This window comes from Canis aureus, chromosome 38, assembly GCF_053574225.1.
Source record: "Canis aureus isolate CA01 chromosome 38, VMU_Caureus_v.1.0, whole genome shotgun sequence".
Classification (NCBI taxonomy): Eukaryota; Metazoa; Chordata; class Mammalia; order Carnivora; family Canidae; genus Canis; species Canis aureus.
In genome coordinates this window covers 2,020,803-2,241,355 of record NC_135648.1, presented here as the reverse complement: position 1 = coordinate 2,241,355, position 220,553 = coordinate 2,020,803, and the positions used below count along the sequence as shown (strand labels likewise).

Genomic DNA, 220,553 nt, shown 5'->3' with positions numbered 1-220,553 from the left:
GGATCCGACTGCTGGCCTCCCGAGTCCAGGGACTGCGTGCTGAGCCACTGTTCTCACTGCTTCCCCAGCCTGCCGCTTCCCAAAGCATAAAATGTTTCTTCTGGACTCCAGACCCCCTACATCTAAGCAGCCATTAGGTCTTGTCAAATCCAACGCAACCACGTCCTCTCAATCTGCCCACCCTCCCTCCAGGTGCCCACTCTCCCCCGTCATTCCTTTATCACACGTTACCTAGGCTGTTGTCCTATAAAGAGCAATCTTTCTAAAATGCTGATATTAACACTTAATTTTTCTACTGAAAAATGTTTCCCGTGAGACCAGACTCCTGAGCAATTTGACCCATCAGACCATCTAGGCCTTTCTCCTGCTTCCTCCCTAGGAAGGTCACGCAGGAGTACCTGGATCCAAGAACCCATCAAATCCTCTCCCGCCCCATGCCTTTGCCCACTCTGGCTCCTCTGCCTGGAATGCCTTGTCTCCCTTCCATCTCTAGCTGTTTTATACTCAAGGACCAGACCAAGGATCCCTCTTTGGGCAGATTTCTGAAATCTCCCGCTCAAAGCTAAGTATATACAAAATTTCGGCCAGCTCCCTGGTAAATTTCCACTAATAAAGTAGTCATGGTCTATAAATTTTACCTGGTAAGTGCCTAAGAAATGAGACTACAGGCTCCATTTCAGCAGGTTAAACACAGATTATTCAATGATGCACCTCTTCTTTGTTGCGTCCTACTTTGTTTTTCAAGAAAAGAAACCAAGCAAGTAGCAAAGACAGCAGGGACTCTCCGATGTGCCAAAGGGCCTGTGCAGTCTGGAGCCTCAGGGAGACCACGGGGTTGAGAGCAGGAAAACAGAACTTGGGGATGAGGAGGTCGGCCAAGAGCGAGGTGACCAGGTCCCTGAGAGAGGACAGAAGGCGAGTGGCCGGGAGGGCCAACAGCAGAGGCAAGAGAGCGGAGTGCAGCACACGTGGCTGCGGGAAGGGCAGGCGGCTCTGCCTCCATCGTCCTAAAGCTGGGGATCTGGGCACTTAGGTCACACCTCCCTCTAGGACGAGAGGTCTGCTTCACTCATCCTTTCATTCCCTGCACCCCTGACAGCAGCTGGTACCTAGGAGAGCTTCGTAAATATATGAATATTTGTCCAACTCAATTCCAATCGGGACTCAGAACGGGGAGAAGCCCTTTCAGAGTCTGGGTCTAGGGAACGGAGGACAGCGGTTGCCTGGGTAGTCAGGGTGCCACCTGGAGAAAACACTGGCTTTTCGGTGAGAAGAATGGCCTGTGATTGCCTCACAGCTGCTTGGTGCAGGACCTCAGGGTGTTTTGTAAAACCCTGAAGGAGAATGGACTTGCCGAGAGATGGCGTGCGAGATATCAAACGGAAGTTTCTAGATTTGAAAACAACTCCCCGCTTATCAGAGAAGCCTCAGATCCTCTGCTCTGAGCAGCTCTTTGCAGATGTGCTTGGGCTCCCAGCGTCCCCGGCTACATCTCTGCATCCTCTTCTTGTTGGGCCGAAATTAAGCTTCTACCCTGACAAATTGCAGAGTTCCTTTGTAGAAACTCTGTAAGCAGATACAGGAACTACTTGAGAAGATTAAAAAAATAAAAGGTGGTGTTTTTCCAGTGTCTTGAGGTTCTGGCACATTTCGTTTAATTTAGTCTACCCATCAGCCCTAGGACTCCTTCTCTCCCTCTACCTCCTTCCCCTCACCAGCTCCTGTCAATGCTCCCTAGTTAGTGCTCACTCACTCATCTTCCCTTTTTCACTCCTCAAACCCTTCCATCACTTTTGTATTCAATTCTTATTTCAGTTTGCTGGGTTTGAATATTTAACATGGTTTCAGTTTTCTTATTGGTCATTGACTGAAACACCTTCTATTTTTATTCTATTTGCTATTCATTTTCCCTAACCAGTTGGGGTTGTTGAACTTTATAAAATATACTTTTTTGTATATGTCAAGATGATTATGGTTTTTCCCTTCCTCTTTAATGTGTTTAAACAATAAATTGTAATAAAGAGTCTCTTAAAGATAAATCATGCTTGCATTCTGGGGATAAACCCCTACTTGATTGCATTTTTTTTTTCCTTTTCATGCATTGCTTGGTTCACTCACTAAAATTTAAAGTAAGATTTTTTCCTTCTTAATTTTTAAATTAATATTTCTTTAAAATTTTATTTATTTATTCATGAGAGACAGGGAGAGATAGAGAGAGGCAGAGACTCAGGCAGAGGGAGAAGCAGGCTCCATGCAGGGAGCCCGACGTGGGACTCAGTCCCGGGTCTCCAGGATCACGCCCTGGGCCGAAGGCAGGTGCTAAACCGCTGAGCCACCCGGGGATCCCTTAAATTAATATTTTAACATTTATATTTATAAGTGAGATTATCAAGGATTGACAATTTTTTTCTGTACAAGTCAAGATAGTGAATATTTTACACTGGGCAATTGTACAGTCCTCATTGCTATTCAACTTGGCTGTTGTAGAATGAAAACAGTGATAGTCAATACATGAACAGATGATTGTTATGTGTGTTCCAATAAATATTTATGAACACTGAATTTTGAACTCCATATAGTTTTCACATGTTACCAATATTATTCTTCTGAGGTTTTCTTCAACCTTTGAAAATTGTAAAGACTATTCTTGGCCCATGAATCATAGAAAAACACTCTGAAGCCTCGATTTGTCCATAAGCTGTTGTTTGCTGATCCCTGCTCTATATTTTTCTTGGAGAATAATCCTCATCTAGCTTGGAATCAGTGTTATATTAATAGTGCTCAATGAACTTTGAAGTTTCCGTGCTTTGGAATAAAATTGCCTAAGATTTATCCTCTTGCTGAAGGTGATAGAACTAGTTCATAAGACCACCTAGCTTTGGCACATTTTTCGGAATTAGATTACTGAATATCATTTCCAAATTTTCTCTGATTAAAGAAGTTCTTCTACTTACAAACTTTGAATTTATAAACCACTATCGATATAAAGCTGTACACCAGCAATCCGTTGGTTTCTCCTGCCACCAGTATCATATTTGTGTTTGGAAAGACCACTCCTGCTGTGGCATAGAGAAGAATTGGACTTGGATGAGTGTGGGTGTGGGAGGGAAAGGGCTGTTGTTCAGGAAGACGTGGTGGGGGCCAAGACTGTGGCAGTTATTGGTGTATGAAAGAACAGAAGTCAGAGAGACTGCAAAAACTTTTAGAAGGTGTGCTAGGGCTTTTCAAGACTACACTTCCGTGTTCAATGATTCACTAGGAGGACTAACAGGATTAGTCCTAGTCATGCCCATGATTTATTACAGGGAATAGATACAAAGCAAGATCAACAAAGGGAATGAACGGTACCTGGAGTAGTGTCCAGAAGAAACCAGGTGTGATCTTCCAAAAGTCATCCCAGTGGAGTCACACAGGACATTCTTAATTTTTCTAGCAACATGTTGTGCCAACACGTGTGAAATGTTGTCTACCTGGAAGCTTGGCTGAGCCCAGAACTCCAGGGTTTCTATCAACTGTCAGAAATAGAGGCACTATCTAGTGTGCCTAGCATATACCAAATTTTCAGAACCCCAGAAGGAAAGCAGCTGTTCAGCACAAACCAAATTGTTTGTGCAAACAGTTTAAGCTCAGGTTACAATTTATTGTTTATGGAGGGGGGAAACCATAATCATCTCGACAGATAAAAAAATATATATTTTATAAAGTTCAACAACTGATTAGGGAAAACAAATAGCAAATAGAATAAAAATAGATGTTTTAGTCAATGCCCAATCAGAAAACTGAAACCATGTTAAATATTCAAACCCAGCAAACTGAACATAAGAATTGAATACAAGAAAAAAAAAAAAAAAGAATTGAATACAAAAGTGATGGAAGGGCTTGAGGAGTGAAAAGGGGACAATGAGATTACTGACCAAGTCCAGGAAGGTGTTACCATTCTTGGGGGAATTTGCCTTTGGAACCAGTGCTGCCCATTGCAGGTGTCAGGAGTCCATACTCCAACCAAAACTATAAGAATCTGGGAACCTAAGGTGCCCCACCATGTGGCTGACAACACTGCAGCCAGAGCCCACAAATACCACACTGCCAATACTTCCAGAATGCTGTTGGAACTGCATTGCTAGACCAGGAATCCTGGAGCTACATTCATCGCCTACTATTGCTGCCACTGCTGGTGACATTATCAGAAACCAAGATGAAGGGAATCCCTGGGTGGCTTAGTGGTTTGGTGCCTGCCTTTGGCCCAGGGCGTAATCCTGGAGTCCCAGGATCAAGTCTCACATCGGGCTCCCTGCATGGAGCCTGCTTCTCTCCTACGTGTGTCTCTGCCTCTCTCTCTCCTCTGTGTCTTTTGTGAATAAATAAATAAATAAAAATCTTAAAAAAAAAAAAAAAAAAAGAAAGAAACCAAGATGAAAAAAACATTTCTCCCTTCCTCCCACCTTCCAGTGTTTCACCAGTACCACCCACTGATAAAAGTACAGAATAATATCCCTTATGAATGTTAATGCAAAGATCCTCAACAAAATACCAGCAAACTGGGGCACCTGGGTGGCTCAGTGGTTGAGCATCTGCTTTCAGCTCAGGTCTTGATCCCAGAGTCCTGAGATTGAGTCCCACATTAGGCTTCCGGTAGGGAGCCTGCTTCTCCCTCTGCCTATGTCTCTGCTTTTCTCTTTCTCTCATGAATAAATAAATGAAATCTTTTTTTAAAAAAAAAATACCAGCAAACCAAATTCAGCAGCCTGTTAAAATGATTATATATAATGACCAAGCTGGATTTTTTCCTGAAAGGCAAGGATGGTTCAACATAAAAAACAAACCATGAATGCAATAGAACAGATTAATAAAATGAAGGGGTGGGAAACACATGATCATCTCAATTGATGCAGAAAAACAGTTGACAAAATTCAACACCCTTTTCATGATTAAAACAGTCAACAAATTAGGAATACAAGGAGATTACTTCCACATAATAAAAGCCATGTATTAGTTTGCCAAGGCTGCCATAACAAAGTACTACAGGCTGGGGGGTTTAAACAACAGAATGTATTTTCTCACAATCCTGGAGGCTAGAAGTCTGCAATTAAGATGTCAGCAAGGTCAGTTTATTGTGAGACCTCTCTCTCTGGCTCGTAGATGGTTTTCTTCTTGTGTCTTCACATGGTCTTCTCTCTGTGCATGCCTGTGTTCTAATTTCCTCTTATAAAGACATCGACCTTATTGAATTAGGGCTCACTCATATGACCTTATTTTAACTTAATTACCTCTGTAAACACCTTATCTCCAAATATGGCCACATTCTGAGGTACTGGGGGGTTAGCACTTCAACATATGGATTTTGGTAGAACACATTTCAACCTATACCATTCTGCCTTCTGCATACCCCCAAATCCATGTCCTTTTAACAAGTAAAATGTTTTTTTTTTTTTAAAAAAGATTTTATTTATTTATTCATAGAGACACAGCTAGAGAGAGAGAGAGGCAGAGACACAGGCAGAGGGAGAAGCAGGCACCATGCAGGGAGCCTGATGTGGGACTCGATCCCAGGTCTCCAGGATCACACCCCGAGCTGCAGGTGGCACTAAACCGCTGCGCCACCGGGGCTGCCCCTTAACAAGTAAAATGTGTTCACTCCATCTCCGCAGCCCTAAAGTCTTAACCTATTCCAATATCAACTCTCAGTCCAAAATCTCATCTAAATACTGTCTAAATCAGATATGAGGGAATCTCAAGGAATGATTTATTCTGAGGGAAGGTTCAACTCCAGTTGTGAATCTGTAAAACCAGAAAAGTTATATACTCCCTCAATATAATGGTGAGACAAAGGATAGACATGTTCACTCCAAAATGAGAAATAAAAAAAAAGAGTCACATTTGTTTGTTCTCTTTTTTTAGATTCCATAAATAAGTGAAATCATATGGAATTTGTCTTTCTCTTACTTATTTAATTTAGCATAATGCCCTCAAGGACCAACCATGCTGTTGCTGTGATTTCCCTTATATGTAGAATATAAAACAAACAACAAAATCAAATTATGACAATAACAACACCCAAAACCGAAGTTCATGGATACAGATAAAAAAGTAAGTGGTTACCAGAGGGGAGTGGGCATGAGAAGAGAGTGAAATGGGTGAAAAGTTTCAAAAGATAAAAACTTGCAGTTATAAAATAAATAAGTCAGGGCAATCCTGGTGGCTCAGTGGTTTAGCTCTGCCTTTAGCCCAGAGCATGATCCTGGAGACCCGGGATCAAGTCCCACATCGGGCTCCTTGCATGGAGCCTGCTTCTCCCTCTGCCTGTGTCTCTGCACCACCCCCTCTGTCTCTCATGCATAAATAAATAAAATCTTTAAAATAAATAAATAAATCATGGGGATGTAATGTATGTTATGGAAATTATAGTTAATAGTACTGTATTGCATATTTGAAAGTTGCTAAGAATAAATCTTAAAAATTCTCAACACAAGAAAAAAATCTGTAACTATGTATGGTGCCCAATGATAACTAGACTTATTATGGTGATTATTTCTCATTGTCTACAAATATGGAATCATTATGTTGTACACTTGAAGCTAATATAATTATATGTCAATTATACTTCAATAAAGAAAAAAAAAAAAGGAAAGGGGTCACAGGTCCCAAGCAACTCTAAAACCTAACAGGGCAGATTATATTCAATTTTAAGACATGGGAGTAATCCTCTTTGGCTTCATGTTCTATCCTTTGAATCCACCTGGGTGGTCCTAACTTCTGGGACCAAAGGTTCATCTCCTCCACCGTTGCAGGGGCCCCACCTCTCTGTAACTGAAAGCAGCCCTTTCCCCTGAGCTGTGTTAGGGACCATAGTGGCAATATCAGCCCTGCTGTTTTTCTATTTTCTGGAAGGATAACACATGTTTGCAGCTGGATAACTTTATTGGTCTGTCCAATAGAATTCCAGAAATCCCACTGCCTTCCTTCCTCTAGTCCTGTCTTTGTCTCCTTCAGTCCAAGTTGACAGTATTTCTGCTGGTATAAAATTCCCCAAAGCCTTATTGGTCTCCGATGCAATTCACAGAGGCCCATACCATCAGACAAGAGGGTCCTCCCCAAATCGTTCCTGGTAACCTCATCTCTATCCCTAGATTCCACTTAAATGACTGTTTGTATCCACACACCTATAATTCAGCCCCATAATAGGCTCTATATGAAAAACTCACAGCTAATATCATACTCGTTGGTGAAAGACTAAAAGTTTTCCACCTAAGATAAGGAAAGACAAGGATGCTGGTTTTTCCCATTTCTATTCAACATAGCATTTGAAGTTCTAGCCAGAGCAATTAGGCAGGAAAAAGAAACAAAAGGCATCCAAACTGGATAAGAAGTAAAATTATCTCTGTTCATAGATGACATGATCTTATATATAGAAAATCTTAAAGATTCCACACACACAAAAACCCTATTAGAGCTAATAAATGAGTTAAGCAAAGTAGCAGTATACCAAATGAACACACAAAACACAGTTGTCTTCATACACTAACAATGAACCATACAAACAGGAAATAGTGAAAATAATTCCATTTACAATAGCATTAAAAAGGGGCACCTGGGTGGCAAGTTAAGTGAATTTTTTGGTTTCCAAGTGCACATAAAAGTTATACTGGGGCACCTAGGTGGCTCAATCGATTAGGTGCTTGATTTTAGCTCAGATTTAGATCTAAGAACTGTGGTATCAAGCCCCACATTGGACTCCATGCTCAGCGAGGAGTTTGCTGGAAATTGTTTCTCCCTCTCTCTCTGCCCCTCTTCCCATTCACTCCCTCTCCCTCTCTCTCCCCCTTCTCTCTCAAATAAATAAATAAATCTTTGTTTAAAAATTATGTTTATACTAAATTGTAGACTGTTAAGTGTGCAATGGCAGTATGTCTAAAAAAAGTACACACCTTCATTTAAAAACACTTTATAGGAAAATAAAGAGCTCAACTTGATACTAAAAAAACAATCAATCTAATTTTAGAATGACCAGAGAACCTGAATAGACATTTTTCTAAAGAAGACATACGGATGGTCATTGGACACATGGAAAGATGTTCAATATCACTAATCAGCAGGGAAAAGCAAATCAAAATCAAAACTGAAATGAGATGTCACCTCACACCAGTCAGAGTGACTAGTATCAAAAAAACAAGAAATAACAGCGTTGGTGAGGATGTGGAGAAAAGGGAATCCTCATGACTGTTGGTGGAAATGTAGACTGGTGCAGCCACTATGGATAATAGTATGGAGGTTCCTCAGAAAAATAAGAATAGGGACACCTGGGTGGCTCAGTAGTTGAGCGTCTGCCTTCAGCCCAGGGTGTAATCCCGGGGTCCCAGGATCGAGTTCCGCATCAGGCTCCCTGCAGGGAGCCTGCTTCTCCCTCTGCCTGTGTCTCTGCCTCTCTCTCTGTGTCTCTCATGAATAAATAAATAAAATCTTTTTTAAAAATTAAGAATAGAAATACCATATGATCCAACTATTCTGCTTCTGAATATTTACCTAAAGAAAATGAAAACATTAATTTGAAAAAATATATGCATTTCTACATTTATTGCAGAATTATTTACAATAGCTAAGATACAAGATACAGAATTGAATGTCTATTTATCCATTATAGATATATAATTTATTTATCCATTATATATATGTCATATCTATTTATGTAAATGAGATGTTACTCGCCATAAAAACAAATGAAATCTTGCCATTTGCAATAACATGGATGGACCAAGAGAGTATTAGGCTCAGTGAAATAAGTCAGACAGAGAGGGATAAATACCATATGATTTCTCTTACACATGGAATCTAAAAAACAAAACAAACAAATAAAAACAGGCTTATAAATACAGAAAACAAACTGGTGGTTGCCAGAAGCAAGGGGATAGGGGCGTGAGTGAAATAGGTGAATGGGATGGAGACATGCAACTTCTAGTTATAAAATAGATAAATGATGGGGATGAAAAGTACAGCATAAGGAATAGAGTCAACAGGGGCACCTGGGTGGCTCAGTCAGTTGAGCATCTGACTCTTGATTTTGGCTCAGGTCATGATCTTGGGGTTGTGGGATCAAGCCCTACATTGGACCCTGCACCCAACAGGAAGTCTGCTTCTCTCCTTCTCCCTCTTCCTCTGCTCCTCCTCCACTTGCACACAATCCCTCTCTCTAGAATAAATAAATCTTTATTTAAAAAAAACACAAGAAACATAGTTAATATATTGTGATAACCTTGTATGATGACAGGCAGTAACTGCACTTATAGTGAGCATTTCATAATGCCTATAAATGTCGAATCACTATGCTGTACACCTGAAATTAATCATACTAGTTTTATTTTTTTGAAGATTTATTTATTTATCTGGGGGGGAGGGGCAGAGGGAAAGAATCTCAAGCAGACTCCGCGCGGAATGTGGAGCTGGATGCAACTTTGACCTCACAACCCTGAGATCATGACCTGAGCCGAAATCAAGAGTCAGGCACTTAACTGACTGAGCCACACGGGCGCCCTTAATGATAGTAGTTTTGTAATCGACTATAGTCAATGTAGTCAGCAATGCTTCAATTTAAAAAAAAATAAAAGAAAGAAAAAAGAAAAAGAGAACATCTTGTAGTCCTTACATAGGAATACATTACATTATATTTACTCATTAACTTAATAAATATTTACTAAGTGTCTGTTACGTTCCTAGGTACTGCATTAGGCTGTGGGTAAGAATGGTAATCAACCCATTTCATGTCCTCAATTAAATCATAAGAAAATAAAGGAGATGGGCCAAGGAAAAATTCTGAACCATTTGAGAAATGCTGTGATTTGAATAATAACAAGAGCAAATCACCTCCCCTGGTTTTCAGGAGGTTTGGGAAAGTTCTTCAAGGGGGTGATATCTTGTATATGAAACTGAGCTACAGACTATGAGAGACTTGCGGATGCAACCAAACAAGCCCTCGTTTTAAGGCGATCATGGCTTTGAACCAAAAATAAAAGGTGGGTAAATGAGGTATTGGATAAAAAGTAAAAATATCAGCTGATATTCAAAGGACAAGGGGAAGCATTTCAGAAAAAAAGAGATTTTTTTTTTCATTCAAAAATTCCAGAGCTGGCAAATGGCCAACAGTGTCACTTACCAAATTCTAGGCAAGTGGGGAACAAGAAGGCATGGCTCACATACACGGGGAGCTCAAGAGGGCATCTTTCGGGTATTTACACCCAGAGACAAATGATATCATTCAAGGATCTCTCTCTCTCTCTCTCTCTCTCTCTCTCCTCCGTGATTCTCATGATCTCCGCTCCTCTGTGAGTGGCAACCTAATTCTTTTCTCCTACAAGCACCCCTAAGCCAGCATCTTTAAACCTTAGCAATGCAGATACAAAATCATATCTCTTAACACTCATATCAGATATAATAAACGACTCTAAAAATGTTTTGCTGTTAAAAAAAATGCTAACTGTCATCTGAGGTTTCAGCGAGCAGTAATCTTTTTGCTGGTGGAAGATCTTGCCTCCGTGTTGGGGGTTGTTGACGGATCAGGATGGTGGTTACTGAAGGGAGTGGAGGTGCAAGTTCTTAAAATAAGACCACAATAAAGTTCGCCACGTTGAGTGATACTTCCTTTCAGGAATGGTTTCTCTTTAATAGCATTTTACTCACGGTAGAACTTCTTTCAAAGTTGGAGTCGATCCTCTTAATCCCTGCCGCTGTTTTATCATTTTTGTTTACACCATATTCTAAACACTTTATTGTCATTTCGACAATCTTCACAGCATCCTCACCAGGAGTAGAATCCATCTCAAAAAAAGAAAAAAAAAAAAGCATTGCCTCTGCTCATGCATAAGAAGCAACCCCTCATTCATTAACATTTCATCAAGAGATTGTAGCAATTCGGTCCCATTTTCAAGCTCCACTTCTGATTCTGGTTCTCTCGCTATTTCCACCAAATCTGCAGTCACTTCTTGAAGCCCCCAGAGACATCCATGAGGGCTGGCATCAGCTTCTTTCAATTCCTGCTAATGTTGATATTTTGACCTCTTTTCATGAACCGTGGATGTTCTGAACAGCATCAAGTGTGATGAACCCTTTCCAGAAGATTTTCAATTGACTTTGCCCAGATCCGTCAGCCGAGTCATAATCAATGGCAGCCACGGCCTCACAAAAACGGATTTGTCAAATAATAAGACTAGAAAGTCAAAGTGATACCTTGCTCCATGAACCGCAGAGAGGGTGTTGTGTCAACAGGCATGACAGCAACACTGATCTCATTGTCCGTCTCCATCAGAGCCCTTGGGTGGCCAGGCGCATGGTCAAGGAGCATCAATATTTTGAAAACAATCTTTTTTCTGAGGAGCAGATCTCGACAGCAGACTTAAGACCTTCTGTAAACCATGTTGCAGACAGACATGCTGTCATCCAGGCTTTGTTGTGTCATTTCTAGAGCCAAGGCTCTAGTAGATTTGGCATCATTCTCAAAGGCTCTGGGATTTTCAGAATGGTCAACGAGCACTGGCCTCAGCTCATAGTCACCAGCCGCGTTAGGCCCTAGCAAGAGAGGCAGCCTGTCCTCTGAAGCTTGGAAGCCAGGCACTGACCTCTCCTCTCTCGCCAGGAAAGCCCTAGATACCTCCTCTTCCACTATAAGACTGCTGTGTTCACACTGCAAACCGTTGGTTAGCTTGGCCACCTTGGGTGATTCCCTCAGCTAGATCTTCGGAGGACGTGCTGCTTCATCTTGCACTTCCATGTTACGGCCACGGCTTCTTTCTCCTCGCCTCGCAAACCAACCCCTGCTAGCTCCAGACTGTGCTCCCGCAGCTCCCCTCTCTCAGCCTTCACTGAATCCAGAGAGCTCAGGCCTCGCTCTGGACTAGAAACTTCGGCTTAAGGGGATGTTGTGGCTGCTTCGGTGTTCTGACCAGACCTCTCAGACTTGCTCCACATCTGTAATCAGGCCATTTAGCTTTCTTCTCCTCCTGTGTTCACTGGAGAAGCACTTCTAATTTCTTTTAGGAATGTTTCCTTTGCCTTCACAACTTGGCTAACTATTTGGTGCCAGAGGCCTAGGCCTTCCCCCGTCTCCACGTTGGACGTGTGTCCTCACTGAGCTTCATCACCGCTAGGTTTTGACTTAAAGCAATGGATGTGTGATTCTTCCCTTCACCTGAACCCTTACAGGCCATTGCCGGGTTATTCACTGGCCTAATGTCAATACTGAGGGAGAGAGCGGCCGTCGGAGGAGCAATCAGCACACACGCGGTACCTACGATTAAGTTCACCACCTTATATGGGTGCGGCTCATGGAGCCCCCAAACAATTGTAATAGTAGCATCAAAGATCATGGATCAAAGATCACCATATAAATATGATAGTGAAAAAGTTTGGAATATTGCAAGAATTGCCAAAATGGCACGCAGCAAGGAAATGCTGGAAAAACAGCACCGATAGACTTGCGTGACCCAGGGTTGCCTCAACTCTTTAATTTGGAAAAAAAACACCATGTCTGCAACGCGGCACAAAGAGGAGTGCAGCAAAACGAGGTGCGCCTGTAATGTTGGGGCGGCCCCACACTGTGAATGCAAGTAATGCCACTGAATCGAGCAGTTAAAACAGTAACTTTTAGGGCCACCTGGGTGGCTCGGTGGTTGAGCATCCGTCTTTGGCCCAGGGTGTGATCCCGGGGTCCTGGGATGGGGTCCCATGTCGGGCTCCCTGCATGGAGCCTGCTTCTCCCTCTGCCTGTGTCTCTGCCTCTCTCTCTCTCTGTGTCTCTCACGAATGAATAAATAAAACTCTTTTTACAAAATCAAGCCCGCAGTGTGCAGGAAGAGGCGTGCGCCACTTCTGATAGGATGAGGAAGTTTTCGTAAGAGCACTTCCAGTCTGTGACAGGCGGTGCAGGCAGCCCGGGCCAGCCGAGCCCCCGCAGCAGCCTGGGCGGCTGACAGCATGCTCTGGGTGCTCCTGCCGCTCCCACTGCTCCTCCTCCTCCGGCCAGGTAAACGCCGCCGCTGCCTCGCAGCCACCGAGGGCCTCCGGGCTTTGCGCAGCTTGCTCCATCTAAGTCACTTGGGCATACCGTCTGTCTGTCTGTCTGTCTGTCTGTGGTCTGTCTCTGCCGAGGGATGGAGGGACCGGGTGGGCCTGAGAAAGTGCCACCTCCTGTCGGTTAGCACAAGACGCGCCCAAGCTCCCTCAGGGATCACGGCTCCACTCGTGTCCGCGTCCACGGGCGGCTCTGCGGGCACAGGGAGGCGAGCTTTTCCTGAGAGCAGACTACCTGGGCCTGGGGTCTGGGGCCAGCGTGCTGTGATGCAGGAGAGTGGCCCCTCCTGCCACTTGGCTCCCGTCTTGCTCTGTAACCTCAGGCAGGTGGCTTATTCTTCTTGAACCTCACGAACCTCAGCGAAAATACTGAACATCCAGGGTTTGGTGGAACCGAAACTTCTGGGCACAGTTCAAACACCAGAAATAGATCTATTAGTTTTTGTTTACTTTGAAAAAAGATCTCTCCCTTCCTCCGATGTAAATCAGGGTCTAGCCAGTCCAGCAGGACTCTCTGTGACCCAGAGAGAGGGGTCCTGGTTCCCCGCAGTCCGTCACATGGAAAGCACGAAGGATGTCGTGCTTGGGGAACCACAGGTGGCTACTGGAGCCAGAGTATAGGATTCAGGGACAGATGGCCCAGGAGACAAGACAGGAAAGCTAGGCCAGAACTAGCTCAGGGTAGCGGATAAAAATAACTGTCTTCTTTGAGGGTGTGTTCTGTTCCGGGCCCTGGGCCAGGTGCTGCGCACTCTTTACATACATGAGCCTCAGCACAGACCTCTGCGTTTGCACTGTATTGACCCCATTTTAAATGAGGCGCCAAGAGGATTTCAATAACTTGCCCAAATTGCATTAGCCAGCAGGTGGCAAGCTCTTGCAACAGTTCTGAGAAACAGTGACCGCTGACCAAGCACAGCAGTAGCAGAAGACAAAACACAGAAGTGAGAGAGTCACCATAGATGTAGAATGAACTAGATTGACTGGCAACAGCAGTGAGGGGAAAGCATTAATTTTCTAGTTTCTGGGGACACTAGATCAGAGCAGGTGAAAAGTCCTGACCTTGCGGAGTTCACATTGAGGCAGGGAAACAAGATGAATAAGTGAAATGGTCTGTTGCACAAGGATAGGTGACAGATGAGCAGAGCAGGGAAAGAGGGGGTGGAAAGGGCAGGGAACTTTCGGACAGAGTGGCCCAAGGTGACAAAGTTGGGTGACAAAGGGGAGCGGAGGAGGGAGCAGCCATGGAGATGGTGAGCTCAGTTTGGGACCTACTAATTTTAAGACATCAGTGTGCTACCCAGGAGATTTCCGGAGAGCTCCTGGAGATTGAGGACTGCAGGCCGCAGGCTTGGAAGTCCTGGCGCCAACTAATGAACAAAGCCTAGGAGAAAGTGCAAGGAGATCAGAGCCAGGGGCTATAGCGTAACCGCAGAAGGAGGGGGGATTTGTTCTATACTCAAGAGCCGCTCCCTGGCCTGGGGGCGAAGCCCCACATCTTTGCTTCCCTTTTACCTCCGGGCAAAATTCATTTTACCACCATGAAATGAAATATTCAGAATGTCCTCAGGTTACAAATCCCCTGCTCCTCCCCATTTCCATTGCTAGCTGTCACAGAGATCCTGTGAAATAGACACTGTCATTCCCACTTCGGGGAAAGAGGAAAGAAGCCATGTGACACTTCAGTAACTTACTTCATGTCACACAACTATGGGTTGGGGTGGCACCCCAGGCCGCGGTGCAGAAAAGGAGACGTTTGTGAATGCACTTGCAGTGTTCTGAGCGCAGGATGGGGGCAATGAGTGCCGAGGTTGGAAATCAGGGAGCCTGGCTCCGGGGGTCTGTGCTCATAATCACCCGCTATGCTACTTATTATTACACAAATGGATATATATAACCACACACACATACATATATATATGTATAAATGTGTGTATATTTATATATATATATAAAACTACAAAATGTGTATATATAACTACAAAATGTGTGGCGAGGAAGAAAATCGGCAGGGTACCCTGAAACAAAAAAAAAAAGCAAGGGGATCTGCTTTGAGTGGGGTCAGGTGAGTGCAAAGGTCCTCTGCTGGGAAGAGTTTGAGGAAGGGAAAGAGATCTGCCGTGGCAAGGATATGGCACAAATTAAATCAATTTTGAAAAACAGTATGAAGGAAGATGATTCGTGCCATCCTACCATCTTCCCAGTTGGTCAGACACCATAACTTGCTATTTTTTTTTAAATTAACTGAGAAGATGAACCATGTTGAGAAATAATCCCAAGAGGTATAACTGAAATCAGGTATCATCATGCCCTGGAGAAAATGAATCGCATTTGTTTCTCCATTGTATCCTCTCTAGATGGGAACTTATCAAACACTAATATGCATTCAAATTACTAGGGAATCTTATGATACTGATTCTAAATGCGGACAAACATTCTGCATTTATTTTTTCAAGATTTTATTTATTCATGAGGGACATGGAGAGAGAGGCAGAGACACAGGCAGAGGGGGGAAGCAGGCTCCCTGCGGGGAACCCTACGTGGGACTCCATCCCGGGACCTGGGGATCATGCCCTGAGCTCAACCACTGAGCCACCCAAGTGCCCCGCATTCTGCGTTTATAATAAGCTCCCTGGTAACGCCAGTGTTGCTCCGTGAACCACACCTTGAGTAGCAAGGTTCTAGATTTCATGGGATTTTAGTCATTTTGGGGTTGAAGGAAGGGAGAAATAAGAACTAATTCTTTGAGTACGTTGGCCAGAAGCAGATGGGGGTATCCTGATGTTGAGGAGAGAAGTGGTTGCAAGTGTAGGCAGAGCCCATACGGGGGAGCTAGCCATGTGATTCCGAGGTCCTGAGTTAAAAATTGGTTTCTGCGGAGACATTGAGACATCGTATCCAATGGCTCCCTTCCCCCGAGCAGTGTCGGCTGCCTCTCTTACCAACCATCCACACCTTCCAAGGTTTACAGTTGCTCCTTATTGTTCACTGCGGCAGGGAGTTGTTTTGCATTTTGACATTATCCTCAAGGACAACTGTGCCTTTCCACCTCTCAGAGTCTGAGGTCTGTCCCCATGTGTCCTCCAGCCTCCCACCCCCAAGGTGGGAATGGAGACCCCTCAGCTGGGTCTCTCCATCTACAGGCAGACTTTCTTTCTTTCATCAAGGTGAAATTCACAAAACTTAAAATAATAACTTTTAAGTATATAATTCAGCGGCACTTAGTACATTCACAATGTTGTGCAACCACCGCTTTTATCGTCGCAAAACAGTTTATCACCCCGAAAGGAGACTCTATGTCTGTGAAGCAGGAATTTCCAATTTTGCCCTTCCCCTGACAACCCGCTGCCCCCTGGCAAGTACTAACTGGATTTTGTTCTGTGGGTTGACCTATTCTGGACATTTCATGTCAGTGAAATGGTACAACATGTGACCTTTGTGTCTGACTTCCTTCACTTAGTATAATGTTTTCAAGGTTCATTCATATTGTGTCACGTATCAGCACTTCACTTCTTACTGTTCCATAATATTCCATTGTATATATGTACCACGTTTGATTTATCCACTCATCTATATAGATGAACACTTGGGTTATTTGTACCTTCTGGTCTTGTAAATGGTGCTGCGATGAAGATTTGTGTGCAAGTATTTGAGTACCTGTTTTCAATTCCAATCCATTCTGGACCACATGATAATTCTATCATGAATCTTTTGGGGAGTCACTAAATAGTTTTCTTCAGAGGCTGGTCCAGCTTCCATTCTGACCAGCAAGGTAGGAGGGTTCTAATTTTTCCAGCACTTACCTTATTAATAATTATTTATTTTATTAATTCTTACCGGTATTTCCTTTCCGATGATGATGATGGTTATCATTATCCTGGAGTTGGTATTTAAAATGTTTCTTTTCCTGTGCCAGCAGTTCACTATTTCACTTCTGAAAGATAGAATTCATAATTCGGCAGAAGCTTCTAGGAGTTTCCTGGGTCTAGGAGGTCTCAATGGTGACAAAATCCCTTCTCTAGTTTTGTTCTGCTTCTCATTCTTAAGGGGCGCGGGGCAATGGATCATCTGTAGCTACTTCCTGCTGGATGTGGGCATCATCGTGGGAATCATCGAAGATGCAAACCCTGTTTCTAGCTAGTCCTCTATATGTGGGCCACCGGGCTTAGCCCTGAGCTGTTCATACCCTGTGTGACTACTACCTGTAATTGTATGGCCTCTTGGTCACAAACTGTACCAAACAGTGAAGTACGCAGCTCCAAAAAGTAATGAGTAGCAGGATTATTAGTGACCCCAGGAAAGAAAGAAGATTTGTAGTACTGGGTAGTGCTGTTTGATAGTCGCCCAGACTTAATCAGGAGATCCTCCTCTTTGGTTGAAGGTATGTAGTCAAGCCACCAGATCAAAGATTTTTTTTTTTTAATATCGACTTCTACTTCAACTGAGGCATTATTACTCCAGGTACAACAGGAAGTATTAGTTACTCCACAGATCCCCTTCCTCCTGCTAACAGGTAGTCCAAACTGGTCTATTATCTCATACTACATTAACTAAGGAGCCAAGGACAATTTAAAAATTCTTGAGGGCATTGCCTGTATTTCCAGCCAACGTTTCTATTGTGGCAGATTCCTTAGGGTGGCTTCATGATATACAAAACCTCCCCAAGGGGCAGTTAATCTGATGGCCAACCCAGTGTTGGCCAGAATCAGTCCCAGGACCCTTTTCCCAATGGGAAGATAGAGAATGATTATGTAAGGTAATCCCCATGGGACTCATGAAGCTTACAGTATAGTGCCCAGGGAGCTGGGCATCACCAACACACGCATAAGCAACAGCGAGAAGTGGGGAGATAAAAATTCTAGCTGGAGATGAGTCTCTTGGGAGCCTATGATGGGATGATCCACAAATAGAAGCATATCCTGGGGACACACAGGCCCAGTGAGCATGCACTGAGTTAAACCAGTTAAGCAATTCAGGGCCCCAGTTTGGAGATGCCATTGACTGCAGGAGACAAAGGTCCACTCCACAAGACTGTGTAATTGATTGGACCTGTGGTTGCGTTTCCAGGGGCCTGATGACATAAATAGGTACGTCTCCAGCACCCCTTAGATTTGGTCAGTCTTGTCCGTGTCTTACATTGACTTTCCCACGTCCCTGTAGTGTTGTCACATCCCTTCACTGGGCACCAGTGAGCTTCACTTGGAAAGCAATCCTCAGTGAGAGTAACAGTAAGAGGGGCTGTAGAGGATGGGTCTCAGCTCTCTGTGCCTGTTTCAGGGGAACATCCACAGCAGGGCTCTGGCGCTGATGTGCAATTGAGATATTGCACCCCCTCTCCTCCTGGAATCAACAAGAGGGCAAGGGGGCATCTGGATGGCTCAGTTGATTAAACATCTACCTTTGGCTCAGGTCATGATCCTGGAGTCCTGGGATTAAGCCCCACATCCAGCACCTGCTCAGTGGGGAGTCTGCTTCTCCCTCTCCATCTCCCTCTCCTCCTGCTCATGCTCTCCCTTGCTCTCACTCTCTCTCTCTCTCAAAGAAACAAATAAAATCTTAAAAAACAACAACAACAACAACAACAACAAACAAGAGGGGTAAAATTTACATATAGAATTTCTCTATGGGAATGACCCAGCCATACAGCTATGGAAGGAGAATTTTTATTTCATTTTATTAATTAATTTACTTATTTGAGAGAGAGAGACAGGAAGAAAAAGAGAGAGAGCGTGAATGGGAAGGGCAGTGGGAGAGGAAGAGAGAATCTCACGCTGAGCACGGAACCTGACTCAGGGCTCCAACTCACAATCCTGAGATCACAACCTGAGCCAAAACCAAGAGTCGATCACTGAACCGACTGAGCCACCCAGGTGTCCCTGGAAAGAGAATTTTTAAAGGCATTCGGGGAGCCCATAAAAAAACTTACATCAGGGTCACTCTGGATTGGATGGTGTATGAGACATCCAGTTTCAGTGTGTGAGCGTTGGAGACACACCCAACGGCCTTTTAGTTCAGTTCCCTCTGCGATGATTTTACTTAGAATCCCTAGGGAGGGATCCCTGGGTGGCGCAGCGGTTTAGCAACTGCCTTTGGCCCAGGGCGCGATCCTGGAGACCCGGGATCGAATCCCACATCGGGCTCCCGGTGCATAGAGCCTGCTTCTCCCTCTGCCTATGTCTCTGCCTCTCTCTCTCTCTGTGTGACTATCATGAATAAATAAATAAAATCTTAAAAAAAAAAAAAAAAGAATCCCTAGGGAGTTCAGCTCCCAAGGGTGCTCTGCTGTGTGTGTAGCTCAAGATATTCCTAGAACTACTATGACAATAACGATATCGGGCACGTGCTCAGATTAAGGTCTCAAGGGCTGAAACACTCCTTAGCCTCTGGAACCTGGTGAACAGGGCAAAGAGGCCTCAAAAACTCTACATTTCATCATGCATTAGCAATGAGCTGTGGCATTTATTACTGGACAGTCACAGAGAAAATGGTTTAACCTCTTCAAGGCAGCAAACAGCAAGACAGGAAACCAGAACAGCGGGGCTAGCCCTGAGTGGACAGAAATCACTTTTCTACTCCGGAGTCAGGCATCCAAGACACTACCCCTTCTAGTTTTAAAGAAGAATACATGACAAACAGTAGGAGGTGGGGCCCTATCCATATTGGGTGTGGTTGATCCTGGGGAGACTCGCTTTTCCAAGCTTGGAGGTACACCCAATGCCCAGGCTTATTGGGTGAAGCCTGATTTCAGTAGGTAGGGGGATGCCAAAGAGCCAAGCGTACTTGCTGAATGCCTGCACCACTTGTTGGAGATGAAGCGTATGCTTAACCGGCAGAGAAACCTCCAGGTCTGGGTGAGGAGGAGCAAGAGCCTTTAGGAATGAGCCTTTTGGTTTAGCCATTGGGGCAGCTCTTACCCTGATGGGAGCTATCAGTAATAATTTTAGACAGTTTTGCTATGTTTCTGGGCACAACGTCACCAGGGTCTTTTCGGGAGGGTTCTTTTAGCTTGTCTTGTCTTTCTAGAGGGCTGAGGTCTCCAGGCACAGAGTGTAGCCTCCAGTTGATGTCCAAATCTCTGGCTACCCCAGAAATGCCTTTTGGTATGAAAGCTGACCCATTATCACTTTGTAGTGACCTCAGTAATCCAAATCAGGGAAATCTCTCTTTATTTTTTAAAAATTTTTTTTCTTTGAGAGAGAGAGAGAGATGGGGGGGGCGTGGAAACAGATGGGGGAGAGAGAGAATCCCAAGTAGGCTCCACACTCAGTGCAGACCCTGAATCATGACCTGAGCCAAAACCAAGAGTCGGACAGCCAACCGACCGAGCCACCCAGGCACCCAGGAGACATCTCTTCTGATAAGGCCTTTGATGACTTCATTTGCCTTTTCTGTCCTATAGGGAGAGGCCTCCAGCCATCCAGTGAATGTATCTATGATTACCAAGAGGCATTTGAAATCCTCAGGTGCCACTGGCATGACAGTAAAATCCATTTGCCAATCTTCCGCAGGTGGTGTCCCCTCCAATCTGAGTGGCCGCGGCTGAAGGCGGTACCAGGGGCCTGGTTTGTACCTTCTTTGTCTGATAGTAGACACACTGGTTTGCTATTCTTCTAATAATCTCTTTCATCCCTGGAATGTCTATGATCTCTGTTAACCATGGGCATAAAGCTTCTTTGCCATAACGAGTTGAATTATGTGCGCTCCTAGGAACCCCCCAAACAGTTGGCTCGGGTGCCCCGACTTTCCCACTGCTCTTTGTCATCCAGCCTCTAATTAGCAGGGACCCCCGCGAGCCCATTTTTGCTGCCTCTTCTGTTTGATCATGGGAGCAGGTAGGGGTGGACTGATAGAAAGGCAAGGGGGGATTAGTGGCCGCTGCAACATCTCCGCCGATCTAGAAGGCCTTTCCGTGCCGGAGGGAGCCGAACTACTTCCCTGCATTACCTCTGAATTTCCTTTCTGGTGGCCCCCGGGTGAACGCACCACTGCCACGTCCCGGGGCTCGCACCCTGCTCCCAGCAGCCTGGGGACTTCTCTGCCTATATTTGATTTCCTTAGTTCCAGCATTCAGCAGCGTCTTTCTTTGCAGAGAGCTCCGTGAGCATGGGTTACAGAGGACGTGTCTTCAGGATCAGTGTGAGCAGGCAGCACTTTACCTTGACCCGATTTAAAGCTCAGTTACGTCTGCCTTTGGGGGAAGGGCCAGCCCCTTAGCCCCCGCGAGAGGGATTAGGGACACCGTCCCGCAGCCCGCCCTTCTTGCCCATTCTCCATGAAAGCGCTGCCAGCCACCAACCAGCCTTCCTCTGCGTTGGACAGGGGTCGGCTTCGGGATGTCCGGGGCTGGAGCGCCCTGCACCAATTACTTCTGGGCACCTGTGGGCAGCAGGTGGGTCAAGATCAGGAAGTAGGGTGGCTGGGTTTAAAGTGTGACATGGCTTCAGCTGTCACGGGCCGGGTGGGGGGTGCGGGGGGTGCTCTAGCAGCATGGCCTGGTGTTGCAGTGTTCTGGGTTGGGACAGCCACAGAGGTCCTCGGTTTCTGATAAAGCAGAGACCAGGTGTGGGGTTCAGACTGTTGCAGGCTGACCCATAGTTTTTCTCTGCCTCTTTTATCGAAAGGCATGAGGCTGCCACAGTTCTCAGGCGGGGAGTCCAACCGCTGGCCACCGTGTCAGCTGTTCAGAGAAATAAACTGCCGCTCTCTTGAAGGGCCCAGCATTTGGGTTAACGCCCTCGCCACCACTCCTTGTGTCTCATGTACACATAAACCAAGTGGCCTTTCAAGGCTTGGTAATGCTACAGCCGGGGCTTCTATAAATAGGGTTTTAAGTCTACTGAAAGCTTGCTCGAGTGCTTTATCCCACCCAGACAGGGAGGTCTCAGGTCCCCGAAGCTTATCATAAAGGGGTTTCATGGGACGCCTGGGTGGCTCAGTGGTTGAGCGTCTGCCTTTGGCTCAGGGCGTGATCCCAGGATCTGGGATCAAGTCCCACGTCAGGCTCCCTGCATGGAGCCTGCATCTCCCTCTGCCTGTGTCTCTGCTCTCTCTCTGTCTCTCATGAAGGAATAAATAAAATCATTTTAAAAAAATAAAAATAAAGAGGTTTCACAATTAGCCCAAAGTTAGGAACACAGATGCAGCAAACCCCAGCCATTCCCAAAAACCCACGCGATTGCTTACGGATCCTTGGTGGGGCTATGGGGCTGGCTGACAGACTGCTTTTTCTTTCTTGGGGAAGGCCTTGTTGCCCCCCTTAGAAATAATGAACCCCAAGCATTTTACAGTTCCCTGAGAAATTTGAGTCTTTTCTTTTGATACCTTATATATCCCTTGCTGACTAGGAAAATTTAACATGAATCTAGTATTTTTGTCAGAGTATCCTGAGTGAGGCTGGCTATTGGAACACCATCATACCTGGCACAACAGTACTCTTTTCCTGAGTTAATTCTTTTAAAGCTTGTTCTAGGATTTCTCCAGAGATAGTGGGGATTTTTTTTTTTAATACTTGAGGTAAACCAGTCCAGCAGTATTGCTGTCTTGGGCGGGGCGGGGAGGGGGGGAGGCAAGGTCTTCCCACGCAAAGGGAAATGACTCTTGGGATTCAGAACCTAGTGTGCAGCAGAAAAAGGCCTTCTTTAAATATAACGCAGTGTAATACTTACTATTACTTGGCAAATTGGTTAATAGGATGTATGGATCGGGTGCTACAGGATGTATGTGTCGAGTAGCCTCATTAACAGCTTGGAGGCCTTGAACAAATCTCTTCCTTGCCCCCTGGCTTTTTAAGGGGTACACAACTGGTGTATTGCATGGGGATCTGCACAGCCCGATCAACCCTTGCTCTAAGAATCTATGTGTTACCCAAAAGATCCCTTTTATACTTTCTGGTTTTAAGGGCTGTTGCTTTACCCCAAATCTCTCTGCTTTAATTCCTCCATCACACATGTGGCATTATGGGCATATCCCACTCATCCTTGTGCCAAGACCTCTGGGTTAACCTGGCTGAAAATACTTTGTGGAATCTCTCTTCCTTCAGATACTGGCAGACTGTGTAGTCAAGTCATGAGTCTAGGTCCCCAGTACCTGGACACGTGGATCTCTATCCTGTCCTGCTCCCAACTGATAAAGCCTCCCAATCTGGATAAAATGTCTCATCCTAAAAGATGAACAAGACATTCTGGTGCAAAAAAAAAAGATACTTTAGTCCTTTCGATCCTATGGTCAGCATCTCCAGAAATATTTTAGTTTCTCCTCCTCCTGACACTCCTTTTATGTTACATTTTATGTTAAAAAGGCTACCCTTTTGGGTGTTCGACAGGGAGAAAGTGGCTCCAGTATTGAGCAAAAATTCAACCCACTCCCCTCCACTGCTAAGGTCACCCAGGGCTCCTCATGGGAAATGAGGATCTGATTACCCGAAGCTGGCCGGGGAACCCTATCACCCGATCACATCCCATCTTCGCTCAGGGGCAGCTGGGATGATTCGGTTTTGCCCATCCTCCTTTTGGGGGCGGTGTGAGCAATCCTGTTTCCATTGCCCTTCCTGTTTACAGTATGCACACTGACTGTAACCCAACTTGTCAGCGGCCTCTTGGTCCCACGGGTGGGGGGGCGGGGAGGGCGGGGACACACCCACAACATCTTCCTTCCTGACCCTGGGTTACCTTGAGTGGCCTGGAGAACCACTCCCAGAAGGCAGTCTCCTTTCCGCTTTCTTGTCCCGCCAACTCCCCCCACCCCCACCCCCCATTGAACACCCCAAAGATCTTCTGCTAGCTGAGTGGAGTCAGTGTCAGGACCTATGGCCAATTTTTGACGTTTTCTATGGATTTCTGGAGCACTTTGAGATATGAACTCAGTATTAACTGAGACAACTTTGGCTGCCTTGGGCCATGAGGTCCCTATCTGTATGCCTTCTCAGACCATTCTGCAGCTCGAGAAGGTTGGTGGCTTTTCATTTGACCCTGTGAATCTCCCTCAAGTTGGACGAGTTTATAGGAGATCTACTTACTTCTTGCATAGCTCTTGAAAGTAGGCTCCAGAAAAGTCCTATAAACCCTCTCCTCGGTCTACAGAGTTAGGATCCCACTGAGGGTCAGTTCCTGGCACTTCCTCTTCACTCTGTCTTCACTCATGACCCAGGCTGATAGTCCCTTTCAGACCCTTCTCTGACTTTTGCCATCACCAGAGACTTTTCTTCTGCCTTCAGAAGGGTGGTTAGGAAAGCTTGGGTGTCCACCCAGACTGGACTGTGATAGACAACATGCAGGAAATTTATGAATTCAACCAGACCAGCCCATAGTCCCCTGGGGTGCCTTCCAGGGGTCTGATGTTGAAAAGAGGACATGCACGTAGATGAGATGTCTGTCGCCATTAGGTACCTGTCTTAAAGGGAGTATTCCAGCCTCAGGCTTGAAGTGGGTCCCTAATCTAGTAGTACCTTAATCCTGGTAATGGAGAAGACATCAGGGACTGCTTGGGGGGTGTTAATGAGAAACTGGGGGTTAGCCCCGATGGGGTTGGAGGAATTGTGGTCTGGGTGTCACTAAGGATCTGGGTACCTGGGAAATAAGGCAGAGGTTTATTACGCCTTAATGGCTGACTTGGAAATGTAAAAGTGATTTGAGGTGAGTACTTCCTAGCTTTATGTCCTCTGACTTAAAAGAATAGTTCCTCATCAGATGGAGTTTTTTTTTTTAAGATTTTGTTTATTTATTTGAGAGAGAAAGACAGAGATAACGACCCTTTACTGTACAAATGCCTTTTCTTTTGGTATAGCCCCAGTAGTTTAAATGTACTTTTGTTTGCCTTGTCAAAGGGTTAGGAAAATATTTCTATGGCTGATGTCAAAGAGATTACCGCTTCTATTTTCTTCTAGGAATTTTATGGTTTCAGGTCTCACATTTAGGTCTTTAATCCATTTTGAGTTCATTTTTGTGTGTGGTGTAAGAAAGTGGCCCAGTTTCATTGTTTGGCATATAGTCTAGTTTTCCCAAAATCATTTGTTGAAGAGACTGTCTTTTCCCTCATCGTATATTCTTGCCTCCTTTGTGGAAAATTAATTGACTATATAACTGTGGTTTTCTTTCTGGGCTCTCTAGTCTGTTCCATTGATCTATGTGTCTATTTTGTGCCAGTGCCATGCTGTTTCGATTACTACAGCTTTGTGGTATATCTTTAAGTCTGAAATTGTGATTCCTCCAGCTTTGTTCCTCTTTTTCAAGCTTGCTTTGGCTATTTGGGGTTTTTTTGTGGTTCCGTACAAATTCTAGGGTTTCTTGTTCTAATCTTTGAAAACACTGTTGATAGCATCTCTCTTTTGATAGAGACTGCATTAAATGTGTAGATAAGCAGGCTCCTTTTACTGGGGTCTGGGATGAATATTCAGAGAGGGAGGTCCTCATCATCGCATGGAACGGGCAGACATATGGTTGCACATGCACATTCAGAAAACATGCCTATATGTACATTGTATGTTATGCTAATGAGCCTTATGCTCCCCCAGGGCAGGGATCTTAACATTATGATGATTCTGAGGCAACTGTTAGGCACTTTATGAGTCATTTGCCCAGGCATGTCCTGGGGGGATGGTGGGAGGGTCCTACTCAAAATATTTCTTTTCTGGTTCCAGTGATTCTTTAGTTAGTTTCTAAAAGATAAAACTGATAGCTAGCAGTAGCTTTGAGGAATCTCTTGAGTTGAGGGGTTCTCACTGGTGACCAAATCACATCCCCTAGGCCCTGAAGCAGCTCTCCTGATGTTCTTTGTCCTAAGCAAAGTGCCTCAAGCCTTTTTCTTTTTTCTTTCTTTAAACCTTCAGGAGCCTCCACCTTCTCCTTCCCCCCTTTGTCTCTTCTTCTGTCGCAGACTCCCTTCTCCTCCCTCTGTACCAAAGCAGACTCCCCACAGATGTAAGCAAAGAGATATTTGAGCCCATCCTGGAAGGATATATAGGAGCTCACCAGGTAGAAAAGGCAAGAAAGGGCATTTCAGGCAAAGGAAACAACAGAGCAGTGAAAGAGCAGGGCATTCTTGGAAGAATCGCAAATAAAGGTGCTAAGGGTACTTCTTGTTTTTATTCAAAACCTTGCTACCATGTTGTCTCCTTTGTGAAGTGTTCCCTGACAAGCCCCAACAATTCCGGCCCCTGATGCTCACTCCTTTGTGTCTCATAGAGCACACAACTACACTGATTCAACATTTATCGAGCTAGAAATTGTGCTAAGTGTTAGGGATACAGAAATAATAAGCATAATCCCTATCGTCAATATTCTGGAATTGAGAGGAAGCAATCTCATAATTAAAACAAAAAGAAAGAAGGAGTTGGTGTTGAGTGCACCAGGAACAAGACAAGGCAGAGGTCAGCCCCATCTGAGCTCAAGGGCTAGCTCACTGCACCGAAACTACAACCTTACCTGTCAGGCTCTTCTTCCACATGGTGAGCCCAGAGGACCCATTTCCTATTCATATTCCCCATCCTTAGCCTTGAAGTTGGTTCATAAAAGGGACCTAATACATATGATCTGAATGCCGTGGTATCTAAGACTTCACTCACTGAACTAGCCTAGAACTAAGCAAATGGTAGAAAGGATGACTTGTTAAATGAATAATTGCAATCTATAAAAAAACAAAGGAGACTTCAAAGAATGTGCTAGGCAGGGAGGCAATAGTTCCTGGGGAGTCCTTGGGCCCCAGGGTATGTGCAGAACCCTTACAAAAGAGAAATTCCTTAATATCCTGGACAGAGAACCTCCAAGAGAAAGGATGGAGTTTCCTCATCAAATACTCATTGGATAAAAAGTATGTGCCTATACAAACACTGTTCAAGAGTGATCATACAATAGAAAAGACAAAAAATCTTTGCTCTCATGGAGCTTGCATTCTAGTGGAAGGGAGAGAGAATATTAAAAAAAAAAAAAAAGAAAATACAAATATAAAGTATGCTAGATGATTAGCATTACAGAGAAAAATAAACTCAAAGGCAGCTGAATGTACAAGGATGGGAATGCAGGCTGGGGCAGCCACTCTGGAAACCAGTATGGAGGCTCCTCAAAAAGTTAACAATAGAGCTACTCTATGACCCGGCAATTGCACTACTAGGTATTTATCCAAAAGATACAAACATAGTGATTCAAAGGGGCACCTGCACGCCAATGTTTATAGCAGCAGTGTCCACAGTAGCCAAACTGTGGAAAGAGCCCCGATATCCACCAACAGATGAATCGATAACAAAGATGTGGTACATATATACAATGGAATACTACTCAGCCATCAAAAAGAATGAAATCTTGCCATTTGCAACAATGTGGATGGAGCAAGAGGGTATTCTGCTAAGGGAAATAAGTCAGTCAGGAAAAGGCAAATACCATAGATTTCATTCACATGTGGAATTTAAGAAACAAAACATGAACATAGGGGAAGGAAGGAAAAATAAAATAAGATAAAAATAGAGAGGGAGACAAATCATAAAAGACTTTTACCTCTCAGTAACAAACTGAGGGTCTCTGGAGGGCAGGTGGGTGGAGGATGGGGTAATTGAGTGATGGGCATTAAGGAGGACACTTGATAGAATGGGCACTGGGCATTATATGGAACTGATGAATCACTAAGTTCTACCCCTGAAACAATAATATGGTAACTAAATTGAATTTAAATTTTTTAAAAAGGCAGTTGAATGTAGAAGAGTGAGGGCTGGGGCCCTCTTTGAGAGGGAATGTGTGCATTAAATACCTTTTGGAGTTTGTTTTTTAAGTGAGCTACCGCACACCTGGGAGAAGTGCTTCCAGACAGAGGGCACTGCTAGTGTACAAGCCCTAGGCTATTCAAAAAATAACCAGGCCGGCATAGTTTGAGCAAAATGAACCAGTCTGGGGACAGTGATAGGAAATTAGGTCAAAGAGATCAAAATAAGCAAATCATTTTGATCCTTATAGGCCATTGTAACTCTTTTGGTTTGATTTGAGTTTTGTTTTTGTTCCAACATTTTTATCTGAAATATAACACACAGCAACTTTCTCCATAGTTTGGCTACTGTGGACACTGCTGCTATAAACATTGGCGTGCAGGTGCCCCTTTGAATCACTATGTTTGTATCCTTTGGATAAATACCCAGTAGTGTAATTGCTGGGTCATAGGGTCACTCTATTTTTGACTTTTTGAGGAGCCTTCCCACTGTTTTCCAGAGTGGCTGCGCCAGCTTGCATTCCCACCAGCGGTATTGGATTCCCCTTTCTCCACATCCTCGCCAACATCTGTTGTTTCCTGACTTGTTAATTTTAGCCACTCTGACAGATGTGAAGTGGTATCTCTTTGTGGTTTTGACTTGTACTTCCCTGACACCACGTGATTTTGAGCATTTCTTCATGTCTGTTGGCCATGTGTAGGTCTTCTTTTGAGAAATGTCTGTTCATGTCTTCTGCCCATTTCTTGACTGGGTTATTTGGTTTTTGGGTGTTGAGTTTCATAAGTTCTTTATAGATTTTGGTTACTAGCCCTTTATCTGATAAGACACTTGCAGATATCTTCTCCCATTCTGTAGGTTGCCTTTTAGTTTTGTTGACTGTTTCCTTTGCTGTGCAAAAGCTTTTTATCTTGATGAAGTCCCAATAGTTCATTTTTGCTTTTATTTCCCTTGCCTTTGAAGATGTGTCTACCAAGAAGTTGCTGTGGCCATGGTTGAAGAGGTTGCTATCTATGTTCTCTTCTAGGATTTTGATGGATTCCTGTCTTACATTTAGGTCTTTCATCCATTTTGAGTTTCTTTTTGTGTATGGTGTAAGAAAATGGTTCAGTTTCATTCTTCTGCAAGATGTCCACCAACAGATGAGTGGATGAAGAAGATGTGGTGTATATACAGTGTAATATTACCCAGCCAACAAAAAACAATGAAATCTTGCCATTTACAACAACATGGATGAAACTAGACGGTATTATGCTAAGTGAAATAAGTCAATCAGAGAAAGACAATTATCATATGATTTCATTCTTGTGGGAAATTTGAGAAACAAAACAGATGATCATAGGGGAGGGGAAGGAAAAATAAAATAGGACAAAATCAGAGAGGGAGACAAACCATGAGACTCTTAACTCTAGGGAACAAACTGAGGGTTGCTGGAGGGGAGGGGAGTCGGGGGGTGGGATAACTGGGTGATGAGCATTAAGGAGGACACTTGATGTAATGAGCCCTGGGTGTTATACTGATGAATCACTAAACTCTACCTCTGAAACTAGTAATACACTATATGTTAATTAATTGAATTTAAATTTTTAAAAAGAAAAGAAATATAACACACAATAAGAAAACTGTACAAATCCTAAGTGTGAACTCAATCAATTATCATAAAATGAGTAAATCTGTGTATCCAGGCACAGGTCAAGGAATAGAACATTAGCAGCACCCCAGAATTCCCTGTTTATGCTTCTTCCTACCTACCCTCTCCCTCCTCCTCAAAGGTAACCACTGTCCTGACTTCTAGCAGCAGATTTGTTTTGCCTGTTTTAAAACTTTCAATAAATGGAACCAGTAATAAAAATTAAAAGCAAATTAAATCTTTGCTCAAGATTTTGCTTGTGATATTCATCCATGTGGTTCCTGGAGGGTACAAGGGTTAAAACGACAAATAAGGTCACATTAAACTCCTGATGGGAAAGACGGGGTACAGAGGATAACTGCTGCCAGTGTCCCTGTGCCTAGCATCCACATGACAATCCAGGAAGGAGAAAGGAAACATGAGCTCACCCAGGAGCTGAGCATCAGGCTCTCAAAAGATATTTCCTCCCAGCTCAGATCCTCTCCTAAGAAGTAAGAGATACGAAGAGGGTTGGGGCCATGATTGCATTTATTTCTTCACTGATTCACTCAAACCTTTCCAGGTCCTACTTCATGTTAGGCACAATACTGAGATACAAAGAAAATTAAGGCATGGTCAGTTAGACAAACGAGTAAACAGGACTATAAAATAGTGTGGTAAATGCTAAGTTTCTGCCAAAGATGCTAAGGAAGCATCGTCTTTAAGAATCGTTATGACTATTTCACCTCTTTTTGCTCAAACATTAATAGCTCCGATATAGACTCATGAGATTATGGCCATTATCTGTTTCTTTGAAATTATGTTTATTACTTTTTTTAAGTTGATTTATTTATTTTAGATATATAGAGAGAGACCGTGTGTGAGCAGGGGGAGGGGCAAAGGGAGAGAATCCTCAAGCAGACTGCCTGCTGAGCACAGAGCTGAGATAATGATCTGAGCCAAAATCAACAGTCAGACACTCATCCAAATGAACCTCCCAAGTGCCCCTTATAGTTACTGTTTTTATATCGATCAGTTTTATCCCCTCAGTTGGGCTAAAGTCATTTTGAGAATAGGAAAGATGTCTTCTGGTATCGCAAAAAGAGCACAAGGGAGCTGAAGTCAAAATAGTTGGGTTTGAATCCTGACTCTTGTTCTTTATTTGTACAAGGCTGGGAGAATGAATTAAACTCTCTATGTCTCAGTTCCTTTATCTATAAATGGAGATAGTAGCATCCACCCTAACTGCCTCCCAGAATTATATCAGCATCAAAAGAAATAATGAATAAGAAGAGCTGTAAATTCTTATTATCAGTCCAGTCCTCTAAACCCCACAATCCTACTTCTTTGGACATAGTAGGTAATCAGTAAGTATTAAGCTTTCATTAAACTTCATAAGCAAAAACTTGTGGTTTTGGAGCCAGTGCCAGGGAGTGGATGCAGTTTCCTGTCCCTGTCATACCCAGAGAACTCAGATGCTGGAATCAGATATTGTGGCCATGACCTAGGAGTGACTGGCCACTGTGAGAGGGTGGACTGAGCCAGAACCATCTGAACCACCTGCCTATTATCCAAGAATGCCATACATTTTTGGGGGGGTGATTGTCCGCTTCAAAACTTCTCCTAACCCCTGTCTCTCTTCCTCATATCTCTGGGCTTTGGTATCAGCAGGCTCTAACAGGCAGGCAGTTAGGGGAAAGGGTGCGGGTGGAAGGGAATGGGGAGAAGGGGTGGTGATAGCAGCTTCCCCTCTGTGCTTACAGGGAACACAGCTTCACAAGACAGCTCAAACCCACAGACGATGAATGGGATTCTGGGAGAGTCGGTAACTCTTTCCCCGAAGCTTCCTGTAGGGGAAGATATTCAGTCCATCACCTGGATTCACAGAGGAAGATCTCTCATCATCATAATGCCAAAAGTTGAACAGTTCTTAGTGACTGATCCAAAATGGAAACATCGACTGCAATCCTTGGGGAACTACTCCTTACGACTCAGCAACCTGACAATGGAAGACGCAGGACTTTACTGTGCCCAGATAACCATACCAACATCTTCAGAGCTTTCCTGTTATACTCTGAAGATCTTCAGTGAGTCAAAGTGTGGGGTTTAATTGTGTATGGACTGAAAGGTATCATGTATGTCAGATCCTATGTGAGAGCAAGTATACACTGTAGCCTAGTGGTGAAGAGGATGGGATTTGCACTCAGACTGAGGTCTGGCAGTAAGACACATCAATGGCGTTGCTCAGCCAGGTAGTGACAGAGTGGAGATGAAGACCTACATCTTGTGACTCCTGGCCCCAAATCACATCACTCTCATACACCAAAATAGTCCCTCTCGGGGTACCTGGGTGGCTCGCTTAGTTGAGTGTCTACCTTAGGCCTGGGTCGTGATCCTGGGGTCGTAGGATGGAGCCCCACGTGGGGGGGTCCCTGCTCAGTGGGGAGCCTGCTTCTCCCCCTCCCTCTGCCTGCTGCTCCCCCTACTTGTGTTCTCTCTCTTTCTCTCTCTCTCTGTGTGTCAAATAAATAAATAAAATATTTAAAAAATAAAAACAGATAATAAAATAGTCCCTCTCGACTAGACGTGTAATGGAAGTAACAGACGTGACTAACTATGACTCTATTACCTTGAGCATTACGTGTATCTGTAGTATAATCTTCACAGCAGCTCCATGAGGCAGGCAATACCCTTATCCCTGAGGCTTCCAGTCAGTTCCAGCAACCTGCCTACAGTCATGGAGACAGTAAGCGGGAGAGCACCTGGCATGATATCTCCCTTTACACAAAAGCCAGTCTGACCCCATGGAGTGATCGGTGTACAGAACAGTGGTCTACCTAGAAAGTGCTCTATAAGGACGAGCTGATAATAAGAAAGATCCTTTCTATCAAGGTTATTTAATTTGTGACAATATGGCTCATGACGTCCACATAAGATTGTAGAAACTATGAGACAGCTTGTGATTCAGTATTAGGAAAAAAAATCCTTCTAGCAATCAGTGATGTTCAGAGATACCATGAATGGCTTTAAAATAATCTATACTTAGTAGAAATGTTGTCCAGAAGATTCAAGCACTCAACTGCCAACTTTAAACGCCACCAAGATTCTGTAATTCTTATCTGCTCCAGAACCCATGGCACCTAAAATTCACCCAGAGTCCTTTGGGTTAAGACATGGAATCCAAAAAAGCACTTTAGTTAAAATAAAATATCACCACAAATAGGTTACATGTGAACCTTTAGAATCCCCTGGATATTTAGCAGATGTACCATGTTAGATTGGTCATAGTTATGTTCCTGAATGAATAAGACACAGAACAGGTAAATGTAACGGGAAAGAGAGATTGTCTAGAAAGGTCTGCCATGGGGGTTCCAACCAAAGGGGCAAAAATCACGCTGGGGCAGTGCATCAGTTTCCTGAGGTTGCCAAAAGAAAACACCACAAATTTGGTGGCTTAACAAAACAGAAATTTTATTCTCTCACAATTCCAGAGGCCAAAAGTCCAAAATCAAGGTGTGGGCGGTGCCACAGTCCCTCGGAAGGCTCTATAAGGCAATCTGTTGTGTCTTCCCGCTTCTGGGTGCTGTAGTCATTCCTTGGTGTTTGCTGGCCTGTGGCTGCATCACACCAGTCTCGCCTCCTCCTTTCCCTGTGTTGTCCTCTTTTCTCTGCTTTCCTCTTACAAAGGCCCTTTCCACTGGATTTAGGGCCCACCAGATAATCCAGAATCATCTCCTCATCTCACTTAAGTACATCTACAAAGACCTTTTTCCAAATAAAATTCTGGGAATTGGGACACGGAGATATCTTTTGGCAGAGGGGTAGGGGGTGTCATGATTCAACCCACTACAGGCAGAGTCACTCTGGGTGACCAGGATCATCAAGGCAGAGCTAGGACCCCAGAGAGAAGAGAAACACCCAGTAGAAAGTCTGAGAATAGACCCCATGTCAGGCTCCATCATACTTGTTGAGATAATGTTCCTCTGCCACTATTCAGAAGACCAAGCACGACTTCTTCTGCAATCACCATACTCCCCAGGTTCAATGCCAACCTCTTCTCAGGCCTTATAGCATCAGGAGTGCCAGGATACAGGGGTGAGTTAGACATGGAGTCGTCACTGAGTAGATAGCATCTGAGCCAAGACCTGTTGGAGGTGAGGGAGTGAGCCATGCATATTTGAATGACAAGCCATCCAGCATAGGCTCCAAGAACACCAAGGAAGTCAAACACCAAGGAGCAGAGTGAGGGAGAGAGTAACAGGAAACAAGGTCAGTAAAGAAATAGAGGCACATCAGGTAAGACTCTGAGAGCCGTCCCAGGGACTTTGGCTTCTACTCTGTGAGGCTGAGAATCATCAGAGGGTTTTGTAGAGTGGGAGTATGATTTGACTTACTTGCTTAAAGGATCACTCTGGCTGCTCCGTTCAGGGGACAGCGGTGGAAGCCAATGTACTAACCAGGCCACTGTGGCAATCCAAGCACGCCGTGCTGCTGCTTTGCACCAGGGTGGTAGCAGCAGACGTAAGGAGAAGGGGTTGGACCTGGATGTATTTTAGAAGGAAAGCCACCAAGATATCCTGAAGTGGTACAAGATGAAGAGGTGACTAAGGGATGGCTCCGGGGCTCTTGGCCTGAGTGACTGGAAAGGTGATTATCAACTAGGATGCAGAAAGCTACAGACTGAGTAGGTTTTGGAGAGAAAAACAGGAATCCTTTTGAACATGTTGAGTTTGAGACACACGTTATGTCCAAGTGGAAAAGTCACATAAGCAGTTTTATATTTATTATGTGGAAAAAGGTAACAAGATAGATTTTTGAGGTCACCCATGGATACAGGTTGCAGGAAATGTGGTCTTCATGCCAAATGGTTGCCATTTGCTGTTCTAGGCACTGTCTCATTTAATCCTCACAATTCCCTAAGAAATTGAGATTATTGCTCGGTTTTCCAGATCAGGAAACCCAAGCTTGGAGAGATTAAAAACCTATCCGTGGTCATGTAACCCGTAAGTGACAAAGCCATGACTCTCACCGAGATCTTCCTAACTCCAAATTCAACACTTGCCATTACACGAAATCTGTCAAAATATGTCCCACTTCCTACTCCATTAACTAAGCTTAGAACATTCCTCAGTATTTTCCCACCAGATGGTTGGAGTCATTCAGTTCTTTATCGGGCCACCGTTACCCTCAGGCCAAGTCCAGATCAGTGACCTTTCCGTACCGCCTGCCACCACCCCATCGATTCACGGCCGCTAACATCCTAATAGCCAATGCTTTCTGGTCTCTGCTCTCAGAAATTCCTACAGCAGATGCTTCCTCACATGCCTGAATATATTGTACTTCTTTGCTCCCTAGAGTTACTTGCTTGCTCATTCACTTTCACTTCTTGCCCTAGTTTTTAGGTTCTCAACGTTGCCCTTTCTGTCGTGCCGACATTCCACATCAGTCTCTTTTCATCATCGGAGCCAGCATCAGATACAGTGAGGACCAGGATTCCCGCAGATTTGTGAGAAATACAGTTCCTAAAGGACATGGAGCTTTTATCTTCCACCCCAGCTAGGGAGTTCTGATGGTGGAGAAAACAGGGCTCTCCAGTCTGGTCTACTGGTTTCTGCCCTGGCTAGGGTCGAGTTGGCCCTCGACTGAATCCCCAAATGTCTTCACACAAGGCCAGTGTCCAGGGCTAGAAAGGACCCCAGGAATAAACTGGGGCCCAGAAAGGAAACTGAGCAGCCCAGAATCATCTAACTAGTTGGTGGTTACCCTGGTGTGTCCCTTCCCACTTCTCCCTCTGGCTACTTCGTCTCACGCTGATGCCCCTCCTCATTTGGTCACCCCAGACCCTGGTGCCATCGATGAGTCGATTTACAGACCATAACATACGGTGGAGCGCTGGGTGGAACACGGAAACATTCTGTGTCGGGAAGGGTATTTTTCACAGAGGCCTGAACCAAGCCATCTGGACTTAGTTTGGGTCTTTTCTCTGCACACAGGACGACTGAGTGCCTTAAATATTACTGTGCACCCTGGGCTGTCCAAGACCGGGACCTGCGAGGTCCACCTGGCCTGCTCTGTGGAGAACTCACATGACGCTCTATTAAAGTGGCACGGAGCAGGGAACACGTCTATATATGAAGCCAACCTCACCATCTCCTGGGACCCCAGGAATCCCAGTGAACAAAAGTACACTTGTGTGGCTGAAAATATTGTCAGCAGCACATCCTCCTCTGTCTCCATCCAGAGTCTCTGCAAAGGTAACAGTCTGTCTCAGGTCCCTCTGGGAGCCTTGAGCAGCTGTGGGGTGTGGCGTGTCCTTCCTGCCCAAGGTGATTCCCCACAACAGTGGCCCAGTGGGAAGTGGCCCGAACGCTGCAGGGAGAGGACAGAGACTCCTGCAGCTCTGTACCTCTCACTACCTCCAGAGGCCTCTCCTCCCTCCCTCCCCCTCCCCCTCCCTCCAACCCACTCAGAGCCCAGGAGCAAAGTCCTTGGGAAGTCAGAACTGCCCCGCTCCAACCCCCCCCCCCACCGTGGCTCTACCAGGCTCCAGCCTGCCTGCCACATGGACTCCCACTCCCAGAAGGGCTGCCCAGACCCAGAGCTCAGCCAACCCCCATAGGGGGCCTAGAAGAGGCTCAGTGGAGGTTCTGAAGGAAATACTCTCTGTGTCTCAAGTGCAACTTCTTTTTTCTTTTTTCAGGTTTTTTGAATCAGAAAAATCAACATCTTGATACCATATGGATTATAGTTGTGGCTATTTTGATGTTTACAGTCATCCTTGTGGGATTATTTGTTTGGAGGAAAAAAGGTTGTTTGTGTAGGACAGGTAAAGGGAGGGAGGATTGTCTGTGGAGACAACCCCTGGGATGTGGCCACACATCTACTAATTTCCCAAGGGAGGTGGGTCCTACCGGAAAATGCGCAACCAAGCCTCAAGGCCTGGCTGCCCTTCTCCTTCAGGCGCCCCCTCCACCACATCCCCTAGAGAGACACCTGTGGGCGTGGGATAGGGTGTGGGAGCCTGTCTCACTACACTCACAAATGTCAATTTCCCGGATTTTATTTTTCAGGCATCTTTCATTTCTCTACTCAGCAAACCCAGAGTGCTGGTGAGCTTGCAGACTCTTACTTCCCAACCATAAAACAGATGGGGAGAACCTAACTTGGGAGGAAAGGGGCTGGTCAGAGGGCTGGATAATGATAGTGGAGGGAGTCAGAATGTCATTACTCAGATGGGCCAGATGGTGCCAGAGGAGATGACCTGTAACTATGCGTGTCTGTCCCCTCTGGGACCTAAAGAGTCCCTTACAAGCATGCAAACCAGTCACTCACCCAGTTTCTTGGAGTCGGATTAGGGTCATTCCCCACCCTGCTGATGAGAAACCAGGTGCCAGTGGAAGGTTCCTGGCCTGTCCTTTATCAACCAACAAGTCCAGGGCAGGGATAGAGTTAGAGCATCAAAGCTCCAAAGACAAACTGCCCGACTCCGTCACTCTTTCAGCCAGGCTGTGAACGTTGAGTAGACCCAGTCCAAAAAGAAAGAAACAGGAACACAGGCTGTGGACTCAGATTGGCCATGAGTCTCATTTCATGGGTGAGAGATATATGACATCACATGGAGAGGACGAACATGAGGTTCAGAGTCAGAAGGAGGCATCTGAGCTCCTGTTGCGTCACTTCGTGTTTGATTTTGCACCAAATTAATTGAACTTTCTGAACCTCCAGGTTTTCATCTGTAACATAAATAGAATAGACTAGAATAATCTAGAGTATAATCATCCATGGTATAATTGTCTATAGTATAATCATTTATAATATAATCTGAGAGGTTTAATAACATTATACGCGTGACATGAGCTGGCTCCATTCAGTTTGCCAACGAGGTTCCCTAGTCCTTGTGTAAGCAGTGTTATTTGGTCCCTCTGGGAGGGACCTGGCCCACATGTGAATCCAGGGGGAGACTGAAGCTTTAGGATACCTCAAGGCCATATTCCCCCAAGCAATGAGATCAGAAATAGAGCACATGGCTGAGAAGGTTCTGGTTCAACCCAGAACTTCAAAGACTGTCAAAAATGAATGAACTCTAAGAAAGGGCATTGTCTTGAATAACTTTGCCTCTTTGCAGCCAAAAAGTGCCCTCGTGTAGGCAAAGGTCCCAGGAGAGCAGGACACTGACTGTGCCTTCCTATGTTAACAGCAGCGACCATAAGGAACTTAGATTATGTCTCCTTCTCTCCAGGGAACACCATGTATGCTTGTGTCACTCATCCAAACAGGGTGAGTCCTTTGAGCTGTATACTCCATCATTGGTATGATTTTTATGGTCTTTGCTTGCTTGCACACTTGTCACCACAATGACGATGTACGTGGGACCTAGCTAGCCTCCAGGCCTCTCGTCCCATGGTGCGTTTGCTCATATGGTGCTTTACATGGTCCTCTAACTGCGTGTTGCATCAGTGAGTCTTGTCCCTTTTCAGCTTAATTACAAGCTGCCTGGAGCGAAAAGTATATGGTCCTCTCTCTTTCCTGAAGCACACTGCTCGGTAAATACTTGCTGAATGGATCAGAATTCAATTACGTCTGAGAGTTTCCAGAGCAGACAATTCTGAAGCAGGGGTTTTCTCGCCCTGGATGTAGTGGAAATAGGGGAACTCAGAGGTCTCTCAAGAGGGGAAGTGGGGCAAGGATTTGCAACAGTAGAAGACAGTAAAGGCGTGAAGAGCCTCCAACCCTTTCCTCCCGTCTGCAACACAACAGATGGCCTTGGTCAGCCACCAGGAACTCCTCTGCCACACCTCAGCAAGTTTCCACCACTCCCAAAGTAAAGCACCTGCAGGTGGACATTTCTAAATAACACGATACATCTTCTGAGAAGCAAGCCAAGATAACTCAGCATTCGCCAACTGATCGGTGCAGTGATCCAGCTAGAAATCTGAGATTCCCCAAGGACATGTCCCCCCACACAGCCCCTCAGTTATTTACAGGATAGGCTCCCTGAAGGGGGGGACGAGAAGGGCATTCTCACTGGTTCAGATGTTTCTATTGCCTTTCCAACTCCCTCTTGAAGACAAGATGAATCAGCAAACCAATGAATTCCAGTGAATTTGCTAACTTCTTTAGCAAAAATTGTACTTTGGAGAGTTCCGGGTGTTCTGATAATACCCTAAATATTCCTTAATTGGTTTTAAATGTCAAAACTTAGGGGCACAGGGGACTTTTCCTGTTATCGCTGTGCTTTGTTTTCCAAGCAGAGCCGTTCTTAGGTCCGGGTGTTCCTCCTACTTATCAGTTGTCCGGGCTTGAGGAGAACCCAGTGACATGATGACCCGGCAGTTTGAGTCATAGGGACAAACTGGAGCAAGCAATACTCCAGTCAGAGCTAGTAAGATCTAAGACAAAAGACGCAATGCTTCTGTACCACTTCTGGTATGGAAGTCAGCTCTTAGGACGGGGGAAGGTAGAGCTGGATGCAGGAAAGCATGCTTCCTTTTCTTCACACCAGCTGCCAACAAGGCCGCCCTTCTGTCCCTTTCTGGCTCTTGAGCCACTGGTTTGCTGGGGTGTCGTGCTTCTGTGTGGGCCTCAGGAAGTGTCACTAAACCTTCTCAGGTTTGAGAGCTAGGGGTGTTTGGTCTCCAGCTCCTCTTGCTGCACAGTCTCTAGCCTTTTCTTCCTGAAGAACTTTCACATCATCCCCCTGTGCCTTGTCTTCCCTGGGAACATATCTATGTGTGGATACCTGTTCGTCGGTGTGAACTAAATGCGTATGATTATTTTTTACAGCAAACGAATACCCCAACACCTGGACAAAGTGGTGGTCTCTCCACCATTTACTCCACAGTTCATCAGTCCAAAGAGGTAAGCCCACTACTTAAGTCCCCTGTCCTCACATCTTAGCTCCCTCCCCAGACTTGTAACTTTACAAATAAAGTCAAAGTAAAGGGGCCATTCTGTAGATACACAAATACCAGCAGGATATAGGAAGTCTCGGGACATCACCAAAATATACCCAAGAAGTTATCTTGTATTTTAGGATCACCTCCCATAACTGAGTTTTCAACATACTTGAACTTAGATTTTTTTTAATTCAATTTTTAATTTAACTTTGCCTTAGCTCTCAAGCCAGTTAGTGCTCCCCAGACCTGCTCTATAGCCATGAGAGGTACCCTGAGGCTCCGGTCCCTACTAACCTGCTTCATTTTCCTCTTCTTTCCATTAGAGTAAAACTATTCATTCAGGGAAAGCTCCCCTTGACAACATCATCTAAATTGCTGAGAGGTCTCGAAAGGAACTCAGGAATGACGCAGCTTCTCCTGATCCCAGGGGAGAGAACACAGCTTGGTTTCTGGCTGTCAACAAAATTCGAATATTTAGGATTATCTCTTCCAATTCCTCTGACCAGAACCTGCTCAAGTACATCAAACATCTAAGGAATAACATCATTTCCAGAGTGTGATCCAAATTACATCTCCTAATCTGCTCCAGGGCAAAACATGCTTCCATAAACAAGTCTGGACATTGACTTTCTCCTTGGCAACTGATGGAAATGTGCTTGACAGAGAGTTATAATTTAGAGGACAACCACTCCTCTCCTTTTACGAAGCAGCAGGATTGTGATTCACTAGGAGAGAGCACAGCGTGTTGGTTACCTAGGTTGTCTCTGGAATTGGATGGGCCTGTTCCCAAATCTTCACGTGTCATTTACTAGACATACCTCCTGGGACATGTTCTGGAACCTCCTGAGCTCTGGTCTCCTAACCTGGAAAATGGGAATCCGCCTGGTACTCAAACCAGGAACCGCAGTTAGCCCTTACATCAGCTGTTCTATCAGCACACCCTTTGGACTCTACCTCCAAATATATATCTTAGACCAAACCATTTCTCTCCAAACCTTTAACCTCCACCCCATATCAACCCACCATCATCTCCAACCCAAATACTACAGTAAGCTCAAAACAGATTTCCCCAGTTTTTGCTCTTACTTCCCTTTGATCCTCTCTCTAGGAGACAGCCAGAGTTATGTTTTTAATATAAATCAGATCCTTCACTTGTCTACTTAAAACTGACCCTGCAAGACTTGCCAGGCACTTAGAAAGAAACTGAGTCTCCATGGCTCTGGGTGGCCCATCTGCAGCCTCAGCCATCAGCTCTCCCCACATCCCCCTTTCTGATCTGGCTTCTCTGATTCTCTTTCAGCCCCTCCAGCAGAGGAGACAGTTTACTCACATCTGCCTCAAGACCCTTCTTTACCTGCCTGGCTCCTTCTTACTCTACAGGTCTCAGTGCATATATGTCAACCTCCAAGAAAGACCTCAGACCACTGTCACTGAAGTGGATGCCCGTTTCTCTGCTACATCTTCCATGTCGTCTATCTTATGCCATTAAATATTTATTTTTATTTAATGTCTGTTTCTCCTACTCTACTGTATGTGCTCCGGGAGCAAGGACCGTGACGATTTTATCCTTGTAGCCTGAGCACCTAGCACAGTATCCAGCACATAGAAAATGTTCAACGAATACTTTTTTAATAAATAAAGCAATATGTGCTGCAGTTTTGTGGGAATTAAAGACAATGTGCTTACAGCCCTCTGTGTGGTGCTTAGCGCATGAAAGAGCTCGATAAACGTGAGCATCACTGTTGTGCTGTTGAGGTTTCTTTTCTTTTTAAGATTGTTTATGTATTTATTTGACAGAGAGAGAGAGAGAGAGAGCACAAGCAGAGGGAGCGGCAGAGGGAGAGGGAGAGGCAGGGTCCCCACCGAGCAGGGAGCCCGACACGACACGAGGCTCCATCAACAACTCGATCAGCAACTGAACCGCCCAGGAGCTCCTTGGTGCTTCTGTTGTGCAACTGCATTCCTCCTGAACTAACAGAATCTTCTCACATGCCACCCAAGAAAGGAGGAAGGAAAATGGTGCCTCGGTGGCCCAGTCGGTTAAGCGTCCGCCTTCTGCCGAGGTCATGATCCCGGGGGTCCTGGGATCCAGCCCCACGTTGTCCTCGGGGAGTCTGACATCCTATGTGACCTGTTTCCACATCATTTGCTACCTTTTCTTCTCTGCTCAAATTTTGAAATTTCATTCTTTGATCCCCAGGGAAGAATTTTCTGATTTTTTTTTTTTTTTTGCTAAGTCTGAAATCTTAAAACAAAAATTTTTTTTCCAAACATTTATTGAGGTATGAACGACATGCAAAAAGCTGTATGTACTTAATGCCTCAACATCATGGGCTTGAAGGTAAGGAAACAGTCGTGAAACCATGACCACAATCGGTACCATAAACATAGCTGGCACCACCAGAAGGTTCCTCTCACCTCTTTTATTTTTAAATTTTTTTAGTTTTCTGTGTGAGAAGAACACTTACCTTAAGACCCATCCTTTTAGCAAACTTTTAGGTATGTAAGTCGACATGGTTAGTTAGAGGCGCTAGGATGCTTAGTGGCCTCTGGGACTTACTCCTCGGGCATAGCTGAATCTGCACACCTTGCTCCTCACTCAGCAGAGGTGGCGGGGTGCTGAGTCCAGCCCATCCTCCCCAGAGCGGGATGCAGCCTCCGGGATAACAGTGCAGCTCCCGCATCCTCCTTCCCTGCTCAAGGAGGCAGCCCTCACGTGCGTTCCCCCATCCTGCAGGGCCAAGCCGCTGGGAGCGAGCTGTGCGCTGCTGTAGGGCCACACATGGGGTCCCGTCCATGGGGGTCCCTTGGGACGCCGTCTGCAGGGCTCCACCCGGTCCGCGGGCTGGTTTTGCAGATCCGCGTGTCACCTGCCCTGAGCCCCAGCCTCTTTCCTTTGTTCTCAGCTGCCCCTCAATGAGGCAGAAATGCACGTTCTGTAAGCATTCTGGGCAACAGAAGCGACCCTCTCGGGAAGGCTGGGGAGGCAAGACACTCATCTCACTTTCTGTGTCTCCTGTGCGGGGAACCCCAGGCCCAAGAGTCTCTCCGGCCACTGAGCTGTGCCAGCTGGGGGAGTGGGTGACATAAGTAAAGGAAACTTTGCACCCTTTGCAATGGAGCTGTTCTCAGATTCTGTGCTCCACTGGGGTGCTAGGACCTCTCCACGAGACCCTGGAGCGCTCATAAAAGTATATCTGTCCATAATTGGCTGCTAATTGGCGTTCCTTTGGGAGGACAAGTGCTGGGCCCTCTTATTCCATCATCTAGCCCATGTGACTCTAATACATACATCTTTTCTCAATGTGTCTTTTTCTGATCACAAAAATCCATGTTCATTATAAATAATTCAAACATTCCACAAACAAAAATCCCCTACAATCCCCAAGATAACTGCCACAAATGCTTCCCTATTAAAAGAACAACTTCTTTACCAGAATGAATTTTTTTTTCTTACGAATATCTCTTAAGGTGTGCTTAGCTGACTCAGTTTGGTGGAGCCTATGACTCTTGATCTAGGGTTGTGGGTTAGAGCCCCACGTTGGGTGTGGAGGTCACTTAAAAAACTTTTTAATCTTAAATAAGTTTCCAATATCAGAACATACAGTTGTGCTACATTTTTTTTGCTTTTGATTAATTTTTATGTTTTATCTACAAATAGTTGAAAGTCAAATAGTGTTTTAAAATGCATACAACAAACTACAGTCTCTTATTTTATATTCATCTCTTCCATACTTCCCCTTCTACACACACACAATCTATTGACTTCTTATCTGTTTAGATTCATTCTTTCCTTGCTCTATCCTCCTAACATGAAGACAGCTCATTTTTGGCTGAATACCTATGCAAATGCTTTCATCATTATGACCATGGAAAATACTGTTGATTGCTGAGCCAAGAACTGACTATGATTACATTTCCCCCCTTGTGCACTTTTAGTTTTTCATGGAGTTAATTGCCTCGTTTTCCTTTTTGCTTTGTTTTCTCTGAACATCTATATTCCCATGCTCTCCGTTAGCTCTGTAAAAGCAATTCTCAATATAATTTTCCACCTAGTTAATTGTGTTAAATAATTTATCAGCTTTATGTCTTCTAGAGGCATCCCTACTGGGGCATCTGACTTCCTATTCCACCCTGAGCTGGTTATTTTTTTAAAAGATTTTATTTATTTGTTTGTTTGTTTATCAGAGAGAGAGATTGAGAGCACACAAGCTGGGGGAGTGGCAGGCAGAGGGAGGGGGAGAAGAAGGCTCCCCGCTGAGCAGGGAGCCCAATGTGGGACTTGTTCCCAAGATCCTGGGAACATGATCTGAACCAAAGGCAGACGCTTAACCAACTGAGCCACCCAGGTGCCCCTGAGCTGGTTATTTTCTATGCCTGATGCAAAGTCATTATCTTGGGGCTCCTTTTGCTATCGCCTTTGACAATCCCTTTACCTGTCTCCTCTGTGAGATACCCCAACTTTTATATCCCATGATTTCCTTTATATGTTTCTGAATTATTTTTTAAAGATTTATTTATTCAAAAAATAAATAAAATTTTTAAAAAAGATTTATTTATTCATGAGAGACACAGAGACATGGGCAGAGGGAGAAGCAGGCTTCCTGTAGGGAGCCTGACACAGAACTTGATCCCAGGACCCCGGGATCATGACCTGAGCCAAAGGCAGACCCTCAACCACCAAGCCACCCAGGCATTCCTTTCTGAATTATTTAAATAGCCGCAGTAATAGTGTGTTGTTTTTTATTTTAAACCAACAAAATTCTTCTTAAATTTCAAATCCAGGGCAGCCCCAGTGGCGCAGCGGTTTAGCACCGCCTGCAGCCTGGGGTGTGATCCTGGAGACCCAGGATTGAGTCCCACATCGTGCTTCCTGCATGGAGCCTGCTTCTCCCTCTGCCTGTGTCTCTGCCTCTCTCTTCGCTCTCTCTGAATGAATAAATAAATAAATCTTTAAAATAAAATAAAATAAAATAAATTTCAAATCCATTTTTAAAGTTAAACAAAAAATTTTAAGCAGGCCAGGACTGTTGAGGAGAGAGAGCCTATGTGCTGGAAACTATGTGTTGGAGACCAGCTCTTAAGACCTCAAGATTCAGGGGGAGGGGATGGGGGAGCTTGAATAGGAAATAGCCAAAATAGTGGCTACAAGCAAAGATGAGTCATCCAAGTTAAATTACTCTTACACACTGGCTATCAACTACATTATCAGTCAGTGGAATAGGACAAGACCGAGAAAATTTGATCAAGAAGAAGGAAGGACTTCTAGGAACAGAGCTGTAGAGGCATTAGAGGAAAGAGAAGAGAGTTATTGCCATGCCATGCAAGCTTAGAGGAAATCTCTTTGGGTAGGTAAAAGAGTGCCTTCCACACCAAGGGAACTAACCAAAAAAAGGAAGACTTCCTTCAGAGGGAAAGAACAATAATCTGTGAAATCGGGGCAGGTAGAGAAACGTTTTCAATATCGAGGATGCCAAAAACCAGCCAGAAAATTAAAGATCATGTCATGGAAGGGATGCTAATCCATCTAGAGCAGGAAGTCTACAAGCATCCACCCTGAGGCTGGACAGCACTGGGGAGGGTCAGTACTAAAATGAGAACTAGACATGCTCATGAATATCTAAGAAGTGGGGAAAAAGCTTGTAAGAAAAACTAAGCTGACATGTCACTATAGACCAGGTAATAAAATACAGACTTCTTGATCTTTATCTTTTCTTAAACTTTTAAACATCCCCCATATTTATTATCAGTGTCACACTCTCTTCTCTTGGCTTCTGTGATACCACATTCCCCCCACATTTTCCTCCTTCTTTACCAGCTGCTTCTGTTTCCTTCCGAATCTCTTTCTCCTCTGCAGGATCAGTAAAGAATGGAGCTGATGTTCAAATCTGGGCCCCTTTCACTTCTTTACCACATGTTCTTGCATGACGTCAACCATCCCCGTGGTCTTAATACTGTTTATATGCTAATGATTCCCAAATCTATATCTTTAGCCTTGGCCTCCTGGCTTATAGCACTAACTGCCTATTTGGCATCTCCACTTAAATGTCTAACCCATATTTAGGATGTCAAAAAAGAAAAAGAAGAAAAAATTTTGGATTTCCTTCTTCAAGGCTCTTCTACTACTCTTTCTTGTATCAGTAAATGGTACCATTGTTATGGGACACTCTCTATCATCTCCCCTCTACAGGCGTGAAGACCACCCAACGCTCACCATATAATTAATCATTTTTTCCTTTCTGGTGGGGAACAAAAGGAATTAGCCAACTGTAAGTAATCTATTGTTATGAAGGTAAACACATTAAGACCTGGATGCCCCATTCCCAAGAGACAGAAAATGCATTTTGCAGCCAGGGAAGAAAACATGCAGTGCCTACAAAATTCCTACAAAACGAAAACAAAAACCTTTCTTTGTCCAGAAAGTAAGCTTGTTCTTCAACGTTTTCATTGCAGAATGGAGGAAACTGCATCACCATTAAGCTGCTTTGGTTGAGGGAAGAGTTGTCCTAGAAAGATCATGAAAGAGAAGTCCTCTCCCCTTTTAAGCAACCCCCAGTGACACCCACTGGCAGTCCCAAATCTTTGGCATGAACTACAAGACCCCTTGTTATATCTCTGTTCCTTCCATAGCATCTCAGCCTGGCTTTCATTTTGCTCCTAGAATAATGCAAACTGCTTCTGTGCCTCTGCATATTCAATTCCCTCTGCGATATATTCTACACACACGCACACACGCACACACGCAGGCTAGCCTCTTCTTAGTCATCGTTTGGGACTCAGCTTCTACATAATTTCTCCAGAGAAGACTTCTCTGACACCCTCGCTTTCCCTATTCCTGCGACACAGTCTCATAGCTCCCTCTGTTTCTCCAACCATTTATACAAATTGTAATTTAATAAGCATTTACGTAATTTTGTGTTTGATATATCTAACCCATGTCATTGCATTCTAGGTTCCAAGAGATTAGAGGCTGTGTCCCCAGAACCTCACATGGTACCTCGTCTATCAAAGGAGACGTTCAATAAATACTTGTTGAATAAGCGAGCAAACAATAGATCGGAAGTAATTTGGTAGATGAAAGTGGAGGAGGGAATTTATAGACTAGAGGAAGGACCAGGATACAGAACAAATGACATTAGGATTGTTAGCAGATGATCAATGTAGGGAATGCTGGGAACACCAGAGGGGGCTCCTGGTGTACAGAGGGATGGCTCTTCAGTGGAGTCACACCAGGATGGCACACCCCAAACTATCTCATCACAATGGCCTCTGAAATCTGAAATTTGAAATGATCTCTCTTCCTCTTCCTTACATTCCCCCTATACTCACTGGCGTTTCCTCCCTCCTTCATTCATTTTAAGTCACCCAAACCCTTAGTCTCTATCTGAATAGCTTCCATTCTCTGTCCCAGATCGATAAAGTCATTGTTAACACTCTTGTGCTCTCCTCCTTAGCTTTCCCTATTGCTGAGCCAGCCTCCAATCCAAAGGATTACCTGTGCCCCCTCCTGATTTCCCAGCGCAACCTGCGACATCCATAGGAGAAAGCCAATGAACCATGCAGCGCACCACAGATCCACACAGTTTCTCTTTGGACCTTTGCTCCAACCACTGATGCTTTTACCCACCCCCCACCCCCAGCTAATCCAAACACTCTCACCCTTTACATAGTTTCTGTAATCACCTATCCAGTGGTTCTCAACCCTCGACTGCTCATTTGAACCACAGGAGGAGCTTTTAAAACCACCAGCGTAGGGCCCATTGTCCAGAGGTACTCATCTACTTACTCCAGGCTGGGACTCAGGCAGCAGTATTTCTAAATTCCCTGGGGGACCCCAGTCCCAGTCTACTTACTGGCAGAAACATTCTTTTGCACATGTAGACTACATGGGGTCATCTTTGAGAGGAGATTGAATCTTCTTGGTGAGGTAATGTGTTGATCTTCAGATACTTTAAGAGAACGCGATGGCATGCTTGTGGACTAGAGAATGAACTGCAGGTGAGTCTCCCCAGCTCTTCCCCTTTCCTAGCCATAGGCCCCTTTCCTAGCCCACCTGCCGCCTCCCTTTGACCCAGCACATAAGAGTGGAGGGGGAAACAATCATAGTGAATGGCTGATAAGAGGGATTTGGGAACCATGATGGGGTTGTTGTAGGGGTCAGGAGTCAGTAACGATGCGAGGAATGAGGAAAGTATTCCCTCGGCATACTTTCTTAAGTCCTAAACCAGAAATCACAAACAAGTAGCTGGAGACCAGGACCCTACCTACAGATATTTGGCCCCCCAGTACTTTAACTTCGTTGTTACTATTACACTATGCTCACCACAAGTAGCTACCAACTACCACATACAGTGGTATTACAACACCATGGATTACATTCCCTGTGCTGTGCCTTTCGACCCCTGACTTATTCACTCCATAACTGGAGGCCTGTATCCCCCACTCCCCTTCACCTTAATTTTTAGCTCATAACATGAAAAACGGAGACAACTTACCTAGAGATCTTCATTTCTCACTTTTCTTTAAAAATGCTTTCCAGAGCTCTGCCTACATCGGGAGTACATTTCTACAGGGTGCTGAGGGACATTTATCCTATTCTCAGTGGGGTTCACACGCTACACTCCATCCCTGGCCTGGCCTGCCCACCTCACCTGTTTATTTGATCTGCCTGATATCCATAAATATTGAAGCTTCCAACCTTTAGCCTGAACCATGAAGCTTTGCCCCACTCCATACTGGTTAAAGAAGCAAATTAGCAAGTGGGGCAAAGTAACAATGCCTGATTTCCCTTACCCCCTGCCCCCCAGCTATCCCCAAACCAAAAGTTGGACCCCGTGTGGCTTTAGAACATTTTTCTAAAACTTTGAGTAAAAAAACACTGAACCTCCATCAGGGCCCAGTGTATATGTTGATAGGAGGGAGATCGCCGCTGATGGCTGCAGAACGGAGAGGGGGTAACCCTGCTCCAGGGTCTCAAGGCAGTCATTTCATGCTAAATTTCACAATGATGAGAATGGGTTGAGAAGTGACTTCTCAACCTGAGACAGGACATCTGAATCCCTGGTTTTCCTCTTCCTAGAGGTTATCTAAAGACACTTCCTGTAGAAAAGAAGGAAAGGGACATTGTCATTGACCTCTGACTCCCTCTAGAATGAGTGGCTTATGTCCAAAGCTTTCACTTCCTCATACTTGATCCCAACAGGCTTCTGAAGCTGCCCCCTTAGAAGCACCAACATACACGTGCAAGGGTCTTTCCTCTGCACGCTGGTGCCCTCTGCAGCACTTGACATTTACGGAGTCCTCTCCACCCCTGAAGTTCCCCTCTTTTTAGCTCTCAGTATGACATGCCATCTCAGCCCTCGCCCCTGCTTTTCTGGATCCTTTTACCTCCCCTTGGCTTGGCTTCTCTTAGGATTCTTATCTCATAAATAGATTTATTTCCCTAGGTTCTACTCACTGGACACTTCCTGGATGTTCCATAATCACCTTAAATTCTGCTTTTCTCTCTCCTTTTATTCACTTCCATAGACTATATATCCTTAACATTCCTAGTGACTCAAAGAAAGGAGAAAATCCCTACCAAAGCCCCTCTTGGGATCTGATAACAATCCAAAGCATAGGTTGAGTTCATGGCAATTTAAGACAAAGGGGAAAGTAACTTAAATTTTTAACTTCTTGGGCAGCCCAGGTGGCTCAGTGGTTTAGCACCGCCTTCAGCCCAAGGCCTGATCCTGGAGACCCGGGATCGAGTCCCACATCAGGCTTCCTGCCTGGAGCCTGCTTCTCCCTCTACCTGTGTCTCTGCCTCTCTCTCTGTGTGTCTCTCATGAATAAATAAATAAAACCTTAACAAAAAAAAATTTTTTTTTTACTTCTTACAATAGAGATTTTCAGGAGAGGAAGCATGCAAGACAGGAGCCTGCTTGTAACAGAATGTGAAGTTTGAAAAGACATAGTCAGTGCTACAGGTTTATATTTAGAAAGCAAAATGCACCTCTCCAACAGCTGATCCTACAAGTAACTGCATTTATTAAGCAGTTGTTATTTAGTTATTCATTAATTTATTAAACATTTAACTGCTCCCTGGTGCCAGGGACTAGGTGTTAACTTTTAACAAGATAGACAGGGCCTCAGTCCTCAGGGATCATGGAAATAACAAACCCTAAACAAATATATAATAGATATAGGTGGGTAAAAACAAATAAATACACGATTACCTCTGTGGTAAGTTCTATAAATGAGTCCTTCAGAGGTACTGGCAATGTCACTGAACCTGCTAGGCTCTACGACCTCAGGGCTTCTATACTTCCTACTCTCTCGGTGCACATCTCTAACCCCAGGTCCTTGTGTAGCCAGCTTCTTCTCACTATTCATATCAAAGAGTTTTTCTGGGACTCTTGGGTGGCTCAGTGGTTGAGCATCTGCCTTCAGCTTAGGGTCCTACCAGGACCCTGGGATCGTGTCCCGCACCAGGCTCCCCATAGGGACCCTGCTTCTTCCTCTGTCTATGTTGCTGCTTCTCTCTGTGTCGCTCATGAATAAATAAATAAAATCTTTTTTAAAAAAAGACATTTTCTTTGATTATCCTATAATTTAAAATTGCTCCTAGCCTCCCCACTCCCACTCATTCTGTCCTATTACCCTTTGTTTTCTCAAAGCATAGATCACTGTTGAATAATATATTATTTATTTCTATACAGGTCTTGCCTGGTTCCCCCACTACACTCTAAGTTCAGTGGTGGTATAGATTTTGTCCCTTTTCTTTTTTTTTTTTTTTTAAGATTTTGTTTATTTATTCATGAGAGACACAGAGAGAAAGAGAGAGGCAGAGACACAGGCGGAGGGAGAAGCAGGCTCCATGCAGGGAGCCCGATGCAGGACTAAATCCCGGGACCCCAGGGATCATGCCCCGAGCAGAAGGCAAACGCCCAACTGCTGAGCCACCCGGGCATCCCTGTCCCTTTTCTTCACTGTATTCTTAGCACTCAGAATAGTGTGTGAAACCAAATACATACTACAAATTTTTGGCAAACTGATGAAGGAACAATTAGAGAATAACAGGGAGAAGCCTACCCAGATAGGGTGATCAAGAAAGGCTTCTCTGAGGTAGCAACTTTTGGAGGGGAATATTTTTTAAAATTTACAAATAGTAACCTGCAATCAAAACTTCTTATCTGGTGTGGAGAAACACACACACACGCACACGCACACACACAGGACCAATTCTCAACCTAGAACATGCCCTGTCCTGGATCTCAAGATGACTTGTCAAGGTGGGGGGTTGCCATTCAACATCTATCCTATCTTCCTTCCATGCACCTTCCTGTGCTACAGAAACAGAACATCTAATGAACTATATGTCCTAGACTTCCATGAAGTTGGGCAGTGCCTTTCTGTTTTTCTTATCAACTTTTTATTGTACAGATGTAAGTTTGAAGAAGGCAAAGTGTCAGACTTAATCAGTGCTGACAATTCAGATAAAGAACTCAGACTTTAGAAATAGAATTCACAGGAATCGGTGACTTGACTATATATGGGAGAGGAGGAAGAGACATATGACTACGATGAGTCAAATATATCAGCGATTGACTGAAATTCAAAAACGAAGAGAAGGAAGTTTGGAGAAAATAATTAATTCGGTCTTGAATGAACTTAAGCTGCCTGAAGGACATCCAAATTCTATTAGTGAACAGTCAGAAATAGAACACTAGAGCAAGAGAGCCCACTTGAGGCTGGAGCTACAGGTCTGGAAGCCACATGCATTTGGGTGGCAGCTGAAGCCATGGGGTTGGTGGGATCATCCAGGGAGTACACATACAGTGAGAAGAGAAAGGGGCATGGCGGGAGCCTGGGTTACTGAGAAGTTACCCCTGAGAAGGAAAACCCACCAGATGACAACAAAAGGAATTGACAGAGAGGTAGGAGAGCCAACAGATCTCAGTCACAACACTTCAAGATAAGTGAGTTTCAAGAAAGTGGAAGTGATGACAAATTCTGCAGAAAACTTAAGAAAAAAACTTTGCTAAGCAGGAGATCATGCATGACCATGCAATGAACAATTTTAGCTCTGAATCTCATGTTATAAGACTGTGCAACCACCATCCTTCCTATTAGAGTCACATGCTATCCTCAGATCACCACCCCTCCCCAACTCCTTGAGTTTAGCTCCTCGTTGACTTGTACACTTTTCAACACTATTCCTTTCACACTTCTGTCCATGCACGTGTTCCTTCCATTAGCCTCGCCTTTCAGATCCCTGGCCTCCTCTCCTCCAATAACCTTGTCCTCCACTCCTTTCACTGGATTAGCTTTTCAGCTTTTCAGACCATCCTGGTCTTCTCCTCTATCTTTCTGGTTCCTCCTTATTGTTTCTTGGCTTGGCTCCTCTTGTGATTCTTGTCCCCTAACCTGATTTGTTTCTGTATTTCTGCTGATTAGACATCTCCTATAGTCAATACCCTAGTATCAAGAGCTACAGCCTTTCTGTAATCTTAGTTTCAAGCATCCTACTCTCTCTAAATCCCACCTTCTGTCTTTCCATTTCACTCCTTCTTTTGCTGCATCTCCAATAATCCCTTTACCTCCATGCCCCAACCAATAGTCCATCGATCGAATTACCTTTCACTATTGCTCCTGCCCGTCAGGGCATCACTTTCCTCCTTACCCAGTTGAATGTCAATAATAAGTCATTGTCATCACTCCCTCCCACACACCCTTCATTTCACTCCCTTGTTCCATTTTGAGTTGTATTTCCTGGCCAAAAAAAATTAATACTGCCTAATTCCAACTTGGGCTCATTCATGCCTGAATTGGCAAAACTAGCTGAAAAAAGGTACACAATCCTGCTATGATTAGTCTCATTTAAATTTATGATCCCTAACTTCATTGTTACCAAGTGATTATTCTGTATTTCTCTTGTTCGTTCTCTCACTCTCCTAAACAATTAGGAGGTGAGGGCAGAGAAATCGTAGGAGGCACCACATTCTAGTATTTCTTCAACTATCTTTACTCACTGAAAAAAGCTTTCCTTACTGAAAAAAGCAAGCTGTCTGAAGAGTATTTTGACAGCTTCCGTTATAACACGCTTCGTTTGTATCCTACTCTGTCTTCTCTTCCTCTGTATCTTTCTTCATCTTCTTGTTACTATGGATGAATTTAATGAACTGTGTCAAGTGAGGGACAGTTCCTCTACTCATGCACCTATCTCCTCTCACCCGCTCTAGGACATTGCTCCAGCAATTCTCCTCTTTTAAATCTGCTTTAACAAATTCCCCCTCTATTAGATCTTTCCCGTCAGATTACAATCAGATTACAGACATGTTATTCTCCCATCTAATAAACAAAACAAAACTCTTTTGATCCTACTTCTCTTCCTAGTTACTGCTCTATTTCTCTTGTTCACAGAAAAATTCCTACTTTTCTCCTCCCACCCTCTTGATCCATTGAAATACTCAGGCCTCAAATTACGTGAGCTATCAGCGTTATTTGATTTGGTCAATCCCTTCCTTCTTCTTGAAACATTTCTTCAGTCATCTATCAGGACAGCACCTCTCCTGATTTTCTTCCCATCTCCTGGCCACTCCTCTGTCTCCCTCACTGGCTCATGCTCATCTTCTCTGCCTGTTAACATTAGATTACTCCAAGGCTCAGTTCTTAGAATACTTCTCTTTTCTATTTTTTCTCATTCTGATGATGATCTCATCTATCCTCATAAGTATGAATTCTACCCATAGGATAATGACTGCCAAATGCATATCTCAGTTCCCTTGACAACTAAACTCCATGCTTTATCCAGCTGCCTCAAGACTTCTACACTTGCATGTCTTCTAATCACCATCTCATGTTTAGTTGGTACAAACCCAATCTCCTAATATTTCTCCCGACCTGCTTTTCCCACAGCGTTCCTCAGCTCAGTAAACTACAACTCCATCCTTCCGGTTTCTCAGTACAAAATGTCTGAGTCCTTATTTCTCAGACCCCACATCCCATCTGTCATCATAGGTTATTGGTTCTCCCTTTAAAATAGATCCACTAGGGATGCCCAGGTGGCTCAGCAGTTAAGCATCTGCCTTCAGCCCTGGGCGTGACCCCGGAGTCCCGGGATCGAGTTCCGCATCGGGCTCCCTGCATGGAGCCTGCTTCTCCCTCTGCCTGTGTTTCTGCCTCTCTCTGTGTGTCTCTCATGAATAAATAAATAAAATCTTTTTAAAAAAATAAATAAAATAAAATAGATCCATTATAGCCATTTCACTGTGACTCCTGTGATCCAGATCACCATCATCTATCATCTAAATTACTGCAATAGCCTCCGAACCAGGCAGTCCTGCTTCCATCCTGCTCTTTTCAATCTACTCTCAACACAGAGTGATCCTTTTAAAACTTCAATCAGAAAGTATCACTCCTCTGCTCAAACCCCTCCAATAGCTTTTCATTTCACTCACAGTAGAACTTAGGGCCATTAAAATGGTCCAAAACTCCTGATGTGACTTGATCTTCCTCTCCACCTTACTTTTCTGACCTCAATTCCTACTAATTTTTCCCCACACTCTCAGCATAAGCCACATTGGCTTTCTGGATATTCTTGAAACATGCCAAACATTCTTACTTTGAACTTTGACACTTGGCTATTTTCACTCTCTGGAATGACGTTCTTCCAGATATTTACATGGCTCATTTGCACATCTCCTGGGTTTTGCTCAAATATCACTTTCTGGAGAAAACAATTTGGGAACCATTTGCATCTGGGTGACAGCTGAAGCCATGGTATTGATAAGATCACCCAAGGAATGTGTCTATAGTGAAAAGAGAAGGTCACCTACAGACCCCTGAGTAATATCACAGTGGAGAAGAATCCCAACAGAAGGACAAAAAAGGAATTAACAGAGAGTTAGAAAAAATAGAAAATCCTAGTATCACAAAATTCAAGGAAAGGGAAAAAAATAGGAAGCACATAAATAAATTCTGCAGAAAACCTAATATAGAAATGTGGTGAGTAGGAAGTCATCAGGGACTTTGGCAAAGACGGTTTCCTTGATAGGGTGGGTTGAAGCTACAGAGCAAGGAGTTGAGGAATACGTGGAAAATATGGAAGTAGAGACTGAGATTGGAGATTACTGTTTTGAGGAGCTTGGTTCAGTAGAGAAAGAGGGAAATTAGTTAGTGGCTAGGGGGTAAATGCAGGTACATGAGAAGGAAGGTTTTGTTCTAGGATTTCTGTGTTATAGGCGGGGAAAAGCTTGAGTTTGTTTATAGAGTAAAAGGAGGTAAAAGAGGAAGAAGTGAAAGATCCAGTAGAGGATCATTGATACAGCAGTCTTGCAAAGAGGATTCAATAGCATCCAACAAAGGTTTATGGTGGACCCACTACCAAATGATACCACATTGAGATATAATGAGATATAATGAGTGAGATATAATGAATGAAATAAACATTTTGTAGCATAATGGATATGGGCAAGGTTAAAACCACAATTGTAAATTCTGATTTTTAAAGCCCAAATAAGGGCGCCTGGATGGCTCAGTCGGTTGAGCATGTGCCTTTGGCTCAGGTCGTGATCCCAGGGTCCTAGGATTGAGCACCGCATCAGGCTCCCTACTTCTACCTCTCCCTCGTGCTTGTGCTCTCTCTCTCTCTCTCTCTCTCTCAAATAATAAATAAAGTTTAAAAAAAAACTGAAAGGAGCAAAGGAAGAAGGAAAGGATTGGTTATAGGAAATTGAGGGACTTTATATTTTTATGGCCTCTACTTTCTCAGAAGGCAAGAGACTGCAATCTGTTGACAGTGAAGGGAATATGAGAAGAGGGCATAAGGAAGGTTAAAAGATTTGCAAAATAATTAAAGGGATTAGGAGAGGAAGCTAACAAAACTAAAATGAAAAAGAACTATCAAACCGCTCTCAATACCTACATGATACTAAATACCATTCATTTGTAGGGGCTCCATTCTCTGCAATTCTGTGATTTTTATCCACTAACCTTCAGCACTCAACTACAGAGTGGCTTGTAGAACTTGGAGATGGTTGGTGGCTTACAGCGCAGGGAAAGAGGTCGTGTGTAGTGGGAGGATCCTGAAAACTATCAACTTGAGTTTGTCTACTTCCAGCCCATCTTCCTTTTGCCTGCCTCTAACAGAGAGACGGTAAAAGCTAAACACTTAATCCCCCAGCTCCCCTGCAGCTAGTGGAAACCACGCATCAACGAGACATAAGCATAAGTCTCCTGTTCCTCCCTTCTAGTGTCTACCGCACAGTCATGAGGCCTGGCGAAGCAGCAGCCACTTGGTGACCTTGAGGCAACAAGTAGGAGGATAAAGTCAACATAGTAAGAAAGTCAGAACAGAAGGGAAGAAAGAACATACATCCTGATTGTGTTCAGGGCTGTGTTGTTGGCTCTGGACTGCCTTGCCTCAGGCTTCTTACCATGTGGAACAAAGAAACCCGTATTTACATAGGACACGTCTTTGTGTTTTCTGGTGGTTTTCAACCAAATGTGTTCATAACTGAAACAGAGGTCTGGGCTCTGCAGGTATATTAGTCATGATGCTTTTGGTTGTAAAAAACAAAAACATTAGGTAAATGTAGAAGCTTCTTTTATGTCCCAAAATGCAGTTTTGATTTGACAGAGCCTTTACTTCAATGACGTCTGTCTCAAAATGGCTCCAAATAATTTCTGTACTACAAAAATAAAGCCAAACTTGGGGGGTGGGGATATTATAAAATACTATAAGGGAAAAAAGCGGGGAGAGGATTTATTGACTCATATATCTGGAACATCCAAGAGATAAAATTGGCATCAGGTCTAGAAAGATCCATAATCCAAACAATATCTTAAGAAAAACTATATCTCTAAGCGTTGCTTGCCTCTGCTTGGCTTTATTCATTCTCAAATCTCTCCAAGTATGAAAGACAACTTCCAGCAGCTCCATTTTTAGGTATTCCTTAGAGCACATGACCCCATAGGCTGGCACTGACCCTTTCTTTCTCTTACAGTGTCCGCATTAATCCCCAACATGAATTGCTTGCATGGCCAGGTGGGGACCCACATTCATGGTGGAGGTGGTTAGGCCACAAGACCAACAGCCTCACCAATACCATATGGGATGCAAGAAGAGTTAATAATGATACAGATGTTCAGCATACAGAGAAGCAATAGGCCGACTACTGGGAAGGGAATTGTGGGAGAACAAAGTGAGGCTAGGAAGGAGACAAACTGGGGGGAAATGAGAGGGTTATTGATGAGGCTTATAATCTGTACTGCGAAATGGTACAAGACATGGAAGGATACGAACCTGTGGTCAAACAGCAGGATACAGCAGCTCAGTATTTCAGACAGGCGGAACATTTCTAGTTGATAATTGACAAGGTCTAGTTTGTGCGTAGAGAAGGTGATCAAAATAATGATCTGAGTCGAGAAAGTTAAGGTACTAGATCAAGATTAACAAGGATAGATTTATATTTTATTTTTTTTTTATTTATTTTTTTTTTAAAGATTTTTTTTTTAATTTATTTATTCATGATAGTCACAGAGGAGAGAGAGAGAGAGGCAGAGACACAGGCAGAGGGAGAAGCAGGCTCCATGCACCGGGAGCCCGATGTGGGATTCGATCCCGGGTCTCCAGGATCGCGCCCTGGGCCAAAGGCAGGCGCCAAACCGCTGCGCCACCCAGGGATCCCTGGGATAGATTTATATTTTAAAAGCCTTAAACTAGTAAAATATTTATGGTACCTGTGTTAATTATCTATTGCTATATAACAAATCACCCCTGGAAACCACCATTCTACTTTCTGTTTCCTTAATTTCAATGATTCCAGATACTTCTTATAAGTATCTTACAATATTTATTATTTTGTGACTGGCTTCCTTTACTCAGCATAATATCGTCAAAGCTCATCCACGTTGTCACATGTGACAAAATTTCTTTCCATTTTAAGGCTGGAGATCTATTGAGTTTTTAATTTCAGCAATTTACGTATCATTTCTGGAAATTAAATTTTATAAAATCTTGTTTTTTGGTTTTACTTTACGTTTTTAATAATTTTAAGCATAAATTTTCCTTTTTTAAATATGCTGACATTTTAAATCATAATGGGTTGTTCCCTTGCATGCTTTGAATATCCCATCAAGGAAAAATGGGAAGTTGTTCGATGGGTACAGTTTCAATTTTGCAAGATGAAAAAGTTCTAGAGATCTGTTACACAACAATGTGAACGTGTACACTTAAGAATGGTGAAGAGAGGGACGCCCGGGTGGCTTAGCGCTTAAGCATCTGCCTGCAGCTCAGGGCATGATCTTGGGGTCCTGGGATTGAGTCCCAAGTCAGGCTGCCTGCGTGGAGCCTGCTTCTCCCTCTACTTATGTCTCACCTCTCTCTCTCTCTCTCTCTCTCTCTCTATGTCTCTCATGCATAAATAAACAAAATCTTAAAAAAAAAAAAAGAATGGTGAAGAGAGTACATTTTGTATTATGTGTTTTTACACAATTTAAAAAGTTTTAATTTAAAAAAACTCAGTAGACATGTCCACCAAGATAAAGTTGATATACTTTTCTATTCTTCCCACTGAGTACAATGTAAAACCCTAGACATTATATATAAAACAAAGATGATGAAGGTGGAGAGAAGGCAGACAGGCTAAGGAACTCAGGGTCCAAGGGAAAACTCCGTGGTGAGTTTTTGTTTTTGTTTCATATACCCCAAGTTTGGAGCTGAAGAAGTCAGCTGTCTAGAAATGCCAGGAGGGATAGACAACTTATACCTGAAAACCATCAACATGTAGGTAATACTTAAAGGCCTGAGACCAAATGTGGTCCCACGGTGAGTCGATATAGATTGAACAGAGGAGAGGCAAAGCAGACTATCGCCTCTGGAAGAGGAAGACCTAACAATAAAGAAGTGTGAGAAGGTAGAAGTGTCAGAGAGGTGGAAGAGAAACCACTTAGGTGCCAGGCGTCGGGCTCATACTATACAGATTATCTCATTTAATCCTCACAACAGCCCTATGGTTTAGGCACTATTATTATTTCCACTTTACAGGTGAAGAAATTGAGGCTTAGAAGCTAAATTTCTTGCCCAAGTTCCCACGAAATAGAGAGATACTAGCACTAAAATCCAAGACAAGAGCAAATGTCATGCTTTCCGTCAGTACGTTGAACAAAGAGGGTTTCAAAAGTCTTAGGTGGTGACAGTCAGTTACAGGATAGTCTGGAGAGAGTCGGGACACCGGGAACTAGTAGTTAGAGAGCTAAGAAAGAGGGTGGGTGTAAGAGGATAAAGGTCAGCCAGGAGGATCAACACGGAGAGACGGTCTTAACCAAGGAGACACTGAGAATTTTAAAACTGATGACGCGTAGGAAATAAAGGAGGATTATTCAGAGAGCAATCCAAGGCCTCGTGCTTGGTGATTGTGACACAAAAACAACTTGCTGGGTTGCAGAATTCAGCTTGAGAGATTTACTAGAAGACACTCCTGTATTTTTCCTTTACTCTCCCCACTACTGCACGCACCAATTGTGACACCAATTGTGTGGGGGTGTTTTCCACACACCAAGCAATTCTGGGACACCAGGGGCGAGTCCCACAGTTCATTCCGGTTCGGGTACCACCTGGAGTCAGACTCAGATGGCACCGGCTAGGCCTCAGTCCCACAAATTTACCCCACCCCAACTTTAAGTGCCAGTTGCAAGCCCAGGTTGTCACCTATAATCTGACCCATCGGCTATATATTGAGGTGCCCACGACCCCTTCACTGAGTTCAATAATTTGCTAGAACGGCTCATAGAACTCAGAGAAGCGTACTTACACTTACCGGGTGATTATAAAAAGCTATGATGGGGCACCTGGGTGGCTCAGTCAGTTAGCATCTGTCCAGCTCAGGTCATGGTCTCAGGGTCCTGGGGTGGAGCCCCACGTCGGTTCCCTGCTCAGTGGGGAGCCTGCTCTTACTTCCTCTCCTTTTCCCTCTGCCACTACCACTGCTCTCCCTCTCTCTCTCTCTCTCTCTCTGAAATAAATAAATAAATAAAAAGTTATCATAAAGAATACAGATGAACTTATAAGGGGAGGAGATGCCTGAGGGCAAGGAGGCACGGCACAAGGGGCCTCACCGGGTGCGGCATCTTCCCAGGACTTCCGTAGGTGCAGCAACCTGAAAGTTCTCCAAAGCCCCCACTCTGGGGGGTTTTATGGAGACCTCATTACATAGGACCGATAGGTCATTAACTCACTCTCTAGACCTTGTCCCGCTCCCGGAGGATGGGCCTGGGGCTGCACACACCAAGCTTCTAGTCAAGGTGTGGTCTTTCTGATGACCAGCCCCTTTCCAGAAGCCACCCAGAGTTATTAGGACAAAAGACACTCCCGCCACCCACGACATTCCAGGACTTAGGAGCCCTGGGTCAGGAACTGGGATTGAAAACCGAATATTACAAGATGCCGCTCGTGCTCTTAACTCTTACGAAATCACAAGGGATTTAGGAATCCTGTGTCTGGAACTGAGGGCAGAGACCAAGATATGTATTTTTTTTTTCTGTAATTTCACAGGAGAATTTATGAATTCGGTTGTAAATAAGTTGAAAATTAGGTGAAAATAGAACATTCAGTGAAAAAGCATAGAGGCATGATTTAGACTTCTTGTTAATATTCAAACATACGACTCTGACAAATTAGGAAAGTGGTTATGGATGGCTTTTTAAAAAATTAAAAATTAGGGACGCCCGGGTGGCTCAGTAGTTGAGAGCATCTGCCTTCGGCCCAGGGTGTGACCCCAGGGCCCCAGGATCGGGTCCCACATCAGCCTCCCTGCATGGGGACTGCTTCTCCCTCCTGTCTGTGTCTCTGCCTCTCTCTCTGTGTGTGTGTCTCTTGTGAATAAATAAAATCTTTAAAAAGAAATAAAAAATCAGTAACAAAGTGATTTGCATCAATCCATTTTTTCCAGATAATTGAAGTTTACATCTTCAAGGAGTGTCTATTCATTATAATTTTTTTTACAGAAATATGTCTAGAATATTTAATTAGCACCCTGCTTCTTAAATAGATGATGGCCCTTGATTAATCACATCTGCCACGTCTGTCACCGTGTTAGTACAGTGGCCTCTCAGGTTCTCCTGCAATCTCCTAAGCTCTCAGGGACTGGTAATTACTCCTCTAGTCACAGAGCCTCCCTCTGGTAACCCAGCGCCTTCTCCTCTGTTGTTTCCCTCTTGCTGTGCTCCGAGAAACACGGTTACTGCTGGGTTTATATGAATTAGGGGTTGGCGGGGGCCTCTCCTCGGGCCTTTGGGCCAAAGGCAGGGTGGCCGCCACTTTGGCAGCTTGGCTCTTGTCTACCACCAGCTTCTCTGGCCTGGTCACTGAACGGCAGAAGTTTCTGCGAGGGCAGCAAAACTTCCACCATACTTTTTGCTGGCATAACTTTTGGAAGTTGCTTTTGGTACCATTAAATGACAAAATGAAAATGAAAAATGGATCTGAAGTCGTTTATTCAAGGGCAGGCAGCCTGCGGCTGGAGAAGCACAGGGTCTTCCAAGCAGTGGAGACCCTTCCCCAGGGGGTTTGGCAAGAGTGAGTTTTCTAGAGCATTAGAAGAGGCAATGTGGAATCAGGGCACACTTGGCTCGGAGGTCAGGGGTTTCTCACAGGGCCCCTGGGTGGCTCAGTGGGTTAACCATCCCTCTTCAGCTCAGGTCATGGTCCCAAGGGTCCTGGGATCCAGCCCCGCGTCGGCTCCTGCTTCTTCCTCTCCTCACCTCCCACCCTCACTCGTGCTTGCTCTTGCAATCTTCATCTCTCTCAAATAAATAAATAAAATCTTAAAAAAAAAAAAAAAAAAAAAAGACTAGCGGCCTTTTTTATCTAGAGTAAGGTAAGCTCGCTGATGCCGAACTGGAGGATCACGATTGGTGCGTGTGAAGTTTCTCTGACAGGTGTCCCCTGAAGGTGCAGGCCGCCTTAGGTTTAGACTTGCGACATGGGCCAGGCCACTGGGCAGGCAGGGGGCTTCATTCTGTGGGTCCCGCTGCACAAACTAACTTCACTAGTACGTATTGCCGTGCACCGCTGCTGTCAAGAGGAACAGTGGCTCCGGGGTGAGGATGAAAGAGTGGCCCGTGCGAATTAGAGCAGCCCTTCATTCATCCGGCATCCAAAGAAAACCATCAGGCCTTATTTATCAGTGCCTTTCTTACTCATTTGAACTATTTTTTAAATAAAGGGTTTTCTTTAACATCTTAACCAGGTGTTTCTAAGTCTTGTAGCCTTCTGGGGTCACTGTTTTCTTTACTGTCCTCAGAAGACCAGCCCAGCAACCCTCCGAGGGAGAGCCCCGTCTGTGAGGACTGCAGGACGGGCAGGGAGTGGGGCCCAACTCACCGGGGAACCCCTCACTCCAAACTGCTTCTGCTTGGGAGTTCCCACCCGCTGCGTCCCCCTCCCACGACGTCCTTCTCCACACCTCATCACCCCCGGTGTGACCTCTGGCCCTCAAAGCACCGTCAAACACAAGTCTGTGTGTCTGTTGCTCCTTCGCTTGTTGAAATAACTTCCTAGGCCCAAGGCGGTCACGCTGCCCACGGTGCCACGGCAGCAGCTGAAACACAGGGGTCACGTCCCCGGGAATGCTCGGCTTGTCCGGCGGGCCAGGCCTCACCCCGCCAACCCCGGGCTCTGCACCTGCTCTCTTGTTCCTCCCTCTTCATCCTCTAGAAGCGTCCCGCCTCCCGCCCCTTTTGCAGTGCTCCCAGCGGAGAATGAAGTGCTCAAGTTTGTTTGTGTCACTTGCATGGTCTTCTTTAACCACTTTTTAAAAGACTTAAAGATTTGAGGGAAAGGGCCAGAGTCCGAAGCACGGCACAGAATAAGAAATTAAAAGCCAGTCCCTCGAATCACTGTCTTCGGGGTCCCCGGGCCAGCCACGGGCAGAGACGTGCTCCCGGTGACGTGCTCCTCAGGTGCCAGCCTGTGCCCTTCCCTCCTGGAAGCTCACTTGTCCTCTCACCCCCACCCCCTCAGCCTCCAGGGCCCACCGGCACGGAAGTCAACCAAGTCAACCCTTAGAATTTCAGGAATTTTGCAAACCTGATGCTAAACACAGCCATTGTTAAAAAGTAAATTACGTGAGGTAGGTTTAAATATGGTAATTTTTAGAAAGGTAACAGGTACTCAAAACACCTCACTTCCCAATCCTAGTACAGCCAGCAGCCTGCGCCCCTGAGATGATTTCCTTTGTTGCTCCCATATAATGGAAATACTTTATAATGGTGCACAGCTCTGCAAACTCAGGCGAGTGCTGCCAACCGGGTTTGGGGGTGTTTGTTGTTGTTGTTGCAGAGGAGCTTGTGGAACCTCCCGGCGCCCCCCCCCCCCTTGGGACAACCGAAACCACCTGTTCCGTCCGCAGACCAGTTTAAACTCCGCAGCACCCAAGTCCCCTGTTCTGAGCGGGCCTGGGGCCAAGGGCTGAGCCCAAAAGACAGGGCGTCCGGGGAGCTCCTGGAGGCCCTGGAAGCCCTGGAAGCCAGGAGCCCGAGCGCCCTCACCTCTCCGTTCAATCGCACCGTGCATACAGTCTGCACCTGCTGTTTCCTAGTCCTGCTCGTGGACATGGACTGAGCCTTGAGTCGGCCCGAAGGGGGCGGCGGAGCAAATGGGAGCAGGAGGGCAGGGAGGCGGCTTTGGGAACACTGAGCCCTCCTGGGAGGGAGTAGGGACAGCGCGTCATCATTGAGGGGAAAATCCTATAAGCAAAGCGAATGGAAACCCGTCCATCCGTCTGAGGGGGATCAGAGGAGGGAGGGCAGCAGCGCCTGCTGGGGTTTGTGAGTCATTTCCTGCTTTAATCCTTCCTGTTTGTCCTTGGTTTTTCCACAGGTAACGGTGAGGCTCACCTTCCACCGCAGTCCTGGGGTTGGGCCAACGGCTGGGGACTTGGGGCCCTTTGATGTCTGGAGCTGTTGAGGGCCACAGATGATGCCTAAATTTGCAAACTTTCCGGGGCTTCGAGCCTTCTGATCTGATTGACTCTGCAGATGCGAGCTGGAGGGAGCCCGCTGAAGGCCTCCTCCCTCCCTGCCCCATCTCGCTCCTCTCTCTTCCTTTTTCTTCCTTCCTTTCTTCCTTCCTTTCTTTCTTTCTTTCTTTCTTTCTTTCTTTCTTTCTTTCTTTTTTTTTTTTCTTTCTTTTCTTCTATGAGAGACAGAGAGAGAGAGAGGCAGAGCACAGGCAGAGGGAGAAGCAGGCTCCCCACAGGGACCCCGACATGGGACTGGATCCTGAGACCCCAGGATCACGCCCTGGGCTGAAGGCAGGCACTAAACCACTGAGCCACCCAGGGATCTCTCTCTCTTTCTCTTTCTTTCTTTTCTTTTCTTTCTTTCTTTCTTTCTTTCTTTCTTTCTTTCTTTCTTTCTTTCTTTTTTTCTTTCTTTCTTTTTTCTTTCTTTCTTCTTTCTTCTCTCTCTCTCTCTCCCCCCCTTCCTTCCTGCCTTCTCTCTGTCTCCCTTTCTTGCCTTCTCCCCCCCCTCCTTCTGGCCTGTCCCCCTTCCCCCCTTCTTTGGTCTTGGGTGCTACTCTCAGTACTCTTGTGTCCTGGTTACGGGGTGCTACCACAGGGAGAGGAAATGGGAGCCTGAGCGTATGATCTTGAGGCTCATAACTGAACTCCTGCGGGTCCCCCAGAGGCATGAGAAAGACAGAGGAGCGAAACGGGGCTCCTTTGAAAGAGGAACCGTAAAAACGAAACTTATGAGCCTTGTTTACCTTTTTCCAAACAACCTCAGCGTACCTACATCTGAGAAGAACTTTCCTTCTGAAGCGGTCGCTGCACGAGCTGGAAAGAGCTCGGACTGTGCCGTGGGGCCTCCCGGGCGGGCCCTCGGTGGCTGTGGGACCGCGTGCGCTGCTAAGCCCGCGTCCTCAAGGCCCAGCCGCCTGCGTCCTGCAGGTGGGCAGCCGGCCGTGCTTACCCGTTGCCCCTGGGTGTTGGTCAATCCTGATTAAACCCGGGCCGTAAAAACCTATCACAGAGTGACGGGCACGCAGTAGTGCAGGTTCCATCCGTTCTAGTTCATTCTTTCCCTACACCCAGCCCCAAACATTGGCACCAGCACAGTTCTGTAAGGAAACAATAAAAAGAGACGTATTTCCATACTACTGTCATGTTCCACAGCTTACACAAAGGAAAGCACGGACACAGAAGTGAGTGGGCTAAGGACACAATGACCAGTCAGAGGCGCCAGCCCTTGACCAAGGCTCCTCATGCCCAAACCCGAACATTAATGGCAAGACTCGAGGTCTCGCTGGTAATCAGTTTTTAAAGCAGAAAAGAGCATAAAGTTTGGAGTCAGAAAAATCTGGTCATGGTCTCAGGGTCCTGGGGTGGAGGACTCTATCCTGTCACTTACTCTCTGTATGATTTTGGAAAAGTCACGTAACCTCACTAAACCCATCTCCTCATCTGTAATATGGGACCAATATACCTAGTGTTGATCCATAAACTCAGCTAATTTAGCAGAAGCAGAAATTTGGAGCCAAAGGTGACTATGAGAACAAGGTAATAGAAGAAGGCATTGCACTGACAAAGGATGTAGGATGGAGGTTTGAGCCCAATATCCGTGGGGTTTCCGTGGGGTAACATATGTGGAAAAGGAGCCTAAAGTGAGATTCCCTCCTTTTAAATTGGGGCTAATTCTCCAAAAACCATAAACAAATCAATAGATGCTAAGCTCTCCCCACATTACAGAGCTGACCCCCATTTTCAGGAATCTACAAAGATGAGAAAAAGCTGGCTTTGCAGCCCTGAACCCTTCACCTCTACCAGGAGTTGAAGTTGAAGCGAAAGGAAGGAGAGAATTTCTCTGCAGAGGGTTATGGGAATATTGTGTTCTACCCAGCATGGGGCAGGGCACATCCCCTCACTTCAGGCAGTTGGACAGGCTCCAACAGAACCGTAAGCAGCAGATCATTAGGAGTGACATGATGTGTCCTCTGGAGTTTGGGGTTTGTAAGGCCCATGAAGAGAGGCTGTGGATAGATGGACCTACGGCCACAGAGCAGAGGACTGACCATCCAGAGATGGTGGGACAAATGCAGGAGTGTTTCCCCAGACCAGACGTAGGCTTTCGGTGGAGCCGATCTGGAGCCAATTTGAAAGCTCCTCACTCCGTAGAGGTCCCCTCATGACCAACTTTAGGAAGCTCAGTCCTGAAAGTAGAAGTTAAAACCAGCCAATCAGATAAGAAGCATCACCTACATTGGGGGAATTACAGTTAAAGATTGTCAGTAGGGGAATCTTTGAAGAACCTAAAAATAGTCAATAATGTTAATCTGCCCCAATCTAGGTCACAGGGATATGAAAATGGGCTCAAACCCCCATCCTACATCCTTTGTCAGTGCAATGCCCTCTTCTATTGCCTTATTCTCATAGTCACCTTTGACTCCAAATTTCTGTTCCTGCTAAATTAGCTGAGTTTATGTATCATTTGACTGCCAGTGTGTATTTCCCTATTCCTTACTACCTCAAACCCAGGGAAGATTCAGATCATCCCCCAAATTTCTGCCTACAAAGCCCCATTTACACAAAAGTGTTGCATGGATACAACATTCTGATTGTAAGAAAGCTTTTTGGGGACACCTGGCTGGCAGTCATCAAGCATGTGACTCTTGGTTCGAGCCCCACGGTGGGTGTAGAGATTACTTTAAAAAACTGAAATCTTTAAAAAAGAAAGGTTTTTGGAAGAAAGATTGGTTTACACTAAAGCAACACAGAGTCAGCTATTATTTTTATCTTCCCAGAAAGCATTTCTATTTTTCTGATAATAGACCCTTCCCCCATCACAGGCAAAAATGTAGTCACATGACCTGTGTCAGTTGATTGTAGCGCCCTATTTCACTGGCGCTGATGATTGGTGCAAGGGATGAACATGGAATCCAAGCAAGTCTAATTAGAACATGTCCCTGGAATTGTTACACGCACACTGGAACCCCTACAGGCCCCCTAAAAGCTCTTTCTTTATGGTTGCTCAGCAACCATGTTTCTTGCCACATAGCCAAGTCCTGCCTGCTGCAGAAAAGAATGAAGTCAAACAGAGATGAGCAAAGCTGAAAAAGAAGGGAATGAGGGAAGAAGAGAGCGAGAGATCTGGCACTGTTAACCCAGGTTTCTATTTTCAGCCCCTGCAACACTGGTTTCTGTAAATCTTTCTTAGTTGCTACAAACTCACCTAGTATCTTTCCAAATTTTGTGACCCACTAAGATCCCTTTTTTATTTAAGCTTCTTGGAACTGGATTTGTGCCACTTTCAAACATAAGACTGATTAATCCAGCAATATCTTCCAATTAAATGTTGGGTATCTCTGGCCTTAAAAGCCCTTTCCCTCCGCTGTCCCTAGAAATGTGCACCCATGCCTGTCACTAGTTTTATACTCTTTTGATGTCTCCACTCTCTTTCCTTGCTCTTCCCCTTCTGCCTTCTCTTTTCTGTTGCCTCCTAGAATAAGAAGTAAATTCCCTTCTGTATGCCAAACAGTTCAGCTACTTTTTTCATTATATCGGTCCCCAAAATCCATGTTCTCAGATCATATCCTTCACCGTAATTTATCAAGGTATTTTCCTTGTGCAGGTCAATACACACACACACACACACACACACACACACACACACACACAGTCTTGGACCACTTGTTGTCTATTAGGAAAAAAATCTAACCTAGATATTTCCTAATTTTTTGGATAACTGGTCAGGTAAATTATGTAAGTTTTCTCATTCATAAAATTATATTTCAGAGTTAAAGAGGCTATATAGATTAGCTACCCTAACCCCTTTAATAAGCTTAGAGAAGTTAAGTAGCTTGTCTGGTATCAAAAAAGGAGTTACTGGTATTATTGGGGCTCCTCATTCTTTGTCCAAGGCAAAAGAACAAGCCTTTATGGCCTTGCTTAATGCCATTATATAAGTTGGTTAAGTTTCCAAACTCAATGTTCAGAAGAACCTCTGAGTTTCAGTCCCTCAACTATAAATGATGTAAAACAGATCATAGTTCTTTAACACTTTTAAATCTGGAACCTTTTTTTTAAATAAAATCCTATACTAACTTCAAATAAAAACAAAATATATAATGATAATAATATATATATACTAATTCAGATGCTTCAAGAAACAAGATGCCAAAGATTTACTGGAGGAAACAACAATGAAGGAAAAAGGAGAATAAACTGGAGAGTTGGACTCTTCAGACCATGACGTAGATCTGACCCTTAGGAGAAAGAGAGGAAAGGAAGAAAGATCGGATGAATCGAATCTCAGACTACTGTGCAGTTCTAAGAAAGTTCCATCTGGGCTGAGGAGTCCTCAAGCCAAAGTCACCCATCAGAGGAATCTGTACCTTGCAGAAAAGACCTACATTTGTATTCATATCACATTCAATCAATGATTAGGGGCAACTCATGAAAAGGGGAGCTTTTATGGAGATACAATGGTGGATTCAGAGCGTGATGTCAGACTCATCAATCAATTAGGCTTCCTGCAACAAAAGATGTGAGTGGTGTACTTCCATGGCTACCTCAATAAGTTAAAAAAAAAATTTACAGAAATTGCATTTGGGTTCTTTTCTATACCTTCCACTTTTCTCCTTATTGTGTTTGTGAGGAAATAAATGCAATATACAGAAAAGAAACAGATGGAAGCTATATTGTTGAAAAATATACCTGATATAACAATTCACTAGTTGGGATTAACAGATGCAAAGAAATGATCAGCAAGCTTGATGGCATAATAATGGAAACCATCCCAACAGTAGTAGAGGGAGAAAAAAACTCTTAAAAAAAAGAAAGAGAGAGGGATGCTTGGGTGGCTTAGTGGTTGAGCATCTGCCTTCAGCCTGGCGTGATCCTGGAGTCCCAGAGTCGAGTCCCACATCAGGCTCCCTGCATGGAGCCTGCTTCTCCCTCTGCCTGTGTCTCTGCCTCTCCCTCTGTGTCTCTCATGAATGAATAAATAAATAAAATCTTTAGAAAAAAAAGAATTAGAAGAATCCCAATAACCTAAAATTCACAATAACTGGAATCCAAGAAAAAAAAAACAACTACCAAGCAATGCAAAAAAAAGGAAGGAAAATATGACCTATAATGAGGAAAAAAGGAAATTAAATATAAACAGAAACAGAAACAGAAAGTGATACAAATGGCAGAAGTCCTAGAAAAAGACATTTAAACCCTGATTATACACATTCTATATGTCCAAGAAACTAGAAGAAAACATCAGTCTATTAAGGAGAAGCATAGAAGATATAAGCCAACCCAAACTGAACTTCTAGAGATAAAAGAAATACAATGTCTGGTATCAAAAAAATAAATTAGGTTGAATTAAGAACTGATTAAATACTGCATAAAACAATATGTGAACTAGAAGACACAGCAATAGAAACTATTCAAAATGACACATAAAGAAAAACGGAAGGGGCCCCTGGGTGGCTCAGTGGTTGAGCATCTGCCTGTGGCTCAGGTTGTGATCCCGGAGGTCCGAGATCGAGTCCCACATCAGGATCCCCATGGGGAGCCTGCTTCTCCCTCTGCCTGTGTCTCTGCCTCTCTGTCTCTCATGAATAAATAATTCAAATCTTTTTTTAAAAACTGAAAATAAAGGGGATCCCTGGGTGGCTCAGTGGTTTGGCGCCTGCCTTTGGCCCAGGGCGTGGTCCTGGAGTCCCGGGATCAAGTCCCACATCGGGTTCCTGGCATGGAGCCTGCTTCTCTCTCTGCCTCTCTCTCTCTCTCTCTCTCTCTCTCTCTCTCTTTCCCTATGTCTATCATGAATAAATAAATAAAATCTTTTAAAAAAAACTGAAAATAAAAAAACCTGGAAGCACTGATTTTGAGGTCTACTTTACATGGACCAATCAATGTGCATGGAACTGGAGTCCAGGAAAAGGTGGGGGAGAGGCAAAAAGTTTGAAAAAATAGGGGTCAAAAAAAAAAAAGAAAAAATAGGGGTCAAATTTCCCAAGTTTGATGAAGTTATTGAGGCTAGATCCAAGAAGCTCAAAAACTCCCAGCCACAAGTAACTTAAGAAAACTATGCCAGGGTCCACCATAATCAAGTTGCTTCAAACCAGTGATAAAGAGGAGAGCTTAAAAGCAGCCAGAGATAAAAGATACATTCAATACAAAGAGATAAAGATAAAGTAAACTCAGGGGAAACAGTGCTAGCCAGAAGGCAGGGCAGCAACATCTTAAGAGTAAAGGACAAAACTGTCAGCCGAGAATTCTATACCTAGTGAGAATAGCTTTTGAACACAAAGCTGAAATACTTTTTCAGAAATACAAAAGCTGAAAGATATCATTACTACTAGCAGATGGGTGCTATAAGGAAGGTTTAAGGGGCGCCTGGGTGGCTCCATTGGTTGAGCGTCTGCCTTTGGCTGAGGTCATGATCCTGGGGGCCTGGGATTGAGCCCCACATCAGGCTCCCTGCACAGCAGGAAGCCTGCTTCTCCCTCTCCCTCAACCCTTGTTCATGTGCACTCTCTCTTGCTCACTGTCTCTCAAATAAATAAATAAATTTTTTTAAGGAGTGTTTACAAAGCCCTCTGAGAAGAATGGTAATGATAGCAGGTTGTTTAATAGAGGAGGTAGCACAGCTACCACTGAGCTCCCCACCTTACCCCTCCCTTGAGAGGCTCCAGAGATGCCTAAGGATGCTCAGAACGACCTCAGATGACTTCTAAGAGCCCTTCCAGTTCTCACTCTTTAAAAAAGCCTGATTCCAGATGATATGTTTTCTCTTGGGCCCTTTGCCTAACAGCAGAATGAATAGTCGTCAAATAAATATTAGTGAGCATGTTACAGTTTCATGATGCAGAGCCAGGAATTAATGAAATAGTTATCCAAAACCATCTTCTCTTCTGCTATTAGTGATCTATTATACTACTACTATTTTGATCACCAGCAATCAGGGATGTGGCAAAGAGGCAGAATTTGTACTGGAGGGGGCACCTGGGTGACTCAGTGGTTGAGCATCTGCCTTTGGCTCAGGTCATGACCTCAGGATCCTGGGATCGAGTCCCACATCAGGCTCCTCACAGGGAGCTTGCTTCTCCCTCTGCCTGTGTCTCTGCCTCTCTCTCTCTCTCTGTGTCTCTCATGAATAAATAAAATATTTGAAAAAAATAGAATTTGTACTGGAACTGACCGGCAGACAAAGCCAACAATAGCAAACTTGGAAATCTAGTAGCTGGAAGCATACTGAAGCTGACTCCTAATACACTGAGTGCTAGGCCAATTGTGCAAGTAGTGACACAAGCTTGAGACTCAGTTTCTTCATATTTATAATAAATATTTTGTTTAAATGACCCTGAGGTCCCTTCTGGTTCTAACGGCCTGTGAGCCTATGAGTGTGACTGAACTCAGATTAGTCTCATCCTGTCTATATTGTCTCACCCTTCTCAGTCTGACTGGGTATCAGCAGGGAAATTCCTACCACCTTAAAATAACCATTATTTTTATCATCCAAAAACTAAAATCCCACAACATGAATGGACCTCGAGCTTAATTATGCTAAGCAAAATAAGTCAGTCAGAGAGAGAAAAATATTGCCCAATTTCACTTATATATGAAATCTAAACAACCCCCTCCAAAACAAAACAAAACAAAACAAACAAGTTTATGGATACAGAGAACAGATTGGTGGTAGCCAGAGACAAGGGTGGGCAAAATGGGTGAAGGGGGTCCAAGGGTACAAACTCTGTCACAAATAAATAAGTCATTGGGATGTAATGTACAGCATGGTGTCAATGGTTAATTGCATATTTGAAAGTTGCTAAGAGAATAGATCTTAAAAGTTCTCATTACAAGAAAAACATTTACAACTGTGTGTGGTGACGGATGTCAACTAGACTTCTTGCAATGATCATTTCACAGTATATACAAATATTGAATCATGTTGTATGCCTCAAAGGAATGTAAAGTTATCAATTATATCTCAATTATAAAAAGTAAAATGGACAATGGTTAAGTCTAAATTTGTATGTCATATAAATGTATATATTTATATATCACATAACGTCCTTGCAGAGGCAATTCTGGACAGAGGACAAATCAGTGGTGGCCAGGGTTTCTAGGTGGGGAGAAGGGTTGACTGTAATTGGGTAGCACAGGGGAAATTTGGGAGTGATAGAACTGTTTCATATCTTGATTCCGGTGGTGCTTGTATGACTACTCATTTGTGAGAACCCATAGAATGGTACACTCCAAAATGAATTTTACTGTATGTAAATTTAAAACTAAGTAATTTCTAAATGAATAAGCTAATAGCTTGAGGGTTGACTCATGGTGTTTAAAGTTTATGTCATTTTTAATATATCCTAGATATATTTTAATATATCCTAGATAATTTTCCAGGCACTGATTTAGTTTCTTATTTGAATCCTAAAATCTCTTTAAGCTCTTAAAAATATCCCAAATCTTAGCATATACTTTAAGTCATGTAATGTATACTGTCAAATAAATCCGTTGTCTTAAAAATGTGATGATGTAAAAAAAATGTGACAGTGTATGGTTTTATGAGACTTAAGAAACAGATTTTTTTTTTTAGCTGTAACACACATACCATAAATTCATCTGTTTTAAGTGTACAGTTCAATGATTTTCAGTAAATTAACACAGTTGTGGGGCAGCTGGGTGGCTCGGTTAGTTAAGACACTGACTCATGATTTCGGCTCAGGTCACGATCTCAGGGTGGCAAGATGGAGCCTGGAGTGGGGCTCTGTGCTCACCAAAGAGTCTGCTGGAGATTCTCTCCCTCCCTCCACCCCTCCCATTTGTGCTCACTCTCATGCTCTCTCACTCTCTCCCCCTCTAAAATAAATGAACAAAAATTTAAAAATACTTTATTACTTGTAAAAAATACTTTATTATTTGTATTTGTGATATTTCATTTGATCTTCCCAACATGTTTATAAAGTAAATGAGGTAGATATTGGCATCCTCGCTTGCAAGTGAAGGAAACTGTTTTGAAGGGGCACAGGTATTTTTTTTTTAAGATTTTATTTATTCATGAGACACAGAGAGAAGCAGAGACATGGGCAGAGGGAGAAGCAGGCTCCCAGCAGGCAGGGAACCCAATGTGGGACTCAATCCCAGGACCCCAGTGTCACGCCCTGAGCCAAAGGCAGACGCTCGACCAGTCCCAGGGAACTTACAAGTCTGCCTGGAAGTGACCCAAGGAATACTCAATACTGATGATACTTTAGTATTTTCATAGTACCACACCTGTAAAATAACCACTTGTAAACAATCAATGGGAAGAGGAAAGAACAGGTATACAACGTTGCTAGTTCCACTCTTCTCAAATCTGAACAGGGGACACTGATTACCATTAGGAGGAACAGCAATGGACAACAGATATATAAAAGAAGTGGTGGGGGACGCCTGGGTGGCTCAGTCGGTTAAGCGTCTGCCCTCGGTTCAGGTCATGATCTCTGTGTGCTGGGATCTAGCATGCTCAGTGGGGAGTCTGCTTCTCTCTCTCTCTCTGCCCCTTTCCACTGATCATTGTCTCTCTCAAATAAATAAATAAAACCTTTAAAAGGGGGGGGGGAATCCCTGGGTGGCTCAGAGGTTGAGCCCCTGCCTTCGGCTCGGGGCGTGACCCCAGGGTCCTGGAATCAAGTCCCGCATCGGACTCCCTGCATGGAGCCTGCTTCTCCCTCTGCCTGTGTCTCTGTTTCTCTCTCTCTCTCTCTCTCTCATAAATAAATCTTTTTAAAAATTTTTACCAAAAAAATTTTAATTTAATTTAATTTAATTTAATTTAATTTAATTTAATTTAAAAGGGGGGGAAGAAGTGGTGGTGTGCATCAGCAGGAAAAGGATGGGTTTTTATTTTATTTTACTTTTTTTTTAATTTTTTTTAAGGATGGGTTTTTAAATCGAATCACACTGGACCCTGCACCCTGCTAGCTGCCACCATACACAAAACTCAATTCCAGGATTATTAAAGATTTGGACACGAGAGGCAAAAATATAAAGATCTTAAAGGAGATAGTAAAATATCTTCATGATCTTGGTGTAGGAGAGCATTTCTTTTTTAAGATTTTATTTATTTATTCATGAGAGACACAGAGAGAGAGGCAGAGACACAGGCAGAGGGAGAAGCAGGCTCCATGCAGGGAGCCTGACATGGGACTTAATCCCAGGACCCTGGGGTCACGCCCTAGGCCGAAGGCAGATGCTCAGCCACTTAGCTACCCAGGCGTCCCTAGGAAAGGATTTCTTATACCAGATACAAAAAGCATTAGCAATAATCACATGTTAAAATGTTTTAAATCTGTTCACCTAAAAGACATTATAAAGAAAGTAAAAACCCAAGGAACAAACTGGGAGAAGATATTTGTAATATGTGTAACTGACAAAAAATTGATATCCAGATACATTTAATGAATTCCTGTAAACACATATGCACATAAAGAGAAAAATAAAATAAATAAAATAAAATAAAATAAAATAAAATAAAATAAAATAAATAAAATAAAATAAAATAAAATAAAATAAAATAATGGCAAAGACATGAATAGGTATTTCCCAAAGGGCAAAGGGGAAATCCAAATTGCTCGGCCTCTTTAATTACCAGAAAAATGCAAATTAAAACCACCAGAAAGTACCATTACACACCCTCCGATAATAAAACTTAAATATTAAAGTCTGATAATACTACATGTAAGAGAGAACCCAGAGCAGTGGAAACTCAGTATAAGTTATATCTGCTGAGTGGAGAATGATTGGTATAAACCATTTAGTCTCTTCTTGCACTTGGTAATTCCACCCATCGGTGTACATCCTACACTTGAGCTGATCCCTGCCAAGTGCACCATATGCAAGAATGTTCACAGAAACTCTACGCTTATGAGCTCAAACCCAAGACAGCCCAAGTGCTCTTCAACAGCAACAGCAGGACGGATAAACAGTGATTTATTCATATAATGTAATATTATACAACGACCCCAAAAAACTATAATTGCATGAGCAATTCAGCTCAATTGCACCAACAGAGTAATGAATGAGAAAAGCAAGTCTCAAAAGAACACGTGGGGTACGATCCATTTATATCAGGACATAGCAAGCAAAAATAAGCTACATTCTTTAGGGATGCCAACATGAGGAAAATGAAGATTACCACAGAAACTCAGAGTGGTGTCACCCAGAGAGACACGGGGGGGCATCTCAGGGGGAGATGCATGTGCAGGCAACGCTCTTTCTTTCAACTGGGTGGTGTTTATATTAGCCTTTGCCTTAACTTTACCAGTTCAGTAAATAGCAGATAGCACATTAAGTCGTGAGATTGCCATTTATACATGTCAAATCTGAGCAAATATTGATAACTTCAAATGGTTCAGTATGAAATATATATTTGTTTATACATTAGGATCTGTGTATGTTTCACCATAAAAAATGAAAAGAAGGGGGGCGCCTGCGTGGCTCAGCCAGTTGAGCGTCCGATTCTTGATTTCAGCTCTGGTCGTGATCTCAGGGTCGTGAGATCGAGCCCCACGTTGAGCTCCACGCTCGGCAGGGAGTCTGCTAGAGATCCTCTCCCTCTCCCCCTCCGGCTATGTCTGCACTCTCTCTCTCTCTCTCAAATAAATCTTTAAAAAATGACAAGAATAAAGGTATGTTGGACAGGAGTGAGGAAACCTAGCTTCTAAGATGACTAATTAGGTTCCAAACTGTCTTCTGGGACCACACAGAGCTCTTTACCCCTGATCCTCTCGAGCAGCAGTGTGGGCTGGTTGTTAGGTGTCAGGGTCTGAAGAGAGGCGGGCTGCGGGTTTAAATCCCAGCCTGGCCAGGGCCCTGCGCCGCAGTGACCTGATAGCGTAATCTGTGATTGACACACCTGTCTCCTCATCTGTAGGCAGCTGCGGTAGTAGCACCTGCATCAGAGTTGCTGTAAGGTGCAGATGTAAATCCAGGGGAAGCACTCCTAACTATAGAAGTAGCTTGGAACGATGCCCGGCACCTTGCAAATAAGTGATCCGTGTTAGTCACGTTATCTGGTCTCATTCTCTTCGCTCGCATTTCTTCACGGGGTTTCAGAAAGGTGCAAAAGAAAGGTGATCTGAGTGTGTTCTGAAGGTGCACACGATCCTATGCGAAGCCCTAGGGCTGTCTTTATCCTCTTCTGTGTCCACGTTAGTGTGTCATCATTCATCACAAAGGCAGTGCCGTCGCCACGACAACACGGGAGGCGACGCAGCCACCAGGAATCAGGAGAGAAGCAGCACCGCCTTGCACACATGTCAGATGTGAGCGGAACACCTGAGTTCCTCCACAAAGAATTTAAGCCATGCTTTTCCTGGCCCCAGGGTCCTGGCGCAAAACTGAGATTCTTGAACTCACAATTATGACTTAGGAACACAAAAATGAAGTCAGAAGCGAGACTTTCTTCCAACAAACGGGCAGGCCGAGTGCTGTCCTGCTGGAGATTTCTCACGCCGGCCGTTGCGGCCTGGTACTTAGTTGGAGGGAGTCTGGAAAAGCGTTTGGGTTTTAGAGCTGAGATTAGAGCAGGTCTCCCAGCTTCCTTGGGTCTCAGGAGACCATTCCAGCTTCCTGCAAGGCTCCCACGGGTCTGAACCTCAGGGAAAAGGTGGGTTGGTTGTTAGCCTCTGCCTTTAAGGAAAAATAGAAATTAGTAACAAGCAGTTGCTTAGATGGGTAGGGACGATGTTGCCTCATGATGACAGGCATGGACCTAAAACAGAGGCCTTCATAACCTTGGACTTGATTAGACCCCCTCTCTCTCGGCAAAGCTCAAGGGACTCTTCTGGAATGCAGCTTCATTTGAATGCACTGAATTAGGGCTTCCTGAACCTTGAATGAATTGCCCTTAAGGGTTTATAATAAATTCCCACATTATCCAGCCATGGACATTTCACAGTGTCTGGCCATTAGTGACCGGACGGATCATGGACCTACCCAACCCTATTTCATGTGGAAAGAGTCTGAGCCTTCTATTTGCTATAACACTCAAGTTCATTAAAATGGTGGCCGGAACATGTGGCCTCTGTAGTTTGGATAAACAAACTGGCACAATCCTTGGCCAGTTCGGCTTTCTCAAATTCTGCCTTGATGTTATATTGCCTTCCTTTAAGAAATGGACCGGGAGGGGGGGTGCCTGGGTGGCTCAGTCGGTTAAGCATCTGCCTTGGGTTCAGGTCATGATCCCAGGGTCCTGGGATCGAGCCCCAAGTCAGGTTCCTTGCTCAGTGGGGAATCAGCTTCTCCCTCTACCCCTCCTTCTGCTCATGCTCTCGCTCTTGCACTCTCTCTCTCAAATAAATAAATAAATTCTTTTTTAAAAAAAGCTTTCCTTTAAAAAAAAGAAAAAGGAAATGGGCAGGGACAGCATTGAATCTCAGGGCAGTGAATACATAGTGAGGTTTCCAATTTTATAATCTCTCCCATAAAATATGTGCCCTAATAACTATGAGTAGAGAAAGATATTACAAACTAAGAGATAACGTCTTTTAGAAATCATTTGCTGACCGTCATTGGTCACAAGCACTTATTTATGAACCTACTCTAAAGATGCAAAGGTATACACAATCAGTAAAGCATAAGCAGGTGAATCAACCCAAGTATTTAGCAAAGGCCCCATGAGGGAGGATGGGCCTTCTTACCCCCTCCTTTTTTTTTTCTTACCCTCTCCTGATGGCAGAATAATGTGTACATTGTCATTGAACAACTCTGGACACACAGAGCAAACCAGCCATTCCTAATAACTCACGGAACCTCTTCTTCGTTCATGTGTCCCATGCGATAAGCCCCACAAGCTTGGTGTCAGCCAGCAGCCACCAGAGGTGCCCCAAACGCTGCCCCCAAAGATGATCTAGGTGGAAAATAAACAAAACAAAGCACCATAGTAACCTCCAGGAATTCTGAATGCGGGACCTGATTTTTGGAGAAGAGCAATAGTTGATAGAATTGCTGGGGGAACAGAGTGAGCTCTTAAGGTAAGTATGAAAATAGCTGTGCAGAGAAATGGCCACAGCCCCAGAGGTGTGATTAACCAAACTAACCATTTTATAGCAAGCAAAACAGAAAGTCAGAAAGAAGCCTGAGAAATGTTCATTTGTCCAGAAGTGAGAAACTCCCGTTCTTACGATTTATGAGGTAGCCAAAACCATAGTCTATTTTAAGAAAGCCGGCTCTGGGGAGGCAGTGTGTTACCACCAGGGACACAGACAAACAGAAAGACCCTTCTCGACGGGAGAAGGGGAGCACGGACCACACAGCAGAGGCGAATTTTCATTTCTTGAGCTGCAAGTCCTCCTATCTCAAGTTTACACATTAAAAAAAAAAAAAATTTCGATGTACTTTATAAAGGAAAAACCCCTCCTCTGGCTACTCACATGATCATCACATTCACAGGCCTTCACTTCTGACACCAGTCGTGTGGGTTTTCCACCCATGGAGCAATCCTCCCAGGCATCAGCTGCTCAAACTAACCCACCAGTTGAGGTCTGATGCTCTCTACCTATGCGCAGCATCGATCCCACAAGTTGGGAGCTGAGTTCACAGGACTGCCCGCACTTCAGGTGCTAACCCAGGTCCCAGGATTTCACCTCTGCTTCTGCACAATCGACCATAGGTCAGGGTTCCCATGACTCCTTCTTTGGATTCAGTAACTTCCTAGAATGACACACAGGACTCAGGGAAAGACTATTTACGTTTGCCAGTTTATTAGGGCCTACAGATGATCATACAGGATACAGATGAGCAGCCAGATGAGGGATACATGGGCGCGAGGTGTGGGAGGGTTGCTGTGTGCGTGGAGCTTGGGTGCACCATCCTCCTGACCCATGAATGTGTTCACCAACCCAGAAGCTCTGTGACCCCCGTCCCTTTGGGATATTTATTTATTTATTTATTTATTTATTTATTTATTTATTTTTAAGGATTTTATTTCACTTATTCATGACAGACACAGAGAGAGGCAGAGACACAGGCAGAGTGAGAAGCAGACTCCGTGCAGGGAGCTCGATGCGGGACTCAATCCCAGGACACCAGGATCACACCCTGAGCTGAAGGCAGATGCTCAACCACTGAGCCACCCAGGTGCCCCCTTTGGGATTTTTACAGAAGCTTCACCACATAGTCGTGAGGAACCATTAACTCCATATCCAGCTCCTCTCCCCTCTCCAGAGAATGGGGGTGGGGCTGAAAATTCCTGGTATCTAATCAGGGCTCTGTCTTTCTGGTGACCGGCACCCATTCAGGGGCCCACCCAGAGTCACCTCATTAGAACAAAAGACACTCCTGTCACCCAGGAAATTCTAAGGGATTTCGGAGCTCTGGGTCGGGAACCAGGGGCAGAGACCCGTGTAAATATACACATTTTTCTCTGTTATTTCACACCCTTAGTATGACATTCACCTTACTTAGTACTCAAAACAATATATTTTAAAAATATTTTATTTATTTATTTATTTCAGAGCAAGAGAGAGAGTGAGACACAGAGCCTGAGGGTTGGGGGGGCAGAAGGAGAAGCAGGCTCCCTCATTGAGCAGAGAGCCCCCATGTTGGGCTCGGTCCCAAGACCCTGAGATCATGACTTGAGCCAAAGGCAGATGCTTAATTGACTGAGCCACCCAGACGCCCCCAAAACAATATTTTTAATGACTATTTATGTAAACCTTTCAAACTCTCACTTATAAACCATAATCTTATCAAGTATTTTATAAGAAAATACATTGACTGATATCATCATCTTGATGTGAATGTTTTGCAGAAGAAAATGCTTCCGGTAGATAAGAACGTAGAGGGTAAAAACACACATGAGCCCTGGGTAGTGGGTAGGCACTATTTTGTTACCTCTCTCAATTTTAATTTATTTAAAAGTTGCCAAAGAAAAAAAATAATAATAATAAATAAAAGTTGCCAAAGATTTATTTAACTAATAAGTTCAATATTACAGCACAAAGTCAACTAAGAATCTTAGAAAATATAATTAACATATTCAGAGGCCATACTATAACAATATTAAGAAATTGTCAGAAATACAATAACTTCTTAAAACTTTACATAGATCATAAAATTGCATTAACTCTGTAGGTCCACATAATGTGCAACATGTCCTAAGGTTGATATAAAAGAACCAATATATATAGATACCACTTATTTAGGGGCACTTGGGTGGCACAGTCAGTTGAGCATCTGACTCTTGGTTTCAGCTTGGGTCATGGTCTCAGGGTCCTGGGATCGAGCCCTGCATCAGGCTCCACACTCAGCAGGAAGTCTGCTTGGGATTCTCTCCCCCTCTGCCTCTGCCCCTCCCCCTTGCTCATGCTCTCTCTCTCTCTCTCTCTCTTTCTCTCTCAAAATAAGTAAATAAAATCTTTTTTAAAAAATAGCTTTATAGAGTTTGGGACAAAAGGATTTCTTCCAACCTTTTAAACGACAAATCCTTTTGTCGTTTTTACCTTTTTTACAAAATAAAAAGTTGGGCCTGAAGTCTCTTTATTTATTTGTAATCAAATTTAGATCGATTTTTTCTCCCGTTAGCAGTCTGAATTTCCTAGAGATTTACTGTACGCTAGTGGCCACTTGTGTTGACATCCTTTCTCCTTTTGAAAAGCAGTCCCAGGCTAGCTCCTGGGGGCTGGTGGGGACTGAAAGTCTGCCCTGGGACACCAAAGTGTCACACAACACAAACTGCCCATCATGAACACGGTATTATCTGAACCACCAAGTATACACCTGAGCGTGCCTCACATCAATCCGTTAGGAAACAAGTGGAGGATGCCAGACTGGGCCTGAGCAGGTGCAGAGGATCAAGCAAGCTGCATAGGTAAGTGGCTTAGTAACTGCTCCATATGCTTCTCCATCTCTTCCCTTCACCCCACACCTATGGGCTCCTGGTGAGCTCCCTCTAAGCCATTCATGGAGGAGGAAAATATATGGGATTGGATCTGTACTCGAGCTCTAACGGGAAAAGAATGGCCTCTCTGCTACAACCCACTCAGTGGCAGCTTTGAAGTCCGGATGACAGAAAATCTCTCTGCTGGGAAGCACCCCAAGCAGCACACCAAGTCGTCCACTTTGGAAGACGGCCTGAGGAACACATCTGCACTACTTAGGAGCGACATCTAACACGTCGGCTGCCTGGTTGGAGCCTTAAAAACAAAATTTGAAGATTGGTAAAAGAAAGTCTAGGAAACTAAATGAAATGGCAGAGTATGAAGATATTTGTGTTTCGTGTAAATGTATTTTAAAACCCAGGGGTCCCTCAGCTGTGACATGCACCTACTACGTGCGGAGCATTCACGGGGCTCCTCAGCACCAGCCGGTGGGACCTGGAGGCAAGGGGGCCAACGCGAACATGAATTCTTGCCACCTGCTGGCCCATGAGAGATGAAGTCCTTCGTCTCTGACCCAGGGCTCTGTGTCTTCTGTCCGCATCCATGAAACACGGCAGACAGAGCTGTTAGCTTGCAAATGGGGAAAAAAATCTCAGATCCTTGACAGTTGTTAACAGTTTTGACCATGAAGACGAGAAGCTGCCAGAAACACGGCTTTCCAGAAGAGAAAGTACAAGAGGCCGTTGTGGGCTGCGTTAGGGCGTAGGAGAGGCTCCCCGGGATCTGAGAGCAAGTGCTCTCATCCAAGCGATGGGCAAGAGCATGGGTCCCCGCTCTTCCTTCTGTCAGTGGGGCTAAGATTGAAGCAAGCTGCCCAGGGGTGTTTGGCTGCTGTTCGTCTTCCTTTGAGTGGGAGGCGGAAGGGCTGTGACGGTGCCAGTGCTCCAGCCAGCCCCCACAGCAGCAGCCACTTAGTCAAGACACTGCAGAGCTGAAAGTCATGTTAGCAGGAGGAGAGAAATAGAGCTTTGGGCAGACAAACCAGGAGTCTGTCTGCTTGGTCTTGGGCTACCAGCAGTCATTTAAAACTAAAAATAAGTGCAAAGCTTTGCTTCCTGACACACAAGCCTGGTTGACTCATTGCCTTCTACCCCAGAGAGAAACACTATCTTTATCTTTTTTGGTTATGACAGTTGTTTATAGGAAGCCTCTCTATGAGGTGACATTAAGCTGACATCTGAATGACGAGAGCCTGTAAGTGATGATCAAGCGGTAAGCATTCCAGGCAGAGAATGCCGAATGCAAAGGGCCTTCACTGAAAATGAGCATGGCATGTTCTGGGAACAGGGAGGACTGGACGCGGGGAAGGAAGACAGGACAGGAATCAAGGACAATTCCTCTGGTTTTAGTCTGAGCTAGGAAGTGGACAGAGATGTTCTTAACGCAACATGATCACCAGTGAAGAAGCAGTTGTAAGCAAGGAACCAGTTCTCTTTGGCCATATTGAGTTTGACATGGCTCTTAGATGTCTTCGTGAAGAAGTCATATAGGTACTTAGATTTATGGATCCAGGTTCTGGGAAGAAATCAGGACAAGAAATAGAGATTTGGGAGGACTTGGCATCCAATTAACATTTATCGGGTGTTTACAATGTGCCAGACACTATCTAAGCAATTTATGAATATTTCCTTAGTTACACTCTCAAAATCCCTATGAAGTTGGCGCTGCACGATTATCTTCATTTTAATGATGAGGAAACAGAAAATTTCCCCATAGTTTTCAACCAGTGGCAGTAAAACCAGAAGAAAACCCCAGGCAGCCTGACCCCAGAGCCCAAGCTCATTACCACCTGGCTACACTACCTGGTATAGGATGGCATTTAAAGCCACGGGATCAGATGAGGTTCCCCAGGGACAGTATGTAGATAAGGGGAAAAGTACATGAAGTAGAGCAGCATCCGGTTATGTCTCTTCAGAACACCCAGCTCCCTCAGTTTGCTTCTGTACTTAACAGACAAGGTGCTAATTTATTTGTTTGATCTGTCTCATCAAGAATGTGCCTGTCAACAAGACTAAAAGGCAACCTACAGAATGGGAGAAGATCTTTGCAAATGTCTTATCAGATAAGGAGCTAGTATCCAAAAATCTATAAAGAACTTATGACACTCAACATCCAAAAAATCCCAAATAATCCAATCAAGAAATGGGCAGAAGACATGAACAGACATTTCTCTGAAGAAGACATACAAATGGCCAACAGACACACAAAAAGTGCTCAACATCATTCAGCACCAGGGAAATACAGATCAAAACCACAATGAGCTATCACCTCACACCAGTCAGAATGGTTAAAAATAACAAGTGATGAAATGACAGATGTTTCAAGGATGTGGAGAAAGGGGAGCCCTCTTACACTGTTGGTAGGGATGCAAGCTGGTGCAGCCACTCTGGAAAACAGTGTGGAGGTTCTTCAAAAAGTTAAAAATAGAGCTTCCCTATGGCCCAGGAATTACACTCCTGGGTATTTTATCCAAAGATACAAACATAGTGATTCAAACTGACACCTGCACCCCCAATGTTTATAGCAGCAAACTATGGAAAGAGCCCAGATGTCCATCAATAGATGAATGGATAAAAAATATGTGAGATATACTCAGCCATCCAAAAGAATGTAATCTTGGGGCAACTGGCTGGCTCAGTAGTTAAGTGACCAACTCTTGATTTTGGCTGAGGTCATGATCTCAAGGTCAGGGGATCGAGGCCTGCATTGGGCTCTGAGCTGAGTGTGAAGTCTGCTTGGGATTCTCTCTCTCCTCCTCCCTCTGCCCCTCCCCCTGCTTGCACTCTCTCTCAAGAAATAAATAAAATCTTTTAAAACATGAAATCTTGCCATTTACAACAATGTGGATGAAACTAGAGGGTATTATGCTAAGCGAACTCAGCCAAAGAAAGACAAAAACCATATGATTTCACTCATACATGGAATTTAAGAAACAGATGATATAGGGAAAGGGAAGGAAAAATAAAAAAAGATGAAAATTGAGAGGGAGGAAAATCATTAGAGACACTGAACTCCAAGAAACAAACTAAAGGTTGTTGGAGGGGAGGTGGGTAGCTGGAAAGGGGTAATTGTGTGTTAGGCATTAAGGAGGGCACTTGATGTAATGAGCACTAGGTGTTATATGCATCTGATGAATCACTAAATTCTACCCCTAATAACTAAGAATACAATATATGTTAAGTACATGTTAACTAAATTGAATTTATTTTTTTAAGATTTTATTTATTTATTCATAGAGATACACAGAGAGAGAGAGAGACCCAGGCAGAGGGAGAAGCAGGGTCCATGCAGGGAGCCCGACGTAGGACTCGATCCTGGGCACTAAACCGCCGAGCCACCCGGGCTGCCCACTAAATTGAATTTAAATAAAGAATTAAAAAAAAAAAAAAGACGTGCCTGTACAGGTGACCAACCCCAGTTCTCAATGCAGGTCTACCGGCTGTTGTAAATGAATGGAATACCATTCTCATCTGTAATTGCTCTCTTGTGGCTGGTTTGATTCTATCCCCAAAATATTGTTTCCCTTTGATTGATAAATGTATAATGGATGGACCAGCAGTGACCTTCCAAGATGCTAATACTCTGTGGGGGTCCGACCAGAAGCAGCCAGCAGGCTTTCCTGGGCATCTCCTTAGCCACGATATGTGCCGTGCCAGGAATTCTGGAAAGTGTGGTTTCCATGTGGTTTGCTAAAAAAAAAAAAAAAAAAAAAATTCAAGGGGGAAATAAAATTCTGAACTGAAAATGTGTAACTCAGAATTTTCCTCAAATGACTCATACTGTTTCAGCAACTATGCATAAGCTTTGGCAAGGCCAAGACTGTGTCCTTGGGAAGAACCAGAGCCACTGAGCAATGGCAAGTCCAGGGATGGACTCCATGATCCAACCACGAGGGATTTCCACAAAGTGGCTTCTTTCTTTAGTATCGAATAGTTGGTACATCAACAGGGCACATTAGATGCTCCAAGTCTTCCTCTCTCCTTTTTTAGTTTTAGTCTTAGAACAAAGGATTCATTTATAACTTTTGTTTCAGTTATCGTATATGTTTGTGAACAGAGACCACATCTGCACTTTTCATTGCCATGCCACTAATACCTAGCACAGTTCCGAGCACACAGAAGCCCTCAACAAGTATTTGCCAAAGGAAAGTGAGTGGAAAACACTGGACGCAGATGAAGCCGCTTCCAGCAACTCCAACTATATGATCATTATGATCTTGACGTTTGCATAGCATTCACAACAACTTTGACAGAGAAACTTGAGAAGATATTTCAAAATTATTGATCTGTGATGATAGTTTACTTTCATCCCATGCCCACCGCAATTAATATAAATACTGAAGCACATTAAAGCATCTTATCTGAAACTCTCCACACTTGGTAAAACTGAATTGCCTCTGTTCTATTGATCATGTTGGCAAGAAATTTGTGATCAAAGATAATTTATATTGGAAGCTGCTCCTTTAATATCAATGGCGTTTAATGATAAAATCTCATTGGAAAGGCCCTTTATTATGTCATTATGAACATCTCATCGAATCAGTAAGAGGCCATGTAACTGCGTTTGCATAAATCCTATATTTAAGGCCATCTCACAACATCTAAGAATCTCACAAATGACAATTTGAGACAGGTGGTGCAACCCTACTACAAGAGCAACAATGACTTTACCAAACTACTTATTATATTCATGAAATTTAGATCGCTTAACAATTTCGATTTCTTGGATGGAGTATCTTAGTGTTAAGTTTGGGCCCTTCAAAATGTCACAAGAATACAAAGTTTCTTTTAGGACCTTGCCACTCAGAGTAGTTCTGCAGAACGGTGGCAGCAGCATCTGGCACTATGGACTGAATTTTGTCCCCCCACCCCCGCCCAAGTCCTATGTTGAAGCATCTGTGATGGTTTGGGAGTTGGGACTTTTGGGAGGTAATCAGGTTGAGGTGAGGTCATGAGGGTAGAGCCAGCATGAGATTAGTGTCCTTCTAAGAAGAGGAGGAGACCAGAGCTTTCTGTCACTGCCAAGTAGGAACATAGTGAGAGGGTAGCCATCTACAAGCCAGGAAGAGAGTCCTCACCAGCTCGTGACTGTGCTGGCACCCTCATCTCATCTTAAGAACTCTGAGAAAATATATTTCTGTTAAAATAAACCGGAAATATATTTCCAGTCTATGGTCTTTTTTTGTTTTTTTTTGTTTTTTTTTTATGGTAACCTGAGTGTCTAAGACACCAGGGAGCTTGTTAGAAATGTTGAATCTCAGGCCTTATCCCAAACCTGTTGAATCAGAATCTGCATCAAAACCTACTTCCAAAAAAAAAAAAAAAAAAAAAAAAAACCTACTTCCAGACAGAATAAAAATCACCTGAACATTTCAATCCCAGCAAACAGGTTCACTGGTGTCAAACACTTCAAGATGCTCCCAACCAGAAATGCCAAACTCTGACCAGTCCTTGAAAAGGAGATCTTCAGGGACAGCTTCCTTTTTAACTGGGTCTCATCTTTGAGGTCTGAGGTTCCATGTTAAGATGCAAGTCAATAGTCCTTTGATCTTAACTCTAGGGAACAAACTGAGGGTCGCTGGTGGGTGGAGGTGGGAGGGGGGAAGGGGTAATTGGGTGATGAGCACTAAGGAGGCACTTGATGGAATGAGCAGTGGGTGTTATATGCAACTGATGAATTGCTAAATTCTACTTCTGAAAATAATAATACACTATAGTTAATTTAATTGATTTTAAATTTAAGAAAAAGAATAAGAAAAGATTATAGAAAATAGTCCTTTGACAGCAGATTTGTTTTCCACTTTATCAAAGTATAATCGACAAACAAAATGTATGTGTTTTAGCGTACAACGTGATCTGACACATGTATGGTTTGTGAAACGATTGCCACAGTCAGGTTAATACACCCATCCCCACAGTTACCTCGTGTGTGTGCGCGCGTGTGTGTGTGTGTGTGTGTGTGTGCGATGAGAATGTCAGGTCTGCTCTCTTAGCAAAGTTCAGGTAGGCCACACAGTGTCATTAACTGTAGTCCCCACGCTGTACGGCTGACCCCCAGGGCTTATTCATCTCATAACAGAAAGCGTGTACCTTTAGCAGCGGCTCGTTATTGCAGTAACAATTTTCCCCATCAACGTCACCCTAAAATCACACATTCTATGTCAAATAGAAGCAACACTAACAGGACCTTAAAAGGAGCGAAAAATGCCACTAAGTGAAACCATCTGTCTCTTGACACATTCAGGCCCATTCATGCAAATTTCCAGCTGTCAAGGCGTGGACGCACCACCAGACCCCCCTTTCCCAGGCTTTCTCCGAGTTCCCAGCTCCACGGCACTCTTTAAGGGATCCAGGGGGATCAGCGGGGACTCACCTTTTTTTTTTTTCCTGAATCACAAATGCCAATACTATTATTTTTATTACTAGATCTGTACCTAGAACTAAGTAAGCTTATGCATGTTTCAGGTTTGTTTTTTAATAGATTTCATTTCTTTTTCTTTCAGTTTTACTGAGATACAACTGACATACGATACTGTGAGTTTAACCCATACGGCATAACTGCTTGACCTACGATACGTTGTGAAATGATGATCACAGTGAGTTTAGTCAACATCCATCATCATCTTGTATAGATACAAGAAGAAAAGGGGAAACAGGAAAAATGTTTTTTTCCTTATGATGGAAACTTTTATATATCTAAAAAATATATCCTACAGCAGCGTTAACTGTAGTCATCACGCTATGGTTACAGCCCAAGTACTTATTCATCTTACCACGGGACGTTTTACCTTTTGACCAGACTTTATCTTTTAGAGCAGTTTAAGGTTCACAGTGTGAAAATTAATAAAGAGAAACCTCAGTGAAGGGGACTCTGGGTGCTAGAAGGAGGGTGTGGAAGGGAGAGCCCGCCGCTCAATGTGGATTCCAGGAAGAACCGTCAGTCACAGACCCTAATGGAAGAACCTCACTGGAGGGGCACGTGGGTGGCTCAGTCAGTTAAGCGTCTGATTCTTGATTTCCGCTCAGGTCACGATCTCAGGGTCCTGGGATCAAGCCCCACGTTGGGCTCTTCTCTCAGAGGGGAGTCTGCTGGAGATTCTCTCCCTCTCCCTCTGCCCCTTCACCCTCTCCAAAATAAATAAATAAATATTAAAAAATTAAAAAAAAGTATCTCACTGCAAAAAATCATTGGTTACAGGCCTCGATAAAAAAAATGCCTGTATCTTCTACAAGAAATCAACCAACCCCTCAACTCAGCCACTGAGAAGCTGTCATTATCCTAAACTTTTGCTTCCCTCTGATGGACATTTGTTCAAACAACCCCTCCCTAGGGGCACCTGGGGGGGCTCAATGGTTGAGCACCTGCCTTCTGTTCAGGTCATGATCCCAAGATCCCAGGATCAAGTCCCACATCGGGCCCCCTGCAAAGAGCCTGCTTCTCCCTCTGCCTGTGTCTCTGCCTCTCTCTGTGTCTCTCATGAATAAATAAAATCTTTTTTTTTAATTAAAAATATAAATAAACTGATCCAAACAGGGGCACCTGAATGGCTTAGTTGGTTAAGCATCTGCCTTCCTCGGGTCGTGATTTCAGGGTCCTGGTGATGGACTCCCTGCTCAGTGGGGAGCCTCCTTCTCTCTCCCTGCACCTGCTCATGCTCTTTTGCTATTTCTCCCTCAAATAAATAAATAAAATATTTTAAAAAAATTTTTAAAGATTTATTTATTTATGATAGACATAGAGAGAGAGAAAAATTTTTTTAAATAAAAAAATAAACTGACCCAAACAAACAAACAAAAAATGTATAAGGATTTGCTAACAACTGAGTTTATGTCTCCCTTCCCAGAGCCCCGGCCCTGGGTTTTCCCTTTGGCCTCATTTCAGAGGCAAAGGCTGGAAAATCACACGTGGGCAGGAATGTTTAGGAGAAGTCCGGCATTATCCTGACAGCGCAGGAGCTGAGTCCGTCTTCCGTAATTCGGGCAGGACTTCCACGGAAAAAGTGCGTCCTCCAGTTACAAACGCCCTTCGTGCCATGAGAAATGGTCAGGCTATCACTTCTGCTTTCAGCAAACCCCAAGAGAAAATATGATCCCACAGATCAAGTTATGGAGACCTGACCTTAAATCTTTGAATTCCTGGGGCCGGAGTTAGTAGAGGAGGAGATCTAGGAGGTTAAAGACCGGGTCCTCAAAGGCCCACAGAGCTTGGGTCAGTGGAGGCAGGAACACCTCCACGAACTTTACCAACCAACGCGCTTTAGCCCCAGGCTGGGGGCCTCGCAGGCCCTGAATAAAGACTCACTAGACCAAGAGGTATTTGTTAGGTTTGACCGCTGAGAGCAAGAATAATCTTAGAAGCCTGCTAGGGTAGAAATTTGGTCACCGTAAGTCAAAAGTTGTCTTCGAGGTGAACTGGAAAGAGTAAGTGAAACTGTAAGTCTAGTTACCAGAAGGACAGTCACGAGGACGGGGAATGACACTTCAAGGCATGTGTGTTTATTCATTTTCACAAGAAACACTAGAACGCAATATTGAAGGGAGGAGGATATGACCCCTTGTACGCGTCCTCATCGGATGGCTAGCTTGGTCGATTCCTTACTCATTCAATCATTCTTTTACCGAGCATCAACTGTACGTGAGGAACGGTACAGATGCCAAGAATACTTGGTGAACAAAACTGATGAAGCCTTTCCCCTCAAGGGGACTGCACTACCTGCTCGATTTTTTTTTTTAAGATGTTATTTATTTAGTCATGAGAGACACAGAGAGGGAGGCAGAGAGACAGGCAGAGGGAGAATGGGGGCCCGACCTGGGACTCGATCCCGGTCCCCAGGATCAAGCCCTGGGCCGAAGGCGGTGCTAAACCACTGAACCCCCCCCAGGCTGCCCTCAACGTCTTCATTTTAAACAAAGGACTGTTGCCAAATTCTTTCTGTGCCGCGTCTGAAAGACTGGCTAATGGCAGGAATAAGAAGATACTTAGAGACACTTCAGGAATTTTTTTCAATGAGATATGATGAGCGATCAACCTGAAAATCCTACGGGCCCACCCGGAAAGCAATTTTTCCTCCCTCCTTACCCTGACAACCACCCCAGGGAAGAGCCAGGGCTTCCCTTCTTGGATTCTGGGTTCAGCATCTTGGAATCTGGGCTCAGCAGCGGTGGTTCGAGCCTGAGGGCACGCGGAGCCACGACGGGCTCACATTGCCCCCTGCTGGCCGCTCTCCCCCAAACAAGGAGCAAATACTTCCCCCTTCTTTTGCTCCCACTCCAGAAAAAAAAAAAAAAAAAGAAAAACACAGAATGCCCCCACAAAAGTCAAATGTCTTTATTTTATATAAAAAAAATTTGTACAGTTTTAGTTCCTATGTTTAAGAAAAAAAATCCCTAAAATTGCCATAATGTTTAGATCCACTGCAAACTGTAAAAACAAGCTTTTTATATATTAAAAAAAAATTTACATTTTACAATTTTCTACATGCATGCACAAGGTCTCTGAACCCCAAAAAAAAACAGAAAAAAAGAAAAAGAAAAGAGAGAAAAGAAAAAAACAAATGAAAAAGGAAAGAAAAAAGGGGAAAAAGAAATCTAGATTCAACAGTGGCAAATTCTACATTTACAATCTCACTTGGAAGGGACCCAAAACTAGCCGCCTTCCTTTCGCGCACAGGAGAACAAATCACAACAATCACACACCAGGACCGAATCCATCAGCAGATGCTGCCCTGGGGGAAGGGCAGGGGAAGGACAGGGGAAGGACAGACAGAGGACGGACAGCGGACAGACAGCACGGAGGGGCGAGGGCGCTCCTCGGGCCCCGTGGAGGAGAGAAGCACGGACTCTGGGAAGGGGTGCTGCTGATGAGAAGGTTCCGGGGGTCCCAATGCCTCTTCACAGGTACCGCAGGTGGGGGGCTTGCAACAGGGATGTGGGCCGAGAACTGAAAAGGCTCAGGTGGGACAGGATGGGAAGGAACAACGAAGGATCAAAGAAACCGAGCACGAAGGGGGGGGTCGGGGTCCTTTAAGAGAAAGGGGACGCGGCAGTGTGGCGAGGTAGGTGAGGCCTGAGGCCTGCGGCGCCCCAAGGTGATGACAAGGCAGGCCCGGTGGGGACGGAGCGGCGGCGCTGGGGTGCCGGGGTGTAGGGGAGACCCGGCCACAGATCCGGGGTGGGGGGGGGGAGCACAGGCAGGCGCCCCGCCCAGGAGAGCAGTAACAAACCCAGCAGGTGGTGGGACCCACCAAGTGGGGGGCCAGCGCCCGCAGGGATGGGTCCCCGCCACGCCCCCAGCAGCTCACAGCACCAAGGCGACTCCCCGAGCAGGAGAAGCAAAAGACGCACGCAGCCCAACACGTGACAACTCATCCTGACGTCTTAAAAAACACAAATAATTATAATAATCGTCAAAGAAGACAAAGATACCACAGTTCTGACGCAAAGGACCCAAACACTACCGTTCTCAGTCACAGCCCTTAGTGCTTAGAGTCGCGGGGAAAGGTTTTTGTTGTTGTTGTTGTTTTAGGAAAAAAGGAATGAAAAAATCACAGTGATTAAAAACATGGCAGGTGCTGAAAATAAACACTCCCCTGCCCCCAACGAGGGCAGCTCGGAAGCTCCCCAATGCTCGCCCCTGCCCCCCCACCCCTCCCTTGCGCACCGCACCCCGCTGCTGCCCCCCAGCTGCTGCCCCCCATCCGGGCCTTTTGCAGGACAGTGAGGTATTTAGGAACGTGCCCCAGGAGGGACTCCTCTGAAGCCAGGCCCTCGAAGGGCAGAGGGATACCTCCCACCCCCCAGCCGGGACGAGCCCCACACCCCCAGCCCTTCTCCAGCCAAGTGCAGGGAGCACAGGACGGCGGGGGCATCGGAGGCATCGGAGGCGGCTTGGGGACGGGGACCCTCCACGCGGGTGGGGGCGGTGGGGGGGGACCTTATCCCAGGGGCCAAGCAGCACTGAGCGCCCGAGGAGGGGTCTGGCCGCCACCCTGCAGCCCGGGGGGTCCCGCACCCTCGGCTAAAACCCGGACCCACGGGCGTCCGAGGGAGAGGCTCAGATTCCAAGAAGGCGGGGGAAGTGTGCTCAGAGCGAGTCCCAAACTCTCGGGAACCAGGATTGGGTGTAGACGACAGGAGCTCCACGGGATGGACAGAGAGCCCGGGGGCCCCTCACCCCGACACCGAAGGACACGAGCGCCCAGGGGACCAGGCGGGGAGAAAGGAGGGGACCCTGGCCAGCCAAGGAGAGGAGACCCCTGAGGCAAAGTGGGCTTAAGGCAGGGGTGAGGAGGAGCGGGTGGCTTCCTCCACAAACGAGATGAGGCAACAGGGCCCTGGCGCTGAGAAAAGACACACGGGGGTCGGGGCGCGTGGGGGGGGGGTGTCGAGGGACAGAGAGGAGGAAAGAAGTTGGTCGGTGTGGTCCCAAGCCGCTCGATCTGCGGGAGTCGCCCTGCCGTCCATCCTTCCCCGAGGGCAAGCTGCCCCAGGGAGGGCACGAAGGTTCGGGAAGGTCATGGGCAGGGTCGGGCAGGGGTCGGCGCTGCTCCCCCAGGCCTCCCAGGCCGCCTAGGTGGGACCCAGGGAGGGAAGGAACCCCCCACAGCCCAGGAGGGGCGCTCAGAGGGTCTCTGGTCACCAGAGACCCCACGACTCAGAAACAAGCTGGAGGCTCAGGGACACGGGTCGGATCTCCCCTCACTCTGCAGTGTGGATGCGCGGGGCAGGCTCTGACAGCCACAGGGACCACCTGGCAGGGCACCCCTGACACGGACCCTGCAGTGGGGGACGCGGGGCACCCTGCAGGTGAGCAGGCAGGAGGGGCTGGGACCCACCATCTGGAGGAGTCTGGCACCAAGGCTCTCTGCGGTCCCATCTGTGCCCCAAAGACGCTCTGTCGGGGCCACAGAAGGAAGCTGCGACAAGAACCTGCCTTGTTAGGAAGTGGGGGCTCGGAAAGGACTGCCATCCCGGAGGGAGGGGGAGAGGCACAGGCTTCCTGCATGATGTCACCAAGTGAGGGCTTGGGCGGGGGGTGCTTCCCAGGCTCTGCTGGCGCAGTGGCCTGTTCAGGCTCACGCGGGGCAGTTACGAGGAGGGGAGCACATGGGTGGGGGAGTCAATTCAAGTAAAAGTAAACGGGGGCAGGAGGACAGAGGCGGCAGGAGGCGAGAGCCAAGCCCTCCCCCACCCGCAGGACCCCGCGTCCCCCGCCGCTGCTGCTCAGTCACACCGAGGTCTCAGACTGCAGCCTCATGACAAACTTGTGTGACTTGGGATCCACAAACTCCTCCGAGAGTTTGAAGAACGGGACCTTCTTGGTGCTCACCACCAGGCTGAAGTCCTGGCGTTTTAAGAGGAAGACGATGCCGTCCTTGAGCCCGTTGGTCACGGGCTCCTCGCTCACCAGTGTCCACTGCTTGGCCAGCCAGCGTTCCTTGTGGTACTGGATGGTGGGTCCGGCCGCCAGGTACCGCTCCAGGAAGGCCTGAGGACAGGTCAGGGACTGCGTGGGCATCTCTCCCGGCCACCCGCCACCCTCCGCCCCCCGGAGGCACAGCTTCCACACCATCTAGAACATCAGAGCAGGAAGGGGCTGAGCTCATCTGCTTCAGACCCTTGTTTTGAACGTGGGGAAACAGAGCCCATGGAGAATGGGGGTGCCACGGGGTCAGGACATGCGTGCCGGCACGTGCCCCGCACCAGGCCAGGACCCCAGGCCCCCCGATTCCATTCTGCTCTCATGGAGGCCGTCACCCTGCTCACCAAGCGGTTGGGGATGCAGTTCTGGGAGGCTGACAATCAAGAGCAGGTGAAGGGGCAGAGGGGGAATTTTGGGGGCGGCAACCGCAGACCCTTGCAGAGATGGGGACCACGTCTCAGCCATTCCCAGGAGAACCTGGAAGCTGCCCCTGCTCATCACCCAGGAACCTGACTCAGAGCAGAGATCAGGGGGGCAGGGATGAGGAAGAGACCACAAGGGGAAGGGAGAGAGAGGGGTGGGGGGGGGAGAAGGCAGGGCCGCAGGGTGGGGGCAGTGAGACCACGGGGGACCGGGGGCGAGGCGGGATGCTGGCAGCACAGCAGGCCTACCTTGGGCGTCATGTCGTGAGTGATGCAGAACTCGAGATGCTGCAGGATGCTCTCCATGGTGTGGTAAGGCTGCTGCTTGGTGGTGCGAAGGTACTTCTGCATGGCGCGGGCCATGGAGGCAAAGATGGCCTGGGCTGCCTCCCGGGGATCCATCACCTCCCTGGGGTTCTTCTGCTCCTCTTCCTGCAGCCGCTTGATGTGAGTGAAGGCCTCCTCCACTGCCACCACAAGCCTGGGGGACAGGAGGGGCCTGGACCAGACGCCCACCCCCATCGTTCCCTCGGCTCCCACCCCCCAGCAGCCCCCCTACTCCCGAAATAACACAAACCCACCTGGAGCCAAGGGCTGGGCTATGGGGGCTGGTGCGGGGACGCAGGTGCATGTGCATGGGGGAGGGGCAGTAAACAGCTGTAGACTCGGGGAGCCCGGGTGCAGGGGCCCAGTGTCACACCGAGGCGGCAGGGACCATGCTCTGCGACAGAGCAGCACAGCCTCACCTGCAGACCCCTTCCCACAGGAGACCCCAAACCGCGCACACCCCGGCAGCGGAGGCAACGTTAACATCCGGCGGGGGGAGGTGGTTATGCTACTAACTGACGACACACTGGGAAGCAGAAGGCGAGGACGCTGCAGCAAGCGGCCAGGCCGGGCCACCGGTCGTCGAGGCCTGGGAGGGATGCTGCGGCGCACGAGGCCGGCGCGGTGGCCGGTCAGCAGCCGGAGAAGACAAGTGTCCCGTGGCCACCGAGACACGAGGGCGGGGAGCGGCCCTGGAATCCAAGCCCCGCGGGGGGCGCCGAGTGGTCATCGGGAACACCAGGCGGCGACAAGACACGACCGGCCGCATCCCAGGCAACGGGGCAAGCTCACCAACGGCGTTCAGGGAGCAGGGAAAAGTAGCCAGTTCACGTAGAAAGTAGACGGGGACACGGCTGCGTCGGGAACCCCAGGAACCGGGGGACTTCGGGCAGCTGAGGGCAGGGTTCTGGGCGCAGGGCAAGGGGGCCGGGGTGCGGCCAGTGTCTCTGTTATTCTTGAGCTTCCCCTGAGCGTCTCAGTCAACGTCCTTTGGAAAAAACCCTTTCATCTCAGGTGACACACGGGCAAGCTCTCTCCGGGTTACAACCCGGGTAAGAGGGGAAGGAAGCAGACCCCAGAGAGCACTGGCAACGCAGGGGACCCAAAACCCCTGCCTGGGGTCAGGGTGAGGGGGGCGTGCGCGTCTCTGGGCTCCTTCCCACCAGGCCCCCTTCTGAGGCAACCGGAGGCAGAGAAGTGACAGCTCCTCACGGGGGGACAGGGACGGGATACCGTCCTCCCTTGCAGCCTGGAGGCGTGGGCAGAGGGGCAGCAGCGGCGACGGTCAAGGCCTGGGGCCCTCTCCTGCCGAGGCCCGTGGAAATCGCCACAGGCCACGAGGGACCGGGCAGCAGCATCACCAGGAGACTCTTCAGGCGACTGACGTGCGCAGGATAACGTGAACAGAAGCAACGTGACGGTGTTTAAGAGGCACCGGGACGGAGCGCCGCACCCTCATTTTCCACAGGCCGGGAGCAGCGTCCCGCGTGGGGTGGGGGGTCTGGCCGCAGCTAGGAGAGGCTCCTGCAGTTCACCGGCTCCCGGCGGCACCCAGAATTCTAGAACGTTCCCTTCATTCACCGCAAGCACATTCCCAGCACCCGGCTACTCCGCTAACTCGGTACATTTTGCAGATACAACTCAAGCGCCCAACCAGTGGACTCGGACTTGTCGCCGAGGAGATGACCGTGGCCTGCGTGGCCTTCTCACAGGAGACCTTGAAACGCAGTTTTCTCCAGGTGTTACGAAGCCAGACAGCCCTGCTCTGGCTGGGAAAAGCGAACTGCCCATGGGGCCAGCGACCCGGAATGACAGCGCCAACGGCCGGGGAGCTTGGGAGGGCACCGGCTCCGAGAGTCGTCTGCATTTCGGCCTGCGACGCTGAGCGGAGGGCCCAGCTGAGCCGGGCCTGCCCCGTGGGACCTGAGCTGAAGAGCCTGCTGTGCAAGAGCGCCCAGCTCCTGGGACTTAGGGCGGCCACAGGACGCGGATGCACGCATCGCACCCCATCATGCTTGCTCACCTGCCCCCCGCAGTCACGGGGCCCCGCAGCAGTGCCCCCGCCCCCGCCCGGCCCAGGGACCCACCTGGCCCTCCGCTTGCGCACCCTCCGCTCGTGCTCGGCCTCCTCGTAGTAGTACTCGTTATGGCTGTTGTCCCGCCTCCGAGCCGCGGCCGCGATCACGGCCCGGGACTGGCCCGTGGAGTTGTTGGTGCTGTTCTCTGTGCGGGAGCAGGAGACACGGACAGGGTCACTGCACCGCAGGCTCACTTCCCATCCCGGGGAGTCCAGGGACAGCAAACTGACACACCCAGAGGACGCTGTGCCCGCCTCCTGCCATACGTCCCATTCCCAGCCCTCCTGGTCAGCACAGGCCCACAGGCCAGCAACAGGGAAGGCGAGAGGGCAGGAGGCCCTGGAGCTCAGAGAGCTGAGGGCTTAGGATGGGGGCTGGCGAGCAGACGCAGAGAAGCCAGATTGGGGGAGGGGGCAGGTGGCACAGCATCAAGGGACAGGGAGCAGAACCAGTAGCTGACCTCAGTCACCTGGAGTCAAGGGGAAGGACAGAACAAAAGGAGGGGGGGAAGGCCAGAGGAGGTGGAGAGAACAGGGAGCAGGGACAGAGCCCAGCTCACGGGGATGGACGGACAGCCGGAAGCCGGAGAGCCGGGCAGGGCAGGGGAGCCGGGCCGCTCACCCTCTCCGAGGGAATACACCTTGAAGCCAGACACTTTCTTGGCCAGTACGGACTTGGGCAGGTTGAGGAGGGCGGGGTTGTAGACAGGGAAGTCATGGTAATACTTCTCCAGGATCCACACGGCCACGCGCTGGATGCTGTGGGGGAGACGGCAGGGGGTGGGGGACAGACAAGGGGGGCCGGGGGAGGGAGACATCAGGACAGGTAGGCAGGGCAGGAAAGGACACGGGGACGGGGACAAGCCGCTCCCGAGACGCCTGGCTCAGGGCCCGAGGTCTACTCACCGGGCTCCCAAGCCTTCCCCAGGGCTGGGCCTGCTAGTCCTTCCCTGCCGTGCTGAAGCCCAGGGGAGAAAGGCCATTGGGCCTGGGTCCCCACAAAGGGTCGCCTCCTCCCCTGCAAGAGTCCCTCAGCATTCCCTACGGGGACCAGGAGGTGCTCCCGAGACCGTGTGGCCTGGTGGGGGCAGTGGGACTCCCCTTATCTTGTCCCTCCTCTGGCCAGCTCATCTCGGTGACCCTGACTCGAGGGCTCCCAAAGGCTGTGCCTCCAGGAAGGCTAGGAAAGGGGTTCCCCAAACCCCCATCCGCACCCCACACCGTCCTCCTCTGTGGGCCAGCCCTCTCTGAGGCCCCCAGCGGGTCCCTGTTTGCCGCCCAACCTGCCCCAGGGCGCGGCACTGCTGGGGACCACCTAGGGTGTGCAGAGGACGGCGACGTGCCCCTCGGCCTCGGACTCCTCCCCACCAGCCCCTCCAGCGCCGCTCGCTCTCTCCCGCTCTCTCCAGCTCTCTCTCCCCCGCGCCCCAGGCCCCGGGCGGCCTCCCTGCCCCGCGCACCTGAGATGGCCCACGTTGTAGAAGCGGCTGGCGCCGTCGGTGGAGCGCACCACCTTGAGCGTGAACTGAGGCTGCAGCTGCCGCAGCTCCAGCAGCACGACCGCCAGGTAGTGCACGAAGAGCAGCGCGTCCACCAGCGACACGGCGAACTGCACGACGCCCTGGTAGCTGCGCTCGCGGGCGTCCAGGATGCGGACCCCGTAGAAGAGCCAGTAGGAGACGACGAGCAGGAAGACGAGCACCATGAGCAGGGCGCGCAGCACGAACACGCGGGGCAGCGAGGCCTTGGGCCGCCGGAAGAACAGCGCCCAGCTGCCCAGCAGCAGGATGAGCAGCTTGAAGGCCACGGAGATGAAGAGGCCCTCGCAGGCTGTGCCGCACGGCTCCAGCTCGTCCCGCCACAGCAGCGGGGGCAGCAGCAGGAAGGCCAGCGGCGTCAGGAACGACAGCAGCGCCAGCGTGGCCCCCGCCGCCACCCCCAGGTGCCGGGAGCAGTCCAGGGGGACGCTGTCCTCCATGTCCTTGGCGATGCGCGTGAGGTCATCGTGGGAGATGCTGTGCTCTGAGGTGCCCGTGACGACTGTGGTGGTCTCCCCCCAGTTGTCATCCTACAGCAGGGGCGGGGCGGGCCGAAGCAGCGAGGAGGGGGAGGAGGGGGGGAGGAGAGGGAGGAGGGGGGGAGGAGAGGGAGGAGGGGGAGGAGGGGGGGAGGAGAGGGAGGATGGAGGAGGGGGAGGAGAGGGAGGAGGGGGAGGAGGGGGGGAGGAGAGGGAGGATGGAGGAGGAGGAGGAGAGGGAGGGGGAGGAGGGGGAGGAGAGGGAGGAGGGAGGAGGGGGGAGAGGGAGGGGGAGGGGAAGAGGAGGGGGAGGGGCAGGGGAGAGGGGAGGGGCAGGGGCGAGGGGAAGGGCGGGACATGAGAGAGGGGGCGGGGCGTGGAGGGCGGGGCAAGGGGGGCGGGGCATGGTGGAGGGGCGGGGCCGGGGCGAGGGCAGGGAGGGCGGGGCCACAGGGGCGGGGTCACGGGAGGTGGCGCCGGGGAGGGCGGGGCCACGGGGGCGGGGCAGACAGCAGAGCAGGAGAGAGGAGAGAGGGTCATCAGCCAATATGCAACCACCAAAATATTTGCGGAGCTCCACTGGGTGCCCAGGCTTGGCCCCTGCAGGGCTGGAGCCCCTGAGACCTAGACCCTCACCACGCACATGAGCAAGCTCAGGAAAGAGCACCAATGCCCAGATCTCACCCAAGAGGACAACAACCTTTTTAAAAAAAAAAAAAAAAAACATGATTTGGGGGCGTCTGAGTGGCTCACAGTCAGTTAAGCCTCTGACTTCAGCTCAGGTCATGATCCCAGGGTCCTGGCATCGCACAGGGCCCCCTGCTCAGGGAGAGTCGCCTTCCCCCTCTCCCTCTGCCACTCCCCTGGCTCATGAGTGCGCGCTCGCTCTCTTTCTGTCTCTCAAACAGAATCTTTAAAAATAAATAAATAATAAAAACCAGAAGATTTTAATGCTCATCCAAAATTGAGAATCACTGAACCCACTTAACAATCCCTAAGGCCTGTTTATTCACAATGGGATCCACGGACCAGCAGTGTGGACACCTCCTGGGAGCTCGTTAGAAACGCAGAGTCTCAGACCCCATCCCACGCGGACTGAACCAGATTCTGCACTTTGCCAAGACCCCCACGCATCACTCAAACATGAAGACGCCAGCCACGTGAGCGGAGGCACCGGGGGCAGAGCCAGGCACAGGCAGGCACAGTCCCGGCAGGCCACCTGCAAACCAGACTAGGCCAGAAGCACCTACTCTCCAGAAATCCAGAGCCACTCATGGTGTCTGATTAAGGGAGTGACCTGACAAAAAGCAGCGTGGCAGAGGAAAGAGAACCCCAGCCAGGAGGGGGAAGGCAACGGTCAGTATAGGGCCCGGGAGATGGACACACTGAGCATCACTCTGGGTCTCGGTGCCTCCCTGCCAGCTCTGTGGGGCTGCCTGTTCCTGGCAGTGAGGGTGTAGACAGGCTGAGGTCCCCGGGTGTCCTCCTGCGTCTGCTCCACTCCAGCAATCTCTGCAGGAGCCAGACGCCATCCCGCAGAGGAGGCCCACGACCACCAGTGCCCATGCCCTCCGCTCCCAGACAGCCCGGCGACACAGAGCCACCGGACTAAGACCAGAATGGGGAGTGCCGGCAGGGTCAGTGATGAGGGCCCTGAGGAATCTCCTTCCCGAGGACAGGAGAAGAGTCTGATATGATGATAGGAAGAGGGTGCGCTATCAGGGTGCGCAGAGTCTGATAGGAAGAGGGTCCAGGACCTGGGTCCACTTGTCACCCTGGGCTGACCCCCAGACACGCTGCCCACCCTCTCCAAGGATCAAGGTTTGTGGCCTCCTCTGCCACAGCTGGGGAGCTGACCGGTCCCAGGAGCCCTTGAAGAACCCAGGAGGCCCGGTCTCAGGACTGGGAGAGAGGGAGGAGTATACCCCCGAGGTACCCGTCTGCTCTCAACACCCAGGGAGTCCCAGCGTCAGTGACAGATTTCCTGGGAGGGAAGAGGAGCTGGGAGTCTCCAGCCCACGATGCTCCCAAGACCGGAAGGAGAGGCCCGAGTCACCTCCAATCCTGCCTCTGCCCTAGTCTGTGTTCGGCCTACGGGCCTCCCTCTCAGGTGAGCACCGGGGCCACAGCGGTGGGCCACAGGGGTTAGGGCCTGGGCAGCCGGCTTGGGCGCCTCTCCCCTCCCCCTCCTCCACTGACTCCGCCCACACCAGCTTCCCTCCAGACCCAGGCGATGTGACACCAGAGGCCACGGCAGCGCCCATGCCTCAGGGTTTGGGGCTCAAGGGAAACCCCGGGCTGCCCTCACCCCCAGACCCCCCCCATGCACCCTCCTGCTCCTGGTTCCAGCCCACCCGACCCGCTGGCCTCAGCCCAGGTCACCTTACCTCTCTGAGAAAGAGATCTCTACCCGAACTCCCTGAAGTCTACCCAAAGAGGTCCTACCTCGGGACACCACGCAGGAGGAAGTGTGACATGGGATGCCCTCCCTGGTAGGGCCTCTATCCGGAGACCAGGGTTCCAGGCCCTCCCCCACCTGGTGGGCCCGGATCCAGCCTCACGGAGCAGCCCGAGAACACCTGGCCAAGATCCCATCCCCCTGATGCTCACCCGCTCATCCCCCCGCGTGGACTCATTGTCCAGCAGGGGCTCCCCTGGAGCCTGGATCGTCACCGACTTGTCGCCGCGGCTCCCGTCTCGGCTCTTGGAGCGGTGCCGGTCACGGCGGTCCCTGCAGCAGGCGGCCAGGGGACAAGGCACGGACGGTCAGAGGGGGACCCGGGTCTTCTCAGCAGCCCGTGCGCATGCCCACCCCTCCAGCACCCAGCTCAGCCCCACGCCTGCCCACCTGTGCTTGCGGGAGCTGCGGGAGTGGCCCGACTTGTAGGAGTAGCCCGAGTACTGGGACTCGGTGTCCATGGCGTCCGAACGCCGCGCCTTGTAGCGCTCCAGGGCCACGGGCTGGGGCCTTCTGGGGGGCCCCACAGCCACCTCCTTCACCACCGGCTTCTTCAGGCCAAGGGGCACCTTCAGGAAATCAACCGTCACCCTGAGGGACTCTATCTTGCTGGACGGGTGGGCTCGTCTCAGAGAAAATCAAGCGGCACTCCTGAGAAGAGGACGCAGCTGGTTAGGAGGGGCTGGCGCCCCTGCGGGGTCAGGGCAGAGGCCAGGGCCGCCCGGGCTGGGCCAGGGGGTGCGGGGAGGGCGGCCGGGCCGGCGACGGCCACGAGGGATGACCCAGCCCTGGGCCCCTAGCGGGGAGAACCTGGCTGCTTCCCTGATTCTCAGCCGGGGGGACTGTGGCTCAGATGGCGGGCTCCGGCCAGGCTGATGGGCCAGGGCTACCAGGACCCCGGGGGACAGAGCATGGTGGCCTCCGGGCCGCCTCTCCTTCCCCTGGACCCCATCCGCGCTCCCAGCTCGGAAAAAGCCCACTGGACACGGGCTCCTACAACAGCGACAAGCCAGGGCAGGAGGGCTGCTCGCCTTGAGGCCCAGAGGGGTGCGTGTGCATGCGTGTGCATATCCGTGTGCATGTGTGCATGCATGCATGTGTGCGTGTGTGTGTGCACAGGCAGACGAGGGGACAGGTTGAGGGATGGAAGCGGTGGCTGGGGGGGGTGGTGAGAAGGACAAGGCAGCAGAAGCCACCCTCCCCAAGCCTGAAGCCCCGGAATGGCGAGGCCGGGAGTCTTCTTGGCTAGAGCTGTGCTCAGGGGCAGCGTCTTTATCCTCTGTAGATACAAATGGGCCCGCGGTACCCGCCTGCCCGGCCCTCACCCCTGGATGCCCCCAGCCCCCCAGCCCCTACTGCCGCGGCACCGTCCCCTCGCCCCACCTTGCCCTGCACACCTTGGCCACGCACATGCCCATTTCCCAGCCTCACCCGCCGGCCGTGAGCTCCCCGTCAGGGGAGGTTGCTGGGGAGCCCGGCCCTGCATCGCCAGGCTGGTAGGGTGGATGCATACCCCACCCAAACCGGGGTATGAATAACTCAGGGCAGGGGGGGTGGCAGGCCTAGGGCGGGGGTGGGAGAGGCGGCTCTGGGGGTTCTGCAAAGTCCCTCCAAGAAATGATGCCCGGACCTCCAGAGGGAGCAGCAAGGAGCCAGGCAGGCTGGGGGGGTGGGGGGGCCAGGAAGCCCAAGGGCAGCAGGGCTCCGTGGACGTGGACGAGGCAGGAAGGACCAGTGGGGCTGGAGCAGAGGAGCAGGACAGGGAGAGGGAGCCGGGATGGGGCGCCATGAGGGATCCAGCTGCGTGGGCAGGGGCTGGGGCAGGGGCTGGGGGAGACGTGGGAGGGGGGCGAGCCGGCCCGGCGGACAGACCAACAGCCCAGTGTGGGATGCGGCACTAGGATGGACGGGGCCCCCAAGGCCGGGCTGACAGGAGGGCGGCGGTCCCAGCATGAGAGTAGTGGCAGTGCCACCACCGGGGCAGGGGGAGCAGGGAGGGGGCACAGGCGGGAGGAGGGCAGTGGGCTCCGTGTCCAGCGGGCCAAGGCCACGGCCATGGACAGGCGGTCAGGGAGGCTGCGGGGGTTCAGGGGATCCACACTTGGAGCAGTGGGAGCTGGAAGCGCTGGCAGCAGGTCACGGGAAGGGGTGCGATCGCCCAGCAAGAGGGACGGGTACCGGGTTCTGGGGCATCCCGGCCTGTCAGAGCAGGCAAAGGGCCGGCAGGGTGAGACCAGGCCAGGAGGAAGGCCCCGAGGGGGGCTCGGCGGCGGCAGCCCACTACAGCACGACTCGAACACAAGAGCGTTTGAGGCCTGAACAAAACCGGCCGGTCACTTGCTGCCAAAATGTCAATCAGGTTAAGAACTGAAATGGGTTTGCTTCCATGTGGTTGTTAGCTGTTCCCCAACTAAAGCAAGTCCTCAGCAAGTGGAGGGCAGGAAGCGTGAGGGTGTTTGTGTCCCCACCGCCCTCCCGGGGGCGAGGACCCCACGACCGACTGACGACCTGGCGACTGCACTCGCCCCTCTGACTCTCGGGGAAGCCGCCCCCACTGCAGGGGGACGAGATCCGTCTCCTCTTGCCCGCAGCAGCCACCCGGAGGCCCCTGCCCCACGGGGCCGGGCCAGGTCTCTCGGCCCCACATCCCGTCGAGGCACGTGTGTGACACACGCACATTTATGGACACACACCTGAAACCTCAAGCCACCCCAACCCTAAGAACCGTTGCCACGCACAGGGCCTTACTCAGCACCCCGTCCACAGAGACACGCGGGCTCCTCCGCCCTGGCTCCTGAGAAACCTTCCCGCTGGCCTAGACGTCAGTACGGTTCCCACGCCTCATGGGCACCACCTCGTGGGCACCGGCCTGGCCTTGCCACAGCCTATCCTCATCCCCAAACCTGAATCCCACTGGGAGGGTCAAGAGAGTAAGTGGGTTATTCTCACAGAGGGAGGGGCGAGGAGAGGGGAACGGACCTGCCCTCGCCGGCGTCTGGACAGCTCCCCATCCCCTCAGCCTCACCCCTTCCCACTCCCGCCCCCCTGAGCCAACAGCCCAAGGGGCCCAGGCCCTGCGTTCGAGACCTGACTCTCCCCCAACCAGCTAGGTGACCACAGGCAAGTTACTTGACTTCTCTGTGCTTTGTAGCCTGGTAGGCTCGTCGGTACAACAGGAAAATAATGACACGCACTTGACGGGGGTGACGTGGGGGTCCTGGAGGTGAAAGAAGTACTTTTATAAACTGCTCAGCTAGTAATCAGTTAAGGAATTAATATGCTCTGGCTGCAGGGTCGCCCACACTCCGATCCCCAGACACTTCCTCTGAGACTTAGGAAAGAGGTGGGGTGAATAAATGCTGCTGTTTGTACTACTAAATACAAAGTCACACGCGCACCCACGTGCTCGCACACACGCGGCCCGACCAGACCCACTGCAGATGCGCCCAGGAGGGAAGCCGGTGCCGCTGCGTCTCCCCTACGGATAAATGTCAAACCAGACCCGGGTGCCAGCCCTCCTAACCCTTTGTTCCGAGCTGCTCAGCCCGGAGCCCCTGCCTTCCTCCCGGCCGCGTACGAGGACCCAGCACCCACCCTGCTCCCCTGCCTCGCCCACCCCTCCACCCGCCTCAGGGAGCCCAGAAGCACCAGGGCCTCCTTCCCCGACCAGAGGGGCCCAGATGAAGCAATTCCCGAGCCCCTTGCCCGCGGTCCCCTCAAGCACCCAGGGAACTGACCCGAGTCTGGAGAGGCGGGGGCGGGGGAGGGGGGCAGGGGTGAGTGAGGACGGGGCAGGAGCTCCCCTCATTCCCCTCGTTCCATGCATGGGCTCGGCAATCAGGGGTCTGGAGGCACCGGGTCTCCCCGGTGGGCGGGTTCCCAGGGAAGAGGCTGGGGGCGGGGAGAGGAGACCAACAAGTGGAAATGTCGGAGGTCCAAGGTGGACCTCGAGGGAGGCATGACCCGGGGTGGACCACGGCAGGGGCGGGGGGCGGCTGGGGAAGGGACCACGCCCCGCAGCGTTCACCTTGCCCCCAACCCCAAGACACACAGACACACTCGCTCGGGGCCCTGCTCAAACCAACCATGGATTATCTGGGGTTAAAAGGAGGCCAGAGAGGAGAGACGGAGCCAAGAGAGCCTGTCACAAAAACAAGACCCTTCTCCCCCCAAAGGCCTTTCAGAAATAAAATTAATGGAATGTGTCTCAGTACCATCCCAAGGGGGCTGGGGGAGGGGTGGGGGACGTGGGGGCTTTTGTCCCGGCTGCCCAGCTTCTCCCACATTGATCGCCATGGCAACCAAAGCCCCCTGTTGCCTAGGTGATGGCAGCCGGGTCCTGGAACCCATACCCAGCATCCAAAGCGAGGGAGGTTGTGAAGGTGGGGGGGTTAGGGACAGAGGGGGAGAGAATGGGGTTTCTCCTCTGGCAGCCCCAGCTTTTGTCTGAGCCCTGGGATCAGGTTTCTTCAGGAAACAATCGGAGGCCTCTGGAAAAAATACACTCAGAACCTGGCAACAGGCAGAGGGAACAAGGCCTTGGGGGTGGGGGGTTACAGAGGGGGAGGCTGGCGTTGGCCAAAGTGCCGGCTGAGGCCGGGCCTTCCCCTCCGCCCTACCCGGAGGAGCAGCTCAGGGGGATGGACGCGGGGACCCCGAGAGGCAGGTGCTGAGAACCGGCGGCCAGGCGGCAGGTGCCTCTGATCACCACCCCCTTCCCCGCTCCCTGGACCGGGGCCACCCGCCACCCAGGCCCAGCGCCCGAGCCCTGAGTGGGGAACGGAGGCGGGGCTGCAGGGAGGCACCCCAGGAGCTGAGGGCCTCAGCCAGGAAAGCAAAGGAGCGGAGGGCACAGGGCACAAACATGCACCTAGAAGGGGCACCTGTCATGCCCGCGCTGGCCAAGGCACCGGGGCGGGATCCTCCACGCGGGAGAAGAGGCTGGGACGGGACGGGGGGCCGTCTGGCCTGCCAGGGCTCCCGAGCCGCCCACTCCTTAAACGACCGGCCCTTTCTCTTCTCGGCCGCGGACGGGGAAGGCCGGTCCTGCCCGGACACAGGAAGGGCACGGTCTCCTCTTTGGGCCCCTCCTGCAGACGACGCGGGACACGGGCCCCACAGGCCTGTGGTTCCTTCGCAAGGGCCTGGGTCAGACTGAGCCTGCTTTCCCCTTCCCCGCTTCCACCCACAGGCAGGCGAGCGCCCCCCGCCCCGCGGTGCCCAAGGGTCACCCAGCACCCTCGCGGGTGCACGACTCCCACCTCCCGGCCCAGATCCAAAGAACCCCAAGTCCATCCAGAAAGGCAGAGCCTGGGCAGACGTCGGGCAGATGCCAAGTCACAACCATCCTGCAGGCCGGCGGTTCTCCCCCACCTGCCGGCTCCACCTGGGTGCTCAGCTCAGGCCCCGACAGCCTCGGGTGGCGGCCAGGGGTGCCCAGGGTGGGAGCAGAGGCAGACATGGGGACGGGGCGGCGCCCACGGGTGCCCCGAGCTGCCCCTTCTCTCCGGCGCCCCAGGGAGACAGCACGCTCACCCACCCAGTGCTCGGCAGGTCCCAGCACTAAAGCTGGACCGCGGCCCAGCGGAGGACGCGCAGCCCCAGGTGAGGCCCCCCGTAGGCCGCCACTGCAAGACTCGCTGACGCTTCGGCCGTGAGGTGTGCCCTCTCAAGAGCCAGATCGGGTGCCTCGAGGACACGTCAAGGCCGGGTCGGGGAGGCCACGGGGACCGAGCCCCTCTTCTCGGCAGCGGGGGGGCGAGGGGGGTTTCAGCCCCACTCCTCCCAAGCACGGCGCTCCCTCACCCCTCCCTCATCCCTCCCCCCATGGCCCCACCCAGCCTCAGGCCATGGACCAGCCACGGTTCCCTCATCACAAGAGGACGGCACAGGGCAGGCCGCACCCTAGACCAACGATGCCACGGACACTGGCTCCCCACCCTCATTCCCATCCCCTGCCCAAGGTCCCAGTGCCCCTGGGGGAGACCAGAGCTAGCAGCTGCATTGCTGGGGGCCCGACGGGGAGCCCAGGAGCCCCCACCCCGCTGCCCAGGCACTCTCCCAGGACCGCCCAGACATGAGCTCACCATCCTTCGAGCCCCGGGGCAGGGGCAGGTTCCTTATCCTCGCTGGGCCGGGAAGCAGGGGACGGCTGTGCTGGGTCACCCCGGGGACCACGCTTCCAGAGCAGCTGCTCCCTCCCAGACCCCAGTGCAAGAAGCGGTGTGGGGAGAGCGAGCCCGCACTCCGGGCTCCCGGCCAGGCCAGGATACCTGAGCTCACGCTGGCCCTGGGGAGGGGCTGGGGGAGCCAGAGCCAAGCCCTCCTCCTCCTCTGCTTCCTCACCTCTCGTCCGTCTAAAGCAGGGGTGATGTGGGTGCCCCCCGATGCCCAGACACACGTACACCCACACTCCTACCCCCTCTGAAACCTGGAATGGCTCCCGCCTGCCCCACCCAGCTCCACCCACCCCGGCCAGGCAGGTTCTGTGGAGACCTGCTCTGTTTCTCTGGCACCCCCGCCCCCACGCCAGCTCCCAGGAGGTCTCCGTCCCCCGACACCCCCCCAGCAGCGCGCACAGGTGCCCACACCGCAGGCCTCGTGCCCTCGCCTCCCCCAGACCCGTCGCAGCCAGTCCAGAAGGGAGCACTGGGCAGGGGAGGGGATAGAGCAGCGAGGCTGAGTAATCTCTCTGGCATGTGTCCCAGGTGGGGGCCCGAGGGGAGACCCGACTAGGCCGACTAGGCCGCTAAGAAGGTAACATGGAGGCCTCGATGCCCCGCAGTCCCACCCACCAGGCTGGGAACTTCTTCCTCCTTAGGCTGGGGCGAAGGGCTGGCCCCTACCTGCCCACCAGGTGAGCCGTGGAGGAGCCAAGAGGAAAGCAGGCCCTGGAGTTGTCCTCAGGGACACAAGGTGGACAACGGGAGGGGAGCAGGCTGCATCCGCCCCCAGGTCAATCCTGCGCGCCACGCTCCCACCCTCGAGGAACACGAGCGCCTCTCCGTGTGCACCCACCGTCCCCGGTCGGGCCCCTGACCCCAGGCGACCCACCCAGCCTGCTCACCTGGCCTGGGCCTCGGCACAGGAGCCCCGGGCACCCACGCGGGGAAGGGACTCGGCCAACCTTGGGCTCACACGTGTCGGGGGAGCGGGCGGGTGGGCTGCTGGCTGGGAAGACTGGCTCCTGGGGGAAAGGTGGCCGGGAGGTGCGGGGTGGGGGGCCCCAGGGTGTGACATGGTGACCGTGGGTGCAGGTGGCAGGTCGGGGTCTCCCCACGCTGAAAACCTCCCCCTCACGCATCAGCCCAGGCCCCCGCCCCCCCGTCAGGCAAGTGACCTCGCTCTGGTACAGGAAAACGAGGTCACCTGAAAGGCCCACGTACGATCGGCCTCCAGCGTCCTGCGTCCCCACCCGAGGCATCCCCCACGCCCCCCAGCCCTTCTACCTGCCACCCCCACTCCCGCGGTAAAGCTGGTGACAAAACAAGTGTCTCTGTTCACACTTGGTTGTTTTTTAAGTTACTGCGTTCACACCTTGGACTCAGCACCTGTTCCCGTCCAACCCCCACGTACCCTAAAAAGCCAGGGGCCCCTCCCCAGACTCAGACACAGACACCCACTCTCTCCTCTGGCGGGGTCAGGGGAGCGGGAGCTCTCTGGTGAAAGTGGGGGTCCCAGGGATGTTTTGGGGGTTGCCGGGAAACAGTCCAGACCATGAGGGCCAGGCCCCTCGGCATCGCAAACAAGACCCCATGGGCTGGAGTGACCAGAGCCCCCCCACCCCGTGTGAAGTGGCCCACAGACAGGAGGGGCCCCTGGAGAGGCTCCTGCCCCAGGCTCCAGATCGGCTCCTGTCGGGGGACCCCATCCTCTGGGAGCCCCCACCCGGCCGCGCCCTCGCAGGCGGACGTGAAGCCCGGGCCCGCCTTCAGGAGACAGGCCGAATGGTTCAGGTCCAAGAGTGGAGGCAAAAAACGAGCAGTCAGATCCCGCGGAAGGAGGAGCATCACGATGGAAGCGCGGTGCTGTCGGGGGGGCCCGGCACAGCCTCCCGGGAGCCGCGCCATCTCAGGGGAGCTGCTTACCGCCTCTGACCTCAGTTTCCCTGCCTGGACAGTGGGGTGACAGTGCCGACTCCAGGAGGTCAGGCGTTGTCGGCAAAATAGCGTACACAGAGCATCATGGAATCGGGCACGTCGCAGACGCGCCACAAAGCGTTGGTTCCCACCCGTCTGTCCTTCGGACGGCGCGCTCCGAGCCTCCCACCTCCGTCCCATCACCTCAGGTAAGACGCACCGAGACTAGGACGGGATCGCTGGCCGCAGGCCCCCAGACGACGAGCCCGCCCTGACTTCCACCCCCAGAACCCCCTTCCCATCTTCTGCCTCCTTGGGGGGCTGGGGGCGGGGGCCGGCCCCAGATCCCATCCCCCCTCGTTCCACGCTGAAGGAGGCAGGGCCCGGGCTCCAGGCCCCCCCGCTCTCCTGCAGGTGATAAACCCAGCCGCGCGCGCAGTGGCAGGGAGAGGGGACCCCAAGTGCGCCGTCCAGCCCAGCCCCCAGCTCTCCCCCGCTCGCCCCTCACTGCCCCACCCCGATCACCAGGCCGATTCCGAGGCTGCTCTCCCAAACCCGTTCTCAGCTGTCATGTCTGTAATTACCAGCCCCGCCAGGGGCATCAGACAAGCACGGCAACACCTCATTTCCGAAGGGCCCCACCAGGCAAGGCCTCAGCCTCCTGCTCTGCGCGGAGGGAGGGACCGGAAGAGCCTCGCTGACCCACCTCATTTCCCCCAGGTCCCCGGAGGGCTGCCCCGGTCCCATCACCAGGAGGCAGGATACAGCAGGGAAGGCTGCCGGGGTAGGGCTGGAGGAGGCCTCGCACCCAGGCTTTTCCCTCGCCTCTGCTGAACAAGGTTACCCACCCGCAGAGGGCGAGCGAAGAAATTTCCAACAAGAGGGAACCCGATGCCCTGTAAAACCCTAAGACCGGTACCCAGAGGGTAGATGCAGCCAGGAGGGCCCCACCCAGGAAAGCCGTGGAAGGAGCAAGTCCAATAAGGCCCCATCCTCCCCCAAGACCCCGAGAAGAGGCAATAGTGTCACAGCCCCTCCTTCTCTTTTACCTCCATCCCCACCAACCCCACGATGGGACTTCCTTTCACACGTAGGGAAACTGAGGCCAAATGCCCCCCCCACGTGCCGATCCTGCAAGACCCAACAGTACCGCGCTGCGTGCAGCCCGCCGACACCCCCGATGCTCCCGGTGCGCTCAGCCTGTACCCGTAGGGCCCTCCTCAGCACCCCACCCCCCCATCCCGTCTGCCTAGCTCCTCCTTCAGATCCCACTAGGGGCCATGCACACATGGAATACGATTCAGCCAGGAAAACGAGGGAGGCTGTGACACCAGCTCCCGCGTGGGGGAGCCTTGCCGGGGTGGCGCCTGCTCAGTGAAGGCAGGACACACGGCAAAGACCACACATCATCAGTCCGTTTATGTGAAACGTCCACAACAGGTAAATCCACGGTGGCGGAATGAAGACGGGTGCCGGCCAGGTGCATGGGGCGCTTGGGGACAAGAGCTCGTAGGCTGGGCTCTGCTCTGGTGGGTGGGGGGGGACGTCAGACGGGCCCTGGCGGCACAGCACGGCAGCGGCCAACACTCACTTTCCAGTGGTTCCTTCTACCTTCTGAGACTTTCACGTCCCTCCGTTTGCACACACAGCCGGCTAGGGACCGTCCGCCCCCCACCCCCCGCCCCCCACCTCGCCTGTCCGCCCCGTCCTGGCCTCCTGCACACACCTCCGGACGGCACTCACGGGCTCCAAGGGCGTGTTGGCGCACGTCACCCCTGGGAGGGCCCGGCCCTCCCGCCCCCGCGCCAGGCAGGGTCCCCCGGAGGAGCACAAGAGCACCCGGCCGTCCCCCCGCCCCAGGAAGGCCTCCCAGCCAGGGAGTACCCCCACCCCCCGGGGCTTGTGCTCTCAGCCGGGGAGCACCCCCACCCCCCGGGGCTCATGGCTCCCAGGCTCCAGGGCGCCAGCTCCCCACGCCCCCACTCAGCCCGTAAACCAGCGACGTGGGCCGCGTTATTAGCTCCAGTTCACAGGTCAGGCTTCAAAAAGTCCCCTCTCCTGGCCCAGGTCTCAGGAGCAGGAAGTGGCGAAACGAGAGGCAGGAGCAGAGGCAGGAGCAGAGGCAGGAGCAGAGGCAGGAGCGAGCCGAAACGGGGGTGGCGGCCTCGGGCCCGGGGTTCCTCGAGGATCACCCCACCTGCGGCGGGAGGACCTCCAGACACCGACGGGCCAGAGCCTGGGGAGGAAGAACCTGCCCCGGGTCACGGCCACCACGAAGCACTAGTTCCAAGCAGTGCGGTCAGGAGCAGCCTGGGGTCCCTAAGACTCAGAGGGGACGAGGAGCGGCCCGAGCTCGGCCCTCGGCCCCCCCAAAGCTTCTGTTAGCCAAGTACACGCCCCCCTGGAACCGGAAGCGCCTCTTGGAAGGCCGATGAAGAGATAAAAGTCTATCCTGCTCTAGGGCCAGGAAAGGGGGCCCTTCGTCAGACTCGGAAGGAGCAGAAGGCGCAGAGGGGCACAGCGGAGAGGCCTGCCTTGGGAGGATCACAGGGATGACCAGGCCGAAGCAAGACAATGGGGTGGGGGTGGGGGCCGATGTGGCCCCGGGCTCCAGACCAGAAGTCCTTCCAGAGACAGCACCTCCCACCTCCGACCACGACAGCTCCTCCTTGGATAACGCCCCGCCAGGCAGTAGAGCAGCGTGCCTGGGAGCCAGAGCCCCCCACCCTACACTCAGGTGCCTCGCTCACCCTAGGAGCCCTACCCATCAGACAGGTGTCCAGCTTGGGGGGGATCCTCCATCTGGTTCTTCCTGCTCAGCCCCCGGCCCTGGTCCCAACAGGTTCTAACGCCCACTACCCTTACCCACCCCACCCCGAGTCTTAGGAAAGCGAGGGAGCCCTTGGGACTAAAGAGGAAGCTTTCCAATTACACATGCCCTTTAGGGACTCAGACATTCCAATTCCAAGTACTCAGAGACCCTGACAAACTGGTCACCACCTCAGCCCCTAAAACTAGGCGGCTCGCCCCCGCTCCTGGCAGCAACAGCCAAGTGTCTGGGAGGGAGACAGGAGAACAAAGCGTGCGTCCTAAACAAGAGGGTCAGCCCCTTCCCTTCATCCCAAAAGAGAAAGGACAAGAGAGAGGAGAGGCAAAGGGGCCAGGGACACATCCACTTCCCTCCAAGCTCTCAGGACGGTGAGGATGGCCCGCGAGGGGTGCCCACCCTGTCCCCAACGCACGGACGTTCACTCGCCCCCTCACTGGCTCAGCTCCTGTGCCTCACCCTCAGACCTGGCCCCAGACCGCAGCCCCACCCCAGCCACGCTGTTCACCAGGGAAAAGGGGAACTACGGGGTCCGCACGTTGCACACACACACCTGCAGACGCTCCTGGTCCCCCGCCTCCCCAGGCGTCCCACGCCTCCTTCTCAACCCCTGGACACACCTCCACACCCAGTCTCATCCCCCCAGCCGGCTGCCTCCCCTTGCCTCCACCCCGTCCCCAAGCTCCTGACATCAGGAACTGTAGAGACCTGGAGGCAGGGCAGTTAGTGGGCTCCGAAGTCCAAGACTCCAAGGCGCTTTCCAAGAGAACCGGGGCCTGGGCCTGGGCCGCCAAGCCTAGGATGCGGCCTCTCCACGCACTGGAACCCAATCTCTGATGGTGCGGGAGGACCGTCTCCTTTCTCTCCCTGACTCTTCTAGTGGCCTGATTCCTCTAGGACTACAGCCAGAACCCCCGTTCCCAACAACACCCGTCCTTTTCTAGAAAAACCCACCCCACGCACCCAAACAGGCACCTCTTGAGATGACTCACTCCCTCCCCCTGGTCGGTCTCAGATACCTAAAGCACTACCCTTGAGCCCAGACGGAGCCACCCAAGAAGCTTCGGAATCACCCAGACGGCTGTCCCTTTGGGCTTTCTACCAGGAAAATCTGTCTGCAGAGGCAAGAGATAACACCCCCAGCACACAGGCGGAGATGCACACGCCACCTAAAGGAAGGTACACACGCTGTACTTCGTCACCAACGCAGATCACACATAAGAGAACAGATTTGCTCTCCCCCTTTCCACACAGGTGCACACACACCTATCCAGGTATGCCCTGTTCTGCCCCTATACACCCACCTTCCTGCTACCTAGAACCCTTCTTTCCCAGAAGCCCTTCTGCAGTTCACACACGCACGCACACACCCCTTCCCCCGAGTACACACATAAATGCACATCCAAACACACGGGAGATACACGGCCAGCTCCCTGGGTGCACACACAGCCACAGAAAAACCCCTACACCTCCGAAGCCAGGGGCCCACCTGCAGGAACACGTAGCACATCACGGAGCCTGCACACACACACACACACACACACACACAAAAACAAAAGAATCACGCACACTGATCCTCCACCAATGCTTTAAAGCTCCCTAATGCAGCCCCCCAGGCCCCCCCCAATGGGCAAGCGTGAGTGGGGAGCGGGCGCGGGGCCTGTCCGCGGGGCCCAGGCACCCTGCCCGCCTGCCCGCCTGCCCGGCCCGGCCGCACACACACCCCCGGGCCGGTCCCCAGCGCCACCCTGCACCTGGGATGCTCACCTGCCCCGTCCCCACACCCCCGAAGGTGTGTCCGCGCCGGCCCCCAGGCCAGTACCTGCAGCCTCCCGTCCTCGCACCGCCTCTCCCCCGCCTCCGCCGCACTCCCGGTCTCCGGCTTCCACCCGCTCCCCCGGGATCACCAGGCCCCCGCCGGGGCCCCGGGCCCAGGAAAGTCCCCGGCTCTCCAGGCCCCGGCTCCGCCCCCCGCCTCGAGCCCCCGGCCCTCCGCGAAGCTGGGGGGCTCGGCCGGCCGGAAGGGGGTGGGGTGCCCGCCCGCGCCCCGCCCGCGCCCCCGCCCGCGCCCCGCCCGCGCCCCCGGCCGCCCTCCTTTCCCGTTTCCCGTCCTCCTTTCTTTCTCCGGCAAACTTTGCCGGCGCCCCGCGGCCCGCACTCACCGCGGCCGCCCAGTGCGGGGCTCGGCCGGCGCCTTTGTATGGGCAGCGCCCGGGGCGCGGCGGGCAGCGCGGGCGGGGGCTCGGGGCTCGGGGCTCGCGGCTCGGGGCTCGCGGCTCGCGGCTCGCGGCTCCGGCCGGCGCCCCCTCCGCGTCCCACGCCGCTGCCTGTCCCCGCGGGGCCCCGGGGGCAGGGGCCGGGGTCGGCGCTCAGGCTCCCATGGCCGGGCCCAGCAGCTCGGACGCGGGGGCCGGGAGCGCACCGGAGCCGGCGGCCGGCGGGGAGGGCGGGCGCGGGGGCGGGCGGCGCGGGGGCGGGGGCGGGGGGCGCGCGCTCCCGGGCGCCGCCTCCCGGCTGTTCCCGCCGCCGCGCCCCTCCCGCCGCCGCGCCCATTGTCTGCGGCCCGGCTCTTCCCGGAGCCGCCGCTCCCCGGCCGCCGGCCGCCCCGCGCGCCCCTCCGGCCCCGGCCCCGCGCACCCCTCCGTCTTCGACCCCGCGCACCCCAACATCGCCGGCCCCGCGCACCCCAACACCCCCGGCCCCGGGCACCCCAACATCGCCGGCCCCGGGCACCCCTCCCTCCCCGGCCCGCGCACCCCAACATCCCCGGCCCCGCGCACCCCTCCCTCCCCGGCCCCGCGCACCCCAACATCGCCGGCCCCGCGCACCCCTCCATCCCCGGCCCCGCGCACCCCAACATCGCCGGCCCCGGGCACCCCTCCCTCCCCGGCCCGCGCACCCCAACATCGCCGGCCCCGGGCACCCCTCCCTCCCCGGCCCGCGCACCCCAACATCGCCGGCCCCGCGCACCCCTCCATCCCCGGCCCGCGCACCCCAACATCCCCGGCCCGGGGCACTCCTCCCTCCCCGGCCCGCGCACCCCAACATCGCCGGCCCCGCGCACCCCTCCATCCCCGGCCCCGCGCACCCCTCCATCCCCGGCCCCGCGCACCCCAACATCCCCTGCCCGGGGCACCCCTCCCTCCCCGGCCCGCGCACCCCAACATCCCCGGCCCCGCGCACCCCTCCATCCCGGGGCTCCTTTCCCCGACCCGCCGACGACTCGCAGGCCCCCCGGGCCCCCGGGGATGGAGGGGAGCGTTCGCGCGGGCCGCAGCCCCGGCCGCCCAGAGTGCGGTCCGGGCCGTGGGAAGATCGGGCCCCCCACCCCACCCCACCCCCACCCCCACCCCCACCCCCAGGGCTGCGAGAAGGGAGAGTCGTTTCTGATTTTAATTAGCGGCCGGGATGCTCCCCGCGGCCGAGCATCCGGGGATTGCCCCGACACCCGCACCGCCGCGGCCCCCCCACCCCCGCTTCCAAAAATAATTTAATTACTCGGCGCTCTGGCTGCGAGCGGCGGCCCGGGACGCTGCTCATTAACACTTCTGGCCTCCCCTCGGGTTTGCGCGCTGCGATTAATTACAGAGGGATCCCGGCCCTGGGGGCGAGGGCCCTGGGGGGCGAGGGCGGCGGAGGGGAGCCGGAGGGGAGCGGGCCCTGCTCCAGGAAACCTCCAAAGGCCCTGGCGGCCCTGACCCCAGTGGCACAGGCTCAGGGCCCAGGGGCCTCAGACGGCCTGCAGTGGGGGCACGACACAGGGGCTGCGGGGGTCACGGGGTGTCCCACATAACCGGGCCGCTCTGCCTTGGAGCAATCCAAGGAGCCAGGTGGGCCTCCCGGAGCGGGGCAATAGCTCTGAACCCAGCAAGTCTCCCCCATTACAAAAGCCTGGGTTGTGGGAAGTCCCCGTTCCCCTAGGAGTGAGCGGAAGCTTCCAGTGTGATTATATTATCATGTTATTGCGCGGCAACCCTGCACTTACCTGGAACAGTAATACTTCAAAAGCACCTTTGCATACCTGTCCCAGGCAGGTGCTCTCACCATCTCCCCATCTTCCAGCTTTGAGTCCTGGTACCTTCTCACCCAACCCTGTGATTAAGAAGTCCCAAGGGAAGGAGATTCCCAGCCTCAGTTCCTCACTTGTTTGGGATTTTTGCTCCTCCCTGGCGAAATGTTTTTCACTGAGACTGAAGCTTAGGCTGCACAGCGGCCCATCCTCACCTACCCGACGGCGAGGACAGGGCCATCTTCATCTGCGTTGTTACCCTTCAAAGATGGAAAACGTTTAGAAACGCTTCTCTTCTCCTTGGCCCAAATCCTGGCCTCTCGTCACCCCACCCCCCATCCCACACCAGGCGTGAGCAAGTGACTCAGCCCCAAGACTGCCTGCAATATGCAGAATCATTATTTCTGGTACCCGAGTCCCGCCTGAGTCTAGGTGCTTGCTCGATTGGCCGATTGGCGCCGGGCTGCCCCCCAGGACCTGCCCCCCAGGTCTGGGCAGTCTGTGAGGGACGGGGGTTGCAACGAGGTGGGGGGCAGCGGGTGTAGAGCAGGCTCAGGCCTTCCCAGCGCTGCCCAGAGCGCGCTGCCCTGCGAGGCAGCGAGGGTATAACTGACACGGTGTTGGGGCCTCACTAGCTGCCGCGCCCCCCAGAACATCCAGCAGGCCTACTGGGAGATACGTTGTCACGGTGCTAACCTGCTTCACAAACCTCCAAAAGGCCCAAAGAACCAGAAACAGGGCTTCTGGGGCTCCTGTGCAGCTCAGCGGTGGAGCGCCTGCCCTTGGCCCAGGGCGTGACCCGGAGGCCGGGGGATCAAGTCCCGCATCCGGCTCCCTGCAGGGAGCCTGCTTCTCCCTCTGCCTGGGTCTCTGCCTGTCCCCCTGTGTCTCTCCTGAATAAATAAATAAAATATTAAAAGAAAAAAAGAAACAGGGCTTCTCACACAGGAATTACAGATAATTCTGTACACTGGCCCCACCTAAAGCCAAAGCCTAAATCAGGACGTCAACACGTAAGTCTTCAGGATTAGCAAATCTCAGGCATGGAGCGGAAATGAACTGCAGGTCTCCTTCCTCTTCTCCACGGGGAGGCTTTCAGCGCCACCCCGGCAACAGCAGCCCTGGATCACAGAGGAGAGGGCCACCGCTAAGTATAACGGGGCGGTACGTCCCACGCGGCAGTTCTCTGGGCGCCTGCCACGCTCACCCCTGGAGTGGAAACCCACGTGGATCTCACACATCCTTCATTCACAGAGGGAAGGAATAGCGATCCAAAGAGGAGGGCCATGTATCCTAAGGCCCAAGGGACCCAGCCTAATTCTTTAGGAGGGAAGAGGACACTGAGGTGACATCCAACTGGGATTTTCCCGCCCACAGCGACAGAGGGAGGTCAGGAGCCTGAAGGACAGCAGGGTGGAACAGATTGAACTTTGGAAGCACAGCTCTTAGCTTTGAGGACATGGGCAGGTTTCTTTATTTCTTCCGGCCCAATTCCTGTTTATGTAAAATGGGACTAATAAGGTAACAGAAGGCACCCCCTCCCCATACCCATCATGCCCCAGTCAATTCCCAAACTTCCCCTCTCTGTTGTGTACCTCAGAAGATTCCTAGTGTTTTCTAGAATCTTGCTGAAGGAAGGGGATCCTAGCCAAAAGCCAGAGCCCTCAGTAAAAGATCTTTCAGCTCCTCTCACCTCATGGGCCCGAGGTGTAGGAATGAAACAGGCTGACCAGAGGCCTCTCCGGGGCCCTGGAGGTTACGCCTCCAGAGAGGGTGCAAAAGGTTCACAAAGTGGAGATGGACATTCACTAAAGAAAATCCCAGCCAGGGGGATCCCTGGGTGGACTCAGCGGTTAAGGGCCTGCCTTTGGTCCAGGGCGTGATCCTGGGGTCCCGGGATCGAGTCCCGCATCGGGCTCCCTGCATGGAGCCTGCTTCTCTCTATGTGTGTCTCTCATGAATAAATAAAATCTTAAAAAAAAAAGAAAAGAAAATCCCAGCCAGGAGAAAGGCCTGCTTCCGGTGCAGATGACACCGTTTCTGAAGTCAGGCCTAGACCACACCGGCAAACGTTCGGTCTTCCACTCTGGTGAAAAGTAGGGCCCTTTCCCAGCCCCGCTGTTGAGGAAGGGGTAGCCTTTGTGCCTTGCTTAAACACAGAGGCTCCACAGCCTGGCAGGATGGCCATGGCAGTCTTTCAATGTGAGTGATGTGCCATTTCAGCCAACTCCCAGGTCCGGGTGACCGCAGTCATGCCCACATGCGGCCAGAACCACCGTCTTCTTATAGCCCTGCTGATAAAACTGGGCTCATGGGGATCCCTGGGTGGCTCAGTGGTTTAGTGCCTGTCTTCGGCCCAAGGAGTGATCCTGGAGTCCCGGGATTGAGTTCCGCGTCAGGTTCCCTGCATGGAGCCTGCTTCTCCCTCTGCCTGTATCTCTGCTTCTCTCCCTCTCTCTCCATGTCTCTCATGAATAAATAAAATCTTTAAAAAAAAAAAAAACTGGGCTCAGTTCTATCTCCCAGGATAATGAGAGCTCTTTCACCAGCACCCGCTTTCCTAGAAAGGCAACTCCCAATGCTTACAAAAGTATTTCCGGTTCCAGTCTATACTGTGAAACAGCTGGATTTTTTTTTTTTTTCACTTTTAGTGAGAAAGAGAACAAAATAGAAAAACCTCTTAACTGGTTAAGAGCTCTGTGATACTGTAGGGTTGTTGGGAGTGTTTCCCTCTTCACTACGCTCCTGGCCTCTTTGAGAACAAGGACTGAGTCTCATTCATTTCTACGTGGACGGCACATAACCCACTAAGTTGGCTTTAGTTTCTCTAGTTCTCACCTGTCCCGAATCTTTACCATCCCCTATCATCCGACCTTTATCAAGTGCGAGCTTCCTCAAATCCCATCCTATTATCACCAATCTAAAAAGTTACCTACAATTAAACCGGTGGTTCTCAACCTTAACTGCAGATTTTAATCACCTGGGAAGCTCTGGCAACATACCAATGCCCAGGATCCACCCCAGAGTAATTAAACCAGAAATTTCTGAGGTGCACCCAACTATCGACATTTTTTTTTTAAGTTACCTCAGTGATTCTAACATGAGAACCATGAAATCAAACTCCTCCTGATTCCCTTCCTTCTTCCTCGGCAGAATAAATGCCCCACGTCCCTTGCCAAGGACCACTTCCTGCAGGTTTGCCTTAGGTGCCGTCCTCTCCCGCGTCCATCTGTTTTCCCCAGTCTCTCCTGTGTCTGACTTGGGCCTCCTGGCTCATCCCTGCCTCGCTGGCAGAACAACGTAAAATAGGTCCCTCCACTCTGCAGGCTCTCTCTGCTGCAGCCCTGCTCTCCCCTCCTTCTCGAACCCTCTTAAAAGAACAGTTTCCTCATCCCCATCATTCCTCCTCCCTTCACTTCTTGGCGTTCTGCATCTCACTCATCCTCCCCATCTCTCGTCCTCCTGACTTCAAACACTGATATTTCCCCGGACCCAGCCTTTGGCCCCTTGACACCTCTCCCTCCAGGCTCTCCCAAGGTACTGTCATCCTCTCTCTTGGCTTCCATCAGTGCTTGCTTATTAATGCTCCTAAATCCAGATCTCTCCTCGAGCACCAGGCTCGTATTTCCAGCACCCTGCTGGACATTTTAACTAGGCTCTTCTTTGGGTATAACAGGTTTAAAGGGAACAGATTATCTTCCCTCTACCCTCCACCCCCTTGGCTTATTCAGGCCTTTCTCACTTCCAAACTTGTATCGTGGCCTTCGAATCCACCTTCCTTTCCACCGCCAACGTGAGTTTTCCAAAAGAGAAATCAGACAGTCACTTCCCTACCGAAACCAATCCAAGGGTCCCCCACTGTCTACAGGATGAGGTCAAAACTCCTTGGCGCTCCGTGCGAGGGCCCTGAGCACCTGATCACGATCCTCCAGCCTTCTCTCCTGTTACTTCCTGTGCATCCAGAACCCAAGCATTCAACCAACACATATTCAAACGATCCTTGTTCTGCCACTTGAGACTCTATTACTGCCTCCCTCTACCTTCAGATGGTGTTTCCTTTGCCTAAAATGTCATCCCCCCTCCTTCTCTGCTTAGAAAGTTCTGTTCATCCCTCAAGACTTAGCTGGGGTCTCCTCTTTGAGGCCTCCCCTACTTTCCCAAGCAAACTTAGATGCCCCTCCCCCAGAGGGCCTCCTTTGAGCTCCCCAGCTCTGCATTTTATGACATTGTATGGTAATTTCTCATTTACATAGCTGTCCTCCCAGCTGGTCTGTGAGTCTCTGAAGTGGAAGAAACAGGGCTTTATTTATTCTTTAAAGCAGAACTTAGCTCAGTGAGGCACAGGACAGTAAATGTTTGTCTGGTGGAATCAGAACAGAGAAGAGCCCAAGAGGAAATAAACTGTGGAATATTTGATGTTAAAGGAACCACTTGTAAGTAATAAAATAATCTTATTTTGAGACTGGAAGAGATTGTTCTGTTCTCTATCTTACAGATGAGGAAAAGGTGCACAGCAGGTAACACTTTGCCCCCAAATCATATAGCGGGCTCGTGGCAGCACCAGAGTTAGAACCTAGGTCTCTTGCCTTTTTCTTTCTTTTTTTTAAGAGAGGAAGAGAGAGGCATGGGCAGGGGCAGGGGCAGAGGGAGAGGGAGAGAGAGAATCCTAAGCAGGCTCTACACCCAGTGCGGAGCCCGATGCAGGGCTTAAGCTCATAACCCTGAGATCCTGAACTCGTGACCTGAGTCGGAGTCAAGAGTCGGACACTTAACTGACTAAGCCTCCCAGGCGCCCTAGGGCTCCTGACTTCTTGTTCAGTAGTCTGTCAACTGCACTATATGAACTGAGCATTAATTGTTTCATTTGAAATAAAGATACGGGCAGTCACGCTTAGCTTTCTGTGGACGGCGCTGTCTTTGAGACTTTAAGGAAAGCTACAAGTGTCCCCCAGAAAAAAACACATGTAGAATTTCACATCCATTTTCAGGGTGACAGGGAGTTAGTGGTTGTGTGAAAGATGGTGTGAAGGAAGAAGTATCTGGAAATGGAGAGACCAGTGAGAAGGCTAACGCAGTAATTGAGGGGAGAGAGAGAGAGAGAGAGAGAGAGCACAAGAATGACAGCAAGGAAGTGCTGTCTCCAAGACCAGGGGGAGAGAAAGGAAAGTTCAAATTTGAGAGGTGACCTGCAGGTGGGATGGACAGAGTTGAGGAACAACAAGGCATTTAGGATGACTCAGAGGCTTCTGGTATAGATGTAAAGGAAAATGGTGATGCCACACATCAAATTATGGGCTACTGACAGAGAGCAGGTTTGAAGGCAGATAGTATGTTTCATTTGACGGCAGTCTTAGATATCTGCAGGCCATCAGGGTGGGGATGTCCATAGGAAGCTGGCAACAGCACAAGCACCTTCCACATCTTCTCCTGCCATCTTCCTCTGACCATCTGGATAATCTATTTTTTTCCTGAACCAAGCACATACTTTCCTGCCTCCATCCCCTTTGCTTGTCCTATTGCCTCAACATGGTATGCCTTCCATCCACCAACACCCTTATCCAAAATATTTCAAGGTCCAGTTCAAACGATATTTTCTCTCTTAAGCCATTCCTGACACTATCAGTTCCATCTGTAAAATCCCAAGCCTTTTTCTGAACCTCTCTTACCATATATTATATTTTGAATTTCACTGATTTACATTATTGAGAAAAAGGCAGAAAAGCAAAAAAAAGAATGCAAATAGATAACAAGTAGCAAGATGGAAAATTAAACTCAACTGTCAATAATCACATTAAATGTAAATGATCTAAACACACCAATTAAAAGACAGAGTTTGGGGATCCCTGGGTGGCTTAGCGGTTTAGTGCCTGCCTTCAGCCCAGGGTGTGTTCCTGGGGACCCAGGATCGAGTCCCACGTCGGGCTTCGTGCATGGAGCCTGCTTCTCCCTCTGCCTGTGTCTCTGCCTCTCTCTCTCTCTCTCTCTCTCTCATGAATAAATAAATAAAATCTTTAAAAAAAAAGTTTATCAGGTTGAACCATAAAAGCAATATCTAACTATATACTGCCTACAAGAAACCCCTTTCACTATATAAGGACATGCATAAGTTAGAGGTAAAAGGCTGGAAAAATGTTTACCATGCTAACACTAATCAAAGTAAAGTTGGAATGGCTATATTAAAACTAGATAGAGTAGATTTCAGAGCAAAGAGTATTACCAGGAATAAAGAGGGTCATTTCATAATGATAAACAGGTCAATTCATCAGAAGGCATAACAATTTGAGGGGCACCTGCCTGGCTGAGTTGGTAGAGCACTGGACTCTTGATCTTGGGATTGTGACTTCAAGTCCCACATTGGATGTAGAGATGGCTTTAAAATAAAATCTTTAGGGCAGCCCAGGTGGCTCAGCGGTTTAGCGCCACCTTCAGCCCAGGGCCTGATCCTGGGGACCAGGGATCAAGTCCCATATTGGGCTCCCTGTGTAGAGCCTGCTTCTCCCTCTGCCTGTGTCTCTGCCTCTCTCTGTGTGTCTCTCATGAATAAATAACTAAAATCTTAATAAAAATAAAATAAAATCTTTAGGGCAACCCGGATAGCACAGCGGTTTAGCACCGCCTTCGGTCCTACAGTGTGATCCTGGAGACCTGGGATCAAGTCCCTCATCAGGCTCCCTGTGTGGGGCCTGCTTCTCCCTCTGCCTGTGTCTCTGCCTCTCTCTCTCTCTCTCTCATGAATAAATATATAAAAACTTAAAAAATAAATAAATAAAATAAAACCTTTAAAAATAAATAAATAGGGGATCCCTGGGTGGCTCAGCAGTTTAGCGCCTGCCTTTGGCCCGGGGTGTGATCCTGGAGTCCCGGGATCGAGTTCCGCGTCAGGCTCCCCGCAGGGAGCCTGCTTCTCCCTCTGCCTGTGTCTCTGCCTTTCTCTGTATCTCTCATGAATAAATAAATAAAATCTTTAAAAAAAAGAAAATAATAAAATATCAAATTTACTGAAGAAAAATAGATCACCTGAATTACCTTATAGCTATTAAGCAGATTAAATTGTAGTTAAAGCCTTCCCACAAAAGGGCACCTGGGTGGTTCAGTTGGTCAAGCATCTGCCATCTGCTCAGGTCATGATCCCAGGACCTTGGGATCAAGGTCCATGTCATTGGGCTCCCTGCTCAATGAGTCCCTGCTCAATGGGGAGTCTGCTTCTGCCTCTGCCTATGTCCTTGCCTCTCTCTCTGTGTCTCTTGAATAAATAAATAAGACCTTAAAAAAAAAAAACATTTGATGAAAATCCAATACAAATTTATGATTAAAGAGAAAACCTCTCAACAAATGTGGAATATAAGAAAACTTCTCCAACCAGATAGAAGCATCTATAAACACACACAAATATGGATAACATCATATAAAAACATCATAGTAGGGCAGCCCTGGTGGCGCAGCGGTTTAGCGCCACCTGCAGCCCACAGCATGATCCTGGAGACCCGGAATCCAGTCCCACGAGTCCCACGTCGGGCTCCCTGCGTGGAGCCTGCTTCTCCCTCTGCCTTCGTCTCTGCCTCTCTCTCTCTCTCTCTCTCTCTCGCTCTGTATCTCTCATGAGTAAATAAAATTTTAAAAGATAAAAATAAAAACATCATAGTAAAAGATTGAATACCTTCCTCCTAAGATGAGGAACAAGGCAAGGATATCTGCTCTCACCACTTTTCTTCAGCATTATACTGGAGGTTTTATTTTTTTTTAATTTTTATTTATTTATGATAGTCACACAGAGAGAGAGAGGCAGAGACACAGGCAGAGGGAGAAGCAGGCTCCGTGCACCGGGAGCCCGACGTGGGATTTGATGCCAGGTCTCCAGGATCGCGCCCTGGGCCAAAGGCAGGCGCTAAACTGCTGCGCCACCCAGGGATCCCTATACTGGAGGTTTTAGCCAGTGTGATAAGGCAAGAAAGATAAATAATGGCATCCAGATTGGAAAGGGAGAATAAAATTGTTTTTATTCAGAGATGACATAATCATCTATACAGAAAAATCAATGGAATCTACAAAAAAGTTATTGGATCTAACAGCTAAGTTTAGCAAGTTTTCAAGATATAAGATCAATATGCAGAAATCAATTGTGTTCCTACCTACTAGTGGCATTAGTTTCCCTTAGCTGCCATAACAAAATCTCACAAACTAGAATGGCTTAAAATAGCAGAAATAGATTCTCTCACAGTTCTAGATGCTAGAAGTCTGGTATCAAGGTATTGGTAGGGCCATACTCTCACTAAAGGATAGAGGGAAGAATCCCACCTTGCCTCTTATAGCTTCTAGTGTCTTTTCCATTTTTTAAAAATTTTTTTTAATTTATTTATGATAGTAATACACAGAGAGAGAGAGAGAGAGAGAGGCAGAGACACAGGCAGAGGCAGGCAGAGGGAGAAGCAGGCTCCATGCACCGGGAGCCTGACGTGTGATTCGATCCCGGGTCTCCAGGATCGTGCCCTGGGGCAAAGGCAGGCGCCAAACCGCTGCGCCACCCAGGGATCCCTCTTTTCCATTTTTTAAAGAGATTTGTTGTTTGAGAGAGAGAGAGAGAGAATGGGTGGGGGAGGAGCAGAGGGCTAAGCAGACTGCAGACTCCTGTGGGGCAGGGAGGCCAACATCGGGCTCAATCCCAGGGCCCCCGGAATCATGACCTGAACCTATTGAGCCACCCAGGTGCCCTAGCTTCCAGTATCTTCCGGTAATCCATGTGTTCCTTGGCTTCTAAATGCATCACTCCGATTTCTACCTCCATTGTCACATGACTGTCTTTTCCCAGTGGTTTATTTTTTTTAAAGATTTTATTTATTTATTCATGAGATACACAGAGAGAGGGAGAGAGCCGGACGTGGGACTCGATCCTGGGACTCCAGGACCATACCCTGGCCCGAAGGCAGGCGCTCAACCTCTGAGCCACCCAGGGATCCCCTACCAGTGGGTTTTTATATCATTTTCCCCTCTCTTCATGTCTGTGTCCAAGTTTCATTTTTTTTAACATTTTAATCATTTATTCATGAGAGACACAGAGAGAGAGACAGAGACACAGGCAGAGGGAGAAGCAGGCTCCATGCAGGGAGCCCAATGTGGGTCTCGATCCCGGGTCTCCAGGATCACGCACGCCCTGGGCGGAAGGCGGCACTAAACCGCTGGGCCACCGGGGTTGCCCCTCTAGTTTCAGACTTATAAGGACACCAATCATAACGGATTGAGGGCCCACCCTACCTAGTATGACCTCATCTTAACTCTGTATCTGCAAAGACCCTACTTACAAATAAGATTACACTCACAGGGCAGCCCGGGTGGCCCAGTGGTTTAGCACCACCTTAAGCCCAGGGCCTGATCCTGGAGTCCCGGGAAAAGTCCCGGGCTCAGCCCAGATCGAGACCCACGTTGGGCTCCCGGCATGGAGCCTGCTTCTCCCTCTGCCTGTGTCTCTGCCTCTCTCTCTGTGTGTGTGTCTTTCATGAATAAATTAACAAAATCTTTAAAAAAACAAATGAAAGACTTGTATAAGTCCAAGATTTATTATAAAGCTACAGTAATTAAGATAGTATAATATAGGCATAAAAAAAGACAGATCAATGGAACAGAAGAGAGAGTTCATATACATCCACATACATATGGCCAATTGATTTTTGACAAATGTGCAAGGCTAAGCAGTAGAGAAGGGATAGCCTTTTCAATATAGATTAGTTGGATAACTACATGTCAATAAAATAAAATAAAATAAAATAAAATAAAATAAAATAAAATAAAATAAAGGAAAAGAATAAGAGGAAGAAGGAAAATAAGAACATCAATCTATACCTGGCATCATACACAAAAAGTAACTCAAAATTGATCATAAAATTAAATGTAAAACATAAAACTTCCAGAAGTGGGTGGGTGGCTTGGTAGTTAATCATCTGCTTTTGGCTCAGGTCGTGACCCCGGGGTCCTGGGATTGAGTCCTGCGTTGGTTCCCCACAGGGAGCCTGCTTCTTCTTCTGTCTGGGTCTCTGTTTCTCTCTCTGTGTCTCTCATGAATAAATAAATGAGACCTTTAAAAAAAAAAAAAAAAACTTCCAGAAGAAAACATAGGAGAAAATGTTTGCAACTTTCAGTTAGGCAAAGATTTCTTACATACAACACTAAAAGCATGATGCATAAAAGATAATTAATCTTAAAAATAAAAGTCAGTTATATTACCAGAAAAAAATGGGCTTACTCAATAACAGGGAATTGAAATTGGGGACATTCAAACTATTTCCAAATCATAGGCAAGCCCAACAAGGAAGAGGAATGTTATTTTATAGAGAAGGAAGTTGGCAGGTGTTGTTTTGATTCAAAGTCTATGAAAGGAAAGTAAGAGTTGCGGGCAATGAAGGTCACAGATTGGCTGAGCTGTAGTAGTGGGTGATTTCTTGTAGAAGATTCGATGTACAACTTTTCCTGTTGGGGCCTGTCATTGATCATTCTTTCCTATTGATGACCCTTTTGCTGGGATCTTTAATGGACAATTCTTCCTGTATTTGGCATTAGTGGTATGGCTCCCCCTTCTAGGCTCTGGATTCCATGTTAATAAAGTTTCCCTTTATTAATTTTCACAAAATACTGAACACCAATAAAAACTTAATTTATTAAAAAAATTTTTTCACAAAATACAAAATGATAAATTTAACTTTACCAAAATTGAGGACTTCTGTTTTCAAAAGATTCGTTTAAGAAGTGAAAAGATGAGTCACAAACTGGGAGAAAATATTTGCACGTTGTATATTTGATAAAGAACTTGTGGGGCATCCGGGTGGCTCAGTGGTTGATTGTCTGCTTTTGGCTGAGGTCGTGACCCTGGGGTCCTGGGATAGAGCTGGGCATTGGGCTCCCTGCAGGGAGCCTGCTTCTCCCTCTGCCTGAGTCTCTGCCTCTCTCTGTGTCTCTTATGAAAAAATAAATAAAATCTTAAAAAAAAGGACTTGTTTTAGATTATATAAAGAACTCTCAGAACTAAAAAAAGAAAAGGAAATAGGAAATAATATATAGCTGTATTGCAAATCAAAGAAAATTGTTCTTTCAATAAAGAAAAGAGATTGTTCAACAAATGGTATTAGGATAACTGCGTAACTATTTGGAAAAAAGTAAACTTGGGTTCCTACCTCATTTCTTATGTCTAATGAAATCCAGATAGAACAAAGGGCCGAAGGTAAACAACAACAACCCCAAAGCAATAATAATAGAAATATTAGAAGAGACTGTGAAAGAAAGTTCCTAAGTGAAGTAAAGTCATTCAGAACAGGCTAAGGAAGATACTGGGGAAGCAGGGCCTGTGGCTTCTCCTGTTTCAATTCTTGGAACATCATGAACTCTTATTTTTTGTCCATTGCAACTTGTCATTTGCACCTGGGTCCTCCTGGAACACATCCTTCTACTTCAGACTGAAATAGAGAGAATGTAACACCTGTTAGCGAACAGCCATGTATTTCTAAATTCATCTCTGCAGCACCAATTGTAACTCTTTCAAAACAAGTTTTGTGGCTTTTGTCTTTATAAGCCTGCAGGCCACTCTCAAAATTGGGAATACACAATTTCGATCAATTCCAAGCCTTGTGCCTTGGGAATTACGATCCCTAAGACCCCAAATACATGCTTTTGGTTGCTTTACAGCCTCTCCTTTTGGTTGACAAAAGCAATGGAATTTCTTCCTTTCTTTTTTTTTCTTTCCCTTTCTCTCTTTTCTCTCTTTTCTCTCTTTCTCTCTTTCTCTCTTTCTTTCTTTCTTTTCTTTTCTCTTGAAGTAGGGAAGTCCAAGGCCTAAAATACAGAAGCCATAGAAGAAAAGATGATAAATTTGATTAAAAATGTCTGCATGGGCAGCCCAGGTGGCTCAGCGGGGGCAGCCCAGGTGGCTCAGCGGTTTAGCGCCTGCCTTCAGCCCAGAACGTGATCCTGGAGACCCTGGATCGAGTCCCATGTCAGGCTCCCTGCATGGAGCCTGCTTCTCCCTCTGCCTGTGTCTCTGCATCTCTCTCTGTGTCTCTCATGAGTAAATAAATAAAATCTTTATTTTTTTTATTTTGTTTTTAATTTTTATTTATTTATGATAGTCACAGAGAGAGAGAGAGAGGCAGAGACATAGGCAGAGGGAGAAGCAGGCTCCATGCACCGGGAGCCCGATGTGGGATTCAATCCCGGGTCTCCAGGATCGCGCCCTGGGCCAAAGGCAGGCGCTAAACCGCTGCGCCACCCAGAGATCCCCAAATAAAATCTTTAAAAAAAAAAAAAAAAAAGTCTGCATGGCAAAACACCTACATAATCCTACAGATCCTACCGTCCTATATTTCTAGAGATCATACAATCAATTAGAAAACTACCCCCCCAAAAAATAATAAATAAATAAATAATAATAATAATAAAAAAGAAAATTCCCCAAAATCAAACCAAAGAGGAAAAAAAAATGCCTATACAACTACAGCAGTAGCAAAATTTAGAAGTTGGTAAGCATCACGTGCTCATGGGGAAGTGGGGAACAGGATAATCCTGAGTTGCTGGTGTGAATCTAAACTGATAGGTCCCGTAGAGCAACTTAAAAGTGTCTTTAAACTGGGGCGCCTGGGTGGCTCAGCAGTTTAGCGACGCCTTCAGCCCAGTGTGTGATCCTGGAGTTCCAGATCAAGTCCTGCATCAGGCTCCTCTTGGGGAGCCTGCTTCTCCCTCTGCCCTTGTCTCTCTGCCTCTCTGTGTTTCTCATGAATAAATTTTAAAAAATCTTTTTAAAAAAGTGTCTGAAAAAAATAAATAAAAAGAATTTAAAAAGTGTCTGTAATCTGGTTCTACTTCTCGGAATATGTCACAAAAATAACCCTACAAAGGATACATAAAATGATATATTCAAGGAAACTCATTGCTGCAAAAAACTGGGAAACAACCTTGGATAATACACACACGGTAGGTAGAACATGCACAAGGTATATGTAGATTAAAAAAAGTACTCGTTCACCATATATTGTTTTTTTAAAAAATATATATTTTATTTATTTATTCATGAAAGAAACAGAGAGAGAGGCAGAGACACAGGCAGAGGGAGAAGCAGGCTCCATTCCATGCAGGGAGCCTGATGACCATATATTGTTTTTAAATTCCATCTCAAAAAAAATTTAAAAAAATAAATTCCATCTCATACATAAAAGTGGAGTAGAAGTTTGTGTGTGTGTGTGTGTGTATGTGTGTGTGTGTATGTTTTTCAAAGAGTTTTTAAAATTTTAAGACAGTTCAAATTGAGGAAGGGACAGGTGAGGCTAGGTGGGGAGAGACAGGTAGGGGGCCACTGCCTAGGGTCACACAGGGGACTCTGTAACCAGGCTCAAGGAATCCCAGAGGTAGAGAAATAGACACGATATTTACAGGAACACCTCTGTTTGTTCTCATGATAGTTACAAATCCACCTAAATATAGACATGATACTCACAACCCCCCCCCCCCCCATGATAGCAACAAGAAATTTATCAAGTTCCCTGGTCAGTTTCTTATAAAAGCCAGAACATAAAAGCCCTCAGTGACAAACCCTCCTGCGCCCCTCTGGTTTTAGAGAGCTCTTTTCTTTCCTTTCTGTTCTCACCTTCATTTAATAAACTTTCACTCTGCTTCACCCTTTTAGCCCCAAGCTCATTCTTGAGCTCCGTCAGACCAGAACCCTGAAACCCTGCAGCAAGATCCGCGTGCTAGGTTCCTTTGAGCTCCTTCACTGCCGGAGCAAGGGGACCAGGGACTGCTCTGGTTTCCCTGCCTTCTCTCTGTCCATGATGACCGAGGTATAAAGGGATCTGCTTCCCTGAACTTTAAGCTTCACATTATCCTGATTTTTCTTGATCTTGACAGATTTGGCATCCTAAGGCTGGCGCTGAACAGAGAGTCCTTGATTTCTTCCAATTTTGCAAGGCATGGCTACGAGGGGCACAGGGGAGGACACAGCAAGCAGCAAGAAATGAGGACAAAAAGCCTTAGTAGAGGTTTTTTCGATATTTCAGTCTTTTTATTGAAGTATGATTGCTGCACAATGTTACATTAGTTTCAGGTGTGCAATATAGTGATCCAAGTCTGGACCTACTGTGCGCACTGCAAGTATAGCCACCCTGTCCCCTTACAGCCCTGTTACAATATCAGTGACTATGATCCGTATGCTGTGCCTTTCATCCCATGACTTAGTCATACCATAGCAATAGCAGAATAGTGTTTTATTTCTCAAAGATTTTTATTTATTTAACAGAGAGAGCACGCACACAAACAGGGTGACCAGCAGGCAGAGGGAGAGGGAGAAGCAGGCTCCCCACAGAGCAGAGAGCCCTAGGCAGGGCTCCATCCCAGGATCCCGGGATCATGACCTGAGCCAAAGGCAGACGCTTCATCGACTGAGCCACCCAGGCTTCCCCAGGATAGTATTTTAAAGCACAATATTTAGTCAGAAGAAAAAAGAAAAGTAAAAGGAACAGAATAAGATAGTATTCCACAGGATTGTCCTGAAATCCAAAACACACAAAATAATATAATGTACTGATCAGAGATACACATATGGGGTGTGTGTGGGTTGATATAGGGTGAAAAAAGATGACAATAAATGAATATATGCCTATGGCAGGGGTGGCAAGGAACATGGGAACAGGGAGGGGAAAAGAGAAGATAGTAAAAAGGGAGGTGTGGATGGATTATTTAGTGTGCCTAAAGAACTGAGGGGTTGGGATCCCTGGGTGGCGCAGCGGTTTAGCGCCTGCCTTTGGCCCAGGGTGTGATCCTGGAGACCCAGGATCGAATCCCACATCGGGCTCCCGGTACATGGAGCCTGCTTCTCCCTCTGCCTATGTCTCTGCCTCTCTCTCTCTCTCTCTCTGTATGACTATCATAAATAAATAAAAAAAAAGAACTGAGGGGTTTAATTCATTATACCAGCTAAACAAAAGAACAAAAGCATTGTTTTACTTAAAACACATTGTATTTTTTAAAGAAAAAATGTAGAATAAAAGGAAGAAGATGAATTAAACCTTTTTTTTTTCAAGAGACCAAGGATATGAACAAGGTGATTCACAGAAGAAATACAAGCATCTTAGAAGCATTTAAAACTATTATCAATCTCAAAGAAAACCTTAGTTAAATATTCAATATTCCCTTTTGCCCATCAAATTGGAACAAATTTAGGACATCTGGGTGGCTCAGTGGTTGAGCATCTGCCTTAGGCTCAGGGCGTGATCCTGGGATCAAGTCCCACATCAGGCCCCCCTGCAGGGAGCCTGCTTCTCCCTCTGCCTGTGTCTCTGTCTCTCTCTGTGTCTCTTATGAATAAATAAAATCTTTAAAAAAATTGGAACAAATTTAAAAGAATGATAATATTCATTGCTATGAAGGATGTGAAAAAATGTAGATTCTCATGTGTGGTTGGAAGTACTGTACATTTTGGAGGGAAGTTTGGAAGTATCTACCAAAATTTTAAAGGTCTATTCTCTTTAATCCAGCAGTTCCACTTCTAAGAATCTACCTTCCTAAAATTCTCCCATAAGTATACAACTATATATGCATAGAACAGTGCGGTACACTGCAGCATTATTTAGAACAAAAGACTGGAATTAACCTAAATGTCCAGCAGCAGGAGGATGGTTATATGAATTATAATACATATGTCCCATGGAGAAGTTTAAAAAGTGAAGTTAGTCTATATGTACAGATACAAAAAAGATGTTTATAACGAATTGTTTTTAAAAAAGTAAGTTAGCAGTACATATTAAGTTTAATTCTAATGGTAGGGCAGCCCTGGTGGCACAGCGGTTTAGCGCCGCCAGCAGCCTAGGGTGTGATCCTGGGGACCCTGGATCGAGTCTCACATAAGGCTCTCTGCATGGAGCCTGCTTCTCCCTGTGCCTGTGTCTCTGCCTCTCTCTCTCTCTCTCTGTGTTTCTATGAATAAATAAATAATCTTAAAAAAATTCTAATGGTAAATGTACAATATAATTTTAAATGCATGCATCTGTACATTTATATGTATCTGCAAAATGTAAAGTCTTAAAGGATACAGACCAAACGGTTAATAATGAATTTACTTTTGCAGAGGGATGTTCAATTCATACCTACACAATTGGTATGGAGGGGTCAAATATATATATATATATATATATATATATATATACCAAATATACTGGTAAAAAATATATTTTTAAAAAAATTTATATATTTTATATAAAAATTATATATTTTATATAAAAATTATATATTTAAATATATATATATATATATATACATATATATATATATATATATTTAAGTAAGCTCCATGCCCAGCATGAAGCCCAAAGCAGGGCTCGAACTCCTGACACTGAGATTAAGACCTGAGCTGAGATCAACAGTTGGATGACTGGGGTTCCCTGGGTGGCTCAGCGGTTTAGAGTCTGCCTTCGGCCTAGAGCGTGATCCTGGAGTCCCAGGATCGAGTCCCGTGTCGGGCTCCCTGCGTGGAGCCTGCTTCTCCCTCTGCCTGTGTCTCTGCCTCTCTCTCTCTCTGTGTCTCTCATGAATAAATTTAAAAAAAAAAAGAGTTGGATGACTGAGCCACCCAGGCACCCTTTAACTCTACATAATTTAGTATTATTTGAAATTGTTAGGATAGGCCATATCTTACTTTGGTACTTTTTGAAACATTTTTTTAGAAAGAGAAATCCAGATCACACTGTCTCTGTCCCTCTCAAAATAAATAAATAACAAATAAATAAAATAAATTCTATGGTTTCTAGTAAAGTTGAAAAGATAAGGCAAAAGGATCCCTGGGTGGCTCAGCAGTTTAACACCTGCCTTTGGCCCAGGGTGTGATCCTGGAGTCCTGGGATCAAGTCCCACATCGGGCTCCCTGCATGGAGCCTGCTTCTCCCTCTGGCTGTGTCTCTGCCTCTTTCTCTGTCTCTCATGAATAAATAAATAAAGTCTTTAAAAAAAAAAAAGATAAGGCAAAGCTTCTGGAGAAATAGCTTATAAGAACCCCATCTGAAATGTCAAAAGGACTGGAATATATGAACAAATACATATTCTCAAGGTAAAATGGTAACAGGTGGTGGCTCAGCTGGTAGACTGTGTGACTCCTGATCTTAGGGTTGTGAGTTCCAGCCCCATGTCAGACGTAGAGAAGATTACTGAAAAATAAAATCTTTTCTAAAAATTAAAAAAAAAATTAAAAATGGCAACAGGGGGACATTGGGACAACTCAGCAAATTGAGGAGCAAAGTAATGAAAGTGATGATTATCCCAATATAACTACCATTTATTGAACATTGTTATGCACTAGCATTGGGTAAGGGCTCTACATGCTATGTCTGATGAGGAAACCGTTGCTCAGAGATTTCAAGGAGTTCAACCCCAGGTCACACTAAAACCCACATGGGAGTTGATAGATGATTTCAGTGCAATTCAAGGTGGGGAGGGCAGTCTTAAGAGACGCTGAGAGGCTCAGGAGGTGCTGAGCATGGGGCAGTTGGAAGGCACACCAAGTCATGGTATCCCTCTGCATCCCCGTGGAGTACCTCAGCAGGTAAGGTAGGAGGAGGAGTCACGTGAGCAGAGGCCGGGAAGTGGGGAACCATACAGAGTGTGCCAGAGAGCTTCGGACTCCTAGAGCCTTAGAGCACAAAGTGGGAAGCTGGATGGTGGTGTTGGGGGGGGCAGACAGACCAGCAGGAGACGCTCCCCAAAGGGACTCCGTGCCACGTTGAAGAATTCGGATTTTACTTGAGAAATAATGGGGAGCCATTAAAAGAATGCGGGTATAGAACTGTTGTGATGAGATCTGCAGTTTGGGCGGGTCAGTGCAACGGAGGGTCTGGAGGGCAGATGTCAGGGAGGAAGCCAAGGGGCGAGGAGACCAGCGCAGGAGAGCAAGGGTAGACGGGTGGACACAGAGAAAGAGCTGGGAGTCGGGTTTAGAAGATGGGTCGATGTTGGTGATGGGTCGGAGATGGCAGTAGAGGGACACAAGTGTGCAGCCTGGGCACCTGAATGTGGAGGGTGTCACTGATCTGTGTGAGGAACACCCCGGGAGAAGTGGGGTTGAGGGACGAGAGGAAAGGAAGGCCCCTTTGGGGTATAGGCGTTGCAGATTTCTGGGAGGCGTCCTAGGAAACAGGTCCAGCGGTTTGGCAAAAACCCAGAGAGCCAGCTTCCTCCCAGACCCGCCCCATGACGGCATCCCAGGCCTTTGTCCCACGCGCCTTGGACCGTCCCCGCCATGGCCACCGCAGCCCCACAATTCCCCACCAGCCTCTCCTCCTCTGTGGTCCGTTTTGGAGGGGAGCACTTCGTCCACAGACACGCAGGGATCCCTGTACCCCACTCTGCTCAACGCGCCCCCCACTCTGCTCCACAAGCCTCGTCCACAGCCTCGGTCCTCTCTTCTCTGCTCCCTCTGCCACCGCTTCAGTCCACGCTCCCGTGCTCGCCTGCTGACCTTGCCGTGACCTTGCCGTGACCTCCTAACACTGCTCCCGCGGGTCTCGGCTCAGCCCATCCCTCTGGGCAGCTAGTCTCACGGTGATGGTGGTGACCGTGACGCGGGGTAGCTTCTCTGGGCAACAGTCTCAGGCTGGGGCAGGAGAGGCCTGTCAGGTGCGCTCTCGGGAACACCTGGAGCACCTGTCCGCTGTAAGAGAGGCTGCAGCGAGCAGAGGGGGAGGCTGCTATGCGATGCCCTGGCCGGCACGCTGGGGGCCTGCAGCCGAGCCAGCCCTTGGCTGTCCAGGGACTCTGACCCCCCCCAACAGTCCTTGCACGCGACTGCTCCAGGGAGGGAGCACGGCCTCACACGGCAGCTGCCTTCCTCCCAGCCTCTCCTGAGGAGGCACAAGCAGGGAGTCGCGCTCCCGCAGCTGGGGAAGCGGGTGCCCCTGTCCAGAGAAGGAGGAGACTGGGGGGGCGGGGACTCGGCAGCACAGCCCTGGGGCATAGAATCTCTGCAAACACCTTCGGGACCGCCAACCCCTCCCGTCTCCAGAGCCCAACCCGGATGGGACCTGACCCCTCCCTCACCAGCACCTCCTCCGGTGGGTGGCTCCTTCCTCTCCGCTGGATGGTAGCACGGGATGGTGGCGGGTGTCCTCGTGCGCCCCCCACGGCGCCGTCTGGTGGTTCAGAACCTAGAGTGGGTCGCGCTGGCCGGTCACTAAGCGGATGGTGCACTGAATGACATGGGACTGGCTGACGGAGGAGACAGACACGGGTCACAGGAGGCAAAGGTAGGCGCGCCACATGAGTAGGGATGGAGGGGAGGGAGGTGGCTCTGGGTTCAGGGCCCTCCCCGCCGCCCCCTGCACTTGGGCATGAAGCCGAGGCCCAGCTTAGGGGGCCCTGAGAACCCCACGGAGAGCCAGAGCAAGGCTCTGAGCTGTGGGCAGGTGGGCAGGTGCCGGCCAATCACTGTCACCCGTGGAGAGCCGCGTGGGGCGAGGGGAGGAAAGGAAAGCGCGGCCAGCTTGTCCCGCACCTGGAAGGCACCCTCACTCCTCCGTGACCCGACACAGGAGCAAGTGCACCTGTGCCCCAGGGCAGTGCGCAGAAGCAGCGAGCGCCCCACAGCCAGGACATGCACACGGACACGCACACGGACACGCACCAAGTGACACGGACACAGCCAGGAAGAAATCCCCGGGGAACCGGTACAGCATTAACACATTTAAACGAGACCCCCATGACCCCCAGGCCCTCTCCTCCCTCCAGTCCCCATGCACCTTCCAGAAACTCTTGACAAGAACATCCCTCCAACTGCGGCTCCCGCCACAGCCCCCCCCACCCCCCTACCCCCACCCTTTGTCCTCACCTGGGGGGCCGCGGTTTGGGACACTGGGCCCACAGGCAGGCGGGACGGCTCCGCTGGCCTCCAGCAGGGGGCGGTGTCCAACAGGCGATCGTTAGAGAGCCGGGAACCGGGCGTCGGGCTGGCCACAGGGCAGACAAGCCGGGTCCCCACCCCGCGAACGGTGACCCCATCCCCCCGCGGGCACCTAGCCCACTTCCTGGCTCAGCTCTCCAGGCTCACCTTCCAGGAGACCCAGCTTCGGGACCCCCTCCGCCACCCCCAGCCTCTTGTCCCCTCCCGCTCTGTCTTGGTGTCCAAGGTTGTCGGGACGCTGAGCTTTTGGTTGGACTCCTGAACGTGGGGAACCCACACCCGGGCTTGATTCCAGGGCGCCCCCTCTTGGGGGGGATGCTGTACCCTCACGGGCGCCAGGGCGGACCCGTGGCTCTGGCTGGATGTCAGGCCCCTTCACCGCCTTGGCCTGGCACCCTGTGCAGTGCACAACTGTCCAACAGTACAGGTCGCCCCTGCTACTTGCTGCCCCCTGCTGTGCCGCTTAGAGGATCTCATTTCATCCTCTAACACCCCTGGGAGGCAGGGCTTTCTATGCCCCCCACTTTACAGGTGAGGAACCTGGACCCGGGGAGGGCGTGCGGTCGGCCTGTTACGGCACAAAGAGTGAGGTGAACCTGGAGTCTGGATGCAGGTCCCGTGGTGCGGGCTGTGGCCTTGCTGTCCCCTCCATCACAACGCGCTGTTGCTGCCTCCTCCCGGCTCCCTCCCAGACCAGCCTCCGACGTGGCCGCCCCTTACCTCCCTCCTCCCGGGCACAGGCTGCGCCCAGACCCACGAGCTCCGGAAAGGACGCGAGGAGGGAGCGAGCGGCAGAAAGAGGAAGGGGGGAGGCCCAGCCAGGACGACAGGGGACCCGGGCGGGAGGGAGGTGGGCGAGAGGGAGGAGCCCCCGTGCCCAGCCTGGGAAGGGGCACAGGCAGGGCGTCCATTGTGTGGCACAAAGGGCCCATATGCCCGGTAGCCTACGCAGCGTGCGGGGGTGTGCGCGCGAGTGTGAGTGCGTGTGGACGGGGAGGAGTGGCCGAGAGCCCCCTCACGCTCAGGCCCCTGGGCCTGCTGGGGGCTCCGCAACTGGGGGGCCTTGCTGAGCGAGGGCAGAGGCCGGGGTCCGTGGCTAGGAGGCAGCCCGACGGCTGGCGGGGGCTGGCAGGGCCCGACGAGGGCAGCCTGGGGGGACGGTCCGGGTCCCCCCTCCACCGGCCCACCTGCTGGGACGCCTGGCCCTCCCACAGTCCCTCCTCCCCCCCTCCCTGCGTGGTAGCCCCGGGCTCCCCCGTCGGTCGGTCCTTCCGTCTCCCAGGCAGCCCCTGCCCCCAGCTTCTCGGTCGGTCCCGCGGAGCAGAGCGCAGCCGAGGCCAATTGATTATCTGAAGAAATTTGGAGCTGCCGGAACAGCTGCAGCCGCCCCTCCCCGCCCCGCCCCGCCCCTCCCCGCCCCAGGCCCCGAGGGAGCCCCCAGCACAGGGCCCGGGAGCCCGGCTGCCTTCCAGCGGGCCGAGCCACAAGGGGGGCAGGGGGCCGCGGGCCAGCAGAGGAGGCCCGGCCGCCCGCAGCGGGGGTCCGCTTACCTGCCTCCACAACAGAGGGGCCGGATTCAGTGACCCCCCAGGGCCCGCGTGCCCTGCCACCCGCCGCCCTGTGTCCTCATCCCCGGGCTCAGCACCTCCTCCAGCCCAACGGGCAAGGGCAGGGGTGCGCGGGGTGGTCCTGCCCCCCTGCTCCCGTCACACCCCCGCCGCCCGCGAGCCCCACCACCAGGCCACCAGGAACGTCCGCCTGCCTCGGTCCGTCGCTGCTCCAGCGGTCCTGGTTCCTGGCCCCACGGCACTTCCGCCGCCCGATGGCCGCACCGGTTGAGAGGTTGTTCCTAGAGTTAAAATCCACTTCCCGCAACGTCCTCCCGCCCGTGTGGTTGGCTCCCCAGGGCGGCCCGGGCTGTTCCCCACCCGCGGCTGCAGGTGAGGGCCTCCTGCCCCTACCGGGAGGACGCTGAATCCTCCGGGGAGCTGTCCTCCTGCACGGTTGTCTCCAGACCTTTTGCCATCTTGGCCACCAAACGGAATACTCGCTCGTTTATCCACGTTCTTGTTAGACTGTGAGGCCCACGGACTCTCACCCGGCGGCCTGGGTCACTCCAGGGAAGCAGGGCGTTGCAGGGCCCCACAGGAGGAACCGAGGTTTGAACTTGACCTCTGTCTCTGCCTGACTGTGTGACCTTGGACGAGGCCCACCTCCTCTCTGGGCACCCACCCAGCTCACAGACAACGTGGAGGAGAGGCTTCGTGTCATGGCTTTTCCCAGCAGCATGGACTTACAGACACATGTTTTACTTGGGTTCCACTGGGAACTCGAGCTCTTTCTCAGGCCCATAGAGAGCAGAGCAGAAGCGCAATATCAGAAGGGCCAGAAAGTGGCACCCGGTGCATACCAAGATGGAGGGACGTGGGGTGGGACTGGGACCAGTGTGTTACACCCTTCCCTGCAACCTCTTTACTCTGTGGCCCCTCCTACTCTCTCCCCGTTTACCCACCACGCTGAGCTCTCAGGGCCCCATCAAACAGCCTTCAAAGCCGAGGACCCTCCATGCCTAGGCTAGCTTCCCAACCCAATCGAATGATCCACAGCCATACCTGGTGCTAGAACGAGGTCACTTTAATTTTTTTTTTTTGTATGAAATTGGAAATGCAACGGGAGGGGGTCACACACAGGACACAGGACACAGAGCCTGGAGGCCCACTGTTGGGGGTATGAGGAAGAAGTGAGAGGTCATGGGAGAGGGCCAGAGAGAGAAAAAGGCAGGCAGGACGGGGTGGAACTGTCTGGGGGGAGGGAGCTACAGAAGAGCCCAGGAGCCCTGGAGCTGGGGCAGGGGCACCATCCCAGAGGACTGGGTGTCCGGACACGTGGATCTGAGGAAGAGGTGTGGGTGTGGTGAGCAGAGAGGATCTCCCCACACACACTCCTGGAGTTGCAGAAGGAGTAAGAAAGAGGAAGGAGAACCAGGGAGGAAGCAAGAGAGGCCCAGCTAGGGCTGCCAGGAGCTCCCTCACTCTACCCCAAAGTGCACAACTCGGCAATAAATAGTAATATTTATAAATAAATAAGTAAATAAATAGACAAATAAATAAATAAATACGTAAATAAATAATATCCTTGTAGAGCACAGAGTCTGGTGTGAGGGAGGAGGGAGCGTGGGAAGGGCAGTGGGCTCACTTCTTCTATGCCGGGCCTCGGCCCTTCATTCCACTGCTGACCCTGGGCTGCCGTGAGCAGACGGGCAAAGCCACATTGGGGGGATACAGAGAGCCTGGGGGTGGGGAGCGGGATGGGGGGTGTCTTCCTTTGCTGAAGGTGAGCTGAAGGAAGGGAAAAAGTATATATCAAATGAACTGGCCCTAGGTCCCAGGGAGCCGAGCATCCCCCCTGCAGCTGAGGGAGGAAGCCCTGTGGGTTTTGCGCTTGTTCCCAGGGGGCTGGGAGGAGGAAGCAGCTGTGAGGTCTGGCTCCCCCACTGCCCGGGCCCTCTGCTGAGCTCGGGGCCAGCATCCATCCTCCAGGACCTAGGGTTTCCTTTCTGTGGCTGCACACAGGGAGGGAGAAAATTGGGAGGCTGGGCGGGAGGGGGCAGGGAGCTCAGAGAGGACAAGGCACTCAGTACCAAGTAAGATCCGAGGTCTGCATGTGCTGAGCCTCCGAGAGAGAAAACTCCCCGTCACTCGCGGCCACTAAGCCTCCCCTGGCAGTTGTTGCTCCGGAGAGCCCTGCGTGGCCTTGCCTGTCCCCCTGGCCAGCAGCGTGGGGCCCAGAGGTCTGAGAAGCAGCCCCCTTCCTGGGCCCAGGCCCCCTCCCTCCCTCCCAGGGGCAGGAGAGGCAGGGAAGGGATGGGACACAGAGACAGGGTCCTGGGTGGGAGAGGGGGCAGCCCTGGAGAGAGCCGGGGAGGGGGGGTGCTTAGGAGGCCCTGCAAGGACTGGACCCTGGCAAACACTTGTGACCAGCGCGGGGGGGGGGGGGGGGGGGGTGGGGGGGGGGGGGTGGCGGGGTGGGGGGGCCCACTGCAGATGGTGGGAGGTACCGAGCATCGCCTTGGGGGTGGGGACAGGACCGAGGTGAGCCCAGGTCGTGCTCCACCAGCCCCAGCCCCAGCCCAGGGCGCCCTGCCTGCACCCCGGGGGCCTGGGGGACTGGGTGCGCGCGCCGGGTGCAGGGGCCCGTGGAGGCGGGAGGCAGGCCCGGTCAGACGTCCAGCACGTGGTTCAGGTAGGAGATGTAGCAGATGGCCAGGCGCAGGATCTCGATCTTGGACAGCTTCTTGTCGGGGGGCAGCGTGGGCAGCAGCTTGCGCAGCTCTGCGAAGGCCAGGTTGAAGGCTTCCACACGGATGCGCTCCCGCGTGGCGTGTGCTGTGCGGTACTTGGCTGTGGCCCGGCGCCGGCGCCGCCGCTCCTCGCGGCTCAGGTGCTGCAGGTCTTTGCGGGCCGCCTCCCCCGGCTCCAGCCCCCGGGCCTGGCCAGCCGGACCCCCAGGCCCAGCCCCGTCGGGGCCCGCCCCGCCCCCGCAGTCGCTGAAGCCCGACTCGGTCTCGGAGTGGGTGGGAGGCAGGTCCAGCTCCACCGCGTCTGAGTTGAGCATCATGATGGAAGGCCCCTGCCCAGGAAGATCGGGGTCCCCTCCCCACCCCTCCCGCTGGGAGCCTGCGAGCCGCTTGTGGGAGGGGCAGGAAGGGCCTGAGGGACTGGGGTCGGCCACTGAGCTGAGGAGGTCAGAGCCACTTCAAGGTCCCATGGTCAGGTGTCCAGTCCGGAGCCTGGAGGAGAGAAGGGGGGATTGATTGGGGCGGAGGGAGGAAGAAGGGGCAGCTCGGCAGATGGGGGAGCAGAGGAGGGTGCTGTAAGAGTGGGGGAACAGCAGAAAGGCGCCGAGGGGACAGGCCGGTGGACAGGCGCAAAGGGGTAGGAAGGAGGAAAGATGGTAAGAAGGGGAGAGAATCCTAGAAGGGAGCAACAGGAAAGGAGGAGGGGTGAGGAGGGGCGGGGCAGGGTAAAACCCAGCAGGAGGATTAAAGTCCCCAGGCTGGGCAGCTCCTAGAAGAAAACACCGGGAAGCGTCCTGACATCGGACTTGGCAGTCAGTGATTTCTTGGCTAGGACGCCCAAAGGAAGGCAACAAAGCAAAAGTGGACAAATGGGATTCCGTCGAACTTGAAAAGTTTTCCAAGTCAAGGGACACAAGCAGGGGAGTGAAAAGGCAAGAGCTGCGGGAGAAAACACGTGCAAATCATGCATCTGATAAGGGGTGAGTATCTGGAATATTATAAAGAACTCTGGGGCAGCCGGGTGGCTCAGTGGTTTAGCGCTGACTTCGGCCCAGGGCGTGATCCTGGAGACGCAGGATCGAGTCCCACGTCGGGCTCCCTGCATGGAGCCTGCTTCTCCCTCTGCCTCTCTCTGTCTCTCATCTCTCATGAAAAAATAAATAAAATCTTAAAAAAAAGAACTCCGACAGCAACAAAACATCAGACCACTCGATTAAAAAATGGGCAGAGGACTTGAATGGACATTTCTCCAAAGATGATACACAGATGGCCAGCAGGCATGAGAAGATGCCCAACATCCTCATCACCAGAGAAAAGCAAATCAAAACCACAAAGAGGGGGTCCTGGGTGGCTCAGTCGATGAAGCTTCTGCCTCTGGCTCAGGTCATGATCCCGGGGTCCTGGGATCAAGCCCCGCATCAGGCTCCCCGCTCCAGGCCGCTGGGCTCCGTAGGGAGCCTGCTTGTCCCTCTCCCTCTGCTGCTCCCCCTGCTTATTCTCCCTCTCTCTCTCTCTCTCTCTCTCTCCAATAAATAAATCTTTTTAAAACAAAACAAAACAAAAACCCACCATGAGCTAAAATGTCACCCCCATGAGGACAGCTGCCATCAAAACAAAAACAAGACAAGATAATAGGTGTTGGTGAGGACGTGGAGAAACCGAGTCCCTTGTGCTGTGTTGGTGGGACTGTGAAACGGTGCAGCCACTATGGAAAACCTAATGGAGGCTTCCCCCAAAAGTTAAAAATAGAACTACCAGATGATCTAGCAATCCCACTTCTGGATAGTAGCCAAAAAAAAAAAAAAAAAAAAAAAGGAGGAAATCTGCACTTCCATGTCACTGTAGTGCTACTCAGAATAACGAAGGTACGGAAACAACCCAGCTGGGTTATCTTCGTCCATCCACAGCTGGCCACATAGAGATGTGGAGACATTCAGTGGAATATTATTCAGCCTTAAAAAGGAAGGAGATCTGATCACATGCTGCAGCATAGACGCAACTTGAGGACATTGTACTAAAAGAGAGGAGCCTGTCACGAAGAGACCAACACCGTATGATGCCACGGATCTGAGGTGTCTAAGCAGTCAGCCTTACAGAAACAGAAAGCAGAATGGTGGTTCCCAGGGCCTGAGGGGAGTGGGGGGAAAGGGGAAGTGTTCAAAGGGTGTAGAGTTTCAGATTTGGAAAATGAAAAAGTTCTGGGGAATCTCTTTCATCACCGTGCGAGGATACTTAACACTACTGAACTCTGCACTTCAAATGGTACATTTTATGTTCCATGTTTTGTTTTGCTTTTTTTAACCATCATACAAATATTTTATGATAATAAAAAGAAAGAAAAAATAACTGAGCAAAACTGGGGTCACAGCTCAGGAGAGGTTGGCCGTGCCCCTACACCTGCCCCAGTTGTGATGGGAGAGCTGTGGCCTTGCCTCCCCTCCCTCCCAGGGCCCCTCTCCAGCCTCGCGGCCTCTGGGGGGGGGAGGGGATACGCACGCAGATTGCCCATTGTAGGGTGGACTGGGACATATGGAGCTCGGCACAGCTGCCCCGGCGCCATCTCTGCCGGCCCCCACCCCCAGCATGACCGCCGCGACACCTGATCCGACCGCCCTGTCCACTAGAGTCAAGGGATGGTATCTCTTCTGACCACGATGCCCTGCTCAGGGTCAGCCGGCCTCTCCCTCGGTCCTCAACACCCTCAGCCCTGGGCTGCCACTCCCTGGTGCTCTTGGGGACTCCACAAAGGCGATGAGGGGAAGGAATCCTGGAGTCCTCCCACAGCCCAGCATCAGTTCAGATGTGGCCTGCAGCGGGGGGTGGGGGGTGGGGGGGGGATGTGCCAGCTTCTAGGAGACTTGGCTAAGGTCTGCTTGTCCCTGGGGCCAGCGGAGGTTAGGGTGAGGCAGCAGGCAAGGGGCTGGGAAAGGCTTTGCTTGGGAGAAGTGTTGAGCGGGGAGAGTGGGCCACTCGCGTGAGCCCAGGAAGCAGGAGCGCTGAGCTGCCGTCCCTTCCCCTGCAGCCTGGTTCTCCTGCCTGCTGGACTCCTCCCCGGGGTCCCCACCCCCTCAGGGGAGACAGGCTCAGTTGTAGCTGACAGGTTACTAAGTGCGGGAGGGTGGTGGGTGCGGGGGCATCCTCGTCTGACACGCACACGCACACGCACAACCATCACACAAAACAGAAGGTGGTCAGTGCTGAAATTCAGGACACGCTGCGCATTCCCAGCTCCAAGGGAACAAGAGGGATGACAGCAGCGTGACAAGCCCCGGGGCAGTACCTTCCAGTACGTGGTCACTGTCCCGACTGCCCATCCTGCGGGCCTCAAGCGCGGCTATCACAGCGCGGTCCTGCCCCTGCCCTGGGCCGGCGGTCCTTCCCCTCTGATGGCCCTGCCCTGCCCTCCCCGCCACACCCTAGTGTGACCCCCGTCCCACCTCCACCTGGCCCCGCTGTTCCCCCCCAGCTCCAGTCCCGGCAGCAGCTTCTGTTTACCCGTTCAGTCCTCACCCCACAGCCACTTCTGGTCCCAAAGTTCCAGGCTCCAAGGATGGGGAAAGCGGCAATCCCAAGCAGCCGGGGAGGACCTCCAGCCCCACGTCTGCCTGCCGTGCTCCCCGCCCCCGGACTGGGGACAGACGCAGAGAGTCCAAGGGGAGGAATGGGGAAGAGGGCGTGCAGGGACGCAGGGGCGAGGCACTGGGGAGGGCTGGGAGGGGGCTCACCCACCCCTCCCCAGCCCACAGTTCTCCCTTTACCTAGGAAGACCCTGGGAGGGGATCCACGCTGGCAGGACAGGGGGCAGCGCTGACGGCCCCAGGCTCCTCTGGCTGCTCAGAGCTCATCCGTCTGCAAAGTTAGTGACCAGCTTTCTAGAGCTCTCGGGGGCGGCCTCGCGGCGCGGCTGTACAGGCTCCGGGGCAGATGAGAGGGGTACACATGGTGGGGACTGAGGGCCCAGGGGGAGGGGGAGGGCTTGGCCAGGTACGGGGCCAGCGCACTCGAACACACGCACATACACCCGCACGCACTCACAGACACGCATACACACCTGAGCTGGCCCAGCCCTATGTATATATATGGAGATACACACACACACCCCCGGCTCTCCATTGGCTGGCCCGGCCCCCCCGCCATCAATATTAAACAGCCAGGCCGGGCAGCCATTGGCAGGGGGACCTGGGAACACCCCCCACCGCACCTCCGGGGAGCTGGGGGTGGGGGCTGGCCCTGGGGGGGGCAGGGAGTAGGGGAGCGGGGACATCTGTTCTCCATGCATATTTCATAAGCAAGAAATGGAGAGCCGGGGGAAGGGGTGGGGCTGGGGCGAGAGCCAGGGCAGGATCACAGATGAACCCCGTCCTCCCCACCCGAGGCGGCAGGGACACAGCCCCCAGCAGGCCAGAGCTAAGAGCCCAGGGCCCATTCTGAGGCCCAGCGTGACTCTGGCGGCCCCTTCCCCCTCGTCCTTACCCCGGGGGAGGCTTCCCCGAGCCCGGCACAGGGAAAGCTAGAAAAGTGCGCGCGGGCAGCACCCAAACGCCGGAGGGGACCCGAGGGGCCTCGCTGTCGCCCAGCTCTCCGCCTTCGCCGAGCCGGTGCCCGCGGACCCGTGGGCAGGCTGCCCTGGCTCCTGCCGGGGCCCTGCCCCCGTGCCCGTCCCCCGGGGACCCGGTCCCCCACGCCCTCCATCCCAGCCCTGGTCTCCCTCCCACCCCGGTGCCCAGAGGAGCGGGGTCGTCTTCCTGACACAGCCCGCCAGGAGTTTCTCTGGGCCGCCCCCCCCCCCCCCCCCCGGGACGAGGGGCTCCTGGGAGGAAAGCAAGGGCCCAGGGAGGAGGAAGGACGGGGACAAGGCGTGGCGGGCGGCAGCGGGGAGGTGCCGGGGCAGCAGACAGCGGCAGGAAAAGCAGCGACAGAACTGTCTGCAAACAGGCATCGATGACGTCCACGCGGGCAGCCCGGCTGCCTGCAGCCCGTGTGTGCGTGTGCACGCGCGTTCGAGCGCGAGGGTGCGTGTGTGCTGCAGGGCGGCAGGAGCTGGGAGCGAGGGAAGCGCAGGGCGGTGCGGGTGGGCTCGGGTGTCTAGCTCTGTCCCCCTCACCCCGGCCCGGCCAGGGGGTGTCTTCCCCAGGCGCCAGTGAGTTTCCAGGGTGGAGGGGCTGGGAGCACTCGCGGGGCAGCGGGCTGCTGCGGGGGCCAGAGCCCCTTGAGCCTCAGCCGTCCTTGTCTGTAAAATGGGGTCAACTGTAGCTGCTTCTTAGGTTGCCGTGGAGATTGAGTCACCGCATAAAGGGCGCCCCCCCTTAGGAGGGGCACAGCCCACCTGCAGGTTGTTGGCGGCATCGCGTCTCCCTGTTGCTGATCCACCCCCTCTGGGCTTTCTGCGGGCGAGGCTTCCCCAAGGGGAGTCCTGCGAATCCTCCCCGGGCTCCCCACCCTCCTCAGCCCCAGGTCTGGGAGGAGCCAGCTCCCACCTGGGCAGGCCCAGACAGGTGCCCAGGCGCCAGCAGATGGGCCGAGCCGGAGGGGAGAGGAGCTTGCCGAGGGGGCCGGGGGCAGGGGATCAGGTGGCGGCTCAGATCTTGCATCATCATTGCCATGGTGCTGATTAAAAACCAATCTCCACCTAATGAGCCCCCAGCAACAGCGACTCTACCTCCCCCGCCCCCTGCCCTCAGCCCCGTCCAAGAAACTGGGAGACGGAGAGACCCAGGAGAGAGGGAGAGAGCGCGGGGTGGGGGGGAGAGGAGGGGAGCGGGCAGGGGTGGGGCGGTGCGAGCACTGTCGGTGGGTGACACGCGCGGGAGGCGGGTGTGCAGGGGGACATGAGAGACACCGGGGAACCGCCGGGATGGGGGGGGGAGACCCGGGGAGTCAGGGATGACCCTGCAGGGTGCTGGGGAGATGCAGACGGGAGGAGGCAGCCACCGAGGTGGTGAGGGAACAAAAAATGCCGAGGACGGGAGACAAGGCCTGGGACCCAGGGGTGGGGGAAGGGAAGCAGGGGGCTGCTGGGGTGGGGGGCGGAAGGCAGGGAGGACCGGCCGGGCCGGCGGCTTCCCTCCTTGTGGCTGCTTGGCTCTGATGAGTGAGGCCCGGGAGACCGTCGCCCCAGCCAGCCCCCAGCTGTCCCCTCTCCAGGGCCGCTGCTGCTGAGGGGCTGGGGCCTGCCCTGGGGCCCGCGCGCGTCACCCAGACCCTGGGCTCCCCCGGCCCCTGTCTTCTCTCAGGGATTCAACTTCTGTTCCTTCCGGGGAGTCGCCAAGAGGGAGGCAGGCCCGAGGTCAACGGGAGCCACGAGCGCGGAGCCCTTGCTGCAAAGAATAATTCTAGGCAACTGGGAGCCGGTGGACCTGGGTCCCCAGCCTGGTGACCTTGGCCAGCTCATTGATCTTGACTGAGGCCATCTAGTCCCCGGCGACATGGGGAGGTGCTGTCGCCCTCACAGGGGACGTGCCGGGCAGCGTGCTCACCCCACCCCGACACCCGGGCGCGACTTGAGGGTGGCCAGACCTGGAGCGGGGGCCTGGGCTGGGGGTGCGCTGCCGCCCTGCGTGTGCGGGCCCTGGGAGTCGCTTCCTCGGGTGGCCCCGCCTGGCCCGGGGCACAGCCTTGGAGGCGAGGCCGGCTGGAGGCTGGAGTGCGGGGAGGGCGCCCCCGGAGGGGGGAGGGCCTGGAGGAGCTGGGAGGCAGTGGCGTTGGCAGGAGAGGGGGTGACATATGTGGGGAGCCCTGGGGACCCGCCCAGGCAGCGGCTGGCGGGGCGAGCAGACGGCGTTAACCCTCGCCGCGCCGCACCGCCTGACCTGCCCCGGCAGTGGCCCCGCTGCGCTGCGCCGCGAGAGCCGGTTCGCGTCCCGGTGGGTCCGGAGCGGCGGGGCCGAGGCTCCCGGCGGGGCTCCCGGGGGCGCCCGGCCCTTCTCACCTCCCCGGGCCCCCGCCCGGCCCGTCCCGCCGGCCTCCCCCGGCTCCCCTCTCTGTGCCTCGGGAAGGTGACAGCGGGTCTCCACTCGGGTGCACCGCGCAATCTGTCACTCTCTCGGCGGCCAGCCCGGCTGGAGGCCCCCCTCTCCCGCGGCCGCCGGCCCGCTCCGCCCGCCGCCGGCCCCCGGCCTCGCTGCCTTTGTCTCCCGAGGCGGCCCCGTCTTTCTTCTCGCCTCCGCGCTCACCTCTCCTCAGCCCCAGCCCAGCTCCAATCTCATTAGGGCCTCCTACCACTGCCCCTCCAGCCTCCCCTCCCCCTCCCCCTCCATCTGTCTTCCCCGCAGCTCTGCTCTTTGTGTCCACCCATCTGTCACCAGCAGCCCCGGGCCCAGTCCCCTCGCAGCCACGCCCGCCGGCCGTCCCCCCCTCGGCTCCCGTCCCCGTCCCCGTGCCGGCTCGGGCCGCCCCACTTCCTGTTTCCCTGAACACTTTATTCTTCGCAGGTGGCCCTGCAGCCCCGTTTCTCCTTCCCTCCCGCCGGCTCTCTAGGTCCCCTCTGGAGGGGTGGGCAGGAGGGGACCCCAGGGTCCCCGGCCCCGCCCCCGCGCGGCCTGCCCGCAGGAGCCCGAGACTTACTCGCCGTTGCATCATCTCTGGGCCTCCTGAGTGGCCCCTGCGCTCCTGCCCACGCGGGGGCCGGGGCTCCGGGCTGCCTGTCTCCACCCGTCTGCACGCGGACTGTGGGCCCCCTGCCCCTTCTGCATGTGCCTTCAGGTGGGGAGAGGGGTCAGACCTGAGGCGCCTCTGAACCGCAGCCTGCATGGGGCTCGGTCCCAGGATGGGATGCCCAGTCTCAGAGTCACTTTAGCTTCAATCCCACCCCGCCCCCAGACTCCTCTCTGGGTCCCGGGGTTCCAGGACATAGGTGCCCCCCAGGCCTCCCTCTCCCCCGGAAGGAAAACTTCCTAACTACCTTAGAAAGTTCAAGAATTGATCAACCCCCTTTTTTCTTTTTTAAGAGTTTCTTTATTTGAGAGAAAGAGCTTGAGGAGGCAGAGGGAGAAGCAGATTCATGCCGAGCATGGAGCCGACCGACGGACCCACCCACGGAGCGACCAGGGGCTGGATCTCACCAGCCTGAGATCATGACCCTAGATCGTGACCTGAGCTGCAACCCAACGTGTTTGCTGCTTAGCAGGCTTAGCCGGCTGAGCCACCCTGGTGCCCCAACAATTGATGAGCCTTTTAATCCTGCCATCCGAGCAAGCGGCAGGGCCCAGGACAGCAGCCGCGCAGTCCACCTCCCCATAGTGCAGGCGGCATGGAGGGGACGGGAGGCCCAGAGCCAGGATGCCCTGTCTGTGGCCCCACAGAGTGGCCCTGAGCTCCCCGGTGACAGTGGGCCCGGCCCAAGCCGACCTTCTGCACCCTGAGCTCACCTAGAACCTGGTCCTAGTGCGGGTTGTGCATGGGGCACGTGCTGCCCTGATGTTTGTCTGGTGTGGCCTCCCACCTGCCGTCTAGGCCCTGCATCCCAGGGAAGGCGCCGGATCTCAGGATCTCATCATAGCCGTTTGCGACCCGGGGGCAGCGCCCTTGCCCACAGCCGAGCTCGATCCACATTCGTCACTGCCGTGCCTGCCAGTGCACGTGAAGTGTTCTAGTCTCGGCTCAGCTCTAATTTGCTGTGACCTTGGGCGAGCCACTCACTCCTCTGGCAAACGGTTCCCTCTGTTTATTAAACGAGTTAGACCGTGCATTTTCAATTTCTGTGGTTCTGTGAAGAAACAGAGTCCTGCTGAATACGGTGGGATGTCGGGCGAGCAGCAGACTCTGGATGAAACGCCTCCTCGCGGGCTGTGCCCTCGGGAGTGGTGACCCAGATGTGGGGACCGCGGGAGTAGGCCCTTCGCTCAGAGAAGCCGGGGGAGAAACAGCAGCTGTCAGGGCAGCCTTGGGCGTGGAGACAGGGGCTGCGGGAGGCAGAGACAGCAGCCCTGGGGCGGCGGTCAGCAAGTCAGCCCCCGTGGGGGGGCGGTGGGCGTAGGGAGGGGACACATGTTGCCCGGGTTGTGCCAGGCCCCAAGCGAGGCGGGGCAGCCAGGTGAGGACTCAGCCTGTGGCCCTGACCTGCTGCCAGCCAGTCCCATGGGGTGTCGCCCCGGGCAGGAGCTGGACCCAGGTCTCAGAAAAGGGGCCCTCAGGGCGTCAGCCCGGGCTCTGTGCCCCTCTGCAGAGCTCGCCTCCCCAGAAGCCACGGGAAGAGCCCGGCGTATCGCTGGTCTCTGTGGGGGCTGTGGGGGGGTGGCAGGGAAGGCAGCAGTGAGCTGGTGGGCACGGCGCCCACCCTGCTCAGCCCCCACGCTGGGACCCCGCCTGCGCTTCCCGAGCTGCCAGCAGGACCAGGACGCGGCGCTCAGTGCCCGGCCCGCCGGGACGCCTGTTGGCCGCGGGAGGCGCGGAGGCGGCCGGCACCGGTGGCAGCTGCGCCCTGCCCACTGCCAGCACGGGCCTGGGCCTGGGGGGGGGGCAGGCTTCGTGGCCACATCCCGGAGCCCAGATCTGCCCCCCCCCCCCCGGGGAGCTGGGGGACCGGAGGGGCCCGAGGGAAAATCCGCCGCTCAGCCTGGGTCAGGAGCAGGCCTCCCCGTCGTTGAGCGGCGACGCGCCCACCCTAGCTGTGCTCCCAGGAGGACCCAGAACAGGCGCCAGGGTCTCTGTCGAGGGGAGTCGCAGCCTCGCTGGCTTGGGCCTGCAGGACGCCCGCCCGCAGCAGCAGGCCCAATGCCTCCGCTCGCCCCTGGCCCCCCTGGCCCGGCCTCACTCCTGCCGCGCCCTGAAAAGCTTGTCCTTCCCACCAAATGTGGCTGCGCCCTCAAGGCTTTGTGCTTCCACGGCTGAACTCCAAGCCGCCACTCGAATGCCCCCCATGTGCCCCGAATCCTTCCGCGCTCGGGTAAATCGCACGCCATCACACGGGATCGCACCTGTTTCCCCCCCTCACCCCAACCGCGAGTCACTCAAGGTCGGGCTGGTTCCCTCCATTTCCGTCCCCCAGCCCCGCGTCTCACACTGAACAGGGGCGCCTGTCAAACACCTGGTGGCTCTCACAGGAGGGACACCAGGGGCTCCAAGGCTCCCCGGGAGCCCTGCTTCCAGGACATGCACCGCTCCTGACAGAGCCTCACCCTCTGGGCCCCTGGGGACCCAGAGAGGGCCTGCAGTCCAGGGCACCCAGCAGCCCATGAAACAGTAATGCGTCCGGGTTACGTGGGACAGTCTGTTTTAATGAAAGTTGCTATTTATATATTTACACACATACACATGCGCGCGCACACACACAAAACAAAAATAGATATTACAGCTTAATAAAATTACAACTGGGCACTGTGGGCAGGCGGTGGGACACCCACCCAGCAGCGCCCCCCCGGCTGTGCCATCTAGGGGTCGGCAGACAGGACAGCAGGAGGGAGGCAGCGGGCATGGCCCAGATGGCCAGGCCTGCTCCTCAGGGCTTCCTTGGAGTCTGTTCCAGGCATTCGGCCTTCCTGTCCTTCCCGGTCAGGAAACAGGAAATGCTTGGGCACAGGGTAGGGTGGGGAGCAGGGGGCGGTCCTGGGCAGGATGGAAAGGGCAGAAGAGGGGCCGTAAGGAGGTCGTCAGGGTGTGCAGCTAGCAGTCCAACAGGAGCAAGAAGCTTCTCTGCCATCCCAGATCCTGGCGGGGGTGGGACCCAGGGGAACCGGGAAGGGGGAGCCGGAGAGGACAGGTGACTTGTTTCTCCCTCCCCATCTCTTTTGGGCAATTCCACTTCTTTACATTGACTGCAGGCTGAGCAGGCCCACGGAGGCTCTGGTGACAAACTACTGGCTATGTCCCCATGGGACAAGTGATCCAGGACCTCAATGGGGGAGCTGGCAGGAAAAGCTGGGTTCCTCTTCAGTAAGACACAGCTCCTGGCTCCCGGGGGGCAATGAAAAGGACGTCAGCCTTGGCGTTGATGCAGTAGGTGACGACGAGAGAGAAGACGAGGATGCCGAAGCCCACCATCAGGGTGATGAACTGCGGGGGGCAGGGAAGGACAAAGGTGCTCTCAGAACTCGACCCACTTTCATCAAATTCTGGAGCTGGCTCCAAGCACCGAGTCCTGAGCAATCATAAGTAACATCTTCCCAACAGGGAGCCTGAGTCTCTCCATTTGGAGAGAGAAGGGATCCCTGTTCTTCCTTCCACCTTGTCTTAGATTTTAAGCATCTTGAAGTCAGGACCCACGGCTTTGACTCTCTGGAGGCTGTTACATCACTGACTTCCCCTGACACGGACTCCGTAGCTGTGGGATCCCACATATCCCAGCGCCGGCAGGTGGGAATGCTGGCTGGGAGTGGAGCCGTGGGGGGCCCGGGGTGAGGCGCACCTCCTGGGAGCCTGTCTCCGGCATGCATGCACACCAGAACTCTGTGAAACGGGCTTCCTAATGGGGCATGCGGGCTGACGGGGGACAGAGCTGCGGGAGGTTTCTGTGGCAATGTGGGGCAGATGGGACAAAAGAGGGGGTGTGAGGCAAGAGGCAGCAGAGGACAGGGTAAGGCGACCTCCGATCTCCAGGGCCCTTGCGGCTCACCTCCAGCTCTCTGCTGGCGATCAGAAATATGCGGGCCTGGATGTCTTTCCAGCGGCTCTCGGTCCACGTGGAGTACTCGGTGGAGCCCCACTGCCTCAGTTCAAAGGCAGGGGACAGGGCCCTGGCCAGGCGCGCTGTGGAACGCACGCAGTGGGGCAGCCGGTCCGTCTCGTTGGAATTCAGGGGGCCCTGGACCCACGCGTACTCATACAGCTGCATGGAAACGCGGGCCATGGTGGGGGCCGAGGCGATCCTCCCTCACCCCAGGCACGGGGGGCCTCCACCCAGGCTGCAGCCTCCCCAGCAAGCCAGTCCAAAGGGCTGCATCCCTCCACCTCTCCATCCCAGCCCCCTGGGGCCCTCTGGGCCTAGGATGTTCTCGGACCTCCCTGGGGGAAAGGGGCCCTGGGGGGACCTCCCACACCCACTACCACTCACGTCCTTGTTTTCATTGGGAACTTTACTTGGATCCTGGCACTGCTCTCGGGTGAGGTCGACCACCTGGCCAGTCAGATTTGCCAAGGCGTACTGGACCACGTAAGTGGTGTTGGTGGGGCTGGAGACGGCGATGTAGTGCTGCAGAGGCCCGTCCCCTGAGCGGAGACCGCAGGGAAGGGAGGGTTGGGGGGTGGAAGGTGGATGCGGGCGGAAGACAGAAGAAGAGCCCACGGTGGGCAGGAGCCACAGAGAAGATCAGGAAAACGGATCCCACACGGATCAGGAGAAAGAAAAAACAGGGGAGAAGAAAAGGAGACAAGGGAAAACAAAATCCCCTCCTTGGCTGAGGGGTCATTCCTGCAGCAGGTGCTTACCCAAGTAGGACCGCAGGTCCTGCCTGAGGATGGACTGGAACCAGGAGTTGTTGGCTCTGACCAGGAAGCCGTAGAGCAGGCGGGTGACCTAGGATCGGGAGTGAGAAGAGACAGCCTTGTGCCCCGGGGCCCAGGGAGAGTTCTCCATGGAGACCCTGCTGGGGGCTGGGAGCTGGGGAAGCAAGGCCGGCTCACCAGGGCACAGACGAGGCCCAGCCAGGGGCCCTAGGGCATTGGGGATCTGCACTGGGCTCTCACGTTTGGGAGAAGAGGCAAGTGACAGAAAGAATGGGGCAGCGGACGAGGGAGGAGCCGGAGGGGAGGCAGGGTCCATGCTCTTACCGTGCGGGGGTCGGCCTGAATGGTGTCGCTGAAGTTGGTTCCTCCCGCAAGCTGGTACAGGGCACGTCCCACCACCGTGGCCACATCTGCCAGGGCCTGCGGCAGGTGAGCGGGCGCTGAATGGCCACCTCTTCTCACCTCGGTACGGCCGTGCTCTCCGCACCCGCCCCCAGCCCAGGGGCTACCTTGGCAGTGTCTGTCACAAAGTTCAGGTCCTCCTCAGGGCTCTGCGACTCCGGGTAGCTCACGTTAATGCTCTCTGCGGTGTCGTAAATGCTCTGGTAATAGCTGCCGGGAGAGCCACCGTGAACGTCGGCGTGAGCGTCGGCCACACTTGGGCGGCCCGCCCGGCCTCCCCCACAGGCCCTTCCTGCCGGAGCCTGCTTGTCTCTTCAACTGCCAGGGGGAAGGAAGAGACGATGAGGCTTCCGTACTAAAGACGGCGTGGGGACCGGAGATGGGAGGAGAGAGGGAAACACAAGGACCTTCCTGACAGACAAGGTGGGAAGGCGCATAGATCCCTGCGGGTGTCTCCCTGCCTGGGAGATCTCCAACCAGAAGACACGCTTCCGCACTGTTTGGGCTGGAGACCGCAGGATGGCGGAGAGGACTTTTGGGGGCACGCCCCCATCACCTGAGCTCCTGACGGTTTCAATGAACATTAACGTTGAGGGGGGCGCAGAGGGAGATGAGGGGTCTGCTCCCAGACGCACAACACTGCGCTGGGTCAGCCACCCTATGCTCCTCGGGGAGCCCTGCGGAGGCGGGTCTCAGAAAGGAAGCCAGGAGGAGCGCTCCCAGCCTTCAGCACCAGTCCTTGCCGGCCTGCACAGAACCAGGCTTGATGTCTGCAAATGAGGACTATCCCGCCCCCCAAAGTGCTGCAGAGGTCAGGCAGGGAGGAAAGGGCTGGCCTCGGGTACCGCAGCATCCCTGCCCTAAGCGGATGGGAAGGTGCTGCTAGGCTGGGGTCAGAGGACCAGAGCTTTCGCATTTTTACTCAGAAACCCATCTGACTCCTGGCAGAGGGAAGGGAAGCTGGGGGCCTAGCAGTCTAGCCCTAGTGAGAAGTCCCCTCTTAGCTCCAAGCTTAGGTTAGCAGCAGCTTGGGGCGCCCAAAACCAGGAGAGGGACCCACAAGGCCTCCCCCCTTATCTCTGGAGTGCCTTCATCTGTAGGGGACACTTGTACCCCAACAACAAGAACATGCTATGGAGCAGAGTACAAAAACTGTCTGCCGGCAGTGCAGCGCTCCAGGTGGCCCCAGACCAGCGGCAGCCCGTCCTCCAGCCACGGGCACTCCTGTTGGGGATGCTGCCCTCTGCTGGCGGCCCCAGGGACCCAGGCCTCGGGAGAGCTGGGGAGGCCGGCCAAGCAAGGATGGCTGGGCAGGGAGCCTGTTCTCTCAGATGACAGCAACCTGCCTACATGTGAGCGGGCCACTGACCAAGAACACAACTGACCCGGCATCTGGACAGGGGAGCGTGGTGATCTTTCTCGACACAGAACTCTTCCCCTCTACGGACCCCAGACCTCAGAATAGAGTCGAGTCTATTCTCTCCTAGAACGACAAGAACGCAGCCTGGGTAACTTACCGGTTATGGAAGACCGTGGAATGGTCCGCAAGAACGACGCCGGAGATGTTCCGGGCCCGAAGGAAGCGCTGCAGGGAGGACGGTGGGAGGGGCTGGGACTGGTTCAGCCTCCGGAGCTCCACGGCAGGGACGCCAGCACCACTTCTCTCCAGGGTGCTCAGGAGGGCCTCCACCTGGTGGGGGGGATTAGCACAGGGAGGCTGGAGGGGGTCTCTTCGAGGCCCACCCTGCCCCCTACCTCAAGTCCCCAGCTTGGGGAGCTGCCCACAGCCCTCCTGCACCCCCATTCCTCAAGCCTTTGGGGTCGAGGCTGAGTGTCCTGCAGCTCACAGTCTCATCCTCACAGATGCTCAACTTCCTACTTGTGCAGAATCGGAGGAGGACGTTGATACCACAAAACTACACTGAATGCCACAGGGGAGCCCAGAGCAGAGTGGATGTGGACACTGGAATGGCAGGAAGACCACTTCGGGAGAAAAACAGGCCTAAAGCAAGACCCTGAGAGGAATGTAGCGAGGATGTGGAGGACGATCCGGGTGCAGAGTCTAACACAGCCAGGACACGGGCTGGGCAGCCTGGACAACTGGACCCGTGGGGCCGCAGGGAGAAAGGAGCTAGTCACCCCCCATCCACTGCTAGGGTACCGAGGCAGAACTGCCTGTCTCAGGGACGCAGACACACGGGCTGAGCTCCAGTTCCTCCCCAGGAGCTGTGACAGCCACGCTGTTCATCCTTCAGTGGCTGCCTAACCCGAGGTCCTGCCTCACAGGCCCTGGGGGCTGAGGAGTGTGGGGGGACAGGGCCTGGGCAAGGGGTGCCCGTATTCTGAGTTGTTGAAACATGAAGTGAGGAAGCATGCTCAGATTACCTGATTCTGTACAGACTCGTTTTTCTGAGACATGGGGTCTGTGTGCATCCAAAGCTCTAGTGAATTTCTCAAAGCCACCTGGGGGAAGATGAGGAAGCAAGAGTCATCACCTGCGTCCACCGTGGCCCACACCCGGAAGAGAGGAGTGAGGGCAGAAAAAGGTCAAGCAGAGAGGTGTGGCCCCAGCAGTGGGACGTGAAGGAGGAGGGAAGGGGGAGATGGACACGTGCTGCACACCTGTCCCAGCTCCACGAATGAGTCAATGTTCTCTAACTGCACAGGGAACTTGCCCTTCTCCATGTCGTAGACCATTCTTGAGCTGCCAATGTAGTCAAACGTTTCCTGAGAGTAAAGATGGGTGGGAAAGGGAGCAGAGATGCCCAAGGGTCAGGGCAGGCTCCGTCCCGGAGGCCAGATCACCCAGGCTCCAGGCGCAAAGGCGTCAGCCTCATGTCGGCTCAGGCAGTCACGTGACTTCACCCTCCTCCCTACCCTGCCTCCCAGCTGTGACTCTCCCTCACACGTGTGTATCACAGGACTTCTCGAGCCCAGAAAGGAGGAGGGCAGCCTTGTCACAGGCCCGAGGCGAACATCAGCTGTCATGTGTCTGCTCCTAGCCTCACCCTCCCCTCCGCCGACTCAGCCACGGCTGCTGTTCCCTGATTCCAGGGCCAGGCTGTGGTGGCAGTGGGGAGAGGCAGGAGCCTCAGGGCCCTTGGGTGGGAACAGCAGTAAAAGGGGCCAGAGAATAAAAGTAAATGGCTGCCTCCAAAAGATCACCAGGAGGGGAGTGAGGGGACTGGCTGCGGCACGATTGCAGGTCAGGGTGCAAAGGCTTCCTAAAATATGGACTCAGCTTGGGAAACAGATGGAGACACACCCAGGAGCTCTCTGCCAAGGTCAAATGCCCAGATCTTCCTCAAACAATAGCCACGCCTACAATGACCCTGCCCGCGGTCCCGCCTTCCCCCACCCCCCAGCCAAAGAGCCCATACCCCTTGGAAGAAGACGAACATGACATTGCGCGGAAGGGTGGCCACATCAGGGGCCTTCTGCAAAGCTTCAGCGGCAGCCAGCTGGGTGACGAAGGAGGCAACGGCGCTCTCTGCCCCTGGGGCCACATTCCAGAAAAAGGAACGGCTGTCCAGCTGGGCACAGCAGAAAAGACAGGGGAGAAAGGCTGTGATAATGACAATTAGGACAAGGCCCTCCAGGCCCCCAGCCCCGTCCAGCCAGAAGAACGAGCGTACCCTGGGATGAGCCCAGGCCCCTCTCCACGGGAGGCGCCCCCCCAGCCCCTGAGCCCCGTCCAGCCAGGAGAACGCGCGTACCCTGGGATGAGCCCAGACCCCTCTCCACGGGAGGTCCCCTGGCTCCTCTCCATGGGAGCCCCCCCCACTGCAGAACTCTGGGAGCTGGCGTGCCTACAAGAGGCCTGCCGCCCGCTGTCCGCCAGCTCTGTCCTGTCCACCCTGACCTGCGGCCAATGCTCACCCGGGTGGCAGCAACCACAACCCTGTCGTCAGGCTCCAATGCCCCAGATATATTTATAGGCTTAAGCAGGCTCCATACGTTGTAGTCGGACAGGGGGTCACAGACGATTTCTGAGCAGGACACAGGGAGACAACAGAAGTAAGGGAGACCGCAGCACACACGGGGCCTGGAAGACACTGCTGCCCAAGGCCCCGTGGACCATCTCCCCTACTATTTAGATTCGTCTCTGCTTCTCCCACCGCACGCTCGCTGCCCATGCTCTCTCCTTCCCTGAGGTTGTCCCTCCGACATTCCCTGCTCCCCCAGGACACCTGCCCTGCCTCGGATCCGTCCCACCTGGGTTGATGCTAAAGGTGCTCTGGATGGAGCTGCGCCGCATGCAGGTGACAGTGCTGATGACGGCATGCATGTGGGAGAAGAGTTGCATGGCGCACAGCGGGAAGGTGGGCACGGAGCCATTTGGACTCAGGTTGTGATCGTGGTAGCACTAGAAGGGAGATGGAGCCCACTGAGGCAGCTTGCGTGGAATCCCGCCCACACTTCCCAGAAGGAGGGCCTGGCTCCATCTTCCCGATGCCACCCTCACATTTGTCCCTGAGCTTCCATTGTCTTGGTACAAAACCAGGGTATATGAGGCCCCAGAGCAAACCTCACCAAGAGGCATGAAGGGGCCCAGACTCCATGACTTCATTGGGGACAGATGACACAACCCTATCCCGAACGGCCCAGCCCAGGTTCCTACTGTGATCTGATGTAAAGAGCAGTGTAACTTTGGAACAAACCTCTTAACTGATATGCATGTAAATACCAAGAAGCTAAACCAGGATCAGAGATTACTGCAACTAAAAAGCATGTCAGAAGTGTCTGAACTGAATCTTCAATTCCTAGTCTTTTTATCATGTTCACAGCTCCTAACTAGGGCTCTACACCTATTTCACATCAAACACCGTTTACATTTTCTTCCAGCCGTCAACACCATAAGAGTAGGCAGAACAGAAATGGGAAAGAAAACGTGAGAAAAATAAATGTGGTGGCTCTTCTTGCAGCAGCTTCCAGAGGGCATGCTGGTAGATGTGGTCCCTCCCAACAAGCGAAGAGCCTACAAAACTTCTCTGTGCAACTGGAATTGCTATGAGCTGGCAGTCAATACCTGCTTGATGACCTTGGTTTCATTCTCATCTTCAAGAAGGAAAATGGGGAAACTGAAGTCTTCATAAGCCAAGCCATCGCCCAAGGGGTTCCACTGGATTTCTCTGCAGTGAGCAAATTCTGGTCCGTAGGAGTTGGAGTAAACGCCTGAAGGAGTGGACGGGGAGGACAGGCTGTTGGGACACTAAGCACTTAGGGACTGAGTGAGGGAGAAAGGCTAGGTAGGATACCAGGGTTGACCAAGAGTCTCGGAGGAAAAGGTGACTCATGGAAGCATCAACCTGTCACCACCTACAGTAAATCAGACAAAGCTATCAGGGAGCCCGAGGCTGGGTGATTAGGGATCTTGGTATGTGACAGAAAAGGAGGATAGAAGGGAAGTGAAAGAAGGGGAAGTGCCAGAGTGAGGGGATGAATGGCACAGAGAAACACTATCCTCTATATGGGAATCAGTGGCCCCCACCGCACACGGACAGACGCATGCCCTCAACTCCTCCAAAGACGTGAGGCCGAAGCAACAGCGAGCTCTGGGTGACAGGAGGTCCCCTGATCCTTTGGGGCTCTTACCAAACCCATCATTAGGACACTGCACACTGGGAGAGAAGCCTGCTGTGGGACTGGGTTTGGCCACGGACACTGCCAGGCCAGCAATTCGGCTGGTTCTCCCTTTCAGCTTCTCCATCAGATTCCTGGAATAGGGAGGCAACACCATGAAGAAAGATGGACAGGTTATCAGAGGCCCAATATCTTGCCCCCAAGGATGGAAACAAATGGGGAACTAATGGAATCCAACCTGTTGACTCCTTGTCTGCCTAAAACTAACGTAACACTGTGTGTCAACTATACACATAAAAAAAAAAAAACTAACCCCCCCACAACCTTTGACTCATTTCTTGCGTTCTCCGCCTCTAACTCCTAAGTGAGGACTATGATGCAACCTGAGCTCAGGGTTTAATCTCTGAGGGACCCTATGGACCCCTCCTTCCTCCCTGGAGCTCTATTTATAAGGTCACCAAGATGATTCCTTTGCAAGTGCATATTTTCTCCTGCGACTCACTCCCACCCCTGCCCCGACCAGAGCTGGGCAGCCAAAGGATGTTTCCATTCACAGGGGTGAGGACAATCCCTCAAATCTTCCCCTCTTTGGCCATGGTTTCCCAGCAGCCACACACAGCCCCTACCTGGTGAAGAGCGCGCCCTCCAGCAGAACCACGTACGGAGGGTTGGGGCCGTCGGTCAGCACCCACTGCAGGTCCTCTTCCTTCTCCACGACGTGGATGACCCCCGTGTCCCCGCTGACGGAAGCTGCCAGGATGGAACGGGTCACATTAAAGCTCTCACAGCTGACGATTTTGACTTTGCTTCACTGATTCTGCAGATCGTTTATCCCCCAAACGTGGCACAGGACGTTGGATGAATGCCGCCATCGCCAGCCTTAGACTTGAACTGAAGGCTGAGTCACCCGGCTCTGTCTGAGGGCCACCAGAGAGCCCAAGAAGTCTACTCATTAGAGGTTTCATTCGCTAAATCTCAGAAAGGTTGTACGATCGTTTTCTTGCCCTCTTCCTTCAACCTCATTTGGCCATACATTGAAATTTCTAGAAAGCAGACACCAAAGTTTTCAAACCTGTATTTTCTCTAGGAAATGGCAGGTTCTAGATTCCTAAATCTAGTTCAAAGTTCTAGCACGAATCTTCTTTGTGAGAACACATGTGTAGACTCCTTTGGCTTCTTTTATTTTCCAAAGATTTAATTTATTTATTTGACAGAGACAGAGAGTGAACACAAGCAGGGGAGGGGCAAAGGGAGAAGCAGGCTCCCCACTGAGCAGGGAGCATGACGTGGGGCTCAATTCCAGGCCTCTGGCATCATGACCTGAGCTGAAGGTAGATGTTGAACCGACTGAGCCAGATGCCCCCTGGGTCTCCATTCCTTTGCCCTATTTGGGAATGACTTTACTTGCTTTTAGCCAGTTTTAGGTAAGGTTAATCAAGAACTTTGAGGTCTCTAGAAGACGGCTTCCCAACTGATGGGCTTTGCTAGGTTAGCAATGAGATGATACTGACCTCCCCCTCATTTCTGGGGACCTAGGTTTTCCAAAGGCCCTAGACTGGTCACCCCCAGCAGACTCATCCATTACCCCAGGATGCCCTACAAATATCATCCATTTCCATATATGCCAGGATGCCACACAAATAACATTTTCTATGTGTCTCAAGAATGACAAAGATTGGGAAGCACTGCAGTAGAGGATGGGCGGTTCACAGTCCTGAATGCCTGTCAAGTCCCTAGTGATTCACGTAGAGACATTCTACGGTCTCCCCATGAGCCTTCAACCCAGGGAAAATTGGATGTGTTATTTGCATATTGTCTTAGAGCAGTAATTCTTGACTCTGGTTGTGGAACATTTTGTGGAGTTTTAAAAAAACAGGTACTTGGGCTTCATCTCAGATCTACTAAATTAAAGTCTCTAAAGCTGAAGCCAAGGTATGTGCACTTTCCAAAGTTGCTACATATAGGTTTTTTTTTTTTTTTAAAGATTTATTTTAGAGAGACAGAGAGCCAGCAAGCACACATGACTGGGAGGGGCAGAGAGAGAATCTCCAACATATTCCACGCTGGGCGTGGAGCCTGACACAGGACTCAATCTCACAGCCCTGAGATTACAATGTGAGCCAAAACCAAGAGTCTGACACTTAACCAACTACACCAGTTAGGCGCCCCCATATGGTTATTATACGAAGCCAGTCATGAGAATTATGGTTCTAGGTCAAGGCCGTGAAATATTTCTAACTGGCACGACACAAAAACTTTACCCACATTCTGACCTCCAGCCAAGTAGGTTTCTTTTGTGGAAACTGGTAAACTGTAGACATGGAAGCAAGTCCCCAACCTTCAACTATGTCTTACACAGAATAAGTACCTAATAAGTTCATGAGAGATGATAATAATAAACTTAAGAGGAATATCAGAATGTGGATTGGCTACAATAAAGATCTAGCTATGAAATGGCAGTTCTCATTTCAATAAAAGGCAACAGTCCTTGCCACATGAATCACCGAAAAAGGAAAAGCTGTTCAGGCAAAACAATGTGTATCACTGCAGGCCCAAGGAGCACACAGAGAAGACGAGCCAGGACGCTGGAATGAAACACCTGGATTCTAATCTGGATTGCAGTTGGTGACTGTGTAGTCTGGAGTAGCTTGCTCACTTTCTCTGGGCCTTTGATGAGGAGAAACGTTCTCAGGCCTTATTCATCTTATATAGTGGAGGCAGATTAAAAAAGGAAAGGAAGGAAGGAAAGGAAAGAAACCTACATAAAGCCTCCTCTGAGCACTTTTAAAGAGGCCAAAAGGGGCACCTGACTGGCTCAGCCGGTAGAGCATGTGACTCTTGATCTCTGTGTTGGAGGCTGGAGCCCCATGTTGGGTGTAAAGATTACTTCAAAATAAAATCTTTAAAATAAATAAAAGGAGCCAAGAGAAGCAGAGCATTATAATTAGAAAATCAGACCTACATCTTTTTTCCTTAAGTTTATTGTGTTAGCAATCCTAATTAAAGAGGGTGTGGCTTGCTTGGGATGGACAAATGTGAAGTAAGACTTAGAAGTTGAAAAGGAGACAAGCTCTCCATGAGGAAGTGGCCAGAGTCCAACCCCACCCCTCTCGTTTCTCGTACTGGCACTTGGCTTACTTCTACAGGCTACTGCTTTGCTTCCTACAGAGCTGCTCTAAGAACATGAAGCAGAATGACTCATTCCAAAGAGGTTATCTTAGCACACACCTCTGGGAGGATGGGGGCCCTAGCCTTTTGGCAGGAGAGTGGAGCTCCAGCAAGCCCAGCAGTCTGATCTCAGCCCACACTGGACCTGGCTCTCCTCCACCCACAAATCCAGTTTAAGAATGATGTCCAGGGATCCCTGGGTGGTGCAGCGGTTTAGCGCCTGCCTTTGGCCCAGGGCGCGATCCTGGAGTCCCGGGATCGAATCCCACGTCGGGCTCCTGGTGTATGGAGCCTGCTTCTCCTTCTGCCTATGTCTCTGTCTCTGTCTCTCTCTCTGTGACTATCATAAATAAATTTAAAAAAATCAAGTCTTAAAAAAAAAAAAAAAAAGAATGATGTCCGGATATTTTATTCGGAACTGTCTGGAGCCAGTTAATCTACCTCCAGAGCGTTCTGTGACAAGGACACAGCACAATTAACACAGAGTACAGCTCTGGGAAGGATGGGTCCTCCCCAGTGTGTATCCTCCTACCAATCTGGAAGGTTTCAGGCAATCATAGAACTCCTGGGACCACGCTGCTTATGCAGCATCATCAATTAGAGTCTATACAAGGTAGTTTGACTTTCAGCTTTGTGCACATGTATTTTAGCTTTTTTTACAGGTATTGAAATTCATACGTAACCAATTTAATGATGAAGCAGCCAAGATCTGGGGTGCCTGGGTAACTCTGTTAAGGGTCTTCCTTTGGCTCAGGTCATGATCTTAAGGCCCTGGGATTGAACCCCATGTTGGGCTCCCTGCTCAGTTGGGAATCGGTTTCTCCTTCTCCCTCAGCTGCTCCCCACCCCACTTATGGACTCTCTCTCTCTCTCTCTCAAAAAAAAAGGCAGCCAAGACCTGACTCTAAGTTTCCTGCTTACTGCCCAATTACATTCTGACAGAGCAACTATTCACAGAAGAACAATATCTGAAGACTGAAGACAGCAGGTGAAGCAGCAGAGGAATCAGGCTTTCTCCCCTTGCATAGTTTTATAACCATATTGTCACGGTGCCCTGTTTTGGGTATAAAGGCATAAAGACAAATCTAAATGCTTTACTAATTCCTCTTGCAACTGTTTGGCTTTCTCAACGTCTTCTCTTCAAAGAGTCCACTGCCTTAACGAAGCCCATTTTGGTTCCAAAAAGATTATTCAGAGTGCTGGTGACAGTGGGCTCCATAATATACGAGGCTTCCTTTTCCTTAGAAGACAGTAGTTTTCTACCTTAACTAGTGGATGGTTAAGAGTCCCGGCTTAGAACTTGGACCATGAGGCTCAATTCCAAGTTTCATCACTTAATAGCATGATGATCTTGGAAAAGTTACTCAACTTCTCTCAGTTTCAGTTTTGTGATTTGTAAAACAGGGCTAATAAGTGAATCTACTCCATGGGGCTGAGGTGGTTAAACGAGATGCTCTACAAGAAGCTTAAGTATGCAGCATTTACTCATTATCTTGCCTGTCTTGACAAACGGTTCTCTGTCATCTCCTACACACGTGGACTAATTTGTGTGCTGAGACTCTGAAGCAATAACGCGGATCTTGGGCAGCCCAGGGGGCCCAGCAGTTTAGCGCCGCCTTCAGCTCAGGGCGTGATCCTGGAGTCCTGGGATTGAGTCCCACGTCGGGCTCCCTCATGGAGCCTGCTTCTCCCTCTGCCTGTGTCTCTGCCTCTCTATGTGTGTCTCTCATGAATAAATAAATAAATAAAATATTAAAAAAAAAAAAACCTAGATCTTTATACCGAGGGCACAGAAATACCAATGGCCACAAACACAAATCCAACCTCAACTCACACTGGCAGCCAATCTGGTGAGTGGCATTGAGCAGACGGACACAAGGAGCTGTTTTATTTAAGGAGATGTAGATCTTCCTCTCCACTGAATTGCCCCTGCAGAAACCTGATAGGAAGATAAAAAGAGAGTTAGGAAAAACCGAGAGATATTGCCAGTATCAAGTCATTTGCTCGCTGTACGGCTTGGGTATATCACACTTTCTGAAATGGGGCTAACTAATGTCCACTCTTCTCATGTCCTGGACGCGGTATGGGGGGGACGGATGAATGCACCCAGCTGGGTGCCAGAGAGTCATTACAAATTTCACTTAGGGCAACTGATATCAAAGCTAAAAGCAAGCAAGCTTCACTTCCTAAAGGAGAAGCACGAAACCTCAGGATGTACCAGCTTCTGGTCCCGGACGGGCCAGCACGCTTCTGCTTCCTATCCTGTATGTCTGTATCTACCTACTTAACAAAAGGATGCCAGGGCCAAGAATGGAGATTACAATAAAAAGCTTTTTGAGGGGCAGCCCGGGTGGCTCAGCCGCCTTCAGCCCAGGGCGTGATCCTGGAGTCCTGGGATCGAGTCCCACGTTGGGCTCCCTGCATGGGGCCTGCTTCTCTGCCTCTCTCTCTCTCTGTGTCTCTGATGAATAAATAAAATCGTAAAAAAAAAAAAAAAAAAAGCTTTTTGAGGCATGTTTGCAGGATTGGGAGCAACCTCCTGCCACAGATCCACCAGTCGCTGTGCCAGCCCTCGGTCCCCGGTATGTGGCTGCGGGGTGGGGCGACCGACTATCCTTTCTCCTCCGGGAATCTTCAGAGACAGCGCGAGCTTGGGGGCAGGTAGTGACGGTCGGTCGCATCCAGGAGTGTTTGCATCTTAGGGCTTGGCCCACCCACCCAGCAAGGTCTACACCGCGGCATCCGAGCGCCTAAACCAAGCCTCCAGCGCCTCCAGTTCCTTGAGTCGTTCGTTCGTTATTCCGCGGTCTCAGCGCTTAGGAGCAGCCACGGCCACCTTCGTCCCACTTTACTGATGAGACAAACGAAGGCAAAACGCAGGGACGCGGGTTTCGGCGGCACCGCACGCAGAAAGCCAGGCCGCGTCCACCTCGAGCGGCCCCCGAGCTCTCGCGGCAGCTGGAGCGACACCTGTCCTGGCTGACAGGTGGGTGCGGAGGAGGGAGGAGGAGGGAGGAGGAGGGAGGTGCAGGGAGGTGCAGGTGGAGGGAGCGCTCAGGTGAGACGCTCCCAGGACGTCCAGGGAGAGGCCCGGGGAGGACCTGGGGAGACACGGCGCGCCGCGGGGGGCGGGGGGGGAGGCAAATCGGGGGGAACGTCTGTCGCGGGGACGAAAGAGGATTCACAGGGCGCGGGGACCAGAGGGGGGCCCGGCCGGCGGCGCTCGCGGCCTGGCCCATCCCGGCGCTTCTGCGCACGCACCGCAGCTCGCGCGCGGAGGACTCACCCGCCAGCAGGACGCAGAAGGACACCAGGCGGAGAGGACTCCGACTGCCCGGGCCGGCCGCGGAGCCGCCCCCAGCCGCGGCCATCTTGCCTCTGGGCCGAGCGGAAGCCGCCCCGCCACGCCCCGCCCCTTCCGGGCGGCCGGCTTCTCTAGGCCGCCGCCGTCTCTGTGGTCCGGAGGTGGGGTGGGTGGGGGCGCCTGGGACCGGAAGTTCGTGTCGGCGGAGCTTCCGGGAGCCGCGGCGGAGCGGCGCTGACGTGGAGGGAGCCGGGGGCGGCGGGCCGCGGCGGGCCTGAAGGATGCTAACCAAATTCGAGACCAAGAGCGCGCGGGTCAAAGGTAGTGGCGCGGGCCCGGGGGCGCTGCGGGCGCGGGGGGTGGGCCGCGGCGCTGTGGCGGGGGGCGAGAGAGGCCGAGCGGGGCCCGGGGCCCGGGGGGCGGGGCGGGCCGGCCTGGCGGGGCTTCTGCTGCGGCTTTCTCCGGAGCGGCCCGGGGGTGCGCGCGGCTGACCTCCGAGGCCGCCTCGGCCTGCCCCCGGTGCCCCCCGGTGCCCCCCGGTGCTCCCCCCGGGTCCCCCCTCCTGGGGCCGCCGCTCGCGGCTTTGCTCCCGCCGCCCGGGCCGGCGATGACCCTGCGGTGACCCTGCGGTGACCCGGCGATGTAGGGAGCGGGCCTGGGGCCCTGGGGCCCTGGGGACGGGGCCTGCAGGCGTCCCGCTCGCATCCAGGTTCAGCGTTTGCTCGAGCTCGGCGGCGCCACGTCCACGTCCACGTCCACGTCCAAGTCCGGTGCCTCCCACGGACCGTGGTTTCCTGCGAGGCCCGCGACCCCGGTGAAGTCTGTACGGTTGCCGCGTGGACACCTGCAGTTAGAACTTCAGATGAACCGCGAAGGGATCCCCGAGTACTGTCCGCTGTTAATCCGACCTTTAAGTTTAACGCGGCGTCTTCATTCTTGTTCCCTAAATAATGGCAACGCCCAGGCTTTGAGTTATTAGCAGAGGGAGGCTGCGGGCAAAGTGGCCGGAGTGGCCGGAGTCGCCGAAGTCGCAGTAGTCGGTCCCTTAGGATGTCAGAGGGGGAAGGACACAGAAGTAAGGTCTTGAGATGTTGAAACGTATGTACGTACGTCTGGAATATTTAGTAAGATGCAGTAGAACAAGGTGTATGGGAGCGTGGGTGTTTGGAGTCCCACGGGCTGGCTTGCTTGCTCTGGAATCCTGAACATCCCGCAGCAAGAAGTATGATCTTGGGGGACCTACTTAAGGTTCCCGAGCCTCTACTTTCTCATCCCTAAAATGCAAATAGTTTTCTCTTACAGAGAGAATTAGAATAAGATAATCAGGGGATCCCTGGGGGGCTCAGCGGTTCAGCACCTGCCTTCGGCCCAGGGTGTGACCCCGGGGTCCTGGGATCGAGTCCCGCGTGAGGATCCCCGCATGGAGCCTGCTTCTCCCTCTGCCTGTGTCTCTGCCTCTCTCTCTGTCTCTCATGAATAAATAAGTAAAATATTTTTTAAAATTTTAGGTTAATAAAACAAAACAACAAATAACCAATTAACACCTGGGTTCAGTGACGTATGCAGATTCATATCTTTGAAAACCTGGTGAGACTGTAAACCCCTAGTCTTTTTGCAATCAGGTAGTATCTACAAAAATGTTAAATGCACGTTCGCTATTCCTGAGCAATCCTACTTTCAATCCTACGTTAGGGATCCATTGTCACTAGAATAATTTTAAAATGTGCTACAAAAAAAAAAAGAAAAGAAAGAATAATAAAAATAAAACGTGCTACACATTTGTGTTTTGCTGTTAGAAAGAATGAGGTTATGTTTATACATACTTAATGAGATCCAGGGTATATAGCTAAGCAAGAAAAGACATTGGCACAACATATTTCCATTTTCACAAAATGATAAGGTTTGCATTAGAAATCTGAAAGGAGGGGATCCTGGGTGGCTCAATGGTTTAGCCCCTGCCTTCAGCCCAGGGTGTGATCCTGGAGACCCAGGATCAAGTCCCACATCGGGCTCCCTGCATGGAGCCTGCTTCTCCCTCTGCCTGTGTCTCTGCCTCTCTCTCTCTCTCTGTCTCTGTCTCTCATGAATAAATAAAAAAAAAAAAAAAAAAGAAATCTGAAAGGATACACTCCAGACTCTTAACAGTTGTTACTTCTGTAGACTTCCATTTCCAGTTGTGATGGAGTAAGAGACCAGAGTTACCTTTTCACCTTTAAACAGCTGCACAACTAAACAAAATTGTGAAACAAAGGTTTTCAGGTATGACAGGCAGTGTAGGAGAGTGATTCTTGAGAGAAGAGAAATAAGGTGACTCCTATGATTGTTTCTACCTGGAGAGTTTCCAGGCCGTGACATATGGGAGGGGGAAGAGCGCTGTGACCTCATGGAGGAGACAGTTTAGAGTTCAGGGAGGTCAGGACGGCTATAATTTGCTGGACAGAATAGCAAATACCACGTGGAACCCTCTGCAGGCCTTTGAGTCCTAATCTGCATATGCATGTGAGGAAATGACCCAAAGCCTGGGAAGGAACCTTTGGAGAGAAGGCAGAGTAATCCCCTGAACTCTCTTAGAGCTGGGAATAGTTTTGTGTTCCTGCTAGCCGGAATGGAAAGGCCTCCTGATACTTACTGCAAGGCGTCATCTCGAGACCTCGGGTGCTATCACCTTAATAGTGGTTCCAAATTAGACCTAGACTAAAGGCTCTTACGGACGACACTAACAAAACTAAAAGCACACTTTAAAACAAGTAACCTCACAATATCTTAAAACAAAGTTTATCTGTCTTTAAGGGAATATAACAAAAATCCAGTGCCTAACAGCATAAAATTCATAACGTCTGGCATCCAGTGAATTCCTAGGATTAACCGAGCTCTTTGTTTTCTTCTCTAAATTGTGGCCCATACTTAGCTAATTGGATCATTCCCTGTTTGTTTTTTCCTCCCTAGGGCTCAGTTTTCACCCCAAAAGACCCTGGATCCTGACCAGTTTACACAATGGGGTCATCCAGTTATGGGACTACCGGATGTGTACCCTTATTGACAAGTTTGATGAACATGATGGTAAGATAACAGTTTCTTGGAGAAAATTAAAGAACTATAAGTATTTATTGTCTTCTGGAGTGGTTTAAGCTTTAAGATTAAAGAATATGGAAGGACTGGATCTGAAAACTCCTGAATAAGAATTACCTTAGAGATTATACAGCTCTCTTAAACATATATTGCCTGCTTTCTTCCCCAGGTCCAGTACGAGGGATTGACTTCCATAAGCAGCAGCCATTGTTTGTCTCTGGAGGAGATGACTATAAGATTAAGGTACAGGGGCACCTGGGTGGCTCAGTGGTTGAGCGTCTGCCTTTGACTCAGGGGGTGATCCTGGGGTTCCGGGATTGAGTCCCACATCAGGTTCCCCACAGGGAGCCTGTTTGTCCCTCTGCCTATGTCTCTGTCTCTCTGTGTGTCTCTCATGAGTAAATAAATAAAATCTTAAAAAAAAAAAAAGATTAAGTTACAAGGGATCTGTTATGACTGGGAGTAAGGATAGGATTTGGGATTTGGCAATTATGGAAGGGACTAAAACCAGGATGTCATTCATACAAAGCTCAGGCTTCTGATGTTATCAGGGACCCTTACCCAGCAAACATTTACTGAATACTTACTGTGTGCCAGACACTGTATTATTTTTTGGGAATTCAAAAATAAATAAATGATCTCTGTTCTCAAGAACTTTTATCCTAATGGAGGAGATACACATATACCCAAAATAATAGACATATAGTTTGGTGGGTGATACAATAGATAATGAAAGTGAAATTGGGAAAGACAGTCCACATCCAAAGACAAAAAGGCATAGGTGACATACATAGGTGAATACATATGAGAAACAGTAATTTTGTGTGAATAAACTCTGAAGAAAAGGTGAGATAAGGGCCAGAAGATGAGAGGGGCTGGATCATGGGTACCTATTTGCAGTGCTCAGAAGTTTGGGTGTCATCATATAGATAACAAAGAGCCGTTATAGGGCTTTAAGTAGAGAAGCGACATCAGATTCGTTTTTTTTAAAGATTGCTTGAGTGGTAGTATAGAGAAAGGATTGGATGAAGTGGACAAGCCTCAAGGCAAAGATGCCAATTAGGAGACCATTGTATAACCCAGTTGGTAGTTGGGCAGGACCTGACCTCAGGAGGTAGCGTTGCAGAATGGAGAGGTGGAGATGAGAGCTTAGGGAACGGCATCAGTGAGTCTGCTGGAGGGATGGTGGGGGAAACAAATGAGATGAAATTTATTGCAGATATCTAGCCTAGGTCACTGGGTGCCATTCATCAGGAAAGGAAAAACAAGGAGATATAGTTTCTGGAGTGTTGGGAGAGAGGATGGTGTCTTGGTCTGTTGGGGCTACTGTAACAAAATACCACAATGTGGGCGCCTTATAAACAACAGAAACGTCTCACGATTTTGGAGGCTGCAAGTCCAAGATTAGGGTGCTAGCATAGTCAGCTTCTGGTAAGGTCCCTCTTCTAGGTTGCAGATGGCTGACTTCTCTCTGTGTCTTCACATGGAGGAAGAGTGAGGGATCTCTGCAGAGTCTCTCTGATAAGGACACTAACCCCCTTTAGGAGGGCTCCACCCTCAGGACCTAAGCACTCCTCAAAGGCCCCACCTCCTCATTCCTAAACATTGGGTGGAAGGATTTTAACGTAAGAATTCTGGGCAGGACATAGACATTCAGTCCATAGCAGATGGGTAATGAATACTGTCTTGAAACATGAGTTTAAGGTATGTAAGGGGAAAAATGCACCTGTGCTGGAGTCCTCTCTGGGACCTGGCATTGTGAAGGAGGGAGCCAAAGCAGAGGTGGTATAAGGTATCCCTCTGGGATTATGTTGAATGGGAAGATAAGCTGTCATTTAAGAGCTAGAGGAAGTAGAGTTGTATAGGAAAGAATGATTTTAGAGGTTGGAGATGGAACAGGCAGAAGCCTGTGAGATGCCAAGGAAAGAGAGAATTTTGGGAAGGAGAAAGTGGTCGGAATAAGATACGGACCCAATAACCTTTGGATTGCTTAATTAGGAAGATCTTAGTGATCCGGCACCTTAACATAAAGTGAGGGAACAGAATATAGGAGATTCTTTGAAGAAGCTTGACTGATAAAGGCAAAACTAGAGCAAGAGGCTTGGAATATGTAAAAAAAAATCAAAAATTTCTTTTTACTTTACAAGATGTTTTCATTAAAGCATGTGTATCCAATCAAACTAGTGAAATTTACTTCACGAAAAAAGTTGACAGTTTTTTCAGAAGCCAGTTCAGAAGGTTATGCTTTAGATTACACAGCAGAACCGAGGTGACAGGCATGACAAGTGAGGGCTGCCCACAGAGAAAGGAGGTGTTAGGATTATAGGAAGGACAGTCCTGTTTCTTAGATTTTGGCCCTGCATCCTGGGCACAGCTAGTGGAGGCTCAAACCACCTGATAGAGACCTCAAAAGCTCTTAGGGATTTCACTTTATTGTAATATTTTTAATAAAGTATTTGTTATTTATATTGATGACCATTGACTATCCAGAATGGTTAACTTGGGTTCCTTTAATCTGTTTAAGAAAGGAAAGACTGGGTGACATTTAAGGAAAAAGATTTCCCCAAAAATCATATTTTTAAAAGAGGATTATTTTTCATTAATATGAAATGTCCACATAGATAGGCAAGTCAGTAGAGACGGAGGTAGATTAGTGGTTGTCTGAAGTTGGAGGGGTTGGAAGGAAATGGGGAGTCACAGCTATAGGGTATTGTTTTGAAGGGGATGATGATAATGTGTTCTAAAATTGGTGGTGATGATGGTGGCACAGCTCTGAGTGTACTAGAAACATTGAATTTTATATTTTAAATGGGCAAATTTGGGGGGATTTGAATTATTTCAGTAAAGCCATTAAATAAAGAAATTAGCTAGCTGGCAGGTGTGCGGTGTTACTACAGGAAGCCACAGATAGCCAGAGTTTAAAAACCCTTTAGGTCTTTATAAGAATTCATGTTCTGGAGTTTGGTAGAGGACTATAAAGGAGTCAAGATAGTTTGAAGCTGGAAATGTGGAAGTTTAGGACACTGAACTCTGTAAGGAGGAAAAAAGTTAAGAGAATGGTATTTATGATATGATCTAATTTCTGTGTGGCACTCAAACTCCATTGGGTACATGTATTTTATTTATACATAATTCAGCAGATGACAGTGAAAGTATTGGGATACTTTCATGTTTCGTGTTCTCTTTTCTCATTTCTACAAATACCTGTTGAGCACCTCCTCTAAGTGTTAGCTGCTGTATTAGGTACTAGGGAAATAGTGTTGAGCATGGTGGACAAGGACTCTGCCTTTAGGGATTTCACATTCTCGTTTGGACAATCATACTTTCAGGTTGTTTGAATTTGTTACAGGAAATGGTATTACCTTTTGTAATTTGCCCAAAAAATTGAAAAAAAATTTTTTTAAAAAGATTTTACGTATTTATTCATGAGAGACAGAGAGAGAGAGGCACAGACACAGGCAGAGGGAGAAGCATGCTCCATGCAGGGAGCCTGACGTGGGACTTGATCCTGGGTCTTCAGGATCAAGCCCTGGGCTGAAGGCAGCGCTAAACTGCTGGGCCACCTGGGCTGCCCTGAAAGTTTAAGTAAAAATAGTAACTAGTTAGTTTAGGGATGGTAGATTATAAGAAAATTTTAAATGTTAAAAATATAGAAAGCCAAAAAGCCAACTGGTCTCGTAATTGTGCGCTTTTTGGGTGGTTTTCTGGATGGGAGTGCATACTTTTAGGTTTCTGGTCCTGGTTTAGCATCTTCCTCAGTTATGTGCATTGATATCTGCTACTTTGGTAGTTGGCTCAACTTTATATCTGAATATGATGTCTTTTTGGTTAGCTTATCCTAGCTGAGCGATGTAGTATTTTCCATAGTGACGAATTAAAGTCTGTCTGCCAAGTACAGACCATGAATATATGGTCATCATTTGCCACCAAGTTAGCAGTCTAAGTGAAGATGATGCCATATGTTATATTATTGTTTCCTTTAGAGTCATGGTGTTTGTCCTACTTTTTTCATCCTGAGCTAAGGTAGTAGGTAATGTACTAGGGGGTCAGTGTTCAAGCTAAGAACACAATTATGCAGTAGAAAGAAAAGTTAAGCCCTGGATAAACCTCTTGTTTCATGTTATTAAATAGAGATGGCTTCTCCCCAAGCAATATACTATTGCTTACTTGGATTTCTCTTTGCAGGTGTGGAATTACAAGCTGCGGCGCTGTCTCTTCACATTGCTTGGGCATTTAGACTACATTCGCACCACATTTTTTCATCATGTAAGTAGCCATGGTGGCTCTAGTTGTAGAGCATTCTTCAGTTTCCTTGTGGGAATCTTCTACTTCTCAAGAAGCCATGCTTTGATAACAGAATTACTGGAGTTCTTTAAGTGGCTCTTCTAGACTCTGTGTGGTGTTGACCTTTCTGCTTTGTTTTCCTTCTGCAAAAGGAGGTACTCAGGGTTATATTGAATTTAACTTAATTGGATTCATTGGACTGTGTAAGGAAGACATTGGTTCTCTATAGGGAAAAGTAGAGATTTGATTTCAGGTTTCCTGAGCTAGTGAACGAAAGTTTACAGACTAATCCCATGTGGAGTGTTATTAAGTAGGTGGGTCTGGAGGGATGTAGAGGTTAGATGCCATTGTGATGAGCTAATGTTTTGAGGCACTAACAATCAATTCTATCCTAGGATTTTAGGCTATAGTAGAGGCTGTTCCTCTAGCCAGGCTTTCTACCCTCCTTGATCTGTCAGATATCCTAGAAGACAGATACTGATTTATATGTAGATTAGAGATTCCAGCCTCTTAATCCAGTCTATAATTCTATGCTATTAGATTTAATTTATACTGTTGTTTTTATTCTCAGTAAACCTTAAGTCTCTTGAGTTAAGTTAGAATGTAATGAAATAAGAGTTTCTAAGTATACTTTATTTTTTTGTAATATTAAAAAGAAATTAGGGTAAAATGATTGTAAAATTATAGCTAAAACATTTGAGAATGATTAGCCAAAGAGGCAAAATAATTATATTCTGAAAACTATAAAGCACTGATGAAAGAAATTGGAAATGACACAAAGAAATGGAAAGACATTCCGTGCACATAGTTTGGAAGAACAAATACTGTTAAAATATCTATATTCAAAAAAAATAAAATAAAATATCTATATTCTCCAAAGTAATCTAAAGATTTAATGCAATCCCTATCAAAATACCAGCATCATTTTTCACAGTACAAGAACAAACAATCTTAAAATTTGTATGGAACTACATAAGACCCCTGAGTAGCCAAAGTAATTTTGAAAAAGAAAGCTAGAGGTAAAAAGAAAAGAAAAGAAAACTAGAGGTATCACAATTTCAGACTTCAAATTTATTACAGAGTAGTAGTAATTAAAACAGTATGGTGCTGGCATAAAAATAGACACATTGATCATTGGAATAGAATAGAGAGCCCAGAAGTAAAACACACAATTATAAGGTCAATTAATCTTGGACAAAATAAAAATGAATATACAGTGGGACAGTCTCTTCAACAAATGGTCTTGGGAAAACTGGACAGCTACATGCAAAAGAATGAAACATGACCATTTCCTTTCACCATAGACAAAAGTAAACTCCAAATGGATTAGAGACCTAAACATGAGACCTGAAACCATAAAAATCCTTGAAGATGGTGCCTGGGTGGCTCAGTCGGTTAAGTGGCTGACTCTTCATCTCAGCTCAGGTCTTGACCTCAGGGTTGTGAGTTTAAGCCCCACATTGGGCTCCACACTGGTGTGGCACCTACTTCAAAACCAAACCAAACCAAACCAAACCAATTGTTTTTACATGTTATTTTCTGCTTCGGTTCCTGAGATGGGAATATTTTGAGACTGGATGGTCTGACAAGAAATCTGATCATAGAAGTTTCTTATAGAGGATCATATGGGAAGGGAGGGAAAAATAAAACAAGATGAAATCAGAGAGGGAGACAAACCATAAGAGACTCTTAATCATAGGAAACAAATGAGGGTTGTTGGGGGGGGTATGCGGTAATTGGGTGATACATTATATGTTAGTTAATTGAATTTAAATAAAGCAATAAAAATAACAATGTTCTAATCCTAGAGTTAGAGAAGACCCTCTCAAAGGATCTTAATTTACAGGACTAGTAGTGTATAAATAGAAATACATTTATGCACACACATATAAATAAAAGTAGGTATGGTATGTATTATTTGTCTCTCAGAATCCTTTATGCTTTTGCCTGACTTCTCTTCTGAAATCTCCAGGTGAAAGTGCCATTGTGGGAGAAGCTGGTAGAATGGTGGGGAGGACACAGCGAGGCTGTGAATCCGAAGATGGGATCCCTTTGCTGGTTCAGCTGAGACACCCAGTAGTGGAGTGTTTCAGAGCCTGAAAGTACATGTTTGTTTAGTGTTAAAACCCTTTGTCTGAAAACAAAGCAAAACAACCCTTTGTCTGGATTATCTTTTAGGAATATCCCTGGATTCTGAGCGCCTCGGATGATCAGACCATCAGGGTGTGGAACTGGCAGTCTAGAACCTGTGTCTGGTAAAGCAGAAGATGCAGCTGAGAGAGAGGCTTCATTCTGCCTCCTATATTCATAATGAGCTTTTCTCTTCAGAGCAATCATTTCCCTTTCCCAGTAGGCCCTGCCTGCCGATTAATTCCTGATTGTCCCTGTAGGATGCTTTTACGTACAAAATGATAAATACAGAGGCAATCTTGTTAATAATGTATGAATCTGGATTTTCTGATCGTTTCTTGCCAAAGAAGGGAGGTCATAGCACTAGGTTTTTGCTGGTTTTCAGTTCTGTTCCTATGAAATCTGAGTTAAGGTCTAGACCTCCATTCTGCTTTGTGTTCAGGCCTTGAGCTTTCCATGAAGATATAAGGACCATTGAAAATGATGCCGTTTAAGAGGGATATCCTACCAAAATGTAACTGGTAGTTTTTTGTGTAAATTACTAGATTCCATTTATTTTGATCTTTGAACGTCTTTAACATGAGAGGAGAGTTGTGCAATTTCACTTCTCTTGAAATTGGTAATATTTAAATACTGAAGCATCGGGGATAAAAGAGGACTTTTGGTAAAACAGCTGACCTTGTTTATTGTTACTGATTCAGAATTGTTAGGATGACTTGCCTTTGCCTCCAAGAATACTTGGGTATGTTATCTGTGTGTGTAGGCTTCTGTTGAGTCCTGCCTCTAACTTGGTATTGTCTTTTTTCTTCTTGCAGTGTGTTAACGGGACACAACCATTATGTAATGTGTGCTCAGTTTCACCCCTCGGAAGACCTGGTTGTGTCAGCCAGCCTGGACCAGACTGTGCGCGTTTGGGATATTTCTGGTGAGCTGCCCAAGTTCAGGGGACAGTCTCATCACATCTGACGCAAAACTGCAATTGCTGAAAATAGTGAGGGTAGTTGGCTTAGAACAGGAAAAGTTAGACTATTCTGTTCTTGTATAATAGTATCTCTGCTTATGAGGGTATTAAATCTGCTTTTGGTTGTTCTTTATGTTATTCTGGAGAAAAGTGGCTGCTCTAGAAAGTGCATTTAACTTGAAGAAAATTTCACTTTGTAGTTTGTTACAGTTTGTAGTTTAAGTTTGTGGATACCATATCTAGTATAGTTTATAGAATCTGTATAGTTGGGGGTATTTTTTTTTTAAGATTTTATTTATTCATGAGAGACAGAGAGAGAGAGAGGCAGAGAGACAGGCAGAGGGAGAATCAGGCTCCATGTAGGGAGCCTGATGAGGGACTCAATCCTGGGACTCTAGGATCACGCCCTGGGCCGAAGGCAGACACCAAACTGCTGAGCCACCCAGGGATCCCCAAGTTGGGGGTATTTGATTAAGATTCGTGCTTTCCAGTAAAATAAAGCAAGAAATGCATCTTCCACAAAAATGAATTTTAGGAATAGCTCAGTGCTGGAAACAGGACTCTGGGGTCATGTGGGCTCATTTAGAAATAGGAAAACCCCTCTCTTTCTTCTAGTGTAGAGAGTACAGGGGAGGGTGGGATTTTTATGTCCAGAACACCTTTCAGTGGGCAGACTTCTAGAAATTAAAATAGATTTGTACATTTTTTTATAAAATTTATTTATTCATGAGAGATGCAGAGAGAGGGGCAGAGACATAGGTAGAGGGAGAAGTAGGACTTGATGTGGGACTCGATACTGGGACTGCGGGATCATGCCCTAAGCCAAAGGCAGACAGACGCTCAGCCACTGAGCCCCCCAGGCATCCAGATTTGTACATTTTGGATAGTAGGGATAATCCCTCTTTTCACAGTTTATGTATCTTGATTTTGGGATAAGGATTTGTATGTTTAGTGCTATGGAGAGGAAATGTGAGAAGTTGCTAAGTTGAGATTGTAAATTTGAGGGAAGGACGGCCCTTGTGAAGCTGTCAGGCCGGCTGGCTCCCTGGAAGTGCTTTGTGGACGGTTGGAATATGGAAAAGGAACTCCTAAGTGCTGTGGTTTCCTGCCCAGTCAAATCTGCCTTATCACTTGTTGAATTGTCTCCTTTATTTGTTTATTGCCTTTGGAATTCTCAGAGTTTGGGGTTCTGGGGAAGGTCAGTTGCTACACTGCAAAACACTTGCTTCGTTCTATAAAAGGAAGGCCCTTCAGAGGCCCTTGCCTGGTTCTGTGTTTTTTTTTTTTTTTTTTTTTTTAATTTTTATTTATTTATGATAGTCACACAGAGAGAGAGAGAGAGGGGCAGAGACACAGGCAGAGGGAGAAGCAGGCTCCATGCACCGGGAGCCCGATGTGGGATTCGATCCTGGGTCTCCAGGATCTCGCCCTGGGCCAAAGGCAGGCGCCAAACCGCTGCGCCACCCAGGGATCCCACCTTGCCTGGTTCTTTATGGTGGTAAAGGTATCACGCATCTGAATTGTGTGGCCAAGATGAGAGGGTGGGCTAGAGCAGTATGGTACTTGCTGTCCTTATAAGCCACAAATGAATAGCAAGTCAGAAATCTGGATTTCCGGGTGCAGCACTTGGAATGTTGTAATAGTTGGTTAAGATTCATGCAGCAAGAGAGCAACCAAGGGAGGAGGACGGTGGGAGAGCAGAACCTTTGGGTTCTTTCTTTTTTCACTTTTTGACTTTCTGATGGTTATGTATTTTGGTGCAGCAGAGATCTGAAGAGCTGAAAACTAATTTAGGTGGCCCAAGTGCTCTTACATATCTCTCCAGCCCCCTTTCCTTCTCAACCATGAGAAGAGTTTTTGACAAAAATTCAGTGTATGTTAGGTGTGGTCTTGAATTCAGGGATGACAGTCTTGAGTCCTGTGTCCCCATGAACCATTGTGATGACTCTCATCTTAGGATTTCTAGAATCTCGTGCAGTTTTCAGAGGGTCGGAATTAGAAGGGAATGGTATCAACAAGACTGTGTTGGAGATAGGAAAGTTGAACTCTTTCCACTAGAGTTTTTGCCATTGCAGTTTTTCGTCAGACTGATGAGGCTTTTTGAAGTACACCCAGATGTGACCAGCCTTGCCGACAGGAGTTAAGCACAGGCCCTACGAGCCTGTGCTCTCTCCTCACCGCTAGTGCCAGGGAGCTCCTTGTTTACTCTCTCAGTAACCTAGCTGTGGCTTTCCATGTTTTTTTGCTGTGCACACATTCAAAGCCCCCTCTCTGTCTCAGGATATAGGAGCCTGGTGGGGTTGGATCTGGCTCATGCTATTCTTGCTGATTAGCAGCCAGTTTTTGGAATAGCGTTTCCCAGCCAGAGCTCCGTGACAGAAGAAAGCACCACTCAAATACTTTGAGTGGCTGTTTTCTCAGTTCTTATGAGAACAGTGTATAGCTAATGGCAATGCAGATCATAAAGAAGTTTACTCATCACACACATAAAAGGGATGGTTTGGCCGTTAGGACTTAATTCTTTCCTCAGAGCACTGGGCTGAGAAGGGCCTCTTACTGCCCTCCTCTGAGAGTACTGTTCATGCTACCTGATGCTAGCACAGCAGGTACCTGTGGCCCACGCTACAGCGATTGGGGCAGTTGGGTGGATGGATTCTCACCGATAACCTGAAATGCCCAAGGCAAGAAATCCTTTCTTTGCTTTTGTAGGTTGAAGATCATTTTTATATCAGAATTAAGGACCTTAGAGAAGAGAGGGAGTGTGGCCCCAGTTGCTTGTGGGTCACACTTGCTCTTGAATGTGTGCAGTGCCTGGGTCACTATATAATAATATTGCAGTAGCTGTACTTGTTTGGCATGTGTGATGCTGAGAATTTTGCACTAACTTGCTGTACTAAGGTTAATGTTCTCTTTACCATTTCTACGTGTTTTTCTCTACTCACAACTCTCTTGACTTCCAGTAACGCCTTAATCAGAGTAAAAGATGTTTTAGTCTTTAGCCAAATGGAGCTTTAAGTTAGACTTTTGCATTTATTCTTTCCTTTTCTGGAAATCAGCATACTCTTTTTAGCAGAGTTATGTTTGCCTGGGTTCAAATAAGTCTGAACACAGGAAGAGGAATTAACTTTTAAGTCTGTTAGGGACCAGAGTAGTAATTCTGAGAGAGGAAAAGTTAGTTCTGAGTCAGAGAATGAATACCCACATTTAAAGGACTGCTGGAAATCCTAATTGTTTGGAATGTCTAGCTGTTGGAGCTCAGTATACAATGAGAAAACAGATCTTTAAAAGAAAACCTGTCTTCTTGTTATCTGTCCCATGAGAATTGAGCCCTGTAGGGCTTACTTAACCTGAATCTTTTCTGTTAGCCTGGCAAAAAACATGTATTTAAAAGAGAATATATTTATAATCTAGTTCTAGAAGATAGATTATTTTTTTTAGCTTGATTTTCCAAGTAAACTGACAGTAAAATGATCTTAATGTGCTTACACCTTTGCATGTCAAGCCCATGTAATTTAGGCTTAATCTTTGAAATGACAACTAAAAAAGTATTAATTTGCTGCCAATTCCTATCCTTATTCCTCTCTTTTTACTCCTGCCCCTGGCCCCCGTTGGGAAGCGTGCGTCAAACTGGTCCAGTCTGAGAGTGAACTCCCTTCCCTCTGGATTTGAGTAGCTGCTGTAGAAATTTTCCATCTGTCGTTCAGTCATAGCGAGATGCTTGTCACAGGCTCAAATACTTCTCTAAGTATCTTTTCACTGCCTGTCACTATTCATCTGTCTGTTTTTGCTCTCCCTCCCCCTCCGTCGTGACAGCGAGTGCAGCAGAGGCTTGCATTCTGTCATACGGCTTTCCTTTTAATGTGTGTGTGTTGAAGGTTATTAGAGGTGAAGTTCCTCACAGGTGTCTGTCTTTGCACCTTCCTCTGAATCTGTTTCAGATTGACAGATCCTATTAAAGAGACAAGCGAAGTAAGTGAGAAGAGACATCCCTGTGATAACGTATTTATGAAGCCTGGGAGGGTGCATTTTTGTTCAAGTGTGGCTTTATTCCTCTTACCTGTTAACTGCTCACCTTGGACAGAGGACGAGATGATCAACATTGTCAGGCCATTGTGAAGGCCTCCCTCTCCGATGCTGCTGTCTGCATGCCCTTGGAAGAGAGTTTACATGAATATTGTGATTTTAAAACAACACAGATAAATATAATCATTACTCTTAAATGTTCATATTTCCCTAGAGATTCCAAAATTTAGGCTTAAAGTGACTTAGGTTTTATTTTCAGTGATGGCTTTTATTTTCCCCTCAATTTTGATGAATACTTGCTTTTTATTTTACAAGTGCCAGTTGCTTGAATTTCCTCTTTTCCCCACAAATACTTCAAAAGATAGAATTTTAGTCCCAATTTTATTTTCCTATTTATATATAATCATACCTGCTAGTCTGTCTCAAGGGTTGTTATCAGGATCAAATTACAGAACATATATTAGCACTTTGAAAATCACGGAATGCTTTTCCAGTGTAAAGCAGTTGTATTGTTTGCATAGCTTTGCTTGTGACTGTACCACAGATAGTTTTAAAAGGTGTGGATGAGTTGTAAGTTTGGGTCCTATACGATTCTTCTTACCTTGGTGTCTTTTTTCTATTTTCAAATTAAGGGCAGTTCCTCCCAGTGACACTAGCCTCCAAAAGTTTTACTGGCAAAATACACATATTCAGATCTGTAAATAGCCTTTTTAAGTAAGAGCTTAAAAGGACACGATGGTTATTTATACATACATACATACATACATACATACATATGTACCTGAACTAGATTTTATTAGTCATGATCTAAAAGAAAGAAGTTACGTTCATCTGGCAATCTTTTTGTTGAATACATTTATAAAGTACTGTTGTGCATAAGGACATGATAGTTTAAATCATTTTGTTCTGTGCCCAAGAGTCACATAGAAGAGTACACTTGCTGCGAAAGTTGTAGTTTTATACTCTCTTCCACAAGGTAGCTGTTTGGTTTCCTCTCCTGCCCTGGAACTTCCCCATGAATTGCCGAACAGCTTCTGGTTTGAGAAACAAAGAGCCATGGCTTCCCCAAATGACTTTTCTTTTAAAAGTTTTTGAAGTGATGGAAGAGAAGTTGCTGTAGTTGTCATAAAGTTGAGAGTGGAAATGGGACGCTTACCATTTGAGTCTGCATTTCCAGAACAATAAAGACTAGAAATTTTCTCAAGTAGGCTGCTCCTGAGGCAAGGCTTGCGGAGGAAGTTAGCTGTGTTAGAAGTTTAGATTGTCGTCCTCTGGGAGGAAACACCGTAGCAGGTCTGTTAAGTGTCAAGGGAAGAAAAGAGAGGATAGTGAAAGTGCTTCAACATCTGGAACATTTTTAGAAAGAGAGAGATAGGAGCTCTTGACTTCTTTCTTGAGTCTCTCTAGATTTCTTTTCCCCTCCTTTTTCATTCTCGTTAGTCTATCCCTGTCCCTTCCTGTGCCTCTCTTACTGTGTTCTTTTTGGTAACACTATTTTGTGTCTTCCATCCCACTCCTTATCCCTTCAAAGGTCTAAGGAAAAAAAACTTGTCCCCTGGTGCAGTGGAGTCCGACGTGAGAGGAATAACTGGGGTTGATCTATTTGGAACGACAGATGCAGTGGTGAAGCACGTGCTGGAGGTACTTGTCTTCACAGCCTGCAACTCACATGGGCTCTTCTCCGGGAAATGGTGACAGCATGCCACTCGTTTGTTCATTCCTGCAACAGAATTGTGTGGTGCTTATGAAATGGCACTGTTTTGAGGCGCTGGAAGCAGAATATCCCGTGAGCCAGGAGAAAGGAGGCTCCTGTGCCACCTAAGGGAGAGTCACATTACCTCCTAAACCCAGCGGGGAGAGCAGGAGAACGCTGGCGTAGGCTCCGTCACCATTCCAAAGCAGAGTCCGTTCACACGCCTCTTGTGAGAGTTGGGGTGGGGGGTGGGAGGATTTAATCGGAGTTATTGAGGACCAGCCATGTGTAAGTAATTTGTGTGCGTGGTGAGAAAATAGAAAAGCGCTAGAGAAAGAAACTAGATTTTAAAAAAACATCTAATTTAATCCTCACAGCTATCCTCTGAAGTAGATATTAGTAACCTCATTTTACAGATGAAAAAAATTGAGACTTAGAGAAATTGAGCAGTATACCAAAATCCACATGTATCTAGTAAATGGAAGAACTAGGATTTGAACTTGGATTGGATTCCGAACCCAGGAGACTTTGCCCACAGCATGAAGTCTCTCAGAAACACTGGTGATTTGAAACTACCTTATCTATGATTCTGCTGTAGTGCTGAGTACAACTAGATAAATGAAGTATAAGATATATTAAAATTAGCGGTTCTTTTTTTTTTTTTTTTTAAGATTTTATTTATCCATGAGAGACACACAGAGTCAGAGACATAGGCAGAGGGAGAAGCAGGCTCTATGCAGGGGACCTCATGTGGGACTTAATCCTGGGACCCCAGGATCAGGCCCTGGGCCGAAGGCAGGCGCTAAACCGCTAAACAAGGGATCCCCTATAATAAGCAGTTCTTAAACTTTGTGGTCTGAGAACCTCTTTATCCTCTTAAGACTTACTGAGGACCTCAAAGAGTTCTTGTTTATGTGGTTTATATCTTTCAGTTTTTACCATATCTGAAATTAAAGCTAAGAACACTTAAAAACACAAAATATATTAAGCACATATTCTGTTAACCATCAAAGCAATGACATCATGTCATGTAGCCTCTGGAAAACTTTATCCTTGGGAGAGAATAAGAGTGAAAAAGGCAAATAACATCTTAATGTTACTATGAAAATAGTTTTGACCTTGCATATTTCCTCACTCATCTGAGAGTTTCCCAACCATATTTCCTTGTTATGTTATGAGATTGTTTTTTATTCTTGAACTAATCATTAATTTTTCTTTATTTTTTTTTATTTTTATTTATTTATGATAGTCACACACAGAGAGAGGCAGAGACACAGGCAGAAGGAGAAGCAGGCTCCATGCACCGAGAGCCTGATGTGGGATTCGATCCCAGGTCTCCAGGATCGCACCCTGGGCCAAAGGCAGGCGCTAAACCGCTGCACCACCCAGGGATCCCTTGAACTAATCATTAATAATTAGTTGAGGAAATAACATATAAGTAGACAACAAAGCAAGGCAGTATATCCCAAATGCAGATGACACTAAATTTGGGAGTAGAAAGATTTGGGAATTGGCATGAAAATTTGGGTGTAATACTGAATGGGTTGACGTACCTGTCATGTTTATATCTTAGAATAGCATAATCCCTTGAGTCTTTTCACAGGAAGAACAAAAATCAGACATTTTTTATAATCACCTGCATGGCCCATAAATTTTCTTTCAGTAATAGTACAAAGCCATTTCAGAAGAACCACTTCTTTTTTGCCACAGGGTCATGATCGTGGAGTAAACTGGGCTGCCTTTCACCCGACTATGCCCCTTATTGTCTCTGGAGCAGATGACCGTCAGGTGAAGATCTGGCGCATGAATGGTGAGTAGACCAGTGACCAAATCACCGTGTCTAAAAAATTGACTGCTGAGCAGCAAGGTGAAGTAGCTGGGTCTTCTGCACTTAGTGACCCATTTTCCTACCTTAGGTTCTTTTTTCCTGTTTTTGAGGCATCCTAGTTTTGAGGAGTCTAAGCATAGTTAAGAGTAACCATTCATTCATTCAAAAAATATTTATTGGGTACCTGCTTTGGAGTTACAATGGTGACTAAAACACATGGAGCTTATATTTGTTCTATCATGACAGCTGGTGACAAATAAGACAGGGTAAGCAAGAGGATAAAGGATGATGGAGAAGAGGTGCTGTCACTGGTAGGAAGGTCCAAATGAAAGAACAAAGAAACATGTATAGATTCTGAGGCTTAAATGAAGAAAATTACTCTGTTCGAGAGAAGTTGCTGATGCAGCTTTTGGAGTAGCACCTAGCATTTGATGACAGATGCTGTGATTTTAAGTCCTGGATTTGTAATAGTAGAGAGTTGTGGTAATCTAATTCTTCTCCATCCTTCAGAGTCAAAGGCGTGGGAGGTTGACACCTGCCGTGGTCATTACAACAATGTATCTTGTGCTGTCTTCCACCCTCGCCAAGAGCTGATCCTCAGCAATTCTGAGGACAAGAGTATCCGAGTCTGGGATATGTCCAAGCGGTAAGGGGGTTTTGATGGGTGTGTGACCAAAGCCAGGGGAAGGCCCCTCCTTTCTCTCATTCTGTCCTAAAAGTTAGATTAGAGAGCTTCTGTGCATCTCTTCATCTTCAGCATATAGAGACACCAGGTCCGATGTAATGGAAGCTTTAAGGAGCCTAGCAACAGCCAGCATTTACAGATCTCCCCTCTAGTACAGTCTCCACGTGCATTCTTTTTCTCCAAATTTAAGGGTGTTCTTCTGTAGTTAGAGAAATAAGAAATATGGAATGAAGGTAGTATTACAAGAAATCATGATGAATAAGGGGAAATTGAAATCCCAAAATAGTAGGGTCTTTGTCTTCTTGGTAGAATTTATCAAGACTACCCTTTACTTAGTATATGCAATTTGCTGTCCCTGATTTAATCTTTAATCAGTGTGCTGGCTTACAGTCAGTGCTCTCATATATGATGGGCTGAGGATTTCTCAGAAATGAACTCTTTCATTTGTGTACCTTTTGCTTTCCTAGGACTGGGGTTCAGACCTTCCGCAGGGACCACGATCGTTTCTGGGTCCTGGCTGCCCACCCTAATCTGAACCTTTTTGCGGCAGGTAAGGGCCATTTCTTCTCTTTTTCCTTGAGTTCAAAGTTTGTAAGATATGAGAGTGATTCTGCATTAGTTTTCTCTGATGCATAGCAGGATGGCGGGGAGGAGAAGGAGGGTTCTCAGAGCTGTGCAGTTGAAGCTTTTCTCCTTTGCTCTCCTTTACCTTCCTGGAGAACCATTCTTTCAGTGTTCATTGTCCACCTGGATCCATTTGCCAATAAAGCCCATTACCTTTGATCATTTAGAAGGCCAGTGGTGGACACTCAGGATTCTCTGACAGAGGAAGTGAGAAGCTAGAGGCAGAGCTTCTGTCATTCGTTTAGCTGATACAAACGGAGCCTCAGGCCCTAGTCTGGGTGTTGGTGTGAGAGCAGCCTCAAGCAGTATCCCTGACATTATGGAACTTTGATTTGTAGTGAAGGGAGAGAGACCATAAACTGTAAATATATAAAACAAATGTGGAAAATACTTTGAGAAAAGTAAGGCAAAAGGAAGGGGCATGAAGAGGGATGCATGTAGGGCACTGCTGCTTCCTACTGGGTGTTGAACGAAGTGAGGGGTGACCCACTCACTGACAGTGCTGTGAGCAGTGCTGGACCCGTGTGAGTGGCATCGGAGGCCAGGAGGGTACAGCCAGTGGAGGCTGAGTCATGGGACGGAAGAGCAGGCTCGGTTGTGGCTCCACCTTACGGGCCAGGCTCAGATTCAAGATTTTATTAATGGGTGGAGAGCCATTGGAAGGTACTGGATAGGGAAGTAAATGAGCTGGTTTGTGTGTGGAGAGCTGACTAGGATGACAAAGGTCAGAGGTGGATGATGCTAGTAGGAAAAAAGCAAAATATTTTTAAAAAACAACTGGACAGGCTTTTTTTTTTTTTTTTTTTTTTTTATTCATGAGAGACAGAGAGAAAGGGAGAGGCAGAGACATAGGCAGAGGGAGAATTGGGCCCCATGCAGGGAGCCCGATGCGAGACTCAATTCCAGACCCCAGGATCACACCCTGAGCCAAAGGCAGATGCCCAACCGCCAAGCCACCCAGGCATCCCTGGACAGGCTTTTTAAACTAGCATCCCTGTTCAGCAAAAACTTTTATGTTCTTGCTATATGCTAGGGACGGGGGAAGGATGGAAATTACCATAATTTCCATTACGGTAGAATGGAGCTCTACCGGTAGAGCTGGTGGACTTAAACAATCACAGTGCAGGGTGTTCAGTGCTATACTAGAGGGTTTTTTTTTGTTTGTTTGTTTTTTGTATTTTTAATTGAAGCATAATGGACAAGTATACTCTATCTTATTAGTTTTAGGTGAACATCATAGTGATTTGATATAGTCGACAAATTGATATATGGAATAGGGGACAAAATAGTCTCCTTGATTAAATCTAGTTACCATCGGTCGCCACACAGTTCTTAGAGTATCATTGACTGTATTCTTTATGCTATTCATTACATCCCCATGACTAACTTATTTTGTAACTGAATATTTATACCTCATAATCTCCTTTATCTATTTGGATCACTCTCCACCTCCTCCAGCCTCTGGTAGCTTGTTTGTTCTCTATATCTGTGCTGTTTCAGTTTTGGGTTTTTTTGTTTTTGTTCATTTGGGTTTTTTTTAGATTCCATATATTAGTGATCTTTTACAGTATCTGTCATTCTGTGTCTGAGTATTTCACTTAGCATAATTCCTCTAAGTCCATATTGTTGTAAATGCAAGATCTCATTCTTTTTTATGGCTGAGTAATGTGCCATTTTGTGTGTGTATGTGTGTAAAACATTTTCTTTATCCATTTATCAGTGGAAACTTACCATTGCTTCTGTATCTCTTGGCTACTATAAATAATGTGAATGTGGGAGTACATATATCTCTTCAAACTGGTGTTTAATTTTCTTCAGATGGATACCCACTAGTGGAATTGCTGGATCATATGGTGGTTCTATTTTTAATTTTTTGAGGAATCTCCATACTGTTTTCCTTGGGGGCTGCAACAATTTACATCCCCACCAGCCGGGCACAAGGAGAGTTTTCTTTTCTCCACATCCTCACCAATACTTGTTATTTCTTGTCATTTTGTTAACTAGCCGTTCTTAACTGGTGTGAGCTGATACTCATTGTGGTTTTTGATTTGCATTTCCCTGATGATAAATGATGTGGAGCATCTCTCCATGTGTCTGTTGGCCGTTTCTGTGTCTTTGGAGAAATGTCTGTTCGAGTCCTCTGTCTGGTTTTTATTTTTTTTTTTTTTATTTTTTATTATTTTATGATAGTCACAGAGAGAGAGAAAGAGGCAGAGACACAGGCAGAGGGAGAAGCAGGCTCCATGCACTGGGAGCCCGATGTGGGATTCGATCCCGGGTCTCCAGGATTGCGCCCTGGGCCAAAGGCAGGCGCCAAACAGCTGCGCCACCCAGGGATCCCTCTGTCTGGTTTTTAATTGTTTGTTTGTGTGTGGTTTTCTTTTTTTATATTGAGTTGCATTCTTTATGTATTTTGGATATTAACCTCTTATCAGATACGTGATTTGCAGATATTTTCTTCCATTCAGCAGGTTGTCCTTTCATCTTGATGATTTGCTTCAGTGTGCTGAAGCCTTTTAGTTTGATGCAACTCCATGTGTTTATCTTAGGTACAATGGAACTTTGTACAGAGTGTTAGGAGAACACAGAGGAGGATGTGTCTAACTGTGACAGTATGATAAAGCATTAGGAAAGGATTCACAGATTTTTTGAATAAGAAATCTAATAACTGTGAGAATTTAGGCAAAAATGCATTTAGGCATCTTTGTTTTTAGTACACATACAGCCCTCGTCCTTGTGTATCTCCTGTTTCCAGCTTTCTTGCCTACAGCTAATTCTTTCCTCTTCTCACTGTGCTCCAGGCCATGATGGTGGCATGATCGTGTTTAAACTAGAACGGGAACGGCCAGCCTATGCTGTTCATGGCAATATGCTACATTATGTCAAAGACCGATTCTTACGTCAGTTGGATTTCAACAGCTCCAAAGATGTAGCTGTGATGCAGTTGCGGAGGTAAATCAGACCTGTTCCCTCCCTCCACACCCTCATCTGTCACCACCATGTGATAGCTACGAACTGGACTCTGTCTTTCAACAACATTTTGCATTTTGGATCTCCTCTCCTCTCACAGATTGAATCCCTATTGGGGAGACTGCTCAGTTTAAACCCCAAGAGCACGGTAGGCACAGAGGCCATGAGGAGAATGAGAGTTTCCCTAATGAGAATGCTAGTGACCCTGTGCAGAGGAGATCATACTTCCACTGTCTGCCAGGTCTCTTGCAAACCAGAGAAAGTTTCCTGGTAGAGAGCAGCCAAACTTGGTGACAGGCATTTTTGCCTCTATTTGGCATTTCTGTAACTCTTCTTTGCTTTCCAGCAAAATGCACACATCTCTAAACTAGAATATATGTCTCTGGAAGCTCTTAACTCTGAAGATACGATAACCTCTGGGATGTCTGGCAAAAAGAACTGTCCTCTTGGAAAGCCAGCTGCATCAGCATGCTGAAACATTCATGGTGGCAAACTCTGGCATGAGGGTTTGATAACCAGCCTCCAGCATTACTACAATAAAAAGATGGGTTTATGTGAACACTCCAAGGGACAGGAGAAATTAGCCAGAGAAAGAGCACATCATGTTACTCTGTGGTGTCCTCTGCAATTATGTGTAGGAATTTGTACCCAAGAGGAACCAGTCCCACTCAGTACAATGAGTGCTAACCCTACCTTCTGTTGAATAATTGGGCTTGTAGTAGGGTTTGCCTTTTTTAAACTGTTTGTCAAAGCTGAGTTAGGGATGTCCTCAAGCGTTAAAGGAAGGAAGAGAGTAGATGCAATATTTATTTTTATTCCTGATTATAAAAGTGATGAGTATATGTATAAAGACTGGATAAGTAGGAATTTTGGGAGTAATTCCATTCTTCCGTCCTTATTCCTCTTCCTTATTTTCTCTTTTTTTCCATGTATAACTCCAGTGGTTCCAAGTTTCCAGTGTTCAATATGTCATACAATCCAGCAGAAAATGCAGTCCTATTGTGTACGGTATGTAACCCATGGTGTCCTCTTATGATTGTCCTATTTCCCGTAACTTTCTTTCTCATGCTTTTAGGGAACCTCTAGTGGCTGTTTAGAAACTATGTAGTGGTCATTTTAAAAGAGCTAACATAGTGAACAGGCTCAAACCAGGTCCACTCCAGTGATACCAGCATGTTAGGGTTTATGAACTTTCATAAGTCTGACAATTTCTAAACTTAACAGAGCATCAAGATGAGTGACCCAGGGATCCCTGGGTGGCGCCTGCCTTTGGCCCAGGGCGCGATCCTGGAGACCCGGGATCGAATCCCACATCGGGCTCCCGGTGCATGGAGCCTGCTTCTCCCTCTGCCTATATCTCTGCCTCTCTCTCTCTCTCTCTCTCTCTCTATCATAAATAAATAAAAATTTAAAAAAATTTTTTTAAAAAGTGAAAATCCTCTTTGGATTTCTTAAAAAAAAAAAAAAAAAAGATGAGTGACCCAAATCACTACAAGTATATATATTCTATGCAAAGATGATGCTTAACTTGATTCCTTCATGTGGGTAAAAATTGTAGGGCTGACTTGGAAGAGGGTTGCTTTCCTTGGAGTTGCCTTTAGGGCCAGCAGGTAGCCCCCACATTTCTTCATATAATTTGGGAGAAAAAGGAAATGACATTTTACTTTTAGTGCCCCTGTTTGCCAAGTTAAAAAGAATGAAAACTTGTCTTTCCCCATATGACTTCTAGTCTAACCCTGTTCTTGTTCAGTATCTAAGAACATTTTTTTCCTCACAGTTGTCTTTATTATCTTTTCTTTGATTTTTTTTTTCCTTTGAACAGATTTTTAAGTTGATGAGTATACACAGGTAGAGCAACCAGAATACTGGGGATTTGGTTCATTAAGTTTTGGAGGCAAGAGCAATCCTTGCTTCCTTTCAAATAACATCTGCGTTTTTGGAGGATACAAAAAATAAGGTGCTGTGAATTCTGAGCCTGAGAATTTTTAGCAGTAGAAACATTTGCTTGCCCTCTGGGTGAAGGAAAAGGAAGGGATAGCTTCAGACTGTTGTACAATGGCACAGTTTTCTCTGTCGGAATAAACTGCCATCTTTGTTCCCCTCGCTAATGATTTGACTTCTTTCTCCTTTACAGAGAGCCAGCAATTTAGAGAACAGTACCTATGACCTGTACACCATCCCCAAGGATGCAGACTCACAGAATCCTGATGGTAGGTGCTTCCTGTGTCTGCAGGCTTTGCGCACAGCTCCCGTCTCCCGCGCCGTCACGCCTCTTCAGGTTTTTCACTTTCCATCCCCAGCCTGCGGCCACATCACTCATGTCTGTTGGCAGGTGCCGCTGACAGTTGCATCAGAGGCGACCATGGTGTGAAATATTCATGTTCCTCCTCCATTTTATTACTCCAGCTAGATATATATTTTTTATAATTTGGTTATTAGAAACTCTCCATTTTCTCTTTCAGCACAGCATGTTATCTTAGTTTATTGTCAGCTGATATGACTTTCACCCTGGTAGTTTCATTTATTTAAGAATGTGGTTCCAATCTTGCAGTGTCTCATCCTGGGACTAGGGATTTATGCTCTCCCATCCACATCCAGATCCGATTGGCATCCTTTTGCATGTCAGAGAGATGAGGCTATTCGCAGCCCCATGCCCCACCAGGGATCCCAGGATCCAGCTGAGACCCCTGTCTACCTCTTCCATCACCACCACCCCTGGTTGAGTCCTTCCTGTTAGAATTCGCTGACAGCCTTCTCAGAATGGACATGTCTTGCCTAAGCTCCTTTCAGTCCACTTCCTCCCGTTGCTTTACAGAGGGTTTGTTCCTTGGGTCCCCACCTTACTAGCACACTTCCATGATATTTTAGACTCCTGTCAGCAGAACGTGAGAAGTCATTGTGCTAGTTCTGTCCCTGTTGTTAGTGCTACTGTGTCCTTAGTGTTGCTAATATGATGTACTCTTTAAAAAAAAAAAAAAAAAGTGTGGTTCTGGTGAGAAGAGGGGAAATCTGTCAGTCTTTGGTATCCATAAATTAGTTTCTCTATAAACAGTTAAGTCATTTCTGACCAAATTTTATGATTAAGTCCCTCCCTATCCACCCCCTTGCTCTTTTTCCCCATCTGTTACAATTAATAGAGTTTAAAATATCTTAGTTCTGTTTTCCTACCACTTCTATTTTCTTCCTCTTTCAAGGGAGAGAATAGTAAAGGAGTAAAGGTGCAGCCCGGTGACAGGGAGCAGAGAGGAAGAGAAAGAGCAAAAGCTTGACTCAGCGTGGGTCCCTAGGCCCTGCAGAATGGGGGTGTTGGTTGTGATAAGAATTGCCTGTCACCCACAGGTGCTAGAGAGGTGTACAGAGCAAGGCTGGCCAGCATGTTTTGTTTACTTTTCTGCTGATGCTATAGATCAAAGAGTATTTCGTGCAGCCTTCTGTGTGTGACTGTTGAAGTTTCCCCAAGAGTAGAGAGCCCATTCAGAATTCTCATCAGCCAGTGAAATGTTGGGGAACTGAGGAGCATTTTATAACTTTCTTCAGGGTAATAAGAGTGATTGACATTTATAGAGCAACAGCTTGGTGCTAAATACTGCCCACACAGAGCTCATCTGCCTGTCAAGATTTAGTTGGGGGAGTGCTGTGCCCCACCCTGCTCTACCCGGAGGTCTGCATTTGCATGTTAAAAGCAGTAGAGCAGCTGCGTCCTGGGGAGGGGGCTCTGTCTCTACTCCAGCATGTTGAGATAGGAGGTCCTAGACACTGACAGGCTGCTTGCAGCGCTCCGCGGCTTGGCCAGCAAGGCCCTGCTCGTTAGCTTGATGGAGTGTGCTGTCTCCCAAGATGGGCGGTCCTTCTGCCAGTACATGGTGTTGGCTGAAATGCAGCCACTTGGCCTAGAGAAAAGAGGCTTGGCAGGGGTGGAGGTTGGAGTTTGGAGGGGACTGGTGGGGAAAGTCACTGACAATAGCCTCAGGTTACAGCTGAATTAGTTAGGAAGCAGCTGAACTGGCGAAGCCAACATGGCAGCCAGCAAGACTGGCAGCTCCGTGGCACCTGACTCTGTCACCTGCCAGTGGTTCACCACATGCTCCCACCCTTTGGTTTTGTTTTCAGCTCCTGAAGGGAAACGATCTTCAGGCCTGACAGCCGTTTGGGTTGCTAGAAATCGGTTTGCTGTCCTAGATCGGATGCATTCGGTGAGTTAAGCCTAAAAGGGGAAACTGATACAGGCAGTGTGGTAGCAGTGGTCTATGTATTGCATGAAGAAAGAGCATGTTTTTTCTCTGCTCACCACCTGGGGAGCTGTGATCATCGTGCAGATACCCTAGTCCCCTTAGGAAATAAACCTTAAAATTGATTTGACTGGGTTGATGATCACTGTGGGTCTGAGCTTGAGAACTAAGCTAATATCACTCTTGATAATACAGAAGACAAAAGCCATCAAATGTGAAATAGGTGGATTGGACAAGGAGTAAATCCTCTTCCTTATCCTAGTTATTCCCACTGGTATTAAAATGTAAGCCGTCCTCAACAAGACAGCCAAAACTCTATCAAGAAAATATGTAACAAAAATTTAAGCCCCAGAAGTGCTGTTCTCTGTTTGAAGGAGGAATTCAGACTTTAGTTGGTTTTCTCAGGATGTTTCAGTTGGGGGAAGAAACAGAAGCTCTCAAGGCCCCTGAAGAGGGTCTTGGTTGGGGTGGTCTGCCCGGCGTGGTGACTTACCTGGATAGGAAACGACCCAGACTTGGTTTCTTGAAGCTAAGGAACAGTTGCTGAGGCACATTGTCAACTGCAGCTTACGAATATGCATTTCTGATAACACCACCTGTGATCATTATTTCAGCTTCTGATCAAGAATCTGAAGAATGAGATCACCAAAAAGGTACAGGTGCCCAACTGTGATGAGATCTTTTACGCTGGCACAGGCAATCTCCTACTTCGAGACGCAGAATCCATCACGCTGTTTGATGTACAACAGAAGCGGTAACGTGTTAGGTGCCCCTAAAGCAGATAGGCATATGTGGGGTGAGAGTGGACATCTGTAGTGGGAGGTTTTCCTCCCAGTGACTCTACCTTAGGCTTGGCCACTTGTGTGCTCTAACTCCAAGACTCTTTTTCACCACTTTCTCCTCTGGGTCACTTTCCGTCCTGTCTGTACACACTAGCATTACAATGAGGGGCTTATTTATCTGTTTTTGGAGCACTTACCTGAACAAAGAATGTTTTGGAGACATAGAACTATAGGCACATAGGGATGAATAGCACAATTCTTATCCTTAAAGGAGCTTACAGTCCACTGGTGAGCCCAGACATACACAAATCCCTAGTAGTATGTGGGAATGAGGGGCAGGGAGTTGAGGGATGGCAAAGTGTACAGTGTGAGCCAAAATGTTTCAGTCACTCAGCTACAATACAGAGAGCGTTCATTTGGCATTATTTTAAGAAACTGGGGCTTATGTTAATTTGGAGATAAAAGGATGTAGGTCTCAACCTGGGATGAGAGAATTGAGTCCACTCACATTCATTCACCTTTCTCTGCCCCAGAACTCTGGCCTCTGTGAAGATTTCCAAGGTGAAATATGTTATCTGGTCTGCAGACATGTCCCATGTAGCACTACTGGCCAAACATGGTAAGTCTTCATTGTATCCACCCTGATTTAGAGATCAGCCCTTCCCTCCCCATCCCTGCCAGTCTGCTTCACTCACCCTGTCCAGCAGAGCACTCATGCCCTTTGCCTCTTACAGCCATTGTGATCTGTAACCGCAAACTGGAGGCTCTGTGTAACATTCATGAGAACATTCGCGTCAAGAGTGGGGCCTGGGATGAGAGTGGGGTATTTATCTATACCACAAGCAACCACATCAAATATGCCGTCACCACCGGGTAAGTGAATTATCTGATACACAGAGAGGGAGAAGGTAGCTCTTGAAATCACTGTCCTGTCTCGAGGGACGTAACTGAATCCTCCTTGAACTTGCTTCGTGGGAAATCGTTCTCAGTCACATATGTACTGGGCACTGCTGACCAGTCTTTTTCAACTCTTAAAAAAATTGTGACATATGACTCAAAGAGAAATGCATGGAGTACATATGTAGAAAATAGCAGATTGTCAGAGGGGCTATAGCACACAAAATAGTCCACAATAGCAGATTGTGGACGTCCATGTACCTGCCAATCAAGTCAGGAGCTAGGGCAGTGCCAGCGGCCAGAAGCCCTTGGCCACATGGTTGTTACTGATCACAACCATGTCCACTTCCCACCTAAAGATCACATTATTCTGATTTTTAAGGAAATTTTGACCTAGCTATTCTTTGTAATTTTACCACCCAATATGTGTCTTAAAATAGTATCTTAATTTTGCCTTGTTTTGAATGTCATGTAAATCATACTGAGTGTATTGTTCCATATTTTGCTTATTTTGTTTACTATTTTGTTTGTAAGATGCATCCATGTTATAGCTCTAATTTATTTATTTTCATTGTTGTGTCATATTCTCTTATATGAACATACCACAGTTTATCAGTTCTACTCTACAGGGTTATTTGAGTGATTTCTAGAATTTGGCTGCTATGATGAACAGTGTTCTTTTAAGCATTTCTTTATATGTTCTGGTGCGTATGCACATAACGTTTCTCTAGAGTGTCCACCCAGAGTTGAATTGCCGGATCATAGAGTATGTGTATCTTTATGTTTACTAGGTAACGTGAAACTGCACTCCAAAGTGGCTATACCAGTTTGCATGTCTACTAGCATACTATAAAAAGGTCCTTGCTTGTCTTCCTGGCCAACTTATTTGTGTCTTTGCCACCTATTTGTGTCTGTCTGATGGGTGTGTAATGGCATCTCATTGTCATTTTACTTTGCTATTCTCTGATTCCTGAGATTGAGCAACTTTTCAGCTGACCATCCATCAGGATTTTCTCTTTGTGAATTCTGTTCAGGCCTTTTATCTTTTTTTTTTTTTTTTTTTTTTAATGAATTATCCTGGGCAGCCCCGGTGGCTCAGCGGTTTAGCGCCGCCTATGGCGGGGGACGTGATCCTGGAGACCCGGGATCGAGTCCCATATCGGGCTCCCTGCATGGAGCCTGCTTCTCCCTCTGCCTGTGTCTCTGCCTCTCTCTCTGTGTTTCTATGAATAAATAAATAAAATCTTAAGAAAAAAAAGAAATGGGTGATCAAGCAATATCAGAAACATCATGACCAAGTTAGATGTGTATCAGGAGGGGCAGCCCCGGTGGCGCAGCGGTTTAGCGCCGCCTGAAGCCGGGGGTGTGATCCTGGAGATCCGGGATCGAGTCCGACATCAGGCTTCCTGCATGGAGCCTGCTTCTCCCTCTGCCTCTCTCTCGCTCTCTCTGAATAAATAAATAAATAAGTCTTTTTTAAAAAAAGAAAAAAGATATGTATCAGGAATACAATGTTGGTCTAACATTTTTTAAAAAATCAATTTAATTCACTAATCAATAAAAGAAAAATCCTATGATTACGTCAGCATATGCAGAAAAAGTATCTAATAAAACTCAATATTCACCTGAAATATAGCAAGAAAATTCCTTAATAAATAAAAGCTATCTCTAAAGATATCTACAACAAGCTTACATAATGCCAATACACTCAAAGCTCGCTCTTGTTCTTAAAGATTTTGTTTACAGGCAGAGGGTGGGGTGGGCACATAAGCAGGAGGAGTAGATTGAGGAATCTCAAGCAGATTCCAAGCCAAGTACGGTGCCCAACGTTGTGCTCAATCTCACAACCCCGAAATCACAACCCAAGCTAAAATCATTAGTCAGACACTTAACCAACTGAACCACCCAGGCATCTCAAAGCTCACTCTTTAAAATTGGGAACAAGAAAATTTGCCATCACCACATTTATTCAAAACTATGCTGGAGATTCTGGTCAGTACAAGAAAAACACATGAAAGTATAAGTACTAGAAAAGAAGAAACAAATTGTTATCACCCACAGATGCTATGATTATCTGTGAAAAAAAGACAAAAGTCTAGCAAGGTCTCTGAAATAAAATCAACCTAAAAATTTACTTGTGTTTCTAAATATCATAAAAAATTAGAAAATTAAATTCTTAAATGGTTACTATCCACTTACAAATCTCATTGAAATTACCAAGGGCCTAAGAATAATCTAAAGAAATGCAAGATCTCTATGGAGAAAATTGTAAAAACTTTATTGAAAAAGCTTTTGGAAGACCTAAATAAATGAAGAGTTACTACACCACATTCACAGATCAGGAAATTTAATACTGCAAAGATTCAGCTAGGCCCAAAATGATAAACAGATCCAATACAATCCCAACTGAAATCACAATAGTGTGTTTTGTTTGTTTTATTCTGCATGGAATTTCACAGGCTGATTCTAACATACTTTTTTTTTTTAAAGATTTTATTTATTTATTCGAGAGAGAGAGAGAGAGAGAGAGAAAGAGAGAGGCAGAGACACAGGCAGAGGGAGAAGCAGGCTCCATGCAGGGAGCCCGATGCGGGACTCGATCCCTGGTCTCCAGGATCACGTCCTGGGCTGAAGGTGGCGCTAAACCGCTGAGCCACCCGGGCTGCCCCAACATACTTTTTTAAGGAAAAAAAAATGTGACAATTTGCCTTTTCAAGGCAAAATTAGAAAATAGCCTAATAACTTCAAAAACTGAAAGTGGGAAAGATGTGAAGAGTTGCTTTAGTAGATGCGAAGACTCCTAATGCTTTAAATACTTAAGACAGAAGACATACAGCACAAGAAACCGGTCCTTGCATTTTTGTAAAGATGATTCATATGTGACAAAGATGGCGTTGCAGGGCTAGAGAATAAAGGCTCTCTTTTCAGTAAATGACATTGGACAGCTGAATGTCCATAAGTAAAATGTGAAACTGAGCTCCCTGTACCTCACATGCCACACAAAAATCAACTTCAAGCAGATCACAGTTCTAGATATAAAAACAGAACTATAAAGTTTCTACAAGAGAACATAAAATAATGCCTTTATAACCTTGGAGTCGATAATGATTTCTTACATGAAATACAAAACCTAATATCCATAAAAGATAAGATTCATAAATTCAACAATATTAAAATAAGAACACCTGTTCATTAAAGGGTATCATAAACAGAATCAAGAGACAAGCTACAGAATGGAAAGAGACATTAAGATTTGCAATGTGTAGCCCTAACAGAGGACACATACTCAAATATATGAAAAGCTCCTAAAATTACCGAGGATAATTCATTTATTTTTTTTAAGATTTTTTATTTATTTATTCATGAGAATACACAGAGAGTACAACTCTCAGTGAGTTTGTAATAAATTTCAATTTAATTCTTCCTGAGATGGGGCGGCCCGGGTGGCTCAGCGGTTTAGCGCTGCCTTCGGCCCAGGGTGTGATCCTGGGGACCTGGGATTGAGTCCCACGTCAGGCTCCCTGCATGGAGCCTGTTTCTCCCTCTGCCTGTTTCTCTGCCTCTCTCTCTCTCTCTCTCCCTCTCTCTCTCTCATGAATAAATTAAATCTTTAAAAAAAATTTTTTTCCTGAAATGTTAGGTAGAATTTGCCTGTGAAGTCATCCAGGCCTGGGGCTTTCTTTTATAGGAAGATTTTTTTTATGATTCAGTTTATCTTGTGTAATAGTTACAGGACTGTATGGGGTTTTCTAATTCTTTTTAGTCAGTTTTGGTAAATTTTACTTTTCTTGGAATTTGATCATTTAAAAAAGTGTATGCCTATCCTCATCCTACAAGAGCCAGAGGAATACCCCGTTTTCCATTCCTATTTTTGCTGTTCTTTTTTCTTAATTAGCCTAATGAGAGGTTTATCAGTTTTATTTAGCTTTTGCCTTTATTGAACTTCTGTGTTGTATTTTTGTTTTCCATTTCTTAAAATTATGATTGGCTTCATTTTTTTTAAGTATATTCTTTGATTTAACTTTTAAAAGAACAAAGTTTTTGAGCCAAGTGCTTATTAATTTTCACTACATTTTAATTTTTGTCTTATATTGATTCTCTAATGTATGTACGTAGAGCTCATTAGTCTTCAGTGTTTCTTTTAGTACAGTGTGTGCACTTAGCATCCTAGATTATCAGTCGTGTATTGTGTTAGCTGTGCCCATAAGTTTGATAAACTTTTTTTTTTTTTAAGATTTTATTTATTTATTCATGAGAGACAGAAAGGCAGAGACACAAGGCAGAGGGAGAAGCAGGCTCCCTGCGGGGAGCCTGATGTGGGACTCAATCCCGGACCCCCTGGGACCGTGCCCCGAGCCGAAGGCAGATGCTCTATCACTGAGCCACCCAGGCGTCCCAGTTTGATAAACTCTTAATTTTTGTTCAATTTAAAATATTTTTGCTTTTTGTTTATTTCTTCATGTGTCAGAAGTTTGCATCTCCTGCTCTTCTACTTTCACTTGTAGCTGCAAGGAAGGATTTAACTGGCCCGGTGACTATATATCAGAAGTTAAGATTTAACTTTAGGGAGAGAAAAAAAAAAAAAAGATTTAGCTTTAGGCCTGATTCCTGTAGCCGTGTCTGTTGGCTTCCAGAATAATAGCTTATGAAGGGAGATCATATAATGTGCCCCATCTCTTCCTACTTCATACAAAAGAATAAGTAAATGTGGCATTTAGTTCTGTTCTTTTTTGACTTGCTTCCCATCTATACCATTGTGCAAATAGCACTTGGCAAAAGAGCAGTGACAAGCTGAAAAGTTGTGTCCTTGGCTTGTTCCAGGTCCTTACAGGTTGTGTTTTCCCCATCACTTGCTGAAACTTGTGCCCTCTAATTCCTGTTTGCAGGGACTATGGAATCATCCGAACCCTGGATTTACCAATCTATGTTACACGGGTGAAGGGCAACAATGTGTATTGCCTGGACCGGGAATGTCGTCCTCGAGTGCTCACCATTGATCCCACTGAGTTCAAGTTCAAGCTGGCCCTGATCAACAGAAAATATGATGAGGTATAAACGAGAGTGCACACTGAGGGGTGTGAGAGAGGGCTGGCACTCCCTTTTTTCCTCTGCATGATCTCTTTTTCTGCCCGACCCCACCCCAAATGTCTAGGTACTGCACATGGTGAGGAATGCCAAACTAGTAGGCCAGTCTATCATTGCTTACCTGCAGAAGAAGGGCTACCCGGAAGTGGCACTGCATTTCGTCAAGGATGAGAAAACTCGCTTTAGTCTGGCACTCGAATGTGGAAATATTGAGGTGAGGGAGACGTGGTCATGAGCCCCATGTCATTGCAGAGAAGGTTGAGAGGGTTATGGTCACATTGTGAGGACATTATTCTAGGCCGCTTCTTCAGCAAGTATGATGCAATTTGAGATTTTTTTAGTTGTTAGGTAGAGCTGTCTTCCTGTTGCTGTTTGCCCATCTCTGCTACTTCCTGTCTCTGCTTCTGCCATAGCATTGCTACTGTCATCATTATCAGTCATTCTGAATTCATTAACTTCTAGAATTGGAGCAACAGAGCATGGAATCTGAAAAATCTCATTATTTCCTTCACCTTTTACTTCCTGATTGGCTGCTTAGATGTAGTAGTACTTATGATATATTGGGACCTGGAGGGGTACTTGGATGGCTCAGTCAGCATCTGACTCGATCTCAGCTTAGTGAGTTCAAGTCCTGTGTTGGGCTCCAGGCTGGATGCGGAGCCTGCCTAACGATAAAATAAAATCTTAAAAAATTGTTGAGGGGCGCCTAGGTGGCTCAGTTGGTTAGGTGTCTGCCTTCGGCTCAGGTCATAAGTTCCAAGGTCCTGGATCAAGCCCCACCTTGAGTTCTTGCTCTGTGGGGAGCCTGCTACTCCCTCACCCTCTGCCTGTTGCACGCAGCTTGCACTCTCTTTCTGCCAAAGAAATAAATAAAATCTTTAAAAAAAGAAAAAAAGTGGGGACCTAGAGTGTACAGGCATTATTTTTAAATGGGAGGAGGGCTTAGGTGAGTTAATTTTCTAGTTCTATTTTCTGTAAAAGTAAACCATCCTTTTTTTTTTTTTTTTTTTTTTAAGGCTCCCATGAAGGGAGCCTGATGCGGGACTCGATCCCAGGACTCCAGGATCATGGCCTGGGCCTAAGGCAGGCGCTAAACCACTGAGCCACCCAGGGATCCCCTAAAAGTAAATTGCTGAGGAGAAGGATAGTGTGATGTGATTCTTTCCATGGAGCCAGAGGGACTCTGTGTGGTGGTAGGAATTTTCAGTAGAATTAAACTGAAAACTGGGAGTGATTACAGCTATAGAGAGCCTGTGGGAAATTTATGTAGAGGCAGATACTTTGTAGTCCCTGGTTTTGAGTCACAGTATCTGCCAACCTGTTAACTCTGACCCTCGGGATTCTTTAGATTGCTCTGGAAGCAGCCAAAGCACTGGATGACAAGAACTGCTGGGAAAAGCTAGGAGAAGTGGCCTTGCTACAGGGGAACCACCAGATTGTAGAAATGTGTTATCAGCGCACCAAGAACTTTGACAAACTTTCTTTCTTGTACCTCATCACTGGCAACCTAGAGAAACTTCGCAAGATGATGAAGATTGGTGAGTCCGCAGCAACTAAGGATGGGAAGAGTGGTCCTTGGGGGAGGGAGGAAGGCAAATAGAGGAACATGAAAACTTAAAAGAGCTAACATGGTATCTCTTCCTGTCTTGATGCAGCTGAGATCCGAAAGGACATGAGTGGCCATTATCAGAACGCCCTCTACCTGGGGGACGTGTCTGAGCGGGTGCGGATCCTGAAGAACTGTGGGCAGAGTAAGTCAGCACGCGGGACTCATCAGCTCTTTTGGGGCTTAGTATTTTCTCTTCGTGGTGAGTTACCAGGTGTAGGGATGAGGTATTTCCCTTTGTTGTGCATTTTTCCAGGAGAGGAAGCATGCTCCCATCCTGCTCGGAGAACATTCTTCAGAGCCAGGTGGGGCTACAGCCAGAGTATTCAGTCTGACCAAGCACTCTTAGGAAAACAGTTAATAGTCATGTAGAGCTAGGAGGTTTTAAAAGGTCCTGAAGCAGAGACATTAGTAAATAGTTGGATGCCATTAAAATTTTATCGTTTTGCTTCAGGTCTGGAGGTTTTACTCATTTACTTATTTATTTGTTTGTATATTGAAGGGATATTTTCAGAGAACCCAGAGTGTACCAAGCACAATACTAGCGTTTAAGATATTCTAGGAAAAAAGAAAGGTGAAAGATGTGATTTGCACGAAGGTGCTAAGCTGTGAAGGGGTCAGACTTGGCGTATGTTGTAAACGTGGAAACAACATGATTTATTGAAGGGTTAGGTGTGTGACGAGAGAAGTCAGGAATGATTCCAAGATTCTTGTCAGCGCTGATGAGTGAGCTTAAGGACAAGCGACTGTATTAGTTCCTTACTGCTGTGTAGCAAATTACCCCAAAGCTGAGTAGTTTAAAACAACAAATGCTGATTATCTCTGTGGCATGGCTTAGCTGGTTGCCTCTGGCTCAGTGTTTCTCAGGAGTCTGTGGTCAGGGTGTTGGCCAGGCTGCAGATATCTCAAGGCTGGAGTGGGGGAGGATCCCCCTCCCACACTCTCCACATGGCTGCAGGCTGGCCTCAGGTCCTTGTGGGCCGTTGGCTGGGAAGTGTCAATTCTCTGCCACGTAGGCGTCTCCTTAGGGCAGTTTACAGCATGGCAGTTGGTTTCTCTCCGAGCCGGCGATGGCATCCGGGTGGAGGCCACGGGCTTTGTATCCTAGCCTTGGAAGTGACAGCCCATCACTTCTGCTGTGTCTTGTTCAGTAGAAGTGCATCACCAAGTCTGTTCCACCCTTAAGGTGTGTGTGTGGTGGGGGGTGGATGGATTTTGCACAGGCTTAAATACCGGGAGGCAGGGATTGCTGGGGGACATCTTGGAGGCTGTCTGCCACAAGTCTCTCTTTGCAGAGTCACTGGCCTATCTCACAGCTGCCACTCACGGCTTAGATGAAGAAGCTGAGAGCCTGAAGGAGACATTTGACCCAGAGAAAGAGACGGTGAGTCTTTATTTACATGAGTGTCTGGTTATAGGAGTAACTCTGAGATCTCAGGACAGTTTAAATCTAGAGACGTTAGTCTCCCACCTGGTTACCAGGAGAGGCAGAGAAATGAGATCAAGGGAGGCTCTGTAACGTTCCCTACATGATTCCTGAGAGCTGTTTGCTTTTAATCTTCTGCCTTTTAGATCCCAGACATTGATCCTAATGCCAAGCTGCTCCAGCCACCTGCACCTATCATGCCATTGGATACCAATTGGCCCTTACTGACTGTATCTAAAGGCTTCTTTGAAGGCTCCATTGCCAGCAAGGGTAAGTGCCCCCTTCCGTAGTGTTTTTGTAGTCATTTGTTTTGTGAAGAGCTGCCTACAGAGTGCCGTCAGCTCCTCTGTCCTTTCTTCTGTGTGAGCATTGTGGAGCACTGAGCCTCCAATCTGAGCTCTGATACCTGCTTTTAAAAATGAAGTAGGAGCATTATGAGATCCTTAAAATTTGGAAAATAGAGAAAAGAATGTTGTGTCTTAGTCCAGGCCTCCAACACCACTCTGAACATTTAGGTGCATCTTCAGGCTTTTCCATGTACATGTGGTCACTCAGTCCCAATCAGTATTTTGTCATTCATGATGTGCAGTCTTAAGGCATCAGGGCAATGACCTCAGGCTCTGGCATGCGGGTGTATGCAGACATGTGCTACCACCTGCCACCACTCCCATCCTTACCTGCTCCTGTTTTCTTGGATATGTCTACTGGCTTGTTTTTCTTGGCTGACAGCCTCGATAGACTCCTGGGCGTCTTGTGCCCAGTCCTGCTTGTTCCTCCATCTCTCACCAACCCTGTGTCCCCATGCCCCGTATGCACTTGTGGTGGTGGTAGCTTAGCAGAGATCTCAGCAGGAAACTTAGTCTAAGAGTTGCTAAGGAAAAAGTGGGTTAAGAGGGGCGCCTCAGTTAAGCGCCTGCCTTTGGCTCAGGTCATGATCCTGGGGTCCTGGGATTGAGCCGTGCATTGGTCTCCCTGCTCAGTTGGGGAGCCTACTTCTCCCTCTCTCTCTGCCCCACCCCCTCGCTCGTATACATGCTCACTTTCTCTTTCAAGTAAATAAATAAAATCTTAAAAAAAAATGGTTTTAGAGGCAGGGTTTGGGAGCAGGAAGGCCAGTTGTTTCCATCTTTTTTCTATTCCCTCTCACTTTGAAACCTACTGCAAGTTAGCATAGCATATATACTACAAAAATAAAAAATAAGAACGTTAAGTGGACAGAGCCTTGGCACCTGCGTTGGTAAGGATGCAGCTTGCCTGTAGAAGCAGCCAGATTTCAGACTTGCTTGGCTATAACCAGCTCCTTTTTGTTCCTTCCCTCCATAGGCAAGGGAGGAGCACTGGCGGCTGACATTGACATTGACACTGTTGGCACCGAGGGTTGGGGAGAGGATGCGGAGCTGCAGCTGGATGAAGGTAAGAGTGTGCTTCTTGGACTCTCCTAGCAGGATGGTGGCCTGGACAGGGGCTGGGTCATGGGGTGAACCCTGGTCCCAGGGTTCCAGACCATGGGACCCACAAAGATCCCAGCATTGTGATTTCTTTGGGCTAAGATTGTATCACTTTGCAAATCCACTTTGAGCCTGGATTTTCTTACAGACGGGTTTGTGGAAGCTACAGAAGGTCTGGGGGACGATGCTCTTGGCAAGGGACAGGAAGAAGGAGGCGGCTGGGATGTCGAAGAGGACCTGGAGCTCCCTCCTGAGCTGGTGCGTGGGGTTCTCACCCTTAGAAGGGTCCCTCTGCTTCTCCCTGTGCAAGCCGGTATCCTTACTGCCCCTCTCCCCCTTCCTGAGGCTCCTGAAAGGGAGGGGGGTCTAGACCCTCCTGATCTGATGCTTGTCTCTCAATTTGAAAGAAAGCAGGAGGTAATTAGGTTGTGCCAACAGCAGCTATGAAAAGGCAGCAGGCTTTGTTGTCTGAATTGGAACTTTTTGGGGTATCATTTTGCTGGTGAAGCTGCTCCTATTTTGAGGGTCTTCTCCCACAACCACCCCCTTCCTCCGCAGTTGAGGCTGGGAACAAGGCAGAGGGCTATGTTTAGATTTATCAGGACAAAGTGCTTGAATGGCTTATAAGATGACTGACCTGTTTTTTGCCTAGGATATACCCCCTGGGGCAGCTGGGGGTGCTGAGGATGGGTTCTTTGTACCCCCCACCAAGGGAACCAGCCCAGCTCAGGTAAGCAGGGAGGCACGGCCTCGTGGGCATGACTGTTTATGAGCTGGCCCTGCCGGGTTAGTGTGTCAAGAGCATCTGTACTCCTCTGCTCTAGAGACAGAGTTGGATAGTTTAGGAGGAGAAAGGGCAAAGTTTCACTTGGCTTGGGTTTTCCGTTTCTTGTTAGATCTGGTGCAATAATTCTCAGCTTCCAGTTGATCACATCCTGGCAGGCTCCTTTGAAACAGCCATGCGGGTAAGTCTTGCAATAACGTTGGCTTTTGTTGAGTGTTCCTCATTCAGATCCCCAGGAAGACGGTTGACTCATCTTCACCAAGTGGAAATTAATATATATCCACAAGGGCAGAGATGTGTCTTTATCGTGGGAACCCTGGTCTTGCCTAAGGAAACTTGCCTCATAAGGCCTTCCCCTTTCATGCTTTCCATTTGGCTTAGTAATCTCTTCAGGTGGGTCTTCGCAACCACCTCCCCCTCATGTGTAGTCTGCTTTCTGGCTCACATCAGCGAAATCAGCACCCTTGAAGGAACAGGTGTGGGTTTTGAACACTAAGCTGTATGTTATGATGGCAGTTAACAGTAGCTACAAATGCAGTAGCCTCGAATGCTTCCTCAGTGTTGGCTGTGTGTCAGGCACTACCCTAACTACTTTATAGGTATTATTAAATAAGGCAGGTCCTATAATTAAGTGTAATTTACTGGTGAGGAAACGAGTACAGAGAAGTTAGGTACCTTGCCTAAAGTCAGCTAGTTTTTCAGTGGTGGGATTGCAATTTTTGTGTTTCTTTCCTCTTGTATTCCAGCTTCTTCACGACCAGGTGGGGGTGACCCAGTTCGGCCCCTACAAGCAACTGTTCCTGCAGACATATGCCCGCGGCCGTACCACCTATCAGGCCCTGCCCTGCCTGCCCTCCATGTATGGCTATCCTCATCGCAATTGGTAAGGCCCTTGCTGCTAGCTGCTGTCTCCAGCTCGGGGAGGTATTTCAGACAGCAGCCTGGGGAACAGTTAAGCCCCAGAACTGAGGTCCCCTAGTAGGAAGAGAACTAGGGCTGGAAGCCCCGTGAGGTTTGGTTTACACATCTGCATCCTGCTCCCCTTTGAGCCGAGTGGGTTTCCCATTGTCCTTTCTTCTTCCTACTTCTCCAAACTCCCAGGAAGGATGCAGGCCTGAAGAATGGTGTGCCGGCTGTGGGCCTGAAGCTTAACGACCTCATTCAGCGGCTGCAGCTCTGCTACCAGCTCACCACAGTCGGCAAGTTTGAGGAGGCTGTGGAAAAGTTCCGTTCCATTCTTCTCAGCGTGCCTCTTCTTGTTGTGGACAACAAACAGGAAATTGCAGAGGTAGGAGGGGCACCGCTTGTCCCAGTCTGGGCACCCTCATATCCTGGCCTCTGCACCGTGACCTTGCTTCGCCCCTCTCTGTAGGCCCAGCAGCTCATCACCATCTGCCGTGAGTACATCGTGGGTTTGTGCATGGAGATAGAAAGGAAGAAGCTGCCCAAGGAGACTCTGGAACAGCAGAAGCGCATCTGTGAGGTACGATCTCTGGGCCTCTGCACCGTACAGAGGCGTCTTCCCCTTCCCCTTCAGTAGATTTGAATTCTTGAATTCTAAACCCAGATTTCAGTGTGGGGAGAACGAGAGATTTGGGCTCACTTCTGTGAGGAGAGGATGTATCTTCTGCGCTTCTTCATTCCCTCAGTCCTCCATACCCAAGGGGCAGAAGCTCCTCTGCTGTATAGTCCTAGTTTTGTTTGCTGTGTATCCTGTTTAATGCACCGGTAGCAGCCTGTAAATGACCTACTTCTGCTGTAGCGTCAGCCTGGCATGTGTCCCTCCTTCTGTCCACCAGATGGCGGCCTATTTCACCCACTCAAACCTGCAGCCTGTGCACATGATCCTGGTGCTGCGTACGGCCCTCAACCTCTTCTTCAAGCTCAAGAACTTTAAGACAGCTGCCACCTTTGCTCGGCGCCTATTGGAACTGGGGCCCAAGCCAGAGGTGGCTCAACAGGTATATGGGAAATCATTCCATAAGCATAAAGGAACCAGATTTGCTCTTATGTGGAGGGGCCAAGGCCATTGCCTCTGAAACAAAGCACTGAATAGCAACATTCCACAAAAGGAACCAACACAATGCCATCTTCTCTTTCCTTAGTGGCACGGGTGCCTCCTTCTGTTCCTGGAAAGTGAACTTCTAACTCATTCAGACACGGTGCAGGTGTAAGAGGGACCTACTACCAGTAGAGTCCACTCTTCCTGTCCCTAAGCTCTGCCACCCAGTACCACCACTGCTACCCACCCCCCGACACGTGCCAGCACTTGTGTTCACTAAAAGCATTCCTCTTGGGTAATGGAAGCCAATCTTAACCCTTAGAGTCCTGACCCTGATATTTCTCAGACTTGGGTGGAGGAATATGGGTCTAGATCTGTGGAACCGCTTTGTTATCGAGAAGGGGAAATCCTGACGTGGCAGGAATGGTGATTGTGACCCCTCACATATGTCCTGTACGAAAGACATATTCTGTATTCACTTGGTGCAGTTGGATCTTGAATCAAAGAAACTACTAAAGCATGGCGCTGAGATCATTTGAGTTGCAGTGTGCAACTTGCAGTCGTCTTAAATAAAATCTTTTTTCCCTTCCTTCAGACCCGCAAAATTCTGTCTGCCTGTGAGAAGAACCCCACGGATGCCTACCAGCTCAATTATGACATGCACAACCCTTTTGACATCTGTGCTGCATCCTACCGGCCCATCTACCGTGGAAAGCCAGTAGAGAAATGTCCGCTCAGCGGGGCCTGCTATTCCCCTGAGTTCAAGGGTCAAATCTGCAAGGTCACTACAGTAAGTACCATCCTCCAAAAGTGCATCCGCGCCATTGAGAGAAGAGGAAAGAGAAAGAGGCATGTTGGTCCTTTTTTTCTCCTGGATTTGCCTCGAGCTCCTTGGGGCAGCAGTATTGAAGAAAGCTTGAGCTACTCCCACTGCTGTTTACTGATGAGTCACAGACATTAACAGCGTACTTTCCTGTGCTCCCTGAGGACCGGAGGGAGTAAGCTTTCTGGGTTTCTCGCCCTCACAGATCCCTAACTTTTCCCTCCGTCTCCTTTTCCGCAGGTGACAGAGATTGGCAGAGACGTCATTGGTTTAAGGATCAGCCCTTTGCAGTTCCGTTGAGGCCCCCTTTGGTGTGTGCAGGTCAATCACCATATTTTCCTCCGGAGAAGCAGCATCTCTGTCCTTCTAGCGCCTTCTTCCTCAATTACCCTTCAAATTATTGACATTTAGATCACCTGCTCTAAGTCCTAGTATCCCTTTCTCGTCTTCTATGACTAATCAAAATGTCTACACTATTTGTCATTGTCTCAAGGTGACTACAGTTATGATCACAGTTGGTCTTGCCTTCCCGGCTTAGATCTTTCAAGGAATAAATGAAGACTCAGTGATGCGCATTTGCTTACTAAATTCCTTCAGCATTTATTCTTTCCCTCCCCATCACCTTTGTATCTTCTTTTGAAAAGAAGCAGGGTGTCATAAATAAATAATATCCCATCTTTTGCTCAGCCACAGCAAACTCTTGCCATCCCCCGTTTATCTTGGACCTTCCAGGCAGGTACCCTCTGTGTGCCCAGAAACTTTAAAATGTGAGAAGAAACTTGTTTTCCAAAAATGCATATCACCTTTTATTGATTTGTTCTCTATACCCATTGTTCTTGTGTTTTGTTTCTCATCCTTAATAAATTTCTTATGAGAATTTTGTGACCCCATTTGTTTCTCAGACACCCTCATGTTCCTATTCCATGTAGCTGCCTCCCCAAAGCAGATAGCTTTTTTTAATTAAAAAAGTAATAAATGCCCATTTTTAAAGCATATATTATTCACATATTAAACTGAGAGTGTAGAAAACAAGTAGCTCCCCTGTTCCATTACTGAGGGCAGCCTTCCCCCTTTTGCTAGTTACAGCCAGTACCTACTGAGCTGTTCTAGATGTTTTACAGGTTATTCATATGTGTATATTAATTAGTAATACAATACGTTGTATTATCTTACAGTGGTTACATTGGCAATACAGTAGTTTGCTTGTGGCTTTAAGACTACAGTTGGGGGATCCCTGGGTGGCTCAGCGGTTTGGCACCTGCCTTTGGCCCAGGGCACGATCCTGGAGACCCGGGATCGAATCCCATGTCGGGCTCCCGGTGCACGGAGCCTGCTTCTCCCTCCTCCTGGGTCTCTGCCTCTTTCTCTCTCTCTCTGTGTCTATCATAAATATAAATAAATAAATAAATAAAATAAGACTACAGTTGGATAGAGTGATATATTGTGCCTGTGATTACAGTTTGTACCTTTTTTCATTTTAAACTCATGTTTTCAATAAAATACATTCATCTAATTCAAAACTCAGTAAAGGTAATAAGTATTGTGACATCCTTCTCCCACTCTTTCCCTCAGCTACCCAGTTCCTGTCGCCTTCCCCCAGGAGCTGCTCTTTGGGCGTCCCTGTACGTACCAGCAGTTTATCTATACACAAGCAGATAGAAATACGTTCTTCACTGCTCCCCTGCTCTACATAATGCAGCACGATACTAAATCATTTTGCACCTTGTTAGTTTTATCATGTACCATATTTAAGATATTTGTATCGTATATTAGCTTCCCTTGCTTTTCTTCTCTGCCTAGTGTACCCTTGTATGATTTACTGTGGTTTATGTAAATTGCCTGCTTTGTTGATGGATATTTGGATTGTTTTCCATCTTTGGCTATTATAAACAGTGCTGCAATGAGTAACTTTAACATACATTGTACAGTTTAGGGAAGTGTGTCTGTAGGACAATCTCCTCGAAATGGAATCCTGCGTCAAAGAACACAGGGCTTGGTGTTTTTTAGCTTTAAAAGTTGCTTGCTGAAACTTAGTATCCCCAAAGTTTGCCTCCTCAAGAACTTGCATACTGCTTTGATGACATTCTCAAGCTGTCAACATTCTTTCTGTAAACAGAGGCAAGTTGGTGATAAATTTTGGCAAAAAAAACCCCACAAAACACTTTTTATAAGTTTAAAAGTTATATTACAAAACTTCATTTAAAGATTTTATTTATTCATGAGAGACACAGAGAGAGAGAGAGAGGCAGAGAGGCAGGCAGAGGGAGAGGCAGGCTCCATGCAGGGAGCCCGATGTGGGACTTTTTTTTTTTTTTTTTTTTAAAGATTTTATTTATTTATTCATAGAGACACAGAGAGAGAATGAGAGGCAGAGACACAGGCAGAGGGAGAAGCAGGCTCCATGCAGAGAGCCTGACGTGGGACTCGATCCACGGTCCTCAGGATCAGGCCCCAGGCTGCAGGCGGCACTAAACCGCTGCGCCACCAAGGCTGCCCTCGATGTGGGACTTGATCCCGGGTCTCCAGGATCACTCCCTGGGCCAGAGGCAGGTGTTAAATCACTGAGCCACCCAGGGATCCCCTCAAAACTAACTCTGATACAAACAAACTTTATTCTGAACTGAGGGATATAACAAAAGGAGGACAATCTGTGCTTCCTGAAGCTCAAGTTGTTGGGGAAACAAAATGGATAAATGTAAAATAACTGTGAATATCAGGCAAGAATTTGCAGTTGGGCAATAAACAATGAGGAGCCAGTTAAGTCCTTAAGTGAGAGGATGGTATAAAGAAAATGCTGTAGGGGTGTCTGGGTGGGTCAGTTGGTTAAGGGTCCAACTCTTGATCTCAGCTCAGGTCTTGATCTCAGGGTTGTGAGTTCAAGCCCTGTGTTGGGCTGCATGCTGGGCATGGAGTCTTACTTTTAAAAAAAAATGCTGTAAAATACTATTTTGCAACAGTATTCAGTATACATTAGAAAGGCAGGTGATGAATAAATGTGGAGATGAGGTTTTAGGAGTATCCCTAGTGAGAGAAAAGCAGAGCAAGTTTAAGAAATGAGGCAAAGGAAGAATCGTGCTTGTTTTCAACTTCATGTTCTCATTTATTTCTGGTACTTTGCTTATTAACATGCTAATGTTACCACATTAATGTGAAACCAATAGAAATACCTGTAACATGATTGATGTAACTATAGTCACATTCGAAAGACACATGTAAGTGGTTTGGAGTTGAAGGAAGGAAGCCTGGGATAGATTCTGCAGGTGTTGGGGAGAAAGGGGTTAATCAGAGGGATCCCTTATGGAAATTTAGAATTGAAAAGAACTTTAACGTTACGTAGTTGCCATCTGAGGTCTTGAGTGGTGAAGGGTTTTGAACAAAAGCAGTTGGTTACAGAATTGGGACTGGGACTTAGCTCAGCTGACTTTGGGTTCAGGATGTTTTGTCCTCAGTCACAGCCCTTGGGGCGGAACAATACAGCGCGTGTTGCACAGGTGTGATTTAGGTAGGAGTCTGGGGGATCCCTGGGGGGCTCAGCGGTTCAGCACCGCCTTAGGCCCAGGGCCTGATCCTGGAGACCCAGAACGAGTCCCAGATCCCACGTCAGGCTCCCTGCAGGGAGCCTGCCTCTCTCTCTCATGAAATAATTAAAAAAAAAAAAGTCTGCGCCCTGTCTGGGAAGCAGAGAGTACCTAAGCTGGTGCTCGACACACATTCCAGCGTGTTCTCGGGAAGCCAAGGACGAAAGCCGCCAAGGGACTTCATTTAGATGTGATTTCCCCATTTTACGCCCCGCAGCACTCGACGGTTCTCCGAAGCCGTGGACCTGGCACCACACCTCCGTGTGCCGGTCCGGGCCGCCTCCAGCCTCATCTCCGAGCAGCGGTCCCCACCCCCCTACGTCCGCGGAGCCCAGCACGGGGTCCCAAAGGCAATGGATGCCCCCAAAGTGCTAACGCAGGCCTCCGTCTGAGGCAGGGGCGCCCTGTGTCGGCAGGGAAGGCAGGTGTCCGCCTGCGTCCACGCGAGCGCCCCAGCATCCCTGGGTTGGGCGCTGGGTTCTGAGCAAAGGAGATGGTTCGGGGGAGGCCGGGGCGCCGCTGCGGGGTCTGCGGGGTCCCCGGCTCGGTCCAGGCGCGCACACTGGCTTTTCCTGCCGGGGCTGCCTCCGCCGGCGCCGGCTTCCCAGTTGCCGGGCCTGGATCGTCCGGTCCCGCCCCGCCCCGCCGCTGGGGAACGGGGGGGGCGGGGGGGGAGGGGGCGCCCCGCCGGGGTCCGGGCAGGTGCAGGGCGGGGTGCAGGGCGCCAGGGCCCCGCAGTGAGCGAGTCCCGGCCCGCGTGGTGGTTGAATTCGGGGCGGGGCGGGGCGGCGGCGGGGAGCCGGGCAGGCCGCGGGGGAAAGCGGCCCGAACGCCGGGTGCCCTGGGCGAGACGAGGAAACGGCTGCTTCCCGGAGAGTGCCAGAGGCGGCGGTAAAGGGAGCCGGGCTGCTAAGTGACCCATGCCGTTAGTTCAACGGTTCCCGGCCAGAAAGGAGGAGAAGGGGGAAAAAAAAAAAAAAAAACCCACACCAAAAACAAAAACACAAGCCCACGAAGCTTCCTGTCCCTTTAAAGATGGCGGCTCCGCACCGGCCCGCTCTGCTATTGGCTGCCCGAGGGGGCGGGGCGGGGCGGGGCGGGGCGAGGGGCGGGCCGAGCGCCGCGGAGCCCCGCCCCCTACGGCAAGCCGGACAGAGCAAGATGGCCGCCGCCGAGGAGGGCTGTGCTGCCGGTGCCGACGCGGACCGGGAACTGGAAGAGCTCCTGGAAAGTAAGAGCTCGTGGGACGAGAGGCCCGACGCGGGCGGTCGTGAGGGCTCCCTCCGGGGCAAAGCGAGCCCCGAGGTCCTGGGGGCGGGGGAGGCTCCCGCAGGGTTGGCGGGGGCGGCGGGTCTCCTTGCGACCCCGGAGCGAGCCCCTGGGCCGCGCGGGCCGCGGTCTCCGTCCTCGGCGGCGGGTCAGACCGGCGGTGCCCGGGCCGCAGGGGGAGCGGCAGCGCGCGGGACGGCCCGACCCCAGCCCGCCTTGGCCTCGCCGCGCAGGTGCCGGGACCGAACTTCCCGCCGGCAGCGGCTTTCGGCGCCTGGGGTCGGCGGCCGCCGCTCACCTGCCCTTCGCCACGTCAGAGCCGCCCCCGCGCCCCCACTCAGGCCGCATGTTCTTTCCTGCCCGCCCCGGCCCTCCCGTCCTCGGGTGGTTGCTTGCCCACAAGGGCCCATGTCGTGCCCGCCACCCCTCCTCCTCCCCTCCTCCCCCAGCCTGGCAGGCGGGATGGCGGTGAGGACTCAGGTGTTCAGGGCAGAGGTGAACACGTTCTGTCTCCTGCCCAGTCACAGAGACGTGGGCAGACAGAAGGACGGTCAGACACGGTGAGGAGCGCCAGGTGGCCCTGTGCATTGGCACATTCTCTGCAGGGGCGAGCCGGCTGCGGGGAACTCCGGGAGCTCCGCCCCCCTCCCCGGCAGGGCTGAGGCAGGGCTGAGTCGGAGGGTAAGAGGAGAGACCTCAGTGCCCTCCGGGGAGTCCGGTGTGCTAGCCCTCAAGTCTGTGCCACACCAGGACCCAGGGGACGCCGGGTGGAACATCATGTGGCTGCCGCTTCCTTGCCAAAAATCATTCTCTGAAGGTCTCCAGAGTGAGTCCAGGGGTTGAGGGACATGTGTGCTCTCTGCCCTTAGACGTTTATATGGGATTTCTGGGAAATCGTTACAGTGTGGCAAGGAGGCCTCTGTGTAGTGGGAGATGCGTTTGCACAACTCTTAATTCTCTCCTCCCGGCTCTGGGAGAGATGCCTCCTCTTCCACCCTAAGGGATTCCTTTTACCGTTGATCACCATAAATTGGGTGGGTAGATGAGGAGGGAGGTGGGGAAGCTGATTGAAGGGTGGGCCAGGAGAGGGAGACTCAAAAAAAAAATTTTTTTTTAGGAAGGTTGGCACATTGATTGTTCTCCTAATGCTTTGCCCAGAACGCGCCCCCCCCCCCCCCGCACCGCAGCCTTGCATCCTCATCCACCCCCCAACACACACACTGTGTCTCTTGTCTCTGAAGGTGCTCTTGATGATTTCGATAAGGCCAAACCCTCCCCAGCACCCCCTCCTACCACCACGGCCCCTGATGCTTCGGGGGCCCAGAAGAGATCGCCAGGAGACACTGCCAAAGTATAAATTCCACCCTTTTAAGGGATGGGAGGGGATGGGCGTGCATCTCTGAGCAGACGTGGGGCAGGCCCCTGTGGGTTGGAGAGGATGGGGGGAGGAGGCCTCAGCCTTAGAGTGCTGAGTGCTCTTGCAGGCCTTAGTCCTGGTAAACAGGGACTTTCCATGATGAAGAGGTGGGTTCTCAAGGCAGTTCTTTGAAAAAAAAAAGAGTAGGTTTACATGATTGTTTTGGGAATGCCATCCTATATATACCCTTTCCTCAGTGGCCAGATGCCTTTTTTACTGTTCTCCTTAAGAGAGGTAGTTAGAATGTCCAGTGGAGGCGGGCAGGAGAGAAGCACTGCATTTCCCAGAGCCACTGCCTGTGGCTTGTGTCAGAGGGGTGCCAAATAAGAGATGCATTTTGGCCACCCCTTCCCTGCAGGATGCCCTCTTCGCCTCCCAGGAGAAGTTTTTCCAGGAACTGTTCGACAGCGAGCTGGCTTCCCAAGCCACTGCAGAGTTCGAGAAGGCAATGAAGGAGTTGGCTGAGGAAGAGCCCCACCTGGTGGAGCAGTTCCAGAAGCTCTCAGAGGCTGCAGGGAGAGTGGGTGAGAAGGCAGCCCAGAGGGCTGGAACTCTGTGAACCAAGTCCTGACATCTGTGTTGCCTGAGAACACTAGGTCTCTTAGTAAAGCTGATAGCACTCATCATATCGCTGCTGTGGGGAGGGGCCGGGAGGTGGGAAGAGGGATGGGAACGTGGTATGATGAAAGGGAGGAGGCTGAAAAGACATTGAAAAGATGACTGAAGACTGACCATTTTAAAGGTCGTAGTGTTGTGGGTGTCATCGTGGAGAATAAACTGACATGCGCAGTTCATGTAGCTTCATGAAAATGACTAGGAATCACAGAAGATTCAAGAGATTGGTGTGCTAGTGATCCACTAGTAAATGTTCTATATCTATATCTACTATATAGAAGATCTCTATATCTTCTATATCTATATATCTATAGATATATCTATATCTACTTGATAACCAAGTCAGTCTGGGTAAGCAGACAGTTAAAATCTAAAATGGCTTTTTATTTTAAGATTATTTATTTATTCATGAGAGAGAGAGAGACAGAGACACAGGCAGAGGGAGAAGCAGGCTCCCTGCAGAGAGCCCGACGTGGGACTCGATCCCAGGACCCCGGGGTCACGCCCTGAACCAAAGGCAGATGCTCAACCGCTGAGCCACCAGGTGTCCCCTAATATGGCTTTCTTGATCTTTCTTAGGCAGTGATGCGACATCCCAACAAGAATTTACGTCTTGCCTGAAGGAGACACTAAGTGGACTTGCCAAAAATGCTACTGATCTTCAGGTGAGGGAAAGGGGTGGGGTCCACGAGGGACCCCTCAGGCATATCAGCAGCAGAGTCTCAAAAGACAGACTTTGTTGGGTAGCATCTAAAGTCTGTTCCTGCCACACTGTTTTGTTGCAAGTGTAAATCGTTTTCTCCCACCTGAAAGGGTGGTAAGCATCTCAAGAAGGCAATATACAGATCTTCCTCAACTTATAATGGGGCTACAGCCTGATAAATCCATCATAGGCTGGAAATAACATAAGTTGAAAATGCATTTAATACACCTACCCTACTGAACGTGACAGCTTAGCCTCGTCTACCTTAAACACTACAGAACACTTACACAAGCCTAGAGTTGGGCAGAATCATCCACCACAAAGCCTATTTTCTAATAAAGTATTGAGTATCTCATGTAATTTATTGAATGCTGTGCTGAATGTGAAAAACAGAACGGTTGTAAGCAGATAGAATGGCTGTTAGTGCATCGGTTGTTGACCCCGGTGATCACGTGGTGGCCTGGGAGTCACAGCTGCTGCCCAGCATCACAGGAGAGTATCATCTGTGTTTCGCTAGCCTGGGAAAGGATCCAAACTCAAAATGTGAAGTACGATTTCTACTAAATGTGCATTCCTTTCACACCATCATGAAGTTAAAAAATGGTCCTAAGTTAGGGACTATCTGTATTTGCTCACCTCTCTCCTGGCCTTTCTAGAACTCAGGCATGTCAGAGGAGGAACTGACCAAGGCCATGGAAGGGCTGGGCATGGACGAAGGGGATGGGGAAGGGAACATTCTCCCCATTATGCAGAGTATCATGCAGAACCTACTGTCCAAGGATGTGCTGTACCCGTCACTGAAGGAGATTACAGAAAAGGTTTGTGGACTTAGATTTCTGCTTTCCCTCTTTGTTTTCCATTGCATCAACCCCTGTGGGCTACTTTGTCTGCTAGAGCATACAGAGCTAGAGTAACTCCAGTGCATGATCCATTCACTCTTGTTTATTTGGAGCAGGAGAGCTGGGAGGAGCTGTGTCTCTGGGAATAAAGGTACCACACCGAAGATGTTTAAGATAGAAAGGGAAGTCCTTCAGCTCTCGTTCCTGTAATCTGGTTTGAGACTGTTGCTGACCAACCCTTTCTTACATAGTTGTAATAACTTCATTTGTTTCTCCAACAAAGTTTCACTGAGGATTTACTGATTTATGCTACAAACAGTTTAAGAGTAGTGTGAAGGATGGCCCCTGCTGTCAAAGAGCTTACGGTTTCACTGAAGAAACAAAATACAGGAATAGTAGCTCTTCAGTGCCACGTGTGGTCAAGTGTGATGTGAACAGTGTGGACCAGGAGACAATAGACCAGGGTCTGGGTGGACCAAATCCAACTCTCAAGCTAAGAATGGTTCTTACACAGTTAAAGGTTGTAAAGTCAGAACAGAAAAAAGAAAGGATATGTGACAGATCACATATGACCTGTAAGGGCTCAAATATTCCTGGTAGCACAGCCAGGTGATGTGGGTGGAGTCAGTGCTGCTTCTCACACTGTACTCGCTTCTTTAGTATTTCCTTCCTCAATATCTTCTTCGTTTCTTCAAGTTATATTGTTTTTTTATATTTAGTTGCCCTTCCCAGGCTATTGTTCATTAATTCTTCCCCACCCATTCTCTCTTTCCTTAGTATCCAGAATGGTTGCAGAGTCACCGGGAATCTCTTCCTCCAGAACAGTTTGAAAAATATCAGGAGCAACATAGCGTCATGGGCAAGATATGTGAACAGTTTGAGGCAGAGACCCCCACAGACAGTGAGGCCACTCAGAAGGCTCGTTTTGAGTTAGTGCTGGATCTTATGCAGCAGGTAAGGCCTCCCCTTGCCGTCTGCCTCCTGGTGCTGTGTGTTTGGGTGTTCAGTGGAGGAGGTATCAGGGAGGCATGCCGCACTGCCACACCTGGGTGGAGGAGGGTGCCCAAGCGAGGTCACATAGCCTGGTCCTCAGAAGAAAGGTGAGAGACTATGGCTCAAATTCTTAATTGGTGTGCTGTATTGTCTTCCAGGATTTTCTCTTTCTCAAATTCCTCTTATTTTCCAGCTACAGGATTTGGGCCATCCTCCAAAAGAGCTGGCTGGGGAGATGGTGAGTATATGTTTCCCTAGATTTGAATCTGAGTCCAAGTTTCTGGAATTCTGTAATTGTTAATGATTGCATGTGAGGTGATCACCATGGCTACAGGGGAGGTACCGTCAGAAGCTCTCATTTGAAGTAAGAACAGTAATCTCAGTCCCCCCCCCCCCCCGTCTCTTCTCCAGCCTCCTGGCCTCAACTTTGACCTGGACGCCCTCAATCTGTCAGGCCCACCAGGTGCCAATGGCGAACAGTGTCTGATCATGTGAAACACAACACGTGTTTTGTCCCTGATTCCCAGCCCTGGGGAACGTCTGGAGTCAGCAGGACCACTGGGACCTGAGGCTGGAGTGTCATCTGCGAGAGCAGTCTGCCCTCTGCCCTCTGTCATCCCAGCTGAGATCGTGCCATACCAGCTGAGGCTTTTACTCTCTCTTTCTAGTAATAAGGCCTATTGTGCAGGCCATTTCTGTGAGCCCCATCCATGTGGTTTCTGCTGCTAGCAAAGGCCCAGCTACCTACCAGATGAAGGAAGGCACCCCTTGTGGGGCATGCACTTTCTTCCCTCCCAAATAATGTTATATATGGCCACACAAATGTTCACTTTTGCATCCAGGGTCTTCGTGCCTTGTCTCTACTCCCTCTTGGACCTGGGGAGCAGAGACAGAGTCCTGGGACTCTGTATTTCTCTAGTTCTTTGGGGCAGGGCCTTTGGGAATGAATGGGGAGAAACTTCACCTGGGCTGGGGCTCTAGGTCTGTCACCATTCCCTCTTGCCTTCGGACAGACCGTTGTGAACTCTGTGAAGGAAACAGAGGTGGGGGCTTTTGCATCTCATCACAGTAGGACTGAAAGAGAAGCCCTGGGATTCTCCTCTCTCTGGGTGCTGAGCCTTCAGCTCCTTGTTCCAGCCCGAGAACTCAAGGTGCTACCTTGGTTCTTTGTACAATGCTGTGTGATCTGGGTGAAACCAGCCCTTGACCTTCCTGCGCCCCTGCCTCCTCATCTTCTCTCTTTTTAAATACCTGTTTATTCCAACTCTTCTCTGAACCCAAGCTGTGACAAAGAAGGGCCATCCACCACTCTCATTGGCCCCTCTCCCTGGAAAACATATAATTACAGTGTTAGGTCTAGGAAATGAATGACTGTTCTTCCCCAGATCCAGGTATGTTCTGGCTTATTTGAGACCTCTGATTTCTTTGAATCCTGTCCCTTGATTAAGCAAGTGACTTGGGAACGGGAGTGGGGTGCAGCCTGGGTCCTTTTTCTTGACTAATAAATATTCTGATTGAAGAGTGTGGCCTGTTTTTCATTCAGGTCTTTCTCTGATCTTCCTCACCTTCTGTAAGCTGCCATGTGAGGAATGTTTGCCTGCTAGTTCTGGCTTTTACCACCACCCCCCTTCCTCAGCTCAGTCTGCACCTCAGTTGGCAATGGAGACTGAGTCACCATCTTGCCTCATTCCCTCTGGGTGTTTCAATCTGGGAAGCCCTGGGAAGCCCTTCAATTGGTACCATACCCTAACGTTTGGTATTCTTATTGTTAGTAATATATCGTTAACATGGTATTTTTTTTTTATTACTTCTTTTTTTTTTTTTTGAGTTGACCTTGCCCTTTTCTTGGGGAGCCAGTCCATGGACCTTGGCTGCCACGTGTCAGTGGATACTCTGGTCAGACCAGCTGGCATCCCGTTTCTGCACTTGGAAGATAATGCACAGAGCAAGTGTACATTCAGCCCGAGACACTTTGTGCTCCTGACATGCCACTTACCTCAGATTAAGCTTTTCACCCCTTAAAATGATCCTGCATGTTCCAGGGTATTGGCAAGGAAGGAAATACTGTGAGGGCCTCAAGCTGTTTGGGAAAGTCCTGCTACTGTACCTTTTTTTTTTTTTTTTTTAAGATTTTTTTTTTTTTTTTTTTTTATTCATGAGAGAGAGAGAGAGAGAGGGAGGCGCAGAGACACAGGCAGAGGGAGAAGCAGGCTCCACACAGGAAGCCCGACGCGGGACTCAATCCTGAGTCTCCAGGATCACTCCCTAGGCTAAAGGCGGCGCTAAACTGCTAAGCCACCCAGGCTGCCCCTGCTACTGTACCTTATCAGAGTAGGGAAGAGTCCTGGTCCCAGGCTGAGACTCCTCTACTCTGGAGGAGGTGGGAGCAGTGTTAGGTGGACTTGCGATGGTGGGCACAGGGCCTCAATGGCCAAAATTCTCTCCTAGCTCTAGCCAAAAGGTGGACGAGGATAGAGAGGAAAGGGGAAGAACAAACCCTGTCCCTTGAACCAAGTGCCTACCATACTGGCAGTTTTCTTTTACCAATTGTCACTCCTGCTGGCCTAGTCAGGGCTTCCTCCAGGAATCTAACAGATGCCCTAGTCCAGTTTACTTTAGTTACCAAGCCATTTGTTTTCATTTCATTGAACATAAGCAAATTGACCTCCACTTACACTCTGTTCCAAAAGTTACTATTTGAGTGATTCTGGGACTCATGAAAGGACAGAGCAGTCCTTCTCAAACTGTCTGTGGTAAAGGACCAGGCTTTTTGCTTTATAAATATCCAGTCCTTTGTACCCTAAGATGTGTTCCTGTTGCCTGTGACAAGTGTGCAGTTCACACGGTACACAGCCCACTACGCAGGCTTGGCCACACCTGAATTGACCGCACCCCTTTCAGGAGAAATCCAGTGATTAGGCATCTGGATATTACAGCAGGGTCACAATGCTCAAAGGTTTCTAAACACTCAGTTTCTAACTCATCATGTCATAGACTGTTAAAAAAAGTGTTCATGGACCAGTACAAGTCTTGAACCATCTTGAGTAGCACTGCTCTGGCGCCCCCCCCCGTTTTCATAGCTCCATCAGCTGCACTGATACATTTCTGTACCTGTTCTCTCTCACTTGAGGATTGCTCCTAGTGAACTTTTTTCTTTGGCAAGGTATTTCACTGTAAAGATATTTATAGTATTTTTCTAGCCTTTTCTCTTGCTTAAAAATAGCCATCACAGAGTTTAGGTTTAAGCTGTATATGGAGTTTTTATGCCACTCTCAAACTTTAAAGGAGGTGCCTTTTTGTTCCGAAATTCTGTATGTTAGATAATAAATTTGTAGTTGTTTGGATGGTTTAATGAATTAAGAATTGAATTCATATAGAATTTGTGATAATGATATTTTAGCAAGGGCCCCAAGAAGTGCTTATAAATAAGCTGTTGAGATGGCTTTGGGGAACTTGGAAACAATGATAGCTTGCAGTAAATGAAGCTTAGATGATACACCATATAAATCATCAAAAGGTTTAGAGGAAGTGGGCATGCAAGAATGAATGTATATTACACTGGAAAACCCACCACTGACCGTGTTCCACAGGAAGGCCTAGGGACAAATTTTTTTTTTTTTTTTTTAAGGAAAGGCACTAATGAATGGGTCACCAGCATCTTTGAGAAGTTTAGAAGTGGCTCTGTGGGTGGAGGCTGATGGAAGGGGATGTTTAAAAACTGGTTTCTTTTAGAACAGTGAGGATGATAGGATCCTGGCATAGCAGAGGCCAAGTGGCAACACTTAACTCTCAGATGCAGGGTGGGTGGATTCCCAAAAGGGCAATGTGTTCAAAGTGGAGATGGCTAATGGAACGTGGGTGGTTGTAGGGACCAGATAAATGGACAGCCAAGGAATGTATTGATTTATAGTTAATTAAGAGAGATGAAGAATGATTGAACAGAAGGAGGTCAGTAACTCCAACAAAAAATCAAAATTCTTTGCCTGTTTCCTATGCCTAGGATAGTTTTCAGACTCAACCTATCGTCTGAAAGAACCATATACTTAATTAACCATTGGGGAAGATTACTAGATTTTTTAAGTTAGAAAACTGGGATTTAACTCTGATACCCAGGGACCTAAATTAGCACCACCACAGCTCTTCCCTCCTTACACCCTATCCCTATTGCAGCAGGGAAATATGGGATCAGAATGGAGTGCTTGCCCAAGTCAGTCTCACAGTGGGTCCAAAAAACCACTTTATGATCATCTTTTCAGTTTCCAAATGTATAATCAGAATGGACATATTTGGCAGTTGGTAGAAAGTCCCAATAGAAGTCCCTGAAACTGTACCCTCACTCTGGCAAGATAGAAAATAAAAAATAATATTGCATTCTGGGGAAAATGGCAGTGATTAGTTCAATGCTTAAAAAGGTAGAAGGATGCAGGGATGTGGGTTTCCATCTTTGCCTCCTTTAGTTTGACCTGTCTGGCTCTTGTAACTACTGGATTGCCGTGGACTACAGCAAACTACAGTAGGTAGTTGTCCCAATTGCAATATTGTGTTGGGTGTGTTTTCTCTACTAGAGAAAGTACTACAGCTTTTGTCACAGGTATACGGTTGTTAGTTAATGTGTACCGTCTGACCCTTTGCAGAAAGTTTGCTGACTCTGTGTTCCAGTGAATGTGTTTTTCAGTACCCATTAAAGAGTATCAGAAGCAGTTTGCATTCGCAAGTGGTGGCCACCAGTGTATACTCACAATCCTGACTAGAGCTCTGTCCATTCTCCCCCTTTGACACAGTGTAGTCCGAAGGGAGCTGGACATTCTACAGAATATCACATTTGTATGCTTTATTAAGCTTACGCCACTCAGGAATTAAGGATATGCTAATCGGACCTGATGAACAAGCAGTGTCAAGTGTTCTGGATTCCTTGATGTGACACATAGACTCCAGAGGGTAGAAGATAAATCCTGTGAAACTACAGGGTCCTACACATTGGTTAAGTTTTTAGGAGTCCAGTGATCTGGAGTATTCTGGGACATTCTCTGTAAAGATTAAGTTATTGCATGTTATGTGCTTTACTGCAAGAAAGAAACACAGTGTCTTGGTAGGCCTCTTCGGAGGCACCATATTCTGTACTTGGGAATGTGGACTACAAGATCAGCCTTTGCAGCAGATCCAGGCTAAGATACAGGCAGCCCTGCTGCATGGGCCAAATAGCTTGGAAAGTTCTATGGTACTGAGTTATCTGTGGTAGGGAAAGAAGGTGTGTGGATTCTATGGCAATCCACAGTAGGAGAGTTCCAGCATAGATCTCTAGGGTTCTGGAATAAGGTTATGCTGTCTGCAGTAAAGAAAGTTTCATCATTTGAAAAGCATCTCCTGGCATATGATTAGGCCCTGATAGAGACTCAGTCAGTACCTAACCACAAAATGTCAAGTGACTTTGATCAGTTGGCCATATAACCAGTTGGTTATTGTGAGACCAGTCAAGTCATAAGATTGGGTACAATAGCAATCCATCTTACAGTGGAAGTGGTACATTTGAGAAGAAGCCCAAACACACTTGGTGGGCACAAGTAAGTTTATCCTTGGTGAACAAGGGTCCCCAGACCTCCATATTACCTACATCTGTTGCACTGATAGCTTTGTCCCAGCTCCTGCCTGTGGCATTATAAGAATTCCTACAAAAAAAAAAAAAAAAAAAAAGAATTCCTACAACCATTTGACAGAGGAGGAAAAAAATCTAGGTCTGGTTTGTGGGTGAGTTGGTTTGATATGTAAGGGCAATCCAAATAAGGACTATTGCTTCTCAACAGCCCCATCTGGAGTGGTCTTGAAAGTCAGTGAGGAGAAATTCTCAACCAGTAGGTCTTTTTATGTTTGTTTGTTTTTTTTTTTAATTAAATTAACTTATTTTTGAGAGAGAGCCCGAACAGGGGGAGGGGCAGAGGGAGAAGCAGGTTCCCTGCTGAGCAGGGAGCC

At 49.2% G+C, this 220,553-nt stretch overlaps 6 protein-coding genes and 5 long non-coding RNA genes across 28 annotated transcripts; 6 read left to right on the top strand and 5 right to left on the bottom strand.

The window, feature by feature from the left end:
* The first annotated feature begins 12,868 nt into the window (after nt 1–12,868).
* On the top strand, nt 12,869–40,748 carry SLAMF6 (SLAM family member 6). 8 transcript variants are annotated; one of them, XM_077887061.1, is made up of 8 exons: nt 12,869–13,006; nt 31,109–31,432; nt 35,339–35,599; nt 36,046–36,153; nt 36,416–36,454; nt 37,543–37,622; nt 39,129–39,203; nt 39,565–40,748. In XM_077887061.1, exons 1-8 carry the CDS (start codon nt 12,958–12,960, stop codon nt 39,610–39,612), a joined length of 984 nt encoding a protein of 327 aa, XP_077743187.1. In that variant the 5' UTR covers nt 12,869–12,957; the 3' UTR covers nt 39,613–40,748. The 8 variants fall into 8 exon arrangements, with proteins under 8 accessions (XP_077743187.1, XP_077743186.1, XP_077743184.1 ...); XM_077887060.1 differs by having other exon boundaries at nt 36,046–36,171; XM_077887058.1 differs by having other exon boundaries at nt 35,339–35,671; nt 37,585–37,622.
* On the bottom strand, nt 32,800–66,629 carry LOC144307344 (uncharacterized). Of its 2 annotated transcripts, XR_013374236.1 has the most exons (5): nt 66,093–66,629; nt 65,151–65,435; nt 64,199–64,346; nt 36,678–37,078; nt 32,800–33,490 (listed from the first exon to the last, which is right to left on the bottom strand). It is a non-coding gene; the product is annotated as an uncharacterized LOC144307344 (long non-coding RNA). The 2 variants fall into 2 exon arrangements; XR_013374235.1 differs by lacking the exon at nt 32,800–33,490 and having other exon boundaries at nt 35,916–37,078; nt 66,093–66,620.
* Nucleotides 46,461–55,693, top strand: LOC144307345 (uncharacterized). Its single transcript, XR_013374237.1, has 2 exons — nt 46,461–47,239; nt 55,477–55,693. It is a non-coding gene; the product is annotated as an uncharacterized LOC144307345 (long non-coding RNA).
* Nucleotides 66,630–74,180: 7,551 nt separating the features above from the next.
* LOC144307348 (uncharacterized) lies at nt 74,181–77,286 on the bottom strand. The gene is made up of 2 exons (XR_013374239.1): nt 76,930–77,286; nt 74,181–75,897 (listed from the first exon to the last, which is right to left on the bottom strand). It is a non-coding gene; the product is annotated as an uncharacterized LOC144307348 (long non-coding RNA).
* Nucleotides 76,949–87,266, top strand: LOC144307346 (uncharacterized). The gene is made up of 3 exons (XR_013374238.1): nt 76,949–77,240; nt 78,212–78,345; nt 86,650–87,266. It is a non-coding gene; the product is annotated as an uncharacterized LOC144307346 (long non-coding RNA).
* A 2,192-nt stretch (nt 87,267–89,458) lies between these two features.
* Nucleotides 89,459–114,932, bottom strand: VANGL2 (VANGL planar cell polarity protein 2). 5 transcript variants are annotated; one of them, XM_077887209.1, is made up of 8 exons: nt 114,759–114,932; nt 100,259–100,519; nt 100,021–100,141; nt 96,854–97,461; nt 96,016–96,152; nt 95,404–95,539; nt 93,239–93,470; nt 89,459–92,633 (listed from the first exon to the last, which is right to left on the bottom strand). In XM_077887209.1, exons 2-8 carry the CDS (start codon nt 100,327–100,329, stop codon nt 92,373–92,375), a joined length of 1,566 nt encoding a protein of 521 aa, XP_077743335.1. In that variant the 5' UTR covers nt 100,330–100,519; nt 114,759–114,932; the 3' UTR covers nt 89,459–92,372. The 5 variants fall into 5 exon arrangements, with proteins under 5 accessions (XP_077743335.1, XP_077743332.1, XP_077743334.1 ...); XM_077887206.1 differs by lacking the exon at nt 114,759–114,932 and adding an exon at nt 112,936–113,065; XM_077887208.1 differs by lacking the exon at nt 114,759–114,932 and adding an exon at nt 112,596–112,715.
* LOC144307396 (uncharacterized) lies at nt 104,200–107,806 on the top strand. 2 transcript variants are annotated; one of them, XR_013374278.1, is made up of 3 exons: nt 104,200–104,250; nt 105,060–105,472; nt 106,689–107,806. It is a non-coding gene; the product is annotated as an uncharacterized LOC144307396 (long non-coding RNA). The 2 variants fall into 2 exon arrangements; XR_013374277.1 differs by lacking the exon at nt 104,200–104,250 and adding an exon at nt 104,258–104,562 and having other exon boundaries at nt 106,689–107,805.
* Nucleotides 114,933–138,743: 23,811 nt separating the features above from the next.
* NHLH1 (nescient helix-loop-helix 1) lies at nt 138,744–140,004 on the bottom strand. The gene has a single exon (XM_077886896.1). The coding sequence runs from the start codon at nt 139,306–139,308 to the stop codon at nt 138,910–138,912; it is 399 nt and encodes a 132-aa protein (XP_077743022.1). The 5' UTR covers nt 139,309–140,004; the 3' UTR covers nt 138,744–138,909.
* A 9,177-nt stretch (nt 140,005–149,181) lies between these two features.
* On the bottom strand, nt 149,182–163,961 carry NCSTN (nicastrin). Its single transcript, XM_077886619.1, has 17 exons — nt 163,806–163,961; nt 162,354–162,458; nt 157,978–158,101; nt 157,364–157,485; nt 156,798–156,943; nt 155,984–156,134; nt 155,648–155,757; nt 155,149–155,301; nt 154,391–154,495; nt 154,154–154,231; nt 153,286–153,458; nt 151,876–151,978; nt 151,691–151,786; nt 151,349–151,436; nt 150,975–151,129; nt 150,537–150,749; nt 149,182–149,977 (listed from the first exon to the last, which is right to left on the bottom strand). The coding sequence occupies exons 1-17, from the start codon at nt 163,888–163,890 to the stop codon at nt 149,855–149,857; spliced, it is 2,130 nt and encodes a 709-aa protein (XP_077742745.1). The 5' UTR covers nt 163,891–163,961; the 3' UTR covers nt 149,182–149,854.
* A 29-nt stretch (nt 163,962–163,990) lies between these two features.
* Nucleotides 163,991–206,584, top strand: COPA (coat protein complex I subunit alpha). 4 transcript variants are annotated; one of them, XM_077886616.1, is made up of 33 exons: nt 163,991–164,144; nt 166,770–166,883; nt 167,062–167,135; nt 171,078–171,158; nt 173,355–173,431; nt 174,122–174,231; nt 179,822–179,931; nt 181,694–181,793; nt 182,322–182,457; nt 182,964–183,046; nt 185,922–186,072; nt 187,032–187,098; nt 188,225–188,300; nt 190,201–190,283; nt 190,934–191,073; nt 191,635–191,720; nt 191,836–191,974; nt 196,885–197,047; nt 197,151–197,297; nt 198,432–198,621; nt 198,739–198,834; nt 199,985–200,073; nt 200,262–200,385; nt 201,439–201,528; nt 201,712–201,821; nt 202,216–202,293; nt 202,460–202,528; nt 203,094–203,230; nt 203,449–203,635; nt 203,720–203,830; nt 204,147–204,308; nt 204,945–205,139; nt 205,413–206,584. In XM_077886616.1, exons 1-33 carry the CDS (start codon nt 164,105–164,107, stop codon nt 205,470–205,472), a joined length of 3,675 nt encoding a protein of 1,224 aa, XP_077742742.1. In that variant the 5' UTR covers nt 163,991–164,104; the 3' UTR covers nt 205,473–206,584. The 4 variants fall into 4 exon arrangements, with proteins under 4 accessions (XP_077742742.1, XP_077742740.1, XP_077742741.1 ...); XM_077886614.1 differs by having other exon boundaries at nt 191,809–191,974; XM_077886615.1 differs by lacking the exon at nt 163,991–164,144 and adding an exon at nt 164,696–164,898 and having other exon boundaries at nt 191,809–191,974.
* A 3,071-nt stretch (nt 206,585–209,655) lies between these two features.
* PEX19 (peroxisomal biogenesis factor 19) lies at nt 209,656–216,105 on the top strand. 2 transcript variants are annotated; one of them, XM_077886819.1, is made up of 9 exons: nt 209,656–209,981; nt 210,625–210,845; nt 211,261–211,370; nt 211,795–211,960; nt 212,631–212,716; nt 213,411–213,572; nt 214,371–214,547; nt 214,780–214,824; nt 214,998–216,105. In XM_077886819.1, exons 1-9 carry the CDS (start codon nt 209,671–209,673, stop codon nt 215,079–215,081), a joined length of 1,362 nt encoding a protein of 453 aa, XP_077742945.1. In that variant the 5' UTR covers nt 209,656–209,670; the 3' UTR covers nt 215,082–216,105. The 2 variants fall into 2 exon arrangements, with proteins under 2 accessions (XP_077742945.1, XP_077742946.1); XM_077886820.1 differs by lacking the exon at nt 210,625–210,845 and having other exon boundaries at nt 209,831–209,981.
* Nucleotides 216,106–220,553: the final 4,448 nt, after the last annotated feature.

What these genes read in the sequence shown, in the direction of transcription:
- SLAMF6 (XM_077887055.1), top strand. Translation starts at nt 12,958, where the DNA reads ATGCTCTGGGTGCTCCTGCCGCTCCCACTGCTCCTCCTCCTCCGGCCA. An exon ending in GCGTGTCCTTCCTGCCCAAG is followed by an intron (nt 35,672 to 36,045) that starts GTGATTCCCCAC and finishes TTCTTTTTTCAG; the next exon opens with GTTTTTTGAATCAGAAAAAT. An exon ending in CAGTTCATCAGTCCAAAGAG is followed by an intron (nt 39,204 to 39,564) that starts GTAAGCCCACTA and finishes TCTTTCCATTAG; the next exon opens with AGTAAAACTATTCATTCAGG.
- VANGL2 (XM_077887209.1), bottom strand. Translation starts at nt 100,329, where the DNA reads ATGGACACCGAGTCCCAGTACTCGGGCTACTCCTACAAGTCGGGCCAC. An exon ending in CGCAGCTCCCGCAAGCACAG is followed by an intron (nt 100,142 to 100,258) that starts GTGGGCAGGCGT and finishes CGCCTGCTGCAG; the next exon opens with GGACCGCCGTGACCGGCACC. An exon ending in GTGCGCAAGCGGAGGGCCAG is followed by an intron (nt 93,471 to 95,403) that starts GTGGGTCCCTGG and finishes CCTGTCCCCCAG; the next exon opens with GCTTGTGGTGGCAGTGGAGG.
- NHLH1 (XM_077886896.1), bottom strand. Translation starts at nt 139,308, where the DNA reads ATGATGCTCAACTCAGACGCGGTGGAGCTGGACCTGCCTCCCACCCAC.
- NCSTN (XM_077886619.1), bottom strand. Translation starts at nt 163,890, where the DNA reads ATGGCCGCGGCTGGGGGCGGCTCCGCGGCCGGCCCGGGCAGTCGGAGT. An exon ending in TCACCAGATTGGCTGCCAGT is followed by an intron (nt 158,102 to 162,353) that starts GTGAGTTGAGGT and finishes CCATCCTGGCAG; the next exon opens with CTTCCGTCAGCGGGGACACG. An exon ending in AAACCAAGGTCATCAAGCAG is followed by an intron (nt 156,135 to 156,797) that starts GTATTGACTGCC and finishes TCTCCCTTCTAG; the next exon opens with TGCTACCACGATCACAACCT.
- COPA (XM_077886614.1), top strand. Translation starts at nt 164,105, where the DNA reads ATGCTAACCAAATTCGAGACCAAGAGCGCGCGGGTCAAAG. An exon ending in GAAGATCTGGCGCATGAATG is followed by an intron (nt 181,794 to 182,321) that starts GTGAGTAGACCA and finishes TCCATCCTTCAG; the next exon opens with AGTCAAAGGCGTGGGAGGTT. An exon ending in ACAAACAGGAAATTGCAGAG is followed by an intron (nt 203,636 to 203,719) that starts GTAGGAGGGGCA and finishes CCCTCTCTGTAG; the next exon opens with GCCCAGCAGCTCATCACCAT.
- PEX19 (XM_077886819.1), top strand. Translation starts at nt 209,671, where the DNA reads ATGCCGTTAGTTCAACGGTTCCCGGCCAGAAAGGAGGAGAAGGGGGAA. An exon ending in CGCCAGGAGACACTGCCAAA is followed by an intron (nt 211,371 to 211,794) that starts GTATAAATTCCA and finishes CCTTCCCTGCAG; the next exon opens with GATGCCCTCTTCGCCTCCCA. An exon ending in AGAGGCTGCAGGGAGAGTGG is followed by an intron (nt 211,961 to 212,630) that starts GTGAGAAGGCAG and finishes GATCTTTCTTAG; the next exon opens with GCAGTGATGCGACATCCCAA.